At 35.8% G+C, this 268,679-nt stretch overlaps 31 protein-coding genes, 2 long non-coding RNA genes and 6 pseudogenes across 72 annotated transcripts; 19 read left to right on the top strand and 20 right to left on the bottom strand.

The window, feature by feature from the left end:
* Positions 1–3,157: 3,157 nt before the first annotated feature.
* On the top strand, positions 3,158–8,278 carry LOC142552614 (transcription factor MYB124-like). 5 transcript variants are annotated; one of them, XM_075662324.1, is made up of 13 exons: positions 3,158–3,460; positions 3,591–3,940; positions 4,068–4,114; positions 4,243–4,299; positions 4,415–4,487; positions 4,800–4,855; positions 4,960–5,142; positions 5,234–5,412; positions 5,595–5,740; positions 5,901–6,043; positions 6,121–6,338; positions 6,392–6,555; positions 7,500–8,278. In XM_075662324.1, the coding sequence occupies exons 2-13, from the start codon at positions 3,848–3,850 to the stop codon at positions 7,608–7,610; spliced, it is 1,470 nt and encodes a 489-aa protein (XP_075518439.1). In that variant the 5' UTR covers positions 3,158–3,460; positions 3,591–3,847; the 3' UTR covers positions 7,611–8,278. The 5 variants fall into 5 exon arrangements, with proteins under 5 accessions (XP_075518439.1, XP_075518436.1, XP_075518438.1 ...); XM_075662321.1 differs by having other exon boundaries at positions 3,587–3,940; XM_075662323.1 differs by having other exon boundaries at positions 3,158–3,478; positions 3,587–3,940.
* Positions 8,279–8,777: 499 nt separating this feature from the next.
* LOC142552616 (UDP-galactose/UDP-glucose transporter 3-like) lies at positions 8,778–12,516 on the bottom strand. The gene is made up of 7 exons (XM_075662328.1): positions 12,302–12,516; positions 11,929–12,026; positions 11,715–11,843; positions 10,978–11,010; positions 10,517–10,620; positions 10,167–10,288; positions 8,778–9,716 (listed from the first exon to the last, which is right to left on the bottom strand). The coding sequence occupies exons 1-7, from the start codon at positions 12,403–12,405 to the stop codon at positions 9,308–9,310; spliced, it is 999 nt and encodes a 332-aa protein (XP_075518443.1). The 5' UTR covers positions 12,406–12,516; the 3' UTR covers positions 8,778–9,307.
* Positions 12,517–12,800: 284 nt separating this feature from the next.
* LOC142554362 (putative serine/threonine-protein kinase PBL2) lies at positions 12,801–15,254 on the top strand. Of its 9 annotated transcripts, none has more exons than XR_012822177.1 (5): positions 12,801–13,113; positions 13,783–13,913; positions 13,973–14,117; positions 14,217–14,348; positions 14,872–15,254. XR_012822177.1 is itself a non-coding variant. In XM_075665033.1 (4 exons), exons 1-4 carry the CDS (start codon positions 12,929–12,931, stop codon positions 14,982–14,984), a joined length of 492 nt encoding a protein of 163 aa, XP_075521148.1. In that variant the 5' UTR covers positions 12,801–12,928; the 3' UTR covers positions 14,985–15,250. The 9 variants fall into 9 exon arrangements, 1 of the variants encoding a protein (XP_075521148.1); XR_012822175.1 differs by having other exon boundaries at positions 14,213–14,352; XR_012822176.1 differs by having other exon boundaries at positions 13,973–14,133; positions 14,213–14,348.
* A 149-nt stretch (positions 15,255–15,403) lies between these two features.
* On the top strand, positions 15,404–16,771 carry LOC142554258 (pentatricopeptide repeat-containing protein At2g02750-like; annotated as a pseudogene).
* A 487-nt stretch (positions 16,772–17,258) lies between these two features.
* On the bottom strand, positions 17,259–23,312 carry LOC142552613 (alpha-amylase 3, chloroplastic-like). The gene is made up of 12 exons (XM_075662320.1): positions 22,953–23,312; positions 22,306–22,436; positions 22,074–22,128; positions 21,857–21,979; positions 21,591–21,711; positions 20,147–21,170; positions 19,750–19,939; positions 18,991–19,097; positions 18,378–18,627; positions 18,121–18,243; positions 17,842–18,009; positions 17,259–17,752 (listed from the first exon to the last, which is right to left on the bottom strand). The coding sequence occupies exons 1-12, from the start codon at positions 23,250–23,252 to the stop codon at positions 17,594–17,596; spliced, it is 2,751 nt and encodes a 916-aa protein (XP_075518435.1). The 5' UTR covers positions 23,253–23,312; the 3' UTR covers positions 17,259–17,593.
* Positions 23,313–24,228: 916 nt separating this feature from the next.
* On the top strand, positions 24,229–27,008 carry LOC142552612 (mitochondrial outer membrane protein porin of 36 kDa-like). The gene is made up of 6 exons (XM_075662319.1): positions 24,229–24,433; positions 24,549–24,616; positions 25,168–25,278; positions 25,774–25,860; positions 26,021–26,229; positions 26,455–27,008. The coding sequence occupies exons 1-6, from the start codon at positions 24,325–24,327 to the stop codon at positions 26,759–26,761; spliced, it is 891 nt and encodes a 296-aa protein (XP_075518434.1). The 5' UTR covers positions 24,229–24,324; the 3' UTR covers positions 26,762–27,008.
* A 3,342-nt stretch (positions 27,009–30,350) lies between these two features.
* Positions 30,351–34,861, bottom strand: LOC142552608 (serine/threonine-protein kinase PBL34-like). The gene is made up of 6 exons (XM_075662316.1): positions 33,956–34,861; positions 32,699–33,033; positions 32,464–32,599; positions 32,178–32,314; positions 31,939–32,062; positions 30,351–31,277 (listed from the first exon to the last, which is right to left on the bottom strand). Exons 1-6 carry the CDS (start codon positions 34,143–34,145, stop codon positions 30,760–30,762), a joined length of 1,440 nt encoding a protein of 479 aa, XP_075518431.1. The 5' UTR covers positions 34,146–34,861; the 3' UTR covers positions 30,351–30,759.
* Positions 34,862–38,041: 3,180 nt separating this feature from the next.
* LOC142552611 (uncharacterized protein At1g27050) lies at positions 38,042–39,910 on the top strand. Its single transcript, XM_075662318.1, has 2 exons — positions 38,042–38,453; positions 39,396–39,910. Exons 1-2 carry the CDS (start codon positions 38,100–38,102, stop codon positions 39,687–39,689), a joined length of 648 nt encoding a protein of 215 aa, XP_075518433.1. The 5' UTR covers positions 38,042–38,099; the 3' UTR covers positions 39,690–39,910.
* Positions 39,911–41,273: 1,363 nt separating this feature from the next.
* LOC142552609 (uncharacterized) lies at positions 41,274–42,578 on the bottom strand. Its single transcript, XM_075662317.1, has 2 exons — positions 41,970–42,578; positions 41,274–41,808 (listed from the first exon to the last, which is right to left on the bottom strand). The coding sequence occupies exons 1-2, from the start codon at positions 42,552–42,554 to the stop codon at positions 41,497–41,499; spliced, it is 897 nt and encodes a 298-aa protein (XP_075518432.1). The 5' UTR covers positions 42,555–42,578; the 3' UTR covers positions 41,274–41,496.
* Positions 42,579–45,484: 2,906 nt separating this feature from the next.
* Positions 45,485–49,109, top strand: LOC142552610 (HIPL1 protein-like; annotated as a pseudogene).
* A 172-nt stretch (positions 49,110–49,281) lies between these two features.
* Positions 49,282–53,054, bottom strand: LOC142552607 (hydroxyproline O-galactosyltransferase GALT6-like). The gene is made up of 7 exons (XM_075662314.1): positions 51,828–53,054; positions 51,101–51,333; positions 50,733–51,023; positions 50,508–50,636; positions 50,248–50,421; positions 49,818–49,925; positions 49,282–49,729 (listed from the first exon to the last, which is right to left on the bottom strand). Exons 1-7 carry the CDS (start codon positions 52,669–52,671, stop codon positions 49,520–49,522), a joined length of 1,989 nt encoding a protein of 662 aa, XP_075518429.1. The 5' UTR covers positions 52,672–53,054; the 3' UTR covers positions 49,282–49,519.
* Positions 53,055–58,243: 5,189 nt separating this feature from the next.
* On the bottom strand, positions 58,244–66,437 carry LOC142552606 (DExH-box ATP-dependent RNA helicase DExH15 chloroplastic). 3 transcript variants are annotated; one of them, XM_075662312.1, is made up of 17 exons: positions 65,933–66,437; positions 65,157–65,332; positions 64,960–65,073; positions 64,525–64,633; positions 64,363–64,449; positions 63,739–63,857; positions 62,982–63,129; positions 62,296–62,895; positions 61,943–62,221; positions 61,620–61,826; positions 60,427–60,783; positions 59,956–60,192; positions 59,645–59,865; positions 59,357–59,456; positions 59,134–59,280; positions 58,814–58,946; positions 58,244–58,540 (listed from the first exon to the last, which is right to left on the bottom strand). In XM_075662312.1, the coding sequence occupies exons 1-16, from the start codon at positions 66,398–66,400 to the stop codon at positions 58,848–58,850; spliced, it is 3,468 nt and encodes a 1,155-aa protein (XP_075518427.1). In that variant the 5' UTR covers positions 66,401–66,437; the 3' UTR covers positions 58,244–58,540; positions 58,814–58,847. The 3 variants fall into 3 exon arrangements, with proteins under 3 accessions (XP_075518427.1, XP_075518428.1, XP_075518426.1); XM_075662313.1 differs by having other exon boundaries at positions 58,841–58,946; XM_075662311.1 differs by lacking the exon at positions 58,244–58,540 and having other exon boundaries at positions 58,583–58,946.
* Positions 66,438–70,405: 3,968 nt separating this feature from the next.
* Positions 70,406–71,952, top strand: LOC142552604 (putative galacturonosyltransferase-like 9). The gene has a single exon (XM_075662310.1). The coding sequence runs from the start codon at positions 70,617–70,619 to the stop codon at positions 71,784–71,786; it is 1,170 nt and encodes a 389-aa protein (XP_075518425.1). The 5' UTR covers positions 70,406–70,616; the 3' UTR covers positions 71,787–71,952.
* Positions 71,953–72,243: 291 nt separating this feature from the next.
* On the bottom strand, positions 72,244–73,110 carry LOC142554361 (germin-like protein subfamily 1 member 1). Its single transcript, XM_075665032.1, has one exon. The coding sequence runs from the start codon at positions 73,069–73,071 to the stop codon at positions 72,409–72,411; it is 663 nt and encodes a 220-aa protein (XP_075521147.1). The 5' UTR covers positions 73,072–73,110; the 3' UTR covers positions 72,244–72,408.
* Positions 73,111–89,581: 16,471 nt separating this feature from the next.
* Positions 89,582–96,613, bottom strand: LOC142552603 (homeobox protein knotted-1-like 6). Its single transcript, XM_075662309.1, has 5 exons — positions 96,195–96,613; positions 95,775–95,900; positions 95,566–95,677; positions 89,901–90,106; positions 89,582–89,805 (listed from the first exon to the last, which is right to left on the bottom strand). The coding sequence occupies exons 1-5, from the start codon at positions 96,501–96,503 to the stop codon at positions 89,647–89,649; spliced, it is 912 nt and encodes a 303-aa protein (XP_075518424.1). The 5' UTR covers positions 96,504–96,613; the 3' UTR covers positions 89,582–89,646.
* A 1,225-nt stretch (positions 96,614–97,838) lies between these two features.
* LOC142552602 (protein trichome birefringence-like 2) lies at positions 97,839–100,954 on the bottom strand. The gene is made up of 5 exons (XM_075662308.1): positions 100,074–100,954; positions 99,190–99,382; positions 98,911–99,101; positions 98,552–98,710; positions 97,839–98,430 (listed from the first exon to the last, which is right to left on the bottom strand). The coding sequence occupies exons 1-5, from the start codon at positions 100,817–100,819 to the stop codon at positions 98,088–98,090; spliced, it is 1,632 nt and encodes a 543-aa protein (XP_075518423.1). The 5' UTR covers positions 100,820–100,954; the 3' UTR covers positions 97,839–98,087.
* Positions 100,955–101,103: 149 nt separating this feature from the next.
* Positions 101,104–105,619, bottom strand: LOC142552601 (protein NSP-INTERACTING KINASE 3-like). 3 transcript variants are annotated; one of them, XM_075662306.1, is made up of 12 exons: positions 105,048–105,619; positions 104,848–104,992; positions 104,046–104,178; positions 103,857–103,928; positions 103,550–103,693; positions 103,371–103,442; positions 103,225–103,284; positions 103,037–103,134; positions 102,811–102,954; positions 102,242–102,583; positions 101,634–102,025; positions 101,104–101,546 (listed from the first exon to the last, which is right to left on the bottom strand). In XM_075662306.1, exons 2-12 carry the CDS (start codon positions 104,948–104,950, stop codon positions 101,238–101,240), a joined length of 1,869 nt encoding a protein of 622 aa, XP_075518421.1. In that variant the 5' UTR covers positions 104,951–104,992; positions 105,048–105,619; the 3' UTR covers positions 101,104–101,237. The 3 variants fall into 3 exon arrangements, with proteins under 3 accessions (XP_075518421.1, XP_075518422.1, XP_075518420.1); XM_075662307.1 differs by having other exon boundaries at positions 105,265–105,619; XM_075662305.1 differs by having other exon boundaries at positions 104,848–105,618.
* Positions 105,620–111,823: 6,204 nt separating this feature from the next.
* Positions 111,824–112,942, bottom strand: LOC142554360 (uncharacterized). Its single transcript, XM_075665031.1, has 2 exons — positions 112,744–112,942; positions 111,824–112,665 (listed from the first exon to the last, which is right to left on the bottom strand). The coding sequence occupies exons 1-2, from the start codon at positions 112,834–112,836 to the stop codon at positions 112,042–112,044; spliced, it is 717 nt and encodes a 238-aa protein (XP_075521146.1). The 5' UTR covers positions 112,837–112,942; the 3' UTR covers positions 111,824–112,041.
* Positions 112,943–113,895: 953 nt separating this feature from the next.
* On the bottom strand, positions 113,896–120,506 carry LOC142552600 (uncharacterized). 3 transcript variants are annotated; one of them, XR_012821847.1, is made up of 4 exons: positions 120,467–120,506; positions 120,305–120,388; positions 115,141–115,228; positions 113,896–114,885 (listed from the first exon to the last, which is right to left on the bottom strand). It is a non-coding gene; the product is annotated as an uncharacterized LOC142552600 (long non-coding RNA). The 3 variants fall into 3 exon arrangements; XR_012821849.1 differs by having other exon boundaries at positions 120,476–120,506; XR_012821848.1 differs by having other exon boundaries at positions 120,482–120,506.
* On the top strand, positions 115,548–116,983 carry LOC142554359 (uncharacterized). Its single transcript, XM_075665030.1, has 2 exons — positions 115,548–116,628; positions 116,934–116,983. Exons 1-2 carry the CDS (start codon positions 115,557–115,559, stop codon positions 116,966–116,968), a joined length of 1,107 nt encoding a protein of 368 aa, XP_075521145.1. The 5' UTR covers positions 115,548–115,556; the 3' UTR covers positions 116,969–116,983.
* A 3,006-nt stretch (positions 120,507–123,512) lies between the features above and the next one.
* Positions 123,513–127,122, top strand: LOC142552595 (polygalacturonase At1g48100-like). The gene is made up of 7 exons (XM_075662295.1): positions 123,513–123,889; positions 124,794–124,925; positions 125,049–125,282; positions 125,392–125,436; positions 125,560–125,767; positions 126,217–126,407; positions 126,492–127,122. Exons 1-7 carry the CDS (start codon positions 123,548–123,550, stop codon positions 126,885–126,887), a joined length of 1,548 nt encoding a protein of 515 aa, XP_075518410.1. The 5' UTR covers positions 123,513–123,547; the 3' UTR covers positions 126,888–127,122.
* Positions 127,123–128,872: 1,750 nt separating this feature from the next.
* On the top strand, positions 128,873–132,182 carry LOC142552594 (ADP-ribosylation factor-like; annotated as a pseudogene).
* Positions 132,183–133,726: 1,544 nt separating this feature from the next.
* Positions 133,727–139,636, top strand: LOC142552596 (pantothenate kinase 1-like). Of its 6 annotated transcripts, XM_075662298.1 has the most exons (11): positions 133,782–133,834; positions 133,867–133,978; positions 135,709–135,915; positions 136,241–136,287; positions 136,745–136,861; positions 137,463–137,582; positions 137,695–137,789; positions 137,930–138,023; positions 138,527–138,658; positions 138,937–139,049; positions 139,317–139,636. In XM_075662298.1, the coding sequence occupies exons 2-11, from the start codon at positions 133,906–133,908 to the stop codon at positions 139,567–139,569; spliced, it is 1,251 nt and encodes a 416-aa protein (XP_075518413.1). In that variant the 5' UTR covers positions 133,782–133,834; positions 133,867–133,905; the 3' UTR covers positions 139,570–139,636. The 6 variants fall into 6 exon arrangements, with proteins under 6 accessions (XP_075518414.1, XP_075518416.1, XP_075518411.1 ...); XM_075662296.1 differs by having other exon boundaries at positions 133,737–133,978; positions 135,682–135,915; XM_075662297.1 differs by having other exon boundaries at positions 133,746–133,978.
* Positions 139,637–140,404: 768 nt separating this feature from the next.
* LOC142552598 (ABC transporter A family member 11-like) lies at positions 140,405–142,271 on the bottom strand. Its single transcript, XM_075662302.1, has 6 exons — positions 141,649–142,271; positions 141,451–141,591; positions 141,226–141,369; positions 140,830–141,126; positions 140,658–140,738; positions 140,405–140,568 (listed from the first exon to the last, which is right to left on the bottom strand). The coding sequence occupies exons 1-6, from the start codon at positions 142,012–142,014 to the stop codon at positions 140,419–140,421; spliced, it is 1,179 nt and encodes a 392-aa protein (XP_075518417.1). The 5' UTR covers positions 142,015–142,271; the 3' UTR covers positions 140,405–140,418.
* Positions 142,272–142,457: 186 nt separating this feature from the next.
* On the top strand, positions 142,458–146,287 carry LOC142554257 (ABC transporter A family member 12-like). The gene is made up of 11 exons (XM_075664947.1): positions 142,458–142,618; positions 142,790–143,084; positions 143,224–143,300; positions 143,418–143,535; positions 143,638–143,757; positions 143,846–143,961; positions 144,929–145,090; positions 145,250–145,412; positions 145,488–145,613; positions 145,713–145,796; positions 146,037–146,287. The coding sequence occupies exons 1-11, from the start codon at positions 142,562–142,564 to the stop codon at positions 146,285–146,287; spliced, it is 1,569 nt and encodes a 522-aa protein (XP_075521062.1). The 5' UTR covers positions 142,458–142,561.
* A 6,851-nt stretch (positions 146,288–153,138) lies between these two features.
* Positions 153,139–154,443, top strand: LOC142552599 (ABC transporter A family member 10-like). Its single transcript, XM_075662303.1, has 6 exons — positions 153,139–153,253; positions 153,343–153,543; positions 153,640–153,749; positions 153,832–153,916; positions 154,007–154,129; positions 154,205–154,443. Exons 1-6 carry the CDS (start codon positions 153,152–153,154, stop codon positions 154,322–154,324), a joined length of 741 nt encoding a protein of 246 aa, XP_075518418.1. The 5' UTR covers positions 153,139–153,151; the 3' UTR covers positions 154,325–154,443.
* Positions 154,444–163,358: 8,915 nt separating this feature from the next.
* Positions 163,359–166,994, top strand: LOC142552593 (potassium transporter 6-like; annotated as a pseudogene).
* Positions 166,995–172,068: 5,074 nt separating this feature from the next.
* LOC142552592 (WAT1-related protein At1g70260-like) lies at positions 172,069–175,133 on the top strand. Its single transcript, XM_075662294.1, has 7 exons — positions 172,069–172,471; positions 172,559–172,621; positions 172,724–172,840; positions 173,579–173,855; positions 173,951–174,109; positions 174,229–174,380; positions 174,645–175,133. The coding sequence occupies exons 1-7, from the start codon at positions 172,269–172,271 to the stop codon at positions 174,796–174,798; spliced, it is 1,125 nt and encodes a 374-aa protein (XP_075518409.1). The 5' UTR covers positions 172,069–172,268; the 3' UTR covers positions 174,799–175,133.
* A 2,983-nt stretch (positions 175,134–178,116) lies between these two features.
* Positions 178,117–181,541, bottom strand: LOC142554358 (uncharacterized). The gene is made up of 3 exons (XR_012822170.1): positions 181,333–181,541; positions 181,072–181,174; positions 178,117–178,193 (listed from the first exon to the last, which is right to left on the bottom strand). It is a non-coding gene; the product is annotated as an uncharacterized LOC142554358 (long non-coding RNA).
* A 1,968-nt stretch (positions 181,542–183,509) lies between these two features.
* LOC142552591 (uncharacterized) lies at positions 183,510–185,650 on the top strand. Its single transcript, XM_075662292.1, has 5 exons — positions 183,510–183,694; positions 183,780–183,944; positions 184,033–184,113; positions 185,061–185,184; positions 185,268–185,650. The coding sequence occupies exons 1-5, from the start codon at positions 183,564–183,566 to the stop codon at positions 185,313–185,315; spliced, it is 549 nt and encodes a 182-aa protein (XP_075518407.1). The 5' UTR covers positions 183,510–183,563; the 3' UTR covers positions 185,316–185,650.
* Positions 185,651–187,795: 2,145 nt separating this feature from the next.
* LOC142552589 (uncharacterized) lies at positions 187,796–191,160 on the top strand. 5 transcript variants are annotated; one of them, XM_075662288.1, is made up of 10 exons: positions 187,796–187,975; positions 188,502–188,761; positions 188,946–189,104; positions 189,500–189,577; positions 189,690–189,782; positions 189,904–189,996; positions 190,068–190,211; positions 190,282–190,389; positions 190,677–190,728; positions 190,816–191,152. In XM_075662288.1, the coding sequence occupies exons 2-10, from the start codon at positions 188,663–188,665 to the stop codon at positions 190,845–190,847; spliced, it is 858 nt and encodes a 285-aa protein (XP_075518403.1). In that variant the 5' UTR covers positions 187,796–187,975; positions 188,502–188,662; the 3' UTR covers positions 190,848–191,152. The 5 variants fall into 5 exon arrangements, with proteins under 5 accessions (XP_075518403.1, XP_075518404.1, XP_075518406.1 ...); XM_075662289.1 differs by lacking the exon at positions 187,796–187,975 and adding an exon at positions 187,982–188,433 and having other exon boundaries at positions 188,542–188,761; positions 190,816–191,153; XM_075662291.1 differs by lacking the exon at positions 187,796–187,975 and having other exon boundaries at positions 187,982–188,761; positions 188,966–189,104; positions 190,816–191,160.
* A 1,315-nt stretch (positions 191,161–192,475) lies between these two features.
* On the bottom strand, positions 192,476–194,686 carry LOC142554256 (DEAD-box ATP-dependent RNA helicase 22-like; annotated as a pseudogene).
* A 7,591-nt stretch (positions 194,687–202,277) lies between these two features.
* On the bottom strand, positions 202,278–203,865 carry LOC142554255 (uncharacterized). The gene is made up of 2 exons (XM_075664946.1): positions 203,524–203,865; positions 202,278–203,159 (listed from the first exon to the last, which is right to left on the bottom strand). Exons 1-2 carry the CDS (start codon positions 203,863–203,865, stop codon positions 202,278–202,280), a joined length of 1,224 nt encoding a protein of 407 aa, XP_075521061.1.
* A 2,680-nt stretch (positions 203,866–206,545) lies between these two features.
* On the bottom strand, positions 206,546–220,017 carry LOC142552587 (uncharacterized). Of its 7 annotated transcripts, none has more exons than XM_075662278.1 (18): positions 219,782–220,017; positions 219,410–219,713; positions 217,348–217,551; positions 217,017–217,075; positions 216,780–216,917; positions 216,232–216,306; positions 216,026–216,109; positions 209,498–209,559; positions 209,293–209,362; positions 208,868–208,943; positions 208,654–208,784; positions 207,809–207,868; positions 207,655–207,729; positions 207,475–207,579; positions 207,291–207,386; positions 207,109–207,189; positions 206,924–207,028; positions 206,546–206,849 (listed from the first exon to the last, which is right to left on the bottom strand). In XM_075662278.1, the coding sequence occupies exons 2-18, from the start codon at positions 219,456–219,458 to the stop codon at positions 206,796–206,798; spliced, it is 1,524 nt and encodes a 507-aa protein (XP_075518393.1). In that variant the 5' UTR covers positions 219,459–219,713; positions 219,782–220,017; the 3' UTR covers positions 206,546–206,795. The 7 variants fall into 7 exon arrangements, with proteins under 7 accessions (XP_075518393.1, XP_075518395.1, XP_075518396.1 ...); XM_075662280.1 differs by having other exon boundaries at positions 206,546–206,835; positions 219,782–220,015; XM_075662281.1 differs by having other exon boundaries at positions 206,546–206,764; positions 217,348–217,556; positions 219,782–220,014.
* Positions 220,018–220,388: 371 nt separating this feature from the next.
* LOC142552588 (uncharacterized protein At4g28440-like) lies at positions 220,389–223,042 on the bottom strand. 2 transcript variants are annotated; one of them, XM_075662285.1, is made up of 3 exons: positions 222,967–223,042; positions 222,157–222,361; positions 220,389–220,701 (listed from the first exon to the last, which is right to left on the bottom strand). In XM_075662285.1, the coding sequence occupies exons 2-3, from the start codon at positions 222,344–222,346 to the stop codon at positions 220,514–220,516; spliced, it is 378 nt and encodes a 125-aa protein (XP_075518400.1). In that variant the 5' UTR covers positions 222,347–222,361; positions 222,967–223,042; the 3' UTR covers positions 220,389–220,513. The 2 variants fall into 2 exon arrangements, with proteins under 2 accessions (XP_075518400.1, XP_075518401.1); XM_075662286.1 differs by lacking the exon at positions 222,967–223,042 and adding an exon at positions 222,803–222,946.
* Positions 223,043–225,749: 2,707 nt separating this feature from the next.
* On the top strand, positions 225,750–226,582 carry LOC142554254 (peroxidase 65-like; annotated as a pseudogene).
* Positions 226,583–236,231: 9,649 nt separating this feature from the next.
* Positions 236,232–239,693, bottom strand: LOC142552586 (cysteine-rich receptor-like protein kinase 2). Of its 4 annotated transcripts, none has more exons than XM_075662273.1 (8): positions 239,520–239,693; positions 238,368–239,153; positions 238,136–238,249; positions 237,872–238,011; positions 237,585–237,795; positions 237,250–237,484; positions 237,009–237,159; positions 236,232–236,855 (listed from the first exon to the last, which is right to left on the bottom strand). In XM_075662273.1, exons 2-8 carry the CDS (start codon positions 239,122–239,124, stop codon positions 236,514–236,516), a joined length of 1,950 nt encoding a protein of 649 aa, XP_075518388.1. In that variant the 5' UTR covers positions 239,125–239,153; positions 239,520–239,693; the 3' UTR covers positions 236,232–236,513. The 4 variants fall into 4 exon arrangements, with proteins under 4 accessions (XP_075518388.1, XP_075518391.1, XP_075518390.1 ...); XM_075662276.1 differs by lacking the exon at positions 239,520–239,693 and adding an exon at positions 239,341–239,493; XM_075662275.1 differs by lacking the exon at positions 239,520–239,693 and adding an exon at positions 239,254–239,271.
* Positions 239,694–240,355: 662 nt separating this feature from the next.
* Positions 240,356–243,126, bottom strand: LOC142552585 (cysteine-rich receptor-like protein kinase 3). 2 transcript variants are annotated; one of them, XM_075662271.1, is made up of 7 exons: positions 242,181–243,125; positions 241,949–242,065; positions 241,729–241,868; positions 241,420–241,630; positions 241,097–241,331; positions 240,853–240,985; positions 240,356–240,784 (listed from the first exon to the last, which is right to left on the bottom strand). In XM_075662271.1, exons 1-7 carry the CDS (start codon positions 242,941–242,943, stop codon positions 240,449–240,451), a joined length of 1,935 nt encoding a protein of 644 aa, XP_075518386.1. In that variant the 5' UTR covers positions 242,944–243,125; the 3' UTR covers positions 240,356–240,448. The 2 variants fall into 2 exon arrangements, with proteins under 2 accessions (XP_075518386.1, XP_075518387.1); XM_075662272.1 differs by lacking the exon at positions 240,356–240,784 and having other exon boundaries at positions 240,853–241,331; positions 242,181–243,126.
* A 16,551-nt stretch (positions 243,127–259,677) lies between these two features.
* LOC142554357 (polygalacturonase At1g48100) lies at positions 259,678–263,377 on the top strand. 2 transcript variants are annotated; one of them, XM_075665028.1, is made up of 8 exons: positions 259,678–260,958; positions 261,033–261,161; positions 261,257–261,421; positions 261,546–261,584; positions 262,009–262,216; positions 262,299–262,380; positions 262,523–262,631; positions 262,717–263,377. In XM_075665028.1, the coding sequence occupies exons 1-8, from the start codon at positions 260,761–260,763 to the stop codon at positions 263,125–263,127; spliced, it is 1,341 nt and encodes a 446-aa protein (XP_075521143.1). In that variant the 5' UTR covers positions 259,678–260,760; the 3' UTR covers positions 263,128–263,377. The 2 variants fall into 2 exon arrangements, with proteins under 2 accessions (XP_075521143.1, XP_075521144.1); XM_075665029.1 differs by lacking the exon at positions 261,546–261,584.
* The last annotated feature ends 5,302 nt before the right edge of the window (positions 263,378–268,679 follow it).

The raw sequence follows: 268,679 nt of genomic DNA, 5'->3' as shown, positions 1-268,679 counted from the left end.
ATCTCATTCCAATCAATCAAATCAGTCCGACATATATCATATAATACAGATACCTGTCGTATGTTACCCGGTCGCAACATACCTCAATTCTTCGTTTCCAGTTGATGTAGCCTGAAGATATTGATATTACACTTTATCTACATCAATAACATACTCATTCCCGTCAATAACATACTCCAAAATCATTAATATGAGTTTCAAATATCATTTGAAACTTCAAAAATTCATATCAAATCAAATTCATATCATAATTCAATTCCGACTTCGAATACAAGTTTCTTGTCGGTTATTCTACTACATATCAAAAATTCAACTTCAAATACATGCTATTCCAGCACTTTGATATTTCGAGCTGCTGGAACTAGAATAAAATTACCTCAGTCAGAAGCTCTCGACGCGACGATCACAAATATATAATTTGTTTCGCCTTTAGACTGAAGTCGATTCAGACGAAAGAAATCGAGTTTCCCTTCTTTTCTCTCGAAGCCACGGTAAAGAAATGAAGAAAGAGTAAAGCAGAAGTCTCGTTCTTATCACCACCGTTCTCGCGCTCGGGCGGTAGAATTCTCGCGCCCGAGCGCGAGAGGTTCTGCCCCCGAGTTTCAAATGCACCGCGCTCGGGAGGTCAAAAATTACCGCTCGGGCGCGGCATGTTCTGTCCAAATGCCACTTGCTCCGCGCTCGGACGGTCGTATACTACCGCTCGGGCGCGAAGTGTTCTGCCCGAACACTTAAAATTTCTACCTTGGCGCTCGGGCGGTCATTTTCTACCGCCCGGGCGCCACTCGTTCTGTACAATTATTTATGTTTGTACTAAATTGGCGTCCGGCCTCTCCAATCGAGCTCTTACAACGTCAATTCATATTCAATATTCATTTTCTCAATTTCCTTGTCATAATATACATCAAATACATAATCACATATCAATTTCATGAATTATCGATAATCACACAGGATTTACGATAACACGATACACGGTCCTTACACATATTGAGGCAAGCCAGTGGAATATATACATAAAGATTAAATTTGAAATGTTGATCATTAAAAAGAAAGTTTGAATTAAGAAATAACCTCGTGGGGAATCATAATTGAAGCTATAAAATGATCTACATCAAGTCTAGCTAGTCCAACTAGATATTAATTGCATTGCATAGCATAATGGAAATGATAACATATCTCCTTTTTTTTTTTAATTAATGGTTTCCTTGAAAACTAAATGATAGCATTTGTGGCCACACTCAACAAATGATTATCATTCTCTTATCAAATCAATATTCCGTTCTAGCTTTTGATGTGTTGATAATCAATATATCTTTTCCATCACAAATTCCATATTTGAGGGAGGTGATTACGACAATTGATCGGTTTATTAATCATTATATATATATATATATATATATATATATATGTTTGTTAAGTACATGTACGCATGCATGATGTCACTATATACCTTCCATTTTAAGAAGTAATTAATACACTGATCTTGTTATTGATTCAGTCAGCAATTACAATAATATTTGAGATTTTTTTTTTTTAAAAAAAGTTATTATCCGTGAGAAGATACACTGCATGACTATTCGAATTATTAGTTTCTTCGGTGTTTTGTTTAATTTGAGGAATATATTAGGATTCTAGTACTCATGTATGTAAAATACAAATATATATAGTCGATCCAGATTAATTTGGATGTACATGACATGGACTAATTAATGTACGTGTGACATGATGAGTCGAGATTTAATTTCAAGAAAAGATGAGATTTAGTCAACTGCAGAATATATTAGTTAAAAGTGGGAGTTAATATTTCTTACGCTAGAAAAGTAAAGAAAATATCAACCTTTATTATTAGCATAGGGTTCCTATTCGTGGGGTTCAAATTAAATATAAACATTTCACCCTCTTTGTTTTTGATGTTTGGCATGGCTTGTGGGACAAACCACCACCGACCTTTCTCCCCCACTTAAATCTTTATACCCTCCCCGGCCCTTTCGTGTGATCACTTAAAAAAACATACTCTTTTTTTTTTTTTTAATCATCATCATATGAACCTGGATCGGAATTAATTTCATTACGAAAATGTCTGACCGTCGTCTATCCAACCTGTTGATTTAGGAGCGATCTTCTTGAACTGAATGAAATTACGACTTAGTAATACAATATATATATATATATTATCATCTATATATGGATGGTTCACATTGTAAACTGAATGATAGAATAGAGGATCTGATCCTGCATGGTGTCTTGTATATCGAATAAAAATGAAAATGGCTCGAATTTTGGCGGGACATCTCGCTTTCAAGAAAGAGACGGCAATATTGTAGTTTTTTTGGGATGGCCCTCACAATTGACTCTAAAAGAAGGACAAGACAAGGCAGGGAATGATATATATATATATAGATAGATAGAGAGAGAGAGAGAGAGGTTGCAATGCATGGGGTGGGTCACACTCAATTAAATAATTTTAATCTTGGTCCATGCTTTGAAAACCCACATGCACCTCTCTTTCATTTTTCGAATCCATGTATTTTTAATTTGTTGTAATTTCGAATTACAGAATAGTTAATTGATAACTTCTTATTTAAATCCCTATAAATCGACCTTTTTTATTTAAACAACAAACAAAAGAACAAACAAAATCACATCATGTAATGCTAAAATCCAAGCAACGACATAAATGTAGAATATTAAATGCTTTTGGAATTATTATCCATCACTTATCAATTTTATTCAAACCTCTGTTAATAAATTGGAACATCTTTGTCAAATCATCGCAAAGAAAACAAGGTTTAAACATAAAATATTTCAATTTTGAAAGTGAAGTAAAATAAATAATTTTGACCAAATTATCTATCTATAGTAATAAAGTGGCGATGAATGGTCAGACAAACAGGCTGTCACGTGGCCTGCACTTATAATTTTGAAACTGACATATATATATATATATATATTTGTATTTCTAAAATTCAAATTATATGAAATATATTAGAATTTTTAAAAATATATATAGAAAGCAACAACGGTTGGTGGTGTAATAGTTGAATCACGAATATTAAAACACCAATCTATACATACATACATACATATATACATACATAGTGACAGTGAGCGTGTGGGGGTGTGATTTCTTTCTTTTCTATGCGTTCATCATTAATTACACTCTCGTGGATTTCAGCGTTATTTTATTATTCCATTTATTTATTTATTCAAGCATTCAAACTTTCTTACACACCCGCGCTCAAAAGCAAGAATCCGTTGATTGTTTTATTTTTCTTTACATCCCCACGATTTCCAATTTCCTAGAGAAACTCTTTCTTCGACACCATGAAAGCAACCCACCCCCATATATTAAAACCAATCCCGTGTTTTTTTTTCTTCTAATTTTTTTATTGATTACATTGCATACTTGGATTGCAAGTTCTACCTCTCTACCCTTCTTTCTCAAATCTCGAGGCAGGTATTGAGCTTCATTAGCGTAAGTTTGTTTCAAGATTTTCTTTGTCAAAAATCTGATGACCCTTGTTATCAGGATTGAATCTTGATTCAGATGATTGTTTTAAATGAATTTGGTGTTTTGTTTCAGAAAGTAACGGGCAAAGGGAACGGAGGAAAGGTCGATTCCTAGGCAACATTTTTGGTGAAGACCCACATTGTTAGTCTTTGGTCGTGCTGTTCTGTTCCGTTTTGGGAGCTAAACAGTTACCGTAAAGAGAAAAGGGCAAAAGAGTTTATCTTTTAAGGGTCTTACTTTTTTGGTTATATACATAAATATTCACTCACAAAAAAGAGGATATTCCTCGAGCATGCAAGAGACAAGAGGAGGGATTCACAAGTTACATAGAAAATGAAGAACAATTCGAACAATAATAGCCACAGGGATGGTGGTGGTCAGGTGCCCAAGCAGAAAGAAAGGCATATTGTTTCTTGGTCTCCAGAGGTCAGATCTTTTTCATATTTTTAGGTGCCTATTTTAAATCTCTTTTTTTTAAAAAAAAAAAAATTATTGTTATTATTGGGATTTACTCTGTTTTATCTGATGAGAATTTGATTTCTTTCTTTTGCAGGAAGATGATATCTTAAGGGAGCAGATTCGGGTACATGGGACTGAAAAGTAAAATACCGATTCTCTTATATTGTATTTGATTTTATCCTATGGGATGTGATCATTTGATTTGGATGTGTGTGAAGATTAATTTCTATTATCGGTAAGTGAGACTGATGGATGTGATTTTGTGATAGTTGGGCTATTATTGCATCAAAATTCAAGGATAAAACGACGAGACAATGTAGAAGGAGGTTAGAATCAAGATAAACACAAGCATCTAGCTCTATTCTGTACTCTTAAATCTATTTGTTGCAATCTTTCGGATTCTTGTTCTGTTTTGATTTTGAATGTGCCGTTGTTATTCAGATGGTTCACTTATTTGAATTCTGATTTCAAGAAAGGAGGATGGTCGCCTGAGGAGGACATGCTCCTGTGCGAGGTACATTATTTAAGCCTGTTTTCTACGCCCTCTACGCTTCCAAGATTTATATTTGTTCGATCATATTTTAAATATTGTTCTCATCTGAAAGCTGATCCCTGAAGTGTTCCACTGAAATTGTACTTAGAACTATTGATTTTGATTGGTGGCTGAGTTACAAGTGCATTTTCCATTGGATGGCGCAATAAATCTTTTTTTAAAAAAAAAGTTTAATGAAAGAGTATCTATATTTTTCACCAATAGGAGAATTGGCAAGACATTAACATATCAGACTGATATTGAGCTTGATCTAATGATCAAAGTGACTTGCAGGCGCAAAAGATATTTGGAAATAGATGGACTGAGATTGCAAAGGTGGTTTCAGGCAGGTAATTACATGAAAATCAAGATTTTTCCTTGTCCCAACTTGTTGGGTGTCTTTGTTGGCCTACAAAACTAATAGTTGTTACATGAAAATATATCTATTTCTCAGAACCGACAATGCCGTGAAGAATCGATTCAACACTCTGTGCAAGAAGAGGGCAAAGCATGAAGCATTAGCTAAAGAAAACAGCAGTACCTCGTACATTAACTTAAACAACAAAAGGATTATATTTCCAAATGGGCTCGAAACATACGCAGGATCTGAAAATGCCCCACCTCTTAAAAAGATAAGGTGTGTTACTTGTCATGTTCCACTGCTTTGAAAAAATGCTACTGGGATCAAGTCTTACAAATAACAGTTAACAACCAATACGGTGATTTAGGATATCAAACACCGCTGAAAGTCGCTGCCGGGATGAAAAATTAGCTGGAGAATATGGAAGTGTAAATCAACTTCTAAGACCTCCATTTGCAGTGATAGCTCAAAACTTTCATAGTTGTGAGGGTGACATTGCCTCTCAGGTGCACGACAGCCACATGAAGGAGGTGTCGTCTGGCGGAAGTGAGTTCGAAAGATTCTTTTGTTGTAGGATTTCTAGTAGATTGTGATCACCTAAAGGCACAATATATGGAAATGGATAAATAAATTGTACATTAAATAGTAATGAAATAATTAATAACCATTCTCCATGTAATTGAAGTTCAAATAGATAGATAATGTATTGTATTTTGACGCTTATGCAGCTGCAAATGACAAAAGTCAAGGAACGTTTATTAAGAAGGAAGATCCTAAAGTACTTGCATTGATGCAGCAAGCTGAATTACTCAGCTCACTTGCTATCAAAGTTAACTCAGAGAAGACAGAGCAGAGCCTAGAAAGTGCCTGGATGGTGCGTAGATACAATTGACCCTGTCTTGAATCTTGTCAGATTTTGTACACTTTACCACACCAAAGGGAAACATGTACTCCAGCTTCAGCCTATAAATATTTTTTAGCATCGATTTTTGTCAATTGTATAACACAGAACCTGCAATATAAACGTGTTCCAGGTTCTTCAAGATTTTCTAAAACAAAACAAAGAAGGCGATCTTCTTACGTTCAAGGACCTGGATGCTAGTTTTCAACTCAAGAAGTTCAAAGAGTTGATGGAGAATGTTACATGTAGCAATGAATGTAGTGTTCCATCTTGGAGGTAACTAAGAGGCTTGTTTACTTTTAAATTTAATTTGAAATTTCATCTGATGCAAGATCTAATTGATACCTTTTCAGGCAACCCGATATGTATGAGTCCTCCCCGGCCAGTTCTGAATACAGTACAGGATCAACTCTGGTGTCTAATGCATTATGTGATAAAACAGAAGATTTTCATGCTGATGTTTGTGCACTTCCTCAGAACACCGGACAGGAACTGCAATCAGATCGATCAAATGACCAGCATTGTCTTGCTGGGGAAAGTGGAATATATCGTGGTGCAAGCACAGACCATGGTGTGCAACATTTATTTGCAGGATGATAAAATAACTGCTAGTGTTGATAATAGTGTTATTTATTGTAGCAGATACTATGTTAAGTAACGAAGGGATAAAGGTTGATGATGGAGCTCTATGTGAATTTTCCAGCGCAGAATTCAGTTCCCCTGCTCAAGTGACTCCAATGTTCAGAGCATTGGCAGCAACAATTCCCAGCCCAAAATTTTCAGAAAGTGTAAGAATTCTGAGTTTCTGATACAAATGTGCCAAAGCACCAAATTAATATCGTCATTTATAGCATTTATATCTGACCTTTGCATCCTGATGGCATGTGGTGATGCTTACAAGGTCGAAAGTATATTAGTGTACAAACATACTGGTAGAAGATTTATGCTGAGGATTTAATAAGTCAACCATTTTTCTGACTTGAATAGCCATGAAAACCTTGGGGTGGAGCAATCTAATGGGACCAAGAAATGACAGTAAAACATATTTTTACTTGGCTCATGGGAAGCAATGCTAAACCTGCAAAGCATGAATCGTGCAAGCGGACAAATTTAGGACAGGGGTAGCTTAGGAAGTTTGTCTTCTGATCGAAGGACTTGACAAATAAAATCTGAATGCAACTGAACAATAAGTGATATGTGGGTAAACTTAGCCATAGCTTTGTGTTTTGGATAAGGTTGGTGAGCTCTATTTGATGGCTTTGGGAACAATGATTTTGTAGAAGTTTCTTGAGCTTTCTACAGAAACACTACTGCCCATCAGCTGACAGAAAATTCTGTAGCGGATACGGGAACCCTGATTTGAGTATGGGCTACCAAATCAATAGAATGAAGTTAATCAGTATGGTGCCTATAGAAGTTGAGTCACCGGAGAATAGTTCGAAATGATATGAGCATGAAGGTTCTCCAATAAATCACTTTTAATTAAATGATTTTAGCCGATTTGGGCCACATATTTCTCAAATGTGATGTTGCAATTAATCGATGAGACTTGAATAATAATCCTCTAGCCAAACTCACACATATGTATTGGAGAAGTTGTTGAGTTGAGTTACAAATCACAGTTTTGTGTCACTTCTTTAATCTCTGTTTCAATTTCAAATCCTGCCTTCTTTCCATAAATATTGTGGATAATTGGTCTAAGCAGTTTTTTCTTTATAAATTCATTCCACAGGAAAAGCACTTCTTAATGAAAGCACTTGGAATGGACACAACAACTCCAAGCCCAACGACCACTACTTCACAAGCTCCACCGTGCAAGAGATCCCTCCTCCACTGTCTCTGACCAATGCCACTGATCAATCTTACAAAATATAATCCGTGGAGTTCATATTCATCGCGATACCCATCCAGAGTTTTTGAACACTGCAGTGGTTTTTTTTTTAAAATCTCTTTTTTCAGAATTTTCCGTTCTTGGATTGCAGTTATCTTGACCTGAGTTTTTCCAAATAGGCCTGCGAAGATCTACTTTGCAAATCTAGTTTGCTAATGGAGCATTCTAGGAAAGATCAATCGCCATGATCTGCATCCCGGAGTTTTCTATCTCATACTCACATTGGCTTTTGGGTGTTTCCTTGGTGTGTCATTCTTTTGTTTGTTGTGTCATGGAGCTCGGATATGGCTATCCATTGTTCCAAGATGTTTTTGTGGCTAGATAAGCCTATTGTACAGAACCAACATGTGTAACTATACATTGGCAACTCGCCAAGATTACCCTTTAGAGATATTGATATAGAGAAAAATGGTTACGAGTCAAAAGAGAGAGCAAAGTAGGAATCAACGGACTCCTATTTGCTTTAGTGTGCAGAGTGCTAAATAATATATATATATATATATTTCACGGTGTTTAGAGATTTTTAATGTAATTCATACATATATTTATATGGTGTTTAGAGATTTTTAATGTAATTCATACTCATTGGAGTGGAAATGGAATAGATTTCCTTGTGTGCAGATGTATATTCCATCTTGTTGAAATTTAACAGAAGTGAATGCAATGTAGAAAATGTTCTGAATCGAATAGAAAAATGATAGTCTGCTATGGAACCTAAGCTGAAATTTTTACTTACAGAAGGTAAAATATCTTGCCTTTTTCTCTGTGGCTTCTATCTTCTCTGCAAAGCTGCCTCTTACGAGATTTGTAACAGGGCAGGGTGGGGGTGGGGAAGAATGGGGATCCAAATTATCTGTTATTTAACGTGGTTAGCTGTGGATGGTGGGAAACAAGTGTCATCATTGCCAAAGCAAAAGTCACTGGTACAAGGGAGAGGGAAACCTGTACAAAATAAAGTTCGCTTTGAATGGCAGTCAACAATGAAACACGCCCCCCACCCAACCACCCCAAAAAAAAATTGTTTTATAGGTCACATTGGATGTGCTAAAAGTATTTCTTGGAAATGTATCTATCTGCAAGTTGAATCGGAGAATATGATGTACTAATTGCATATGTATGTTGATTCAAAATATTTTATAATACCAGAGAAGTTATTTATTGGAGTCACAATAGACTTACTGTTTAAGCGAATGAAAGCTTTTAAAATTACAGTAATAGTTCTTCCATCGACAGACATTATATAAGCGGTAGGATACATTGATTTTACATTTAATGTCGTGCTCAAACCACGGACCTACCGGCTACGGGCCTGAAATATCTTTGAACTTTCAGGTAAATGTGAAGATTATTGCTGTCGTCCACTTTGTCTAGTGCCTCACTTTATTTGAATAAATTTTGTAATAACCTAGACTATATTACGAGATGACGCCAAGTCAACCACGACCACAGACTATAAATAACGTGGTCGTTTGTGGGTCTGTCTTGAGAGTCATTGGAGTTACTGTAATAAGAAGACACTACGCAACACTTCCTTCATGCTTTTGTATAACTATAAGAATCTGTCTCAATACATCTTTAACAAGTTGAATAATCCTAAAACCTTGAAGTTTCATTTGCTACAACATTACGTCAAAAATTCATGATCCCTGTTATGCCGACTTCCTCTTCTTCTGCATTCTTTGCAGCTTCTTCGATTTCAGGTAAATCTGGTACGACAATCCAGAGAAAACCATTGCAACACTTCCCCATTGTTTTTTCGACAGGGGGTTTCCGCTAAGAACTGAAGACACGACAATGCTTACAAATTTTCGAGTGGTGGTGATAGTCGTGTTAGTCAAGGAACCAAACCTACTGATGGTCAAGAATATAAAATTTTGGCCAACCGCGCCACAGAGACAGTAGAGAAGAATGTCCCATGCAGCTTCTGGGTGCGACTTGCAGAATTGGATTGCATCGTATCCCATGGCATTTGGAAGACCAAACATGAATATCACGTTGTAAATTGTTCCCCATAAGTTCATTCCAAGCATTATATTCCAAGCACTTGTTTTTGGGTACCTGAAGGCCGAAGTCAATCTTTATGTCAATAACTACTGATATAATTAAATCATGAACCATTGGAGAACAATATGGACTTCATTGATTGATTAAAAAATAGTGATAACTATGTTCACAAAAGAATCAAGCCAGCTCATGAGCTTTCCGAGCTGACCCAAATATTGTTTGACATAGTATTCGAAATTATCAAATTTCAGCGATATTACGTATTCAAATACATTTTCGAGCCAAATTTGAACCCGAGTTATTTTATTAGATACCTCTTCAGGTTTTAATGTATTTATTTAAAAATTTATAAGTAAATTTAGAATTTAATTCGAGATTTCACATACTATCACTCATAATTATACCGAAACAAAATGATTAGGTTCGTTTGCACTTCTAGAGAAGTACTGATAGCAAACGGAAAAACCAAGTGTCAAAGGTTGACTGACTGATCGCTATTTTTACCTGGCTGTAATAGAATCCTGAGTGGCATTGGTGAATCCATCAAAAGCAAGGTTTAGAAAACAAAGCGCATATCCAAGGGGAGCATTTGGGCGAGCTAGTTTTCTTATAGTCTTCGAGCTAGTCTAAGACAAAAACAAAGTAAAAGGTAGATATTAATAGAGAAAACAGATAATTATTTGGAATCATCAAAGGAAAAAACATCAATTCCTTGATTGGGCCCTATCACAGACGCGTAAGTCAGCAACTCACATGGAATGACTGACAGATAACAAAGGTTTAATTTTTAAGGTTAGATTACACTATGAAGGTTCACAAATACTGAAAGAAAACAGAGTAACTAGGACGCATACTTTCAAAAGTGCAAAACAGGAGACCCCTCCAGCCACAAGCAACGTGCAAAGATACTCAGAGAAGGTATATCTTATACCATAAACTAATGTACCCATCAGCATCACTGCACAAAACAAAGATGTCGATTAACAAGATTGTGCTATTGGACTTCTAATATTAATTTTTTAATGATATCATAGTTAATACAACCAAAATTCCGAAAATGCTAATTGAAAATCAGTGCTACTTCTGTCCAATGCAATAAAAGTAAGGAACTAAATTTAGCTTGAAAAGAAGCAACCAACATTGACTCATTATATTTCCTAATCATAATTACAGATTATTTCCTCCTCGATTTGGAAGAGCTTATTCTAATATTCGATCGTCATTCCTCCAATTGCAATCGAAGAACTAAATGCTTGGCGGCAAAAGTAAGATTTGGACATTTAACCCAACATACATATAATAATTAATGTCTTACCCGGAATCATTTTTGAGGATTTTGCCAGAACCTAAACACAATAATGGTAGAATTAGTCCAAAATCGTGCATGAGCTGAAACAAATTAGGCTTCATGGTATCTCAATCTAAAGTAACAAAAATATATTGATTGGTGGTAAGAAAGCTAACTGGCAGTATAAAAAATTCAGGGGAAAACACAGTCGTAGAACCATTTTAATTTAGGATCTTTCTTATGGTAACCATAAAGCAAGCATAAGCCTATATTTCACATTTTTTATGCCATTTTGGTGGATCCTCGATGAAACAGGCTCCTTAATTTTTACATAAGTATATAATGCGTATGAAACATATTATGCGGACATTTCCAAAAAAATTGTCAAACATTACTTTCAAAGAGTGAATCTTCTAAATTACTATATGGGCAAAAGGTGGAATATTAAATAAGTTACCACTAGAAGGCGCTTAAATGCGCATCTACACGGCCTTATAAATGGATTCGTTAAGAAAGATGACATATAAAAGATCAACCATTTTGAGATACCCTTAGGTGAACAATTAGGACATCAATGTCATAATTTCTGCACCAGCCAGTCAAATTGAAGATCAAATTCCATTTCCAATTTCAATAAAGCAGTCAAAATTCCTCAATCACGCACCAAGCTAAAGAAGCATTTAACCATTGTAGAAATTTAAATTCATTTATACATAAAGAAACTAAAGAAAAGGGTGAGGGTCCATGTAATATTGAACTTTCCTGAGCTGGGTAACTAATGTACTTCAACGCTTCGATCCCCATAGCCGGGCCAATCGTGTTGGTGATACCAGCACTCCAATAACTCCACCAAGGAGCTCCACCATTTCCGCCATTAGACCAAATCTTTATCACTGTGCAACAATCACACCACAATTAGAAAACATCCAGTGGAGAAAAATCAGTTTTTTTATTGAAAATGGATCCTCGCAAACTTACTTAAAAACGACCAGATCAAACACACTACGTTTTGTGCTAAGTTCAAGAACGCCAAGTGCTCGAACCTCTTGTTATCAGAACCAAATCTTCTAGTCGACCTAAAACAATATAATCAACAAATTTTCCGTTAGACACTGAAGGATTCAATGCCTTGAACACATAGAATATTAGGAAAATGGAAATATGATCAGACCTAAATCTATTCACATTATAATTTCCACCAAAAATATCTATCAATCAGATAAGAAAAAGAATTCGCTTTTATTTTATATTTAAACTCGAACAACAAAACGGAAAAACTGTGTACCATAAAGTAACAGGTGATCGATTACAAATAAAATTCGTGCTCAATAAAAGAAAAGAACATTCTTACACGGTCTCTTGAAGAACCCCTTGATAAATATAAGCAGCCCAAATTCCGGTAACACAAAAGGCGAGGAGAAGTACGCGGCGTAGCCCGGCGCTGGGAGACTGCATTGCAACAAGATAACCCACCAGTAGCCACCAGATCACCGTATCGGAACAACCGTAAGCAGCTCGTTTGATAGCGAGTGTAAAATATCTCCTTTTGTATTTGCGAGTTTTATAAGGAAGACGTGGTGGGGACAAGATGCGTTTGATCTTCCACGTGGAGAGTTTCTAATGGCTGCAATGGGTTTTAAAAAAATTTGATTGGTGGAGATGATGCCACCATAGGCTTGTAATTCGAGTTATATTTCTATATTATTATATAAAAAATTGAGACCATCGTAGTACAACTAGCGAACCAATTATCACTTAATATCCATCATCGTCAGATGGGATTGCCCCTTTTTGACTTTTGTTTCAAATAATAAAATTGGAAATTCAAAACATCTTGCCGGCATAAATCATGTTGATTTCCATAAAAATTGATTTTTTTATTTGACCCTCCAAATCACCGTCAACAGTAATGTGTTTCATGAACAACCTTTGTTTTATCATCTAGAAACCATAGCCCATCTTGCTTCTATTTTTGTTTATGCCGGGCTTACTTCAGTGTCATGTTATATACAGTCAGTTAGCCAGTTTGTCTCTTTCCATCGAAAGCCTGCTATCACAAAAGCCATCATTCTTTATTTCATTTCCGACCCTTTTGGCTCTTGCTCATACACTTTTCTTCTTGCTTTGCGTAGGGAAGAAGATCAGTAACGGGAAACTGTTTAGGTATATCTCCGCGAAAATTAACCATGTTATATCATATCTCTGTTTTTCTTCCATGAATTATCATGGAGATGCATGAAGTTTGAATGGTGGGACTTTGAATCTTTGTGGGTTCTATCTTAAATTATAATTGCTGCAAAATGTATTGTTTTGAGTGTTCTTGAATTTGAATAATTGAGGTTAAGTTTATAAACCAAAGCTTGGATCTTTCTCATTGGCAAAGAAACTTTTTGTGGGTTTAGGCAGACTATTTTCGTTAGACTGGAAGCTTGACTCTAGTTTTACTTTGTTTGATTAACGGCTGAAAAACATGCAGATATTTATATGCGTTGTTTGTGCTATCTGATATCTTACGCTTTTTGTTCTGATATTGGACTCAAAAGATACAGTTTGATTGATTGCCATTGTGTTATATCTACTGAACATGATCGTTCTTACATTCATCCAGTTTTAAATCTCTGATCTTTGAGTAGATTTTATTTATTTTGATAATAAATAGTTCATGTGAAATTCATTGATTGACGAAATTAGCTTGTACGAACTATTTTATGTATATGATTCGAAATACAATTTTTCCTACTCTCCATGACTATATGAAAAATGTTAGCTTTGTTTGATTGATATATCATTCTTTTTAAATGCTCTGTTTTATGTTTTCTTTTGGTTAAGAAGCATCAAGATATCCCAGAAAAACTAGCAATTCATCTACTTCGAGCATAAACATTCCCTCTCACAGTAGCAAAAGCAATGCTAAAAGCCTCCCTACTCCAAGATCTGAAGCTGAAATTCTATCTTCTACAAATGTCAGACCATTCACATTAAATGAATTGAAGAGCGCGACTAGAAACTTTTGAGTCGACAGTCTTCTTGGGGAAGGAGGATTTGGCTACGTTTACAAAGGATGGATTGATTAGCACACTCTAACTGCTGCAAAGCCTGGATCAGGAATGGTTGTTGCTGTCAAGAAGTTGAAGCCCGAGGGTTTCCAAGGCAACAAGGAGTGGTTGGTATGCCCCCTTCTTGGTGATTTAATGAAGTGATAAACTAAAATTTAAAATCAGTATTTATAAGTCTGTTTGAGAGCTTACAGATTGTTTTTTAGGCAGAGGTTCACTATCTGGGGCAACTTCATCACCCGAATCTAGTTAAACTTATCGGGTACTGCTCTGATGGTGACAATGGACTGTTGGTGTATGAGTTCATGCCGAAAGGAAGCTTGGAGAATCATTTGTTCAGAAGTATGTATCATTTTGATAGTCAGGGTGTATTTCGGCTCTTTTTTATCAACAGTACATGGATGGTTTCTCAACTGACGTGTGGCTTGTTTTGCTCATGTTTCATCATTATTTATTGAACCTGTTAATGCCTACCATTTATTATCCATGCATTTATTTGTCAGAATTCATTGATTGGATAATTTTAGGCTACATGAAGTAAAATGGGAGAGATATGTTAAATTTCCCTGCGTGCGGCGTTTTACTCAATGAACTTAACGAAGTAATTTCCATTATGTGGAATGATGACATATCAAAATTATTCAGTTGGCTTCAAAATCCTTGCATGATTTCACTGCCTTGTTAGATTCTCAATTGTTTTACATATCCTCCACGCTCCAGAGCTTTTACTTTTCAACTCTTTAAATAGCATCATATGAGAACTCCATACTACATTGTGTTGGCTTTGTGCTGATTAAGTTTCATGTTTGTAAGATTAATTGTCTGTTAGGACTTCGTTTGATTATTTGTATTTTACCATGTTTAGGAGGGCCACAGCCCCTCTATTGGGCAACTAGAATCAAGGTTGCTATAGGAGCTGCTAAGGGTCTTTGTTTTTTGCACGAGGCTCAACAACTAAGTGATATGTCGAGATTTTAAGGCTTCCAACATTCTGCTTGATGCAGTAATTTACACGGGGCTTGTATGAAAGTTCCAACAACCAGATTTTGATGAATCTGGTTGTCATGAAGGTGTTCTTCAGATGCCATGTCGTCATTATTTTCACGGGGCTTGCATCAAAACATGGTTGATGAGAAGTCACTGCTGTCCTCTTTGCCGTTTTGAGATGCCAGCTAGTTAGATGCAAGAATCTGAAATTACTTTCTTTTTCTTTTTTTTCAAATTCTTGATGAAAGTTATATAATTTATAATAAGAAATTGATAATTTCTCATACTTGTTGTACTATAATAATATTATTTTAAATTTATGAATAAATTATTAAAACATGTGATAAATAAGTGGTGTTATGTTGGGAGTATTTTGTTATCTAACTCTAGTCAAAAATTATTTTTTAAAAATGACCTTTGGCAGTGTTTTTATGGAGGTGGATGTTTATGCTGCAACATCACTTATGGTTATGTATCTGAATTACGGTGACCTAGTATCTGCTATGAGGTTGTTTGGACTGATTGAGGACAAAAATGTGGTGTGCTACAATGCTTTTTCTATAAGGGTTGCGTATAATATTGTTGATGAATTAGCGTTTCATGTGTTTAATGAACTGAGGGAATCCCTATTTGAGAAACCCGATTCAGTGACAATCATTACTGTGCTCTCTGCGAGTGCAAAGAGTAAGAATTTACAATTTGGAAGGCAGGTCCATGGACTCATGATAAAAGTTGAGTTAGTGTTTGACACCAAGGTTGAAACTGTCTAGTTGAAATATTCAAAATGTGGTTCTTGGCAGTGTGCTTATGATTTATTCAAAGAAATGGAAGTCGCAGAAACTTGATCGCTTGGAATTCTATGATTGCGGGAATGATGTCTAATGATCAAACTGAAATTGCTATTGATCTTTTCATGGAGTTAGAATCGAAAGAAGGGTTGAAATCAGACTCAGTGACATGAAATTCCACGATCAATGGATTCTCACGGCTTGGAAAAGCGGATGAAGCTTTCTTGTTCTTCAGAAAAATGCAGTCTTGTGGCCTAATGCCAGGCTGACCAGCTTATTAGCTGCTGCTCATCTCTATCAGCACTGAACTCTGGGAAGCAGATTCATGCATATGTTGTGAGAATGAATGCCACCGATGAAGATTTTGTTGCTACTTCACTGATTGACATGTACATGAAATGTGGTCAATATTCTCTTGCATGCAATTATTTCAATCAATTTGAAATAAAGCCTAATAATGATCCTGCAGTTTGGAATGCCATGATTTCTGGGTATGGAAAGAATGGTAAACGTAAAGTGGTTTTGATATTTTCAACAGATGGCAGAGAACAAAGTTGAGCCAAATTTAGTCACTTTCAGTTGCCTTTTGTCTGTATGTAGTGACGCTGGTCACGTTGAGAAGGCATTCCAATTTTTCGGATTGATGACTATACGTTATGATTTGAATCCATATAAATATCTTGATCGGCCTTCTCTGTCGAGTAGGAAGGCTGGATGAAGCTTTTGAACTACCAAGAGGAATTCCTGAAACATCTGCTTCTGTTTTTGCTTCATTGCTCGGTGCTTGTGGGCATCATGCAGATTCCATACTTGGAGAGGAAATGGCTAAGAGACTTTCTGAGATAGAAGCAGAAAACCCAATCCCTTCTTTGATGTTGTCCAACATGTTTGCGGTAATAGAAAAGTGGAAAGAAATCCACAAGATTAGAGAAATAATGAACGAGAAGGGACAGGAAAAACCCTGGACTTAGATCGACAGGCGTGGCATAATAAGAGAAGCCTGTTGTATTACATACTGGATTATAAACTATTTCTTGGGTTTTCTCTCACCTGAGGGATGCAGAAGATTAACTTACATCATCTTGTGTTGTGTGGTTTAAATGGTTAGGTTAAGTTATGAATAGTGTCATTGAATAATGGTGGACATATAAAGCAACACCGCACAAATTTGGGAGAGGGCGGCAGGATGAGGCAATTTGATGAGTTAGTATAGCATGGTCTCTTGAAAAATAGAATTTAGATATCTGGCAATTTTGGCAGAATAGAAGAAACAGCCACGTTTATAAAAGCGCCAAAGTACAAGGTTTAAGTATACAAACTAATCGACTCACCAATTTGGTCTTCTGGGGATCATAATGCTTTGGTAGGATAAGCTCCAAGTAACGTTTACCCATTTGGTCGGTTATGCTTACAAGTTTGCCCTAGTTATAAATAATTTTTTTTTAAAAAAAAAAACACAGGTTGAAGTTTATTGAGCAAATCAAAACATTCTGGCAATGCAGTTTATTATAGAACAGTATTTCCAAGAGAGTACAGCAATATGACGTGTTACATCCAAAGAAAGATACACTAATACAATAATGTGTACTGTGTACAACAGTTTTGAGGAATATAGATAGACAGTAAGGTATATACACCCCGATGAGATGGGGACTGCAATCAAGACTCTTGTTCGAGGCAAATAACAGCCCGCCCCGGATCTTGTAGATCATAGAAGTAAATTTTGAAACTTATATCAGTTCCAATTCATCAAAATCGTCACTTTTGATAACAAGACGACTATGGCGATGAATCTGTATATTAATATCTTATTCATGAATTTTCCCACACCTTATAGTCCCGGCCTTCAATGGCTAAACACCAGTTTTCTGGACCACTGGATGGCTCAAAGTGACCAGGTCCGATTTTCATGGTCAACTTTTCATCGATCATGGCTGCATAGACATCTGTCTCGGCCTTGAGTATTTGAACCTATAAAAAATTGCCAAACTTTATTATTATTCCACAAACCCATGTCAAAAAAGTAAAAAACAATGATTGAAAAACATCCAACACTTAACTAAGCTCCGACAGTGGATATTGTTCCGCTTTCTGATGGAGATAAGTGAAGATATTTCAGATAAATATTCGGAAAAAATGTGATCATGGAATACAGATGGCGTTCCAGGATGCGTAAGAATATAGGCGTAACCCTGCATTTCTTTCCCGCCTGGAAATCTCCAATGACCCTTCAAGCCAAAGAAAAGGGTCAGCAAACAAACTGTATACATCCCAGGAGCCTTCAATGTATGCGAAAGTGAGTTATGGAATAAATTAGCTAGTTAAGGAAGAGATCAAACCTGAGTAGAACCAGTATCATGATTCTCAATAAAAGTAACAGCCCTAGATGGCCACCATCCAACAACTCCAGGAGGTTTTCCCTGTACATCTGATAGTCGCCAATATTCACATCGTTCAAGAGCCTATATGATGCAGATCAAGAAGATTAAACGAAAATGCTTATACACAAGCTCATTGGTCAATTTTACTAGTGACAAATATCAAGTGGTCTGATGCGGCAAAAGAAAAGGCGGTCAAATGAATGGTATATGCTTACAGCATGAAGAATTCCTTTTGTTGTGACATCAAACGCGCCTGCAGTTCCATTGGTAGCATTTATCCAATCAACGATTCTCTGTCTATGCGCATCTTGATTGTGATCCACCTTACCATATGTATAACTGAGAGAATCCCAGTACTCGCCCACTGCGAAATAAGGTTCACTGGAATCTAGATAATCCTTGACGTACCCACCCCAAAACCCCCGAACAAAATCGAGCCTCCATCCATCATAACCAATTTCTTCTCTGTACATCCAAGTAGCAGTCACTGTTATTTTTTAAGTTCATTTAAATAAAATTATTTGCTAGGCTTAAATTAATGGACTAGAATATCTACCAATAACAACATACAAGAAGATGATCTTAATATACTTCGTCGTATTCTAAGCTCTTCTTTCAAGTTCTCAACATAGCCTTGACTAGATATTGAATAAATAAAGGAAGAATATCTTGGAAGGAAAAAGATGCAATACATTCAAATGGAAATCCAGTTTTTAGGACTCAAAAATTAGCCCACTCGACCAAATAGCAATTACTATTTGGTGATCATCACCTTGACTTCCTGATATAGACATGAACACAATACGACTTTAAGAGTACTTAACTCACCTCAGCCAGTCGAGCCATTCCTTAATATCCTTTCTTACAAATTCTTGAGAATGATCAATATTTGGAGCAGCATGAAAATTATCTCCACTACTCTTGTTGCCCCTTCCCTAGAAATGATCAATAAGACAACTCTCAACATTTCAGCATTATAAAAGAAACCTCATTTCCTAAAAACCATAAACAAGAAATACAGCTTGCTGCTTCGTGTGTGCCTGTTGTTAGTGCTTTGCAAAATAATATCCAAGTGTCTTTATAAATATCTAAAAAGCTATACAACAGACAGTCAAAATCTGAATGCTCAATACTCCGTGTTTGGAAACGGTAGTAGTAGAAAAAGGTTCAAAGAAGCACAAGCCTACTATATATCAGGTATACACACCAGAAGGGGTATCCACGTGGGGAGAGGACATGTATAGGGCCATACTTGGTTAGTTGGGGGGCATTGGGCATATTTTTCTGCCGTTAATCTTTTCTTTATCTTATAAAGGGTATTCACCTTGGCTGAGTTAGTACTCAGATTGTCTTGGTGAATCAGTTTACTCCAACCAATATAACATTGTGGAAATTCTGTAATTACTTGCTTAATTTCCTTGCTCAATTTATGCTTGCAATGAGTCACTGGCAGTTAGGCTCTAACACATCAATATGCAAAGACTATCCATTGAATATTTTTTTGACTACATATAGAGTAAATTTGTTATTCTGGAATTTCATGGTGATATTTCGGAAAACTATTCCAATCGAAGGATATTATTATACCTGGAAATGTGGGTCATCAGCAACAACAGCTCGGTCGTCCCAGTTTAAACGACCACCAAAAATGTTCCAGATACCATTTTGGTTCTTGTACTGTGCACATCGGTGGTTTAAAACTACATCACCCAGAACCTTCATGCCCACCTCATGAAATCTCTTCACAAGAAGTTTTAATTGATCTATGTTTCCGTATCTATCAAACATCACAATCATCATGAACTCCTAAAGGTCAAAGGCAATTAGATTTTATGAACCTAATCACACAAATGAGATTATCGATTTAACCACAAGCTTCATTTGTAGAACTTACTTTAGTAAAAGATTTTCAATGGATATAATTACGTTTTGTTTTTGTTCAAAAACACCAGGGACAAACAAATGTCACTTGTTTAAGCAATACCTGGAGTTTAAGTTATATAAATCCGTTGGCATGTAGCCTTCAGGTGAAACCGAATCAGTAGGTGGAGGTAACCAGATCACAGTGAAACCAAGTGATGATAATTCCGAAGCTTTTTCATGAAGATCTAAGTACCATTTTCCAGATTTGTGAGATTCCCAATTAAATCCTTGACAAAGAATTTCAAACCCTGTGCCGGTCCCAGAAGATATTTTTACTGGCGGTTGTAGAACCTCAGCTTCTAACGTTTCAGTTTCTGGAAAAGTTGGCATAGAACTTCTGAAGATACTATATGCTTCTGCAGCAAGCTTCTCAATTTCATGGAGAATGCCTTCTTGCGCTTCTTTGCTTTTTGTTTTTCGACTCTTTTCAGATGAAATATCACTCACTAAGTTCCTTATCTCATTAATGATTTCATCCGTGTAAGCAGAAACTGCTAGATCCGACTTGGAAGCATTTTCCAATACAACCAGGGAGCCAATTTCCTCACTTTGTTCCGCACCCTCAGAATGTGTCGGTTCATATTGCTTGTTTCGGACCATGGGATTTGAAAAGGGTACGTAAAAATCATTTCCTTTGCAATCTAACCATGTGCTCTCATCCAGTTTCAGCACAAAGACAAATGCTGAATATCCTTCATCCAACGAAAATGACCCCCGTGAACCATGTCCATTGGCTTTCTGCTGTAAATGAGTTCGCAAGGCTTTATTCTTGAAGATGCTTGTTTCAGGAGGATAAGGCTCAGCTGGGATTCTCCAATGTTTACTGTCATCTTTGCAGACACCCCAGTGAAGTACTACATCTCCAGGTATATCGGTGTCTATGTCCAAAATATTTTTTGAATTCTCAAGGCACTGGCGAACAGAAATACTAACCGAGTTATCAACAATGATTTCTTTAACAACGGGGTGTTCCTCACAAAAGCCTTGAAGAGGTATCTTTCGCAAGCTACGTTCTACAGTGTCTTCTCCTTTCAGATCAGCTACTTCTGGTTTAAGAAGTGCAGCGGATAGCTGTCCCAGTGTGCCTGATGTAAGAAATGGTTTACTCATACTGTCAAGTGATGGGGAAAAATGCAGGGAAAACCAGATATAAAAATAACCTCGATATATTGACAAAGCAGAGGAAAAAGTCACATGATGCTCATGAAAAAATTCTTGTAATGGTGAGAACAAACTAATATCTAATTAATATACTTCCAAAAACATAAAACCCCACTATACATACTGTTAGTCCATCGAATGAGCCAAGAATTGAAACAACTGCAAGAGAATCCAGAGAGATAGATGGACTCAGATATTTGTCAACAGGCTATCTACTGAAGGAAGTCGACCATCCAAATTAAGATGGAAAGTACATGAGCTAGAATGAGACAACAAGTTGACAAACTACGTTGGAATAATAAAAGGATAAATGATATAACATACAGAAGAAAATCCAAAGCAACCTGGCCATATACCCAAGCCCTTTTTGGTTCCAACAACATTTCCATTGTCTTGAAGGTCGTCAAGAAGAGGCACTTTAAAATCTCTTCCTCTGTGCTGATACCAATACCCACTTTCCTCGTCCTGGACCATTTGTAGACACACAAAAAAAAGATACATAACAGTAAAAAGTCGTATAAACAAATACATACACACACACACACAAGCAAAAGCCTCATATCTAATCAACAAAGAAACAATTAGCAATGTGCAGGCCAGAGGAACTTGCCTTCAATACAAAATTTATAGCTTCAATTGAACTATTTGTATTGACGTCAATCTTTACTTCATAAAATGTTTCTCCTCCCGTTGAAGCAGATGATATCTCCAGAGGAGTTTCAACTGCATAGTCCTGAAAGGCAATCAATATCGGCACAGTAAAAACATATTGGATTGGTAGAAAACCATAACAAGAATCCACAAGCATCAAATTCAAATCACTGTACCTTAATCGAAATGGAACCTGGAGGCCGCATATCCAGAGGAGGTTGATCCCATTCACTGCAACAATTAAAGTGTAACATACCAACAAATGATACTAGAAGTAACCATAACGCAAAATCATCGGAAACCATCAGAGGAATGACTTCTTAACAAAACCCATGTACTATGTTACGATAACTGTCCCATAATTTGAATCTCGGTAATTTGTGAAACATTACCAGAGAAAAAACTCACCTTCCTACATCGCCTACGTAGCTAACTCCCCAGTGAAGAACCCACTTTCCAGGAAGACTGCACCCCACAATAAGCTGCCAATAATCTTCACTTTTCCCTTTGTCTAATTTGATTGATATCTTTCCCTCCATCTGTAATACCACGAATCAATTGAAAATAATAACCATCAATTATCTAATTTTAAGCATATAAACACTCTATACCATACTACGCCCGGAAACAGCAAAAAGAATTAAGGTCCATTTATCAAGGAAAACATGCATATCAAACCTACTTTTACAATCAATCAATCCATATGCTTCGCCAGTTCAGGTTTCGAATTGTTTTCCGCTCCAAGATTCCCAACACACAAAAAAACGAGATATGCAGTACATATATAAATTTAAAAAATCGAAAAACGACTCTTCAAGTTCTATAAATATTTAAAAAGAAATTACCAAAAGTACAGAAAAAGTAAAAAAAACTCGGTCTTGATTTCCTAAAATCGTACATATTGTTCCTCCCTGTCAATCTATTGAAAATTATGCACATGCACACGAATTTTTTGAAGGAAAAAAAAAAACTCACAAGTAGAATGCACAGTACATACTCATGTGTCAGGGGGATAAGTACCCACGAGCGTAATTACAAAATACAAAAAAGCCCACCTTTTCAGGTCGTTTCAAGTGGAAGGTTTCGGTGAATGTTATGATTGAGGATTCAGATGTTTCCACAGTGGCAGCGCCGGTAGGGTTGAGTGCTTGAGCGGGGTCGAAACGGCTAGAACAGAAGCAGGCACCATTGAAGCGGGATTTTGAGGTCTGCGTGTAATTAAGTTGAAAAGGAGGGAGCTTCTTCGATAATAGTTGACCTTTAAGGATGGGTTTGAGAGAAGGACGGCGACGGCGGAGAAGATTACAGCGGCCTTGGTGGTGGTGGAGGAATGGCGCCGTGGCAAATGTGGACATTTTCCTGGTCGGAGCGTGTTCTTGATTTGTTTCTGCATATATGTGTCCCGCAGTGATCCACCTCTCTCTAGTCTTATTAATAATAGTTAGTATTAATATGCCTACAAATATATTAATTAATTAATAATTAATAATAACCTGCGAAATTTAATGTGTTTTTGCTTCTAAGAGTGTTTTTATAAATTTTATTATTGTCCTTTGTTCATAATTAGTTTTGTATTCATAGTTATATCTTTCGATTTTTTTTTTGGACATTGCTTTTATTGTATCTTCTTAAAATTAATATTTATATTAAATACTAATTTGGCATTCAAAAATCTTCGGATATGTGAATGTGATAGAAGTGATAGAAAAAATCTAACATGGGTGAAAATGATGTTATTTGTTTGGACACAGAAAAAATCATGCCGGATGGTTTTATGAATCAATTTTATGAAACAAATATTATATTTAGATCATTTCATAAAAATATTATATTTTGTATCATAAAAATTATTTTTATTTTAAAAAATATCGATAGTTGTTTAATTGACAAAAATAATTGAGATTCCAAAATATCATCACACTTTCCGTGGCAAATATGAACCCGTTTTCATAGGAATCTGGACAGCCACCACATAACCATTTGAAAACAACGAGGTCCACACCTTAAATATCTCCACGTGTTTTTTTAATATATAAGAATCTACTAAACAAATAATAAATAAATTCCAATTGACATCAAGCATTTTTCCTAATTTGGGCCTCATGGATCTTTTGGGCCATCAATATATTTGGGCTAATAATCTGAAAACAGCATATTCCACCATCATTATTTGCATATTCTTTTGATAATTTTTTTAGTTTCGTTTAATTTTGGTTTTTCGATATTGAAATATTCACAAATACATAAATTTTGAGGAAAGTTTTGTAATTTATCAAAATATGAATGAATACTCCAATATTTTATAGAAACCGAAATTGTGATCAAGAAAAAGTCCAATATTTGGGTCCAATTTGTGTAGAAGAATGATCCAACGGTGGAGATAATCCGTCGGAATAAAATACGGTCACAAATTTCTTTTATCAGCCGATGTATCCTAGGCCAAAGCGCGACGGTGTTCTCTCTCAGCGAAGAAAGGAGAAAATGGTGTTTGTTAGGGGTCCAGGCCTTTACTCCGACATTGGCAAGACAGCCAGAGGTAACCACTTTTCATGATTCTTCTTCGTATATCAGTGTGTGATACTTGATTTCATTTCTTTTGTCTGTTAGCTGAGCTCTTCTATTGATTCATGTGATTTGTGGGCTCCTCACAGATCTTCTTTACAAGGATTACCAGGGTGACCAAAAGTTTACTCTAACTACCTATACTTCAAACGGGGTGGTTAGTATTCTGAATTCTTCATCTTTTTCCTCCCCCGAGATCTTTAGATTGATTTATTGTGTCAAAGAGAAGAAAAGAAAATGGTTCTGATGATAACGGATTGATGAAGTGAGCTTCAGCTTACGGTAGCCTATTTGATTGTACTTGACTGGAAAGATATCTTATAATTATTTCTCGTCTTTTACTCGAATCATTAGCCTAGTCTTTTAATTTTTTAATGATATTTGTTTTGCTCTTTAAATTTGGATTACTTGTATAGATGGTGATTGTTTATCGTGTTGAGAAGCTTAATGTTCTATATATCTATATACAGTTACCTTGAAGAGTAATTTATTATGGTTACAACCTAAACTTATTTTTTTCTTTAAAACTGCCGTGCAACTAGAAGTGTTTTCAAAGTCTGCAATGCCTAGTTAGGACATCATGGAATGTGTGGTGTCATCAAGATTGCCATTACGATGCCTTTCTTTCCATCGTGGGCGTCAATGATTGGCGTATTTGGATTTCACTGTTGAGATGTCTGATTGTTTAATTTGGCTTTGACTCCACAGGCCATTACGTCATCTGGGACGAAGAAAGGTGAGTTGTTTTTGGCTGATGTTAACACGCAGTTGAAGAACAAGAACATCACTACTGATGTGAAAGTTGACACTAATTCTAATGTGAGTCATCTTGCTGTCTGGAGATTTTTTATTTCACTTTTAGTATGTGCTTTGATGGGATAAACGAGTTTAGTCCCTTGCTCTAAATTCCACAGATAGCTTGTGGGCTCTTGATTTCTTGACATGTGATATCTATAAAGTTTTCTTGATTTTTGTTGATTAGTAGGGTCTGATTGTCTTTATGTACTTGACTGGAATGCTTCACGCAACGTTTAAAATCATTCTCTTTATGCAAACTGTACTACGATGAAAGTACATTCTTGCAGCACTCTTTTCTTTCGTTGTATGCTTTAGATGTATTATCTCTCAGGTCCCACTTTATCATTAGCGTCTTTTGTAATTTGTAGCTTTGCATTTTGTCAAAAGCAATATATAGAATTATGCAATCAGAAGTGGCTAGATTAGTGTCAGTATTTTAATTCTGTAGATTGGGATGATTTCACCAACAAAACCTATTGATTTTTGACATTTGACTAAAGGCTTCTGGTTATGAAGGTTTTCACGACTATCAGTGTGGATGAACCTGCTCCTGGAGTGAAGGCTATCTTTAGCTTTGTTGCTCCAGACCAAAAATCTGGCAAGGTATTTTTATCTTCTGTCTGTGATAGCTTAAATTTTCTCTCCTCTTTCTGTTCATTAGAACTTGTGAAATTTCTTTTCGATCAATCACTTTTTTGGATGGTATACTCACGCACGTGGATTGGGTTTTGGTCATCTAATGATTTGGTAATTCGGTTGACAGGTGGAACTTCGGTATTTACATGAGTATGCAGGAATAAGTACCAGCCTTGGTCTCACTGCAAAACCTTTGGTCAACTTCTCTGGTGTTGTTGGAAATCACCAGGCTGCTTTTGGGACTGATATATCATTCGACACCGCTACTGGAAACTTTACAAAATGCAATGCTGGAGCTAGTTTCACGACTCCTGACTTAATAGCATCCTTGATACTGTGAGCATCTATCAATTAACAAAACATACTAAATTAACAGATTTTAGGATAAAATTGGACCGGGATCCTCCGTCAGCTTTTAACTCTAGCTTTTCTTAGAACTGGAAAATCTTGTATTTGCCATGATTAGTATGGAATTGCGGGATGTCATGTTTAGAATTGTGAGCACTGAGATCAATATTTTGAATCATCTTATTTCCTTTGCTGGCATTGCTTCTTCCACAGAAACGATAAAGGTGAAACACTTGCAGCATCCTACTTCCACACTGTAAGCCCATTAACCAATACTGCAGTCGGAGCAGAATTGATCCACAGCTTTTCAAGCAATGAAAATACCCTTGCCATTGGCATTCAGCATTTACTCGATCCACTCACTTTGGTGAAAGCTCGAGTCAACAACTATGGCAAGGCAAGTGCTCTCATACAACATGAATGGCGTCCTAGATCTCTCATCACCATCTCTGGTGAAGTGGACACCCGGGCTATAGAGAAAAGCGCGAAAATTGGACTTGCTGTAGCACTTAAACCGTGAGATCGAAAATTTCCGGTAAATGGTTGGCGACATTTTCTTTTAGTGACGGAGCAGGAAATAAAGTAGATAATATTGATTCTGGGCATTGCCCTGTTTTTTCTATCAAGATTTGAATTCGTCTGCTGTCTTGGTTTTATTCTTGTATTTGGTGTGGCTTTGGTTTGTATAAATAATTCATGCTGGTGGCACAAACTTGACAAACCCATTTTTACTGGTTATTTCACAAGTTTCCACAGTTTATCTTTCAGTTTGTTCCTTTTTATATACCTTCCGGTTGTTAAGATTTTAGGCTTTCATCAATCGGTGCAGAAATTGTTAAAGCTAGACTCTTTAACAATATGAAGTGATCCCACGTGCTACATATTCATCGATATATGTCAATTAACTTTCCTTTTTATTGAATAGTGATTTGAATGTATGTAACGGTGGTGATTTTAACAATATGGTTTCTTAAATGTATGTATAACATTTGTTCGAACTAGAAAAATATTTTAAAAAAATTAAACTGATGAGGATATATATAAGATTTGAAAATATAATTGTTTTAAAGGATATTACACAAGACCGTTACAATCCTTTCAACTCATATATTTATACTATATATATATATATATATATTTATGAAAAATTAATTTTACTCTTGTTGGTCATAATTTAATTTTTGATATACCAAAAATACTAATATCAAGTAATAAAGACACTTCGTTTTCCTTTAGATTGCGTTTGATTGGATGTATTTAAAAATTATGGATTTCGATTATTGTTTCATTGTTAATAATAAAACAATAGATGAAATTTTTTAAATTCATATAGTATTTATTTATACATTAGTTACGTAAAATAAAATGAATTTCAAATGTCACTATCATTGAGTGAACTTGAAATACATCCTAATTAATATAAAAATCGATGATAGTTATCTTTTATTTGGTAATAATATAGATTAATTATTTTAAAATGAGAAATTTAAAAGAGTAGGTCTCTTATGAGATCGTCTCACGAATCTTTATCTGTGAGACGGGTCAACTCTATCGATATTCACAGTAAAAAGTAATAGTCTTAGCATAAAAATTAATACTTTTTCATGGATGACCCAAATAAGATATCTGTCTCACAAAATATAATCATTGAGAGCGTCTCACACAAATTTTTGCATTAAGTTAAATAAGAAGTCTATTGGAAAAATGTAATAAAACTAGAATAACATGATTAAAAACTGTATTATATTACTAGTTGTTTTTTGGCATTTTTTGCACTTAGTTAAAACATTATATGCTTGATATATTGAATTTATTATGTATCTTGATATATTGAATTCTTAGTGCTCAATTTTTTTCTATAAAAATCTATATTTTGTGTCTAGTTCAGCTCACTCTAACATAAAATTCTGGCTACGACCGTGGTCCACACGCATTTTTATTTTAGTTAGACACATCAATATCATCGAACTTATCATATTGAGTTTATCTATCATTGATATCTTTTTATGTCTCGGTTGAGATCCGTTATACGATAGTATATCGTGTGTTAGAGATTTTTGGACATCCTCAATTCGGTCCGGTTTAAGTAGTTGCTGGCAGTGAGGTGAAATCATATCTAGGGGTGAACAAGATTTCGGTTAAACCGAATTCACAGACCGAACCGAGCGAATTCGGAAATTCGATTTGGTTATTTCAGAAATTCAGTTTTCAAAGTAAAAAAATTTGGTTGTATTGGTTAATTCTGTTCGGTTACGTTTTTCAAAATTTTGAAATCGGTTAACCGAATTAACCGATATAATAAATACTATTATTTAAGAAATTTTTATTATTTATCAATTTTTATATATAATTAAATTTTTAATTTTAAAATCAACCCTAATTTCAATCTAATTTTAAATGCCATGGCTTTCTCGTTCTCACTTCTTTATTCTCCACTCTTGACTTCATCCACCGCCCACCCATCTCTCGTCACCAATCGAGACGATGTCCGCTCATGTTATGTTATTTTATAAAAAAACATGTATTAATTGTATTCAAACAAAATTTATACATTTGTGATGTGTGTATTTTATATTTTTATGCATTTGTGTAGACTGTAGGATTCAAGAAAAATTACATATATAATTAAAGTTAAATCTCAAATTTTTTTTAAAGTTAATCGGTTAATTCGACCGAATTAACCGATTTTAATTCGGTTCTGTTTTCATCGTTTATGAAAATTAATTCGGTTGGCTCGGTTATGGATAAATATTTCTGTTCGGTTCGGTTATGGCTAATTCGATTCGATCGGTAATCGAACCGACCGAATGCTCACCCCTAGTCGTATTTCCGGTCACGGTTCGCTGAGGCATGGACCAATTCAATCATATTATGTTTGATTTTTGATTTTCGATCATTTGACTTCAGATATTTTGTATCTTGTACTTGTTCATGCATTGCATCCACCCATATAATCATTGCTTTTTTACACGGTCCGCTGAGGCATGGACCAATTCAATCATATTATGTTTGATTTTTTATTTTCGATCATTTGACTTCAGATATTTTGTATCTTGTACTTGTTCATGCATTGCATCCACCCATATAATCATTGCTTTTTTACGTCATATTTTGTAGTTTCATGATGTCTCGTACTAAATTTTTGAACCCCTCGAAAGGGAGTTCTCGTGTATTTTATGTATGAACATGACAGGTGGTACATGTGGTTCGACTTCATATGCTCGAAATGAAGCATCAAGAAGTATCAGAGCTCTTTAAGAACGAGCTCAACTATATCTAGGTATTATGTTGTGGTGTCGTTTTCCAGATAGTATATGTATATATTATAAAGTTGTACTTTTACCGATGTATGCCTCAAGTAGCTGTATGATGGAGTATTTTGAGGATTGAATTTTGTTATTATCGAGCATTGTCGGTTCTATGATAATTTTATTTTGTTTATATCGTGATTATGCTTGATTGACACTTGTTTATGTGTTTGAGTTTGTTGAGAACTCGTTGATTTATTTTGAATATGTGAATTTTCTGGTGTGTCCTATTTATGAGAAGAAAAATTTGTGTGAGACGGTCTCAGAGATCGTATTTTGTGAGATGGATATCTTATTTGGGTCATACATGAAAAAATATTACTTTTTATGCTAAGAATATTACTTTTTATAGTGAATATCGGTAGAGTTGACCCGTATCACATATAAATATTCGTGAGACCGTCTCACAAGAGACTTGCTCTTTACGGGAACGTCGTGTCAAATATTTTATAGTCTGAATAGCAAAATTTTTAACTCACTTTTCCATTGTATATCAAATAATCATTATTATGTGATAATAAATCATTATTAAGATAACATACCCTCACAATTAACATGCAACATTATGATCGTATTATAAGAGATATTTGAAATCATAGATTTTTATTATAGTTTTATTGTCAACAATGAATTAATTGATGAAATATTAAATTCATATATTGCTTATTTAAACATAGATTACCTAAAGTAGAATGAACTTCAAATATTTCAAATTATTGGATGAACTTGAAATTCATCCAAATTAACACACAACACTACATAAACATGAAAATATATGTTATGATATTACTTATCTAAATCTACAAAAATATTTTTGAAATTCATCGATCCCAACATAACTTATTCAAACATACAAAATACAGATTTGAAATTTATGATATTGCTTCTCGAAAACTACAAAAATAAATTTGAAATGGATGGATTTGAATTTCTATCTTTCCAAATGCAACCTATATGTTTTTGCAGGACCAACCCGACGGAGAGCAAGGCAAGAAGGGGAGATTAACACATATTTTTCTCCAACTTCGACTCAGTTAACATGACATCCTTCCCATGTCGGAGTTTGCCCCTCAAAACATCAGATTACAACAATATGTGGACAACGTTTTCTTTTTAGGAATTCGACTATGGACAAACAAAATATATCCAAATCCGTCGGTGTGTTAAAGAATGGCAGAGAAACAATAAACACATTTCAACCAACCGAATCTTATGATTTACCATTTGTTTTTGGTGAGTTCTGAGCAGACTGATGAAACGGTGAAGCATGAGAACTATTCGGTATCGATAGTCTTCTTGGGTGTTGCTGGTCGTTTCTTGAAATAGACCCTTGCGTTCGAAGCTCCTTTTTACTATTCGGGCTAGAACCGACCCCGTCAACTTGAACCGTTTGAAAATAGTAAGATGAACTAGCCATGTCTTTGAGGTTTGGTAACGGCTTTAGAGCTTCAACTACTTCACTCATTAGCGGCCTAACTTTGGGATCCCGACTGAGGCACCGAGCAGCTATTTGCGCAGCTTTCTGGGCACCTTTAATAGAAAAATGACCTTCAAGACGGGGATCTATCATACGATAAAACTGTCTCCTTTCACCTAGATGAGGCCTAGCCCATTCTACAAGGTTATGTTCCCCATTAGGCCGGTTCTTGTCCATTGATCTTCTGCCTGTGAGCATTTCAAGAAGAACAACACCAAAGCTATACACATCGCTTTTTGATGTAAGATGCCCTGCAACACACAGGGACAGGAACTACATTAAACAAAAGAGACCGATTTTCTGTATCCTGAAGAAATTACGATTTTGCATGCTTGAGTATTGATGGCATCAAATAACCCTTCCCACTTCCATCCACCCGTTTATCTATGAACAATCTATTCCCCTGGTTAAAAAAAGTTTCTATGAAACATCACAGACAAAACCACAAATCCCCATTATTTGTATTTGAAATTACTGAATTTTGGCATAACTCAAACATATTCTAATTTTTTCAAGTCGGACTTGAGATCAATTATTTTGTTCGAAAGCTCGCGAGAAGCTCGTGAGTTTCAATATTTTATTAATATAACATAATTATATATTAATTAAATATATTTCGAATATTTTCAATATTTATGTTCGAACAATAGTTCTGTCCAGCGAGTTTCTATATTTTATTAATATAATATAACCATATGTTAATTAAATATATTTCGAACATTTCTAATATTTATTTTCGAACAATAGTTCGAGTAGCTTAAAAACATGTTTTAATCTTTTGAGCCGAATTCGAGTTATAAATTTTGCACTGATCAAGCTTCAAATCGAACTCGAATATATCTAATTTGAACCTCAATTTTTCTTCATATTCGATCCAACTCAATTCGTTCACACCCCAACATGCACGTTTACCTGTCATCACATATTCTGGGGCTGCATAACCATAGGTGCCCATAACACGAGTGGAAACATGAGTTTTCCCTTCATCGGGCGCATCTTTTGCAAGTCCAAAATCAGAGAGTGTGGCATTATATTCCTGGAAGAAGTTAGGACGATCAAATAAAAATCACACACACAATTACATTAAGTAAATTTATTGAGCAAGACTGCATTTTTAGAAAAATCAAGGTTCACAAGTTCTGAGTCCATACAGCATCTAACAGAATGTTTGACGTCTTAAAATCACGATATATCACAGGCCTTTCTGCTTCCTCGTGAAGAAAAGTAAGACCCTTGGCAGCACCTAGAGCAATTTTCATCCTGATAGACCACGGAAGAAGGAGTGATCCTACAAGAATTATCGTTGTTAGATTACAAGAAATTGCACTGTATCACAAAACAAGTTATACATTACTCGGTTTTGAGATTTGCAACCACACTCTACAAACAAAGAAATCAAATATAATAAGTGCAAATGCAAAGAAACCAGGGGAATACTTCTGAAAAGGTGATTCTCCAAGCTTCCTCTAGGCATGAACTCATAAACTAACAGCCTCTGATCATCTTCAATACAGTAACCGATCAATTTTACCAAATTAGGATGCACAAGGTCCCCAAGAAAATTTACTTCAGCCTGTCAAATGATAACACAAAATTTAGAAGAATCCAGAATGACGTAAGAAAACCATGAAAGGGATACTTTAAGAAAAATCGAAATAAGACACTATCCAACCAGCCATTCGTTGTGACCCTGAAGCCCATCGTGATTTAGGGTCTTGACAGCAACCGTAAGTCCTGTCCCTGGTTTGACTGGTGCAGTACCATTCTCTTCTATCCAGCCCTTAAATACACAGCCAAATCCCCCTTCTCCAAGAAGGGATTCTGGTCTAAAGTTTCTTGTTGCCAACTTAAGGTCATTAAAGGTAAATTTCCGAAGCCGGGAAGAGATGTTAAGTTCATCTTCAGGTTTGGATGTTGAAGAAGTGCTTTCGCCGTTGCTTGTGGTGGTGGACGGGATTATGGGAGCAGCTGGTTGGTCTCTGCTGGTCCCTTTTGTGGATTTACTTTCTGGTTAAATGCACCACGAAATAATAGATGAGAAGACCAACATAGTAAATTATTTGAAAAGTCCAAGGTGTCTTATATGATTAACTTACTGAACAAAATTGGTAAACATAAATTCAAAAGAGTCAGATGAAATCATCAAACATAGTGTCACAGCGATATTTTCAAAGGATTAAAGGAAAACTTGAAGAGATGCAGCATGTCTCTTGCACTCAACTTGAAGTCAAGATAATTATTCATGAATTGATTCACCAACCTCCTAACAGAGTTTCATGTGACTGATCTAGAATGCAGCCTTTTCATGCAATGACTGCATCCCACGAAATCAGATGCAAATATTACGAACTTGTTTTCAAAGTCTAGCAGCCTAGCTGATGCTTCAGCAAGTTCTTACAGAAACACTTTAATAAATGGTGGTTTAAACAAATTTTCACACCTAAATATAACTATCAAAATCTTCAACCACTCGACTTATGATGCCATTATTGAAACCTGTCCCTCTAACTAGCAAGACAAAGAATCAGACAAGTAAATGTCCAATTCATGGTTGGGTTTATCAGATGCTAAATGTTGCTTCAACTAATTCAGAATTCAGATGATTGTCTATCTGGTTGAGGCAGCCTCTTGTAGGCTCCATTTTGCATAAGCCAGTTTAACAAACAACATCACGTTCTCACATTAGTCAATAAAAATTGCTCATATAGAAATCACACATGATCTTAATTTGTTCTGGAGGGCAAAGCAAAACTTTCAATTTTTTTCATGTGGGACCAACAAGCAATCGCCGATCCTCCTCTTTCACAACTTGAACATCAACAGAAAGCAATTTATAAAACTTTGATATCAAGAACATATGAGCAACACGAAAGTGGACACAAAAATACAAAATGCAGACAAAATTATGGAAGAAGGGGGAAGGGATTACCATGAGTGCTGATACCACTAACAGAGTTGTCAACTTTAGATCTTGAAGAAATACAGCTACGAATAAATCTCAACTTAATCCAGCAGCCAGTCTCCTCCACACCATCAACATCACCATCTTTTTTCTTAGTCCCCTTTGATTTCTTCGCATCCCAAGACTCCACCTTTACGGCATCCCCCTTCAGTCCCATCTTCTAAAACCTGATAACCATGAAAATATTTCCAGAAATCCTACCACCCAGCCTCTTGATTATTACACGGCAAATAGGCCCTCAACTCCAGTTTCATTACCTCTAAAAATCCTACAAAATCTCCTACAGTAACTCAATTATATTTCAGAAAAAAAAACGTCAAATATGACAAAGGAGAACTTTCCCGCCAGTCTCAAGAAATCCCAATCGCCTAAAGCAACAAAATCCTTTCTACCTTTGAAGAACTCATTACAATCAAATTTTTTAAAAAAAAAGGAAAAAAAAAAAGAAAGAAAGAAAAACAGAGAGAGATCGGATACACTACGAATCTTTAAACAGCGGAATAAACTTCTCCACAAAAAAAAAAAAAAAAAAAAAAAACTTCTTAAACTAAAAATAATTACAATAAAAAGCCCAAAACAAACACGATGAAATAGTGGAGACCCAGTTCAAAGTATGACTGAAGGTTTCCAGATCACATGCCAGCTTGAACTTCAAATGAAAAAACTATCGCCCCCTGAAAGGCAAAACAATCGGTATGCACCACCCAGAAATGTTCCTCTTCGAAAGATATACAAATCTCAACAATACTGTATTTGCTGACCACATCCATGCTCGAGAAAATTATTTAGATATTCGTCATATAAAATAATATTCAATCATCGAAAATAAAGTTTATCATGATCACAATTCACAGTTGAAAGAAGGTATGTATAATTAAAGAATATAATTATCGGCTCTCTCCTTTTTTAAAAGTAAAGCAAATATGAACTGCCCGAGGAACACGGGCAGAAAGTTTGAATACCAGAAATAATAACCTTTGGCTACCCATTTTCTCATGTGTCGTCAACGTATAATTTTGAAGGATTTTAAATCAAATTATGAAGAAACAAAATTTGTCGAGTGTCCTGATTGATTAAATCAAATGATAAATTAATTGAGGGTAAAAGGGGAATGAGCAGTCAGTTATCAGAGAATGGGACATTTATACGGAAAGATGAATCCTAAATCGATCTGTCTAGAATATTTGACTTCAGTTTACCACGTGTCTCAATTATTAACATAAAAACCTCGTTGACCATTAATTATAACCTCAGATTAAAAAATCTATCGATTATATATTAATTTTTTTTTTTCGGAGTACATGTTTCCTCTGTTTCTGGACTTCCAATCAAAAAATTTGTCAAGTGTCCTGATTGATTAAATCAAATGATAAATTAATTGGGGGTAAAAGGGGAATGAGCAGTCAGTCACCGACTTGTCTTACTAAGAATTCTTCTCTTATAAGCTGTCTAGCTCATCCTAATTCTATAAATATCAGTTACTTCTAATAATTTTATAAATTCACTCATTGTTTTCATTAACACTATTTTTCTATCATACACTTAACTTGAACCTCAGTACTGACTTAATCATTGTAGAAACTACATCATAATCACTTCCGGTGTCCTCTAACTTTTGTTTGTTCATGCATATCCGAGCTGAACTACTTTTCGATCGTGCTAAACCCGTTTGAAGTATTGGGCTCATCAAAAAGTGATTCGATTGATGGGATTTGGTATGAGTTTGCATCAATTGACGTTGTCTGTTCGAAATTGAAGAAACATAGATAATATTGTTAGAGGATGAGAAAGACGCATCGGTCATGGAAGAGGACGAGAGGTAAATGAGAGAATGAGAATAACAAAAACAATGAACAAGATACTCGAAATAATATGCCCCCCACTTCTTTCGCCGATATTCCATATATCGGAGGTAACCATTGATCAATGTCATAGTAGAGCAAGTGTTGACTCAGAGACAAAAGGGAAAAGCCACCCCCAAATCCTCCCCTGAATCATAATTACAAAATTACCAAAGAGATGAAAAGGTTGCGGCAAGAGGTGCAGTGTCTGCATGAGACTCGGGGAGGCCCTCCTCCACCACCGCCCTGAGTTGTCCTTTTCTCGGTTGAAGTCTTAGCAGCCGAGCTCCCGCTACATTTCAGGTTTCCCAACATAAGGGAGTATAATGGAAAGGGAGAACCTCTCCCAATTCGAGAATACTGCTCTATTACACCAATACACCAATCCCACAAATTGTCGAGTCTTTCTCAATACCTTATAAGGGGCAGCACAACGATGGTTCAACTTAATTGGATTAGGAAGTATCAGAATGTTTCAAGATTTCGACAAGACCTTTCTACACATATTTGCAAGCATAAGAAGCAAATGTTGACCACTTTAAGTTTGTCATGTATGAAACAACAAAAACATGAAAGTCTTTGTGCTCATATTCAAATGTTCAATGCAAAGGTGGTAGAAGTTCCCTCTGCCACTCCATATTTACTAATTAACACTTTCATTCCAATCTCAATCTTAAGGACAAGAGATCTTTCAAATTCATTAGTAAAAAAATCACCCACTAGTTTCGAGAACTTGCTGGTAAAATCGGAAAAGTACGTTAATTTTGAAAAAGTATAGATAGCTCGGGTCGAGGAACCCAAGTGAGCCCCCGAGTACCAACTACCAAGAGAAGCTCGGCCAGAAAATCTTACGGCTCGCCCTTCCCGAGCCGATCTAATTGCTTTGCTCGGGCTGTTCTTTGCGTAAACTTCATTGAAACTAACGAGTCCAAGCCCTTGAAATTTGCGAGCAAAGACATCTTATTCAGAGGCCACGTGGAATTGACAAAGGACCTCGATGACGGTAGCTTCGATGCTACATGTGGGGGCAATGCCCCCACATGTTTTGGATGGACAAGATTCACACATATATGTGATTTTAAAAAAATTAGTGGATCCCATGTATGTGTGGCTAAATTTGAGCCATTGATTCTATCATGGGGGTAGTGTCCCTACATGTAGGATGAAATCAACCCTTCAATGACTTCGTTCTGACAAGCACTGAGATTTCCATAAATATTATGTTCACATTACTGATGAATACAGACATTATCCGACTGAAGAACGTGTTTACAATATTGATTTCATCCGACCGAACTCAAGATATATTTTTTGATTGAATCAAATTCCATGTTTTATATCTCGCACCCAAAATAGAAGAGAGTTCCATGTAATCAACACATACAACATGTGTGTAGTATTACTGTTATTTTTATGGTCACGAAGACAACTAACTAATTCTTGATGCTCATAAGCTAACGCTATATTATATTACTATTTTTTTAGTTATACAAAATTTATAAACTCAGGGCATCCACAACGATGCGTATTATCCAAGCCATGTCATCCAAATATTTTTTCCGTTTAAATATTCACCATTGCACACCATTGATTTGTGTGCCACAACAATACCCGGTTACAAATCTGTAACCGGATATTGTATTTTTTTTTAAATTTCTTGAAATAAACGTAATTGAAACGCGTTTATTTTTTTGATCGATTTTTTTTAGGTCAACATGGGTCGAGCTTCTGTTTTTTGTCGAGCTTTTTTTTTGGGTCGGGGCTGGCTCTTCACCTCGACCCAATGTGAAGAGCTTGGGACTGAAGCGTGGGTCGAGGCAAGCAGCTTTTTTTATTATTTTTTTTTTCATTTTTTTATTATTTATTTAAATATATTTAATTATTATGTAAAATATAAATAGACAATTAAATGAAAATAAAATATTAATTAAAAAGACAGTGTGACTCATAAATATTTGGTTGGTGTGATATTTAATTGTGAAATATGAGATATTTGAGTAAAAAAATATTTTATTGATGATCTAGATTAGAGAGACCACAAATATTTGAAAGAAATATCCTCTTTATTTGGGATGACTTTATTTCATTATAGTGAGTTGCCAGGATACGGACTATTGTTCGATGGATGGGCCTCAGGGCCCAGTCCTGAATGATGATGAGAAGCCCGTTTTCCAGCTTTGCTCAAGAAATAAAAAATGTAGAGCATTTCTATAACAATCCGGAAAAAAATAAAAATAATGAAAAAATAAAATCACGGCCCGCCGAAAATAATGAACAGCCGGAAGAGAGAAAAGCCCTACCCTTCCCGCCACGCCCCTTACTCCTTCCCTAAACGCCGCCGTCCTCTCCCCCTCGACGCGACTGTCGGTGTGGATGAAGTGGACAATTCTTCTTCCTCCGCCACGTCAGAGAAGCCTCAGACGACCGTGGTCGTGATTGGTGTGCCCAGCGAGTGCTCGGTGTTGGACCTGAAATCTAGATTCGAGATTTACGGTCCTATATCTAGAATGCGCATGGATCCCAATGGTCTCGCTTATGTGAGCTTCAGATCCAACGATGTGGCCCAATCCGCTGTCGCAGCGGCCCGAGATCCAGATTTCCCGATTACGCTAAACTCATTCCCAGTACTCTTTCTTCCTTATTACACTATATCTTTTTATGCTGGTAGTTTAACATCTTGGCCATTTCATGTATGCCGTTATTTGTAAGCATTTATCTTGCTGTGGATTGAGGGTTCGGGCTAGAATTTAATTTGGCGGCTTCTGACCTGTAACTTCTCCTATTATGTTTAACTTTGAAATGCTTTCAAACAACTTGGCCTGTGAGCTATAAATTAATCGCCTTTTTTCGTTCTGGGTCTGATTACTGAGCCGGGAGGGGAAATGAAGAAAGAATCTCAGCACGATTAAACTCATTTTTACTACTGCTTCTGTTGATACAGCCAGAGAGGAACTCAAACATTGTCTCCCGATCTATTATTTCAAGATGGAATTGAACTGCTAGGACAATTTGAATGATTACGTTCATCATTCAAATGGTAAAATTCCATTGCAGAGTCTAATTCTAGAATGCTCTACTTAATATTTTCCCATAAATGTTGTATTTGAAATTTTAGATTTGATTAAAAATAAGGAGTAACCACCACCCTCTTGTTAGAGTTTAAATGTGAGGTGTGAGAAAGTGGTAAAAAATTGAGGAATAAAACTCTCGTGCGGATAAATGGTGCATAAGATCTTGTGAGGTGCTTGCTTTAGCAGTATTATGCTGCAAATTTATTGTATTTGATAACTTGTATCATTGAATCAGCATGTTCAAGCTAATGCTCATTACGAGCGAATGTTCACTTCTCTCATTTAATGTGGAATTAGGGTTTAAAATAGAATGAAATATCTTTAGTTTTTCTAAGTGGTAATTTGGGCTTGGGTGCAGTTGAGTTTGAGCGAGTAGCAGGACACACATCAAAAGTGAAAGTGCACACATATGGCACACATTTTGTTATTACTGGATTCAACTATTTGTTTTTGTGCAAATGGTGCTGAAATTTGTATATTTTGTTATGTATAAAGGTACAGGTGATTTGGGCGAGCGACCCAGTTTCACAACGGAGGGAAGGAGTTGGACAAACAAACAGGTTATCGTCGAAGCTCTTGCGAGCAGAAGTCCCTTTGAGCAGGCATGGGAGAGGCAATAAGCTAGGGTCAGCTGTCGTGAACCCTAGAGAAGAACTTAATAAAGATAGCAGTAAATACGATGTTGCGAAAAATGGTAGTAAACTTGATGATGGTGCTGCCATTGGTAATTTGGGTTTGGATGGGTCAATCAAGGGAAGGGAAATTGTTGCTTATGATGATATTTTGTGATGTAATGGAGCGACCTTGTGGGTTGCACCAGGCTGTAATATTATGAATAACTAGGCTTGTTGAAGGCTGCCAAAAGGTATTAGATATCTTGGTATGATCTTTTCGTCTTTGATTGTATCCTTCCGGAAAACCATATTTCTTCTAGATTTTCTTTTCTGTGCAAGTCTGTACATTTTTGATAACTTGATATTCATATGATGGAATGTGAGAATTTTCCGTCTTGAGGACTATGGGGTACAGTTTTCAATATTATAATATCTTCAATTAATGCTCGATATTGTTTATGCTGAACTGTACCTCGATCAATTTAATCAAAATTTATCTCACCCCTTGTTCGAGTTAGGGTGGTATGTTAAGGCGAGCTCCAAATCAGCTGTGCTCTTGTCCATCTTTATTTTTAAATTTTGCCTCACTGGGAATAACTGTTTCTTAGGATGTTAATAATGCATAAAAATTTTCACCATTAACTATGATTATGAGCTCATGCGAATCCGGTTCACGCTATTCTGTCGTGCTAGTTTAAACACATTGGCTTGTAAATTTCACGAGTGTTGGTACGGTGACTATCAGGTTATTTTGAACTGGAGTTCTCTTTGCAAAGCTCAACTTGACATATTCCATATATGATTCATGCGATCTGCACTCAGAAACTTTTATATAAAAAATATAAAGCTCCGGAGGTCGCCTTTTGAAACTTAGCTCCGAGAAATGTTAGCCACCTTTTTATCCTTTTTTAACGTTTTATTTCTGAATAGAGCGTTTTGTGTGAGTGATGCTTGTTTGGCCCCATAAAACCAGGGATGGCATTACCTCTCTGGTGTACCCTCGTGAGAGCCTGGGTCATGGATGACCCGGAATATCAAATGGATTCTCAAATACGAGTGAGTCTGCAGATGGATTCTTCTGGAACTGGGCAGGTGAAAGCCCATGCTTTACTCTCCGGGCAGTCATAGTCCCGGGCTCTTGTATAAATCTCTCGGGAGGCATTCTACCCGGGCACCTCGATAATAGTGCCGCACTCGAGTGGTTCAGAAGATAAGATCTTGTCTCGAGAAACGTGCCTGACAGAATCCTATTGATGTAACACGATGGGAAAATACGGTGGCTTGACAGGAAATCAACATCAGAGGCTATGAGTGGTAGGTGTACGCGCAAATCGAGGTAATACTTGATTTTCCTTCCTATAAATAGCAGGTACACTTCTCATTTACACAGGGAGATATTAACTCACATTTAATACTCTCATTTACTCTCCACACCAATCACACAGTCATCCCTTGGCTACATTGGTTTTATTGCTTGAGTACCATGTTGACTTAAGCATCGGAGTGGTCACGCCGGATACTCCTCCGGCGCCCATTCACGTGATTACTTTCTTGTTCGCAGATCTCTCGGATTTTTCAGGGAGGAAGTTCAATCCAGACGCTCAACTCATATTTCCTTTTAATAACTTGATTGCAAATCCGGCTGAGTACCCGACCCAGCTCATCCATTTCGCCCGGGTTGCATCACTCTCCTTCACATGAATTTCATCTCAACATTTTCTTTATTCGCGCGAATATATAATACACATACCCACGATGATTTACTAAAATAATTTGTTAAAGAGAGAGAGCCGCGATAAAGACCAAACAATAAGAGGGCACCACAAGAAGCTTTGGAAAAAGATTACATTGTATATCTTGCTATATATACTCATACTCAAGCAAGCAATGCCAGAGAGTAATGCCCGGTCCGCCATCCAGGTGCAATCACACATGTCGAGCGTGGTTGCATCATCTCTCGAAATCAAGAATATTGAACCGATTCAGAATGGAAAATCACATTTTGATGAAGCTGGAACCACGATAATATGCATAGTTGCGTTGTTAGGGGGGAGATGGAGCCGGAGAGGATAAAGCTTGCCGTTCAACGGGCTCCGATGACAGACAGTGATACCCTCTATCCCTAACTCCCATTCCAGTCTCTTCGTCAGGTCAACAACATCGTTTCCCTTGAATGTAATGCAGAGCTCCTCGAAGCCCTCATCGATTTCTCCATTTTCATTGGCTATGTGGAAGTATATCATCCTTCCGCCGCTTCCCTTTGGTGGTGATCTTATTTCAAAAGAATCCTTTGACTGCAATAACACGAAAACTCGTGGTTATCAGCATCCATCAGCGCATCAAGAAAGAATCTTTTTTTTTTTTTTTTTGGAAAAGCAGACCAGTGACTAAAGCTGAGGCACAGTACATAATTCTTTACTTGAAGAGGAAAATAAAATGCAAAGGGCTGTGGTACCTCGTTCCAAGAGAAGCTAGAAGCAGATTTGACCGAAGGCGTCGAGCTAGAGCTCGAAGCAGAAGAAAAGGTATCGGAATTCTCTACCGACAACGGCGGAGGCGCAATAATTACAACCGGAGACGACTGCGCTTCAAGTATCTCCACCACATGAACCTCCCACAAAATACACTCCTGCGTAGCCGTCCGGTGGGGCACATCATGCGTGACGGAGTTTCTCCACGGCGGCAGACCACCATTCGCACGCAGAAACCGCCCGTATCTCGTCTTCAACTTAACGACACCGTTTTCTCGAACGGGCTCCCATTCAACCGAGCTGTCGAGTCGCTTAGGAGCCGTCTGCAAAACTTTACGGCCGGTCATCCCTAGTAGAATCGGATTATTGGAAGCTGTCAAGTACTTGTTATAGCAGCTCTTGAGTCGGATAAAGTCATCGGAATTCTCCAAAAATTCTACAGTCCATCTAGCAGACCTTGAGGAGCCGCTGCGGTCCTGGGTTACTGATTCTTCGTCTTCCTCGGCGGTTAAGTACTTATCATGAGCGCACCTCAGTCGGACTGTTTTCGCGTGCTGGAAGAATTCCATGATTTTATTGTCGTAGATATTGGAATCCTGGGCAATATATATATATATAAAAGAGAGAGATCGGTGGCAAATGCCTGACAGTAGGCGCCAGCCAGCCATTTGACATGGAACTAGACACGGTTCTTGGATAACGCGGATAGCTTGGTTGGATTTGTGTGTTGGTGGGTCACACCTTTGAAGTTCCAAGGTAGAATTTCTTTGAAATCCTCTCCAACTAAAACTCAAATTTGTATTCCGTTTTATGAGAAAAATATGTGTTTATATTCTCTCATCCAAAGCGAATCTTTGTTTACACGTATGTTTCACGTGGAATGGAGCAGGTATTATTTGAAATAATCTCTATATTTGAGTAATTAATTAATCGAAATATGATTACAAAAATTAAATATTAAGTCTAATTTCACCCCATAAAGACTTATAAATTTAATACAAATAATGAATAATAAAAAATGTCAAGTTAATATATGTTTTTGAAATGCTTGTAATTCAATTCAGTACACTGTCACTTTATTATAACTGAATATTTTATCTTATAACTTCATTATTCCTACATCAATTTTTTTTTTTTATTTCTTGTTTCATATAATATCTTGATTTTTCATAGTTTTTACAAGGATGTCATTAAAATTAATTATAATATAAATGTAAAAAAATGTTATTTATTCATATTATTTTGAAATTTATTATTTTAGTCATCAATATTTTCCACGATATCATTAATAAAAAAACGTTAACTCAAGTATAACCAATATACTCTATTTAGTCATATTTCTATCTTGTATTTATTTTCAGTTCCATACACATTTACCTAATTAATTTTAAGAAATTTGTTGAATTTACATAATTTGATATGGTATGATTCAACATGAATTTTATTTATCCAAGAAAGTCAAGGATCGAGAAATCCATAGATTTAAAATTTATCAATCAACCTAATGGCTTCAAACCCAAAAGACAGAAGACCAAAAAACGTTGGAACAAAATATCTGCAACAGAAGAAACATATCTGAAACACCTAATTGAAACGAAGTTCGATCATCAGAAAAATAAGATATCGTTCAATATAGTTTGATGATATTACCCGGCCCTCATGATAGTTCCAATGTCAACTACTTCGCTAATTTTTTTTTAATACCCCACATATTGGGTTAATGATGATAATTGGATTTGTAATGTGTGCAAAACCCTTAGCATCTCATTAATACAAAAATAGAAGGCGTAAGTTGATGGGATAAGCAAACCGCCACGTTCCAACAAGTAAAAGAGAAAATTTATATTCATCTACCTTGATTGAATCTACACTTTAACGCTTTGAGTTATTTATTTTCATTATTTATATTTAGTGGAAATAATAACGATGTATATTTAATGTAGATGAGTATAAATTTATTGATTTACATAATTTTTCGAAAACATATAATTATAAATAATTTTTTATATATTACTGTTTCTCTAAGGTACATAGAAAGTTGATTTTATAATGATTTATTAAAAATGATTATTATTTACTTGTTAGATTGAATTATACATAAAAAAAAATATTAAAGAAGATGTTATCTTAAATATTTACTTTAAATTTTTTTATTTTAATCATATGTCTGCATCTAGTTTTTCATTTACAAGATAATATTTAAAAATCATATAAAATATAACGATGTATTGCTAGATATTAGCATTTATTCTAATCTTTTTCGTGATGCTAGAATTTATTAAATCATTATTAGGAATCATATATTCAATATTTCAAAGATGAACAAAAGTTAGAGGACATCAGAAGTATTTCCGACGTAATACCTCCGATATTTAATTCAGTACTAAGAGAAAACTCAAGCATTTCATAAGAGTAGTGCTAGTTATAGCAATGAGTGAATGTATAGAACCGCGTAAGATATATGATATTTATAAAGTTTGAATGAGCTAAATACATTGTAGGAGATGAATTCATAGTGAGACAAGCTCTCAAAATACTAAATTCGTGGTGAGATTTTTTTTTGATATGATCTTGTCTTTAGCAAATTATAAATTTGAAATGTATTGTGATATCATTAGAGTTTTTACTTTACATGATTATTTTTTACTTTATAAGAGTTTAACCAGGTATTTTGCATAGTAGGACTGTGTATACCATCATAGTCACTTAAATATATGACAATTATGTTTTGTGGATTTAAATATTTGAATTTAATGCTAGAATTTGTGTAAACTATTAATTACTTCATAAAAGAAACAATTGTCTAGGAAATGTAAATATTTCACACAAAAAATATTATACAATAAAAATTAATGATATTAATAACGATAAAAAATGCTTAAGCATGTCAAAATTATAACTTTCCATAAATTGTTTTTAAAATAAATATTTGATCAAGCATACTCATTTATGAATAAATTCATAAATTTAAAAGTCAACTTGTAGAAAATTTAAAATATGCTTAATACAAAAAATAAAAAAATTAAAAAATCAATATTTTGAAAAATAAATATTATATGATGAAACTATGATATCAATATACAATTAAAAAAATCAGACATACAATATAAAAAATGTAGCCAATATTTCTTAATTCTATAAAAAATGAATTTTTTTAAAAAAACTCGGATCAACTCGGGTTGACCCATACCCGTCCCAACCAATTAATTTTTCGGGTTTGATTTTTGGTCCAACTCGATTTGACCCGAAACAAAAAACCCACCTCAAGTCTAACCTGATTTTTTCTCGATTTTTACAGCCACCCTAACGATTCTTCCAAAAGTGCTATTCATGAGCATAATAATGAGAGGTGAGAGAAAGCATGACATGTAATGTCTAAAGCCAAGACTAGGTTTTCTTGTGTAGTATAGTTGAGCTCGGGCATGGATTTTTTTAGGCTACATTCGATACCCTTTTTGGTAATCATATACTCCAAGAACTTGCCAATCTGAACCCCAAAAAATGTACTATCTTGGATTCAACTTTAGTATATAATCTTGAAGAATAGAAGAAGTCTCTTCTAGATCACTAATCAGCTTATCTGCCACCTTTGCTTTCACTACGAAATTGTTCATATATACTTCTACATTCTGACTGATTTGATTTTTGAGTACTTTGTATATGAGCCTTTATTAGTGGACCCAACATTTTTTAGGCCAAAGAGCATGACGACATAGAAGAATATCCCATCCGAGGTGACGAACCTCACCATATCTTTGTCCTGCTTGGCCAAAGGTATATGACGGTACCCTTAGTAAGCTTCCAGAAAGCATAAGAGCTCATGTCCGACAATTGAATCAACTAACTGGTCGATTTGAAGAAGTGAGTAAACAATCTTTAGGACAAGCTTGTTGAGGTCCTGAAAATCCACACGTCCTACATTTCCCCGAGAATTTGCGGCACGAGAACAACATTAGATAACCATCTCGGGAACTGTACCTCTTGGATGTGTGTGACTTTCAATTATTCTTACTTGTTCACATATAACTGCGTCTTTTCCTAGCCCAAAAATGCCTCTTCTTCTGGACCACTGGTCGACAACCGCTTGATATGTTCAGTTTGTGTTCCATAACTTCTATTCGAACCTTTATTAGATCAGATGTGGACCATAAGAAAGTGTCTTTGTTCTTCTTCAAGAACTCAAGCGGCCAAACCTTTAACTGACTCAACCAAGGTTTTGGTGATCTTGACAGTATCGGTTTCGAGAGATATGACAACCATTGTTTGGTAATTTATACCTGAAACGATGACGATCATGATGATAATATAATATATAAAATGTGGAATAAAATAATCAACAAGGACACAAAGATTTACATAGTTCACCCAAGATAGGTTATGTTCACGGAAGTACTGTAGATCTTTATTGGAAGAAATATTACAAGTATAAACACTCAATCTCTCACAATCTCAACCCCTATTATAACCGAGAAAATATTTTTTCTAACTCATAGAATAGAACAAAAAAAATATTTCTTTACTTTTACTCTCTTTATTTTAAGATGCTTAAAATAGCTTCTCTTAACCCTTTTTTGACAATATGCATGCTTCTACTAGCTGCCACATTCGAACAGTATAAAAAAACACTTTAGTCAACCTACCTAACACGTTTCACAATATTCTTCGGTGGTAACTTGGGCTGCCTCCCCAATCAAATTCAAGTGGTCATGCTCTTTCTGTGCGAGCTGATCCCGGTGCTCAGTTTTAACTGCATATTGTTCTACTCAGGACTTCTTAAACATAACACTTCCGAGCTACTTTCCGATCATCCCTAATTTCCCGTATGTTCTTCCCACAAGAAACTTCATCTTTTGGTAAAGTGCGGAAGCTACATGACTGAAATGAACAAGACAAGAAAAGAAAATACACCAACAAACAACTAGTAACGACCAATTAAAACTAAGTGAACAAATCAGTTAGAGAATAACCTGCAAATCAAACCATTAACACCAACTGGCCGTGTACGTCGCATTCTAACGACCAAGAAGAACACACGAAGAAGATAAATAAAATAAATTATTGACGACAACAAAAACAAATGGAAAGGAAAAGGAAAAAGTTCGACCTCTTAAGGCAGCAAGAAATCGTTTTTTCAGTCATGATTGTAATATGAGAAGCCAATGCAATAACTTAGAGTCTTGCATCTAGGAATCATTTAAATAATTTAATAGTCAATTTATTGGATATTGGGTCAAATCATTTGAGCAGTGAATGCATGCAGGACAACAATGATTAAAAGAAATCCAAATGCATGCATTCAACTATACGTTGATTAATTAATGCATTGTGTACGTACAGTCAATACGCAGATCATTTTAGTTTAAACTATATATATATATACATATCTTTATTTTTTATCCAATATTTCCACCAGAAAATAATAATAATAATAATAATATTAATAACAATAGATATTGAAGATAAAGCTAGCAATTTGCCTTTAAAATTATACTCGTGGAAGATTCTGATCCCACCAAAATCATAATTTCTATGAAAGAGTCGGAAAATGAATAATAGCTTTTGCTCATCTGTATGGGAATCTTGCCTAAATGTACTGATTTGCAGCTCTCCATTTGCTCCTGCATTGCAATTACTAAGGTTGAAGTGCCCCAAAACACCACCGTTTCGAAAATAACGGACTTCTGGCCGTCAAAAACCGAATTCTGCAATAACCTCGGAGGTGCCTCTACTGGTACTCTTTCTGCTTTAATGGCAAACCTGTTACCCTAAACGAAAATGCAACGGCTCCTGAACCAAAAGGCATCTGCCTTGAGAAAGTTAGCGATGGATCTTATATTAACATGGTGGCTCATCCAGATGGACCCAACCGTGCCTTTTTCTCCAGCCTAGCAGGCAAGATTTGGCTGGCTTCGATTCCAGATCAAGATCCAGGAAACATACTAGGACTCGATGAATCTATTCGATTTAGCGGATCAAGTTTACCTTGACACGACATTTGGCATGATGGGAATGGCGTTTCATCAAAGTTTTACACATAATGGCAGGTTTTTGGCTTCATTTAACTGTGATAGAGAGATGTCTTCAGGATGTGGTGGGAGGTGCTCTTGTAAGTCAGAGATAGAGTGTGACCCTTCGCAGTTGGATTCCATCGAAACAGGGTCCCATTGCAAGTATCACGCAGTTGTTGCTGACTGCTGAGTCCTCTGCCAGTTTAACTACTTCAAGCCCATCAATGGTGGGTGTGTTATTTGCGCTTTAGTTATTACGTCCTTACATCGAGATCAGCTCCACAACAAATATTGAGGTGATTTAAATTTGCGGGATTATTCCACCTTATAGATTAGTTTTTTGGCTTAGATACTCGTATGGTCTAACATCAGTAGTTTCACCAATAATCAAAGCATCGGGAGCGTCTCTCCCACCCAAAAGGCCAATATTTTGTATTTGGGCCCTTATCTAGAACTTATGGTCTCATTGTAATCCATCAGAAGAGCTTTTATCAAATGAAGCTTACTTGAGTTCAGGCGGAAAAGGCAATACCACAAGAAGTAAGAAGAGTATTTACAATCGGGTAGCCTTCCACATCAAATCACGGTGGCCAAATTCTTTTTGGTCCAGCAGATGGATACCTCTACATAATAATGGGAGACGGGGAAGCAAAGGCGATCCCTATAATTTCGCACAGAATAAGAAATCTGTACTTGGAAAATCATTAGAGTTGATATAGACACCATACCTAATGAGTCTTGACAATAGAAAAACCCATTCTATTCATACTTTGCAGCATCTGTTTATGCATAATCGTCTTCTATGATTACTGATTTCAACCATTTTCAGGTGAAGAGGAGATAACTTGTGGGGAAAATATTCTGTCCCACAAGATAATCCTTCTTCCGAAGATCCAGAAATGGCACCAGAAATCTGGGCCTACGGTCTCAGGAATCCATGGCGTTGCAGCTTTGATTCAGAAAGGCCTTCTTACTTCCTTTGTGCAGATATTGGCCATCATTTCAAGCTTTACTTCTAAGATTTTTATCTTCTTCTGCATTGTTCTGATTTGCTGATTAAGCAAATACAATAATCCACAGACCACAAATTATGCACAGATATTAAACTTGCGGCAAGCTATATTTTTCAACTCGCCCCATGAGACGTTTGAACTTTGATTGTCAAAAATTATTTGGCCCCTTGACCACCAGCTTCAAGTGAAGGCTAGGTAAAAGAGGATTTTGTTACAGAAGAAAACAATGTTAATACGTTAACTATAATCTACGAACGTTATAAATTCAAACGCTATGGAAAAACTGAGATTTGTTTCTACACAGTATTATGAGGAAGACGTATTTTTAGCATTTGTGAACCATTAGAACTACAAAAATTTGGGGCTCCAAAGAAACTGGAACAAGACGTGAATGAAAGAAAATAGAAGTAAACCAGAAATGCCCCAGAGAATCATACCAGCTGGCTCAAACAATTTACAAGCTACCAAAAATATCTCCAGTTGGTGATTCAAATGTTGAATCTTTTTATACTGTCATCTCATGTTGCAGCACAAGGGTTTTCCTTGAATTTGCAATTTTTCCCACAGGCAAGTCATCTGTTTCGGAGACTGATAATGTGCAGTATGATAATCTTCAATGCATCCAAACTGACAGAACTTTAAGCTATGCACATATTTCACGGGTTTCGAGTCATTAAACTGCTCTACCCACATTCCCATGCTAACATCTTCCATCTTGAATAACTGCTTCATGGTTTTAAAAGGAAAAAAATCATCAAACAAGGGCTTGTTTTCACCAGCAAAAACAACATACCTAGGCGGAATGACTCACTCTTAATTTATGCAACTCAAACTCAGTAATGACATGATGTGCTACATCAGATGACACGATATAACCAGGTCCATTTGCATATGGTGGATAGAATTCTTCTGGCCATTCCTGAAGGTCCCCAAGAAGATGATACAAGTGACCATAATGACAGCATAATATGTTTTCAATAAAGAAAAAAAATCTTAATTCTTAAGGGCAAAAAACATTTATGTCATGCAATTTCATTGTTCTCTTTTTTTTTTCTTGTTTTCTCATTCCCCTTGTCACAAATAGATATGAGGTGAAGTTAAAGAACTTTTGCAAGATGCATATTCAAAATTAAGTGCTCCGACATAACCATTTTCTAATGATTACTAGAAAATCTACAAGATTTGAAAATCAAGCAGACATTCCGAAGAAATATAACAGGAAAGAAAATATAAAATCATACCTCATATGTTACAGCCCATTTACCATGTCGAAGAGGCTTGTGATAGTAGTTAATATTTCCAATATAGAAACTTTTAAAGGGTTGAATTTTTTTCATTTCCATCATCACAGAATCTATCCTTACAAATGTATCATCATCACATTTCATGATGTACTTAGCAGCCACTGTGCGAACCTACCACAAAAAAGATACATGAATACTAAAGGGAATATAACAGAAAGCAAAGGGATGAAATCTTGAATTTCGCTAAGGTGACTCACCCCATACTCACAAATTGCAACAGTCTTTAGTACAACAAGATCATAATTATCCATGTAAGGCACGATGACAATGTCGCCGAAGAACTCCGCCTCTTTCATGAGCTCCACATTCACTTCCTTTCTAGCATGCTACCAAGATGTGAATTCAAGAAATATAGACATCAAACATGTGGCATTTGTATGTGATGGAGTCTCAACTGATATTCCTATTTATAATGGACTTACCATTGCTACAAAAAATCGAGCCAGGACATCCGAAGATTTGACTGATTTATGCTGCATCCATGATTTTCTGACTGCCATCCGTTCTGCAAAATGATTGCCAGCAGAGAGGATACCAATAAAGAAATCCACTGGTTGAGCTGGAAGTCCCGGGGCTCTCCATTCCTTGGATAGCTCGAGATATCTCTGTGGAGCAGTATTTGGATGTGAAGTGGGCAAAGAAGCTGCAAATATGGTATGGACATCAACATCCCCACTCAAAAAGAGGCCTGTGGCATCCTCGAGAGTAAAACCCTGTCAAAATCGATCGACGCCTCAGCTGCCTAGCACAACTTCTTGATACAATAAATAATCACTGCAAAGTTTCTTACAGGCCGATATGAAAAGGATGAAATATGTCTTCCATCTACATTTATATGAAAGCCTTCAAGCCCAGCACTGAGCGTAAGGACAAACAACTTGTTCTCAGCAAAAGGAAAGGGCCAATCAACCGCAACCTTCTTTGTCCTCCCAATCAGCCTGTTCAACCACCACGAGCCCTTTGATTCTTCAGATCCACTGTCATCATTACGAATCCATTTTTCGCATTTTACCTGTCCATCAACTATATACAGTCTACATGTCAATTGATGCACAAATTATGCACCACGTGATTATAAAGAGTTATGAAGGCAGGTTTAAACTTCTTAATAACCAACCACAAAGAAAACAATAATGATAATCCCACACACACGCGCACAAATGCGAACCACCTAATGTAGTGCGCGAATTACCTCTAGATTGCCAAATCATATTCAACTTACCATGGACTAACCACGACCTGTACTCTTATAGTATTTGATGGAATATCATTATAAATTCTTACTGATAATAATTCAAAATCATCCCACATGTATACCTTCGGTTCCTAAACACAGATTCTAGACAGAATCAAGAAATGAATATCATAATCCAACGGTATCAACAACTATCCAAAAAGAAAAGAAAAAAAAGGAATCCAAGCAAAAATAAACAATTCGATCATAAGAAATATATAAACACCTGAATTTGGTTATATGCCTTTCTATAGAAATAAAGCGATATTAAATACTCCCTCACCAGTTTCCTCATCAGCCCTGGACTTCCACCCTTCACACCGTTGAGCAGAACCCCACTGCATTCTATAGCATGTGTTCTGCTCTATCACCGGATGCCTGCTCCAGTCTCCCTTAAGCCTCGGATTAAAATGCAATATCCTTGGTGGATCCTCACCATCCACAGCGCTCAATCCCTGCAACTCCATGATAAACTGTGATACCATCGTGCTCTCTCTACTCTCCGTCACCATTGCAATCTTGGAATCGTTAACCATTTGAGCCCACAGAGGTCTCCCCACCACCGTAACATGGGATCCCAACGACAACCCACAAGGTATCACCATCAATTTCCCTTTCTTCACAAAATTATCACCAGACAACAATGCCGAATTCGGGCAAGGCTCTGCATCTTGCTTTAGCGCGGGGTTCTCTGCCTCTGACGGGAACTTTCCAGATTCCAAATCCTTCAAAACTTTCTTTCCCAACACAAACGCGTCCCTCGCTATTCTATGCAACTGCGAGAATTCATCTTTAGTAATACCATCATACACATTATCATCGAAAATAAGGCCTGAAATCTTCCTAAAATCGCCCATTTTGCGCTCCGGCACAAAAAAAACTCGACTTTCCGTATCTTGTCTTGAAAACTGATTATCATTTTGGGTTCGGGAGATAGGATTGGAGACGAAGGTTACAGAGGGCTCTCCCTCTGGGGATTCTAATCCCAACCCAGTTTTTAAAACCATAGGAATCTCAAAGCTAACCAGGATTAGATACATAGCCAGCAAACCCATCATGACTTGAATCGGCCGGAGACGACTTAGGGTGATGAGCGAGTCGAACTTTGCTCGCTTAACGGTACCCATTTCAAAAGGAACAAGGAAAAAAAATCAAAACAATCAAAAGCTGGCTTCCAAACCAAAATTTGTTGTGGGTCTTCACTTTCTAAGAAGAACGCGACAACGAAAAGCAAATCAAGGGCTTCTTTTCCAGATATTAATCGTTCAAAAGAAAATATCGAAACTGAGCTCGCAACAGTACCAAGATCAAGGATATACACAAGATATGAATGGAGACAGAGAGCCTATGTGCATCGATTTAGAGAGTGGAAATTGATCAGTGATGGTGAGATGGCATTAAAGACGAAAACTTTTTTGGAGGGGCAACATATCAGATTGGGGAAGCGGTTAGAAGCAGTTCTTGAAACGACGAGACGACAGCGTGTGCATTAAAAATTTATTTATGTTTGGGGATGCTCAAATCAATTTCTATTTAAGGTAAATATAGAAAGATGAGAAAATGTGTTTCTCAAAAATGTTTCAATATCAAATGAATCACTCTCAGAATAATGGAAAATAAAAGACTACTTTTCGATTGAACATAGTAAATTCATTGATTAAACAATTATACGATTCAACCGCAATAGACTGATAATTCATGTAACAAGCTATCATTTCCTCCTGCCGAGCAAGAGATTTCATCGGCAAAGACATGCACATGATTAAACTAACCCTTTTTGAGTTTAGGCATGCAATCTCAATTCTAACAACAGTTTCAAACTTAACTTTGAGATGTGCATTATTAAGTTTACAGCTAAAAATAACATGTTCTATTTCACCGGCCAAGCTTCAACACATCAACAGAAGAACCATGGAAAGTAGTAGGGGGGCAGAGATGAAAACTACAGTTAACAGTCCAATCCCTAGCTTCCTCGCATGCCCCCATTTTTTTTGGCAATTTGTCGAGGTATCATATATGCGATGATAAATCATCATAACATCTTCCCCTACAAGACACGGAATATTGGAAAGAGAGAGAATGCATGAAAAGTGTGCACAGCAATCAATCTCGTCCAACCTATTCAATGGAGAACGGGAGACTCACGCAAAGATAGATACAAAACCAAATACATAAATGCGTCTTGGAAAAAGAAAACTTAATTAATCTATAGATTGCAAAATATGGCGGAGAATGCTAAATTTGGTATGCATCTCTAATGAGCTGCCCCGGTCCCATTCAGCATGCATGTCGCAAGCATACAAAGGCAATTCAACAATATAGTTCATCCGGCATTGATTAATGCCTAGAACGTTAATTGCAACAAATTTCTTAACAAAAAAAAATCAATAATGTCGTGTAGTGCATGGGATCCATCCAAGAATTGATTATTAATCCATGTTTTTCGATCAAGGACTCTCAGTAGTGCAATTTCCCGGCCCTCCCTTGAGAGTAGTTTCATCCAAGAATTGCATCTCAACCCAACCACAAACCACGTATACATGCGATCTTTCTTCATACCACGCGGCCAACCCCTCGCGCAATATTCCATCATACTTGAGTTTAAAATTCAATGGCTTATGAAGTTTTTGGGACTCCAGAAACGCTGTTGGAACGAACGAGGCAGGGACCGATACTGTCGTCCTGTTTATGCTCACATTGAACATAATATTACTCCCAATCTCGAGAAAGAAGTCTCCTGTTCTCGTAACCCACAATAACTCATGATCGAGGAATATAGAAAGCACTGAGTTTTCATGATAAATACTTCTCTCGCCATTGTTTGTTATGTTGAACGCAACATCACATTTCCCCGTCACTTGTGAAGCCGACACCTGGAACTCCGAAATCGTCAATGAATCTAGAGAAAATTCATGATCAAACCTATCGTCTAATCGGAGTTGAGTGTTCATATAAGGGAAGAAGGCGATGACAAGGAGTAGTACAGAAATGGAGATGAAAGCCGATACAAAGATACGGTCCCAATCGATATTTTGACATGTAGAACCTAGTACTTGGTGTAGGTCAAAGTAATGTTGACGAATTTCAGACATGAAGTCGAATGGATCGTCTCGGGTTCCAGGGTCTTCTACCTCCAACGTCGTCAGCCTGTTGTATCCTTGTGTCGTCCCCATGGGGCGTGGAGGAGGATGGTTGTAGTCAGCCATTGAGGGGGAAAGGCTATTCTTTTATATTTTGATTGATAAATCAAGGATGGAAGAAGAACATGATTTGATGCGAAGGGTAAATGAAAGGGATATGTTTGTTGGAAATTTTTTGGAGATGGATCATCCATTTGTCTATATTTTGTCATCCACCTCTCTTTGTGCATTCCTTTATTTAGCAACTTGTGTTCATGATTTTACTTGTAATTTTATAATTTAATAATCAATTGGATCTAAAATAATAATAATCGTAGGTCAACACATGGACATTAATCTCACAGTTTGTTTCTCTCTTCTACATCCACACACAAAAGACTCTTTTTTGTGTGTCATGCCTAGATTTAGGGCAAGCAGGAATGGAGCCATCGAATCAAGATCTATGGTGATCTGGTCGCTCTATTGATTTCATATTCCAGATAATTCTTATTTTGAATTCAAACAGGAGAGTAGAGTTTGGATTCTTTCTCCGAAAATGCCGGGTCATGACCGTGGGGATTTGGATGCGTGCAAGCCCGCGCTATCGGAGCAGGAGGTCAAGGCCCTGTGCGATCAAACGCGAGCCAGCCATTTTAATAGAGGAAGAGGAATGGCGGAAATGCTCCCCATACGAATTACTGGGAAACTACGTTGGTGAGTTTTGCTCTAGTTTTTGGTCTGAACTGAGGATTATCATGTTTTAGCTAGCGCATAGGTGCTCATTGTTGATGGAGTTGCTTTACTCTCTTATCATATTTTGTAAGGTGCTTTGGACATGAGAATGTTGATTTGTTTAGATATATGTACGAACTAGTCATGGATATTTACTTGTAATATCCCTTTTTTGAAGATTCCTATTTTGGAAGCAAAACTACGCATGTTTAACTCATCGGTTAATTTGGATCAATTCCGGTCCGATATAACTTAATCGGACCCGAAACTATGTTCAAGTTGGTCATTGGTTTAAACTGATTCGGTTTTTTGTTCTGAACCGGTTCCGGGTCGGATCCTGCTTGATACCCGACCCGAACCGGAACCCAATAATTTATATTTTTTTCAGAAAAAAGCCTTGGTAAACGGCTATTTTGATATTCAGTAGACGTTGCCACATTAATAATTTGCAATTTGGAATATATATTTTTTAAACCTCACTTTTTTATTATAAATACAAGATCATTTTGTTTATATTTCACATATCAATTTTCTATTAACTCTATATTTCTATACAATCAATTTTTCTCTTTATTATTATTTCTCAAAATATATTCAATAATTCTGTTATAATCTTATATATACTCAATATTCTATTTATTATTGTTTAATTACTATTTAGCAATTTACTAATATAAATAATTCTAGTTTCAATGACATCATTTTTCAAACCGTGGTGGTAGTTGACGTTAATACATTTTCGATTTTGATGAACATTTTGGCTACATCCCCGAATTTGATGAAGTCGAACATTGTCCCGATGAGGAATAAGACATGGAACTCTCCACAAAGATACAGAGACACCATCGTCAACCCAAGCAAGCAACACAATGACAACGAGCATGACGACATACCGAACAAAGAGAAGAAAAGTTTGGAATCATTTCGACATTGAACAACAAGTTACGAACAACTCTTTTGTCATATGTAAAATTTGCAAAACTTTACAAAACGGGTGGTGGTTCCGGTGTTGAAAAATATTTAGTCAAGGTACATAAACTTGACCCTGATTCGCTACAACTATTCTGTAAGGAACCTACCCAACAACAAATTATCCATTCAAGTGGTAAATCTTTCATACTTACAAAAAAAAAATCTCGAAAAGTCATCGTTAAATTTGTTACAAATATTGTCAATCTTTTATAATATAATATAATTGAAAAAAAAACTTTTATAATAGTTGAAAAAGAAGATTTTATTGAATTTACTAGCATTATTCAACCTGATTTTCACAATATTTCTAGACATACACTTAAGAAATATTATTTTGATATATATAAAGAAACACTAAAATCACATCTTTCAAATATTTTGTAGAGTTAATTTGACAGCTGATATTTGGAATAATTTGAAATATGAATATTATTTTGTTTTTACATGTCATTGAATTGATGAAACTTGGACTACACAAAAAAGAATTTTAGCGCTAGATCATTTAGAATCGTCACGCAATGCATACACTATAACTAGATATGTTTTAAATGTTAAGATTTATAGCATATAAAATAAAATAATGTTGATCACATTAGATAATGTGATTGACAATACTCTTGCGATTAAATATCTAAAATATTAATTAGAACCGATTTTAGATTATAAATTGCTTCATTTTAGATATACATATTATATTATCAATTTATGTGTTAAATATGTCTGTGATAAACATATTTATATTGTAATAGAAAAATTCAAAGCATAATTATTATGTAAAAAAAGACATGGACGTGGTTGGAAAAAAAATAGTCGAATCAAACGGTATTAATTTTTAAAAATATCATCATCTTGGTTGAAACTAGATGAAATTATTTATATCACTTACTTAACATATTTTGTTAGTTTTCAAGATTTAATTAGTCCATATTACAATAATATTCCTGTAAAATATTTAATATCGACTGACGATGATTGAAATTTTTTTAGTAATTGTATTTCTTTGTCAAAAAATTTCAAAGAAGCAACAAAAAAGTTTTTTGGCATTGATTATCATAATTCAATAATGTTTCTACCTTTGTTTTCATTATATTTTATAAATTTATTGAATATCGTAATGATAATGTTATAAATGATTTTATTTAGATATGGAAAGCAAATTTTTAAATATTGGGATAATATCTTAATTGTACATGATTTAACAATATTACTTAATCCTAGTCAAAGTCAAGATGAGTTAATACAAAGATACATGACAAAAACCAACACAGCCCGGTTCTCTATTTTTAACAGAAACAATAAACTTATAAAATCTTGGGTTGATTTAATACGGAAGATTTCAGACAAGAAGCAAACAGGAACATTGAACGATGTATAAGATCGTCTGCTGAAGAACAGGGCAATTTTGTTAAGATTAATAATCTCTTAAATGGATTAGCAGCACATAATGTAGTGCCGACCATGATTGTTATGGTTTCATTCTTCAGTATAGAGGTTTTACTGTATTACGAGTTTGAATTTTTTGCAAAATAGATAGATATATCGGTAATAATCGATAAGTTCTATTTCTTGAGTGATCGCTCAATTATATTTAAAAATTTATATTAGTTATATTTTGCCAAAATAAATGAAAATAATAAAGTATATAGGTTATATATATATATATATATATATATATATATGTTATGTTTTAGAACTTAAAAAATACATATATAAAGAAAAAATTGTTTAACTAGTTAAATAAAAAATATAATTTATTTTTAAAAATGCAAGTGACATTTCAACGTTAAAAAAAATAGTTTTCTTCGCAAGAAAGTGATTGCATTGTTGTATTAAATGAAATATTATATTCGGTTATTTCATTAACACTATTTATATGAAAAATGAAATATTAAATGATGTACATATTTTTTTTCATCCAATGGCTAAATTAAAATTTTAGGATTATCATAAATGTCTATAGTATTTTTAGAATTAGACCGACCAGTTCAATCGAGAACAGTCATAGGTCCAATCTGGACATCGTCCAAAAAGTGTTTTACCTGTCAAATCGATCAAAACCGATAAAAAATCAATATTGAACTAGTCAAAAGGATCGGACCGATATTAAACTGGTCAAACCGATTGGAGCGGAGGCTCCATATTTGATAGCATGAATGATCATGGGCAATTTGATCTGCGTAACATAAAATTGGAAAAGGAAATAAGGGGGACATGATTTGAGCAACTTTGATGGTCTTTACCATTTTTTTTCTTTATGCTTGGGATTTTTCCAGCCCACATGTTTCCCTTCCCCATTATTTTAGATAACAGAAAATGAACTCTTACCCACATGATAAAAATGGGAGTATAATAGAATTCCTATTTATTTAGTTTCATAAGAAATTTGATCTCTCTTTATGCCAGTGGCTCAAATTTAGACATATATAGTTGTATGCCTGTAACTTACCTTGGGACTCGAAGTCATACCATTTACCTGGAGTTTATCCGACCAATTCACTTATTGGAGGCCGATCCATCACGCTTGCTGCTTTCACTGCATTGCTTTGCAGCAGAGGGTCGATATCTGGTAACTTGGGTACCTGCATTCAGTATAATACCCACAAGATTCCAGAAAAGATTAGAGAATCAGTTCGTTTATCAGGACTTGGATTTTGAAATTGCGTTAAAACAAGTGAAGGGAAATATAAATGAAACAAGAAAGGTAAGCCAAAAAGATGCAGAGAAGTGAATTCTCAATGGTGGTAAAATAATAGTGAGAACGTGTACCTGAGCTAACAGATCAATTGTTCTCCTTAAAAGCCGAGCTAAATCTCCTTCATCCATGGCACAGTCCAACATAATTTCTTTCCAAGTTAGGCCAGAAGCCCAAGCTTCAACCATGCCTGAAAATTGGCTATCCAAGCAGCATAGGATCTGTAAAACGTTGCCGTGTAAAGTTCAATATAACTACGAATCAAAACACATATTCCAGTAAATACCGTGAAATTACCTTCAGCCCATGCTTTTCCTGGAGTTGTAGTAGTGAGCTCTTTTGTTCATCCAGAAGAGTTATTACATTCATGACAACAGTCGAAGCTTCATATATGTAGCTGAAGAATCGAAACGACAAATGATCAAGTGTCATTCTCAGATGTGAAATAGAAAAATAGCAAGTGCCAAGTAGTTAAAATGAAATGGGCAGGTAGGATAAAACCTCACTTTACCATTGATCAAATAATCAAAATAACATGCAACACTGCTCCACTTACAGAAGAAAGAAAAGAGAAACTACAGACACCTGTTATTTTTCCATGGTCGAACTTTTATCCCTTCTGATACTAGACTTCCGCAGACAGCAGCAAGCTGTGCAGGTTTCAGGTCAAGAAGAATTTTATTCCTCAGAACCATTGCTAACCAGAGTTCGTTTTCTCCACGAATTGCGGCCGCAGTTTCACCAAGAGGAAAAATAACATGGGTGTTGACATCCAATGCCCGAATTTCATGTATGATATTGCTTATCTGGAAGGCATCAGAAAAGGGAATAGCACCCGTTTTTCAGGGAAAAAAATTGATAAAAATTCTGTCAGTTTTTAGTGTATCGTTGATCACCTGCAAAAACTCTTTCCAACCAGATGGCTCAATTTGTTCTATGCGACTAATCAACCGTCGTGACCTAGCCTTCAAGCGTCCTATCTTCTCTTGGGTAAACTTCGCTATATCTATAATCTTCTTGTAGTCTCTAAAGCCTTCCGTACGTGCTATCTTTTTCTTCAGCCGCGAAACTCTGTTCCTTTGGTCCTTATAGAGTTCTACAGTGTTTTGGTATGTTTCAGAAAACACAACAACCTTTAAACAAAAGAAAAGATGAAACATTTAGCTTTATACATGTTTAACTGAAACTGTAGCAGAAACCTATGCACAACAAATAATTTTAGTACCCAAAACCGGTTAATTTCACAGACACAAACTATTTCAACATATAGTTCAGACGGAAAAGGTTGTTTCATTGCATAGCATGCTGCCACATTTGAGGCCCAAAAATATGCTTCGTTAGGTGACTTATTTAAGATACTGGATTACCTGATCATCTTCAGAAAGACTACTCAGTACTGGTACATTCAAACTCCAGGACCACGTCTCAAGAGAACCTTCCATGCTCCAAAGACCACCAAACTCAGATTCTGCAACCTTTTGCCACTGCGTCTCTTCCTTATCAAGCAGAAGCGTCATTATTTCACGTGCCAAAGCGTCGCCTTTAGCCAGGGCAACATTAGGAAATCCACTTCGATAGACTGCTTTGATCCACTTCTCTGTGAAAAGGTACCAAGAATTATCTGAACTGAGAGCCACATGGTAAGAGGGTTCAATCTGATGATCAGATTTGGTTTCGTCTAAACAAAAATCTTTATTTAACGCAAAAGAATCATGCTCATGAACCTGCAAGGAGGGTAGACAACAAATTATAACAGAGATCTAATAAAGAATGTAAAAGGTCGGTAACACATAGAACTAGAATGTGCTGGAAATAGATGAATTCTTTTACTTTAATCATTTAAGTCAAAATCAGATCTATGGACTTCATGCCACCGAAGAGAACATGACAATTCAGTGCTGAATGACATGTTTGCAAATATTTTGATATGGTGAGAGACTTGTATCAGCCTTCAACCATCTTCAAGGCAACAGAAGCCAACACCAAGCAGAGACTAAGTGGTAAGATGAAAGAGGAATGATTAGTAGAATGCAAAATCTAGCAGATACAAACCAAATGTGCTTCAGAAAGATGTTTCAATAATCACTTGTAAAGGCGTAGGATCGAGCGTCCGCCGCTTTATCAACAAATATAGCGAGTGGTAATAGTGCCGCTTCAATATTTCAAATTGTACATCAGTCCAAAAGTCACGTTTCGATTGCTCTCTGGAATAGACAATTATTGCAGATTAACAATCTCTGTCCCAATAATTGTATTCCTTACGATCAATAAGAATCGAACTCATGACATTGACTTTACCAATTGTAGAACCAATTGTTTGTCGTTTTACCAAAAACTATAACTAGTCGTAACAATGTAACTCCAATATTTGATATTTCAAACCATACAGGATATCAAATGTCACGATTAGATAGTAGAGGCAATTATTGAATCATAAGGAAAGACTCATGGGCTATGCGAGAACACAGATGGATGGCACTAAGTGATTTACCGAAGATGCGACTAAGATTTCCAAAGTCAACTGCAAGGGAGGAAGAAGGGTTCATAAAGTCAAGCTTACCACATTATTTACTTTTGAAGTGTTTAAAGAATCAACCTTCCCCAAGTACACAGCGGGGATTAGATGTTGAAGACCATCAGAATCAGTATGTTGCAGGCACATAAAAGGTAAATGTTCAATTCCAAGGTCCTCAAGTAAAGGTTTCAATGAAAAAATTCTCTCAAGTTCCATCCTTTTCCGTAATTCGGTTCTGAGACGTTTTTCTTCCTAAGAAGGAAATAATTGTGATTAGTGCATCCAGAATAACGAAAAGTCAAGATGATAGTCTTCAACGGTCAGGAGTGACAAAAAAAGTATTCAAGAACTGTAAGAAACAGAAATACCCGTAATTCTTCCTGAAGATCGGTGATCTCCTTATAAGCCGATGGTGACAGTAGTTTTCTGCTTTTCTTATCAATGGATTCATCTGTAATTTCTGAAGTCAGCATTTGTATCTCATTTTGTATTCTGGAGAGCTCCTCCTTTGCAGTTAGCATGACATTGCTTCCAACATAATTTCCAAAACTTTGCTCAACTAACTTCCTTGCTTCTTCCAATGTCCGCGCAGATTGTGAGACATCCCCATCACCAGGTTCAGGCGATCTCCGAGTAACTTTAGCACCCTGCAGAACATTGATACATGAACTCCATATCACCAAAATAACTTGGTCAAAGTACACAAAGATTAAAAAGATACCGCAAGAAGATTGAGCACCATCCCATATGATGCTGTAAACTGCGACACAAGAGGTTCAAGTCCAGAGAAGAGAACTTTGCAACATTCTTCAGCCCCTTCATATGAAGTCTGGACGAGAACAGCATGACCCCTTTCATCAATGCCTCTACGGCCAGCACGTCCTGCCATTTGCAGCATTTCATTCGAACTTAAAAGAGTGCGTCCACTTTCAGTCCTTTTGCTCAGAGATGAAATAACTGCTGTCCTAGCAGGCATGTTAATTCCAGCAGCAAGAGTTTCCGTGGCAAAAACAACCTTCACAAGTCCCCTTTGAAACAACTCTTCAATGAATGATTTCCAGAGTGGAAGACAACCAGCATGATGTGCTGCAACACCTCTCAGAAGACCTTTCACAGCTGATTCTCTCATAGCATCAGGATATTGAAGACGGAACCTCTTCAAAGCCAATTCTACTTCAGTCATCTCACATTCATTCAATAGCATGCACTCTTCAAGATACTGAACAGCAACATCACATCCTTTTCTGCTAAAGATGAACCAAACTGCTGGAAGCATATCCCTTGCATTAAGATGCCACAATGTGTCTATAACCTGGGGGACCTACCATAAAAATAAAAAAAATGGGGAAAAAGAGATGTGACCGAGATAAAGTATTAATTAAGGACAAAACCAGGGTTAGTCAGTACTTGTGAACGGCGGATAGAATTCATGTCATTCTTAGAACTTGAAGACAGATCATTATTATATCTTCTTGATTTCCTTCTTCTAGAACTTTCATTCTTGTCTGAATTATCCCCTGACGAATCGAGCTGTGTATTTTTTAGTGAAAGCATCCTGTTTCAGACCATAAGACACAGAAAGCCATTGGATTTCTTCCAGAATTATTCCAATTACACAACCATGTTGAAACGTCTTATTTCATTAAGAGAAAAAGAGAGAAAACCAAATGTTGCAAACCAACGGAAAAGTTTTGATGTAGCTCATCGCATGGCCAGATTGCTACTGCAAAATTATCAGTAAACATAAAAAAAAAGGAGTGGGACTAAAGGACAACAAATTTAATTTAGGTTTGAATCCCTGAAACATAAAGGTCGTTATTCCTGCTGCAGATTCAGAAATATCTAGTCGACGAATGAACCAGGCGCAGACAGTCACTATGATAAGTGCGGCTTAAAATTCTAAATTTCTGTTTTCAGCATTTAATTCATTCAATGATTTGGCACGCTTTGTTGAAACTTCTATATTTTATAAACATACTGTGGACGAAGATCATGCAATTACAAATGATACACCCAAGCAGTTGAGAACAATGAGATTTGCTAGAATTTTCCTGCATTGCCAATGGAGTGTATTCAATTGGATAGCTTCCGAAAAAAGGAGAGGCGTTATTTAAGCCGGCTATAGCACATAATAAACAGAGTGAGAGCGATAGTATATAATCACCTATTCATCCCGGTGCCTTTCTCATTAAGAAGCGGTAACAATTCTGTCTTTGTTGAAAAGTGCCAAGTCAATGGAACTGGACGCTTTGATGAGGTTACAAGCTCAGTTTTTCGATGAATCTAGGGACGGCAGCAACAAATAGAATGGGATGAAATAAAGAATAAATTAAATTATATAGATGTCCATTAATCCAGTATTCTCGTGCTACTAATTTATTACCTAGTAGCTTCAATGCAAGCACAAAAAGGCGTCACGGTTTTAATTTACCCAGTGTACTTGTACACTCAACTCTTTGAGTCATACCATTTTGATTTACGGATTAAAAAAAAATTCATAACTAGCTGCATCTTATCTTCAACACACATCTTGATACGACACAAAGAAACGCTAGATGTTCACTGGACACGAAAAAACTCAAATCTGCAGATGAAATTACAAGTCTTTCTGCGATCTGCACCACATACGGAAAGCTGTTTTCAAGTTTTGACAGCGGTTCAACCAGAAATAGAAAAGTAGGAAGTTTAATGTTTTGAAATAAGAAAGTCATAATAAACTCCAAGAAGAAAAACAAATTTGTTGGTAATATAGCAAAGAAATGAAAGTAAACACCAGCAGCTGCAGTACCTGACCAATCCAACCAGCCAACTCATTTGGATTTGCCACTGTTGCTGACAGACAGATGAGTTGAACATCTTTGGGGCAATAAATAACCTATGTGAAGATAGCACCAATTAACAACATATTCAATCAGTAATATTACAAACTTATTCAGGAGAAACTACGCACAATCTCTTCCCAAACGGTACCCCGAGATATGTCACTCAAATAATGCACTTCATCCAAAACAATCACATCCACATTGGAAAGTGCACTTTCGGAGGAAGCCAATCCAACACTGCATGGGAAAATTTATCGATTAAAAAAAGAAAGACGCAAATCCTCAGTTTTTATTAAAACCAAACAAAGTGAGTGAAACGGACCTGGATCAAACACTTCTGACAGAAAATAAAGACAATGAGATTTCTGCTATAAAGGTACTATGAAAAACTTATTATCAAAAGTGACCGAAGGAACAAAATACTTGACAAATGTGAAGGTTGGGGTACTCTATCAGCCAAAATATCAATAGTGTCTTTCATGCCCTATTCTCCGTTGGAATAATCATATGAAGAATATCTAAAAACAGACCAAGTAAATAAACAGTCGAACTCTCTGATGCACCTTTGATACAACATGTTGCGCAAAATCTCTGTAGTCATAATCAAAACCTGAGCATCTTTGTTAACTGCAGAATCCCCAGTAAGAAGGCCAACATTTTTATCACCAAATGTCTCACTGTAAAATCACATATCAGAATTGGAACCCGTTAATGTCCCAAAATTAGCAGAAACAAATCAAACAGTCTCAACTTCGCTAACCGAAACTCGCGAAATTTCTGATTTGACAAAGCCTTGAGAGGAGTAGTATAAAACAGTCTCTTTCCTCGGGCTACGGTTGCGACAGCTGCGGACTCAGCAACCAAAGTTTTTCCGCTACTAGTTGGTGCAGAAACTACAACTGAAGAACCTCTCAAGAATGCTTGAATTGCCAACCGCTGCAAAAATAGAGTACATACCGTCACACTTTCTTTACGTGCACAGCGTAGCAAAGACATGTCATGTCTTCGATGCACACTCCAAAGATTACCTATTCATGATATCATTGTACTTTATAGTGAATTAACTTTCGTGAACACGTGCCGGCAAAATTCTGTTGCATGCACAACGCTGCTCGAAAAGGAACAACCAATATAATTAATAACTCAAAGATCTTCCCTCATGTATGGTCAGATCCTCACCAAAACTAAGCACTCTGAACTTACAAAAAATTTAAATTTTCCCACTATCTATGGTTCAACCAAAAACATATAAATCACACAGTTCAAATTTTCTTTGTAAAACATCACTTACTTCGATAATCTCCTAGTTATCAATAACAACATTCGTTAAGACATGGACATATTACAGCCTCAAATCTCCATAAACTACAGTTGCAGACTTGAACAAGTGCATTGCAAAAAAATCAACAAAAACACCAGGCGATTCGTCTTCCAGTTGACAATTGAAAATGTAGCAAGAAATTGAAAATTAGATATTCGTGGGCGTTGCTTTTTTTAACCAAAAACGAACCCGCTCGTAAAACCGTATAATAAAACCTGAAATTTATCAATTCTGAAGCTGAAAATGGAGGACAACTCCTCGACATCAATGATCTCCTCACCGTACTCCCGTACTTCACTCCGAAGCCTCTCGACTCTCTGCCACTTCAACTCCTCAATCCTAGATTCCCTACCAACACTATCCTCTGTAACGCCGTCGTCATCGTATTCGTCTTGTTCACCGTATTCACCAAATTCTCCAGAGACAACCTCGTATTCCTCGGCCGCCACGTCATATTCGTCATCATCCGCATCCGTTTCTGCTTCATTATCTTCGTCGGAGAGCTGAGACGAGGACTCGCTGGGGAAAATAGACTTGGGAAATTTGTAGCGAATTCTGAATTGGAGATTTTCCGCAGCACGAAAGGATTTTGGAAATTGGAAGTGGGGAAATGGTCTGGATAGAGGGAAAGAAGAGTAGTTTTGTAGAGTGAAAGACGATTGCGAAAGAGAAAATGCTGTCATGGCGGGAGTGAAATCGATTATGTGCCTGCCTTGTCCCCGTTTTACCGCAACAAGATAATGAAACATTTCAATTCTAGTCCCCGACGTTATCAAGTTTTCAATTTGACCATCTTTCTATTGTTGTTATTATTTAATTACTTTTTTATTAAAACATCATTATGTGTTTATTTTTTAAAATAAAATATGTGATTATAATTAACTTGTTAATGTAAAAAATAAGCATTTTTCATAAAATACTAATTTAATTATTGAGTATAATAGTGGAAAAAATAATTAAAGTGGTTTTTTTAATGACGCAAAAACGGGTTTTTTTATTATTAATTTAAAAATTAAAAAAATTCAAAAATAATTCAAAATTTTTTTTTGCAAAAATACCTCAATTCGCGGCCACAAGGCGCGGACGCTCCACGTGGACGAGAAGCGCGGACGCTGGTCTACGTGGACGAGCATCCGTGCTTACAAAGCGCAGACGCTCGTCCACGTAATATTATATTATATTATTATTATTTATTATAATTTTTAATAATTAATTTAATTCGAAAAATATATAATATTTAATTTTTTTTATTATTATTATTTATACTTTTGAATAATTAATTTAATTTGAATAAAAAATTAATATTTAAGTTTTATTATTATTATTATTATTATTTATAATTTTGAATAATTAATTTAATTCGAATGAAAAATATAAAATATAAATATTTATAATATAAGTTAATTATTAAATATTTTGTATTATTTGGTTTGGTGATTGAAAAATTAGAGATATGAGAGAATTGAAGGGAAAACGTACATAAAATCAACATTTTAAAAATATGAGATGATTGAAAAAATATTTATTGTTCCATTTTAAATTATTGTTCTATTTTAAAAATATGAGAGGATTGAAAAAATATTTTTTCAATTAATTTTTCAATTAAAAATATGGGAGGATTATAATAATAATAAACTCATTATATATAATTATTTGTTTAATCATGTATGACGGAGTAAATTAATATTTAATCAACTTTTTAAGTTGATTTATGTTATTTAATGAAAAACTAAAAAGTTTGGTATTGCGTTTTATTTATTTCTTTTGAAAATTTATTTTAAATCATAGTCATTAATTTTTTAATTTTGTGTCGTATTAAAATGTAATATTTTCTTTTATGTTATAATATATATGATGAAAATGTAATGGCTTTTATTTGCAGCTTCTTCAGTAGGTGTGATAATAATAAATTATAATAGAAAGTATTATCTCATTGATGTTTAATCGTGTGGTTATGTATCATAACATTAACATAATTTGGTTTGTTCTTGAATAAAATTTATTTTGTTTTCAGCCAACAATGTTGACGATTTCCTTGAAATTTTTGATATGTTTGCTCGATGGATTTATATCAAATACTTTTCTCTGATTTTTTTTAAAAATTATGTTTTTTATTATAATTTAAATTAAACATATTAGGACAGGTAAATATTTCATTTTCGTCGATACACTATAGTTTTCAAGTTTTTATATTTGTTCGTAGATATTTGACCATCGTCATCTTCAGCCTTGTTCAAGTTATAAAATCAATAGAATTTCACAAAAAAATTAAATGTCAGTTTAAATATTTCAAAAAGTATGCAGGAATCTATAGATTTTTTTTTTTACAATTTCGTTACATATTATTGAAACTCCATAAAAATCTAACAACTTCATAAAAATATATCATTTAAAAAAATCATTACAAATCCGAATTGAATACGCTTGTGTTAGGCATGTTATCTGACCGTGTCGGGCCAAATTTAACCGGTTTTGAATTATAGAGTAATACAACCAAATCAGTCGGATAACATACCGGATTATATTGGTTTTGGATTGACCAGATTGAGTATATAAGTTAATCCAAAACCGAGTCAAAACGAAATTGGTTGTCTCGAATTTGACTGGATGGTTGACCGAATTAGAAAGGAGTATGACTGAGTTGGATCATAGTGAAACCAGCTTTTTTTATCTTCAATAAATATGTACTTAAACATGTCATTTTATTTGAAAATTGTGTATATTATTTATTATATGTAGAATCACAAGTGACAATTATTAAACAACAAAGTGCTCGAAATTATTTTTTAATAAACAGTTTCGAACCGAATTGAAGTCATTTCTGGATCAGAACAGAGCATATTCTGTTAACTGATTGGATTGGTTCAGATTCCAAATCAAGAATTTTAAAATCCAATCCAATTCAATTAGAAAATCGGATTTGGTTCACATCAACCGATCCAGATGGAACCGAATTATGTAGTATTGGTTTCAGACTGGTTTTATGTCAACCAAAACTGTTAACCACGACTATGTAGACCTCAAGTCCCGAATTAATTCGGATCCTTGATGATGTAGCATCGATTTTTTTTTTAAAAAAAAAAAAAAAAACTAATCATACTTTTAGTTAAGGTTATTATTGGAATATGTCTCTAACTTAAACATTTACAAAATATGAATTCATTTTAAAAACTGTAAATAAAGTTAAAATAGTACATACAATTTTAAATATGATAATTTTTTATATACATACATCTGTGCCATTGGAAGATGTAAGGCGAATGCCGAATAGCATATGATAAGGAAGACGCAGAATAGCTAGTCGAACGAAAGGGAGCACGTGATCACGTGGCGCCAGACTGATTGCAGCCGTCAAATCATTACCGTGATCCAGCTACCACCTATTTCGCAACATTTTTAAGTTAATGGCTGCCTTCCGCTATATGGATTTTTAGCACAATACCCATTTCAATTGGAACAACGACCACAACTGTGTGTGTTTAAATCGAACCTGAGTCAAAATCGACTCGAACCACATACAAATCGAGTAGGCCGTGAATAACTAACAGTTTCTTGACTACGATAAATGCCATTTCCAGAGTTTTTCTGAAAACCTCCACGGTCAAGTTTATTCATGAACCATGCATGCAGCACTCGGTGGAGTCATCCAATCAAACCAGGTGCTGCATGTACTTGCTAAAAAGGTATCCGAGCTTACACCAAAATATAGCAGGGTTGGTACTCTAATCGTGCGCCATCCCCAACTTCAAATTGACCGGGGATCATTCCTTTATATTATTTCTAATGTTTTTTTTAGATTTTAAATGAGTTTTGTTTTTATTTACCTTTTATTATTATTATTATTATTATTATTATTATTATTATTTGAGATAAATTAAATAATATATAATGTTGATCAACTTATTAAATGAATTAATTATAAATATGCGATGTATATAAAACAAAATTTATATATATATAATTAACACATTTACAGAAATAAATATAAATTCGGTACACAAAAACAAGATCCCACAATATGAATATATTTTATGTTATTTTTTCAATTCAGTTGTCTAAATTATTTATGTTTGGTATTTAATTCACTATACAAATAATTTAATATAAAGTAAATAAGATTACATTATTTTATTAACTACTCAAACAATTAATTTTTATACTAACGTGGAGATAGTTTTAATAAAATATCAGTTTAATTAACTTTATTTGAATTAATTATTTAATTAGATTAAATTATTTGTTCTAATAATAAAAGTATTTTTTATTAAATTTAAGTGTCAGATTTTTTCTTCATAATTAATTTATGGATAAATAATTATAGAATAAAATAATATGAAATATTTTAAGAACATTTTTTTTAGAGTTGAGCTTAGAATTGATAGATAGAATAACTACTTTGTATTTAATGAAAAAAAAAATGTATTATAATTTTGAAGTTAAAATTACAGCGAGATAACACAATAAGAGTGAGATGCCGTTGCGCGCTTTTGCAGTTTGCTCCAAATTAACTCATATCAATAAGCATTCCAATTTAAAATATAATAAACAATTGTCTCTAATTTCAGTAAAATACATGAAAAAGAAAATAAAATTATTGGATTAGCAATTTAATCTCCTTTCATTATGCTGAAGAAAATAAAATTGATAACTTTAAAGCTATACGTATTTTTGGCAAATTCGCCATGAGCATCTCATGTAGGTAGAAATGTAATGCGTTTGGTTTCGTTTGAAATTTACTCTCTAACTAATCACAATTACGGGGATATACCTTCTACTCTCTCGTTTTCTTCTTTGAAAAGCTCTCCTCCCAGGCTGTCAAGTCAGTATTGCAGTTTTAATTGAATTTTTACTGCACAAGATCCCATTCAAAAGCCATTCTTCTCAGGAACCCTGGGAAAAATGGCCGTTTCAAGATATTGCACTTCAGTTTTAGGCGTAAGATTTCTGATCTTGTTTCTTTGCTGCCCATCGATGTGTCTCGGTATTCGTTTCTTACCCAACGGTGCTTCAGCGGAACAGGGTTTCAACGGCATTAATTACTTATTCTCCGAGGCCCCGGAGTACCGCAACGGCGTCAACTGCCGTTCAACGGCATCGTCTTCCGAGGGATTATCACACTGCGATGTGTCTTTGGTTCACGTGGCGATGACCCTTGACTCCGAGTACCTCCGTGGTTCAATGGCGGCGGTGCACTCAGTCCTCCGCCACGCATCGTGCCCAGAGCAAATCTTCTTTCACTTCATCGCCGCCGAATTTGACCAGGCCAGTCCTCGGGTACTTACCCGACTCGTTCGATCCACATTCCCCTCGCTCAACTTTAAAGTGTACATTTTCCGAGAAGACACAGTCATAAACCTCATCTCCCCATCCATACGCTCAGCTTTGGAGAACCCGTTAAACTACGCCAGAAGCTATCTGGGGAACATTCTTGACCCGTGTGTCAAACGGGTCATCTATCTTGACTCCGATCTAGTACTGGTTGACGATATCCACAAACTCTGGGAGGTCAACATACCAGAAAAGAAGGTGATCGGAGCGCCGGAATACTGCCACGCGAACTTCACTAAGTACTTCACACGTGCTTTCTGGTCCGACCCGGTTCTGAGCCGCGTATTCGGGTCAAGAAACCCGTGCTATTTCAATACGGGTGTTATGGTGATGGATTTGGACAAGTGGAGGCAGGGTAAGCACGAGAAGAACATCGAGAATTGGATGGAACTGCAGAGAAGGCACCGGATATACGAATTGGGTTCGTTGCCTCCGTTTTTACTCGTATTCGGTGGGAACGTGGAGTCCATTGATCACAGGTGGAACCAGCACGGGTTAGGTGGTGACAACGTGGCGGGATCCTGTAGGGCGCTGCATCCTGGTGCAGTGAGCCTGCTGCACTGGAGTGGGATGGGGAAACCTTGGGTTAGGCTTGATGAGAGGAGGCCTTGTCCATTGGATTATCTTTGGGAGCCTTATGATTTGTACAAGCCTGATCAGCTGAGGGTACAACCTGGTGTGCAGCATCGACACTTTGCCTCATATGCAAATGTTATTGGATTTTCTGGTTATTTGTTTTGAAAGTGTTTTTTGTATTGATTCTTTAATAGGTTTGAAATTACAAAAAAAAAAAAAAAAATTGGATTTGGGCAACGTGTAACCTTACATTTTTCTTTCTTTGACTTGTTTGTACATTTTGATTTGTTAAATTTGGTAAAGCAATTTAGTTACGAGATTGTTGTTTCCGTTTTTTTGAGGGAAGACAAAAATTCTGGGGTTTAGCTTGGTGTAATTTGTGAAGGGACTTGATTATTTATTTACTTACCCAAATAATTAAATATGGCATTTTAAATGTAGTGATGTAATTAATACGGATAGTTGGCAGTGTATATACTAAATACATAGAAAAAGAAATGGTGAATTAGTTTAACAATGATTTAAATATATATCAACGTCTTTACTTTAATATTTTATGCTATTAATTTCGATTGAACTCTATAGATAAGCCATCACCGGTAAGTTCAAACAAAACGAGACCTTCACCATTTCATTTCACAAACACATGATGTTTCCCACTCAATGAAAATTACATAACAATCATTAATGCAAATTTTATTATTTTCTAATACGTACATAACACGTACGTGCATGAAAGCATCCAATTAATGAAAAAAATTCCCAGAAAGATGTAATAAAGAAATGTTCATCCTCCGAGGTTCTTTCTGATTCTAACGACATCTTGACCATTCACCTTAAACCCTTTCTTCAAAACTTCATCCGGCATGAGGGGTTTCGACGTAAATGTGGCTATCGATGAAATTTGTGCCCCTGGATTCTGACTACTTAATCCGGACATGGTAAATGCTGGGTTCACAAAGTCAAGGTTATACAAAAAATGAATTAGGCCTCTTGGAAAGACAAAACAATCACCAGGTCGTAATCGTTGAGTATAAAGACGATCGTTCGTATCAACAAAGCCAACTAAAAGTGAACCCTCGAGTAGAATGGTGACCTCTGATGCTCGAGGGTGAGAATGAGGCGGCACGAGACCGTTACTCGCTATGTCGATTCGTGCCATGACCAAGCCAAGAGTGTTGAGACCGGGTAAGCTATTAGCGTTAGTGAGGGTAATGTTGAATCCAAATTGGTTCATATCACCTGGCTTGGATAACGCAGATGTAGCGAAATGGGAAGCCAATGTTTGGTCTGGGTTTATGCATGGGACGCCATTGGAGAAGAAATTTTGAGTGTTTTTTGAATCCGCAACACAATAGTCATGAAGTGGATCTAGATCAGATTTTATAAAAACAGTGTTATAAGATAGAGCCAAGATAAGTTTGAAAAGCGAAATATAGTTGATTTTCATGCTAACTTTGTTGGGAGAGCAGAAAATTTTTAGTGGATTTTCATGTGGTAGGTAAGACTTCATGGTTATGATTGTAGTTTATATCGAAAAAGTTGAGTAGCTTCAGAGCATCGGAGGAGGATGCAAGAAGGCAAGTCACGGTGGATTGAAAGTGAAACAAACGGCATACGCCTAAAAAATGGGAAGTTAGGTGGACTACGATTATTTTTCATTTCGAGTGTCTACGTCATAATCCGGCCTAAAAATTATTTGGTACTACGAGGTGTTAAATTATTTATTTTTTTAGACATCCAAAAAACTCGTCGGGTTAACTCTTGTGCTAGTCGCTTGTAATGAAGAGCTGGTCTCGAGAATGAGATTGAATGTAGAACATTTGGGGCTGATGGTTAAGGTCGGGATAAGATAAATACGAGGATAAAGTTTTCGCAACCGGAGCTGTATCTTGTCTCGGGACACTTTCTCTGAAACTTGTTATCGAGCAATGTTAAGGTGCATGTCAAGATACTTATGTGTCGTTTATTGTCAATCAAAAATATTAGTCAATCCATTTTTTTTATTTTTCGTTTATTAGAAAGAAAAACTAGTCAATCTTCTTAGAATGCCCATGTTACCGAAAAAGAAAATTATATTTTTGTTGGGGTAATTTGCACTTTTTCTATTTTTGATTTAGGTTAAAAATGATTTTGCATTTTCTGTCACGTAATTTGTTCATTTTTAGTTCATTTAATTAACGATGGATTCTATTTTTACTCCTTTAACTTTCATGTTTTTTTTTTCTCATTTTCATCTTTTTTTGTTTTTTATCAAAGTTCATCAGTCATAAATTACTTATGCGGTGAATGTGGATGTTGACAGTGAATTTCTCGAACAAAGTTCATGTATGTGTCATAGTTTTTTTAGAATATTATTTGAAAAAATAACATGATTGACTTTGTTCAAAAAGATAACCGAAAATGAAAAAATATACACAAATTACACCATTAAAAATGCAAATTCAGCTTAAATTTAAATGAAAATTAATATTTATTTCAACCTTGTAAACGTTATTTTTCAATTAGTCACTCCAACCAATTATATTCCCTTGTCCACACGTGCCCCACACACTCCATTATTGATATCTAAGATCTGGCACGCGCCAAACCATTTTCTAATTTTCAGTTTCTCTCCACTCCACTCTTTACTGCAGTGGGCCTTCAGTTCCAGCCTCTCTCTCTTCACTTTTCAGTGTCAAATCATCGTTTCAACTTATTTTCTTAATATTTCTTTAGGTACCTGATGATACCCTATAAGAAACCGGATATTTTTCTCCTCTTTCCGGGCAGTCATCACAGCTCGGGCTCTCATCCGAATACTCGGGTAATCGACTATCCGGGATACCTCGAGAATTGAACCACACTTGAGTATGATTGATACAGGCAGTCTAATCTGTCAGAACAACTTGGGCTTGGATTGTCCTAGAAGCCATCAGAAGCTATAAGTATGAGTAGCCGACTTGCCATACTTAGTAGGTGGCACGGGAATCGAGGTACCTTCCCCATTTCTTTACTATAAATAGCAAGTATTAATGTCATTAAACGATTCTGAAATCTTTGAACTCAAAACATTACAAATATTTTCTCTAAAATATTGCTTGTATTCATCTTCAACCTGCTGACTTTAGCATCGGAGTGGGTACGCCGGACACCCCTCTGGCGTCCATTCACGAGTTTCTTTCATTGTTTGCAGGTGTTAATCACATCCATTACCTTCACTCAAATTCCCCAACACTATAAATTATTGATTTGATCCGTTTGAGCTCCTAACCCGGCTCATCCATCTCAGCGAGATCACATCATTGACGCCGTCTGTGGGAATACTTGAGTTCAAGACGTTGATATGGCTCGTACGAGAAGAACCAACCAAGATAATTCTCGGGCCCAGGAAGATGGAGGGCAGACCTCCAGACAAGTTGGTGTTAATAACACCGGGCCAAATCTCATTACCATGACCCCGGAAGAATTGAAAAAAATGATATCCGATGCAGTGAAGCAAGCTATGACCAGGAAAGAAGTTTCTCAGCATGTTACATCGCCCGAAAATAGACAAGAGCGTGAGCAGGAGCAAGAGCAGGAGTTGGGGGAGGAGGAGGAGAGACAAGAGGCTGAGGAGTCCAGTGCCGGGTCCAAATCTCCAACCGTGGCAGAAGAGTTGCTGGAGCTGAGGCAGAAGATGAAGGTCCTGGAAGGACAATTGGAGAACCGGAGCACTTCCCGGGCAATCACTAGAGGATGCCCATTTGCTGACATTATTGTCCGGGAACCCCTGCCTGAAAATTTCAAGTCTGCCAAAATAAAAGACTATGATGGCAACGCAGACCCTGAGGAACACTTGGCCAGATTTGAGAACATGGCCATACTGCACTGTTACACTGATAGAATAAAAGTATAAAGTGTTCCTAAAAACATTGGTAGATTCGGCTCAGAGATGGTTTGAGGGTTTGGCCCCCCAGAGTATTAGTTCTTTCAAAAATTTCCAGAAGTTATTCTCGCACCATTTCAGCAGCAGCAAAAAGTACAAGAAGACTGCTTTCAGTCTTTTCGAAGTCAAGCAGAGCCCGGAGGAAAGTTTAAGGGCTTATATCCGAAGATTCAACAGAGTGGCTCTGGATGTCCCCACTTGTGCCACTGAGACAAAGACTACCGCATTTACCCGGGGCTTAAGGGAGGGTGAGTTTTTCAAATCACTGACCAAGAAGGTGCCCGGCGATTTCGAGGACTTATTATTGCGGGCAGAGAAGTACATCAATATGGAAGAGGCTCAGAAGCAGAAGAGGGAGGCTGTAAAAAAGGAGAGAGGAGACCGGGTATCTAAGCCCGAGGAGAGGGGACATAAGAGGGGTAATCTAGGGCACTTTTCTCAGCACGTGCCTCTGAAGATGGCCCGGGAAAGAGAAGTACAAGAATGCAGTAGGGACCTGGCCCCGGACCATCAATTATCCTTGCCAGAGAAGAGAGGATTTTGCACTTTCCACAAAGTGTGTTATCATAACACCGAAGATTGCAAAACATTGAAAGGAAATTATGCCTTACCTTCCATCCCGGGACCCAGTCCCAATAACCAGAGGCCAAGATTGCCATCTTGGACATCTCGGCAACCAGAATCCAGTGCCCGAGGGGGAAGTATGAGGAATAATCCGAGGAGTGAGCCCGGGAGAAGAGGGGAGCCTGAGCCCGAGAGAAAAAATAATTTGCCCCCTGCGACGGGGTTGATTAAAATGATATCCAGAGGCTCTACTGATGGAGACTCCAACCGGGCGAGAAAGTCGAGAAGTAGGAGGGAGTGTATGGAGGTAGAGGGAGCAAGGAGGAACGAGGCGGTCATCAGTTTTGGCCCAGAAGATTTGATAGGGGTGAATATGTCCCACAATGATGCCCTGGTTATCCAAGCCCGGGTGGCAAATTATGACATTTTGAGGGTCTTTGTTGATTCGGGCAGTTCTGTAAATGTCATTTTTAAAGATGCCTTTGCGCAGATGGATTTGCAGGGTTTTCACTTGGAAGCTGTGGAAACTGCCCTTTTTGGCTTTGCTGGCCACGTGGTCTACCCGGAAGGGGAGATTGTCCTACCACTAAGCCTGGGCTCTCAGGATCTCAAGAAGACAGTGATGACCTCTTTCACTGTAGTGGACTCCCCATCTTCATATAATATCATTTTGGGGAGGCCGGATATGAATGAATTAAGGGCTATGACATCCACTTACCATCAAAAGATAAAGTTTCCTGTGGGAGCCCGGGTAGGAGAAGTTAGGGGAGATCAACCTTCTTCCCGAAAATACTATGTGGAAGCGGTCCGGATGGATCAGAGCAAATCCAAGAGAGAAGAGAAGAAAGCCAGAGTGGATGTAGCGGGAGGAAGAGTGGTGGAAAAAGGAGAAGTGCATTTTGTAGCAGAAGAAGAGCAGGAGAGAGTAGAAGTTGGACCAGGCCAACAAATCCGGGTGGCTCGGGATCTCAGTACATCCACCCGGGTTAGTTTAATCAACTGTTTAAAAGCTAATATCCATGTGTTTGCCTGGTCCCAACAGGAGCTGACAGGGATTTCTCCCTTAATATCGAAGCACCAACTGAACATTCTCCCGGGATCTCACCCGATAAAACAAAAGAAGAGACACTTTGGTCCTGAAAGGGACAAAGTTATTGATGAGCAAGTGAAGGGGCTACTGAAGGCCGGCCACATTCGAGAAATTCAATTCCCCACATGGCTTTCGAATGTGGTGCTGGTACCTAAATCCACCGGAAAGTGGCGAATGTGTGTAGATTTCCGCGACCTCAACAAGGCTTGCCCTAAAGACCATTACCCCTTGCCCAGGATTGACCAGCTGGTGGACTTTACCTCGGGTTTTGAACTATTGAGTTTCATGGACGCATACCAGGGATATCATCAAATTCCCCTAACCAAGAGTGATCAAGATAAAGCCAGCTTCATCACATCGGGAGGTACATTTTGTTATATTGTAATGCCTTTCAGGTTGAAGAATGCAGAGGCTACTTACCAGCGTCTAATGAACAAAGTCTTTGAGAAGCAGCTGGGACGAAATGTGGAAGTCTATGTGGATGATATTCTGGGAAAGTCCAAGGAGGTTGCGGATTTCATCATTGATCTGGAAGAAACCTTTGCCACTCTAATGCATTACGGGATCAAGCTTAACCCTGCCAAATGTATTTTTGGTGTCAAGAGTGGCAAATTCTTGGGATTCATAGTGACAGATCGAGGGATCGAGGTGAATCAAGAAAAAGTCAAGTCCGTGTTGTGTATGTCATCCCCCCGATCTGTCAAAGAAGTACAGAAGCTGACCGGGAGGATTGCTTCCCTGTCTCGATTTATATCCCGGTCAGCACACAGGAGTTATCCTTTCTTCCAGGTTCTAAGAAAGGCCCAACAATTCGGGTGGGATGAAAAATGTGAGCAGGCATTCCAGGACTTGAAGATTCACCTTGCAGAGCTCCTTGTGTTGGTAAAGCCGGAGCCCGGGAAAAAACTATTTATTTATCTATCTACTACAGAGTATGTTGTTAGCTCAGTTCTAATAAAAGAAGAAGGCTCTGATCAAAAGCCTGTCTACTATGTCAGTCATGCTCTAAGAGGTCCCGAGCTCCGTTACAGTGAAATAGAGAAGGTTGCTTTGGCCTTGATCATGACCGCCCGGAAGCTACGACCTTACTTCCTGTCACATCAAATCATCGTTCTTAACAATAGTCCTCTTGGCAGGATCATGACTCATTCAGAGGTATCCGGACGAATGATCAAGTGGACAGTAGAGCTGGGAGAATATGACATTGAGTACAAACCTCTGGTTGCCATCAAAGCACAAGCCTTATCAGATTTTTTATCAGAAATGGTTCAACCCGAGAAAGAAGAAGTATGGAGAGTATTTGTGGATGGGGCGTCTAGCCTTGCTGGATGTGGAGTAGGAGTTGTGATAATATCTCACCCGGTAGAGAAGATAAAATTGACACTGAGGATTGACTCCCGGGTAACTAACAATGAAGCCGAAGTACGAAGCCGTCCTGGCTGGTATCCAAGCTGCCCGGGAAGTCGGAGCTTCCAGGGTTATTCTATATTCTGATTCGCAACTCATTACTCAGCAGATAAAGGGCATGTATGAAGCTAAGGATGACAGAATGCTAAAATACTTACAGCTCATCAAAGCCCGAGCAGAAGTCTTTGCGGATTAGGGTATTGAGCAAATACCCCGGAAGGAGAATGGCGAGGCAGATACCCTGGCAAAAATGGCTGCTTCCTTATCAGAAGTTAGCACCCGAGAAGTCTCGCATGTTTCCCGGTTGATCCTTTCCAATGAAGAAGAAATATTACCAGTACCCGGTGACTCCTAGATGACACCTCTGATCAAGTTCATGGTAAATAATGAACTGCCCGAGTACAGAACCCAAGCTCAGAAGACTAAGAGACAAGCTCCCAGGTTTGTTCTCTTAAATAGTATGTTGTACAAGAGATCATTCCAGGGACCTCTTTGAAATGCCTATCGGAGAAAGAGGTGGATTATGTCCTCCGAGAAATTCATTAAGGATGTTGTGCCGAGCACCTCGGAGGAATGTCTTTGGCTCGAAAAACAATGCTTGCTGGTTTCTGGTGGCCAACCTTAAGTCAAGATTATGCTCGGGTGGTCCAAGCTTGTGAGGGCTGTCAACATCACTCGAATTTTAAGCACAACCCGGCCACTCTCATGAAGCCTATCTGGGCATCTTGCCCCTTTGATCAATGGGGCATGGATATTATGGGTCCGTTCCCAATTGCCCGGGCTCAGAAAAAATTTTTGTTAGTAGCTGTTGATTACTTTTCCAAGTGGGTAGAAGCGGAGCCCTTGGCAAAAATCACTGAGCAGGAGGTATTGAAATTTCTGTGGAAGAATATCGTGTGCCGGTTTGGAGTGCCCAGAAGACTGATCTTGGACAATGGGAGACAGTTTCAGGGCAAAGGAATTACGTCATGGTGCAGGGAAATGAAGATCACTCAATCTTTTACCTCTGTTGCATATCCTCAAGCTAATGGCCAGACAGAGGTTGTCAATAGAATTATTGTGCAAGCACTAAAGACAAGGCTACAAGGCAAAGGAAAAGATTAGGTGGAAGAATTACCCAGTGTTCTCTGGGCTTACAGAACTACTCCCCGGGCACTTACCCAAGAAACTCCTTTCAACTTGGTATATGGTTCTGAAACAGTCCTCCTGGTTGAGATTGGGCAAACTTCTCCCCGGGTAAAATCTTATCCGGAAGACAATGACCAAAGCCGGGCCATGGAATTGGACTTGGTAGAAGAAAGGAGTGACCGGGCATTCATTCGCATGGAAGCATACATGAGCCGAATTATGAAATCATATAACAAAAGGGTCCGAATCCGATACTTCCAAGTAGGGGATCTAGTCATGAAGAAAGTCAACCCTGCTGGGGATGTTGGGAAGCTGGAAGCTCGGTGGTAAGGACCTTATAAAATCACCCGAAAAGTTAGCTCGGGATCCTTTTATTTAGAAGATGCTCAAGGACATCTCCTCAAAAGGCCTTGGAATGTATTTAATTTAAAGAAGTACTATGCATGACAGATGTAATTATTTGATGGAAGAAATAAATGAAAGATATATTTTCTCAAAGAATGTTATGAATGTTTCTGTTATCTTATGACGGGAGGTACTAGGCCCCGGTTGTTGAAGAAAAGCCCAGGGCACTACACCCTGGCTCGGGGCACCACACCTCGACCATTCCCAAGTCTCGGGACATGCTCCCCGGCCCAAGGCTCCGTACCTTGGTTCTTAAAAGCCCAGGGCACTACACTCTGGCTCGGGGCACCACACCTCGACCATTCCCAAGTCCCGGGATATGCTTCCCGGCCCAAGGCTCCGTAACTTGGTTCTCAAAAGCCCAGGGCACTATACCCTGGCTCGGGACACCACACCTCGACCATTCCCAAGTCCCGGGACATGCTCCCCGGCCCAAGGCTCCGTACCTTGGTTCTTAAAAGCCCAGGGCACTATACCCTGGCTCGGGGCACCTCACCTCGACCATTCTCAAGTCCCGGGACATGCTCCCCGGCCCAAGGCTCCGTACCTTGGTTCTCAAAAGCCCAGGGCACTACACCCTGGCTCGGGGCACCACACCTCGACCATTCCCAAGTCCCGGGACATGCTCCCCGGCCCAAGGCTCCGTACCTTGGTTCTTAAAAGCCCAGGGCACTAGACCCTGGCCCGGGGCACCACACCCTGGCTCGGGGCACCACACCTCGACCATTCCCAAGTCACGGGACATGCTCCTCGGCCCAGGATTTTATACCCTGGCCAACTCATACGATGCAAAGTCTTTATGCCTTGACTTAGAGGGTTTATAATTCGAACATCGATTAGAGTACAAGGATTATTATGCGGATTCAAAAGCTTAGTAGCCCGGCCGCTTACTGAAGTTCCCGGTTATTTCTCGACACTTATAAATCTTTTAACTTATTGAAATATGAATATTGTGATTATGTTAGAAAACCGGGTATATGGAAGGTTGTTATTACAATAAAGATGTAAGGAAAGTAAGATTTCATTAATAAAGAGCCCGGAGACAGAAAAGTACAAATTACTAGAAAAGAGCAATAGTTACAAATCCTATTCTAAATCTATTGCAGTGGATTGCTCCCCGGCCTCTTCGGGAGCCTTCTCGGCCTCCTTATCAGCATCATTGTCCTTGGGAAGGGAGTCGATGGCTTTGTCAATATCCGGGAAGCCTTCCTTGTCCATCGGGATTAAGCCCTCCTCCTCAAATTGTTCTTGGCATTTTTCAAAACCGACTTTGTAGTAGTTGTAAGAGTTGTCTTCAACAGCCGCTTGAAATTCTGGAGATTGGAGGAAGACTGTTCGCCACTCTTCGTGAGTCAGCTGCAGCAGCCCAAGCTTGTCCTCGGCCATAACGGCCCGATGTTGCTGGGTACTAGCTTCATCCTCAAGGTAGCGAACCCGGCCTTCAAGGAAGGAGATCTGTCTTTGAAGGGCTTCTTCCCGGGCCAGGCCTTCATCTCGGGCAATGTTTTCGGAGGCTAGTTGCTGATTAGCCGTGTCCAAAGAGGCCTGGAGCTCGGCAGTTTTTTCCTTGTTGGCCCGGGTAGCCTGGGCCAGCTCTCCTTGCATTTTACCGAAGAGATCTTGACTGGCCTTAACTTGTTTACCTTTCGTTGTGGCCACTGCTGCCACTTCTTCAAAGACCGAGACTATCATCTGGGCAGCCTGTACAAAGCAAGTTATAAAAAAAAAGAGGGGGGGAGAGGGAAAGAGAGAGCATAAGAGCTTACAGACAGAAGCCGGTTTGATCCTTCTAGGAACTTAACACTGGCAGGAGCACTCTTCAAGAATACCGCCTCAGCAGGGTTGAGTATCTCCTTAAGGCGCCTAACACCGGTGGCAGTAGCCCCCTCAAAAAAGATATTAGCCTGGGTAGGCTGATCAGTTTGAGGGAGCTCTCGGCTAGGGGCATCCGAGGAGTGTAGGCGCTGGGGAGATGATCGATCAGAACGGGAAGTGCCCTGGTCACCTTCCGGGAAATCTTCCAGAATGACCGGCTCGGGGACTGCAACAGCTTTTCTCTTTCGCCGACTGAGAGGAATAAGATCTTCAGCATCCTATGTTTGCTCGGCCGCAACCCTAGAGCCAATTTCCTCTTGATCCCGGGGAGCATTAGCCCGGGCAGCTTCAGTTTGCATAGCTGCCTCCTCTTCAGCCCGCCTCCTCTCTTCCTCGGCAACTGCCCGGCGAGCCGCCAATTTCTTCTCTTGGGCCGCCTTTTCAGCTGCCCGCCTCTTGTCAAAAGCTGCCTGCATCTCAGAATTATCTGCATATGGAAGTGATAGGGTTGTAAAAAATTAAGCAAGTAAACTGAGAGATAAAGGTACGGGGCAGAAAAGAAAATTACCGGGTTGAGAGCCCGAGCCAGCCACCTCGTCAATTACCCGGTCCACGGGGTCCTCAGCCCGGGAACTCAACCCATAGGCCACTAAGTTTTCTTCTGAGATAAGGATTGAAGAGGAGTACTTACGCCCCTCCACCAGGGTTTGACTCACGAGGAAATGCTCCTCGAATTTGTAGGATTGGGGAAGGGAAGGTTGTTGGGGAAGGGAAGCAAGAAACCCGGTCAGACAGGGAAGAGGACCCGGGAGTTGAATATAGAAAAATCTTCCTTTCCATCCCTTTTGAGAGGAGGGGATGTCATCAAGGAATAGGGCATTTATCCGGGCAGTCAGGGAAAAGGCATTATCCCCAAGCCGGCAAGAGAAGTAATAATGAAGGATGAGAGGAGTGATGAGAAGATTGTTCATTTTGAAAAGGATATAGGCCGATGCCATAATCCTGAAAGAATTGGGGTGGAGCTGGTTAATAGGTACACCAAAAAACTTGGCAATCGCAATATAGAAGGGAGGGAGGGGAAACCGAAGACCATTTCTAAGTTGGTCCCGGAAGAAAGTTGTGTACCCGGGTGGGGGGTGATCTGCCCGATCAGAAGGACCGGGAATCATAATGGAAAAATTAGAGGGGATAGACCCCAGAACTCGGAGCTCCTCATCTGCCCCCAAGCACAAGGTGCTGCTCATAGAGGAGAACCAAGGAAGGCTCGAGATCTCGGTTGCCAGAGGACTTGAAGCCCGGGCTTTACCCTTACCCTTGCTCTTGGCAAGAACTCGGGCCCGAGAGTGGCTAGAGGTAGAAGGTTTAGAAGAAAAAGGTTTTGTTTGATGGACCACTAATTTTTTAGAAGGTTGGGTAATAGAGCGGCAAGGGGGAGACGGAGAGGAATCAGAGCGCAGCGCGGTGGACTCTACACTAGGCGAGCCTCGCGCATTGGCTCCTGACGTAGAAGAAGTTGAATCAGACATAGTAAAGGAGAACTTAAGAGTTTTTGGAGGAAAGGCGGCTGAGGATCGTCGGAACTAAGTGTTTTGCACAGAAGAGCTTCGAAGAAAAATTTTGCAAGGGCTTCGCTGAGATTTTGAATTTGAAAGCGCGTTTGTCAAAATAGGATGCCTAGTATATATAGGCGGTAGGGGAAGATCTCAGCCGTTTATTTAGGCACACGTGGACGACCAGGATGCGCCTCGTAAATTGTATCGGGCATATGAAAGGACGTGCACGATTATCAATGTGTCAGACTTATCGGATTTTTGGAATGCGAAACGATTTTCGGCGAGAGTTTAATGCTAAAGCATGCACCATTATGACGCCACATTAATTGCCCGAGAATATAAAACGACATTCTATTTTAAGCCCGGGAGATATGAGGTCCCGACACTTTATTCTAAGCCCGGGAGATATGAGGCCCCGGCATTCTATTTTAAGCCCGGGAGATGTGAGGTCCCGGTATTCTATGATAAGCTCGGGAGATATGAGGCCCCGGTACTTTATTCTAAGCCCGGGAGATATGAGGCCCCGGCACTTTATTCTAAGTCTGGGAGATATGAGGCCCCGGCATTCTATTTTAAGCCCGGGAGATGTGAGGCCCCGGCATTCTATGATAAGCCCGAGAGATATGAGGCCCCGATACTTTATTCTAAGCCCAGGAGATATGAGGTCCCGACATTCTATTTTAATCCCGGGAGATATGAGGCTCCGGCACTTTATTTAAAACTCGGGGAATATTAAGTCCCGGCGTTTCAGTTCGTCATTTATCAGTTATTATCAGCTAGTCTTATGTCAGTTATTTTGTTCAGTTCATGATATATATATATATCAACTGATGAAATTAAATTCTTGCAGCAAAGTGAAAAACAAAGATAAACTAGAGAAACGTTTTATTTATTAAAAGAAATGAGCAGAAAGTACATTCAAATATTCTTCCTCAACGGCATCCCTCCATTTGTTTAACCAACTGGTTAAAACTCCGGTGGAAGCCTTGACAAAGCTAGCTGACTCTGCTATATTCTTCAAGATCTTCCTCTCCTTTTTAAGCATCAGCATGTAGACACCTTCGTGTGTGAAGATGTCCACGCTATCTGCAACGTGGAGGCGCCGGCGATATTTCTTTATGAGAGCCACCTGCTCAGGAGTGGGAGTTCCCTCTACATACTGAGAAGATTCAAGCTCGTACAGCTTTTCTCAGAATCGAAGCACTTTGTGGAAGACTTCATCCTCCAGTTCAGTCTTTCGTTTCTCCGGAACTGTTTTCATGAACTCCTCCGTCATATCGAGAGTCTTCGAACTACTTGAACCTGCCATTATACTTCTCAGATAATAATTTGCTGTTATGATCGAAAAACAGGTGGGTTACTATATATAAAAGAAGGAATCAATCTCCGCCGTTTATCTTAATCAAAATCGGACGAACGAGACGAATCTAGGAAATTGCGCAGACAAGTGAATGGACGCGTACGGATATCGAGGGAACGGGCTCATTATTGCCTCGAAATATAAAAGGATTTTCGGCGGTGTAAATGCTAAAGCACACGTCATTATGACACCTCTTGGACTGATCGAGAATACTAAACGACGAGAATTGCAGGGCCCGGGAGAGAAGAGTCCCCGGCATCTTACTCAGAACCCGGGTTGTATCAGATCCCGGTATCCCATTTCATCTGTGAAATATTTGAAGACCCGATGCTCTTATTCACTCTGAGTTATATTTCAAACAAAGTTACAAGTATGACTGATCGGGACAACGAGTCAAGCTCTAGCCCGACTATTTTAGGGATGGGTGGTGATACCCCTATAAGAAACCGGGTATTTTCTTCTCTTTCCGGGCAGTCATCACAGCCCGGGCTCTCATCCGAATACCCAGGTAATCGACTACCCGGGATACCTCGAGAATTGAACCACACTTGAGTATTATTGATACAGGCAGTCTAATATGTTAGAACAACTTGGGCTTGGAGTGTCCTAGAAGCCATCAGAAGCTATAAGTATGGGCAGCTGACTTGCCATACTTAGTAGGTGGCACGAGAATCGAGGTACCTTCCTCATTTTTTACTATAAATAGCAGGTATTAATGTCATTAAATGATTCTGAAATCTTTGAACTCAAAAACATTATAAATATTTTCTCCAAAAATATTGCTTGTATTCATCTTCAACCTGCTGACTTTAGCATCGGAAGTGGCTACGCCGGACATCCCTCCGGCGCCCATTCACGAGTTCCTTTCATTGTTTGCAGGTGTTAATCCCAGCCATTACCATCACTCAAATTCTCCAACACTATAAATTATTGATTTGATCCGTTGGAGCTCTAACCCGGCTCACCCATCTCAGCGAGATCACATCAGTACCCTTTGATATTTTTGAAAAAAGTTTTCCATCGATTTTAGCAATTTAAATTAACCCTTTAATAAGTTGGTAAAATTGTGGTTTCTTTTTTTATATGTATTTTTTGGTTCAAAAGTAGTTGAATATTTTTATGCAGCCACGAAGATTGCAAAGGTTCATTTTTTGCTCACATTAGGAAGTCGGTTCGCAGTTGAGAAGCTGAAAGGCAAAAAAACTACCTTTTGTACTTCCTGACGTGTGAATCATGTCTAACTTGTAGTATATATGTTCTTTTGTCAAATTCAGTTAAGCTTTTGTGCAGGTGGTTTAGGTATCACGTTAGGACTTTACAGAAGAACTGGGAAAAACAAAATCCCGTGTATGTAAAAAGTTGTAGTTTCATAGATAATGTTAAGAGTAGGGAACACAGCAGATGGATGTTGTTTCAATTGGGCTGCATGTCCTGTCTTCTTTTTGTCTTCATCGGAACGGCTTTGTTATTCTTTGTTTGATATAGCCATTATTGCTTACTCTGTGATTTCATCTGTGTTCTAACTATTTGATTTGTCATCATTGATATCGAAGAGTATCGAGAGAAATTTAAAGTTAATAAGAGATATTTTAAATTGTTATCTTTTTGTAGCTATATCCGTATGATATTTGAATAATTCAACGCAATTGTATAATACATAACTTATTATTATAAAAAGAAAATCCTTTTTTTGGTACAATATCTTTATTTTTTTTTGTCTATCAATTTGTCAATATTTTTATTTTTATTTTTATTTTGGCACATTATCTTTTTATGTTCAGCTATCTTGGTTCATTTTCTCCCGGAATTGCCAATTTTATAATGTGCCAAAAAAAATTGACGACGGTGACTAAAACTGGTGTATCTAAAAATATGCACGAGAATTGCCATATATTATAATCCTCACAATTCCTTTGATATTTATTTATATATAATTTTATATTAGTTAAATATTCACTTTAAATGGGCCTAATCACACCATTCATTATAACTACGTCCTGCGCTACTACAAATATATATAAGAGCCACACAACTATGACATCTTCACACTAAATCTTATGTTATGTTTGCAATGAGTACGCTAGGTAAAGGAAAACAACAATTACAAATTTGGAGTATTGTCACGCAGAAGCGACTAATCACATAACCAAAACAAATAGAACCGGCATAAAAATAAAATAACACGCCCTGATCCAAATATATACTACATTACAACAATTTAAACAAAGTACGTACCTTCTAGAATAACGATGCATGATCAATCTGCACAAGCTTCGGCAATCGCACAATGCCCGTGGTCACATAACAAACATTTAGATGTAACCTATCTCAGAAAAGTACAGAACTTTCGAATGGTACAAGTGACATTAACCCAACGAAAAGAAAGAGGGGCTGGATCAAAAAAACAAAAACAAAAAACAAAGCAGCTCGAGAGAGCAAACACGAGAAAAAAAGGCACTGCAAATCATAATCGCAAGAACCGTGAGATTCCACCACCATAATCAAATCATAATTGCAGCCATGATAAGACATAAAAATTAAAAAAAAAAAAAAAATACACACTAGAACACAAAAAGACGGAATACCAATCATCGTTTGACAACATCCACAATAAATACACACAAGAATATCAAAGAGAGGGATATCAATCATCAAGGACAATATCATAAACTAAAAAATGTAAAGAACGCAAAAAATAAATATACAATTCATACTATTATTCATGTTTTCATATTAAAATATTAGATTAGATGGATTACATCATGTGCCATGGAAAGGGTCATTTGTTTCTTGTAATTACGTACGTGTGGAAAAGGTCCAAGTCTTGTACAACCATGAATGCACCAATTCCAGTACTGACATCAACCGGAAAGAAGTTGTTTACCTAATGTATCATCAAATTTCTTGGTAACATAAACACAGCGTCCCCCAAGTTATGTTAATATATAGATTTTGTATTAAATTTTCGTGCTCAAATTGCACTTTGATGAGTTGAAAAAATGTAAATTTGAATCCAAAAATACGAATCTATCGGAGATATCGATCGAGAGCCCTGCTAAATGATATAAACATCATATCATATTATTATTTTAAATATCTATTAATTTTCAGACGTTGAAAACAAATTTCATAATTTATTTTTATATATATATGATATACCCATGCAGGAGCATCAATACTCCTCTTGCTGCCTTTGAACTGTCAATTGTTGCCTAAACCGATTGATGAATTTCTCGGCTCTCTCGTTGACATCTTCCACCTCCATAACAGCAAGTTCAAGCTTCTGCTCCTCCGAATTTTCAGCCATGTCTTTAATAAGCAAAATCCCATTAATATTTTCGTCTTCTTGATCCTGAATCGAGAGCCTCCTCCAGTACTCTTCCCTTTGACGGTGGTGATGCAGACATGGACAAATATACAGGCTTATTATCGGGCAATATAATGATTTCGGCTCCGATACCTCGGGTGCCGGAAAACATTTGAAAATCGATGATATTCGTCTTTTAAAATTCTTCCACGGGCCATTATTATTATTTTTTCTTCGGCTCGGGGAATATGTTGTGATTTGCATGCTAATTTTCTTACGGACGCTGTCTTTTTTTTTTTTTTTTTTTTTAAATATATGTATTAGGACTTAGGAGGGTTTAGCTTCAAATTTTATGGAAGATTAATCTTTATGATATTGTTGACATTTATAAGTTAATAATTAAATCTTTGGTCATATCTCATAAATTTTAATTCCTTAAAAAGGCGGAAGATGATATATTTCAAACCGAGAGAAATATATCTGTTGTATATATCGCATATATTACGAGATACATTCAGGAATGACCTGAATAGAGGTAGTTCGAGCACTCGACCCGATCTAAACATTGGGTCGGGTAATGGGTATTCAAATTTTGTACTCGGACATGTATGACTCGGGTTACGACATTTAATTTTTTATTATTTGGCAAAAATATTTCTACCAATTCTAAATATACCACTTCACTCATTTCTTGAAAATTTTCTTTTATATGAGTTTTTATGGTTTATATATACTTTAATATCCAATTAATATTTTGTGTGATTTATATGAATTATTGGATTGCATATAATTCTTATCTTTAATATTTGATTGAAAATGTGTAATATATTTATTTTGGATTTTTTTATTCAATTTATATATGTTATCAATATGGAAGTTCAAAATTTAAAATGTCAAAAAATATCATGCATATAATTATCTGACGGATTTAACAAGTTTGACGAATAGAACTCGTTAACGTTTGGATATGGGTCGGGGCACTATGAATTTAGATTTAAATAAGACGAGTATCAATTTCTTCAAAATTGTAATAGATTAAATCACGGATCCTACTAAACTCGACCCCTTATCATCCCCAAATACATTAATATCTAGCTAGCTACAAAACCTGAACTACCAAAAATCAAAACCAAAACCTAGAAATTTACAGTCCAGTCGATTTTTTCGGTTTGGACTGTTTAATGAGCACCCCTATATTATAGATATGACGGCTACGCATGAATGCATGCTGCACATAATTGAATAATAAGTTTCCATTTTTCTGTTGATGATATATGTTGTGTTCCTTAATTTTAATTATTGATTTCGTATATTTTGATTTGAAGAAATTACGAGCGATATGATTTGTTTTATGGTAGAATTCGAGGACTGTTGGGAAAACATACAGATGAAATTTATTTATTTATTTATATGAGGTCGTAGTCCGTAGAGCAAAGAAAAATATATATTTTTCAAACGATGAACAATTGGTGATGAAAAAAGTTGAATTTCAGGAGTCGTTCAAGAAATGTGGCGAAAGATTATCCATTAAAGCCAAGTGCATGTTTTGGGATGGTTTCCAGTGGCGCTTCCTTTGATTTATGAACCAATTATTTATCTGCTTCTGATCTAATCCTGTCGTTTCGGCCAACCGTATTTTATCTGCTTCCTGTATATATATTAAGTTATTAAATCGGATCAAGCATTTATAGTCAATCAAAGTACATAGATTATATATACGTATGTATGTATGTATGTATGTACCGTTGGGTATGGCCATCTAAAGTGAACATTCCACCATTCAAGCAAAGTTTGTCTAGCTTCCTTCGGTAGTTTGCCTTTCTTCTTCTTTTTGGAAAACTCTTGTTTTAGGCTATTAATATGGCCTCCATATCTACGTAGGAGCTCGTTCTTCAGTTGTTGCATTTGATCCATCGATTCCTCTTCCTCGTCGGATGATATACAACCATCTGGCCAATACATCATATTTCAGTTACAGCCATGCATGAGATGACCATCATACTGGCTGTGTTTCCTTGTCCGTCACAAAGTAAATGGGAAAATTAATTACCTTTCCAGTTCCATGTACGTTAATCAGAAATTAATATCACAAGGATCGGAGGGCGGCCATTCAAAGGTTACATATTAGTATGGGCCCTCGAGGTCAACTGTGTCTGTATTTTTTCATTATGGTCAATTTCAAATTATTGGTCGAAACAAAACAAATAATTAATGGCAGACATGGAAAATAATAATAATAATAATAATGCCGGCGAGGGTGCGCGTGTGCATGTGAATGTGTGGGACGATCCGCAGCGCAAACCCCGGGCGTCCATGTGAAACCCCTTGGTTTCCCATGCCCCTTTGTCCACCAAAATATCTATCCGTGACCATAAAATATATATATATATATATATATATGTGTGTGTGTGTGTGTGTGTGTGTGTGTGTGTGTCTATAATATAATAATATTAATGGTAAATAAACTACCTTGTAACATAATAGTAATACTACCGACCAAAGAGTGGTCCAAAACATACATCAATAGTTATATATATATATATATAGATATGATAAACATGCATCTGATCATACCCTCCGAGTTCTAGCCGCACTTTTACCAGTGGTTATATAAATGTCTCGAAAACGATACAGAAATCAGACGCAATGGGACATCTAAACCGATCGATCGAAGCTAACAACAGTCCCTTAAATGTAAAAACAGACATTGCATACAAACTCCATCGATGCGGCCAAATTCAGTCAAAGCGGGGCACAGAAACGGAGACAGCATCTTGCACTTTTACATTCAATGCATGTGATAATATGCTCACACTTTTTCTAATGCAAGGATAATTTAATAATTAAATCCAAGAAAACATCTAAAAGTTGAATCGTACTTTCTAACATATAAAAAGAAATCAATTTTGTATGAAATTACATGGTAAACTTCAGATATGATAGATATATCGCAAGCAACACGAGGGATCCATGTGGCCAGATCAAACCATTAGATATGGAGACAACACCAGCTTTCCTTAGATGGACAAGTCTCAAATGTACGCTCCAGCTTTCCAGCTTATACTCACATTTATTAAATAGCACTTGAACCGAGTGACAATCAATTTAACACCAGATCCCACATACTTATCACTTGTTTATTTAAATATATAGCAAAGATAACATAAATATCTCTTATCATATACAGAAAATAGAAGTTCCGCTTAAAACAACTTCACGCATAGATCTGACGATAGATAACCATAGATAAGAAAGCCAAATAATTAGAGCAAAGTGAAGATCTGGCTAGCAGAGTAAAAAATCACCAAAAGATGGAAGTTTTTATCTCTCGGAAGTTTAATTTCATCTTAATTCCCAAGTGCAGGTTTGTTTTATCCGTGATTACCAAATAAATTATCTTTTCTTTTTAATGGTAAGTGCATGTCAACATGACAGGCATCCCAATACTCACAGAAAAGACAATTTTAACTGTCCCTGCAATTAGCAATCAGACACTTTTCCATGATTATTTCATGCACGCACACTGAGCATTAATTTGTCTAATAATTTAATTTATACAATTGTAGTATACAACTTCCAGGTCAATATATCAACACGCCTCAAAAAACTTTTGAAAAATTATAAGTTATACAAGATAATCCACAAGCTAAACAAGTTGAAGGCAAGAAGCATTCAGTTCACTAGTTCAGTGTAAAAGTTAGCCACATGTCCAAGTATGGAAGAATGGTAAATATACAAATTAACTACACGCGAAAACTATACCCAGAGAAGTATATGCACTAAATGAATGCAGCAAACACGACAAACAATGATTCATTGAATAAAAAAATGAATATTTCATCAAATATATGAAGGGTTGTGAAGTTTACATCCTACTGACTTATAATCTTTCCTTGGAAAGAAAGTTTATTTCATCTGATTTCAGGTTTCTACGAATGAAATCAACGATAACATTGTAGACTTTTAGTAAAAAGATCTAGCGATTATCGATGACTTTTTGATGGAAAAAGATGGTACCAAGACAACTATATACGCATTTTGGCCATGATATTTAAGTTTATTTTAACGTGATCTGGAGGAAATTAAGGACACATTGAGCGAAATATGGCCAGGAAGCATAAGCGATATGTATATATTAAGCTCTCCATCTTTAAAATGTCTATAATAACGCCGTACTTAACTACTTAATATTAGAAGGACCGAGTTTAGAAAATAAATATCAAAATAAAGAAGTCCATTTCTAAAATTGGGTCAAAGTTCGAAATCTATTCGATATGGAATTCCATCTAAACAAAAAAAAAAGGTAAAATAATTAACAAGCTGCAACTTTGTACATTTCCAATCAAATGCTGCAATTGCTATGATCGAAACCACACGTTTCAACTAGTGAAATATCTCTCAAATTCATTTCAAGGATTCTCATTCAAATTTTGTACAAACAGAATAATTTCTTTGGTACCAAATTTGTTAATGATCTACGAAAAGCAAACTAAAGTTATGATCAGCAACTTTCAGTTACTGTTTGTCCCGAGGAAAACTACTTTCAGTGATGTCATGATCTGAATGATTTTGTTCTATCACAAGCTTTGATTCAATCCCACGCCAACTAAACATGAAGGTAGAAAACGGAAAACAAAAAAGAAAACGTACCTTTTTTATAAGAAAAACACACTTAAATAAAAACACAGGTAAAGAGTTTAATACTGTTCCAAATTTTTACTTGCAGCAGATAACCTTGACTTTTTATTTAAGGTTTTCTCTGTGCAGTGCAAAGAGGAAAGAGAACAACACAGGCCTTAGTCAAAGCCTTCTTAAATACATCAAAATATAGCATAGATCATGGTTCGTCGAAACGGGTACGGAATGGCCGGAACCGGCGTTTCGGAACCGGAACGTCAGCAACCTTGACGAGGTTCCGGGGTGGAACCGGAACCCAATTCGCGACGGTTTTGTTTTGAACTGTCGCTATTAGCGACGGTTTTATGTATGTAGCGACGGTTTTTATTCGTCGCCGATTTACATCGGCGACGGGTTTAATAACACCGTCGCTATAATTAGAGACGGTTTGAATAAAACCGTCGCCAAATTAAAATCGGCGACGGTTGAGTCAAAACCGTCGCTACATTTAGCGACGAATTTTCATAAAACCGTCGCAAATTCGAATCAGCGACGGATTTTGTCACGCCCCGAAACTCGGGATTGACACCGGCATTGTTTAACAATCACACAATCGAAACAACAAGCCTTTCGTAGCACAGTATAAACCGAACCAGTTTATATATCATAATTTCCACGAAATAAACATTGTCTTTACAATAACGAAATCCAACGAAATAGTAAATAATGCGGAAGCGTCTTACAATTCTTTAAATCAGAAAATTCGAAATAAAGCGTATTACTAATATGGCAAATCACCAACCCCAAAATTTTTCCGACTCTTCGTCATCAACTGCTCTTCGGATTTATCTGGGAGGGAGAGTAAGGAGGTGAGTATTTTGGGAATACTCAGTGAATGGGGGACTTTGAACACAACATAACCAATTTAATAACATTTTCGAAACATATCATAAACGTACAGCGTGCTTTTCATAATCGTAACGTAAATACCATAACGTAATAACACTGCGATTTTTCACCTTTAACTGTTTACTGACGTCAGTCCCTAAGTTTTAATCCTCTAAGGGGGCGAGGCCATAAAACGGTTCTATCCCACCGTTGAGGGCCATATGTTGGAATTCCACCCATTTTCAGGGAATCCTCACAGTGCCAACAAAAACGTACCAAAATTTCGTAAAAAAAAACGTATAGACAAAACGACGGTGCTCGACCGGATTTTTAAAAACAAACAAATACATAAACCGAAAGTTTAACAATTTAAAACAGCCCACTTACAGTGTTTGAATGTTAAGGAAAACGTGGATGATTGGCTTCGAAAATGGATCACTTCGCGTTCCTCGTCCAGGCAGCGCTTTGGTTCGATTGCTAGGCTAGATCTCGGGACGATTTTGTGCAGTATTTCGGCTAGGGAGGAGTGCTGGAATTTTCGAATCTTTCAGCTCTAGAATTTCGAGAATGTGGTGTGTTGAAGAGTGAGGGGGATGACCTATTTATAGGTGAGGATGGGAGGTTCAATAAGGTAGCCAAATCATGTCCAAATTGACCTTCAAATCCTATGGTTGACTCCCAAAATTTTTATTCCAAGCAAAGTTTATTTAGCTACCAAATTTGTGGGTTAATTCCTTAGTCCATTGTCTCTCAATAATTTCGAATATTAGGTTTCTTTGTGGGAGGGATTTTTGAGCAAATATTTGATTATATGTTTCCAATTAACCAAGAGTCTACCTATCACAATGACTAGTCATATATTATAGAAAAATTCCGAAAATCTCTAGTAAGATTTAACCTTAATTTCTCTACTTGTATGGTATCCCAAATCTTGTAAAATTCCTCCTCCAAATTTCGAAATTAGGCTTGAACAAGTGCATGTAATAATATCTTGACATTAAAGATTTTCCATAAAATATTCTTCAATATACATCCCTTATTTTAACACCATAATCCAAAAAGAATATTCTCTACTCATAAATTTTCTTACACTTGTTTAATCACATGGGGAAAAATTAGTCCTCACAGATTTAATAATGCACGTATATTTGCTTTCTAGTACAAATAATGCAATTATATGTCATATTGCACGTCGTATCTTTGCTTTGTAGTACAAATAATGCAATTTTGAGCACATGCATTGTTTGGATAAAACCGTCGCCAAATTAAATTTCTTATTTACATCAAATAATCTATTTAAATGATATTTATTTTAATTTTTATATTTCTAAATATTTTCCAAAATTTTTAATTTTTATATATTTATAATATTTTTTTTAAATACTCGTTCCGCGATCGTTCCGTGAAATTTCATTGTAACTGGAACGGTAGCATCCGTCCCGATCTCCGCGACCGCGACAGCGAACCATGGCATAGATATCTACACCCACAAAACTCGAGCAGACAACGATAAAAATAAGTCTTTATCTCTCAATAATAGGCACCTTTTTATTATTATTATTATTTTTTTTTTTAGGGTTTTGTTCAGTTACTGTCGATTCAGGCTGAGACTTCAACAAGACATTATACTTGGTGTAAAATTTTAATTAGAATTCTTTTTCGGACAAGAACATATGTATATGCATGAAATAATTAATGAATGAAATGTTGATTTAAGACACTCGGTCAAAATTTTACTTGTAACCACTCATTCTTGATATTGTCCATTTTCAGAGATGGGACAACGGCATACAGAGACAGTCGTGTCTTCCAAAAGAACACAAGTATTTATTCCTATAGATACGTATATAAATGGCGAACCAGGAAGTAAGAACAAGAAAATTTATTGAATATACGAACCAACCTTTCAAAAGATTGCTGAGCTGGGTTTCAATCTTGTTTAGAAAAGTCGTTGCTTCATCGTAAGGCCTTGACAGATCAGTTTTGTACTTCGCCAAAACATGACAGTACGTTTCCTTTACATGTAACAAAATTAAAACAAGAAAATTCAAGATAGATTGAATTGAATAATATGTTTGATTATGTGATTGAGAGAGGAAGAGATAGGGAGACCATAAACTCATCGAGTTCGGGATCAACTCCGATGCTCATCGAAACTGCCTCGCCTTGTTTAGATAATAAGTCTCTCTCTCTCCAGATTTCTTCTAGCAAACACGCAATCTCCGGGGGTGCTCCAACCTGATAAAAACGCAAATTATTAAACAAGCAGCAGTTAAATAATAGAAAAACAGTTAGTTGACAAGAACTTTTCTTGACCACAGCTAAACATCGAAGACCCTTTATTTGACATCAAAAGCAGAAACAGCCCACAAAATGGGACTTATTCATAATGCATGATAGTAGCAAATGGGACGGGTCATAATTCAGAAGTAACTAACTATGTAATATATTGGTATATATCTGCTAGTTGAGACAAATTAAGAAAAGATTACATTTCTTCAAAGAAACTCGGATGAATATCCAAAATCAAACCTTTTGGCAGTCAATATAAGCTTCTAGCAATTTCGGGTACGAAGGATGCAAAGCGATCTTGGCCTTGATCACATTGGAAGCGTGTTCATCTTCATCTCCTTTTTTGCGAATTTTCGGATCGCCTGAAGTTGATTCCGACGCAACCACAGAACACGATCCAAACACTGGATTCCGATGAAAAGCTTCGCCGGAGGCGATCAAAGAATTGTAGCTGTAGCCGTACGGCTGAAACGCAGCTGTAATCATCAGATTTTCGGGGGACATGAGCGCCTCATCATCAGCTGAATGAAGTCCATACACGTCTTCCATTGAAAAAAGAATGAAGAATTTGAGTCAAACTAAGACATGAGTAGAAGAAGACAGACAGACGTAGAAAGTTGTAAGTGTAGAGTATTAGAGCATGTGTTTTTGTGGGTATAACATTTTATTTTTCATAGCATTTTTATTGGATAAAAGCATATGAGTCAACACTGATTTATTTGGACTCCAACTTTATTGATTCTCGACCAAATATCAATAAAAACAACATTTTATGACCATTCACCATGTAACTAAACATGTAACATTAATTTGGAAAATGAAAATTAAATTTATCTATTCTATAATTTTTTTGGTAATAATGATATATAAATTACAATAAACTCTTGGAGTGAATCGAACTTATATTACCAATAATTAAAGAAAAAGATCCAAGGTATGGAATTGAAGACTCATGGGCATGCATGCGTAGCTAGCTAGCTTAACTATGGATGCCTGAAAAGTTCACCATGTTTCTTTAATTAAAATTAATTTTATTTATAACTTATTTATAAGTATGAGATTTTTAAATTTTTTTATAAAAATTAAAAACTTATATTTACGTGACCTTGAAATAAAATAACAGAATAAGTTATTATTATGGTATCCGACACAAACTTGGTGTGGTCAAAAGATTGTTTGGGGAGAAAGTGATGACATTTAATATGAAATAATGCAAGTGCAGAAGGACATTGTAGCTCCATTATAATATAAATATATCTCCAAAGACCGAAAGATATTATAAAATACATTTCTTAAGGCGTCGGAATGTGTGTTGTTCCCAGAATCTAGCCAACCATGTTCTCACTACCGTTTTATAAAATCCATGTATGATCCTTGACTGAATTAAAATTAACTTTTTTGAGATTTTTTTCCCTTTATGGCCTTATCGAAAAATAACAGTAAAGAAGCAGGAAACTCAAACAGATTACCATCCCTTAATTATAATATAATTGTAATTTTAAAAAAGAAATTCCATCTTCTGCTTTATTCGAATAAGTTAAAATATAATATATATTTGTTCAAAGATTCTGAATAATAAAAATTGAATTTAAACTAGATTCGTATTAAAATGCGATATATCAGTGGCCCCTGGCAAGAATCATAAAAAGTTTTACTTGATATGACCAACGACAACCACTTTATCGTTTAAGATATATTATATGATTCTTGAAATTACAAATTCTAAGAAAGCGATAGATATTGTTTTTTAGCCATAAAGTCGTGGTGACTAATGATGGAAAATTAAGCAAGTGGCAATTCTTCCATTTAAATGATTTTGATAAGTCAGTCGTAGAAAGCGCATTTCTCATTGCTTTGAATTTGATTTGCGATTAGCATGAGGTATAAAAACAGAAGCACGACTCATCCAAGATTTCTGATATTCAGGCAAAGTTTTTTGGTTGATTCCCAACCCAATCAACAGGCCACTGAGGAAATACATAAAAGAATACCTATCGCTAAATGGTATACATTAACAAATATAAGCACAAATTCATATACAGAGAGACCTGGAATACCTTGCATCCCACCATATTACAACAAGAAAAGAAGAAAACGGGAGGAAAGATGCTGCATATGTTGTCTTGTCGCAATTCAGTCCCTCCAAGATCCTTTTCCACTTTTTAAGAGAGACACGTAAAGCAACTCGTTCCATGTATCTGGTACTCCAGGCAAGCACCAATGACTGCAATCTTGTGCGTGCACAGTCGCAGTATATTGTTGCCCTGCCTGATAATCTGGCCTATAAATGGACGGATGGCCATCTTTTCTATAATCTGTGAGACGGCTTATGTTTAAATAAATCACTGGAGTTTTCATATCCTCAAGTATACGCTCGAAAACTTTCATCTTTGCAGGATACTTTGCTAAGTGAGCTTTCTTGAAGATCGGTTCAATTTCTTTATGGCACAGACCTCCCGAGTTCCATGGTCCACCTCTGCAAGCAATCAGATACCAGAAGTTTGTGATACCCATTGCCACGGAAATTAACAACAAAGGAGTGTTCAGCTACAATATCCTTCTAACTCATTTGACATTTAATTAGTTAATGATCACACCTGAAATGCGTGGCTGAGAATCCCCGGAAAACTATTTGAGTTCTCCTTTCGTCAATATTGCTATCCACCCAATGAGCCCAAGTGACAAGTGCCCGCTTGTACGCTTCCATGACTTTAAGTCTTGGATACACATAATTACCTTCCTGATAATAGTTTTCCCTGTAAAATCATAATTTTACCAAGTTAGACTGCATTTCATTTAAATTGCCGTCACCTTGACTCTTCATCCTTGAGCAACTTTGTATTTTTCTCCACTAGTTTTTTTACTGTAAGCACATGTTGGTCCATTTATTTTTGCCGTGAACATGAGTTTGGTGCCGATGAAGCAGGCATCTTTTTATCATTACAGCAATACTCACCCATGGGATGTTTTCTCATGGGTCCACCAGTGTCCGGTATTAAATACTATTACATCCGCGTCACGATACATGGCAGTAGTCTCGTCCATCAAATCCAATCTTAGTGTCTCAAATGAAACGTTTTTGCCATTGAAAGTTGATTCCTTCACAAAAAAAGGAGAACTGACAAAGTCTACCGAGCAATTATAATCCTGCAAAAGCAACCACGGCATGACGCATCGTTGGAGAAATTCCAGCAATATTTTGGTATTAGTTTGAGTAGTATTAGAGCACAATTACCTCAAATCTGAATGCATAGAAACCCTTTTTCTTGAATTCACTCCTCCCAGATATCTCATAAACTCGTTTTTTGTCCGAGATACTATGGCGAAGAAGGCAAACAAGGGACTCCCACATGTTCCTATTCAGTGAATCTCCAACAAATACTAACTTTTTCCCTTTAAGTCTCTCCAAAAAATCAGTCGCATTAAAGCTGGGAAACCATTGTGAATAACAAAACACAAACATGATTAGCTGGGACGGTCTGCTAAGACACAAATGTAATTAATCTCGGTATTCTAACACCATAACCAGCCAAGTACCAGGTAAAACAGGTAGAAAACATGCCAGTGTTGATTTCATTCTCAAATGCTTGAGAGCTAGATGACATGAATAACTACTAAGGTTTAATTATCTCATCAAATATTCACACTCTATGCAAAGAATTCTTCATTTGATAACTTGGAGTTGCTATTTAGCTGACAATATACCGGCCCTTTCTTCTTGCACAAATTTCTAAATAACATTGACAAAATAAAAAGATATCCAACAAAAACAAAACATAGACAGCAATGATTAATAGATCCAATAAGAGTGCATGGTTATTGATGTATAAACGACTAATATTTGAAGCAGATGCATATGAAGGCTCTTCCAATTTTAAAAAGTAGTCTTCAATAAATGTTTATCAATGCAAATAATGTGAACTGTAATTAGGTGCATTACCAGAAGATGCGTAATATCTAAAACAGATAAAGATAAAAACTACGTCATTCACATCCAAATTACAACACAAATTAAGCCGTACCTCAGGTTCGACAAATCATTTTAATGACACAGTAATCAGGATGGTTTCCATATTATCTATGACTACGAGCAAAATCAACAAGATAAAAAAATCTTACGTGGAGATGTCACAACCATATGGCTGCCATTTCCATTTCACAAACATATCGTCTGGCCTACCGTTAACGAGACAGTCGAAATCCTTGTCAACATAGGGGCAAGAACCTGGGGTATAGTAAGGCTTTTTATCATCCCTCACCCATCTACCATTAAAGATGTCACATTCCTTATAAGAACTGATATTTGAATTAAGATATCCAATTTTATCTTCAGAGGCTTCATTTTTTAGCCCTTTTTTATTGTGTTCTTCCACAGAATTAACAAGAGTATTCTCACCAGAATCTTCCCCCTGGAGAGTATTTTCCTTAACATTGATACTTTCATTCTTCTCCGAGGAATCCACCAAATAGCTAACGAATGAATTTTTATCAGACTGCGACCCATCTCTTCCTCTCTCTTTTCTCACGACAAAGCTCCCATTTTTAAAATTCCGAGACTCAGGATCAGTCGTTTCTTCGAGGGTTTCATTCAAAGCAACGTCAGGATGGTGCGAATCCCGCACAATACTAGTATCGTTAAGAGCAGAAGAAAAGGTAGAAGTGCTTGAAGACGAAAAGGGCCAAGAAAGAAAGGTGCTATTGCTGCGGGAACCGAAACGATGCAACCCTTGAAATAGAGGAGTCTTAAAGGAGATATTGAATAGTACTACACTCAAAACTACGGAAGACAAGCCGATGGCCCGACCAAAGCGCGACACTCTCTTTCTTCTTTGATCTGAGAATGTGAAGTTCTTCAAGTCCACCATTTTTACGCCAACGGTGACAAAAAAGCATGCAATTTGAGCTGAGTTGATCGCTTGAGTTTATGTCATATGTATGTATATACTGGCCTGGGTTTAAAGTAGAATACCAATACCATAGAGAGAAGGAGAGCGGAATGACGAAATTGTCCCTGGTTCAAAAATTCAATTGTGGGCCTTCTATTTATTAAATATAAATATTTAAATATAAACTTAGTATCAAACTAATTAATAAATGAATGGATTTTGTATAATAAATAAAGAAATATACATAGCAGCCGACAGCCGAGAATAAATGGTGGACTGAATTGTGATCCAAAAGACCGAGTGAGTTTGTATGCTTTGGATCTAATTAATACTAATGGATGGATGGATGGATTGATTTCCTTTCTCAATACACGTCACAAATAAAAAAAGAAAGCTATTATCTTGGGCCAGAGAGCTCCATTGCCTCGACCACCAGCGACGATTCTTCTACGAAATCCGAATATCTTTCCGAATGTTTCTCATATCTTGGAGCCTCCTTGCTCCGGGATTGCTCCCATTTCTCTGCTAGCCCGTCGCCTTCCAACATCCTCAATACCTCAGACATTTTTGGACGATGAGACGGATTAAAATGTGTACTGAGAAGTGACACTTGCACCATCTCTTCTAACTCCATTCTATCATATTCATTCTTCAACTCTCTGTCCACCAGAAGATTCAGTTTACCATCTTCATGAAGCTTCTTCACCTAAACCGTTGCACCCAAAAACCATTCTTTCGTTCATATTTTTCATTAAAAACAAGACATAATGAAATAAATGAGCTAGGGAGTTACCCAGTCGAGCATCACGGCCTTTTGGTTGGCCCCCCGCCCAAAGTCTACCGCTTTCTGCCCTGTAATCAACTCCAGAAGTAAGATACCAAACCCAAATACGTCGGTTTTTTCTGATGATTGACCCGTTGATAAATATTCTGGAGCAATGTGACCAACGGTGCCTCGAACTGCTGTTGTAACGTGGGAATCTCGGTGATCCAAAAGCTTCGCCAATCCAAAGTCTCCGACAACTGCCTCAAAGTCCTCATCTAACAAGATATTGGCAGCTTTGACGTCACGGTGAATAATTTTGGGGTCGCATTGCTCATGTAGATACACTAGCCCCCTAGCTATACCCAATGCTATCCTTTTCCTTCTGCACCAGTCCAAAACCGGCCTGCCATTTACATGATCTGAAAAGATGATTGAATACAATGTTCATCAGCCCCAAAAACTGCAGCAGGCCACCTCCTCGATAGAAATATTTTCAAGGTTTTTTTTGTGGCTTTCTCAAACTGAAAATCCTCCTCTAATCCCCCTAACGAATTCCTAGCTCCAACCGTGTCTTGAATACAATCAAGATTGATTAGCTTCAAAACTACAGCAGAACAGAATACATAAGTACGTACCTTTCAGTCTAGAGGCGACTGAACCATTTGGCATATATGGGTAAATGAGAAGACGTTCGTTTTCAGTCGAGCAGAATCCCCAGAGATGGAGAAGATTTCTGTGAACAGCCAGACTGATCAGCTCTACTTCTGTCTGGAACTGAATTTCACCGCCAACTGCATTATGATCTTTTAACCTTTTCACAGCAACTACAGTCCCGTTGCTTAAACGTCCCTTGTAAACAATGCCAAATCCTCCCTTTCCTAATATATTCTTCGAATTGAAATGATCAGTGGCAGCTCGGAGTTCCTTGAAGGTATACCTTCTCAGATGGCCTAAACGTACCTCTGGATCGTATTGATCTGACAAACAAAAGATGGCCAATAATCAAGCAGGGAGAAAGAATGATTGTGTAGCATATGCATAATCGTGCCAATGTTTATTGTTTAACTTGTCAAGAAAAAAAGAACACACTATCCATATACCTGATAATTCCATCCCTCTAATTTTCTACGTCAAAATCTTGTGAAAGAATTGATAAAGATTAAAAGGTAAAGTCAGTGCACCAAGATTCAATAACACAACTGACCATTAACATCAAAGAAGATCTGCTGATTGCGCCTGTATCGCCACCAAAGGACCAAGCCAACGACTATTATGATTAGAAAGGCAGCACTAAAGCTAGCTCCAAAAGCAATGGCGACGTGATGTTTTGCTCCAGATTTTGAATACCCTGCCAAGAATAATTAGAATATGATAACAGCAATGAAGATTAAATGTACTGAAAATCGGGTGGAGAATGAAGCCATGTTTACCTTTTCCATTATCAGGTGGGAAGGACAGTGGCTCTGGGTAGACAACAGAACAATTGTACTGAGAAGCTTGCCCACAAATTAAAGGATTTCCAACAATTCTGGGAGCCAATCATCCCAATACAATTAGCTGAGTAAAGAATTTCTACTACAAGTAATTGATTATTCTTTAAAGAGAGAGGGCAACTAACTTGAATGTTCGAGCGGAAACTTTAGGCAAGGAGCCGCTAAGATTATTGTAAGAAAGGTCCCTGCAGCAAGGAAGAAATCACGTTCTTATTATATTATTCGTGTCGATTTGAGAACCACTGAGAGCAAGAAAAGAATTACGACATACACAAGAGTGAGGCCTTCAACTTTGGAAAGAGAACTGGGAATCGGACCAGTAAGGCTGTTGTTGTTAAGCCGCCTGTCTTGCTCAAATCAATGGAAGAAACAGATGTCATTAAAAAGCGAAAAAGGATGGAAAAATGAGAAACTTTGAAAGTTAATATCAGCGAGTCCCAAAAAACTCACAGATAATTTAAGTTCTTCAGATCCCCAACAGCTTCAGGAATTTCATTGGTAAGCTTGTTGTTTGAGAGATCGAGAGTCTCAAGCTTTTCTAACTTCACGATGGAAATAGGAATGAAACCAGAAATTTCATTGTTCTGTAGCAATCTACATACAAATGTAAAAAGATTGTTCGAGATTAAATTAAAAATGGGTACTTAACTCAGCAATAACATAAAGAAAATCTCAAAACTAACAGTAAAAGAAAAGCATACAGAACAATTTCAAATATGTGTGTGTATGTGTCTAAAAGAACAATAGAAAAACTCACATAGACTGCAAGTTCGTGAGGTTTCCGATCCCAGGTGATATGGTTCCGGACAAGCTCAGGCTCGGCAGTCCTCTAATAAGAAGTAAAAATAACCGCAATAAATCAGTAACATACAGATTCAAGATTTAAGCCTTCAGTAGAGAGTTTTGTTGAATTTTTGGCGTTAAGAAGTCACGTTAGGTGCCTTACAAAGAAGAAACATAGCCATCTGGTGAACAAGTGATCATCCTCCAACTACAAGGATCTACAGAATTAGCATCCCAATTTTCCAGGACATTATATGGATCATGCAAGTCGCTTTTTATGGCGATTAAAGCTACAACTGCATCAATTTCAACAGAAAAATCATTTGTCAAGATATAATACACCTTTGAATAGATATTAGAGTCATAATCAAAACCATTAGCTGGGTCTCGCACAGCCCAACTTGCAAGCCATATATGTTCACAAATGAAAACAGTGCCAGAATCTGCATAGATTTCCAGTACCAATTTGTGGACTGTAAGTCCTTGTAATTATTAATGTGACAACTATGTCAGCCAGTTTAGAGGAACGATTCTGATAAAACTACCACACTTCTCAAGATCCACGATGGAAGAATATTAGTAATATATATTTTTTAATTTCAGCATAATCCCAACACTGGAGGCAGGTTGCAGCGGCATAAATCTTGATAATGCATATAGATATATCAGGCTAATACAAAAACTAAATGCCAAGGGCAGAGTTTCTAAACCATGAAAAGAAAGAAGCAAAGTTCGACCCTAATTATAAGAAAGCACAAGCTAACGGAGACACTGAACTTGAATATGATCAAAATTAGCAAATACAAGGAAGAATAGAAAACATCAATAAATAAGACTAAAAGCTTAGGACTCCATAAAAATTAAAATTCAATCACCATCATCCATGCAAGAAAATCGAAAGAAAAAGAATTTTTCCCACGGCGATCCAATTAGAGATGTAATTTTCAGAGTGAAAAAACGTTTACCTTCAAAATTGACTCCAGTTGGAGATAAAGTTGAACAAGAACTCCCAATAAATGCTAAAACCATTAATCCCAGTTTCCAGAAAAGAAACTTCTCTTTCTCCATGTTACGATCTGATGAAAAGTCCCTCCACAAAATTCACCTTCTCTGCAAAAATTTATTACGCTCAACAGGATAAGCCATTCCCAACCTCACAGATCACCTTATTCTCCTAACAACTCAGACCATAAAATGAACCCTCAACATCAGAACCCCACAAAGCATTTCCACCTCCACCATGTATAAAAAAGCTCCTATTACATTTCGAGCCCCAAAAGAATTTCAATTTTCTCTTTTGAGAGCCCTGAATCAACAACTTCGGAAAAAAACAAAACTCACGTAGTAAAGCTATAATCTTGAACAAAAACAGAGCCTCATACCAAGTAGGCAATATTTTGAGCGGAGTAGAATGAAGGGTATTTTCTCGAGAAAGCAAAACCAGAGGGTAGACCAGATATCTTAGAGCCTTGAGATCTACGAATGTTAGCGTGTGAATTGAATGTAGTTGAAACTTGAGACTGCTCCCCACAAAATTCAATCTGCCCTGGACTAATAATCATCAGTTACTATCCGCTCGAGATTAGAATCACAGTTGCTCACTCTATCCGGTTAAAATCATCAAACAACAGCGCGGGCATTTTACAGCTTAGCAGAAAGATACAAACACAATGCAAGAAGAATCCAATACACAAGAGGCCAAAGGGCGCTCAGAATGCAGATATGGCAACTGTTTAATAATAATAATAATAATAAATAACAAGACAATGGGAAAAAAAGATTATTCTATTTAGCAAGTATGATCGAGGGTAAATTTAAAAAAAATACGGCACATTTTTCATTTAAGATTCAGTGTCTAAAAGATTTTTTTTACAAATTAATACCTGACAACACTACAAACTTAGTTTTAACTACCTACAAAGATAATTTTACATTTTTGCCCTTTTACTATTTAAATAAATATATAATTTTATCCACCAAATTAATTGTGTGTTTTCTATCTACCAAAATATTAGTACCTATTCTGTGGTTTCAGATACTTTATTTTGTTATTTGAATACTTCAAATGTGTAAAAAAATACTATATTTTCTAACAATCACCATAAATTCAGTCGTTGTTGGTTTTTCATTAAAAATACATTATGATGACTTATTCATGTCATTTTATTTAAAAAAATATAGTTCATCAATCATCATTAAAATAAGATTAAGTACTTATTTTGACATAAAAAATATCTATTTTTAAGTTTCAGATACTTGATTTGGCTCTTTAAATACTTTAAATATGCAAGAAAATACTGGATCTTGAACGATCACCATAAATTCAGTCACTGCTTGTCTTTTCATGAAATGTGTATTTGAATGACATATTCATCTCATTTAATATTTTTTTGTAAAAAAAAATCAAATTCCCCACTGAGCATGTAAATTTTAAAATACTTAATTTTACTTGAGAAATGCCTATTTTCAGTTTGCAAATACTTGATTTCGTAAATGAGATACTCACAATATATATTAAAATACTGGATATTCGAATAGACAGCGTAAATTCATCAAATATTGGTATTTCAATGAAAAATGCATTTGGATGACATATTAATCTCATTTAATATTTTTTGTTAAAAAACCAAATTCTCAAATAAGTATGCAAATTTTAAAGTACTTAGTTTTACTTGAGAAGTACCTAATTTGAGTTCGCAAATACTTGATTTCGTAAATGAGATACTCACGATATGCATTAAAATATTGGATATTCGAATAAGCAACGTAAGTTCTCCAAGTGTTGGTATTTTCATGAAATATTCATGCATTTGGATGAGAAGTACCTAATTTGAGTTTGCAAATACTCGATTTGGTACAAGAGATACTCATAATATTTAATAGAATATTGGATATTCAAATATGCAACGTAAGTTTACCAAGTGTTGGCTTTCCATGGAAGATACATTTGGATGACATATTTATCTTATTTAATATATTTTCTGTAAAAAAAATCTCAAATAAGCATGAAAATTTTAAAATACTTAGTTTACTTGAGAAGTACATAATTTCATATTTCAAATACTTGATTTAGTACATGAGATACTCATAATATGTAATAGAATATTGGATATTCGAATATGCAACGTAAGTTCACCAAGTGTTGGTATTTATGTGAAAAATGCATTTGGATGACATATTTATCTTATTTAATATTTTTTTTAAAAAAAAAAACCAAATTCTCAAATAAGTATGAATATTTAAAAATACTTAATTTTACTTGAGAAGTACCTAATTTCATATTGCAAATACTTGATTTGGTACACGATATACTCATAATATGTAATAGACTACTAGATATTCGAATATGCAACGTAAGTTCACCAAGTATTGGTCTTTCCATGGAAGATGCATTTGGATTACATATTCATTTTATTTAATATTTTTTTGGTAAAAGATATTCTCAAATAAGCATGAAAATTTTAAAGTACTTAGTTTTACCTGAGAAGTATATAATTTGAGTTTGCAAATATTTGATTTGGTAAATGAGATAATCACAATATGTATTAAAATACTGGATATTCGAATATGCAATCTTTCCATGAAAAATTCATTAGGATACTTATTTATATCATTTAAATAAATAAACATAGTTCATTGTTCATCATGAACTAATTGAGAGATATATATTATGAACATAGTTCGTAAATGAGCTTGAAGTTTACACTTTAAGTATAGCTATCGATTCTAAGATTAATTATTTATAAAATACTCATCAATATTAATTTACAATACTTTTTGATATTCTTATTGGTAATTATTCATTATACTTATTAGTATTTTTTTTCTTTATACTTATGAGTATTAATTTATAATACCATTAATATTCATTCACAATACTTGTTGGTATTCATTAAATGACAAGACAATACTTCGTTGTATATCATCTTTATTAGTGTTCATTCATAATATCTATTGGTAATCATTCATTATATGTATCAATATTCTTTCATTATACTTATTATCAAATTTGAGTTTTAAAATGGTAAAATCAATTATCAGTGGAATCTAATTATGTAATACTTGTAACAATTTAGGTATCACATTTTTATTTCACGGATCTCATCATCAAAGGCCACTCAATATTGACTTCAAATTATATATTTTGACATCATCAAATAATCTAATTTGAGTATTTAAATAGTAAAATCAAGTATTTGTGGATTCGTATTTGGTATTATTTGTATTAATTTAGGTATCACATTTTTACTTCATGAATGTCATCATCAAAGACCACTCAATATTAACTTCAAACTATATAATTTGACATCCTCAAATAGTTGGATATAAGAATTTACGGAGTAAAATCAAGTATTTGCGAACTCGCATTAGATACTATTTGTACCAATTTAGCTACCATATTTTAACTTCACCAATTTAGATACTCTTCGTATCAATGCATCTTCCATGGAAAGATCAACACTTGGTGATCTTACGTTGCCTATTCGAATATCCAGTATTTTAATACATATTGTGAGTATCTTATTCGAGATATAAAGTATTTGCAAACTCAAATTAGATACTTCTCAAATAAAACTAAGTATTTTAAAATTCAATACTTAGTTGAGAATTTGTTTTTGTTTTTGTTTTTGTTTTTTTGTTTTTACAAAAAAAAAAAAAAAATTAAATGAGATGGATATGTCATCCAAATGCATCTTCCAATGAACGATAAACACTTGGTGAGCTTACGTTCCATATTCGAATATCCAGTATTCTATTACATATTATGAGTATCTCATATACTAAATCAAATATTTTTAATCTCAAATTAGGCACTTCTCAAATAAAAATATGTACTTTAGAATTTCCATGCTCAGTTGGGAATTTGTTTTTTCTTTTACAATTTTTTTTAAATGAGATGAATATGTCATCCAAATACTTATTATATGGAAATATCAATAATTGTTGAACTTACGTTTTCCTATTCGAATATTCAATATTTTAATACATAGTGTGAGTATCTCATTTACGAAATCAAGTATTTGCAAACTCAAATTATGTACTTCTCAAGTAAAAATAAGTACTTTAAAATTTTCATGCTTAGTTGAAAAGTTGTTTTTTTATAAAAAAAATATTAAATGAGATGAATATGTCATCCAAATGTATATTGCATAAAAATACCAACACTTGGTAAACCTACGTTGTTTATTCGAATATCTAGTATTTTAGTACATATTGTGAGTATCTCATTTACGAAATCAAGTATTTGCCCAAATTAAGTACTTCACGTATTGGTAGACTCGAATAGATATTTTTTGTACTAATTTAGGTATCACATTTCAATTTCAAAAATGACACATCAAAAGTCACTCAATATTACTTGAAACTATATTCTTTTATATACCGAAATAATCAAATTTGAGTATTAAAAAGACAAAATCAAGTATATGTGAAATCAAATTAGGTACTATTTGTACCAATTTAGGTAGCACGTTTTTTATTCACAAATATTATCATCAAAGACATTCAATATTATCTTCAAACTATATATTTTTACATACTCAATTGAATTTGACTATTTAAACGGTAAAATCAAGTATTTGTGGACTCGAATTATGTATTATTTGTATTAATTTAAGGATCACATTTTTACTTCACGAATATCATCATCGGTGTCTATTAATATTAACTTCAAATTATATTTTGGCATCCTCAAATTATTGTATATGAGTATTTACGGGGTAAAATCATGTATTTATAGACTCTAATTAGATACTCTTTGTACCAATTTAGGTATGACATTTTAACTTCATAAATGACATCATCAAAAGTTACTTAATATTACTTGAAACTTAAGTATTTTCTTGCACATTTGAAATATTCAAATAGCCAAATCAAATATTTGGAACCCCAAAATAAGTATTTTATCGATCAAAATAAGTACTTTTTCTAATTCAACAATGAGTGAGAAACTATGTTTTTTAAAAAATTAGATGACATGAATAAGTAATCTTAATGTATTTTCAATGAAAAAACCAACAATTATTGAATTTATTGTGATAGCTCGAAGATCCAGTATTTTCTTACACATTTGGATTGTTAAAATAGTCAAATCAAGCATTTGAAACTCCAAAATAGGTATTTTGTAGGTCAAAATAAATACTTAATTTTATTTCAAGATGAGTGATGACCTATGTTTTTTCTAAAAAAATAAAATGACATGAATAAGTCATCCTAATGCATTTTTCATGAAAAGACTAACAATGACAGAATTTATGGTGAATGCTCGAAAATATAGTATTTTCTTATTTATTTGGAGTATTCAAAGAGCGAAATCAAGTATCTGAAACCCCATAATATGTACTTTATATATCAAAATAAGTATTTATTTTTATTCCATGATAATTGAGAAATAAATTTTTTATAAAATTATATTTTAAATGAAGAAGATTCATGTAATTTTTGTGACTAAAATAATATATTTATTTAAATAATAAAGGGTAAAAATGCAACTTTTGATTTGTGAGGAGTTAAAACTAAAAGCATAGATTTGTCAGGTACTGATTTCTAAAAAATTATGACCAAGTACTGAATCTTAATTGAAAGATCGGAAGATGTATTTTTTTGGAATTTACCGATATTGTATTAGTAGTGGTTTTTTTCAAAGAAAAGAAATTGGAAAATGGGAAATAGGTAATTGTAATTTTGGGAAAACAAAAATAAAATAAAGAAAGGTTTTGAAATGGAGTGAAGGGATGTGTGATTGATTCAGAGAGAACGATAGCATGTTTGCAGGTAAGTTTTTGGCAGATCACGTGCTTGCCTTTGTCCTCGTCTAACTTTCTTGCCTTTTGACTGATTTTATTAATTTTGCAAATCCATTTTGTTCTGTGATAATATTATTATTATCAAAAAAAGTTTAGTAGACAGATGTTCATATATTCGAAACAAAAATTGAAAGATTTACAGTTATATTTAGTGGGTTAATCAATCGTAAACATTTAAAACAGTAAGCAGCTGATTATTTATTTGTCACAGCAAAAAGCATATATAGTAGTTGTGGAGTTTGGTAAAGATGAGGACATAATATGTATATATTATTCTTGTAATGAGTTGGTATACTTGATAATTCCCACCTTCTTCTTTATTTTTGTTTTTATATAAAAAAAAAATAAAGATAGTTCCCAACTTAAATAAAAATGCATAGGTTAATTTATAGTTTTCACAGTAATTATTATGTTCAATGAAGGTACCTTAACGTGCTCAATTGAAAAACCCGAGAGTATTTTTGTCGCATTGAAAAAGCTGAATATTCTCTAGCCCACAACTTTCTCAATTATTATTATTCAAAAGAAATTCCCATTTCGAAATTCCCAACATATAATAATAATCATTGTACGAGAGAGTTTGGGTAAAACTTTTATTTAATTTGGATATATTGTTGGATTAACTCACAAGCATAACAGTTTCTATGTTATGCATATTAATATATTCTTCAGTATTCAATTTTGTAAAAATACCTATATAAAAACAAAAGCTAACACATACTTGAATTGTTTCTCAATATATATTTGTAAAAAAGAAAACCCTAAATTAGTTATCTGAGTTTAAATTCCAAAATCCATCCTTGCAGATATGGGTGCATTACATGGTTCATTGATCTTTAATAAAAGTAAATTAATAATTTTGATGTGCCCACTTCTTGACTTACTGCATGCATACTTAGAGCAACTCCAATCCTTGCTCCACAATGGAGTTGCTTCATTGTGGAGCAAGGTTTTTCACTCCAATCCAGCACCAAAAATGGTGCTGGACTGGAGTTCCCCCATATACCACTCTACAAAGTGCTGCGCCACATCTCTTTTTTTTTTTAAATTTTTTTATTTTTTTTAATAATTATAAATATTTAATATTTTATTATATATTAATTATATAATTAATATTTTTATTTTTTAAATTTTTAAAATAATTTTTTCTTGAAACTTAAATATTAATTTAAATTTTTTTAAAACTTTTTTTAAAAAATTAAATAGATATTAAATTAATTTAATAAACAACCAAATTATATTACTAGTACATTAAAATGATACATTTTACAACATAATACGAAATAATTTTAAAAACAACAACAACCAAACAACAAAATTACGATACAAACAATAAAATTTATTAAATGATATTTAGTAATCTGGAAAACCAGATCCTGATCCTCCAATATCGCCAAAATAAGATCCAAAGTTGTCTCGATTTTCAGCTTGAAGTCTCTTTTGCAAAATCTTTTCTTGTTGAGTTCTAGTGTATTCACGCAAATTTGGATCAATGATTTTGCTCAAATCTTTGTATAAAATTCTATCCTCCATTTTTCTTTCCTCTTGTTGAAGTCTCATCCTTTGAAGGTCATAATTTTGTTGTCTTTCAACGGTTCCTTGTTTCAAAACATCCAAAAGTTCGCGATGTTGTTCTTCCATTGTACGCTGAATTTGAGAAATATTTTCATCTCTTTTCTTCTTCAATTTGGCTTTTTTCACTCCAATTGGTCTTTGAAAACTGTCATCAATATTGTCGTCATTTAAATGTATTGCAAATGCAGATAAGCTAGGTGAACCTGATTGTGACGATTCTTCAGCTGGAGTATCAGACTGTGAAGTATCCAGATTAGTAGCACGTAGTTTAGATTTTTTGGTTATCGAAATTTTATCTCCTGAAAGTTTTTCACAATCTTTCACAATATCCCACACATGATCAAATGAAAATGGTTTGTTATCTTTACTGTCTTGTACATACAGTACTTTTGCGCGGTTCATCTACATAAAAACCATTAAAAATTAGTTAAGAAATTTGAATGTGAATGACTCATAACTTTTTTTAAAAAAATAACTTACGATATCTTGTTCAGATGCACCACTAGGCTTGAGGTTTTCAATTTGTCGAATGCATCCTCTCATACGGGCAACAGAAGTGAGGATGTTTCCCATGCGCTTCTCAACTGATCTTTGAGGTCGTGGATGTAAATCACTTCTTCTTTCTTTGTTGTAGTTCTCAGCAACCCGAGACCAGAATTGAGTTCTCGATTGACTTATACCTATATTGGGATCCTGTGAAACATCAAGATAAATATGACACAAAAACTTATCGTTTTCAATGATTATATTGAAATAAAATATCTGTATCATTAAATAATTATTTTATTTATATAAAATAATTAATCGATTTTGTAATAAATAATGAAATAATATAATTATATCTATTATGTATAATTGTGTAATGAAATTATAAATAGTTATTATTGAATTAAAATTAATATTATAAGAATATTCTGAGAATATTTTTTTTTTAGCGTAGAATGTAGTGTAGATAGGTTGGAGATGAATTTAGTGTTACACTATTGTAGTGCAGAATATAGTGCAGAATGTAGTGCAGTGGGTTGGAGATGGTCTTAAAGGTGAACACTATACCCAGCATGCATGGTAAATTAAACTGATTAAATACTCGCAAATCTTGGGGCCTTCTCCTTTTCTAAATGATTGAAACAAGTTCGGGTTCTCTCTCTTTATCTAAGAAAATTGATTTGATCAACCATTTTCTTAAAAAAAAAAAAAATCAAGTTGAATAGGTCCACATGAACATATATCTGCAGGACTGGACTCTTCCTTAATCCAAACAAGAGAAGAGAGCCTAGGCCATTGTTATGCGGTCTTTAGCTAAAATTTATGAACAGGGGTTCAAAGTAACGCCTTTTGGAGTGTGGTTTTCTTTGTTCTTTTCAATGGCCTTTCTTGATTTTCATTTGAAGTAAAATACCCTCAAGCGGATGCAATTCATAATATAAAATACCATTGTATGATAAAATTGATCATCAATATTCTACCACCTTGATTAGCTCTTGGAATTTCCTGTCTTTAGCTACGTGAAAAATTGACATTAAATTGCTACTTCCATAGAATTTTCGATAAAAGAAAATGTTTCCTGTTTTGCCCGATAGTCACTCACAGCTAGTTGCATTTGTCGTCCTTCAAGTAACACACTAGAAAAAAAATAAGAAAAGCTGAAAATACTTCAATGAAATATATACATTGCAATAGCATCATCGACGTCTTGGTTCAATTTTCAGCAGTGGCATCGTGAGGTTGTTCATTAGGTTCCTAGATTCTCCGTCTATTATCAACACAGATAGTTTTGGATGAACCAGTTTCTCCATGCCCAATGATTGGTGGTCGTACGTAAAAGAAAGAAGACATCATCAAATGTGGATCTACACAATCAAATGCTAAAACATCACAAGAAGACGGTATATTACCTTATTCGGTTTCTCCCTCACCAACTCAACTGTTCGATTCATAGATTCCAAGGTAAAATATTCCTATCATCAAGTGATAGGTTAGACCGGTATTTCAATCAAGAGATGACATGACATAATTGAAATATAGGAGTGAATGTTGTGTAAACACACTATCCATATGCTACGCGGGTTAGGGCATGAAAAGAGTTTCACAGTGAAATTTGAAGTAACTAGAATGGTGCAAAGATCTTGATATTGGTATGGTAACAGCGTAAGTGATGCCTCTGCGATAGAGGCACATAGTATTGAGAGAGGCAAATATGTATCAAAACCCAGAAACAGTTTTGGTTAGTAATGAAATTGAAAACCAAAAAAACTTCCCCGAAATATTCATTGGTGTAAGCTAGAAAATTAAGTACCTTCGAGCTAAGGATGATGTTTGTGGAAATGAATCCTTCGGCACTGGATCAGAAACTGACAATTGCTTGCTCATAAAATCTGAAGAGCCTTTCAAGTTTCTAGCTGATTCAAAAGAGTATAGAAAAATATAAAAGTCCACCACAACAAGAAATCTTAAACTCTATTCTATCTAATGTTACTATAGACTTTCGTTTCAATGGTTGCTTCCCTTCTCCTTCCTTCTAATTTCTCTCTTGTATCAAGGAGGCTCTCATAATGAGGCCCAGAGGATAGTTGCAATCGATTTACAAGAAAGACAGACTCATCCAACTTCCTTTTGGCAAATCTATTTCGAAATCGAGTGTATCAATGAATGTACAAATTATAGCATCGTCTATGTGACTAATGCCAATTTTTTTTTTTTTTTTTTTAAAAAAAACTTCATGGGGAAGTAGTTCTTATGGTGATAAATCCAAATATTTCATTTACATAGATGCCATATGACACATTTTCTTCCTTAAACTCATCAAACATAAAGATTCACAGGCATACAAAATGAATATTCAAGGATGGGAGAGAAGTACTTATTAGTTAAAATCACCTGGCGTTATTGATCTGACGAAACATAATCCAGTAAACATCGGTAAATGGCACACATTCATCACCATCCATTGGCTAATGGCTTGCATCTTGTTAAAGTTGAGTAAATTCATCAATAGTTAGAAGCGTGTTTTCCATTCTTGTATTTTAGTCCTGTAGGCTTTAGTATAAATACAAGGGAGTTGTATAGTGGTATTTTGGATTTTTCCAGAAAGATTTTTCATTCTCAGTTCAATGGAATAACCGGAAACTTCCCCACATTTCTCTTCCGTCTTCTTCTTTCCTACTCGTGATTTCTGATTTCAACATGGTATCAGAGCTATGCATTCCTTCTGATCCGCAGATCTGATTACACACTTAAATTGTGTAAACTCGATTGCATAATTTCGATCGCATTCTGAATTTTTGATCGCATCCATGGCTTCTGCTTCCGGAATTCCCACAGCGGTGTTTGAGATATCTGATCCACTGTATATTCTTCCATCCGACACACCAGGTATCAACTTAATCTCTGAGCAATTGATTGGAGGCGAAAATTATGGAATTTGGAGTCGCGCCATGATTATAGCACTGCGAGCTAAGAACAAGTTAGCATTCGTTGATGGGAGCTGTCGTAGACCTGAATCAAGCTCGAATACACTGATGCAGTGGGAAAGATGCTATGCAATAGTTCTGTCTTGGATTATGAATAGTGTTTCAAAGGAAATCTTCAGTGGAATTGTCTACTCTACCGATGCAATGGTAGTATGGGCGGATCTAAATGAACGTTTTGACAAAGTCAATGGTTCTAGAATTTTTTCTCTGCACCGAGAGATTGGGAAGTTTACGCAAGGGCAAAACACTATATCTACATATTATTCGAGCTTACGACGATTATGGGACGAGTACTCCTCACTTCTGGTTCTGCCTTCATGTTCTTGTGAATCAGCCAAGAAATACTTACAACATGATCAACAGCATAAGCTTCTCCAATTTCTCATGGGGCTAAATGAAAGTTATGTGCACGTCAGGAGTCAAATTCTAATGATGAATCCATTACCATCGGTTGGGCAAGCATTTGCTCTTATCTCACAAGAAGAATCTCATAGAGGGATGCTCAATATGGGTTCTATCCTCGGTGAAGCTCCTCATGCAGCTTTTTATGCATCTCAAGACAAGAAAAAGAAATATCCCTTGCATTGTGATCATTGTAACATGTCTGGGCATACCAAAGCAACTTGCTACAAGTTAGTAGGCTATCCAGAAGGTCATCGATTCCCTAGAATGCAGGGGAGAGGATTTGGCTACAATCCTAACAGAGACCTGCATCAAGAGAAGGGAAAACCGAGAAGAAATACAGCTAACATGACCGTTTTGGAGAATAAAGCAGCAACTCCGAAATGTGTACCTGAGTTCAGCTTCACACCAGAGCAATATGCTGCTATTTTGAAGCTGCTGGACAAGGAAACAAGTCCTACTGCCTCTGTGCTCCCCTCCGCAAATATTGCAGGTACTTTTCATCCGTCTCTATGCTCAGATTGGATTGTTGATACAGGAGCTAATGATCACATGGTTGGACGAGATGCCCACCTATATAATGTTGTCTCTTGTGCTGGGTCCAATGGGATTGTCCAACTGCCTAATGGTAATAAGACTAGAGTCACACAATTAGGTTCAGTGAACATTACTCCCACAATTGCACTACATAATGTGCTCTATGTGCCTAGCTTCCACTTTAACATGTTGTCAGTATCCAAATTTACCAAAGACCATCAATGTTTCATCACTTTTCATCCCACCTTCTGTTTTTTTCAGGACCTATGCACTGGGAAGATAATGAGGACTGGTAAAGTGAAGAATGGCCTCTATCATTAAGACACTTCCTGTTTTGATTTCAGAGATGTTAGATCTTCTCCTTTTCCTCCACGTTCTTTTGATTCTCATTGTAATACCTTAGTTGCAAACTCTGCTCTTGTAAATGAATATACTTGGCACCAACGGCTTGGTCATATTTCCTTATCAAGAATGAAATTGTTACCCTTTCTGTCACATGAGTTCACATTCTCGCATTGTGATATCTGTCCCCAATCGAAACAAACTAGGCTATGTTTTCCTCAAAGTACATCCACTGCTACCACACATCCCTTCCAGATAGTTCACATGGATTTATGGGGTCCATTTCATTCTACAACATACAATGGTAAGAGATATTTTCTCACCATTGTGGATGATTTTACACGAGCAACTTGGGTTTATTTGATGCATTCCAAACTAGATACGCTTTCCATGCTTAAAGCCTTCGTGGCTCTCATACGGACCCAATTCTCTACACCCATTCAAATCATTCGAACTGATAATGGCACCGAATTCTTCAACTCTCAATGTACGTCGTTTATTACCTCCTTGGGCATCATCCACCAAAGTTCTTGTGCCTACACACCCCAACAAAATGGGGTGGTTGAGCGCAAACACAGACATATTCTGGACATTGCCAGGGCCCTCAAATTTCAAGCTTCAATGCCTTCCAAATTTTGGGGTGATTGCATCCTTACTGCTGTGCATTTGATCAACTGCATACCCACTCTTCTTCTCTCTAATAAAACACCTTTTGAGCTGTTATTTCATCGCCCCCCTTCTTACTCACACCTTCGTGTTTTTGGATGTTTATGTTATGCTTCCATCCTTCCTCGAGGTCATAAATTTGCTCCTCGGGCTACAAAATGCGTTCTTCTCGGTTATTCAAACATTCAAAAAAGGTACAAACTCCTTGATCTCACTAGCGATAAAATCTTCATTTCTAGAGATGTTTCTTTTCATGAAACAATTTTTCCTTTCTCTCAACAAGTGCCTCAAACCCATGTTTTCCTTCCCCAATTTTTTCTTGATGACCCTGCTCCTGTTCGTCCCTCTTCCCCTCATCAGTCCCCTTCTCATTCTGGTGCTAGTCCTTCCTCACTTATCCCATCATCAGCTCCTCATCCTAAGCATTCTTCTCGGCTGTCTCGACCACCCATTTGGACACGTGACTATGCCTGCCCTTCCATTCGATCCCCTTCTGCTTCAATGCATCCTATTGCCAATTACATATCTTACTCCCATCTTTCTTCATCCTTCCAAGCCTTTTTAACTTCCATTTCACAGATTAAAGAACCTAGTACTTACCTTGAAGCAGTTGGTGATCCTCGTTGGCAGTCAGCTATGGACGCTGAAATTGCTGCATTGGAGGCAAATAATACTTGGGAACTTGTCCCCTTGCCTCCTGGAAAATCTGTCATTGGCAATAAATGGGTTTACAAAGTCAAGTATCACCCTAATGGGAGTGTGGACAGATTTAAGGCCCGCCTTGTTGCTAAAGGTTACACTCAACTCCCCGGGATTGACTATCCTGATACCTTCTCTCCTGTGGCTAAGATTGGCACGGTCCGCTGTCTTTTAAGCGTCGCTGCTATGTTGCAATGGCCTTTGTACCAAATGGATGTCACCAATGCCTTTTTACAAGGTGATCTTGAGGAAGAAATTTACATGGCTCTTCCCCAGGGATTTGGAAATCAGGGGGAGACATATGTGTGTCGATTACTCAAATCCTTGTGTGGGCTTAAACAAGCCTCAAGACAATGGAATATGAAATTCGCATCCATTATGAAGTGTGCTGGTTTCAGCCAATCAAAACATGACCATTCGCTATTTGTCAAGAAAGATGACTCTTTCATTACCTTGTTATTGGTATATGTAGATGATATTGTCATTTCAGTGAATCATGAAGAGTCAATTCAAGCGCTAAAAAGGCATTTGCATGCAGAAATTCATATAAAAGATTTGGGAGAATTAAGGTACTTTCTTGGAATAGAGGTGGCTCGTTCTAAGAGAGGGATCTGCTTGAACCAAAGAAAGTATGCACTGGAATTAATATCTGATTCGGGATTATCAGGAGCTAAGGTTGTTGATACACCCATGGAACAATATCTGAGATTAACCACAAAAGAGTATGATGACAGTGCCAAACAAGATGAATCCGTTGATGAAGTATTGAATAATCCAGGAGAGTATAGAAGATTAGTGGGAAGATTGCTGTATTTAACCATTACAAGGCCAGACATATGCTTTGTTGTTCAAGCACTGAGTCAGTTCATGAGTAAACCCAAGAAATCTCACATGGATGCAGCCATCAGAGTGTTGAAATATTTGAAAGGGGCACCAGGACTAGGAATTCTCTTGTCATCGAAAAAATCATTTGTGCTTGATGCCTACTGTGATTCCGATTGGGCAACCTGTCCAATGAGTAGAAAATCTATTACAGGATATTGCATCAAATTTGGGGAGTCCTTAGTGTCATGGAAAACAAAGAAACAAACTACTATATCTAGATCCTCAGCAGAAGCGGAATACAGAGCCATGGCTACAACAACATGCGAGGTTATGTGGATCGTTGGCATACTGAAAGATATGGGAGTGCATCTTGATCTTCCAATAACACTTCACTGTGATAGCAAGGCAGCAATGCAAATTGCCGCAAATCCGTTATACCATGAAAGGACAAAACATATAGAAATAGATTGTCATTTGGTAAGAGAAAAGATTCAAGAAAAACTTAAAAAGACGAGTTACGTTTCGACGAACGAGCAAGTAGCGGATACTTTTACAAAGGCTCTAGGAAAAGGCCAGCACTGCTATTTATTGTCCAAGCTTGGTATGTTGAATATATACCAAGCTTGAGGGGGAGTGTTAAAGTTGAGTAAATTCATCAATAGTTAGAAGCGCGTTTTTCATTCTTGTATTTTAGTCCTGTAGGCTTTAATATAAATACAAGGTAGTTGTATAGTGGTATTTTGGATTTTTCCAGAAAGATTTTTCCTTCTCAGTTCAATGGAATAACCGGAAACTTCCTCACATTTCTCTTCCGTCTTCTTCTTTCCTACTCGTGATTTCTGATTTCAACACATCTAAGCATCACTTTCCGAAACCATCAAAATCTTAAAAAATTCACTGATAATAGAATTACGCACTCCACTCTAAATTGCTATATTCTCATGAACTTTTTCTTTAAATGATAAAATTTATGCAACACAAAAAAGACGAAATTTTCATGGGACAAATAAAGGGTGACGATAAGCCCAATTGAGAATGGGTTCAAGTTCGAATTTTTTCCCCACCGTTTATACATATATAAATATTTAATAAACACTCACTCCTCAACTTCACCATATATAGAGAATAATCTCATCAACTAATCGCCGCAGCCAAGCTCCGGAACGTTTCTCGCAATCAAATATCTGCACAGAAAATATTTCAATACCATTCAATCTTGTTTTGAAGGGAAAAGTAAACACAAACTTGGATTCGTGACAAACAGTATATACTCGAACCGCGGGAGAATTTACGCATTTTCCAAGTAGAGAAATCGCCCTTCTAAATCTGAGAATTGAGTTATGGGCTTATTGAACCAGTTTGCTGAATTTGTAAAGGGCCTCCTCGGTATTGGGCCCAAAATTATGCTACTACAATTTTATTTTATTTTAAAAAAAAATCTATGTATTTTTATTTGAATATAGATTCTAATTTTTTCGGTGAAAAATATACAGTATTCTATAATGTTTTTTTAATGAGTAGTAAATATGATACGATTTGGATAATAGTGATATCGTTTTGTGTGGTAATAAATGTATGATAATAAATTTGTTCTTTGGTATTTCATATTAAAAGAAATAAGATGATACTTGGTTTTAAATTAAAAAAAAAATAAAATAGCAGTATATCTAAGTTAGTTAGTATGCTATAATAATAACACAAAAACTTTCGTAAGATAATTTAACGAATTAATTTTGCGAGATATATCTCCTATTTGAGTCACTATGAAAAAATATTATTTTTTATCACACAAGTATTATTATATTTATGATTGTAAATATGAGCAAGGTTGACTCGTATCACAGATAAATAAAAGACTTACTAAATAATCATTTGCTTGCATGCGTTACATGCAGAGATATGTGAGATTTATTTGGTTAATTATGATTTAATTGTTTATAATGGCTTCAAAACTAGTTTATTTTAGGTGCGTGATAGACAATATTATATGTATAAAAATGAGGGAGGGGTATTGTGTGCCAGCATAGCATGCAGTAAAAGTTTAAAAGAGCGAGCTAGGTTGGTACTGGTACGTATACTCGAGAAATATAATTATCTCTACGTACTCATTTGACCCGAAAATCCCATAATTATTTCAAATGATTGAGTGATGGCGCAATCCGTGAAGAAGGCATGCATAGCTACATATAGGCCATGGAATTTTCAAAAAACAAAACATTGTCCCCCCATGTCTTGAGTTGTATCCTAATTTCACATGATAAACAATAACCCAAAATTATTGGCGACACCACTACTCTCGTGCAGGGTAGGGATATCTGGGACAGAGTGGCCGGTAGTTAATAATTAATTATTTGGAGCTTTCATTTATTTATTTATTTTTGTATAAAAATTGAAACTTGATCAATAAATTTTTCAGTTGAAGTGCCCATTTCACAATCTAAATATCAATATGGTAAGTAAACGTTCCTATTTCCCGAAATCAAATTAAACAACAAGTATGACCCCCCGATAGAAATTTAATTTTGTTCCCTTCAATAAATAAATCGTCAAACATGGCGTGAGATTGAATTGGACCTGTTGGAACAGTCACAATTTCATAGTACCGCTCTGACAAATTATTAATTTCCACTTCAATGCAAGTTTATAAAACTATGGGCGGCTGGTGGCTACCTCCATGTTAATTTTCTTTTTTTTTTTTAAATTTTTTTTTATTATTATTAAAATTTAATATTTTGGTCTATTTATAAATCATCGACACACGCCATCTTCTAGTGGTTTTACTTAAGGAATCACGCTATTATATATTTTAACTCACATTCTGAAAATTTTAACATTGTTGAATCCATTTACCCAAAGAAAATAATATTTTAAAACATAAGCTTTCGACAAAATATATATATATATATATATTTTTTTTGGTGGTTGTTAGAATTATTTGAATTTATTTATAAAACATTATGATAAACATGTATAATAATTTCGTTGAATTATTTTAATGTGTGTTGCATGGATCGTGATTATCTATCTATATATCATATGTAGACCGATGGCGTTAATATGGATTGAAATTGTATGTAGCTTTGTTTTTGATGATCTAAGAAGACAAAATGAAAAAAAAATGAAGCCCGTGAGCGAGTATAGCATGTGACAATAAAAAGACATGACTCCAGCACGCGCCTTCTTCCCTTTTCACGTCAAATTAATAATTACATGTAATATGACTATATTTAGTTTTGGCAGTTCACATTCTCAAATTGACAATATATTTTGTGGTACATAGAGTCGTATTTGTGTTCGATGAGACTTGTTGCGAAAATTTAAAAATGAGTTATCTTGTTGCTATAAATAGTTCTAAAATTCAGCTAACAAATAATAAATACATAAGAAACAATATATTACATAAAAAAAACAAATCAATAAATATTTGAATTTAAATAATAATTGTCTATCTATTTTAGAGAAAAACATATATCAAATTTGTATAATCCAGTTTTCGGATCATTTCTTTGTCGATTAACAACATAGTTAGCTCATTTAGTCTATTTTGTGATATTATTGATCGAAGATAAGTGTTTAATAACTTCAACTTCAATAAGTTTCTTTCTACTTATGCTGCTGTTATTAGGATAGTTAACAAAATCTTATAAGTAATATAAGTATTTGAGAATAAATCATTCAGTTTTGCTAACTATTGTAGCATCTAAAAAAATTGTTGAAGTTTTATTCAATACTTCATCAAGCTAGTTAAAGACTAACTCATTAACTTCTCCAGATTCAACAATTGTCCCAAAGTCTCTTGATATTATTTAAATTGTTCAAACCGAACTTGAAGAAAAGATTGAGTTTGATCGATTATAAACAAAAAATAATCAGATTTTTCTTTTTATTTAATATTGGACCAAAAAAAAATTTATTTCAACAGATTATCAGCTCAAAATATATATGTTAGGCTCCCTCAAAGACCGAGTTCTGAGGGCGGGGGCCTCCTTGGCCTCATAAAAGCCCGGCCTTGGTGATATACCAAGTTAGAGAGTGATTTTAGACAAAGTGTTGGTATTCATCAACCCGGATTTGGCCGTAACTTTGTGCGTCGTTCAATTAATGCTTCGGAAATTTATAACTTCCAAAATTTTATTATTTTTAAGAGGGAAAAAATAAATAATAAAAGAATTTTATTATTATGTATCATCTCAATCGAATTAATAATGAATGTCGTCTATTAAATGCAAACGACTTGGGCTTAATCACATTATTGTTATCCTTGCTATATAAACCTCCTTTCTTGCCCATATTTCTTAAACCATCGCACATTTTTCCATTTCTCTAATTCCCTTCCAAACAATATGATGGGTGGTTTTGGCCAAAAAAACTTCACTCTCACGCTGGTAATTCTGCTTCTTATGTGGTGCACAAGCACAAGCATTGAATCATGCAATGCAACCAGAGTCAGCAAGATTTGGAGGCAAAGCCGGAGCAGGAGCGACCCAGCTTCATTAATCTCCAAGAAGAAAAGCAAATATCACCGCACCCACCACCACACCGTCGGAAAGTCCAAACCCAAAGCACCACCTCCCCTACTGCCATCACCAGTACCGCCAAAGAAAGGTGGCAATGTACCTTTTTCCACAGTCTACAATGTGTTAGATTTTGGAGCCAAGGGTGACGGAACCAAAGATGACACTAAGGTGAGCGTGATTAACATTTTTCTTGTGATCAATTGAAGTTGAAGTCCAAATTTATTAATGTAAGTAACTATCCTCTAAATTTTCGAAAATTTTGCTTCTAAGAATTGACAGATAAAGTGGCAACTGGGCTTTGCTTTTATTGATAGAATAATTCCTTGCAACTAAAATTTTGGCTTATTAATTGTCAAACTAATCTAAAATGGCACGGCCGTTAACCAACATTCGGTTCAAACTTTATAAAGTAGGCCATTTTATTTAAAAATAATTCCATGTTCTTGGAAAATAACACCACCGTATCATCCTTGTTTCACAATATTAGGCGATTTTATTTCATGAGTACAACTAATTAAATAGAAATTTTTTTCTTCAAGTGATGTAAATCCAGTCGACACAATAAGTATAACAGATTGGACAACTTGGAAGGCAGAACTTTAGCCAATTATGAAGAAAATTTAGCATCCGAAAGTTATCCTGATGTTCATAAGATCGCCATATGTGCCTTGCGTTAATCTTTTACAAAATTTTATGTCTCAAGCACTGTCTGTACTACTATAGATTGGATGATTTGATCCATGTTTGATTGTTAAAAAAGAAGAAGAAAGTATTATAAATATTAGATATTCGTACGTTGCTTGTTATTTAATGCAAACTAAAGGACAAGATAATCAGAAAGGCCTTAACAAACGATTCTCGTGACTGCAGTTAATTCCTGATCCCGATATTAAAAACAGTCCTTTTTCCACGTAAACTACCAACATCGTCCACATTTTGAAAATAAATAATGATTTGACTCCTCAAAATAAAATTCACGACATAATTACGTAATAACTTGGCTTCTTTCATCAGTTTTTTTTTTTTAATGATATAAAAGCATCATTTAATTTCTACTGTGAAATTAATGCAGGCATTCCAAGCTGCATGGGCAGCTGCTTGCAAAGTTGAAGCTTCAATTATTAATGTCCCAGCAGGATACGTATTCCTAGTAGGACCCGTCTCATTTTCCGGTCCATATTGTCAGCACAACATTGTTTTCCAGGTAAATAAGTAACTATACAAATTAAACCGATCGAGCATATAAAATTCAACAATCAATCTTTTACAATGAATACTTGCCGAGAATAATAACAGGGAATCCCATGTGATTGTTGTTCTTTTGCAGCTAGAAGGTACAATTATTGCTCCAACAGACTCAGATTCTTGGGGTTCAGGCCTTCTCCAATGGCTTGAATTCACAAAACTTGTGGGAATAACCATCAGAGGCAGTGGAAAAATCGACGGAAACGGAGCTCTTTGGTGGCAAGATTCTGCATTTGAGGATGATCCTTTGGATGATGAATCAAAATTTTTAGTCCCTTTAAATGAAACTTTGGTCCCAAAGCCTCCGATTCCTGCTGTAATGAACGCTTTTTGATCCCTTTACAATTTTCTATAAAGATCCAGGATAGCACTGCCCTGGCCTGTTTTCCTTGTTTTTTAAGTCTGATTTTGATTTATTGCTGCAGTTGAGAAGCTCACTTGAAGGGAAGATGCCAAAAATTAAACCAACTGTAAGGACCATCAATATGCTCGAATATGGTTTTTCTTTTTAATTTTACCTTTCTTAAAGACTTGCTACAACATCTGTCGTATAAAAAAGACAATATAATTGGGGTCATATTCTTGCAACACAGGCACTTAGATTCTATGGAAGTTTCCACACTACGGTAACAGGAATCACAATCCAAAACAGCCCTCGGTGCCACCTCAAATTCGACAACTGCATCGGGGTATTGGTATACAATTTAACCGTGTCATCCCCCGGTGATAGCCCCAACACCGATGGGATTCACCTGCAAAACTCCAAAGATGTGTTGATTCACAGTTCGAATATTGCATGTGGTAATTAGTTATAGCATAGTTTACCAAGTTAAACTTCTCTCCTTGAATCTTTTTGCAATTCATGTTATTCGGTTGCCTAATTATGACAAATTTGCTAATCATTTTTGATTCTGTTTATCTTATCCTGCTAATTGGGTGGTGGGGGGACCTGCATGAAACCATATCCTTCAACCCAAGCCATTAGAAATTTGACACATTTCATCGTTTGAGCACATTTGTTCGCCGCACATTCTCGCAAAGAGTTGTCACAATCTTTACAGTAAAAGAGTAAATAAAAAAATGTTTCCAGCCCCACGAGGGGACACGGACACAGTTTTTTCTAAACTTGTTTGAGCCAGCAAGGCAGCATCGAGCCAGCCAGTTAAAGAGAATATAAATTAGAACTTTCTTGTGTAGAAACTTAAAAAATTATAAATTTCTTTTAACCTAACAAAATTCTGTTGTTGCAGGGGATGATTGTGTATCAATACAAACTGGATGCACAAATGTTTACATACACAATATTAATTGTGGGCCAGGACATGGCATCAGCATTGGAGGCCTTGGAAAAGATAACACTAAGGCTTGTGTATCAAATATCACTGTTCGAGATGTCATCATGCAGAATACTATGAATGGAGTCCGAATTAAGACATGGCAGGTAATTAATTAATTTACAAAAACAAACGAAGTTATGATCAATCTACATTCACATCTATCTAACATAGGCATGCATAAATTATAGGGGGGATCAGGGTTGGTGCAAGGAGTGCAATTCTCAAACATACAAGTCTCTGAGGTTCAACTCCCAATAGTGATCGATCAATACTATTGCGACATGAGATGCAGTTGCAAGAACCAAACAAGTTCCGTTTCCCTGTCAGATATAAAATATGAAAACATAAGGGGAACATATACGGTGAAACCCGTGCACTTCGCGTGTAGTGACATGATGCCATGTACCGACGTGACCCTCAACCACATACAGCTTAAGCCCCATCAAGAACGATATCAAATGCACGACCCCTATTGTTGGCAGACCTTTGGGAGACTGTATTCTCCCACTACGCCTCCCATTCAGTGTTTGCAGATTGGAAAGCCATTGAGCAACAAGATTCAACGAGATTATGATTCTTGCTAGCTAATTCATGTCTGCATGCATTTTCTTGCTACATATACTTATATATACTATTCTCCATACAGTTTATTTCAGTATTTTAGGCTGTCGGCGTGGATTGGCTGGCCCCTAAATAACCATTATTAGGAGAATTATTTATTACATAAATATTATTATATATATAAAATAAAACACGTGCGTGTGTGTGTGTTTTTCCCTTTTTGTTTTGATCTATTGACTAGCTGTGGACTCGTGATCGGCTCATCAGAAATAAACAGATGTGAGGGAGAAAGAGATCTTCGATCTGATATTTAATGACAACAGAGAGATAGAGAGAGATTGATGATGAGGGAGAACCTCAACTAATATTTCAAACTATATGTCTTCGATCTCGATTATTTGAGTTGAAAAACCGATCCAACAATTTTATATTAATAATAATTCACTAAAGATGTGATCCATCCATACAAAGACAAGATATCAAAATAATGGATGAAAATTTATAGTTTAGATCTCTGCCATCCTTAATAAAACCTTATTTTAAATATAAGAAATATTTCATTTCTCACCTCAAGAGTCAAAAATAAATGATCATATATATATTCTTAAAATTTAAGAAACTGAACCCCTTACCCTTCTTTTTTTTTTTGCTTGCATATGTACCCAAAATTTGTTTAAAAAGGTGAAACAAATGTAAATTAAAATAATCTTTATTTTTATTAAAATTTAATTAACAAATATAAAATTCAAAAAAGTTATATTTTTGTTAAAAAAATGTATTGATAAATAATAAAACTAAAAAAAATATTTATAATTATATTTGCGATATAGTGTGAACGAAAAATGAGAAGTGATTATTATTTGTTTTTTATCTTGAGTTTTATATTCTTTGCGATTTTCACTAATTTAATAAAAATAATAAAGGCAGCTCAACAGTCGATTTACTTAGTGTCAGTTAAAAAAGTAGGAGTGAGATAGAAAGTATTTAAAAAATAAGGACTCTGACTTTTTTTTTAAGAAACAAGGAGTTGACTTCTGATTATTACGTTAACTGCAATTAAACTCTTTAACTTAATTAATTCTCTCCTTCTTTTTCTTCTCTGTCCACACACATATTCTCCCAATTAAAATTTACGAGTCTTTTTCCCCAAATCGAGATATATCGACCCAAAACCAATTTAATCGACTATGATGACTAGACCCAACAATCAACAGTGTCGACCATCAACAATGGTCGACCATTGATGGTCGATCAATGGTCGACCAAAGCTTTGATCAAAGACCAAAGCAATTGGTGGACCAATTGCTTTGGTCAAAGACCAATTGGTCGACCATGCTTTGGTCGATCAATTGGCTTTGGTCAAAGACCAAAGCAATGATCGATCATTGTTTAGTTTTGGTCGATCATTGTTGGGTCTTAGATAGATCAAAGAGTGGATAGATGGTCGGTCAAAGCTTGGTCGACTCATGTTTGAGAAATTTTCTTCAATCAGTCGATCGACCAATGAAAATAAAAAATAAATCGAAATAAACGTTAATATTATCAGATTATTATTAGTCATTGCGTCGATTTGTGCTGAGAATTATAGTCGGAAAGGAAATGATAAAAGGGTCGACGGAGAGTATTTATGTTGAGTCGACTGATGAGAATGAATCAAGTGTTTAAAGTAAATGTATATATATAATCAAATTTAATGATATATTTAAACTTAAAATAAAAGATATTTAAATAAATTGACTAATAAATCCTTTTTTAAAATATTTCAGAAAGCCCTCTTTTCCCTGAATTTCCCATTTATATTTCGTGAGGGGTATTACCTTTATTTCAGGCACAGTAGCCGTAATTCAGGCATTTGGAAAAATGAAATAAATAACCAGTGGATGAAATCTGGCTGAAAAGATTTCATGTGAGGCAGCTAGCTAGCTAGCTATACGCACGCTCTCCTCACCATTCCGTTGATTCTTTTTTTTTTTTTTGAATTGTGGTAAAATCCTCTTCGGATTTCTGTGATTGCTAATTTATTGCTGTATCCGTGGTACCGGGCGAGGGAGTTTTTTTGTTTTATTTAATTTAATGTATTTTTGTTTATCGATTTCTTTTGAATTGGTGTTATCTTGTCTGATTCGGATGCAATGATTGGATTAAAAACAGCGTTTTATTTGGATCGACCTAGTATTTATATATTGCGAAATGTCTAGCTGTTTCTGTTTCTGTTTCTGATCAAATGATGCTTTTGGAGAAGTTTCGCGAGGAGTTTGAAGAGCCCAGAACCTTACCTCCTCGTCGTCTGGTGGATCATCATATCCATCTCCTAGCGGGGACAGCTCCGATATTTGCAAGGCCCTATCGTTACCATATTTCCAGAAAGACGCAATGGAGAAAATAAGCACGAGTTGCTGGAGTATGGGTTCATTCATCCAAGTACAAGTCCGTATTCCTCTCCGGTGGTGTTGGTGAAGAAAAAAGATGGACCGTGGAGGTTTTGCGTGGATTACCGAGCCCTTAATGCAATCACGGTGCAAGACAAATTTCCTATTCCCACCATTGATGAACTACTTGATGAGTTGGGGGCTACCAAGGTGTTTTCCAAGCTTGATTTGCGTGTTGGTTACCACTCTGCTATTGGTATGATGCCATTTCAAGTTGCATATGACAGATTACCACCCACCGTTCCAACTTACATGAAGGGTGAAGCAATATGCTAATGTTCACTGTCAGGACAAACAATTCCAAGTAGGGGAGTTGGTGTTGGTCACTTGGTCAGGCTTGCTCCTGACAGGCAAACCACTGTGGCTTGAAGGCTTCATTCCAAGCTGTGCAAACGTTACTTTGGACCGTTTCATGTAAAAGCTAAGGTGGGCACCGTGGCCTATACTCTGGACTTACCCGCAACCAGCAAGATTCACCCTACTTTTCATGTCTCCAAGCTTAAACCATTTCGGGGAGAAGTTCCTGAGAAAGTAGAAGCATTACCATAGTTCAGCATCAACACCCAACCCCTTTCAGTGCCTGTCAACATCTGGCAACAAGACTCATCGCCATCAAGAAGAGGCAAGTTTCTCAGATACTAATTCCGTTGTCCAATAGCTACCCAGAAGACGCAACCTGGGAGAATTTCCACGAGTTATGTTCCCTCTATGAACTGCTGAACCTTGATGACAAGGTTATTTTTGAAGGGGAGAGGAATGATAAGCGTATGCCAATTGAGTTGGACCCAAGTCTAATGGGCCAACAATTAAATGAGTGGGACAACAGGGGATTAATTAACAACCAACAAGCCCAAGGGCAAAAGGAATCAGAGAAAGGGGAGGAAGCACACGAGGAAGACACACACGGGGGAATCCATCGAGAGAGTTCCAGGAAGCGTAACAAACCCACATGGATGAGGGATTATGTCATCTGAAGAGGAGCACAAATTCCAACACAGTTAGTTATGAGTTTGTTTTATTGGTTATTTTATCTATTTGTGCTGCAAGAAAGAGAGGGAATGATATAAGGTATGTAAAGAGTGATTTGTAATTCATTGAGAAAAGATTGTAGTGGAAGTCGAATTTGGAGTTTGGCACAGGCTCAAAGTGTGCTTGTTCTCTCAGTTCTGTTCATATTTTATTTATCATGATAAATTATGAAACCGCACACACATGATATAATGCACGGATTTAACATTTTACTTCCATGACGGTTTCTAGGGAGTAAAAGCAAGCAAGAGAAATGGGGCTGTCTTTCACTTAGCTTTTTAGCCGACTTTTTGCCAAGAAGGAGGTGCGCATTCTGATGGTTGGTTTTGATGCTGCTGGTAAGACCACCATCCTGTACAAACTCAAGCTCGGAGAGATTGTAACTACTATTCCTACAATTGGCATGCCTTCTTGATCTTGCAACTGTAGCAGCTCTGTTTTTGTTATTTCTCTCAAGCTTCTATCTCCAACAACCCGTGCAGATGATCTCTATTACGTTTTGTGATTCTATCTTTGACAGCTTTGTAATGTTTCTTTAGATATGTGTCTTGTATTTATCCGCAGGTTTCAACGTGGAAACTGTTGAGTACAAGAACATAAGCTTCACTGTCTTGGATGTTGGTGGTCAGGATAAGGTGGAACCTTCATTATACTCATTATACGATGAATCTATTGCTATTTTTTTATCCATATGATAGAATAGGTTGGCGCTTAGTACGTCTTTTATTTTGTAATCTTTTCCTGATGGGATAATTGTTAATCCCAATCCACGCTCAGTGCATATTTTCTGTTTGTAATATTTCCTGATGGGAGATTTGTTAAATCCTTTTCCTTGATCAACCTATCATGCCTATGGAGGATAACATATTTATTTACTTTATAGATTCGTCCGTTGTGGAGACACTACTTTCAAAACACACAGGGTCTAATATTTGTGGTAGATAGCAATGATAGGGACTGTGTCGCGGAGGCTAAGGATGAATTGCATAGGATGTTGAATGAGGTGACAATTCCTTTGCGCACTCTCTTTAATATCACATATCAACTTTTAAGAAATAATTTTTATTAACTTTTGAGGATTAATAATCCAAGTTCACGTCGTTTGCTTTTACCCAATCACATGCCTCGAAAAAAATCTTTTTTCCCCCTGCTGCTGTTGTGAGCCATTTGGGGAATACCTTCCTTAAAGGTGTTTCGTCTTAGCCGATACAATGGCAATAGTTTAATTAATGGCTGCACCATTTATAATCTTGACAAAAAAGGTTTTTGCCTACCACCCAGGCTGGTATTATGGCATCGTTTGTTTTCAGGATGAATTAAGAGATGCAGTGCTACTTGTATTTGCCAAGCAAACAAGATCTTCCTAATGCAATGAACGCTGCCGAAATAACTGACGAGCTTGGCCTGCACTCACTCAGGCAGCGCCACTGGTAGGCATTTTTTAATCAGTTACGTTTATCGTCTATTACTTACGCCCTCCATTTCCCTTGTAAATGTTATTTTACCTATTTTTCTTTGCTTGCAGGTACATCCAGAGCACCTGTGCTACCTCAGGGGAGGGGCTTTACGAGGGATTCGATTGGCTCTCCAATAATATCGCTAAGGCAAGTACATTAATACTTTAATTAAACTTTTTCACTTTATTTGGTGTTTGATCGTTTTGTGATCACTCTGGTTCACATTGTTTACAGGTGTAAGGAGTTTTGATGGTGGATGCCACTGGTTTTTATCAAGTTTTATACTTCTGGTCTGTGTGGTTTGTGATATTTTGCTTTTAAACTGTTTTGGATCACATGTAAGAACCTTTCTAATGCGTGTATGACCAAATGGTTTATTTTATAGATTAGCTTAAATTTGCTTCTTTTGTTGTTGCAATTTCATGATCACAACAATCATTACTCTTTCAATACAAAAATTGGACCATTATTCTTGTGTCGAAGAATAGGAAGACAAATAATCTCTCCTAGAATTATTTGTTGCCCGCAATTATAGTTTCGCGCTTACTTATGCGACTATCAATCCCCCAGTCTGACTCTGTTTCATTCCCATTAAAACCTGTGCACATGAGAATGAAGGAACATCTTAAAACCGTTTTTTTATTTTCTCTCAAAATCCTTGAATCTCCCTGGAGAGAAGGGATCTGATTGCTCACGCAAATATGCTTAGATTCTGTTGTGCACATAGTTGTATCCCATATTTTCTAGTAATAACCCATATTCATTATCCAAATTAAAGAATAATTCATTGAAACACTGTAAATAACTATAGATCGAAGATAAATAGATTTGAGCTGTTGGTTAATTTTTTTTAAAAAAATTAAATGAGGAATGGTAAAAAAAATTAAATGAGGAATGGTAATTTAATTTGGATGGAAAATTGAATAAGACGATGAATAACATTTAATTAAATTTGTCACATATTTTACCTTTATGAAAAATATTAGGGGTATTTATGAAATTCTACGCAAAAAAATTAGTTATTTTAGGAAGTTTAACTTTAATTAATTAATAAAAAGTAATTGATTGAATGAATCCTCTTGGTGGCTGGGGCATGCACGCACCTCTGTGATATAAATAGATTTTTTGTGAGACAGTCTCACGAATCATTATATGTGAGACAAGTTAACCATATCGATATTTACAATAAAAAGTAATACTCTTAGCATAAAAAGTAATACTTTTTCATGGATGACCCAAATAAGAGATCTGTCTTATAAAATACGACCTGTAAGACCGTCTCACACAAGTTTTTAACTTATAATAAAAGATTGGATAACAAGAACTAGTAATTTCTCGAGTTTAAATAATTTTGCCCATCAATTATGAAATTTTATTTAATAGTTATATATCATTATTGACATGAGTTTTACAAAATTGGTTGTTATACATCGTCTTTTGATGATCTTAATTGTTAATATGAGATTGTACAGCCGATTAATTCAAAAGAATTAATATAAAACATAAGAAGGCAAGTGATGATAAACAAAATAAAAATAAAAAAAATTTAATGATTAATAATCTAACATATCATTTACATACTGATAATCAAAATTTATTCATCTGATTATATTTCAAAACTGATTGTGAAGGTTATTCAATTGTTTATGAAACTTAATTTGAGAAATATTGAATTTGTTATTAAATTTAAGCTACATACAATAATGAATTTGATCCATCAATCAATTGAACTACATACAAATATTAAAAAAAGTAAGATGAAAAATATTACCATTATAAAGAACTTATCTCATATATTTATTCGAAAAATCGCTATATAAGTTTGAAAAATCAAAATTTACCTAATACCTCCTCTGTTGTAATTATATTATATAATTGGGTTCTTTGAATCTTGGAAAAGTGTTTCATATCTGAGCCATTAATTATTCCGAAAAACGTTGAACATAAAGAACAGCATAATATTTTTAATTTTCTTAATTTATGATTTTTTTTCCTAGTTTCATTGATTCCTTATCCGATCAAAAAGTCCGTCGACGCTAACATCAATGCCTGCTCGTTGGAGGGAGGATGATAAAAAAAAGAAGAAGTCTTGTTCACAGGATTAATATATATATGCACATAAAATAATGGAGGGTGTTGGGATTCAAGAGAGAAAGCAGACTTTGGATCAAGTTTCGCATGTTGCCCTTGATATTGGAGGTAAATGCTTCCTATTTTGATTTCGATTCGAGCTTTTGGACTTACGATACGCAAATAGACTACGTGTAATTAATCTTTCTTCTCATTTTTCTTTTTCTGGTAATTTCAAGTTTGAATTTCGTTGGAAAAAAGTATGAAGGTTCCATAATTAGTTTTAGTGATCAAGGCTGAGTTATAAGCTAAATCAAGATTTACAACTTGGTTTGAGTTCTGAATGGCAAAAGCTCTTTGCACTTGATCTTGATACCAAAATTGAAAACTTCTGATTTCGGGCAATAGTGACTCGGTCGGTTCCGAGGAAAGTTTGCTGAATTATATCAAACGAAAGATTGTTTGCCTCAGAGGGGTTTGTCTTAGTTTAACCATGGAAAAAAAGAGAGAAGCTTTGTTTTCATTAAATTGTAAAATTCTGCACTCTATCCTTTTGAATTGTTGCGTACTGAAGATTTCAAAACCGTGAGCAAATTAGGCTATGATACATGAGGTGGTTTTGCCATTTTTCACAAGGTTTATGATGCGCTATTTTTACAACTTGGTGGCAACATAAGAGTGTTGTTTAATGTGTACATTTCTCATAATCACGTATTAGTTCTGCAGTAATTTCACTATTCAAACAACTAGGTGAGATAGCAGTTAATATAAATCATTAAAATCAGTACGTTTCAGGGAGAAAATATGGCCTCCTTGTTGGAAATGTTATTCTACATAATATCCTCATAGGTTGGTTAAATTATGTCCGGAGCGGCTTCCAGAATGATGGATCAATGAAGCACTCGAACACAACTGCCCATGAGGTTCTCCTTCTGGAACAAAGGAGTTCTGTCCATAAGAACTAATCTAGAGGCTTATTTGGGACTTGTATTGTTATTGAACATACCACGCCCAAGTCTTTAGACGAGCAAATTACTAGAAGAACACATGGCGTCAATCTCAACAGCTTGTCGAGGTTTATTTCAGAGCGAAGCCTTATGGAACATCAAAACAAGAAAGGGAGTTATGTAAGGGTGCAATTGAGGAGATGAATTTGAAATACATGGATTTTCGATTATAGTTTTATCGTAACAGTGAAACAATAAATTAAATTTTAAATTCACACCTTATTTATACAAAGTAGAATAAATTTCAAATGACTATCATTATCGGATGAATTTGAAATTCAACATAATTAACATGAAATACTACTATATAAACATGCAAGATTGGCTTTGAAATTCATGATCTTGCTTCTTTAAAATAACAAATATACATTTGAAATACATGGATTTGAAATCCATCAATCTAAATGCAACATAAGGCACCGTGAGGATTCAATTTGTGTTTGTTTTTCTTTCACAGTATATCAGCAGAAACGATCTTTTTTTTTCCATGGTATCTTTAAGCGCAGAATGACTAGGTCCAATTCAGAACAATTATAGCTTGTCAAAGGAACATCGGTGATCTAATTTCTCAACACCATCTTTTTGACTGGCAACCTTAGGGAGATATTTACTCCAAGCACAGTATTGTTCCTTGATGTCTTGCATGCAGGTTACAAGGAGAGCCATCGTTTTCTAGTATGTTTGAAATGTGGATTACGGCAAACTCTACAGATAAAAGCTTTAAATAATGAAATAGTCTTCATATACAATACTTATCTGTTGAATGGAAAGAAAAATGGACAAGGGCACCATTAAGAGTTAGTTTTAACCTATCAAAATTTGCAGTAAGCTTCGCCATACCTCTTTTGGTAGGTACTCTCATTAAGGTGGTGTACTTCTCAAGCAGCAGTAATTGTTCCAGTGATCATAAAAATATTGGGTCTTCAGATGACGGAATAGATGCATTCAGTGGCAACTTAAATTACCATCTAAGTGGGAGGCTTCATTTTTTGAAATTTGAAACTAGCAAGATATGTGAATGCGTGCAATTTATTTCGTCCAAGCTCCTTCACCACAACGGTTTGTGTTTTTTCTTGATGACTGTTATTAAATAAAAAGTTGGCATCACAGACATCTTTAAATCTAAATGAACTCCTGGAACCCATGCAATTTAAATTATTGTCATGCTGCCAGATTCTTAGTTTCCGTTCGCGGACCATGCTAGTGTTTAAGGAAAATCAGTTTTGTTTCTTAATGTCAAGCATTCTTTGAGTTACATGGATACATCATGCTTGATTCAGTTTCTAATGTGTACTCAAATTTCATACCCAGTAAGATGAGCGGGGGAGGGGGATAGTTTTATTCGAGCATTTTTCGTCTTCTTAGAGGCCCTTTGTCAATCCAGGTGATCGGGACGATGAGAAACAGGCCAATCACAAAACTAGGATCAAGGTAATTTATTGTGCCAATGAATAAATCTGTGATTTGTTGTTGCCGTGTTCTTGAGTCCTCTATCAGTAATTTTCTGATAAGAGATCGAAAATTTAAATTTTAGTTATTATTTGATTGCTTCATTAATTATAATGTCAACTTGTATTAAATATTAGTGATGCTAATGAATACAAATTGGAGATCCAACTGTTCAATTTGGACGTGGCTTTTGTGTTTTTAACTTAATTAGAAATAAAAAGCAACATGTTTTTTGAATTGATATTTGAAAAGAGCGCATAAACTTTTGACCACCGTCATTATGCCTCTAAAGAATGATTTTTACCTAGTCCATGGATTATGATGGAAAATTTATTCCCAAACAAATATTTAAATTTCTATTCAAGTATAATGATTTGTCTTGTGCCTTTAAGAGTATATGAACTAGAGATAAACCTTACACTTCATCATCTTCTTGAAGGCTACCGGTGGTGGGGCATTCAAGTTTGCTGAATTATTCAAAGATAAGCTTGGTATTATTTTGGATAAGGTTGACGAGATGAGTTCTCTTGTTGCTGGAGCTAATTTTCTACTCAAGGTTGGGGATTATTTCTTGAAGTACTGTATCATAATTTTTATAATTTATGACTATGACCTTCACAACTGCAGTCTAAATGTGCAGTGTTTTCTGCCCTGTGTGCATTTCCCCCCCACTGCTCTTCCAGTTTCGTGTGTGTGCTGCAATATCTCTAAAAATGCTCAAACTATTTCTCATGGAGCACAACCACCAGATAGAATAATTTACAAAATACTCGAAGATTTCCAAATTTTACTTTTTCCTTGAAGATATTGTTTTTCCTATAGAAATATTACTTGTTGACTTGAGTTATTTCCTTATCTCATAAAAATTATTTGCAGAGAACTCCTCATAGACCACATTGTATGAACACTCCATGAGCTTATTTGAATATGAATTACTCTCTGTGAGATACTGCATCCAGTCTCAGTTTTTTCATGCTCCTGTCATAAGACTGGTTTGTAACCTGTAAAACTATGAATCATGGGTGTGCATGCCATTATCGCTGTGATTTTTTGTCTTTTCCCTTTTCATTTTTGCCCTTATTGTATCTCAGTTGGTGCTTTGGAATCATATAGATATTTTGATTTAGTTGGCTTATTTTTATCCACATCTTGATTAGGCAGTACATCATGAAGCCTTTACATATATGGATGGTCAAAAGGAGTATGTACAAATTGATCAAGAAGATTTGTATCCTTATCTTCTTGTTAATATTGGGTCTGGGGTAAGCATGATCAAGGTAATTTTCTCCATGTATTGATATAAAAAAAAGTGTGAGCATTCCGAAAAACTGACAGGGAAAAAACAACAAAAAAGTTTCTTGATAATATATTTTCTCTTCTATTGCTTAGGTAGAAAGTGACAGCAAGTTTGAGCGAGTCAGTGGAACAAGTGTTGGTGGTGGTACATTTTGGGGCTTGGGAAAACTTTTGACCAAATGCAAAAGGTTACCCTCCTACTTTTTGTTTTAAATTAATTTTTCTTTGATTCAGAGTTATGTTCTGATTTTTATTTTGCCAACTGATTGAATGATTAAATGAGGCTAAAGTCCTTTTATTTTGAATCTTGGGCACCTTTTTGTTTCAGTTTCGATGAATTGTTAGAATTGAGTCACCAGGGAAACAACAGAGTGATAGACATGCTTGTTGGAGACATATATGGTGGAATGGATTACTCGAAGGTATATGCTCATAACGCGCTATTGTCTTCAAGCTGTATTTACTCTTTACCAAACTTTCCAAAATTGGAATGGCTGGGTTATTGACACTATGATATCATGTAAAATCGTCCTCTAAGATCTTGTAGCTCATTAGAGATGCATAAACAAGGAAGGTTATATTTTTTGCTTCTGGTGAATTAGGTCACTAACAATGCATGACCTCGTTCTCTTATTCCATTTCTAGACGAATGCATACTTTTACTAGACAAATGCGTAATCTGGAAGTAGCACTTTGGCCTCATTTCAGTATTTTGTAAGTTGTACCCAGTATTGGTAACAACCTTCTACTAAAGATAACAAAAAATGTAAATTTGGCAGTATTCTAGGTAGTCGACAGAATTGAAGATAACCTAAAGGTATTGCAACTTCTTCATCAGAGAATTTATCCTTGGCACTAACTTCTTGGAGGATTTAAGAGTGTATTACTAATATTAATTCAGTTATTAAGTTTTTGATTGTGCCAGATTGGCCTCACATCAACAGCCATTGCTTCTAGCTTTGGTAAAGCAATATCCAAGAACAAAGAGCTGGAAGATTATAGAGCTGAAGATGTAGCAAGGTCCCTCTTAAGAATGATCTCAAATAATATTGGACAGGTTAGCATGTGCAGTCTTGCTCTCTGTTATTCTCAGCATAATTAAAATAATACATCTCTTTAAACTGCTCCCCTAGGACACTGATTTTACAAGTGTTAAGAAGAAATATTGCCCTGACATTATGTTAACTCCCTAATTGATCAAATATGATTCTTGATATTGCATTTAAACAAGCTGTGGATATGTGACTACTTTTTTTCTTATTTATGTGATTAGTTAATTTTTTATCTTTTTAATTTAATGTACTTTCTATTGTCAACGCTAACTTTACTTTTCAGATAGCTTACTTGAATGCTTTACGCTTCGGACTCAAACGGATTTTTTTTGGAGGATTTTTCATTCGAGGTCATGCATACACAATGGACACTATTTCTGTCGCGGTTCATTACTGGTATGACAATTTAGTCCGTATTCGTAATATTGTCCTATAGTCGTATCGTAAAGATTGTGGATACGTTGCTATCTTTTTTGAAATATATACATTTCACCTATCATATATAGACCTCATTTTTATCCTTTGGGAATCAAATAACCATCGCATCTGAAAGATATCAAATTCAAAAGATCTCATAAGATTCCTTTTTCAAAATTTGTCCCATTTTTATCATGTTCTTTGTCACAAGCGGACTCTTAACAAATTTGATCGGTATATTTCCAGGTCAAAAGGTGAAGCAAAAGCTTTATTTTTGTGTCACGAAGGGTTTCTTGGGGCTTTGGGATCATTTTTGAGCTTCAAAGGGAATGGTTTTGCAGAAGTAATGTATGAATCAACGGGACAAAACTCATCGTCCCAGAATAATTTGGTCTGCACTGGAGATCGGATCAAAAGCTCAGCAGATAATTGTGTGAAACATTATGGATGTATAGAATGTAAAATGGAAAAACAAACTGAAAATTTGCATTTTCTGTGAGACAGCACAGGCAATTCTTGGTTGCCTCTTATTTGAGTTTGTGCACCAATTATTCTTATTATTTCAAGACTTGAACTAGTGCAGTGTGTTATGTACTCTCAAAAGATACAAGTATCCAAGACAAAACAGGTCAAACGGGTATTGATTGAGGAAGAGATGTTTTCATCGAGAACTGGTGAAGCAACAGAAGAAAACGGAGCGTGTCTTTTAACATCGGCTCTCTCTTCTGTCTCTTGAAGTCAAATACAGAATATGGATGCCAGGAAAAACGAGACTCGGCCTACTTGATGAAGGAATCAAACGAGTCAATATTTTTCTTAAGCAGGCGGCTCTTCAACAGATCTCCATTGTTCTGTACATTTCTGACGACTTTGATATGCTATAAATATTCCACAAAAATATAATAAAAATTATAGCAATCGTGCTCAATGTTTGTTGATTTAGCTTGATGGTCAACTACCCATTCAAAAATAGTAATCTACAAAATTGTTCTTCAAGTTGCAACTTCTGTTCTAATAAATGCTGTTGGAAATTGAACTTGTACCAGTCAAATTAATTCGAAAAGATAATCATAAATTTACTTTTGAATTTCTCATAAATTAATAATTTCAGAAGATGCTTCAATAAGCAATAATACCAACTGTCATCTCACAGCATTGTTCATCTTCCATATATCATAAGTCATAACGATGATTTACTGTCAACATACAATTCTATAAGAAACTCAGCTGATCTATGATGCAACGGTAGACACGAGGCCTATACCAATGACAATACCAGTTGGAGAATCTATTTCTTTATACATTTCCAGAATAATTGTCCATTGAAACAGGTGGAGTTGGAAAGTAATCAGGCACTGGCATTTTCTCGCGTTGTAGCGGTCTCCATCTCTGCTTTCTTTACAATATTCAGGAAAACTTCCTCAAGTGTAGCCATGCCAATCACTGTGTTCACAATTCCAAATATTTTCTCTCGTTTTTCGAGATCTTCAAAGAAATCCTGTAAGTTTCATGATGAAAATCTATCAAGAATTACAAAAGAATTTTGTGCGCAATTAAATATAACTTGACTGATATACATATTCTTACATGTAACAGCTCCTCTTTCTCACACTGGATAACGAAAGTCAAGAAATATTTTTCCTCCTCTTTTGGAACCACATTCAGATGCTTTCAGAAGTTAAAACAAACGTAGTTCCAATCAGAAGAAGCCTATATAAAAGGGAAAACTTCTATAAAATAAAGGGTGGAAGTTAGGTACCTGTCTGAAATAATCTTTTACAGCATTTCGATTCTCCAGGTTAACATCTACCACTTCAGCTGCAGCATTTAATTTTGGAAAGTTTACTTTAGCAGTAAAACCCGTTCCAAATTTGGACTTCAGAAATGTTGAGTTTCCAATGCAACGAAGCCTTCCTTTAACCATGATTCCAATTCTATCAGATAACACATCGGCTTCTTCCATAGAATGAGTTGTTAGAATGATCGAACGGCCTTGTTTTGCAGATTCGATCACATTCCAAATATGTCTACGGGCTATAGGGTCCATTCCGGTGGTCTGGAAATTCAAATAGGGGCATCTAAGAGTTTATCTCGAAAAAAAAGAAAAATCGCTGATAAACATAAATGATGAAGGACATTTTGAAAATTCGCATACCGGTTCGTCCAAAATCACAAGTCTTGGATTTCCTATCAGGGATATTGCAAAGCTAAGTCGACGTTTCATTCCCCCGCTGTAGCTACAGGATCTTACATTGGCAGCAGCAGTAAGTTTCACCTGTTCCAGCAGTTTTTTAGCTTCCTGCATTTGAGAATGTACCAATATTACAGATCGAGTCTTCTACTCTTGTTAACTGATCATATCATTAAAGATCTGACTCACCGATTCGTGTGAATTTTTGGGCAAACCTTTGATACTGGCAAACAGTTTAAGGTGCTCAACAGCAGACAGTACATCCCAGAGCGTATCGAATTCTTTCTTGGGATCTTTTTCTTGGCAGCGCTCAGGAATAAAACCTGAAAACTTTATGCAAAGACTTCAACAATGCAAAAAGATATCTACTTCATGAAGTAACAGTACCTTATCAAATGGAATCGGTCGACCAGGATTGTTTGCCATGATACGACTTACAATAGAATCGATCCTACGGCTTCCACCACCGCTCCAAACAAAGTCGTAACACGGGACTTTAATGAAGAACATGTCTTCACAAGGTGGAATGGACATATCAGTAACAGGCTTTGGATCATGAGCAGCGCCCATGGTTGGCTTCTTCTCAGAGTACTTATTCATTTCGGTGATTCCAAACACCAAAGCCATGAAAATAATGGATGCAAAAAGCTGTATGAACGTGATTATTTTCTGTCTCAAACAAAGGATGTAATTTTTCTTCAACAGTGCAGTGGTCTGTTGCATTAACAAAGGGAATCCGGTTTGCATTTCCATTGCTTTTCTGGTAGCAAACTGAATCAATCGTTCTTCCTTTGAGGCAGGGTTTATATCATGATTTCTGGAGAGGGAGCCAACTCGGACATGTGAGTTTTTTGAATTTCTCCTTTTCTTTTTCCAATTTTGAAGAGGCCTCGAATTCTGTGGGCAACGCGTTTTTCTTCTATTTCAAGAATGGTCGATCGATACATGAAATTTCTTGAAATGTTTCATCGACAGACCTCTGTAAAATATGATTTCAAATTAAGTAAACTGCGTAACAGTTAGCGTGTCAAAAATAAAAAAAACCCCACTAGATTTCTATAATTACTACAACATCACATACGTACGTTTGTAATCTAAAAGGGATTGTTTGCCATTAATTTATGGTCCTTTCCTGTTTTAACGTTGTCAAAAACAGAAAGTTTTGCAGATATGTAGGTTTTGCGCGTGGAGTTGAATTGAATTGAATTGTTTTGAATTTTTAAAACGAAAAGAATTGAAAAAAAACACTATAAGTTTGCCATTAGTCTGTTAGCCCACTCATCAGAAGAAGAAATCATTCATGGCTGGGTTTTGGAACCAGACCAATGCTTTGTTTCGGAAGAATGTTTCATATCATGTACAATCATGTCTTCATGTTTTCTACGGCGTCTTTGTTTTAGTATCTTTTTGCATTATTTAGTTTATTCCAATGAAGATTTTCACCTTTCTGCAAGTCCCCCTAACAATCTACAAGTCTTGGGCTGAATAACATATTTTATGCAATTCCTGAATTTATGTTATTCTGCAGAAACGGCATGTGAGATCAAATTTGCGGATCGTTTTATTCCCAGTTATCGTATTTACTGCCATCGCGGTCGCTGAGCACGTGTTTAAGGCTAGTACTAAACCAAAGATGAACTCAGAGGGAGCATTTTACACCACCATGGGAAATCCTCCTCTCTTGCAAGTGCCTGCTCCTGATTTTCGTGCTGTGAAATCCAAACACAACGAATACAATGACCTGCCTGATGAATCATGCAGAACAAAGGGGTCTTGTCCAGTGACAATACTAGTAACAGGAGCAAATAAGACTCTTGGAGAAGGTATTCGTTGGAATACTAAATTTCTGTAATCTCATTGATTTTCTTGATTTTGTTTGTGGCGAAATTTTCATAAATTAAATTCAACACTATTTACCAAACACTTACAAAATGCTTTGGTTACATTTTGCAATCTTTGAAGGTGTGATGGGGACAATCACAAGTTCATCCACCCTAAATGTTTCTGATGGCTTGCCTGCTTTTGCCAAAGGTCTTTTTGTAAGTTAATTGTGCCATCGGTTTATTGTTTTTTCTTCTTCTCAATATTCAAGGAATCTTTTGTGCATAAAATGATTTAAATGATACTTTTATTTCCCTAACTTTTGACTTGATCAGGGGACTACTAGGAGCCCTGGTGTTTCTTTCTCGGATCAGTTCGATGAAAGTAGCGATATCTACATTGTTCAGCCACAGTGCTCCATTCATTCACTCCCAGCATCTAGTTCAACTTATGGTAAGTACATGAGAAATTTTTGGATTCCAGAGATATTAATGGATACCCATTCTTGATGGTGAATATTTTTCACCTATCTTGGTACTTCTGTCTTGATTTTAGGCATAAAATGTGCTAGAGCTTGGTCTTTGTGGCGGAGAAGCTATTCAGAGATTAACAATGAGCTGTACATGGGATACCTAACGGGAGGCAGAGAGAGAGTGATCAATGAGATCATGGGAGGTTGGCTAATAACTTGATATATATTTTCGATAATCCCTTCGTTGCTCATATGCGTCAGCTTATTCAGATCGTCGATCTTTATTTGTAGCATATGATTTTCGGAATTCTAGTGCAAAAAACTTTGATGTCACTATTGCATACAATGCAACATACAAGGGAGGAGAGGAAGGACGAGTGGTGCGAGTTCAGAGAGCTGAGAATATGGTACTTCATCAAAATTTGCAAACTTTGTGCTTTTCGGTGACTAATTATATTTCTTTTCAAGTAGACTGTTGTATAAGGTTTGATGATTCCACTATGTTTGAAACTTTTAAAAAAAATAATTACAGCCTCAAAATTAAAGGTATTGTTTATGAAAAAAATTTATGTAACAAGCTCATTTTCATGGGAAAAAATTACAATTTTAGTATGGTAAGTTGACATGTTTTGCGTTTTAGTCCTGTAACTTGTTAATATTTTGTTTTCATTAAGTGATTTCGATTACTTTTTTTTTTTGTTTTGGTCTTTTGATTTGCCAGAAGCCACTAAACCAATCGAATATTGTTTCTATGGTTTGAGAGAAAACGAATATTTCGTAAAGAAGTTTAATCTTGTTCATAATAAAAGTACACTATTTATTTATATATATGACAAATCAATTGATAAGAAACTCAATCTAATCTATACATGACAAATCAATTGATAAGAAAATTTAAATCTAAGTTATTGAATGAAAAATAAATATTGACAAATTTAAATATTAAAACACAAAATAAGTCAACTAACACGACTAAAATTGCAAATTTTAAAACACAAAATAAGTCAACTAACACAACTAAAATTGCAAATTTCCTTTAATTTTCGCATTTCTATTTATTTTTTGTATTTTCAATGTATTTGTCAGATCCGTAGAATTGGTCCCTGATATTTTTAGCCCATGCTATAAGCACAATAATGGTATTTGCTGGAAGAGTCGAGTTCTAGTATGAGGAGATCACTATCTCAGTAAAATTTGTGTTCCCCCGTGTTCTGCAAAAAAGTAAATCCATGTCATGGATCTTTACCATTTCACACAATGTTTTAATTAAATCCAACTCTTTTAATTTGTAAGATTTACTTTAAAAATCTATATATTATATGCTTAGCCTGAAATTGAAGCACTTGATGCATTGATACATGGGATAAAAAACAGGTGGCCAATGGTTTTCTCCAGTTTTTGCTCGGTCCAGCCACGAATATGATATTAGAGTCCGTATCAGGAACACCCCAGCTGAACCATTACATGGGTCCAAGTGCAGATGACATCGAACTTTTAGTAGTTTTGTATGCATGGATGATCCTACAATTACTTCCTGTAAGTTTGCTATGTTGTAGAAATTCCAGGCTCCGATTCTAGTTGAAGCAGTGTTTCCCTATCTGTCATTGCTAAATTTTTTTAAAAATATATATTTTTAGTAATTTGTAGAAATGTCGATAAAAGAAAGAAAGATATGAGGTGATATCTTAAATGCAGGTAATGGTGGAAATTTTGGTATATGAAAAGCAACAGAAGTTGAGAATAATGATGGGAATGCATGGCTTAAGCAATGGGGCTTATTGGTTTATTACATACATGTATTTCCTCATCGTATCATCAATTTATATGTGTTGTTATCTAGTATCCGGTAAACTGACAGGTAAGTTCGTATCAGAAACATCGATCCTTTGAAATATTTCTAGGTTTTTTGGGTAACATTTACTCCATTCTCCAGGACGTTGGATCTTTATCATGAATTCTTTTTCTCTCCAATGCACGTTTTACTTCGTCTATATCAACTTGCAAATTACGACAAGTTTTCTACTAGCTCTACTTTTCAAACGTGTGAGGTCTGCTTCAGGTTTGGACTGATCAATTTGATATTTCAAAGCATTTTTAATATTTTCATCATCAGAGATTTACTAAGAATGGTCCATAATATTTTCTGAGTATGCTGCAGTTGTCGGATTTTTCATTGTCTTTGGATCTGGCCTTGCGGGAGCAACACTTTTCAGTGATTTGGTTAACGATGCTTCCGTAAATAGTAAGTACAAAAACATATCAAATTGAATTTCTTGTTTAGTTAGTTAACCTTGTACTTATGTGGAATTTTACAGCTGTTCCTTTGAATTTTTTAAATAGACTATATATTAAAATTAATAAATCAGCAAACGGAACAAATGTTTCCAATGTTTCTGATTCTGGAACTACTTTTTTTCTTGATTCAGTCTGTAGCTTTGTCTTGATCATAAAGGCTATTTAATCAAATTGCTTACTATACTAGGAATCTGGATCATTACTCTAGAGATATTTCCCGGATTTGCGTTGTATAGAGGAATGAAAGAGCTCAACGATTATAGCAACGGAGCAGTTAGCACTGGGACTTTTGGGATTCAGTGGCGTCACTTGAAGAATAGCAGCAGTGGAATGAGAGAAGTATTAATTGTCATGACTGTAACCTGGCTGCTTTTTCTACTGATGGTCTATTTTGTTGATAAAATTTCATCGTCTACAAGTCCTTTTGTGAGAACCTGAAATTCCAGCCGCAGCAGCAGCTAGCAAATTTCAGCAGAAGCTAAAAATTCCAGCAGAAACTAATATTTCAGAAGCTGGTAATTTTCCAGCAGATTAGAATCCAGCAGCAGCAGCACGAAATTTCAGCAGACAGTTACTAATTCAGCCATGACTTGTAACTGAAGCATTTAAAACGGAATAACGATTGTTAATGGCAGATTATGGCCATTAATTGGGAGGCTAACAGTCAGAATTTTGTCTATATATAACACTCTCAAACCTCTGAAATGGGTTACACAAATCTTGAGATTATCACTTGAATTTTCGAGCTAAGAGAGTGCTGATTTTCGAGCAGCAGAAACCAGTAGCAAGAAGAAGCAGATTTCAGACTTCAACCGAAACACTTTTAGCAAATTACTGTAAGTGGGCTTATGTATAAATATCTTGAAACCCGTTTGATGATTTCTGTTTTAAAGCAAAAGTATATTCTTGATTTCTGATATCTGATTTTAAAGCACTGAAACTTAGTGAACTAATGGTAGGAATATATATTCTGAACATTACTGATTACTGATTACTTAGCCTCACCCCTTAGAGGGAGAGAACATATAGGGGACTGATATCAGTTTAGCCATGAAATTCACGAACGTGCTCAGTGCTTACTTGTTAAACTTCTGATTCCAGATATCTGAATACTGATTACTGATTTCCGAATACTGAATACTGATTTCTTTTATGAAAATGAGAATTTCTGTATATTATTCGTATTACTGTTTCTGTATGAAAATGATTTCGAAAACTGAGAGTTATTCCCGCCCCCGCTTACTGAGTGACAATCATATCACTCACCCACCAAACTCATCTCAGATAAGAACGATGAAGAGTTGTTAGAAGAAGAAGAGCAACTTCAGTTTTGAGGCTGGTGATGAAGATCGTTGTTCTTAGTTCTGATTTATTTTCCGCTGCATCTGTTTAGACATTATATATTCTGGTTTTACATTTCCGCTGTAAAATATTTATCATTGAGTTTGTATCAGACAATGATTATTATGAATAAAAGACTGGTTTCTGAATTTTGTACTTCTGAGGCTTGTTGTTTTCGAATGTAAATTTGATACCAACGCCGGTGTCAACCAACCCCCGTCCCGGGGCGTGACATTGAAGTGGTATCAGAGCAAACCAGGTTTCATAATCTTGGGAGGAAGAACTAGAAATAATAAGTTCTGATAGATTTCTGAAATTAATTCCTGAAAGTTACTGAAATAAGCTACTGTAATAGACTTCTGAAAATTTACTACTGTAATAAACTACTGAAAATATAGACTAACTACGTACAGTTGGGAAAAATCAGTAAAGGAAACCAGTAGCCCGAAACCAGAACCAGTAGATGGAAACCAGTAGACCCAAAACCAGTAGCCCGAAACCAGAACCAGTAGATGGAAACCAGTAGACCCAAAACCAGTAGCCCGAAATCAGAACCAGTAGACGGAAACCAGCAGATCTGAATGCAGAAGACTGGGTCAGTAGACTCGGAATGCAGCAGATTGGTTCTAACAGTGCTGGAAAAGCAGCAGACTGATTGCAGTAGCATCAGAATTGCAGTAGACCGCGAATTCCAGTAGGCGCATGCAGTGACCTTGCAAATGACATGGAAGTTGAGGTGTTTTTCGCGCAAACTTCAAACGGCCATAACTTTTGATCCAGGATGAATTTTTACTATTAAAAGTAGGCGTTGGAAAGCTCTCGACGAGGAGAACCTAAATAAAATATTGAGATTCAATCGTTTTAGCACCGCCGACGAACCCCAAAATCCATCGTTAAGATAGTGATATCATCATTTCCGTAAAATTTTCCAACTTTTCGAAACTTTGAGAAATTTTCATTTCCAAACGGCTTAGCATTTTCTACACCAAACTTGGTACCATTCATGTTCTTGATGTGAATGATTTTTAATAAATTTTTCACGGAATTCTGAGATTGAAAAATTTTGAGCTATTTTCTTTCACTGAATGCATAGACAGTACTGATTTTGTTCATTCCAGTAATTGTCTATAACTCAACCTGTACTCTTGAGATCAATTCTGAACATTCACTCTCCTGTTTTAGATGAAGATTATGACTGATCAGAGTAGCTACATTAAGAGCTTAGAGAAGAAGAAGTACCTATCTGATATAAGTTGACTTACATTTTTGGGAATTTATCTATCGAAGATAAGCTTCTGACTTAAGATGAATTGTTTGGCTCACGGATAATATATTATTTATGAAAATATGAGATAAGGATTATATAAGCTTTGAAATTCAGATGTAGAAAAAATTTTGTGTCAATAATTAACGATATATACATTAAATTTGGGATGCTAAATAAGGACCTCCAATGAAACTTGTTAAAACATGCTAGACTCATAGTCTTGATTAAGGAAAGATTTAGTAAAAGAAGAATTGTCTGAGGATTTAGTTTCTTCCGTTCAAGGTTGAAAGAAATTTTAACTAAGTTATAATTATTGGGACTTGAAGCAATCGGCTGATAAGGAGTTATATTTTAAGATTCTATATTGGTTTCAAGATTTGAGTTAGTAATCGTGTTAATTTTAAGATAGAATAAAATAAGTATGGATACGCATATATTCAGTGCCGATCTTATACAGTGTACTTTGGGAATTGATTGGTTGGACAAGAATCATGTAATGGTAGATTGTCGGAGTAAGAATGCCAAACCCCAATCCAAGAAGAAATCGTACTTCGTGGTAAAGATAAGTAATAGAAATCCTTCCTTTCTACTTCTCAGACCTAGAAAGTCTAACTAGCAATGATCGATCAGCGAGGTAAATAAAAAAGTTACTCTAAAGATAGAGGATATTCCAGTTATTCAGGAATTTCCGGACGTCTTTCCCAAAGAACTCCCTGGCACAATCCCCGAACTTGATTTCTAGGGCTACACCAATCTCAAAAGCACCATACCGTATGGCTCCAGCAGAGTTGAAAGAACTCAAAGAACAACTTCAAGAATTGTTGGATAAGAAGCAAATTCGACCAAACGCATCTCCGTGGGGAGCTCCTGTCCTGTTCGTATAGAAGAAGGACGGAAGCATGAGATTGTGTATCGATTACATAGAACTGAATAAGATCACAATCAAGAATAAGTATCCGCTTCCAAGAATAGATGACTTGTTTGACCAACTCAAGGGAGCTACGGTCATTTCCAAGCTCGACTTAAGGTCAGGCTATCACCAATTCAAGGTCAAATCAGACGATATTACGAAGACAGCCTTCAGAACAAGATATGGACACTATGAGTTCACAGTGATGCCGTTTGGTTTAACAAACGCTCCGGCAGTATTCATGGATCTCATGAACAGAGTGTTCAAGCCATTTCTTGACAAGTTTGTTGTGGTATTCATCGACGATATTCTAGTATATTCGTCAAGTGAAGAAGACCACAAGAAACATCTTCGTCTCACCCTCCAGACGCTGAGAGAAAAAGAGCTATACGCCAAGTTCAAGAAATGCGAAATTTTGGCTAGAAAGCGTCACATTCTTGGGTCACATCGTATCAGCAGCAGGAGTAGCTGTGGACCCTAAGAAAGTAGAAGCAATCTCAGATTGGCTGAGACCAAAGTGACAGAAATTAGAAGTTTCTTGGGACTAGCAGGCTATTATCGAAAATTTGTTGAAGGATTCTCTTCAATAGCAATACCTCTCACCAAACTCACACAGAAGAACTCTAAATTTCAATGGACTGAAGATTGTGAGCAAAGCTTCGAGACTTTGAAGAAGAAGCCTATCTCAACTCCGGTGTTAGTATTGCCAACTGAAGGCAAAGACTTCACCATCTACAGTGATGCATCTAAAGGAGGTTTAGGATGTGTACTCATGCAAGAGGGAAGGGTGATTGCATACGCATCGAGACAGTTGAAGACGTATGAACAGAATTACCCAACACATGACCTCGAGCTAGCAGCAGAGGTATTTGCACTCAAGATTTGGAAACACTGTTCATATGGTGCTAGATGTGAAATATTCACCGATCATCAAAGCCTCAAGTACTTGTTCACTCGGAAAGAGTTAAACATGAGGCAGAGGCGATTGATTGAACTCATGAAGGATTACGACTTGACGATAAGCTACCACCCAGGCAAAGACAACAAGGTAGCAGATGCTTTAAGTCGAAAGAATATGAGTAAGATGATCCTGACATCACTTTCAGTACAACCATGCCTTCGAGAGACTATCAAGATAAGACAAGATAGAGATTCCGCTTTGGTGAAACTAAAAGAGCAAGCTAAAGAAGGGAAATCACCAAACTTCGTTATGGACCACAAAGGAATCTTGTGGATGAAAGGACGATTGTGCATACCAGACATCGATAACCTTCGACAAGAAGTAATGTCTGAGGCATATAAGTCGAAATTTTCAGTCCATCCTGGCACTACCAAGATGTACAGAGATTTGAAGAAAAAGTTTTGGTGGAGTGGAATGAAGAAAGACGTGGCAATGTTTGTTTCCAAGTGTCACGTGTGCCAGCAAGTCCAAAGACCTGGAAGACTTCTGCAACCTCTAGAAATTCCAGAATGGAAATGAGAGCATATTTCTATGGATTTCGTAGTGGGTTTACCAAAGACGAGACAAGGTCATGACGGAGTATGGGTAATCGTCGATAGACTCACAAAATCTGCGCATTTACCTGTCCGCATGAATTATAATTTGGACAAGCTAGCCACCTTGTACATGAATGAGATCGTGCGATTACATGGAGTACCAGCTAGCATACTATCAGACAGAGATCCTAGGTTTACGTCTCGATTTTGGAAGAGCTTTCAACAAGTTATGGGGATAAAGGTTACTCTTAGTACGACCTATCATCCTCAGACCGATGGTCAAACAGAGAGAACAATTCAAACTCTTGAAGATATGTTGAGAGCTTGTGCTCTAGACTTCAGTGGTAATTGGAGCGAACATCTGCCTTTAATCGAATTCGCATACAATAATAGTTACCACAGTAGTATTGGAATGGCACCATACGAATCTCTGTATGGACGAAAATGTCGATCACCACTGTATTGGGATGAGGTAGGGGAAAAAGCCATTGTTGGACCCGAAATGATCCAAGAAACAGTGGATAAAGTCTCTTTGATCAAGGAGAGATTAAAAGCTGCACAAGATCGACAGAAAAGCTGGGCTGATAAAAAAAGACGACCCGTGGAATTTGAAGTTGGAGAAAAGGCATATGTAAAAGTGTCACCCATTAAGGGTGTAATCCGATTCAATAAGGATGGGAAACTGAATCCCAGATACGTCGGACCATTTGAAATTCTTGAGAAAGTGGGAACACTTGCTTATAGATTAGCACTTCCACCCGACATGTCAAGAATTAACAATGTATTCAACGTTTCGCAGCTGAGGAGATATATTTCCGATCCTAGTCATATTCTTGAAGCTGGACCGGACCACTGTTGGTTGAGGGAAATTTAAATGAAGGACTGAAATGTGAAGAAATTCCGATTCGAATTGTGGATAACAAAGACCAAGTACTGAGGCGACGAACTATTCTATATGTCAAAGTACAATGGTCCATTCACACCGAAAGAGAAGCTACTTGGGAGTTGGAAGAAAAGATGCGAGAACAATATCCCTTATCTCTTTGAAAATCATGCATAGCCAAGTTTCGAGGACGAAACTTCTCATAAGGAGGGAGGGATGTGAGAACCTGAAATTTCAGCAGTAGCAGCAACTAGCAAATTAGAATCTAGCAGCAGCACTAAATTTCAGCAGAAGCTAAAAATTCCAGCAGAAACTAATATTTCAGAAGCGGGTATTTTTCCAGCAGATTAGAATCCAGCAGCAGCACTAAATTTCAGCAGACAGTTACTAATTCAGCCATGACTTGTAACTGAAGCATTTAAAACGGAATAACGATTGTTAATGGCAGATTATGGCCATTAATTGGGAGGCTAACAGTCAGAATTTTGCCTATATATAACACTCTCAAATCTCTGAAATGGGTTACACAAATCTTGAGATTATCACTTGAATTTTCGAGCTAAGAGAGTGCTGATTTTCGAGCAGCAGAAACCAGTAGCAAGAAGAAGCAGATTTCAGACTTCAACCGAAACACTTTTAGCAAATTACTGTAAGTGGGCTTATATATAAATATCTTGAAACCCGTTTGATGATTTCTGTTTTAAAGCAAAAGTATATTCTTGATTTCTGATATCTGATTTTAAAGCACTGAAACTTAGTGAACTAATGGTAAGAATATATATTCTGAACATTACTGATTACTGATTACTAGCCTCACCTCTTAGAGGAGAGAACATATAGGGGACTGATATCAGTTTAGCCATGAAATTCACAAACGTGCTCAGTGCTTACTTGTTAAACTTCTGATTCCAGATATCTGATTACTGATTACTGATTTCCGAATACTGAATACTGATTTCTTTTATGAAAATGAGAATTTCTGTATATTATTCGTATTACTGTTTCTGTATGAAAATGATTTCGAAAACTGAGAGTTATTCCCGCCCCCGTTTACTGAGTGACAATCATATCACTCACCCACCAAACTCATCTCAGATAAGAACGATGAAGAGTTGTTAGAAGAAGAGGAGCAACTTCAGTTTTGGGGCTGGTGATGAAGATCGTTGTTCTTAGTTCTGATTTATTTTCCGCTGCATTTGTTCAGACATTGTATAATCTGGTTTTACATTTCCGCTGTAAAACATTTATCATTGAGTTTGTATCAGACAATGATTATTATGAATAAAAGATTGGTTTCTGAATTTTGTACTTCTGAGGCTTGTTGTTTTCGAATGTAAATTTGAGAGCAACGCCGGTGTCAACCAACCCCCGTCCCGGGGCGTGACACCCTTCTCCTTTACAAGAATGTTTCAAATGAGAACCATGCGACATCATCAGTACCACAGTTTCACAGGACAAGGACCCAACATTTTCGTGCAAATGGAGAAAGAAGATATCGCACTAGAGGTCATTGCCTAGTGCAACTATCATGAGTCATTTCCTGTTTGATTTCTAAATGGTCTATATAGTTCGATTATTTCCATTCATTTGTACAGGTGGAAAAGGTTAAAAAATTACAAATTGAACCAAATCCAAACTACTCTACAATCTGCTGCGATCTCAAAAAGGTGTATCCTGGAACTGATGGAACTCCAGATAAATTTGCTGTCAAAGGAGCGTATCTTGCCTTACCTCGAGGAGAATGTTTCGGAATTATTGGCCCCAATGGAGCTGGAAAGACTACATTTATTAATATGGTGAGGATAAATACAATATTTATTCTTGCAGAAAGTTTTTTTGAAACTAGAAAAGTATAAATTATGACATCTAATCTGTATTTCATCTTCAAATAGATGATTGGTCTCTTGAAACCAACCTCAGGAACTGCATCCATTGAGGGACTAGATTTGCAGACTCAAATGAATATGATACACTCGAAAATGGGTGTATGCCCACAAACCGAGTGAGCAGTTTCTTATCTTATATTTTTATTAAATCTCATTGCTAAAAATGGTGAAATATCACTAACCGTGTGAACAAATCAGCCTGCTCTGGGATACCTTAACTGCAAGGGAGCACTTGCTCTTCTATGGCAGGCTAAAAAATCTCACTGGTTCCACCTTAATTCGTGTAAGTAAAAAATCACTGGTTTAGTCTTTATCTTTCCCTTGAATACTTTTTCAGTCGATGCTTCTTTTTTTTTAACGTGAAAATGAACAGGCGGTGGATGATGCATTGAAAAGTGCGGACTTGTTTCAAGTGGGAGATAAACTTTCTGGAAAATACAGCGGAGGAATGAAGAGGAGGCTCAATGTTGCCATTTCATTGATTGGGGATCCTAAAGTACAGCATTTGCTATCAGAGATATATTTGAATTATTTCTACATTACAGTTTATAAATCCTAAAATACTTTTCAGGTTGTATACTTAGATGAGCCGAGCTCTGGACTTGATCCAGCTTCAAGAAACAAGCTGTGGCAAGTTCTGAAACAAGCAAAGACAGACAAGACAGTTGGCTGTGGAGGCTGCTTCTTCTAACGTTTAATATATATATAGGATTGTAGAATTGAAAGCTTTATATATCAAAATGGGACTGCGTGCAAGAGTAGGTATGCAGACATATATATCTCTACTCTTTTTATATTTATTTTATAAAAGTCGAGACATCATATCAAAAATCTTTCCCATTTTATATTATGTTTATATTTCCTACATAGAATTAAACGCAAGGGCATATTGAGTAAGAAAACTTCTAATTTCAAGAGTTGAATTTGAACAATTTCACTTCACTTTCGTCATGAGACGTAACTAAACAATTTTCTTTCTTCTTCTATTGAATTTCCACAAAGAAAATTTGGATATTTTCAAGTTGCACATATTTATTTTTGAAAAGAACACGGGTTTTGTCCGGTGATCCACAATTCATTTACTTTGGTGGTGCTTTCAATTTTTTTTTTTTTTCAATTTCAATCCTTTTATGCTTCTTTCGTTGATCTTTGCTAATTTTCCTTTCAACTTTTATCATTTTAAACTTTGAAAAAAATTTATTGTTCTCATTTTGCTTTTTTATTTAGGCTCTTCCTTCGGATCCGACTGGTTACTCGCTCCACCCTATTCGTTCGGGTACAAATCGAATAACTCTCGAAGAGAATGCATGATTGACTTCTTTTAATCGTCAATATTCTTTTTAAAGTTAGCATAATATTCAAAAAAGTATTTCTAAGCCACTTTGACTAGGGTGAAACAAGGTTGTTAAGCCATGAACAATTGAGATTGTCTCCTAATATTTTCAGAATTTATCTTTCATACTTGAAATAACATCACTCATAACAATATTGGTACGATATTTAATAGATTTAAATAACTATTGAAATGCCAAGGTAGAAACATGATTGCATCTTTAAAACTTTTCAACAAAGAAGCACATTTACTCAAAATATCATAATCACACTCAGTCAATATTGAAGCTTCTGCCGCAGCATTGTTGTAATACGGTGTAAGTAATTTTGTAAAACGTAACAAAATACTAAGTAAGTGATACAATGAATTCCATCGAGTATCAACAGAAAGTAGAAATTTCTTATATCTAATTCTGTTAGTAATTACTAGTGTTTTCCAATCACGATCATATCTTCTTCCACGTAATAATTTACCACATACTTTGAATTTTTCTATCGCAGTAGTCATGCTTTCATGAAAGACACATGTAACACATACATTGATAATATGACATGCTTATTTAACATGACAAATTACCTTCAAAAATTAATCTTAATGAGTCTTTTAAGGTATTTAATTGCAACATTATTGGCACTCGAAATATCTAACATAATCGAGATTATTTTCTTTTTTATGCTATAAACATTAGCAATATTTAAAATATATCTAGTTATAATATATTTGTTGTGTTACTATTCTAATTTATCTAAAGATAAAATTCTTTTTTGCATATTTTAAGTTTCATCAATTCAATAACATGTAACAATAAGATAAAATTTCAATTTTTATTAGTTCAATATCAATTTTCAAACTAACTCTACAATTAATACTCGAAATATGTGAAATTAATTATTCTTTGTATTATTTGTATATATCAAAACAATATTTCTTAAGTGTGTCTAGAAATATTATGAAAATAACTTAAAATAGTATTAGTAAATTAAAAAAAAAATATTGTTCAGCTATTAAATTCCCAACACCTTCGATTGCAATTTCCATATCCTTTTCCTCCTCGTGGCCAAGGTCGTCAAATTCGGAAATATAGCCAAAATTTTCACCAAAGTTCCGTCGAAATTAAATTTAGTGAATGTGTATTGTAAATAATAGCAAATAACACATGCGTTGAAAAATAATAGCAAATAAGATATTGTGTGAAGAAAAATCTATAATTGGAAGAATGAGATTGTTGTGTAAACATGTTGAAAAATTATTCGCATATTTATACGGGGTGGGGGGGATGCAAAAAACATTTGGCCATGGTCGTTGGCCCCAACAACTAATTCATTTTTTTTTTTAATTCTAACTGGTTCCGGTAAGTTCGGATCCACATGGAACCAAAACCGGTTTCAAACGGTTTTTAAACAAAACCAGTTCACTCCATTAGAAAAAGGGTTTGGGGCGGTTCCGGAATCGGTTCGGGCGAATCGATTCTGGGGTCGAACTGTCTAAAGCATTCCTAGTGGAGTGTGCCAAAAGGCCCTATTCTAATGTCATATATTGCTCATCGTAAATGACTTGTTTATGAGAAAACAAATTTGATAAAAATGTCATATGATTTATTTCATAAAATGTGCGAAAAGGTATTCGATATTTGTATAGCCTGATGTGTTTGCTATATTTTTTGCTTTAGTTTGGTTTTGTCCTGAATGTTGGTCCCACGTGCGGAATTTGAGATAATAAAACCCGAAAATAAAGAATAAACTGGACACCGAGATTTACGTGGAAAAGCCCTAAAAATTATTAGGGTAAAAACCACGGGCAAGATGAAAAAAATTCAACTATAATATTTTGTGGTGTACAACTCACTCACTGTGTTCCTAAAGAGATCACATACTCTCTTAATACAGGAGAACAAATACCTCACAAATATTATAGAACTAATAAGAGGAAAAATAAAACGCAAGAAGAAACTTGTGAATGGGATACTTAAAAAATGCCGAATGATGCCTCTATTTATAGATGCATCATCCAGTGTGAATCTTCATCTCCCATTTCAGAAATCAGCTGCCGTGTTCAAATTCTCTTCAAATTATGCTGGCACTTACTGTTCCCATTAAATGCTCCTGCCTAAATGTTCCTGCCGACATTTCTCCCACTTGGAGATTTGATTGAGAATCAAACACATCTCCACTCATCCTTTCAATCTTGCCATTATCTGCTGCTTACGTTTCCGCTAGGTCACTTAAAGATCTACACCACTCAAACTTATCAGTGTTCACAGGCTTGGTCAGAAAATCAGATATGTTATCTTTTGTATGAATCTTCTGCATATCTACGCTTCCTTCTTCTACTACTTCCCGTACAAAGTGAAATTGAACTCCAATGTGTTTAGTCCTGGAATGAAAGGCTGGATTCCTTGCGATGTGCAAGGCACTCTGACTGTCACAAAACAAAGATACTTTCTCTTGTTTGTGTCCGATCTCCTCCAATAACCTTTTAATCCATATTGCCTCCTTGCAACCTTGAGTAGCTGCCATGTATTCTGCCTCTGTTGTAGATAACGCCACAATTGTCTGCAGTTTTGAACCCAGCTTACTGCTCCCCTCGCAAGTGTAAACACATAACCAGTAGTAGATTTCCTCTTATCAGGATCATCTGCATAATCTGAATCGACAAAGCCCCTGAGTGTAAAATCCGATCCTCCATAACATAATATAGCATTCGAGGTACCCTTAATGTACCTAAGGATCCTCTTAACAGTGCTCCAAAGCTCTCGTCCAGGATTCGCCATATACCGACTAACTGCTCCCACTGCTTGAGCAATGTCCGGTCTTGTACAGATCATGACGAACATCAAACTTCCCACTGCTGATGCATAATGTATTCGAGATATCTCCATCCTCTCTGCTTCACTGCTAGGACACATCTCGGAGGATAACTTGAAGTTAACAGGAAGAGGGGTCGATATTGGCTTACTATCTTGCATGTTGAAGCGTTGCAAGACTTTCTTCAAATAATTTCTCTGGGAAAGCCAAATCTTTCTGTTACTTCTGTCTCGATGAACTTGCATCCCTAGAATCTTGTTTGCTGGTCCCAAATCCTTCATATCAAATTCCCTAGCCAACTGTGCCTTCAATCCTTGGACTTGATCTTTGTTGGGGCCTGCTACCAACATATCGTCCACATACAACAGCAAAATAATATAATCATCACCAGACCTCTTGAAATATGTACAAGGGTCTGCACTCAGTCTGTTGTATCCAAGGCTCATGATATAGGAATCAAATCTCTTGTACCAACACCTCGGCGCCTGTTTGAGACCGTACAGAGATTTCTTCAACCTGCAAACCAAGTTCTCTTTGTCTTTTTTCGCAAAACCTTCTGGCTGGAGCATATAGATTTCTTCTTCAAGATCTCCATGAAGAAACTCCGTTTTCACATCTAGCTGTTCTAGATGTAGGTCAAACACCGCACACAATGCCAGCACCACTCTGACTGTTGTAAGCCGAACCACAGGGGAAAATATCTCATTGAAGTCAATGCCTTCTTTCTGAGCATACCCTTTTACCACCAATCTAGCACGATACCGCTCCACTTGGTTATTGCCATCTCGCTTGATCTTATAGACCCATCTGTTACCGATGGCTTTCCTCCCTCGTGGTAGTGTAACAAGATCCCAAGTTTTATTTCTGTCTAATGCCTCTAATTCTTCTTGCATTGCTATCATCCACAAAGATACATCCGAGCTTTGAGTAGCCTCGTGGAAACTCGATGGCTCACCATCCTCTGATAATAGACAAAATGCAATGTTGCTTTCAGTGACATAATCTGAAAGCCAACCTGGTGGTCTTCTGTCTCGAGTTGACTGCCTCACATTAGAAATCCTCAGACTCAACATGTTCTTGTTCTACGTGCTCTGGTACTGCTTCACAAGAAACTTGACCTTCGTCCGTCTTATTTTCCACCTGAAAAATAGTAGTTTCTGAATTCGGTGTGCATTTGTCTCTCTTTACTTTATCTTCCTCGAAGATGACATCCCTGCTGATGACAAGCTTGTGAACAGTAGGATCCCACAAGCGAAACCCCTTTACTCCATCAGCATAACCCAAGAAGATACATCTTCTGGATTTCGAATCCAACTTTGATCTTTCTTGCTCATTGTACAGAACGTACACAAGACTTCCAAATGTCTGCAAATGAGAATAATCTGTCGGCTTCCCGGTCCACATCTCCATCGGAGTCTTCAGATCAATCGCCACTGAAGGAGAACGATTGATAATATAACAAGCGATTTTGACTGCTTCCGCCCAAAATGACTTTTCTAGACCTGCAGTCCTCAACATAGCTCTTGTTCTGTCCAACAAGGTCCTGTTCATCTGCTCCGCCACTCCATTCTGTTGAGGTGTGTAAGCCACCGTAAACTGTCTCTTGATGCCCTCATGTTGACAAAATGCATCAAACTCGTCACTGGTATATTCTCCTCCATTGTCAGTCCTCAGACACTTGATTTTCTTTTCAGAATCAAGTTCAACCCGCACTTTGAAATCTTTGAAGACTTGGAAAACATCTGATTTCTTCTTGATTGGATACACCCAACATCTCCTAGAGAAATCATCAATGAACGAGACAAAGTATCTCGCTCCTCCTAGGATACAACCGGTGCTTGCCAAACATCCGAATGAATCAGCTCCAATATGCTTTTGCTCCTGGCAGTAGAAGTGCCAAACTTTAATCTGTGTTGTTTACTGGTAACACAATGCTCACAAAAGGGTAGTGACACTTTCGTAAGTCCCGGCAGCAGCTTCCGTTCTGAGAGAATTTTCAACCCCCGTTCTGACATATGCCCCGAGCTTTCTATGCCATAACATTGTTAATTCTTCTTCCGAACCATTTGATGCAACAGCTAGCTCCTGCCTCTTTGTGTGTTTCTCCCAAAAGTACATACAGATTTGCAGCAACCTTTTCCGCCTTCATAACCACAAGCGCGCCCTTCACAATTTTCATGATCCCGTTCTCGATCCGAGCTTTGCATCCGATGTCATCCAATTGTCCCAAGGACAAAAGATTTTTTCGTCAGTCCTTTCACATGTCGTACCTCCTGTATGGTGCGAATGGTGCCATCAAACATTTTAATTTTGACAGTACCGATCCCCAGCGATTTCCAAGGCATGATCATTTTCCATGAATACAGATCCTCCTGAGACTGGTTCATAATGATCAAACCATTCTCTCCGAGATGTCATGTGCCACGTCGCTCCTGAATCCATAATTCATCTGTCACAAAACTTGTGTCTGTCTTCTGCAACAGTTGCCGCTTCGCTGAATAATATTTCACCACTGTCTGAAGTACTGGCCACATTTCCTTGAGAACTTTTATCGATACTCGTACACTCTCTCTTGAAGTGCCCTTTACCGCCACATTTAAAGCAATAAATATTTTTTTTCTTACTTCTCGACTTTGATCTACCTCGCCTTTGACTCCCACTGGAGTCACGGTCCATGAATCTTCCTCTTAGCATCGGTAAAGCCTCTGCCTGCTTCGAGGTTACCAACCTATCTTTCTTATTCTTGCGCCGGCTTTCTTCTCCGAGAACCACAGTTAAGACATCGTCGAATCTTAGAAAGCCCATAAGAATATTGTTGGTTATGTTGATGATAAGTTGATCATATGAATCTGGTAGACTTTGAAATAGAAGCTCTGCACGTTCATTTTCCCCTATTTTATGCCCCATGGAAGTGAGTTGGGCAAATAGGGTATTTAGTGTGTTGATATGGTCGGTCATCGATGAGGATTCCGCCATCCGAAGAGTATAAAGTCTTCTCTTTAGGAAAATCATGTTGTGTAGGGACTTGACCTCGTACATCTTTGTCAGAGTATCTCATATAACTTTGGCTGTTTTTATCTCAGAGATACTAGACAAAACTTCGTCTGCTATAGCCAAGTGTAAATTGGCAACAGCATTATCATTCATCTCATTCCACTTTCCATCATCCGTAATCTCTACCGGTCTATCTCCAATAGCCGCCAAGCAATTCTCCTTTCTTAAAACTGCTTGTATCTTTATTTTCCACAGCATAAAATTGCTTCCATTGAACTTTGATATCTCGTACCTTCCCGCCATTATGTCTACAACAATTTTAGTAGACCGGACAAAATAATCCCGCCTTAAATAAAAAATCTCAAAAAATCTTTTCTGATGTGGAAGATCAGTCTAGGCTGCAACCACAGAGCATACTCAGAATTTTAATAAATTTTAAACCAAGGCTCTGATACCACTTGTTGATCCCACGTGCGGAATTTGAGATAATAAAACCCTGAAAATAAAGAATAAACTGGACACCGAGATTTACGTGGAAAAGCCCTAAAAATTATTAGGGTAAAAACCACGGGCAAGATGAAAAGAATTTCAATATAATATTTTGTGATGTACAAGTCACTCACTGTGTTTCCAAAGAGATCACACACTCTCTTAATACAGGAGAACAAACATCTCACAAATATTATAGAACTAATAAGAGGAATAATAAAACACAAGAAGAAACTTGTGAATGGGATACTTAAAAAATGCCGAATGATGCCTCTATTTATAGATGGATCATCCAGTGTGAATCTTCATCTCTCATTTCAGAAGTCAGCTGCGGTGTTCAAATTCTCTTCAAATTATGCTGGCACATATTGTTCCCATTAAATGCTCCTTGCCTAAATGTTCCTGCCGACACTGAAAGGTACCTGTGGATACAAGACTGAGATTCTTTGATGATTGTGATATATATTAGAGAAAAATGACTTAGAAATGCTGCTGAAAGTTTTATTTTGTCCCTACATTAATATTGAGCTTCGTTTCTTTCAATTCATATAAATGGTACATTAACTCAAAACTTGTGAATGTTTGTTGCAGTTTCTTTGGAATCTTTTAAAATGTCGTTAAATTTTAGAATATCCAATATATGTATAAACGTGATTTATGTTAGATAACTAATGGAAGGGGGAAAATAAGGAGTATTTTTCAAGGCCTGTGGAGAAGTAGTATATATTGATCAATAAGTATTTATTGTTTGCACACACATAGTTGCCATTAATTAATGATGGTGATTCATTATTCAACTGGAGATCATATATATACATACATATAAAGACGTGTCTCGATTTTAATACATATTATATTTCCCATTTTCTTTTTATCTAAATTGGATGTGTGATATAAATTTGAGACGCGTCTACGGTTGGTTTACAAAATAAAAGATGGTTGTTGGGATCCGATCCATCCACGAATTACATATATACTAGTTACTCTCTACACGCGATGCGTGTGTGTATATTCATTTTTATCATTATCGATGGAATAAAGTGAAATTTGACAAATTATAGAGGGACTAAATTGATATTTGAATTGTTGAAATAAAAAAAATGTGTGTTGAAGTTAAAAAAAAATTTGTAATATTAGTATCATATGATGGTAAACTTGGAAGAAAAAGTTGGTACCCCCTAGGTGGTTACTATCATGTTCTCACACTTAATAAGATAGAATAGAAGAATAGATATATACATACATATATGTATATATATATATATTCTATTTTATTACGTTTGAGGGCATGATAGTAACCACCTAGGAAAGACACCAACTTTTTCTTGGAACTTTACTCTTATATTATACTAATATTACACTTTTGTTTTTGTTTTTTTTTTTAAAAACAATTCAATACACACTTTTATTTTTATTTTTTTATTTGAAAATTCAAATATCAATTTAGTCCTTCCATAATTTGTCAAATTTCACTTTAGTCCATCGATAATGATAATAAAGACTGTATATACACATCGCGTGTGCAAAATAACTAATATATATGGATAGAGATCTTGATCTTTCGATGTTAACCGGTGATTATGTAATCTATTATTTAAATAATCAAGTCCTCACGCACGTTTCTAAATAAAATATGCCCAACCCCAAGCAAGTGGGAAACTTTTTCTTATGCGACAATTTGTCAACCTCAATCGGACTCCAAACAATTTATAATTGTAATCGATGAAAATTATGATATTAGGGAAGATCAATTGCAAGTGTATCCACGTCAAGTAATATAATAATATTTATTTTCGATAATAAGAGGGTGGTGGGGATAAGGATCTTCACTCTCCCATTTCATGTATACTAGTTATTCTGCACACACGATATATGCGTGTATAATCATTTTTATCATTATTGAATATTGATGAATTAAAATGAAATTTGACAAATTATGGAAGGACTAAATTAATATTTGAATTGTTGAAATAAAAAAATAAAAATAAAAGTGTGTGAATTGAATTTTTTTAAAAAAACAAAATAAAAAACAAAATTAAAAACAAAAGTATAATATTATCTTTAATAAAATATATATATATATATATATATATAAAAAGCTCTCTGATTCTCGAGAAAGTGAAAAGTTGACGCACCAACCCAAAATATTACTCATTCCAATTGTTGACCGTTCTTTTTCTTTTTCTTTTTTTATCATCAAATTTTTCCTGTTGTTTTTTGTCATGTTTGTTTCTCTGGATGTTGTTGGACTTGCTGTGTTCGTGTCACCGTTTGAGTTTTCTTGAAAATTCTCAAGTGGTGTTGTGTCGGTTGGCAGATGAATCTTTGTCGAATTTTCTTCTGACCCGACAGGATTCTAAATGGATATGGAAAGCGGGATTTCTCGTGACCTCGTCAAGGTTAGTTTTTTTTAAACCATGTATTTTAAGCTTCATTTTTTTGAGGTTCTTCTTCTGATTGGATTTTTACAGAAACAATCTTGGAGAACGATATTAACATTGGCTTATCAAAGTTTGGGTGTTGTGTACGGAGATTTGAGTACGTCGCCGTTATATGTTTACCATACTGCTTTTGCTGGAGATATTGCTCATCCTGAGAGCAACGATGAGATATTTGGTGCTCTTTCCTTTATCTTTTGGACACTGACTTTAATTCCGCTTCTGAAATATGCGTTCATTGTGCTGAGAGCTGATGATGATGGAGAAGGAGGAACTTTTTGTCCTGTATTCGCTTTTATGCAGACATGCCAAAATGAATTCATTGCCGAGTTACCAGTTAGCAGATGAGAACTTGTGGGCCCACATGAAAAGTATTACACCTCCCACATCATCCACTTTTGGGGCCAGGCTAAAATCTTCTCTGGAGAAAAATAGAGTTTTGCAAAGATTTTTGCTAGTATTAGCTCTTCTTGGTGCTTGCATGGTTATTGGGGATGGTATACTGTCTCCGGCAATTTCGGGTGCGGCTTCTGTTTCAAGTTGATTTATTTTCGCGATTGGAGGTGCTATGCTTTATCTGATTGATCTGTGCTGCTATTGCTGTAGTTTTTTCCGCGGTTTCTGGTGTTGAGTTTGCCACATCGAAAGACCACCACCAGTGTAAGGTCTTCAACTTTTTCTGGTCATCTCCTCGATAGAGTTCTTTGATCTCTTGAATTCATGGACCAGTGGGCTACTAGTCTACACTAAACTATTTTTGTTTATTGGGTATGATTATTGCTCAACTCTCAGACGACGTATCTCAATGTTTCTCAAATGCAATAATTTTGCAGATGTAGAACTTCCACTGGCTTGTTTCATACTGATGGCCTTGTTTGCCCTTCAACACTATGGCACCCATAGGGTCGGTTTCTTGTTTGCGCCTGTGGTCGTAATATGGCTTTTGTGCATCAGTTCTATTGGTCTATACAATATTTTTCACTGGAATCCCCATGTTTATCAAGCTCTATCTCCATATTACATGTACAAATTTCTAAAGAAAATACAACGACGAGGCTTGATGTCCTTGGGTGGAATCATATTGTGCATGACAGGCAAGTGAATCCACTGGATATTATCAAGGCATTTTATGTCATTTTTCTTTCCTGTTTGAGATCCTCTAACGCATAAATTCAATTGTCCCAGGTTCAGAGGCGATGTTTGCTGATCTAGGACACTTTTCCCAGTGGTCAATTAAGGTACAAACTAGCTTCAGTTAATTCGTGATTAATATTTCTATCTGATCTTATGTTATAAATGCTCTTTATTGGATGTTTTGCTCCATACATTCAATCGCGACAGCGAATATTTTTTAGCTCATTATGTGGCTTGTGAAATTATATAAGTTTTTCACCTACACGTCTTCTTTGAATTTTGCTACCAGAAATTAATTCCTACTTCAATACCCCTCTGGGATTTGCAGATAGCCTTCACATCTTTTGTTTATCCATCCTTGATCCTTGCATATATGGGGCAAGCTGCTTATCTTTCTCAACATCCTAGTATTCAAAATGATTTTCGAATTTGTTTTTATGTCTCAGTACCTGGTAAGTTTCTTTTACGTTTGCACCTTAAAGGAATGATATTTATAGTCCATTAATTACATGCCACTAATGCGGTGTATTTTGTGATCTTGTTTCAGAGAAGTTCAGATGGCCTGTTCTTGTTATTGCAATACTTGCTGCAGTTGTTGGAAGCCAGGCCATTATTACCGGAACTTTTTCTATCATAAAGCAGTGTTCCGCTCTAGGGTGCTTTCCAAGAGTAAAAATAATCCACACATCGTCAGAAATGCATGGTCAGATTTACATCCCAGATGTCAACTGGATTTTAATGTTCCTGTGCTTAGCTGTTACCATTGGTTTCAGAGACACGAAGCAAATGGGTAATGCTGCAGGTAACATTTAAGTTGAAGTCCCGTGTCAAGTGGACGATACTAATTTCTCATATATATCAACTCACACAGGCAGGGGAGAAAAAAAGTTTGAAACTTTATTTAATTAGAATAAAAATTCAAGTCAGTTGCCCCCCTCATCCCGTTTCGCTCCAATCCCTTGAGTTCCTAAATCTGTCCCAGCATGCAGGTCCTCGTATTCCTAGGTCAAAATTCAAGGAGCTACTTGTATGTGAATAAAGAGTCGGTGTTTTTTCCATTTTCTTGTCAGCTGAAGTTCATGATAATTTTTAATTCAGGTCTGGCTGTTATATCTGGCATGCTAGTCACAACTTGCTTAATGTCGCTAGTTATGGTTCTGTGCTGGCACCAGAATGATTTTCTTGCGATTTGTTTTGCCTTAGTTTTCGGGACCGTAGAAGCCTTGTATTTCTCTGATTCCATAATTAAATTTTTAGAAGGACCCTGGGTTCCGGTTGCCTTTTCTGTCATATTCATGATAGTGGTGTGTGTCTGGCGCTATGGGACGCTGAAAACGTATGAATTTGATGTGGAAAACAAGGTCTCTGTCGACTGGCTCCTGTCCCTTGGCCCAAGTCTGGGAATTGTACGAGTTCGTGGAATTGGGCTCGTATAAACTGAACTTGTATCTGGAATCCCAGCTATCTTTTCGCATTTCGTCACCAATCTTCCAGCCTTCCACCAAGTCCTGGTTTTTGTGTGTGTAAAATGGGTCCCTATCCCACATGTTAAGCAGGAACAACGGTTTCTTGTGGGACGCATTGGTCCAAGAAAGCACCGTATTTATAGATGCATTGTTCGTTATGGATATCGTGATGCTGAGAAAGACGATTTACAGTTTGAGAACGATCTTGTGTGTAGCCTAGCTGAGTATATCCGGACTGGAAAAGATTCGACAAGAGACGAGAGTGAACAAATTTCTGTAGTAGGAACACCTTGGCAGTTACACGAGGAAGGCAGGGGATATCTTGGAACGGAAGAAGCGTCCGAGCTCACAGAAATACAGTGTGCATCGATCACCATTAATCCAAGAAAAAGAGTTAGTTTTGTTGTACCCGAAAGTCAAGATATCGAGCTGCAGGAACTTATGGAAGCTGGGGAAGCTGGCATCGCCTATATTTTTGGGCATTCATATGCAAAAGCCAAGAGAGGATCAAGTTTAGTAAAGACAATGGCAATAAATTTCGGTTACCGTTTTTTGAGGAGGAATTGTATAGGGCCGAGGGAAATATTGAGTGTGCCTCATGCTTCAACACTTGAAGTGGTAATGGTGTATCAACTATGATTTATATTTAAGAATGCTTGTAAATTATTAGTTTTCGTGCCCTGTGGAACAAACTTCTCATTTCAATGCAGCAATTTCTAAATTCATATGCACTCCATTCCTTTAAACGCTAAAAATTGAATATGTTTCCAACATATAAGTTCCAAAATACACATATATTAAGCTAAAATCCCTAGTCTTAGAAACTATTTTGGTAACCAAAGTAAAATTATACTCATGTAATATTTTTTTAACAAAAATAAAAAATAGGAAATTTTTTAAATTTAGTTTCTACTTTTTCTGAAAAATAATTGTACATGTAAAAAAAAATTCGAAACGTGCGAGGACGCTAGTTAAAAATAAAGAATTGGAATCCGCCATGGCCGGCTGGAGAAGTCGAACCAAAGCTCGGGAAATTCTTAGGAAGACTTTTTTCTTCAGTAAAATTCATGAGGGATTGTGATCATTCTGGAGGTAGTTTGCTTGACTCTTTTCTATATAATCTTACTGATCTTCATGAATAATGATGTATTCAAAATGCAATGAATCGTAAAGTGTAACATTTGATTTCGGAGAATATATTTGGACAGCAAATTCGCTAGCTGTTACTGATGATTTAACCTGTTTCCCCGATTGTCAAACCTACGTTTATGGAATGTATAAAAAATTAATTGCTGAAGGATCAAATGGGTGGCTGTTGGCTGAAAATCTGGCTTGTAGAAGTTGAGTTTCCTGTGGATAGGACTTGTCAACTAAGTTTATTGGTGTGCTTCAGTTGAGCCTAGTAATTGTCAGATCATTACATTCTTGTAGTAGAGTGTGCTATATAAACCAGAGGAACATAACTTGGAAAGAAAGCATAGGTTTTACCAGGATAAGTACCAATATTTGAGTGGTTCTTGCATGGGATAAGCCATCAGCATCTTGTTCATCCAGGACAAATTGATAAGAGTTTAATCTATATCTATATCTATATCTATACTATCTATATCTATACTATCTATAAATACGTGAGTTTGAATTGTGAATTTACTTAGTTACCCTTTTACTCACTTTACTTCATTAATGTTTTATTTATTTATTTAGGTAAGATATGAGTTTGAATTGTTAATTTACTTAGTTACCATTTCACTCATCATTACTTCATTAATATTTTATTTATTTATTATGTGACTTTTCAATTTTCTGATCTAAAGATTGATATTGAAAATAAAAATAACTTTATTTGATAATTTTAGTCGAATGGACGACAAATATTACAAACACATTAATATGATACTTTATTTTATTTTTAATTTCATAAATTGTGATATTTAATTAATGTCTTAATTCACATATCAAACTTTAGAAAATGTCATTTTTTATGGTACTTTTCCAATGAAAATGGACATTGACACCATGTAGATTCTATATGCTCTTTTGTAAATTTTTTTAATATTTTATTTGCAATATAATTTGATTATTTTGAGTTATTTCAAATTTATTCATATAAAAAGAAATTAATGATAAATTAAAAAGAATGAGAATTACTTTATACTTTTGTATTAAATTTATGAGATAATCTTTATAATTTTTTAAATTAAAATAATCCTTATAAAAAATATGAAATATAGTGCTAATTTATTATTATTTGTTAGAAATTAAATTTTCTATATATGATATTTTTAAACTGAATGTTACGTATATGTGTTTTACTACACATATTTATTTGATTGATATTATTTTAAAATTTTATTTAACATGAAATTATTAATCATCAATATTAATTTTCAAATGATCTATTATGATATAAATTAACTATGTATAATATATATTTAAAAAAAGGAGAAAGTTAATAACTTTATTTGATTATTTTAGTCGAATGGACGACAAATATTACAAACACATTAATATGATACTCTATTTTATTTGTAATTTCATAAATTGTGATATTTAATTAATGTCTTAATACACATATCAAACTTTAGAAAATGTCATTTTTTATGGTACTTTTCCAATGAAAATGGACATTGACACCATGTAGATTCTATATGCTCTTTTGTAAAAATTTTTAATATTTTATTTGCAATATAATTTGATTATTTTGAGTTATTTCAAATTTATTCATATAAAAAGAAATTAATGATAAACTAAAAAGAATGAAAATTACTTTATACTTTTGTATTAAATTTATGAGATAATCTTTATAATTTTTTAAATTAAAATAATCCTTATAACAAATATGAAATATAGTGCTAATTTATTATTATTTGTTAGAAATTAAATTTTCTATATATGATATTTTTAAACTGAATGTTACGTATATGTGTTTTACTACACATATTTATTTGATTGATATTATTTTAAAATTTTATTTAACATGAAATTATTAATCATCAATATTAATTTTCAAATGATCTATTATGATATAAATTAACTATGTATAATATATATTTAAAAAAATGAGAAAGTTAAACAAAATTCGCAAGGAGTTAAAAGTTAGCAAAAACAAAATTAATATTTAACTTAATAACAAGTTTAGGGGTTTTATTTTAACATCATTATGATAATTTAGTTAATTAAGAGAATTTTATTTTACAATCGCTATATGCACTTCATTTAAAAATACTGTGATATTGGTTTTAGTAATATTAATTATTCTATTAATTTTATTTTTATTGTTTTCTATTGTGAATAATATTTAGGTGAAAAATATCTTTGTTAATTTGATATAGCTGTCATTATGTTATAATCACACGAATTGAAAAATGTTATATAAATAAATGAATATATTTGATTTATCGTCATCATGTATTTTTATTTATTGTGTTTTGATATATTTAGATTAATAAATACTTATAAACAAGATGTTATTCAAACGATTTTAAAAATTGTCTAAATCTTTATTTTTTTATTATTAGTCACCTGCGTGCATCGCACATGATCATTCCTAGTGTACGTAAATATATGTCGGTGTACTGTGAACTTGCTGAGATTACTAGGATGACTAAATTATCCCAGGACTCAAATTTGTTTGATCTTTTTATTCTCAGCTATGTGCAATATATTGGTTTCGGAATATTTCTATTAGTATTTGTACGTATTGATTTTTTGGCTTAATTTATAAATGTTTAGCTAGTGTCTGATTTGACTTTTTTGATGGACTTCAGTTTTAAGATATCTATATTAATTAGAAAATTATGTTGTTTTGAGATTTTCATTCATGAAAGTAATTACACCTAGAATTTAAGTAAAACCAATTTTTTTTTACATACCTTGTTTAGGACAGTGTTGTGATAAATTCCTTCAGTGTAATTTTCCATTGACACAACACACTTAACTCCAAATGAATATCAGCCAGTTTTAATCTTCTCCGTCTTAGCATGATTTCTTACGTATGTACATGTAGCAATGACTATGAGAATATATCACTTACTGTCAATAAAATAGAATGAAAATGGATATTGAGAAAAATACCAGCACGAGATTGACATTGCTACTGAAATGGAAGTTCATTTTTTAGTTATGTTTGCTATTTAATTTAAAGTTCAATGACAATTTTAGTGTTTTCTTTTTCTATTTTTTTATAAAAGAATATTACATCTGGTTGGGATTCTTTTATTTTCCATTGACACAACACATTACACACTTGAAACCAAATGGATACCAACCAGTTTCCATCTTCTCTTGGTTAGCAGTACTTCTAACGTATGTTAGCAATGAGAATATATCCCCACCGTCAATAAAATATAATGCAGATGGCTATAGAGAAAAATATCAGAACGAGCGTTGACATTGCTATTGAATTTCAAGTTCAGCGAGACTTTTTTAGTTTTTCTTTTGTTTTTTGTTTTTTTAAAGAATATTACATCTGGTTGTGATTCTTCAACAAGTCATCATAAACTGAGTCTTATTGAGCCTTTTCATTTTATATGTAATAGTTGACAATGAAATTCTGGATAATGGGGAAAGTACCAAGCTAGGAGTCATTTTTAGGAGACAATACCACAGCTTGTAGGTCAACAGTTAACCCTCAAGACAGCTCATGCTAAATATCCGACACCTCTGTGGTGAAAGAGACGGCATTGATGGTTTCTTCCCGTTCTTTGACATGAAGGAATAGTTCATTATTATTTTTATGCGTATTTTCTGCGCCGCACTCACACATGAGTAATGGCATAGATTTATAGAATATATTCGTTGAATCAGATTGTTTTATTGATCGAGTTTTCATATATTACTCTCTCTAGATGGTGAAACGCGAGGTTCTCTTAATGCCTATAATACCAGTGAGGTGATGGATTCCTATGCGTACAAGTTTCTGTTCTATATGTTCTGCCACGTCGAAGAGAGAATGGTGGAAGAAGCTTTTTGATAGCGAGGAATTTCAATGAGGATCTATGAGTGAATTCAAAATGCTTTTTTAGATTGTAGAAATGTGGGAATTTGGTATAGAATATTGAATCACCATAGCATGCATAAATATACTTAATTATCCAAATTACAATTCAATCATAAATAAGCTCAACCTTATTCACTTTCGTCGTAGATATCACAAACATCGTCGCTCAACCTTATTAATTAACATACAGTATAAAAAACTCGAATCTAAACAAGATATAATCAGATTCGAAATATGAAATTTCGAACTTAATACCTCATGAATGGAATGTAATCTTGTCGTTACGGTCGATCCGCAGCAGCACGTTGATATACAGCTGCAAGCGGACAATATATATTTTTTGTAGTGACAAGTGTTGGGAAGGGTTCATCCATCTTTCTTGGTAGGTCCTCTTTTAATGTGAACCACAAAGAAATCATATCCCAGATTGTGACATCAATAATTTCAGGCTGGATGATTAAAGTTTGAGTTTTTTATCCACGAGAACAAACAAAATATATGCTCGTCAGTAAATAAATAAATTATACTGATCACCATAATTCATGTGATACAATAATATTAGCCAAAAAAAAAACTCATTGCGCCGTTATTTTTAACTGTTAATACCGACTCTGTACAACCAAAATATATCATCAACATATATAGTACATGTTTGAAACATTCACATGATTAAGTTGGACATGCCAATAAATTATAAACACAAGATATATATGGTTATAGTCGTTTCTAATTTTTATTTTGTATTAAATACTATATTTGAACAAGATATCACGTATGCCTTCCCTACGCATGCGTGGAACGCCACTCGAGTTGCTCATTCCCCTTCAAGTAGCTTCACACCTCTCTGAAGAGTTGCCCTCCAATTTTTTTTTCTCCTTTTTCATTCAAAAAATCGGATGTTTCCATCATATTAATAAAGGAGAAACTAAATCGATCAGCTAAAAACGCAATTAAGAAAGAAAAAAGGAGAGAGAAGGGATGAGAGAGACTACTGGAGGTGGTTTGAAGGCGGCGGCGGGCGCCATGGTATTAGTGGAGGGTTGCATTATCGTTTTAACAATAATGGCTAGCACTGCCATGGCTAGAGGGATGAGCCCTTTTGTCTTCGTTGTGTATACGAATGCTCTGGGATCAATATTACTTGTTCCGTATTCATACTTCTACGATAAAGATGATTATAGGTATGGCGATTCACATATATGTTATATTAATTTGGAAGTCTTTAGGTCTAGGTTTGCAGGAGCATCATGAATTAATTGTTGTTACAGATCGGAAGAGCCATTCTTGAATTTACGTTTTCTACTGCGAGTCTTCTTACTTGGATTGATCGGGTTAGTACAGTGTCTCTCTCTCTCTCTCTCTCTCTCTCGATCATCGAAGACATGCATATGTAATATAGTGGGAATTAATTAGCAATATTTGGTGCACTGCAGGGTGACGATAGCTCAGAATCTTGCATTTGTTGGTCTAAGTTACAGCTCTCCTATTGTGGCTTGTGGCATGGCTAACCAGATTCCTGCTCTCTCTTTCATTTTAGCAATATTCCTAAGGTTATTATTATTATTAATATTTTCATAAAAAAATATTAATTTGGAGAGAAGGATTATAACCACTGTTTATTTCGCTAATTAATTAACTGATGGAAATATCAATTATTACTCTAAGGACAAATATGTGGTGGTTGTATCAGAACCACATTTCAGGAAGCAAGTATGTGTGTGGGCCTATATATTCAAAGGTATATTGAGGAATCTTGCCACCCGTTATATTTTTGTCGACATATATATACATTTGTTCATCACTTAGTTATTATGTTATATATTGTTTCGTGTTATAAATTAGTAATATGCACCAACTTCCATTCACCCTATTACATGACGTACATCTCAACAAAAAATTGGAGCGATGAGCATTCAAAAATAGGATCACATATTAATTTGTTGTTTACGAGAAATTACAAACACTAGTACGGTATGTTGATCTAATTGTAATTTTGGTCTTCTAACTAATCAAAATTTAGTCTTACTCCAATAATTCTGTTTCTTTTTTTTTATATTATTATTTGGTCAAAGTGCTAGCGCGACACTATATATTGCTGTTGTAGCGTCGATTATTGTTGACGTGAAATGGTCATATCAACGCCCAGGAAAAAAAAAACTAGAATTATAAAAGAATCAAAGTTATTAATAAAGATCGAATTTTGACTAGTTATTTGACAAAAATCTTATCTATATCCAAGAATCAATTAATTAGTTTCTCTGATTGTGCATGTGTGATACTTATGACAGGACAACAAAATTTGATTGGAAAAAGCCTAGTAGCCAAGCAAGACTAATTGGCACCTTAATATCTTTTATGGGTGCGATAACACTCACTCTCTACAAAGGTCCTTCAATAAAGAACCACACATCACCCTCACTAGCCTTAAGGACTGCGGCAGTGGTGGAGGTGGCACCGCCACCTCCACAGCTTCTCGTCTTCTCTTCAATACATGAAAACTGGGTTCTTGGATGCGTTTTATTTGCTTCTGCTTCTTTTGTTCTTTGCGTATGGAACATTGTACAGGTACAGACTACCTGGTTAAATTTACTGGAATGTTTTTTGGAAATATGGAAAAATTAGTATCTACTTTTTATCGTATTTGATGATTTTCGGGTCAGGTTGGAACTATCAAAATGTGCCCAAAAGTGATGAAAATAATCACTTTTTATACCTTATTTGGGACCATCCAATCGGCTGTGCTAGCTTTATTTATGGAAAGGGATCTCGATGCATGGAGATTGGAGCTCAATTTAGAATTATTGATTATCATTTTAACAGTAAGATTATTAAAAAGTTTTAATTCTATTTCCTCATCGTTATAGTACACGAAATATATGTGCACGCACGCATGTAACGTGATTCTTGGGATTGATTAATTAATGTTTTTAACTTGCAGGCATTTTTTAGCAGTGTGATTCGTAGTAGCGTTCAAATATGGTGCACGCGCATGAAGGGGCCGTATTTTGTCCCCATTTTCAAGCCATTTGGAATTCCGTACGCAAGCACTTTCGGTTGTTTACTCTTTGCTGATACTTTCCATTATGGCAGGTACGAAAAACTTTTGCATTTTCTAACAATCTGTGTACAATTAATTATATGAATCGATGAATTGTCGTAGTAGTCCAGCCACTCGAGCGACACCATAAATTACTGAGACTTAAAACAGTTGGAAACTCGAAACTGCAAAACGTACAGAGTCACTTCTTCGACTTTTTCCCATGCATGACATATAAATTTCTCTATTAGCTGAGTTGTCCCTTCACTAGATTTATGTGATACTAGCTAGTTTAATGTCTTTGATGTACAAAATAGCATGATGGGAGCATTTGTATGTGGAATTGGCTACTACACTGTGTTGTGGGGACAAATTAAAGATGAAGAGCTACAAAAACTCCAAAGGGGCAAGATTTCTTCAATCGATGATCAGAAAGCCCCACTTCTTCAAGATCAAGACTCTCGAGTATGAAGGGCAGGAATTGTGCCTGCTTTTGAGAATAAAAAAATTTCGAGCTGGGAAGAAAAGTTTACAATTGAATCTCGAAACTGAGACCTTGGTAGTAAATAAACTAGATGATTAGAGATTTTGTTTTGGGCCACAACAAGGGTTTTGGTGTATATATAGATAGGGTTTTGGTTTTTAGGCTCTCCATCTCTTACACGTTGAAAGTAATGATTTCCACGTAACATATGCATGCACGTCAGAAAGTACAGCTCGATCGGGGATCTATTGTAACGAATAATGCTACGTAAATGAATTTATTTTAATTATGACTGAAAATCAACAGTTTGATTATGCAATAATTAAGTGTAATTGAACTTTGGAAATTTTATGCTTTTTTTTTACTAAATTTAGATTTTCACCCTAAAATATAAATTGATAAAATACACCTAACCCTTGTTTTTGAGTTTTTTTGCTTCAGAGTCGAGGATCAAAAGGTGCAATATTAATGATTTCCGATATAATTTTCTTGAAAACAAATTAATTTTATGATTATGATGAGAATATTATCCAAGTCAAACTTGAGCAGAAAGATGGGAGTCTATATATGGCTTGAGAAGATAATCATCCAAATCTTGGAAATTCTTGAGAGCAAAATGTTTGACGAGATCTGGATCTGGGATCTCTTTGCTTGCCTTGTGGAATTCACACCACCATTTTGACCAAATTCCCATGCATCTCCCTTGGAATTCTCAGACAGATTGCCTTTAAATTCTCGTAAAATTTTAAGATATCTCCATCAAACACTGCAGCTCACTGTCTTGTTCCCTTCATCCAACGGTCAATCTTTTCTTTGGTGCTTGAGATGTCAGATATTCCTACATGCATTATCAACAAATAACTTAATTACTATATGAACTGATGCTGGTAGGTAGGTAGGTAGGTACCTGGAGAAAACTTAACCAAATGAACAGAGCCAACAGATTTGCCATCGCCTTGGAGAATGATGCTCGATTCCCTTGTGCTTTCCTAAAACTTTGTCTGCATTTGCTTTCACTTCAACCTTGGAGCCCGTTCTTAATTAATTTGCATATATAATTCACAAATTGTTTGCTTTATATATATATATAAAATCATAATAGATCCGAAATGAATTTTGCTCCGTATGGCAGGTGAAATATTAGTAGTGCATTGATTGTTCTGCTACTGACGGCGATCCATAATCGACAAGCTTATATACATATAGTTTTTTTTTTTTTTTTTTTATCCTGCACACCAACTGTGTCCACCATTAATGATGTGTGACACTCGTCTATTACATATACAATTTCGATATGCTTCATCACATTCAATAGGTCAGTGTCACCATATATATATTAAAAATATATATGTGCGTAGCACCTGGAAACGATTTTATTTGAGATAAAATTAGTTGATATAATAAATAAAAATGAAATTTATATTTTTTTATAAACTCATGATATTAATCACATATACTTGCATATTTTCATGTGTTTATTTTTAAATAATTTACTATTCGTTGTATGATTTTTTTTTGTTTAGTTATTTGTCTTCTTTTTTTAATGAATACAAATATTTTATCATTATATTTAGTATCAATAGTATACTTTCTTGGTCGTAAATGAAACGTTGACGATATAATTTATGCATATTTTGAACTTATAATACATTATATATGAAAATAACGATTTTCTATCTAATCTAGCTTATCGAGTTTTTTCATCACAATAATTTATAACAATTTAATATATTCTTTAAACAAAATATTGTTGTAAGTATACATGTCAAGTTTTAATAACAAGTAAGGATATCTTACGACAGAATATATATTACAAATCTAACTCAAGAACAATTATTTAGCTAACCTTAAATTAATAAACTAAATTGAAACTAAATAAGAGAATGAAACAAATGCAATATAAAAAATCTAAATTAAAATAATAAATAAACAAGTGTTAGGACCTCGGTTAATGTGCATACCATTTAATCTTCTATAATGATTGGATTTCAATTTTTAAGCAATTGTTTTTGAAGGAATTCATTATTTTATCAATATACTATGTTGAGTTATATTGAATTAGTTTAACAATATGCAATAACCAATTGTCATTTTGTTTTTTAATAATTGCAATCGCAACAATGAACGATGGATCGGAATTCTCTAGCTTTCATTTTCAGTCAATGATTATCAACATGTACTAAATTATTTCATATGTTGTTAGGATCGGCTATGTATTTAAAGGGGTGAATGAACACCTAGTAAAAAAAATTCCATGATTGGTTTGGGCTAACAGCACATAATCACTTTATCTCAGCTACATTAAGATACAAGTCACCAAAGTAAAATATATGCGCGAAAAAATACTCGTGTTCAAAGTTGAACCAATAGACTAATCGATAGACTCGGTTATCCCCAATGTCAAAAATATCCATGATGTCCAGTAGCTTTTCGATTATGAAAATTCTGTTAGATAGTAATTTCAAGCTGATTTTGATGGAGAAAATGGAGAATAAATGCAGCATCCTTTGGAGAATGCATAATCTGCAGAGAACGAGCAACAATTAACAATCAATAAACATATTTCAGTCAATGAGACAAAAAATGAATAAAGATCTCAATGAGTTAAAAGAAGGCCGACATGGTTTGCAGATTATGAGGTAACTAATATTAACTAAATTGAAGATCCATTTGTTCATTTTGCTCTATTTTCATATTGTGACCCAGTAGCTTTCGAAGATGCCATCAAATAATCAAAATATGAAAATACAATGGATGTTGAAATCGTATCCATCGAGAAAAATAAAACTTGAGAACTGGACGAGCTTCCAAAAGGTTAAATAGCAATAGGCGTGAAGTGGATTTACAAGAGTAAATTGAAAGAAAATGAAAATTTCGACAAATTCAACGCACAGTTAGTAGCAATATGTTACAAATAAGAGTTTGAAATCGACTATAAAAAAATGTTTGCTCCAGCTGCAAGGCATGATACAATCAAATTGGTAATTGTCTTAGCAGTGGGAAATGATTGTGTTATGTTTGAAAATTTTAAGGAGTTGATGATGGTTGAGTTTGATATGTCGGATCTTGTGGGGGCCCGTGCTCCTGATTAACGTTTAATAACCAAACAACCAGGATTTATTAATGTAAACAGCGATAGCGATTAAAAATTTTCCTTTTGGGCCAATAGAAATTTCGGCATGACCTCCCCGTAAGTAGGACATCACAAAAATTTCTAAACAACACAAACAACATTTATATACTCGAAATAAAGTCATAACATCAATCACAACCTATATACGCACTGGCCAGGACTAAACACATATAGAGCCGGCAAGGTTAGTTCACACAACTATCAATTCAAAACATCGTAAAAATAACAGTACAGCTACACAGGGCATTCCTTGGAAAAAATATGACTCCATAATATACTATCTGGGAACTCTCAATCATAATCCAACTACTGGGCACCGCTACCTGAAGCTCCACCAGACGTGTCAAATCCTCCTGGATAACCTGCTATGGCATCAAAACAACCACAGCATAAAAAGAAACGAGGGGTCGGGCCCCAGTACTACGAACCAGTAATATTACGACAAATATAACTGACATGAAATAAAATCAAGTAAAATGCGAGGCAATGCAATGCGTGAAAGGTAACAACCGATAACGGATACCAAACGGAGTCCAAATGAATCGCATCAACAACAGCAACAGTGGCCACCCGTGCCAGGAACGTAGCAACGCAACATCAAGTCACCACTCATCCATGCACGTAGCATCGAGGGTACGGGAGCTACCCGCTCAGCCCTCATACAAGTCATCGGGAGTGCTAATCCTACCCACCCGCTCCATCGATGACGCAACAACTCGATAGATCAATATCAATATCAATACAAATCAAAGGAGTCAAGGCTCGAAATGTTATGCACTAATAGTATCAACTCAAATAAATGCATGAATGCAATCACGTATTCACATAAGCACATAAGGCACGCCACAACTCATTACAAAATACTTAACGTCATTTCACATCATATAGACGTCATAATAAAATAGTTTATGCGTACCTCAACTGAAATATCCTAATTTATCACCGAAATATCTTAAGGATTTCTCGAAGAATCCAATCATGTGGCAAATAATACATTTCATATCAAGTTCCACTTATTTTTCCTATATTAGATAATTTAGCCTAAAATTCCAAAAATCCATAATTTAGGCTTTACAATTTCTAAAATTAATATATGTCAATTCTATAGCATCTAAACATCTAATTATTGAACATTAAAATTCGAAAACTCAATTACATAAATCTGAATTTTCGAATTTAATCCAAATAAATTCCGAAAATTTGATAGATACCTCTAATCGGCTCAATTTTTGTACCTACAATCAATAATATAACAAATATTAATTATTGGACCTCAATTGAATTAAAATGCCCAAAATTCGAAACCCTAAAATCAGAATTATACCTTCTGAAATTTCAAAAATTGCTCAAAGCTTCGAATTTAAGCTTCAAACAACATAACCCAAGCTTTCTTCCAACTTTTCCGGCGAAAACACGCGGCGGTCTCTGACGGGTTTCCGAGAGTCGCGAGTTTTCTTAGCAAAAAAGGGTATCACTGGATAGCCCTTGTCGAGAGGATTCCGAATATGTATTTACTTTAATTTTTCGATCACCGATATGGCCACAATCGACGAAAATAATTTCGAAATGTTGAAGAAGAAAGAAATGAGCTTTGGCCGATGCAGCACGGGGAGAGAGAAAGAATTCACAATTATCTTTTTTATTATTATTATTATTTTAAACTTTCTTAATGAAATTGGGCTGGGCTTGGTGTACTTGGGCTGGGCTCTCACAGATCTTGCTGCCAAAAAGATTTTACGATACTTGCAACGATACACTAGAACTTAGTCTCTAATATAAGAAAGGAGAACAATCAGATTTGATGGTTTTTTTGTGATAGTGATTATACAGGAGATCAAGATGATAGAAAACAACTTCAGGATATGCTTTTTTCTTAGATTCAACCACTGATCCATGGACTTCAAAGAAGCAATTGTTACTTTATCAACCAGTGAAGCTGAATTTTGTTGTTGCAACTTTATATGCATATCAAGCTATTTGGTTGAAAAAATTCTTGAAGAGCTTAATTCAGGAATCATGATCATGTTGCTATTTATTATGATAATAGTTCAGCCATTAACTGTCAAAAAATCCAATCCTACATGGAAAAAGTAAGCACATTGATTTGAAATATAGTTTTTAAGAGACCTCACAAAGAATGAAACAATTCATCTCATCTATTGCGTAAATGAAAACCAAGTAGCTGTCATGTTTATAAAACCCCTCCAATTGACTGCATTTTAGAAACTAAGGGAACTACTTGATATTAACGCACTACAAAACAAGTTTGAGGGCAGGTGCTCTTATTAAACCGATGTTGACCTTATCGGTTTAAGCGAGAGATTGTTGAATTGTTAAATATTTGTCCGAGTGTTTAGTTATCTGCCTTGTCAAATGAAGTATGCATGGTTTATTAGTAGCAAAGTATTATAAGAAATAATTATTTTTGCATATTTTTTATTTAATGTTTTCAGTGGTCCAATATCGTTGCTATTTTTATAATTCTTTCTGTTGATGTATTTGCCTATAAAAGGCTCACTGCTCAATAAAGAAATATATAGTTGAAAGCAAAATTCTTCTTTTTGCTTGATTTATATTTATTCTCTCATTTTCTTAGTTTTTATATTAGTACAAAGTCTTAACTACTAACCACATATTTATATGTTAATTTAACTTGAAGTTTAAAAAATTAAGTTCGAAACATTTTGTGCCCACTTGTGATATTGTCTGCTTTGGCCCGAGGCCTCACGACTTTAAAACGCGTCACATCGTGCGACGCCCTCACACACTGGCTCTGATACCAAATGTGGGGCCCGTGCTCTTGATTAACATTTAATGACCAAACAAACATGATTCGTTAATGTAAACAGCGAAATTGATTAAAAGTCTTCCTTTTGGACCAATAGAAATTTCGGCATGACCTACCCGTAAGTAGGACATCCCAAAAATTTCCAAACAACACAAACAACATTTATATACTCGAAATAAAGTCATAACATCAATTCACCAACCTACAGCCGCACTGGCCAGGACTAACACATGCAGAGCCGACATGGCTCGATCACACAACAATCCAAAATATCGTAAAAATAACACTACAACTACGCAGGGCATCCCCTGTCAAATATATAACTCGATAAGATAATACATACATATATTTACTTATATAGCTGGGAACTTTCAACAATAATCCAACTACTAGGCACCGCTACCTGACGCTCCACCAGACGCGTCAAATCCTCCTGGATAATCTGTTATGGCATAAAAAAACAACCACATCATAAACAGAAAAGAAGGGTCAGGTCTCAGTATGACGAATCGGTAAAATTATTACAAATATAACTGACATGAAATAAAATCAATTAAAATGCAATGCAATGCGTGTCGGTAACAACGAAATAACAGATACTAAAACGGAGTTCAAATGAAACGCATCAGCAACAGGAACAATGGCCACCTGTGCCATGAATGCAGCAACGAAACATCAGGTTGCCACTCATCCATGCACGTAGCATCGAGGGTCTGGTAGCGACCTGGTCAGTCCTCATGCAGTCATCAGGAGTGTGCTAATCCTATCACTCGTTCCATCGATGAGATGTCAGGGGTGATCTAATCCTATCACTCTATAGCATCTAAACCCTTAATTATTGAACACTAAAATTCGAAAATCCAAGTATAAATTTCTGAATTTTCGAAATTATGTTCAAATAAATTCTGAAATTTTGTTAATACCTCCAATTAGCTCCGATATATAATACAATATATATTAATTGTTGGAGCTCAAATAAATCAAAATACCCAAAATTAAAAATCCTGAAATCTGAATTATACCTATGAAATATCGAACATTGCTCAAAGCTTTGAATTCAAGCTTCAAACACCTTAATCAAGGTTTCGTCCTGATTTTCCGGCAAAAATAGACGGCGGTCTCTGACGGATTTACGAGAGTCGCGATTTTTTCTAGCAAAAAGGGTATCACTGGATAGCTCTTGTCGAGAGGTTTCCGAAATATGCTTAATTTCGAAAATCGGTGATTGACGGTGAAGTTACGGGCGGTCAAAGGCGGATAAAAATTGTTTGACTTTTACGGACAATGGTTACGGGGGAGAAAAAAAGTGCTTCTGATCTTCTTTTTCCTTCTTTACATTATTTTATATTATTTATTTAATTAATAAATACAAATAGGCTGGGCTTCTTGTTTGGGCTCTAACATATAGTAAAAAAATATGTAAGACATGTTAATAATATTCAACTTTTTTATTTGAAAGAATGCATAGTTATGTATCAATTAAATAAATAAATAAGTTAAATCAAATTAAATTAAAAAGTCTACCAGTTATTAACTAACAGTGAGGAAAAAATTACATAGTGATATATCAATCTATCAATTAAATAAATTAAATTTATTTAACTTGAATTTTAAAAAATTATGTTCGAATCTCTAACCATAAATTTATTTAACTTGAAGTTTAAAAAATTAAGAACATACATTATTCATATATAAATCAATCAAATTAACATATATTAGAACAACATTTTATGATTACGTTCATTTTAATAAGTCGGCGAAATCACAATATATTATTATTACAAAAAATAAAAAACTAAAATTATTCACATTGTCATGACCTTGCATATTATTTTCAAATACAATAAAGAACCAACATCCACAAATATTTATTTAAGCTAAATTTATAGATTGAAACCATATGCGAATCAAATATTAGATAATAAAAAATGTATGAATAAGTATTATAGATAAATATAAATGAGATAACGACATATTTATATATTCATTTATCTTTAAGTTAAAAATACCAAGTACGAATCATTTTTAGTTATAAAAATAGAAAATATATTGTAGGTTTAAAAAATACAAACCATAAATCTATATGTTCATTTAGTTTGAACTTTAAAAAATTAAGTCCAAACCACTAATCATAAATTTACATGTTCATTTAACTTGAAGTTTAAAAAATTAAATACGAACTATTTTTATTATAAAATGTATATGTTTATTTAACTTGAAGTTTAAAAAATTAAGTTTGAACAGCTAACCACAAATTTATACGTTTATTCAGTATTAATAGTAGTCCACTTTTTCAAGAGAAAGAATGCAAAATAAAAAAATTAATAATAGTTTTCAAATTTTTATTTGAAAGAATGTATAATTATGCAAGTAATTATTAATTAATTAAATTAAAAAATATATCAATTATTAAGTAATAGTAGGAAAATTGAAATTACAGTAATGTATCAATTAAATAAATTAGTTAATTAAATTAAAAATATATATTTTATGTAATAGTGGGAAAAATGAAATTATAGTAATGTATCAATTAAATAAATAAGTTAATAATTACTTAATTAAATTAAAAAAATTAAAATTCACATAAATAAATAAAATATTAATTAAATAATAGTGAGAGGTATATATATACACACATGTATTCATTTCGACGACCTTCCTTCGTATATAGTTGATTAATTGTAAGGAAGATGGTGTATTAAATATTTAAGAGCCAATGTTGGTGGCCCAAAACAGTTGGTCCAGGCCCATTTACAAACTTGTACAAAAAAACAGGTCTTGCTTGAGTCACTCGTGAGTGAGAGAGAGAGAGAGAGAGAGCGAGAGCGGCAATGGAAGCACACCCAGATCAATCAGAAGAATTCGCTGTGGGCTGTCTTCTGTCAATAAAGACCACCTTTGGAGAAGAATTTCAATCCCAAGTCATAAGCTTTGACGTCCCCTCCAATCTTCTCATCCTTCATATCCTTCCATCTCATTTCAATGCTTTGTAGGTTTTTTTATTTTTCTTTTCTTGTTTTCTTTAACTTTTCTTCGTGTTAAGCACAAGAGGGGGTGAAATCTGGGATTGGCTCGAAGAGAAATATAAGGATGCTTAAAGCTAACTACATCAAAGAATTCTCCTTGTTGGGTCAAGCTGAAGACCCACTTGATGTTAAAAAGTGTTTTCTTGATCTTACTACTCTTCAATCTAGAGAAGACTCTTCTGTTAGGTGATGTATCTAATTTTGCCAGAATTTTTTTATTTTTTGATGTTTGTATTATTTTAGCAATATCATCGTATGATTTTCTAAATTTCAGGCAAGCAGAGGCTGAGGCTGAGAGGATAGGAGTTGGTGTTACAACTGAGGCCCAAGTTCTTTTCGATGCATTGTCTAAAACGTAATGTCTCGTCTCATTATTCTATCTAATCATGGATTCTTTTTTGCTAGATAAAAGAGTGCTTTTTAATAGAATATTAGATACTGTGTCTTCTAAAAAAATTTGATCTTGATTTGCTAGTCGTTTATTATGATTTTTACATCTTGTCGCATTACCAAGTGCAAACTCTCTATTTTTTGTGGCGTCAAGGTGCTGGGTATAAATTTCACGACAACTGATAGTCAAATTCGATCAGTCGCCTGAGTACAGTGTTTCTCTTGATTCTATTTTTCGATTTGGATTTGATCTATGTATACGTGTGACCTTTACTTTTATGTTTCAAGACAAGATTTTTGAGACTCTACGCAATTGTTTCCAAGTGGCCATCTCAAATTGGGTACTTCGGTAGTTTTTGCTGCATGCGTCATTAGCACGCAGAACTAATCTGATGGAAAGATTCAGGTCATTTAATATTTATTTCCTATCTTCGTCCAAAATATCATCATTTTAATGAGTTCACTATCGAAAATATCTTTTCTGCCCTCTTTAGTTCCAGATCTTTTTTGTTTTAGTATGCCAGCCCGAACTTATGGTAAAATGTTAAGCCGTGTTTGTAGTGCAAAACTGAATCATAATTATATGTTCCTTCTTGCGTGAGACTGAAAATTCGATACCCAAACAGTTGTCTTGCACTGACACCCGATGTATCCAGTGACATTCCACCTCAAATGCAATTTCTGTCCTTTTATTGGAGTTCTTGTTCGTATGAGCATGTAATGTTTTGCCGTATATATTCACTATTCATATGTTGAGTGCTGTATAATCTATGTTGTTACTCCTGGCTGATCTTGATGACACCTCTGGGTACCATATTATTTTGACCATTGAATCCACCGTGTGATCTGTGCTGTGTCATAAGCTTTTGATAAAGTGGTTTCCAATCTTGCTGCCACTGGTTATATAACCAGGCTTCCAGTTCAGTGGGACAAAACGATCATAGTTGTGATGAATGACGTGCGAGTCAGCAGCCCTTATCTTCCTGAATCCGTCATGGGTGGAACTCCTGCTGCCAATGAACGTGTACGGAAAGTGGTAAGATAAACACTTAAGTACCTAGAGTTTAAGTTCTACCAAGAGTTGTTTTCAATAATATACATTGGCATCTTCACGTTCAGCTGGAACTTGAGAGGAAAAGGTTGCAAACTCGTCCCTCTGGCCAGTGATGGCTTTAGAAAAATCTCGCCATCGCCTTTTGAGGTTGTTGAGGGACAAGAGCTTCCAAATATGCCTGCTTGGTGCCTTTGAGTTGTGGGACCCTTGGTAGAGGTATATTCTGTCAGTGTGCCAGAGACCTTGTTGGAATTTATATTTTCTTAAATTTATGGAAACTTGACCTTTTTGTTTTCGGAAGCTTCTTCGCCTATGGAAGATGCTATTTCAATTACTTTGTTATTGGCAACCAAACCGAGTAACGTATACAGTGTTTCATGTGTTTGTGCGTGTAACTCCTGTGATTATCAGTGTTATAAAACATATCGAAGGGATTTTTTGTGGAGAAGTTGTCAAAGTTTACTGGCACAATGTTGTCAAAGTTAATCCCATTTGTATTGCAGAATGATTATAGTTGAGAAATAAATGAAATCTTACTTAAAGAATGCCCAATTAGAAGGGAAAAACGTCTACTTTTCCAGAGATCGTCGTTAGCGAAATCGAAAATATGCAACCTATATTTCTTCCAGAAAGTAATGATTTGTGGACAGCAATCACGTTGGCAAGAAGTTCCTAGAATGGGTTAGTTCGATGCTACCTTGGAGTATTACCTCAAGTGTCGATCCATTGCTACAGGAGAGGCACATCGTTTTTCGTATAATGTAATGCATTGAACAACACCAAAAAAATAAAAATAAAAAACATAAAATCTGCTCATTAAATTGTTGGGGCCATTTCTGCAAGGCCCTGTCGTAAATGTTATTTTTATCATTCAAAGGTTAAAAGTTTACTCGAATTCAGCTGCATAGTTGATTTAACATTTGTAGAATGTATTCTCAGTTATTAAGGATAGACTTCAACAAAGATTCAAATTAGGTCATTTCAATATATCCATCAAATATATATAACTACCTCACTATTAACAATAAAAAGGGATCATACCTGTTTAATTTGTGTCCAGATTTATTTCTAAATATATTAAAGTTTTTTTTAATGTTATTTAATAGTGAAAATATTTATATTACTTTTTATCATATAATATCACTAATATTGTCACGCATGTTTTGTGATCATATATTCATATTTAAATAAATCTCCGGAGTTTCATTACCTTTCTATTGCAAATAAATAAAATTGTCTAAACGAAACACAAAGTTCAGTTAACTTATCTAAAAATCTTTTACTTTTATTGAGTTTGAGAATAATAGAGTTAAAAGACTTGCTCATGATCTATTTTAAATTTTTTTTTTCAAAATTATATTTTAGTTCTTCATTAATTTTTACAGTTATGACATGACTATTATTTAAATATAATCAAATCAAATTAATATGTAATAATTTTAAATTATAATATGATCCGTTGTTAATTTTTACAATTATAATATATATAGATAATATCAAGTATAAAAAATATCACAAACACAAAGCGTGCCAAAAGTAACAATGAATTTATCAATAGTCTTCATAATAGAGCCGAAATTGTGCCACGCTTTGTTATTTTGTCTTTTTTTTAATTCATTCTTCAAATTGTATTTTAGTCCATTTATCTTTTATATTTCATTATTTCAAATTACGTCAAATTATAGTTAGTCTCCAATTAGTTTTTACTATTATAATATTATTTCCATTTAAATATAATATTATCTCGATTTGAATATATTAATCACTATTTGTTAAGAATCTTATTAATATAGCCAAAATTGTGTCATGGTACGTTATTTTGTAATCTTGTCTATTTTTTTAAAAAAATTCATTTTAAATTGTAGTTTAGTCCATTTGTTTTTTTAAAAAAGTTCATTATTTCAAACAACAATTTAGCCACTCATTAATTTTTACAATTACTGTATAATATCTATTTAAATATAATAATTTCAAATTTCAATATATATATTTATTACTTTTTACCATTATGATGTTACTCTGTATAAACTTAATGTACTAGCCGAAAAATAATAGGCCCGATATACTAAACATAATACGAAGAAAGAAGGGTTCCAATTGGGAATGACAATTTTTCTGGAGGGGAAATCCAAAATGGAGAGGGTTTGGGGATTTTTCAAATCATCGGGGACGGTTACGAGAATGTTATCCTCATTCTCGAACTCGTCCCAAGGCTCTTAATAATAATATCATTACTACTAGTAATAATAATGATGTTTTCTAATAATCAAATAAAAAAACTCAAATTCATAACATTCAAATCTCATCTATGATCAAACTCGTCATTTCATGATAATTATGTGATTTAATTTTTTTTGTTCATAAGAACCGTGAATTACAAAAGTTTGATTAATATTAATATTTATATATGTGATTGGATTATATATCAATATTTTTAAGTGAATTTGAAGAAATTGTGACGAGGATAGTGATTTAATTAACGATGATGACAAATTCGATCCACCTGGATACAATTTTTAGATTGTTTGAAGCGAGTATGAAGACCTGGACAAAGATTTAATGGCCCAAATGAGTAAAACCAAGTATAGTAGCTTGACCAGGACTTGATATCTGTGAAAAATTGTCTTATCTAATTCCAATAATACCTCAACCCCAACCACCCACCCGGATAAAAAAAACAAGACCCAACCACCCCTACCCACCCAACCCCCCAACCCCACCCCGTTTCCGTTTTCACTTTCAGCAACAGTTTTGGAATTCAAGAAATCTATCGGTATGTGTGTGTTCATTTAACTTTTATTTGTTCAGCATCCTGTTGATCACTCATTTGGGTATCCATGATTTAGGTTTTACGTTAATTTCCTGCGTTGAATTTGTGTTTGGACTTTGGATAAGGGTTCTGGGCAGAAGTAATTGCCTTTTTATGTTGTACTTTTAACTAGCTAAAACTTATTGGAATCTTTGTGGCTTTGTAGGGAAGAAAGGAAATTTTTTTTTTATTATTACTAAATGGAAATAGTTCTGTTTTAGCCTTTGCATATCAGAGGAATTCAAAATTTAAACATAGCTTTTTCTAAGAATGTAAAGTTTTGTGAGAAAAAGCTGATTTCCTGTCCTTTTTCAGTCATAGTTTTGAACTGTTATAGAAAGAATTTTAATTGCTTGGTGGAAGTCGAAAAATTGTTTTCTAAAAGGATTACCTGAAAAACCCGAGGAAGAGGAAGAACTCTGGTATGTTTTGTTTGCTTCATGCATGTTCTCCTACAATATTATCAAGAGTTCGCTGTTCTTTTGTCAAGGCCCCGTTTTGTGGCTCTTGTTTTCCTTCATGGAAAACAGGTATCCACAATTCAGGATTTAGAACAGTAAATTTGGAATTCCTTCGGCAAGATTTCGAGTTCGGTGCTATTCGGCAAAGCAGTCTGTTAGAGGTAGCTCTCGTGAACGACCCAAGACTATAATGAAGGACGACAGGGAAGCATTTTTTGTTGTTCGGAAGGGCAATCTCATTGGTGTTTACAAAAGCTTAAGTGATTGTCAGGCTCAAGTTGGAACCTCGGTAATCTAATGTTCTCAATTTTGATAGTGAATACATACATGTTGAGATGTTTTCATGTTTCGTATTGTGTTCAATGATTACTTTCGTTTCAACCTTGTGTAGTATACTCAATCTTCATTCTGTTAGGAGAGAAGACCTACTAGTACTTAGATGCATCAATTTTTTCTCTTATTTTCTCGGGCAGATATGTGACCCTCCTGTCAGTGTGTACAAAGGTTACTCCATGCCGAAGGATGCAGAGAAATATCTTTTCTCTTGTGGACTTGTTAATGCTCTTTATTCCATCAGAGCTTCTGATCTCACTGAAGAACTTTTCGGCACTCTTGTACCATGTCCAATTCAGGTCAGATCATCTCACCACATATATAATCGAAAATTTGAAACAACTTATTCGATAATATTCCACTTCTCCTCCATTCAAGATGTGTTATTCAGCCTGATATGAAACTTTTTTGAAGATGTTCACGGCACTTATGTGCTTGTTTCTGGTGTCCTTTGACGTAGAAATATTATTGCTGAGCAAGATCAATGAAAACTACTATTATTGTAAAAATAAAGAATTTGATGCTAGCTAACGCTCTCGTTGATATGCATTATGCTATGAGACAACAAGCTTCTGACTTGTGTTATCCTGTTATATGCATCAATTACTAGAAGGGCAATAATACGATCAAGTCCTTACTTTTGTGTTACTTTCCAATACCTAGATATATAAGCACCCGAGTTTTCCTACTGCAGCCAACTTCTGTAGGTGAAACAACTAATGACTCATTGACAAAGAAGAGGTCACAAAAAGCTCTGTGGTCAACTTATGGAGTGAGTGAGAATGTTATCTTGTCCCCTTAAAGAAATGGGGAAAAAGAGAAACATGAATCTATGAAATTAGCTTCACGAGTCTGTGGTTTATAAGCACTTTTATGTTTCTCAGGAAGCTGTTGGACCTATGCTGACTTCAAATGACTCCTCAATAAAGCATTTCAAATTGGATCCTAATGGAGTTGACCAGAATTCATCGGAATGTGTGAGTGATTGATTCATGATTAGAATTTGGACTAATTAAAAACAACGGTTTGGATTCAAGAATGCTATGAGATTGAGATTTTATTTGCAAAAACCCGAATGTTGTTTTTATTCATTTGCAGGTATCTTGTACTCTTGAGTTTGATGGTTCTTCGAAAGGGAATCCTGGACAAGCCGGGGCCGGAGCTATTATACGATCTGATGATGGGAGTTTGGTAAGCATCATTCTTTTTGCTGTATCTTTGACATTCAGTTCATATATCTCTAACATTTTTTCACACATTAGATTTGTAAGTTACGTGAAGGGTTAGGCGTAGCAACAAGTAATGCTGCTGAATATCGTGGATTTATATTAGGATTGAAATACGCTCTTGGAAAAGGTTTTACGAGTGTTCGAGTTAGGGGGGACTCCAAACTTGTTTGCATGCAGGTGCATCTCTTGGTAAAGGCTTCATTTTCTCCTGGTGAATTTTGCATTTAATGTGATATTTCATGAACAGATTCAGGGTTTATGGAGGGTGAAAAACCAAAATATATTCAGGTTATATGAAGAGGCAAAGAAGTTGAAGGATAAATTTCAATCATTCCAGATTATTCATGTCTTAAGGGTAAATATTGGTTTGATGCTATCGTTGTGCACAACGAAACTCGACATGGCATGCTTCCGTTGATTAGGCGCACATAAAAGTGATCTCGGTTTCATTAGTGTCTCTGTTTCTTGTATCATTTTGTACAGCAACCCATATATCACCTTTTTCAAATCTTCTGTTACATTTGTCTTGTCGTCCACTACACTGAATAGTCGCACAATAGAGCATAACATATAGTTCCAAATGCAACAGAAAATTCGGAGTATTTCAGATTAATTTAACTAGTTCTTTCTCTCTTCTGGTAGGACTTAAATTCTGAGGCTGATAATCAGGCCAACTTGGCAGTTGATCTTGCGGGTAAGATTATCTCCATGTTTTGCTAATCTTATTCGGTTCCTCAACTGATATCTGTTATTTTGTTCGATTCTTTTGAGGAAAAAACAGAGGGGCAAGTTAACGAGGATATTGAAAAGTAGCTCGAGTCTATTAGAAGATCATCAAAGGTACATTATACTAGAGCCCTATTAAGAATCTGCACGCTCAAGTGGCTTTAGATGTTTGGTATGCAGTACAGGAGGCTTTAAATTTTGAATTAGAAACACATCAATTCAAGTTCAGAGTATTTTTTCCATCAATTCGAGCTTCACAATATTCTTGAAGAACATGCCCCACACTAATTGCCAGTAACCAAGCTTTACATTCTAAAACTTCATTTCTTTTCTGAACAAAATTGGAAGTATAGTATTGAGAACATATACATCGAATGCAGATGTACATCCATCGATAGTGGTCTCAAATAGGGGTGTCAAGGAACCGAATCGAGCCAATTACAATAAAAAAACTTAAGGCTCGAACTCAGTAAACTTAGTTATATTAAGGTTCGAGCTCAATTCTTGAAAATCTCAAATCCAGTTTAAATTAAAGCTCGAGTTCGAGTTTGACTCGAAAAATTCGACCATGTTCGCTAACTATTCGAGCTATTGCTCGAAAACAAGTAATCGAAAGGCTCAAAAATAATTTATTTATTTAATACATTATTATATTATATTGATAAAATATTAATACCTGTGAGCGCGACCTATGAAACCAAATAATTTGGGCTTGAAAAAAGTTCTAACATGTTCGAGTTCAGCTCGAATACGAATAAAATATTTTTTTAATCGGCTCGAAAAACTCACGAACTTGCTTAGTTCGTTTACTCCTCGAGTTTAAAACTTGATTTAATAATTCATAAATGATGAAACGTTTAAGTGTCACTGTACTGACAAAATAATCATACAAGCTTGGATTTCACAGATAGTTGAGCTGAGTAAGAAGGAAAGTTGGAGAATGAGGAAGAAAAACATGAAAACAAACTCTAATTTCTTTTTGGCTTTTGCTGGTGAGATCAAGAAGAGACACCTTGATTCATCTTTTTACATGTACGTATCCGTTTCGGAGTGAGAATATCTTTATTTGTAAGAAAGTCATGTTTTGCATCTTACTCCGACAGATTTCTCCTACAAAGAGAGCTTCAGTACATAGGTGAAAGCATAGAAAACTCAACTCCATTAACCAGAACTTTCTTACTAGCTTTGATACGCACGCACTTTCAAAGACCTCGTCCAAGGTCAAAACAAAAGTTGTTAAGCTTAAGCTGTTTATTCGAGACAACAGTCTAATTCTTCTAGGAAGCTACCCAAAATAAACTATGCAATGAAATGCTCAAGACTGCTTGTTACCCAAAACCACTAATAAGAATTATTTCAAACAGGCGGAGGAATTCACTCCAAATCAAACGCAAATAACATATATCTAATGCCTTCGCTGACAATTGGTTGCATACGTTTTCACAACAGTGAACACACACCTATTATCCATTGGTGATTAGGAGATACCTTGATGTTATGTATAGTGAGGGTGAATATTGCATTGCTACGACAGTACTCTAGCTGGATTGGCCTTTTCAAAAACTCAGCATGTGGCTGTATTCCTGTGGGGCCCCCCACAGGTAGTATCGAACGATCTTCACCGGAATATTTCACCCTACATGTGGGGGCAGTGCCTCCATGTGTAGATCCAGGGTTCAGATTTAGCCAGCAAGTACATGGGGTCCACTATTTTTTTTAAAATCACAAATGTGGCTAAATATGGACCATCTAAATCCTGTGGGGACAGTGCCCACAGGTAAGATCGAACGAACCATCTTCACCTGCTCTGGCTGTCAGACCTACTCTATGTAAAAAGTCTACAGCTGAAGCCGCCTACCAGGAAACCAGCTCGTCAGATTTTGCATAAACATAAATCAAGGGGACGAAATATTTTTTATGATCCTCGCTCTTTACAAAGTTGAGGACTGTTCTAAATTTATTCATTTTTCAACCTTAAAAATAATTAAGGGTTGCATAGGAAGTAAAACTAATCCGATTCTCCAGTCATGTCAAATTTCTATAACATTACGTGGGTATTTGCCATATATTAATTCACATGCTTAGGTAAATTACAAATACAACTGAATTTTGAATAATAGGAATATAGAGGAAACAGAAACCAAATAAAACATAAATATTAAGCGGTATAACCATCAAAACTGACATCCGAGACACAATATACGGTCTTCTTAACTTATAATACAATCTATCATCCCTTTATATAGACAAAACTAGGCTTGGATAATTATGGTGGTAATTTTTTTATTAAACAATAAAATATATTTTATAATCTCAATGATATTGACTTACCCGAATAAAATGCCAAACCTTCTGTATGTCAAGCCTTCGAGCAGCAGCATCAGGGGACACAAAAACTCCACCTTTCAGCTGAAAATCAACTAGATTCTCTGCCCGTTCTTCCAAAGAGATGCTACTATGGTACCGTATACATTCGATATTAGCTCCCATCAAAATCTTGGTAACAGCTTCGACAGCCTCAACAGTATTTGCAAACACCATGGTCCGAATTATTATAGAGCTGGAACCTACCTTAGTGTTAAGTCCACTGTTGACAGCATTTATTAGTGCATCTACTTCTGTATCATTTGTAACTTCTACCCACTTTTGCTCCAACCTGGTGCGCGCAAAAATATCAAATGCTATAATAGCATTTTTCAATGATCACCTCTCATGATGAGAAAAAGTGTTTTTTCCTTAAAAAAGGGAATTAATTAACTACGGGTATTGCCGCAGCCGTAGATGAATGAAGGGACCTCGGATTTTGACGATGAAGATAACTTCCACTAACCGAACTGGCATCAGGAAACATACGTTTCAAAATTCCTCAGGAAGTTTTCTTTTCATTCAGAGGAGGAGTGGCTGCACCAAAAATGTACTGCTTACTGCGATCATATAATCTTCTGACACGCCTCCAGTCCCGTTTTATCCTAATCTCAGATTTGAGCTCTGAGTCCCCTATAGCATATGTATCATCAGAATCTTCATCTTCCTCTTCTAAATGTGCAAACATTTCCTTCTCAGCCTCTGTTTCAGAGGATTTTAGAGGAAATGAGTCATATTCCCGTGCCACAGAAGCTGCATTTTTCAGTCGAGACAACTGCTTCTCATCAAACCGAAGCATGTTCATAAGATGGATTACTTGGTTCTGAAAACTCCCCCAGAGCAGCAGGTCTGCTTCATCAAAAACCTACAAAATTGATTGACATAGACTACAACCAGTGAATGATGATTTATTAACAACTAGTACTCACTTGAATGAAAAATTACCACATATTTCACATAGCGTATATGATCAACACGTCTGCGGTTGCAACTGGAGTTGATACTATCATATTCGGTTATTTGATTGACAAGCCCTACAAATATGATATACTATTGCATCAATGTTATATGTTCTGTATCGAATCCAAAATAAATAGTGAAGTAACACATAAGCAGAAGCCACTCTCCAACCAAATCCACTAGTTTTTTGGGTTTGAGCTTTATTTTTGGACTTGAAGCATGGAATTTATGTTCTCGCTGAAAATTAATACAACAGATAGGGCAAACTTGGAGAAGGGATCATGTTAATAATGTGGCCCTTAATCGAATTATAAGTACAGAGGTAATCATAGTCAATTGAAAGACCTCCAGAGTAGCCATTGTGAGGATTTCTCAAGGAGTAGCAATCTACCATGGCACGCATTAGCTTCAGGGATATATACCCTTGAAGATTTTCCCACCTAATATGCTAATTGTTTTAGATTAGAACTTTGCTTTTCGGCCTATGTCTCAATAATCACAACAATAAATTTTAGAACAATACAATGGCGTACCTGCCGGACACAAATCGCAGCAGCTGTAAGAAATGGCACACCGTTTTCATCCATAAGGGAGTTAGCCATGCGGGCAACTTGCTCACACAGCACACATTAGGACAAAGAACAAGAGAAACACGGTGGTTCTTGTGCCGTTTCTGATCATCCACAGCACGTTTGACACATCCATATTTCTACATAACCTATTGATGCGATCTCGTTGAAATGGGTGAGCCGGGTTAGGAGCTCCAACGGATCAAATCAACAATTTATAGTGTTTGGGAATTTTGAGTGAAGGTAATGGTTGTGATGGCACCTGCAAACAATGAAAAGAACTCGTGAATGGGCGCCGGAGGGGTGTCCAACGTGACCACTCCGATGCTAAAGTCAGCAGGTTTTCAGATGAACACAAGCAATATTTGAGAGAAAATATGTAAATGCTTTAGAGTTCAAAGATTTCAGAATGTTTAAATGACATTAATACCTGCTATATATAGTAGAAAATGGGGTAAGTACCTTGATTCTTGTGTCATCTACTAAGTATGACAAGTCAGCTGCCCATACTTGTAGCTTCTAATGACTTCTAGGACACTCCAACCCAAGTTATTCTGACAGATGACTGCTTGTACCAATTACACTCGAGTATGGTGCAAGTTTCGAGGTGGCTCGGGTAATAGGTTACCCGGGTAATTGTATGAGAGCCCGGACTATGATGACTGCTCGGGAAGAGGAGAAAATGCCCGTGAAGAGGAGATCTGTCCGGGTCCTCGGGAAAGTGACCAGCATATTGGCTCTAACCTGGGCTATCCAAATAACAAATTGGGTTAATGATGACCCGGACCCTTATGGGGGTATCACCAACTATCCCTAAAATAGTCGGGCTAGAGCTTGACTCGCTGTCCCGATCAGTCATACTTGTTCTTGTGTAGGAAAATAATTCAGAGTGTGTAAAAGCATCTGAGACTTCAAATATCTCATAGGTTGATAAGATACCGGGGTTTGATACCACCCGGTCTTAAGCTAACATGCCGGGACCTTGCATGGCCCGGGCTTGGAATAAGATACCGGGGCCTCAAATCTCCCTGGCTTGGATATTCTGTCTTTTAGTATTCTCGGGTAGTCCAAGAGGTGTCATTATGACGTATGCGTTAGCATTAACTTCCCGCCGAAAATATTCCGAGAATCTGATAAGTCTGACACATCGATACGCGTGCACGTCCTTTCATATGCCCGGTACAATTTATGAAGCGCATCTTGATCGTCTACGTGTGCTTACATCAACGGTCGAGATCTTCCCCCCACCGCCTATATATATTAGGCCTTCTATTTTCGAAAAAACACTTGCAAATTCACAAACTCGGCGAAGCCCTTGCAAATTTTCTCTCGAAGCTCCTCCGCGCAAGCTCCTCCACCTCCGACGATCCTCTGCCGCTGCAATCACCAATCTCTCTTCTTTTTTAAAATCGTAAGTTCTTTCTCCCAACCATGTCTAATTCTACTTCTTCTACATCTGGAGCCAATGCGCGAGGCTCTCCCAGTGATGAGTCCATCGCGATGCGCTCTGATTCTTCTCCTTCTTCTCCTCCTCGTCTTGTTGTTCAATCTTCTAGAAAACCCACTACCCACCAAAACAAACCTTCCTCTTCAAAACCTTCTTCCTCGGGCACCTCCCGAGTCCCAAAGCAGGACAAGGGTAAGGGTAAAGCCCGGGCTTCTGACCGCCCTTCTTTTGAGGCCCCAGGAGTTCCTTGATTCTCCTCAATGAGCAGCACTTTGCGCTCGGTGGCGGACGAGGAACTTCGAACTCTGGGGTCTATTCCTTCTTCCTATTCCATTATAATTCCCGGGGCTTCTGACAGGGCAGACAGTCCTCCCCCGGGTTATACTACCTTCTTCCGGGACCAAGTCAGAAATGGTCTTCGTTTCCCCCTCCCTTTCTTTTATATCCAGGTCGCCAAGTTTTTTGGCGTGCCTGTCAACCAATTTCATCCCAATTCCTTTCGCATCATGGCTTCGGCCTATGCTCTATTTAAAATGAATAATCTTCTTATCATCCCCCTCATTCTTCACTATTATTTCTCTTGCCGGCTTGGGGATAATGCATTTTCCTTGAGTGCCCGGCAAAATGCCCGATTCCTTGATGACATCCCTTCTTCACAGAAAGGGTGGAAAGGAAGATATTTTTTTATTCAACTCCCCGGTCCTCTCCCTTGTCTGACCGGGTTTCTCCTTTCTCTTCCAACACAATCTGCCCTCCCCCAAGCTTACAAATTTGAGGAACATTTCCTCGCAAGTCAAACCCTGGTGGAGGGCCACAAATATTCCTTCCTCCGTCCTTATCTCCAACGAGAATCTAGTAGCTTATGGGTTGAGTGCCCGGGCTGAGGACCCTTTGGACAGGGTGATCGACGAGGTTGTTGGCTCGGGTGCTCAACCTGGTAAATTTTCTTTCAAACCTGTCCTTTAATTTTACTTTTATATAAATTCGCAATTTGTACTGACGTTCCCTTTTCCCTATTTGTGCAGATAACTCAAGAATGCAGGAGGCCTTTGCCAAGAAATGGGCGGCTGAAAAGGCGGCCAAAGAGAAAAAGTCGGCAGCCCGGAAGCTGCCCTTGAGAAGAAACAGGCCGAGGAGGCGGCCCAACAAGCAGAACGGGCTCGGGTCGAGGCCCAACGAGGGGAGGAGGCCACCCGAGATGAATCCCGGGAGGATTCTGAGGATCACGTCCCTCTGACCCAGAGGAAGCGAAAGACTATCACAAGCCCGGAGCCGATTCTGGTCGAGGATAGTCGGGAGGTAGGTCAAAGCTACTCCCAAGCGACCCGGTCAACCACCCCTCCATAGCAGCAACCCGACCAACAGCCTCCCCTCCTCGAGCAGCCTCCCCGAGTCAATATCCTTGATGAGGGATCCTCGTCAAGGGGGCTGAAGTGTAACGACCCATTACAGGCCCAGTGGACCGCCCATACGGCCCACTGCCCCGATCGACCCAAGGCTATCCCGATTTTGGGCTCCCTCAAAGGGGCCTTTTCCCTCACGGGCTTTCCATAGGCGTCGTACGAGTTACTCATAGGATCTCCCCCTCCCTACCAAGGGGTTTCTTTCGCCTCCCCAGGACTCGATCCCATGACCTATAGGATAAGTACATTGATATCAGGAGTCCTGGGGAGGCGAAAGAAACCGCTTGGTAGGGAGGGGAAGATCCTATGAGTAACTCGTACGACGCCTATGGAAAGCCCGTGAGGGAAAAGACCCCTTTGAGGGAGCCCAAAATCGGGATAGCCTTGGGTCGATCGGGGCAGTGGGCCGTATGGGCGGTCCACTGGGCCTGTAATGGGTCGTTACATGAAGATTCTCAAGCAGCTCCTCACTCCTGATGAAGAGGCCCGCTTGAAGAATTCTCGAGCTTCTGCCAAGCTTTTCGAGGGCTCAAACAAACTCTTGGTGGTAAGTTCTCATTAATCTCTTAATCTTTTCTTGCTCTGATCATTTTTTATTCTTACTGACCTTGTTTTTGAACAGGCTGCTCATCTGCTGATCTCGGCCTTCGAGGAGGTTGCAGGGGATGCCACTGTCTCTGGCAAGCGAGCCCGACACTTCCAAGATAATCAGGAGAGGCTGCAAGAGGAGTTAGCCCGGGCTCGAGCCACTCACGAGGATGAAGTGGCTAATCTGCGCTCGGCCTTGGACAAGGCCCAAGAGGACATCAATGAAGGCCTTGTCCGAGAGGAACGTTTGCAAGGCTCTCTGTCTGTCTCAGAATCGAGGATCCACTCCCTTTCCGAACAGGTAGAGGTTCAATTACACCGGGCTGAGAGAGCTGAGAGCGCCGTGGTAGACAAGGCTTATCCTCTTTTCAGACCGGCTTTGAAAAATGCCGGGAACAATTTGAGGAGGCCGGACTGTTGCCCCAAGATAAGGAAAACTTTCCTGATTTTGGCCTGGCTATTGAATCCCTTCCCAAGGATGGCGAGGAGGAGGAGGAGGCAAACCGAGAAGAGCAGCCAGGGCCCGAACATGTAGATATAGATTAGGATTGTATTTGCATTTTTCTTTTCTTGTTTTTTAATCTCTCGGCCTTCGGGCTTTTACTAATGAAATTTTCATTTCCCCTTCTCTTTTGCAATCATATCCTGATAAACCTTCAATAACTCGGGTAACATGATTGCTGATGTACAAAATAACCAAGAAATTTTCTAAGTATTGTAGCTTAACCGGTAATGGTCGAGGTGTGGTGCCCCGAGCCAGGGTGTAGTGCCTTGGGCTTTTCTTTAACAACTGGGGCCTAGTACCTCCAGTCATAAGATAACAGAAACATTCATGACACTCTTTGAGAAAATATATCTTTTATTTATTTCTTCCATCAAATAATTACATTTGTCATGCATAATACTTCTTTAAATTAAATACATTCCAAGGCCTTTTGAGGGGATATCCTTGAGCATTTTCTAAATAAAAGGATCCCGAGCTGACTTTCCGGGTGATTTTATAAGGTCCTTCCCACCGAGCTTCCAGCTTCCCAACATCCCCAGCAGGGTTGACTTTCTTCATGACTAGATCCCCTACTTGGAAGTCTCGGATCCAGACCTTTCTGTTATATGATTTCATAACCGGGCTCCTGTATGCCTCCATCCGAATGAATGCTCGGTCTCTCTTTTCTTCTACCAAGTCTAATTCCATGGCTCGGGTTTGGTCATTATTATCCGGGTAAGATTCTACCCGGGAAGATGTTTGCCCAATTTCCACTGGACGGACTGCTTTAGAACCATATACCAAGTTAAAAGGAGTTTCTTGGGTAGGTGCTCGAGGAGTGGTTCGGTATGCCCAAAGAACACTGGGTAATTCTTCCACCCAATCCTTTCCTTTGCCTTGTAGCCTTGTTTTCAGTGCTTGTACAATGATTATATTGACAACTTCTGTTTGACCATTAGCTTGAGGGTAGGCAACAGAGGTGAAAGATTGGGTGATCTTCATTTCCCGGCACCATGACATCATTTCTTTGCCCTGAAACTGTCTTCCATTGTCCGAGATCAATCTCCTGGGTACCCCAAACCGACACACAATATTCTTCCATAGAAATTTTAAAACTTCCTGCTCAGTGATTTTAGCAAAGGGCTCAGCTTCTACCCACTTGGAAAAATAATCAATAGCTACGAGCAAAAATTTCTTCTGCGCCCGGGCAATCGGGAAAGGGCCCACGATATCCATGCCCCACTTATCAAAGGAGCAAGACGCCCAAATAGGCTTCATTAGAGTGGCCGGGCTATGTCGAAAATTTGAATGATGTTGACAGCCCTCACAAACCTGGACCACCCGAGCAGAATCTTGACTAAGAATCGGCCACCAGAAACTAGCAAGCATTGTTTTTCGGGCCAAAGATATTCCTCCGAGGTGCTCAGCACAACACCCTTCATGAATCTCTCGGAGGACATAATCCATCTCTTTCTCAGATAAACATTAAAAGAGGTCCCTGGAATGATCTCCTGTACAAGATATTATTTAAGAGAACGAACCTGGGAGTTTGCCTCTTAATTTTTTGAGCTCGGGCTTTGTCCTCGGGTAGTTCATTATTTACAATGAACTTGATAAGAGGTGTCATCCAGGAGTCCTCGGGTCCTAGTAATATTTCTTCCTCGATGGAAAGGATCAGCTATGAAACATGCAAGACTTCCCGGGTGCTAACCTCTGATAAAGAAGCAGCCATTTTTGCCAGAGAGTCTGCCTCGCCATTCTCCTCCCGAGGTATTTGTTCAATACTCCAATCAGCAAAGATTCCTGTTTGGGCTTGAATGAGCTGTAAATATTTGAGCATCATGTCATCCTTGGCTTCATAAACACCTTTTATCTGTTGAGTAATGAGCTGTGAATCAGAATACAGGATGATCCAGGAAGCTCCAATTTCCCGGGCGGCTCGGATACCTGCAAGAACAGCCTCATACTCGGCCTCATTGTTGGTTACCCGGGAGTCAATCCGTAGTACCAATTTAATCTTTTCTCCCGGGGGAGATATTATTACAACCTCTACTCCACATCCGGCAAGGCTAGACGCCCCATCCACAAATATTCTCCATACCTCTTCTTCCTCGGGTTGAACCATCTTTGATAAGAAATCTGATAAGGCTTGTGCTTTGATGGCAACCCGAGGCTTGTACTCAATGTCATACTATCCCAACTCTATCGTCCACTTGATCAGCCGCCCGGATACTTCCGAATGAGTCATGATCCTGCCAAGAGGACTACTGGTAAGAACAATGATCTGATGTGACAGGAAGTAAGGTCGTAGCTTCAGGGCGGTCATGATCAAGGCCAAAGCAACCTTCTCTATTTCACTGTAACGGAGTTCGGGGCCTCTTAGAGCATGGCTGACATAGTAGACAGACTTTTGATCAGAGCCTTCTTCTTTTATTAGAACAGAGCTGACAGCATGCTCCGTAGTGGAAAGATAAACAAATAATTTTTCCCCGGGCTCCGGCTTTACCAACACAGGGAGCTCTGCAAGGTGAATCTTCAAGTCCTGGAAGGCCTGTTCACATTTCTCATCCCACCCGAACTGTTGGGCCTTCCTTAGAACCTGGAAGAAAGGATAACTTCTATATGCTGACCGGGATATGAATTGAGACAAAGAAGCAATCCTCCCGGTCAGCTTCTGTATTTCTTTGACAGATCGAGGAGATGGCATACACAACACGTATTTGACCTTTTCTTGATTCACTTCGATCCCCCGATCTGTCACTATGAATCCCAAGAATTTGCCACTCTTGACACCAAAAATGCATTTGGCAGGGTTGAGCTTTATCCGTAATACATTAGAGTAGCAAAGGTTTTTTCCAGATCAATAATGAAATTTGCAACCTCTTTAGACTTGCCCAGAATATCATCCACATAAACTTCCAAATTTCGTCCCAGCTGCTTCTCAAAGATTTTGTTCATTAGACGCTGGTAAGTAGCCCCTGCATTCTTCAACCCGAAAGGCATTACAATATAACAAAATGTACCTCCCAAGGTGATGAAGCTGGCTTTATCTTGATCATTCTTGGCTAGGGGAATTTGATGATATCCTTGGTATGCGTCCATGAAACTCAGTAGTTCAAAACCTGATGTGGAATCCACCAGCTGATCAATCCTGGGTAGGGGATAATGATCCTTGGGACAAACTTTATTAAGATCGCGGAAATCTACACACATCCGCCACCTCCCGGTAGATTTAGGCACCAGCACCACATTCGAAAGCCAGGTAGGAAATTGAATTTCTCGAATGTGGCCGGCCTTCAGCAGTTCCTTCACCTGTTCACCAATAACTTTGTCCTTTTCAGGACCAAAGTGTCTCTTCTTCTGCTTTACCGGTTGAGTGCCCGGGAGAATGTTCAATTTATGCTCCGATATTAGGGGTGAGATCCCTGTCAACTCCTGTTGGGACCAGGCAAACACATGGATATTAGCTTTTAAACAATTGATAAGACTAACCCGGGTGGATGTACTGAGGTCCCGAGCCACCCGGATTTGCTGCCCTGGTCCGACCTCTATCATCTCCTGTTCCTCCTATGCCATAAAATGTACCTCTCCCTTCTCCATTACTCCTCCTCCTTCTTCGTCTACTCTTGCTTTCTTTTCTTCCCTCCTAGTTTTGCTCTGATCAGCTCAAACTGCCTCCACGTAGCACTTCCGAGAAGATGGCTAATCCCCCTGGACTTCTCCTACCGGGTTCCAATAGGAAGTTTTATCTTTTGATGGTAAGTGGATGCCACTGGCTCTTAATTCATTCATAGCCGGCCTCCCCAAAATGATATTATATAAAGATGGGGAGTCCACTACAGTGAAAGAGGTCATCACTGTTTTTTTGAGATCCTGAGAGCCCAGGGTTAGTGGTAAGACAATCTCCCCTTCTGGGTAGACCACGTGGCCAACAAAGCCAAAGAGTGCAGTTTCCACAGCTTCCAGGTGAAAACCCTGCAAATCCATCTGTACAAAGGCATCTTTAAAAATTACATTTATAGAGCTGCCCGAGTCAATAAAGACTCTCAGAATGTCATAATTTGCCACCCGGGCCTGTATCACCAGGGCGTCATTATGGGGTAGATTCACCCCCTTTAAGTCTTCCGAGCTGAAACTGATCACCGCCTCATTTCTCCTCGTCCCCTCTACCTCCATACATTCTCTCCTACTCCTTGATTTTCTTGCCCGGTTGGAGTCTCCATCAGTGGAGCATCCTGATATCATTTTTATCAACATCGTGGCAGGGGGCGAATTCTTTTTTCTCTCGGGCTCGGGTTCTCTTCTTCTCCCGGGCTCACTCTTCGGATTACTCCTCATACCTCCTCCTCGGGCACTGGATCCTGGCCGCCGAAATGTCCAAGGTGACAATCTTGGTCTCTTGTTGTTGTAACTGGGTCCCGATGTGGAAGGTAAGACATAATCTCCCTTCAGTGTCTTGCAGTCCTCTGTGTTGTGATAACACACTTTGTGGAGAGTGCAAAATCCTCTCTTCTCTGGCAGGGATAATTGATGGTCCGGGGCCAAGTCTCTATTGCATTCCTGCACTTCCCTTTCCCGGGTAATCTTCAGAGGCACGTGATGAGAAAAGTGCCCCGGATTACCCCTCTTCTATCCTCTCTCCTCGGGTTTAGACACCCGGTCCACTCTCTCCTTCCTTACAGCCTCCCTCTTCTGTTTCTGAGCTTCTTCCATATTGATATACTTCTCTGCTAGGGACTATAAATCTTCGAAATCCCCGGGCACTTTCTTGGTCAATGATTTGAAAAACTCACCCTCCCTCAAGCCCTGGGTGAATGCGGTAGTCTTTGTTTCAGTGGCACAAGTGGGAACGTCAAGAGCCACTCTATTAAATCTTCTGATATAAGCCCTCAGACTATCCTCCGGGCTCTGCTTGACTTCGAAAAGACTAAAAGCAGTCTTCTTGTACTTTTTGCTTGCTGCTGAAATGGTGTGAGAACGCCTTTTGGAAGTCTTTGAAAGAACTAATACTTTGAGGAGCCAATCCCTCAAACCACCTTTGAGCCGAGTCTACCAATGTTATCAGGAACACCTTACACTTAATTCGATCAGTATAACAGTGTAACATGGCCATATTCTCAAACCTGGCTAGATGCTCCTCCGGGTTTGCGTTATCATCATAATCTTTCACTTTGGCCGATTTGAAATTCCCGGGAAGAGGTTCCCAGACAATTATCTCAGCAAACGGGCATCCCTTGGTGACATCCCGGGAAGTACTCCGTCTCTCCAACTGCCCTTCCAGCACCTTCATCTTCTGCCTCAATTCCAACAACTCTTCTGCCACAGTCGGAGATTTGGACCCGGCACTAGACTCCTCGGCCTCCCGTCTCTCCTCTTCTCCTCCCAACTCCTACTCTTGCTCCTACTCACGTTCTTGTCTATTTTCGGGCAGTGTAACATGCTGAGAAACTTCTTTCCTGGCCATAGCTTGCTTTACTGCATCGGATATCATCTTTTTCAGTTCTTTCGGGGTCATGGTAATGAGATTTTGTCCTGGTGTTATTAACACCAACTTGTCTCGAAGTCTGCCCTCCATCATCCTGGGCCCAAGAATTATCTTGGTTAGTTCTTCTTGTACGAGCCATATCAACGTATTAATCTCACTTTCCCACGGACGGCACCAATGATGCGATCTCGCTGAAATGGGTGAGCCGGGTTAGGAGATCCAACGGATCAAATCAACAATTTATAGTGTTTGGGAATTTTGAGTGAAGGTAATGGTTGTGATGGCACCTGCAAACAATGAAAAAAACTCGTGAATGGGCGCCGGAGGGGTGTCCGACGTGACCACTCCGATGCTAAAGTCAGCAGGTTTTCAGATGAACACAAACAATATTTGAGAGAAAATATGTAAATGCTTTAGAGTTCAAAGATTTCAGAATGTTTAAATGACATTAATACCTGCTATTTATAGTAGAAAATGGGGTAAGTACCTTGATTCTTGTGTCATCTACTAAGTATGGCAAGTCGGCTGCCCATACTTGTAGCTTCTAATGACTTCTAGGACACTCCAAGCCCAAGTTATTCTGACAGATAGACTGCTTGTACCAATTACACTCGAGTATGGTGCAAGTTTCGAGGTGGCTCGGGTAATAGGTTACCCGGGTAATTGTATGAGAGCCCGGACTATGATGACTGCTCGGGAAGAGGAGAAAATGCCCGGGAAGAGGAGATCTGTTCGGGTCCTCGGGAGAGTGACCAGGATATTGGCTCTAACATGGCTATCCAAATAACAAATTGGGTTAATGATTACCCGGACCCTTATGGAGTATCACCTATCAATGAGAGGAACTAAGTATCCATGGGTTTTGCCACTTCTGGTCTCTGCGCAACCACCACATCAGCTCCTGCAAGAATGGTTGGTACACAAGCTGCCTGAATTGAGATTTTAGTGAGTTTCACTGTGATTAACTATTTTCTCTTTGTTTCTTACATATTGAACTATAGTATGGAATATGAGTTCTCATATAAAAAAGTGAAATATAATAATCACAAATGACAAATTCAATTTTGCAGTTCTAGATGCTGCACCAGGTTTAACTAGTTTTTATTTTTCAGATATTACTAAAGTATTTTATTTGCATTAGGACTCTTAGTATTTCAGTTGCTTAGGACTCTTAAGATGTTGAAGAATCGATAAAGGTGAGAGCGAAAGATACCTGTAGATTGAGATTCAGCCACCACTTTGATGTCGTAAAGTGGGTTTTGAAATAGAAATAGGGGGTGAAAAATGTAATTCGTTTATTTTTGATAGTGTATCCCACTTAATTTGTGATATTAATAATTAAATAGTTATCCACAAAATTGGATCTTAAATCGAGTCAAAATGATTATTAAAGTATCTTAAATTTTTAACCAAACATTGGATAAGTGTTTGAATATTCATCTATCCTTGTTTAATCAATTCAACCAAACACACTCATAAGTGTAATAATTTTACTATTAATTAATATATATTAGATGGAATAAATATAAAATTTTCATATTTAATTTTTGATTTTACAACAATTAAAATTTTACATATATATCTTTATTGAGTTTTTGAATTTGTATTGACAAGAAATTTATTTTTATCTTTTGACAATTAAAAAGTAGAATATATGATCCACATATTTATACGTACATATAGATATAAAAATAAATATAGATAAAAGTGTATTTTTGTTATCAAATATATATTTATTTTAATTTATCATTATTATTAGATTTCTAAAAAATAGTGTAAAATTTTCATACAATTTAAAAGGACAGTAGAACAACGAAAAACCGTTCTTGTTATATTTTTACAAGTATAATAGATAAATATATATTTTTAAATGAAAAATATATATTTTTATTAATTTTTTTAATATTGTTTCTAAGAATTATGTATCAAAAAAATATTATTTTTCTAATATATTTTTATTATCAAATATCTATTTAATTTTTAATTAACATTATTTTCAAAGTTTTTTGTGACAAAAATATATTACTCTGATTTTCATGTGTTTAATGAGTTCAAAAAAATAAATGTACCAATTCAATGAATAAACAATACATTAACTTCTACAAATTCAATATCTCAAATTTGACCCTAAATTTTATATAATTTTTTTCCACTAATGTCCATGCAATTGATACAAACAATATATAATTTTTGTACAATATAGTAAAATTACAATACAAAATTTTTTGATCAGCCACACTTTTGTAGTTACATAAATATATCATGTGTGTACTAATTCGTCCATACAGTAATCCGAGTGAAACAGGCATTTAAAAAAAATAAAATCAAAGTACATGACGGAAATAAAATTCTTAATTAAAAATAAATAGCCCATACTTTAAAAATAAATTTTTTTTAAAAAAAAATCTACCTGGCCAGGATTACAAAGGTTAAAGGGATCATTTAGATGGCAAAATTTATGATGTTGCTTTCGATTCAAAGAACATATCAATAACCTAATTCCCATTAAATGAGGATAATTTTAGTTCATTGTCGGAAGGAAACAAACCACCAAAAGGCAAAAGAAACCCTTGATTCTCTAACCTATATACTAACCAACAGGTACAAAATTTACTGTTATTGAGATGATCTTCATCTAAAAAACGACCGTGACCTCCTTCTCAGTCATCTCGTATACATGGTCTCTTGCATCGGTGATCGCACTCTGCACGTTTTTCTAAGATTACTTAGATCTTCTAGAGGGTTTTCTGAAGGGCAAATCTTTCATGTTTGTCCCTACAATGTGCATACTGCATCCTCGTTAAAATAGACTGGAATAGGAAGTAAATAAATCTTATGTAATAACACAAAGAAAAAGAATAACCTGTCCCAGTTTGGTGAGGAAGTTATTCATTAGATTTAACGATGCGAGACTCACATCTTCATTTGCTTTGAGTGCTGCTTGAGCAATGGAGAAAGCCCCTTCATCCTGTATCCAGTTTACAAAACATCGATACCAGAAGCTAATATTTACAGTGCTGCAGACTTAGGACCGATTAGATTACAAACCCGTATTTCATTGAACCCTAGATTGAGTGACGTTAAAGCCTCGTTAACCACTTTCAAGCTGCGAGCCAGGCACATGGCACCCTGCAAACAAAGCATACATCATGGGAAGAGATCAAAGGATTTATCAACTAATCCACATGATGTGAAAATTACACCATAAAGACACTGAAAAATAAATGAACCTCATCTCGAAGTCCATTGGCTCGTAAATCTAGGCTTGCTACGGTACTATTGTATTTCAACATATCTGCAATATGTTCAGCACCGTTGGCTCCTATCTGTAAAATATATGCAAATAAAAAGGTCAACCGATATGTTGGGGAGAAAGAGTTGAGAAGATTGATGGGCATGTATTTACTTTCTTACCTGACACCAGCCAAGCATGAGATTAGTTATATTCCCATTGAATTTTAGTACGTCTGCTAAAGCCTTTGCACCATCAGATCCGATGGGATTATAACCAAGTTCTAACTGAGAGACACGGAGAAATTAAGGTCCCAACGCCGTAAAATAATTAGAAATGACAGATAGGTGGGTAGCACTCACAGCTGTAATAATGGAGTTATCTTTTAATACTTTTGCTATTGCACTGATACCTTTGGCATGAATGTCATTTCCACCCTGCCAATACACGCCATATGTTTATGAATAACAATCATATCGATTCCAGAGAAAGATTAGTGCTGATTCATATGCTCACTAGATCAACATTTGTAACTGAACGATTCTGCTTTAAAGCCTCTGCCATTCTTTCAGCTCCCTGAAATAAGTGCCAGCAACAGTAAAAGTCAGTACACTTCCACACAACAGCAAGAGATTACTGGCCAGATCAGCCTCGCAAAGCCAGATGGTACATTAACCTTCAACTATGGCAGGACATAAGCTAAAAATGGAGAGGAAAGACGGTTCTAGACAAACATGAGGATTGAGACCCAACCAAAAATACCAAGAAGTTGTGTAAAGACAAAAAGGGTAGAACACAAACTTAACCAGCAATATTGTATGCTTTTGGCAGACATTTGAATCATGAAATTTGAGATACATAGACATTCAGACCTCAAGCAGCCTGGTGAGACCTGAATGCCACTGCCTAACCTCATATATAAAATCAAATGTAGAAAACATCCAAGTTCTGGAGCAATTCATAAACCTAAGCAGATTTATTTTCCACTATCAACAGCTGCATATTTGTAGTAATCTTCAGATTCCACTTCTGAAAGGTTGTCAAAGTGTAAACTTTCAAAGTATTGAGGACCCCTTGATCTGGCATCAAATAGTTGCTCTTCGTTGCAAATAATTTGAAAATCAACAGTTGATATTTTTAGTAATCTTCAGATTCCACTTCTGAAAGGTCGTCAAAGTGTAAACTTTCAAACCATAGAGGACCCCTTGATCTAGCATCAAATATCTCATATAAATAGTTACTCTTAGTTGCAAATAATTTGAAATGCTTTAATACATATATAAAAGCTGGGGAGGGGTTCATTACAATTGAGTGTCAAATCCAAATGCTTTATATTTTTAATTACATAAAAAAACTAGTACCTCATCTTTAATGTCATTCATGTAAAGATTTATCCACAACAAAGTCTTGCTTTTCTTGATATATTCAGCAACATAGTAGGCTCCTTTTGCAGTAATTGAATTGTTTGCAAGATCCAAGGCTGTAAGCTTTCCTACAATAACAACGTGAAAATCAGTCTACTGTCTTATGTAGGAATAAGATACCTTAACAGAAAGTTTAGCAAGTGGCAGAAACCTTTACGCAAAGATAAGCCAGTCATCAGAGCGCAGACTCCTTCATCTCCAATAGAGTTTCCTTGCAAATATAGTTCCTATATGTATTAAGACATACATAAGACAGTTCCGCAAGGAAAGCTACGGAACTAGAGAAGGTGTTCAGCTTATTCGCGATAAAAGAAGATGACTGTTACTGGAGCTTCCTTCACCCGTGACATCTCTATGAATCCAGACACATCTCAACATAATAATTTGAGAATAATTAATCTTCCAGAGAAAATTCAAGACATTGGTCACATCCTTGTAGCAAATTCATTTAGAAGGACCTTGGTATTCTCAAGTTATATATCATTAGAATAGGCATGGTTGTGCAATGGAACAAACTGACATTTTGAGGTGATGCTAATCTTCTAAACCAAATTATAAATCAAGAAATACTGATACCCGCAAGGACTTATTCCCCTCCAGCCCTTGTGCCAGCGCAGCTGCACCAAGGGCGCCACCATAATTGCCACTGGACAAGCCAAACAGGCATTAATTACAGAAATGGAAAGAAGATAATGTTTCGGAGAAGTTACGACTTTCACTTTATATGTTAGAACTTAGAATTAATATGTAAAGAGCATTCTTGTGGTAGCAGGAGATTTACTTGAGGTAAAGCGACAGTATGCTTTTATTCTCAAGAAGTGCTTCAGCAAGGCCTGAAAATCCCTACCTCCATTACCAAAACATACAAAGAAGCAGAATAGATGGTGAATCAGATAAACGTCACGTCCTCTAAAAAAATTAGAAAGCATTGAAGATCCTAAATCTTGTTAGGATAGGACTTAATCTTTTTAGATAAGATGTCATCTTATTCTTTGTATTTTAAACATTGGTTAGATTAGATTAAATTAGAAAAGATTAGGGTGTTATCCTTTCATTTATATTTTGTATTTAAGGTAGGGCATTTACCGATGAAAGAATAAGAAACAATCTTCTTTCTCCTCTGTTTACTCTTAACGTAATCTACATGGTATCAGAAACAATGACGAAATACGGAATGGCCTCATCCTCCGACGCTGCATCCTCTCCAGCGATTACGACCCAGGGCTTGGGCGACTCGTCTCCGTACTCCATCACGTGCCATAAGCTTAATGGCCGGAATTTTCTGCCATTGTCGCAGTCCGTGTTGATGTTTATAGGCGGCCATGGCAAAGAAGACTTTCACAATGGCTCGGTGTCACAGCCTGATTCAACCAATGCTATGTACAAGGCGTGGAAGGCTGAGAACAACCTGGTCATGACATGGTTGATTAATTCCATGACACCTGAGATCGGGGAAAACTTTTTGCTCTATTCCTCGGCCAGTGAGATTTGGGAAGCTGCTCGAGAAACGTATTCGTGCAGAGATAATACAGCAGAACTATTTGCAATTGACTCAGCCATTCACGATCTGCGACAAGGTCATAGATTATTTCACTGCCCTTAACTGTCTATGGCATAAATTCAACTTGTCCGAGGCACATGATTGGAATTGCTCAAAGGATGAGAAGCTATACAAATCCATTGTGGAAAACAGAAGAGTGTTCAAGTTCTTAATGGGCTTAAATACTAATCTGGATGATGTGAGGGGTCGAATTCTTAGCACCAAACCATTGCCCAGGTTGTGCGCCACATTCTCTGAAGTCCGACAGGAGGAAAGCAGGCGCAAACTGATGCTGGGTTCATTGCAGCATATTTCCGCACCCTCTGAAGGTTCTACCCTCGCACTCCACTGGCAACTGTCATCCCATTCCACTGATGCTTCTGCCGCTCAAGGACTCCGCAATGGGCAATCCTCAAATACCACTAAAGGAAAGATTCCAGACAGTCCTTGGTGCGAGGTTTGCAAGAAACCCACTCATAATATCGAAACTTGCTGGAAGATACATGGAAAACCATCCGATTGGAAGCCCGCACAAGAACGCCGAGCACACGCTGCTGCCGTTTCTGACCAGCCTACTTCAGCATCCAGTGCCCTTCACCAAGGAACAGCTTGCTGTCCTTCACCAATTGTTTGGACAGCAATCGACTCCAACACCACCTCCTGCTATTGTTACGGGCAGTGCTGCCATTCAATCATCCCCCTTGCTTTGCCATCACAGAATGATCTGTCAACTTAATGGATAATCGATTCGGGTGCGTCTGATCATATGTCTGGCCAGTTACAATTTTTCACTTCTTACAGCCCATTTCATGTTCCTAAATCAGTAAGGGTCGCAGATGGGCCTTGTAACAGGGTGCTGGGTTCGGGTTCCATATGGTTTTCCTCAGATTTATGTTTACATAATGTGTTTATAGTTCCGGCACTCCATTGCAATTTGTTATCAGTCAGTGCATCGAATAAGGATTTGAATTGTTCTACCATATATTCGACTTATTATTGCGTTTTTCAGGACCTGGCATCGGGGAGGACGATTGGCAATGTTGATTGTTGTGCGGGCTTGTACCTCCTTAAGATAAAGTCCCTCTCAAAGTCTCCACCTTCAAGTGACTCCGGTCTTCCTATTTCTGTGTTTCAATCGAATAAGGATAGTGATATCTTGTTATGGCACTATCGCCTAGGGCATCCGAATTATTTGTAAATTCGATAAATTATTTCCATTTTTATCCTATAATAAAAGTTTGCATTTCCTCATTGTGATGTTTGTCAACTGTCGAAACATGCTCGTAACTCTTTCAAACCACGGTCATAAACGCCATCAAAACCTTTTGCACTAATTGACAGCGATATTTGGGCTCCGTCACGTGTGAAAAACATCTCGAGTACACATTTTTTTTTATTTTATTTGTCGGTGATCACATAGTTATTAAAAGCGTGCGCCTAGGCGACAGGCCCATCTAGGCTCACCCATTGCGCCTGGGTAAACACTTGAAACAAGCGCTCTTGCGCCGAGAGATCTTAGAGATGCAGAAGCGTGCGCTCAAAGAAGTTGGATGATATTTTGACTCGAACCCAACGAATTTTGAAGTCCGATTAGCAAAGCTTGTGGCTATTTAATGATAAAAAAAACTTTGTTGTCACTCATTTATATTAATTTTATTTATGAGAAAGTTCAGATGTCCTTTATGCAAACTTTTATTGTCATCTTCTCCCTATAATGATGATGATGATATTGTTGAGAAAGATGAAGAGAATTTGATTATTTAGATTATACTGTAATCTTCTATGCAAATTTTTACTCTAATTTCTTCTACACTCATGACTCACCATGATTTTGGAAGATGATATGATATACTTGAGGAGGATGAAGAGGAATTTAATCATTTAGATATTTGAATTTTTTTCTTAATATACTACGAATTGATGAATTACTGATGAATTTTAGATGATTAATTTTTTTTCTGCTTATGATTTACGCTTCATTATCTATTAATGAATTTTTATTTATAATGTTTGTTATATTTGTGAAAAACATTTAATTGATGTAATATTATAGATTTATAGTATAAATCACTTTAAATATATTGAATTTTAAAATTTACGCCAAATGCGCTTTACTTCGATAAAACGTGCGCTTCGTCTCGCGCCTTCCACCTTAGGTTCCAAGGTACCCTACGCTTTAGTGCGCCTTGCACCCTAAATAATTATGGGTGATCACACTCGTATTTCCTGGGTATTTCTCATGAATGACAAGATGAGACTCCGTCAATTTTTAAAACCATCCATGTTGTGATCCAAACACAATTCTCCACCAATATCCAAATCTTACACACTGATCGAGCACGAGATTTCTTTAACTCTGTCCAGGGAGATTACCTACTCACTAAGGGAATTATTCATCAAAATTTCTGTGTTGACACCCCTCAACAAAATGGGATGGCAGAACGTAAAAATCGCCATCTCCTCGAGGTGGCTCAGCCATTGTTGTTTATTCACAATCTCCCTCATCATTACTGGGGTGATGTTGTCCTCACAGCCACTTACATCATCAATCCGATGTCTTCTAGAGTCTTTCGATTCCAGACCCCTATTCAGACTCTCCTCAAAGTTCACCCAAATTCCCATCTTCACTATAACATTCCTTTGTGCGTCTTTGGTTGCTTGTGCTTCGTTCACATTCATTCCCAACATCGGGGGAAGCTTGATCCGCGTTCTCTCAAATGTATCTTTCTAGGGTATTCCTCTAATCAGAAAGGATACAAGTGTTCTTCTCCTTCCACTAGGAAATTATACTCTTCCATGGATGTCACTTTCTATGAGACTGAAGCTTTCTTTCCACCTTACTTAGGTTCAGGGGGAGAATGTTATGAGTGAGCATCAAAATATGGAACCTTTCAACACACCAACTGAACTCCGAGCACATCCTATACATAGTTATTTAGGGTGCAAGACGTACTAAATCCCTAGGGTACTATGGAGTCTGAGGTGCAAGGCGCGACACACTTTTTTTAAATTTCAATATATATAAAGTGATTTATACTATAATATTACATAAATTAAATATTTTTCATAGATAATGCAATGTAAATCACAAAATTATCTAAAAATCATTAATAAGCCATCAATTTATAGCATATATTAAGAAAAAAACTTCAAATATCTAAATTCATCAAATTCCTCTTCATCATTTTCAACTATATCATCATCATATCATCATCTTCCAAAATAATGGTAAGTAATGAGTATAGAAGAAATTAGAGTAAAATTTTGCATAAATGATTACATAATCATTTAAATCATCAAATCCTCTTTATCATCTTCAATGATATCATCATCATCATCATCTTCATAGGGAGAAGATTATAATAAAAGTTTGCATATAAGATTTCTGAACTTTCTGATAAAAAAATCTTGCATAAATGAGTAACAATAGGGTTTTTTATCGTTAAATAGTCATGGGCTTTGCTAATTGGGCTTCAAAAGTAGTTGGGTTCGAGTTAATTTTTATTTACCTACAAAATATCAGCTCACTTCTTTAAAGCGCACGCTTCTGCACCTCTCAGATGCCTCGCGCTTAGGCAGATGCGCACGCTTTAAGTGCGCTTCTTTCTAGTGCTGCGTCTGGGTGGGTGGGCCTGGCTGGGCCAATCGCTTAGGCGCAACCAAGCGCGTGTTTTTAATAACTATGACCCTATACTCGATCCAACACACACGACCCCACCACATTACTCCCAACAATCATCCTGAACATCATATTATACCTTTTGATCATGTTTACTCTTGCAAACCAAGAAGACTTCCCCAATCCCAGATCCACTGGAAAACAATCAAGGTACGCCAAGCTCTGACTTACCTAATATTCATGATCTTGATGATAGTATGTTTCTTATAAAAAAAAAAAAAAGATCTTGATGATAGACCCATTGCATTGAGAAAAGGAGTTAGAACATGCACTCAACATCCCATAAGTAACTTTGTCTCTCTTGATCTTTTATCTCATGTATATCGAGCATGTGTTGTGAGTTTGGACCACGTACAAATCCCATCAAGCATCACCGAAGCTCTCCGACATCCAAAACTCGAGAGCTGCTGCCTTTGATGAAATAAAGGCCCTTGAAAAGAACAACACTAGGCAGATCACAAAACTTCTATCTGGGAAATGAACTCTTGGTTGCAAGTGGATTTTCACGATCAAACATAACGCTGACGGGAGCATTGAAAGATTTAAAGCAAGACTTATAGCAAAAAGCTATACTCAGAGCTATGGGATAGATTATCAAGAAACCTTCGCGCTTGTAGCCATGCTGAATACGGTCCATGTACTCCTACACATTGCTACAAATTTAGACTGCCCCTATATCAGCTTGATGTCAAAAATGCTTTCTTAAATGGAGATCTGGAAGAATAAATCTATATGAGTATACATCTTGGATTTGAGACCAAAGATACTGCCAACAAAGTCTGCAGGTTGAAGAAATATCTTTATAGTCTGAAGCAATCCTCCAGAGCTTGATTTCACAGGTTTTCTTAAGTCTTGAAAGAAAGTGGATGCATGCAGTTTGTCAAACACTCCAGCAAAGACATGATTGTTGTTATCATCGTATATGTTGATGATATTGTTATTACTGGAAACCATGAAGAAGAGATGACTCAGGTAAAGCGATTACTCTCAAAGGAATTCAAGATGAAGAAAGTTAAAATATTTGGGAATGGAAGTGGCCATATCAAAACATTGAATCTCTAATTCTCAAAGAAAATATGTATTGGATCTGTTGAAAGAAACAAGGATGATGGGGTGCAAGCCATTTGATACTCCTATGGACCCAAATATAAAGCTTAGAAAGAATGAGCATAGTCCAACAGTTGATAAAAGAATATATCAGAGGTTAATGGGCAAACTAATATATTTCTCTCACACAAGACCTTACATTTGATTTGTGTAAGTGTCATAAGCCAGTTTGTAAACAATCCAACAGAAGAACATGTGGAGATAGTTTTTCGGGTATCGAATGGAGACAGTTTTTCGGGTATTGAATTACCTAAAGGGGTCTCCTGGGAAGACTATACTTTCGCAGAACCATCACAAGTAACATACAACTATACAACGATGCTGATTGGGCAGGATCCTCTATGAACGGACGCTCCACATCTGGATACCGCTCATTTGTATGGGGTAATTTAGTGACCTGGCGGAGCAAGAAACAACCTGTTGTGACAAGAAGTAGCGCAGAAACCGAGTTTCGATCTTTGGCCAATGGGATTTGCGAAGGTATTTGGATTCAGAGGTTGTTGGCATAATTGAAATTAGAAGGCCATCAGACAGTGGAACTAAAATGTGACAATCAAGCTGAATAAGTATTGCCAAGAATCCAGTTCACCATGATCGTACTAAACATGTTGAAGTCGATCGCCATTTCATAAGCTACGTTCCTAGCCATTCACAAGTTACAGACATCCTAACAAAGGCCCTATCTCACCCTACGTTTTTAAGACTTAGTATCCAAGTTGGACATTATCAACGTATACAACACAAGTTGAGAGGGAGTGTTGATGATCCGAAATCTTGTTAGGATAGGACTTATCTTTTTGAATAACATGTCATCTTACTCTTTATATTTTAAACATTGGTTAGATTAGGGTGTTATCCTTTCATTTATATTTTGTATTTAAGGTAAGTCATTTACCGATGAAAGAATAAGGAACAATTTTCTTTCTTCTCCTCTGTTTACTCTAACGTAATCTACCGAAAGTACAATAAATTATTATCCATACAGAGTAGTCGATCAAATTGTTGCTAAGTTCAATCACACTCAAACTTGAGTTTTTCTTTAACATTTCAGCAATAGCTTTTGCTCCCTGTCATGGGAAAAAACAAGATATAAATTAGGTATTTTTACAAGGAACCTTTTCGTGAATATTGTGAAGGGTGCAGCAAGTCCACATGTTAACAATAGTTTCAACTCCAAAAGTTGGCTAACCTCGTCCCCGAATGCACTACTGCTCAGCTGAAGCTTCTGAATACTGTCATTATTCACCAGAATGCCACATAGATACTGTAATATTGCAAAAACCATAATAGAGGACGTCTAAACAGCAGATTTCTAGGGAAAAAACACTGTCAATCACTATAACATTTCCATCATTATAAAAATTCATTAATACAAAAAAGAGTAAAATCCTCGGATGAGTGAAACTAGACATGGAAGGATTGCAGATACATCTTATAAATTCATACATGAAGACCATATCTCACAAAGTAGTAGATTAATAATGATATTTTCACCATGAAAATAGAAACATCTTGGTCACAAATAAGTAAGATGGAAACAAATGAACCCACAGCACCGCTTTCCAGAAGTCATATATTTTTTATGTACATGAAAAAAATAAAGAGAATGATTTAGAACAGAAAGTAGCAAAATGGGACAAACTACTTAATCAAGGAGCTTAGCTTTTGATCATCTAAGTGAATCAGCTACATCAAAAGGGAATAAAATTGTAGAACAGTATCATATTTGAGCCTTACCTTCACCCCTTCATCTCCAATAGAATTTCCAGATAAATTAAGAGATTTTAGTGCAATGTTAGATTGCAAAATCCCATCAAATGCTTTTATTCCATCAGCAGTTATCCCATTTGCAGCAAAATTTACTTCCTCAGCAACCTGAAAATAAGAAAACGTGTAGTCGATGGACAGGGGTATTAAAAGTTCGTGAGTTTGAGCTCAAATTTAGAAGGAAAAATTATTATAAAAAAATCTGACCTGATTGTATGCTAAGCTCTCAGCTAGAAAGAATAACCCTTCATCTCCAAAGTCGCGACCTAACAACACCTTGTATAGTTAGACAATTGAACACCAAGTTTCAAAGAAAAGGTAAGGTCTTTTTGTACGTTGTCTTTATAAGAGGAAAAATGGATTACCCAACATTTTTTTAGTACATAGAAAATGTCCACGGTAAGACGACGAAATGAAGAAGGAAATAAAAAATTGTGCCAAAATAATAAACTTCATTGTCGAGAGGTTCAGTTCGTTATGACTTTGATACCTTATACCATCATTAAAGCAACAAATAAGAATTAAAATATTTGTAAACCTGACATGTCTACGCTCGCAAACGATCTAATCTCTTTGGCAAAATCATTTAACCTTAGCTTGGATTCTCTCTCTCTCTTTGCTCCAAAAGATGATAATAAATATGTCCCAGGGGCAAAGGACCACTTGACACCTTGAGTGGGTTTATTCTCTTCTGACTTGACAGGTTTTGGTACGAGGATTTTCTCCACCATTTTCCACAAAACTGAGCTGGAACACAGATTAGTTACCAATAGAGAAATGTTCTCATAACATAAATTATTTGGAATATGCAATAACCCTCCTACAGGAGCCAAATTTTGCAGCCTAAAGGTGGCAAGGCTATGGTGGTAAAATTTAATTCAATAACACAACATAAGTGCATGAAACCTACGCCACCACAGGCCACACCAACCATACACAACAGAGAAACAGAACAAAAGAAACAATGTGATTTATCCAATAAAAGAACTTCATCGTCTATTTGTTTATCATGCCAAAAGATAACCACAACAGAAATAATCAGACAATATAAGGCCCTCTTTTATTATCAGTGCATGCCATCCAAAGTGAATGTTTTCTAGGATAGTTCTCTATAATGGTCATAGTTATTTAGGGCGCAAAGCGCACTAAAGCGCTAGGGTATCCTGGAGCCTGAAGCGCAAGGCGCGAGGCAAAACGCACGCCTTATTGAAGTAAAACGCATTTGTCATAAATTTTAAAATTCAATATATATAAAGAGATTTATACTATAAATCTATAATATTACATAAATTAAATATTTTTCATAAAGATATCAAATATTAAAAATAAAAATTCATTAATAGATAATATAGTGTAAATCATAACCAGAAAAACTTTAATCGTCTAAAATTCATTAGCAAATCAGCAATTCATAGTATATTAAGAAAAAAAACTTCAAATATTTAAATCATTACATTCCTCTTCATCTTCCTTGACTATACTATCCTCATCTTCTTCTTCCAAAACCATGGTGAGTCATGAGTATAAAAGAAATTTAAGTAAAAGTTTGAATAGAGGATTACAATATCATCTAAATCATCAAATTCTTTTTCATCTTCCTCAACTGTATCATCATCATCATAATGGGAAGATGACCATAAAAGTTTGCATAGGGGACTTCTGAACTTTCTGATAAAATAGCCTTGCATAAATGCGTGACACCATGTTCTTTTATCATTAAATAGCCATAAGCTTTGCTAATTGTGATTCAAAATTGGTTGAGCTCGAGTTAATTTTTATTCACTTACAAAATATCAGCCCACTTCTTTAAAGCACATGCTTATGCGCCTCGCGGATGCCTCGCATCTAGGCCGAGGCGCACGTTTATTTTACTCAGGCTCACCGATTGTGCCTGGTTGGGCTTGTCGCTAGGCGCACGCTTTTAATAACTATGATAATGGTGCATCCTAGAACTGGATTATATTCCTAATTATTATCATACATTTCACTACAATAAAAGTTTCTTTGATTTAAGTGGGTGATCAATTTTCAGCTGTATATCTTCGTTTTCTTCTCTCTCCCCCTGTACACATAAAAGTCCAACAAAGCATAATTGATCAAAATTAAAATGAACCAGTCTATAGTACGAACTCATTAATTGGTAAGAGTAAGTAAGAACTGGACACCATATCCCATTTTTAAAGAAAGATAAGCATAGGGTATAAACAAAAAAACAAAAAAAGAGACACTGAACAACAAATAATTGCAGGTGATTGCTAAAACAATCAAATTAGGTGCCTGTAGAATTTTCATGAGACGATCTCAAGAAATATGTAGCTTAGTGACATTTTATATACTTTAGAATCATTCTATCATGAATACCACCACAAGTCATATTGTTCACATCAAATTGTTCTATTTATGCACATCAATTAATTAAAAAAAATAAATCAATCCATAAACCGTACCCGTACCATCTTCTCTAAATCAACCATATTCAAAGAACAATTACATAAATCATTCCTAACAAAAAGTTCATCCAAACACAAACGACTTAGCTGCTCCAATATTTATAGCAAGTCACACCATGAAAAAGTATCTTCAAAACATATAAATAATACCGATTATGACAACAGAAAATACGCCTGCGGGGAGAATAGAGGAAGCCATTTGTTTCACAATAGCAACGGAGGGTTGTGCTTGAGACTGGTTGTAAACTCTGCGAGAGCTGGAGCTACGACTGCGTCCAGAAGAGGCGGACGCTTTAATGCTCAATCAATTAAAACGTAAGGGTTTCGAAGCCATGGACGTATTAGTGTATATAAGGGCAAGAACACCCGGCGCATAGCAGCACAGAGAACCATGGTTGATGGTGGCGGTGTTGAACAACTCTCTTGTCTGTTTCCCCCGAAATCCGAAACTAACCTAAGACAAGGGGGGAAAACATCAAACAAAGATAATACAAAATAAATCAACGTAACGTAATTTACAACCATTGAATGAGAACACGGAGAGCGCGACGCCATTGGTATGCGATTATTTGGATTGAAAGGGTCACGAGGAGATAGAGATAGAGATGAGTGGCCCAACACGATTCAACTACCCTTTCCTCTGGATATTTACATTTACAAAAAAAAAAAAAATTATTTATTTTACTGAATCTAAACAAGAAGGCCAATGGCATTTCCGCTTGAAGATTTGAATATCATTTTACAGGCAAATATGTTTATGTTGTCCTTTACACAACCATCGTGTGAATCCAACATGACCAAAACTACGTAGAAAACTCAACCCAATTTAAGGATAACTTTAATGTTGGTATACTCTCTAGCTGTTAAAAATAAAAATTATCTCACACTATTTTTTTTAATATATTATATAATAATACAACCATATTAAAAATTAGCAGCTATTTTTCAAGTGGAAAATTGAAAGCAGCTGTGCAAACGATATTTATTTCTTTATTAAGAAAAAACCAGCCAATTTGAATTAGACAACACCAACTTTAACTTTAAAGTCTGAAGACCATTTTTTACGCAAGCTCGTCCCACAAAAGCACACCCACAGAAACCAGATAGGCTAAACCCAGAGCTGTAGATGGTAAGAAGCAAACTCCAATAATTATGAGCTCGGATTCAACTCAAGCATAAAAACTGCAAAATTCAAACCTTGTCCACCAAAATTATCCTCTAAATTAAAAAAACATTTGTTTTGCCTCTTAAGGCTCATACTGCCACATCATATCGATCAAATTCAATCAAAGACAAGTTGTTGCTTTCTTCGACCTTGAAACTCGCAGGTTCACCCGCTTCAACTCGCCCAGATCTATCCACCGCAAGCCTCATTGATCCTTTAAACATGTCAATCTTGGCATTTGAGAGAATAAGTGTGTTATCATCATTGGCCAGATCCACTGAAAATATTCAGATGCAATAGAGTTAAAACTTCAGAAGTGTGGGGAAAAAACATGTGGAGTTTAACCATTGTGATGCTTGTGTCAAAAAATTTGTTCTCCGGGTTATAATGGAATTTCTGAAAAACAAATCATCAATGATCCTGAAAACATATTAAAAATACAGCATTGTGTGGAATCCACAAACTGCAAGTACCCATGGATGTCCGCAGATACATAATGTACTAAAACTAAAAAAGAAAACCATGTGCCTACAATCTTGGGAACCGGTGGTTAGTCTTGGTGGATCATTCTCTATCTTCCAGTCTTCAAGAAACTTGTTTATTAATAGAAAGCTTTTCACATTTTCGGGGGACAAAATCCTCTGCTACACTTGATACTCCAAACCGTGCTATACTTTGCTCAAGCAAGCTCCGTTTACACAAATTATTAAAAATTAAACGCAGTAAACATCATGGATGAACAAAATACAATTAATCATTGATAAAATATTCGATGTCCCAAGCACGATAAATGAATAAAACAATATATTCATGATTTTTTTAATAAAAAAATAGACGAATCAAATGTTTTATCAATAATTAATTGTATTTTTTTCATCCAATGTGTTTAATGCTTTTAATTTTTAATAATTTGTGAAAACGGAGCTTGTTTGAACAAAGTATCGCATGGCTTGGAGCACCAAATGTAGCAGAGGATTTCGTCCCAATTTTCGGAGGAATTTCCTTTCATGCCTGATTTATGTACGCAAATAAACTAGAGATTCTAAATGAAAATGGATTGTTTCTAAACTACCGACGAACTAGCATTTATACACAAATCTTTTTTTTTTATCAAAATCGACTTGTCGAAAGAATCATACGGAACTTTGATGGGGAAAGGAATTTATGGAAGCACAAGGTGTATAGAAGATCAAATCAACAGAAGGGTGCCACCCCTGGGGAGCAAGGTCTAAGGATGTTAAAACATAGCCATAACACCTTTAAATCAAAAGAATCTCCTTACATGGATTAAACCCGTGGTAAATCAACTTATTTTAAGATTCCGGAAAATCAGACACGTGCAGAAAATCAGACAGGTATAATAAAGATTTAGAAAAACGATTATTTGTGAGAGAGATAAAGAGGTTACCAAATAGTTGCTTATTCGAACAAGCCAATCAAAAGCAAAACCTTTTCCATTTTCCATATTGCATTTATATCGAACATGATTGCATTGTTGCGATTCTAAAGCATTAAACTAATCATCAAATGCAGTCAACAAAGGAAGCAAAACAAGAAAAAACAGGTAGAAAAACTAATCAAAGCAAATCCACAATTCATAACAGAAACCGCAAAAGTTGATCAGTTTTCTAGAACACATAAGAAGATATAAGCCTACAAGAAGAAAATCTGAGAAGTTACAAAACATCTTTATGAGAACACAGGGACTTCATTTTTAGGAGATAATACCGACCTTGATCGTTCCTTGCAGCAAAAATAATCATCCCTGTCTCATCTCCCACCAAGCATTCAGAAAAACGACCATGAGCACGACTTCTCTGAGCCACAACCTTTGCACTGACAACCTTTACAATCAAAGTGACTCCGGTATCAAAAGGGCGCAGCTGGCTAACCTTGGCGTACTGCTTCTTCTGGTCAGCCATATCTATGCACTTCAACTATACACATATATACAAAAATTCTCAGCGTCACAGGAAAAATCGTCTCGGAAAATATTATTAATAGAAAAAATATTTTCTTTTCCCGACAAACTAAAGAGCTATAGATGAATCGGGAGAACATAATTCCACAACTAATTTCAGATAAATTAAATAACTCTCTTCAATTCGAGGAAATAGATCTTTACTCGCAATTCAATCCCAGATAAATCAAGATCCCTAAAAACCAAAGACAAGATTTAGAAATTTTAATCTACGTTCTTAGTTTAGTTACTTTCTGTGCAATAAAAGGTTCTGAAAAATAAGAAAATAGAGAAAAATCCGATACAGATATATGATGGGCACTACAAAAAAGAAAAATTAAACAAATCAAACACCAATGACTTCACCAATAACATGAATTGAAAAAGAAAACAATGGGAATTCATCGAGGGCACGAACAAATTCGCATCTTTCTTCGATTTGAATAAGACTGAGAGACTCGCGCAATGGGTTTCGAGCAGATCAAGTAATGACATTCACGCAGATCAAGTCAAGAGATTGACAAAATAAACCCTTGAATTAGCATATGAAGATGTTGCATGTACGAATTAGAGCCAATCTACCTGAAATTTTGCAAAGACGGTGGCTGATAATCACCAGAGATGGGAAATTCGGGGAAAAGGGGGTGGGATACGATGTATTTAAAAAAAAAAAAAGATTTATAAGTCAATTTACTTAAATGTTCTTGTATTTTAAGTGTAAATACATCATTAAATTTGATTACATATAATCTGATAATATTAACGTTTATTTCGATTTATTGTTTATTTTCGTTCGTTGATCGACTGTTGAGAAAGAAAATATCGACCACGTTTTGGTCGAAACGACCAAAAAGCAGTAGTCTACGATGCGGTCGACCAAACAATGGTCCACCAAAACTTTGGTCGACCAAACAATGGTCGACCATTGCTTTAGTCGACCAATTCTTTGAATTGGTCAACCAAAAGCTTGGTCAAATATCAAAGTTGGTCGATCAATTTGGTCGATCGTTGTTGATTGTTGGATATTGTATTGATTTTTATAATTATTGGACATTGTATTACGTTTAATAATCATTCGACATTGTATTGATCTTTTAATTATTGGACATTGTATTGATCTTTTTTATTTCGATTTAAATATTTATGGTGGAATTTTGTTGTTGGTCAGTTTTTGGATCGACCCTGGTGATTTCTGGGTCGACCTTGTTGATCCATGTTGATATTGGGTCGACCATGTTGATCTCTGGGTCGACCCATGTTGGTTTTGGGTTGATCGAGGTTACTTTTGGGTCGATCTTTTTTCTAACACATGAATCCATAATTAAAAGAAAAATATGACTGATAATTACTTAATTTTGATGGATAATTACACAATTTTGACCAATGCTTGCATGTTTTTAACATATGAATCACATAATTTCACAATCATGTTCTATAATGTTACATATTATGATATATGAGTCATAATTTCACAAGTATGTTACATATGTTTTGACATATGAGCCACAATTTCACAATTATGTTATATGTTTTACCATATGAATCACAATTTCACGACTATGTTACATTATTTAACATATGAATCAGTGTTTTAACATATGAATCAGAATTTCACAAGTATGTTACATGTTATAACATATGAATCATAATTTCACAAATTTCACAATTATGTTATATGTTTTAACATATGAATCACAAATTCACAACTATGTTCCATGTTTTAACATATGAATCACAATTTCACAACTATGTTCCATGTTTTAACATATGAATTACAATTTCACAAATTTCACAATTATATTATATGTTTTAACATATGAATCACAATTTCATGTACTCAAAAGGCTGGAACTTTGGGTCGACCCAAGTTGGTACATAAATGCTACTTTGGCGACCCAAGTTAAATATGTGTTTCATATGTTAAATCATGTAATATTATGTAATGAAATTGTGATTCATATGTTAAAATATGCAATATAGTTGTGAAATTATGATCCATATGTTAAAACATGTAATTCTGATTTTTATGTTAAAACATGTAATTCAATTGAAATTGTGATAACATATAATTGTGATTTTTATGTTAAAACATGTAATTCAATTGAAATTGTGATTCATATGTTAAAATAGTAACATAGTTGTGAAATTGAGATTTATATGTCAAAACATGTAACATAATAAGTTAAAACATATTACATTATAGAACATACTATACTTGTGATTATGTAATTGTGATTTATATATTCAAACATGTAATATAATTGTGAAATTGTGATCATATGTTAAAACATGTAACATACTTGTGAAATTGTGATTATATGTTAAAACATGCAACAAAGTTATGAAATTATGATTCATATGTTAAAACATATAACATAATTGTGAAATTTGTGAAATTGTAATTCATATGTTAAAACATAGAACATAGTTGTGAAATTGTGATTCATATGTTAAAAATTGTGATTCATATGTTAAAACATGGAGCATAGTTGTGAAATTGTGATTCATATGTTAAAACATGTAACATAGTTGTGAAATTCTGATTCATATGTTAAAACATGTAACATAGTCATGAAATTGTGATTCATATGGTAAAACATATGTAACATACTTGTGAAATTATGACTCATATATCATAATATGTAACATTATAGAACATGATTGTGAAATTATGTGATTCATATGTTAAAAACATGCAACATTGGTCAAAATTGTGTAATTATCCATCAAAATTAAGTAATTATCAGTCATATTTTTCTTTTAATTATGGATTCATGTGTTAGAAAAAAGGTCGACCCAAAAGTAACCTCGATCAACCCAAAACCAACATGGGTCGACCCAGAGATCAACGTGGTCGACCCAATATCAACATGGATCAACAAGGTCGACCCAGAAATCACCAGGGTCGATCCAAAAACTGACCAACAACAAAATTCCGCCATAAATATTTAAATCGAAAAAAAAAGATCAATACAATGTCCAATAATTAAAAGATCAATACAATGTCAAGTGATTATCAAACGTAATACAATGTCCAATAATTATAAAAATCAATACAATGTCCAACAATCAACAACGATCGACCATCAACGATCGACCAAATTGATCGACCAACTTTGGTCTTTGACCAAGATTTTGGTCGACCAAAGTTTTGGTGGACCATTGTTTGGTCGACCGCATCGTAGACTACTGTTTTTTGGTCGTTTCGACCAAAACGTGGTCGAAATTTTCTTACTCAACCAGTCGATCGACGAACGAAAATAAACAATAAATCGAAATAAACGTTAATATTATCAGATTATATGTAATCAAATTTAATGATGTATTTACACTTAAAACACAGAGACATTTAAGTAAATTGACTTATGAATTTTTTTTTTAAATACTTCATATCCACTCATTTTTTCCTAAATTTCCCGGGTGTGGTCGGAGGCTGCGATGCCTCCCTCCTCCTCTCCTCCAACTCCTTCAACACCGCAGAACGTGACCAGGACATCAACAAAGCACTTCCGGGCGACGCATTTGACCTCGTCATTCGAGTAGAAACCAAGCCGGAACTCGTTTGCCCAGGCATCATCTCATGCTCCGACATCCTCGTCGAAGCCACACGCGACCTGCTAAACATCGTCAGTGGGCCATACTACCCGTTCCGCCGGCCGGAAGGACGGTAATGAGTCGCGCGCCTCCGATGTCGAAGGCCACATTGCGCGCGCCAACATGTCTGTTACTCAAATCATCCACGTTTTCACAGCAAAAGGATTCAGCGTCTATGAAATGGTGTCTCTTTCCGGAGCACACACGATCGGATTCTCCCAAAGCTCAGAATTTGCTAACAGAATCTCTGAATCCAACGATCCAACCATGAATCCAGAATACGCAAAAGGTTTGAGAAAACTGCGAGAATTACGCAAAAGACGAGACGATTGCGGCGTTTAACGACCCGATGTCTCCAGGGAAATTCGACAACACATATTATTCGAACTTGCGGAATGGTCTGGGATTATTGGTTACTGATTAAACTTTGGCGTTTGATACAAGAACCAAGCCTTTGGTGGATCTGTATGCAGCGAATCAATCGGCGTTTTTTTATGCTTTTGCTCGGGCAATGGAGAAAGTGAGTGTTCTCGGTGTCAAGACCGGCCGAAAGGGAGAGGTGCGGCGAAGATGCGATGTTCCAAATTCATTGCAAACACATTAATTAATGCACGTGAATTCATATTATAATATCATCAAATTAAGATTGAAGGGATTAATAGTTTATATATATATATAATTACTATATAGTATAAAAAAATATATGATACAAAAGAACATTAATCAATTTTTTTTGGGTGGGAACAGTGGAACGTCAACCTAACCCTAACTGAAGATCTAAAGACATAGCGGCCCTACCACAAGTACTTTTCTCTGAATAAGGGGAAATGATCTCCTTGAATCCACTCCCAACTGTGAGACTAAAATTGGTAGTGTTTTGCTTGCCCCATCTCAATACTTTTAGACCCATAGGATCGAGATGCGAACCGTAATGATTCATGAAGCAAATTTGTGATTCATGATCGTGGCATGAGGGATCATAAAACCCATAAAAATTCAAATTATGTTTTTTATAATGATCATGGCTTCTTTTACTATTACTGTAAAAGGGCTGAATGCAATAATTAATGCCGGCCTTTCTCGCTTGAAGTTGAAGCCTCTTTTTCCTCATTCTTTCCTTCTTATGAGCATTTTGATGCCCTCCCAATGCCCGCGAGTTACCAAACTGCTTAAAACAATATTGGCACTCGAACTTCTTGGTTGAGATTCTTTCGGAACACAGCGAGGACGAATTCACACTTTCATCTCTTTCCACGGTCCCTTGTTCACATTTCGTATCGAACTCAAACCCGAATAGTCTAGGCTTCTTCTCCGTGCAAGATTTTGAAGTACTGTGTTCTTCAAATCTAGACATACTTAAAAATATATCTTTTTTATAAATTGCTTTATGTTTCAGTCGATGCATCGCTTATGATATGCTCCTCATCGTTATATAGCACAACTTAATGATTTCGACTGAACGATCGAGCTGCAGGTCAAGATTAAAAAATTTATGAAAGTCAGACTATTTGTCTAATGCGATAATATATTTTATATTTTAATATAATGGAGTTGATACGCCACAAGCTTTTCCCACCAAAAGAGGATTCAGTGTGTATGATAAATCAATTAAGATGTAGCACTTGAAATCAGATAATATTCTTTGCTTAGAAAGGAGAAAATTGTAATATTTTTATGTTATATTAATGGATATGTAACAAAAGTCAAAAGAAAGATAAAAGATGTAGTCACCTGGAAGGAAGGCGATCCCGCTTTACAACAAATATGCCATACTGTATGTACTTCAAAATTATTTAAATACCAACTTTAATTTGATCGGACAGCTATTTAGTGGATTCATGCATCGTTTTTGCGACCAGCGTTTACCCACTTAGTTAATCTATACCGTTTGGATTGGGTTAAATAAAAATTAACGTTTTTCCTAAAAAAAATGGCACATTTTTTAGGATGGGACGAGTGATATATTTTTAATATAAAACGATATTTTATTTTTTGAATCGTTAATAAGCATGCAACATTGATTAAAAAAAACATTATCGTATTGTGTACGTGCAGCAATGAATAGAATAATTATCATGGCATTTTATAAATATGTTTCTGGTGGCTATTGTCTTTGAAGATTTTTGTGCTAATACAAAATTAGAAATTTGAATTCTGACACAAGTATGCAAAGAAATAAATAGTACTTTTGGTTGTCTTGTCCCATCTCCTACATGTGAAATATTATTTGGCATTTAATATAAGGTAATTGGTAAGTATCTGCACTTGCCACTAATAAATTTAAATGACGACCATGTAAAAAAATAAAATAAAATCAGGGGGAGTAGTTGCTAACCTAAGGAATATTAGGAAGTGTGAATGATGAAAGCAAATATGCTAATCAGAGTCTTCGATAAGATTTTGGCATATCTTCTTGGAGAAAGCAAACCCTTATTTTAATACCTCAATAAAATATGTTTGAGTTGAATTTAGACATCACTTGGCATTTATGTTGGACAGTCGTGAAGTTTGGTCCCATTCCGACAAATTATATTATAAGAAAATCCAAGGTTTTATAATTGGGATATAACTTTGTATGAACAAAAACAATGTAAGCATATTCTAGAGTTTAAATTAATGTGACTTATAAGACATCATCATGCATCCATGATACCATTATATTTAAAATGATGATATTAATGGGTTCATGAAATGAATTTCAATTCATATCATGAGCTCGGCAAAATTACGGCATGACATGCATTTATTCCACTATCTCTTGGTAAATATTGAAGAATTAATTTGGTGATTTGGTGGACTCTCTTCCACCGAAAAATAATAATCTTTTTTTCGTCCTCATCAATTCCCACTGCCTTTTTGATAATTTGAGCCTATTCCCATTTGCTTTGTTGGTTTGGAGAAGAATTCCATGTAGGCATGCTCACCTAAAATTTACCTTTTTTTTTTTTGTCGGGGTAAATACTGCATTAGTAATACTATTATATATATTTATACATTATATCAAGATATATTATAGATTCATTCAATATAGTCGATGAGTATAACAAATATACATATTGTTGGGATTTAAATAAATATCAGAATGGTAAATAAAATCTGGAAATATTTTTGAAAAAATGAGTTGTTCTAACAATTTTAGGCTGTTAAAATAACAAATATATTCAGTATAGACAACAATTAATAATAAATGACTGGAAAATGAATGAAGTGAGAAAAGTAAACACGTATAGGATACAAAAAATCATGTCCCCTCTTCTTTCACTTAGAAAATATTTCACTGAAAACTTTGGTTTTACAACTTTTTGTAAACACTTTGTGGGGCCCTTAGCTCCTAATCGTTATATTGTAATCTGATTAGGGTTAACTAATTACAGCGAAAAACGAGTTTAAATTTTCTTTACAATGAGCCCAAAATATTTCTTCTATAATTTGAATACTAAAAATAGTATTTTATCTCATATCATAAAGCTCGCCCACACATAATCAAAACCAATCATATACAAACACCTCAAATCCTCGGGACATGCCCCGGTATATACATATATATATATACTAGGAACAAAACATAAAACCTCAGCCCAAACTGTGAGTCCCTCCAGAAGTACCCTCTCCGGCCTCCTGATATCCTGGAGTACCTGCCATTGTCCACACACAAAGACGACAACAGCCCCCCTTGGGGGTGAGCAAAGCTCCGTATGGAACAACCAATCATAACAATTTATCGGATTTATTCCAAAAATCGACGAATTTCAAATATCACCAAAACTATGAAATTTATACCTCAAATCGAAGACCTCGTGTCAACGATCCCAGAACTGAAGTCGATTCGTCGATTGGATAAACCGATAAATCGTAAGACCGAAAAGAAAAATCGAAAATCTTCTTTCTCTTTTTCTTTTCTCTTTCTCTCCTGTAACTTTCGTTGATAACTTTCAATTTATCTTTCTTTTTTTTTTTTTAATATTATATTATATTATTATATTATAATATAATATAATATATATTATTTAAAATTTTAACGTTTGTATATTTTTTGGACAAGTCAAACGATCAAACTTTTCAAAACTCGAAACATGAAACTTCTATATCTTTGAGTTTTCTACGTTATAACCAAATTTCAAATCATTTGGAGTTCATATGACCATGATATGTCATATTTTATTCTTTAAAACTAATTCATTATTTTTCACTTATTTACGAAAATGCCATCAAAATAAATTGAATATTTTTCAACTTATTTACCAAAATACCATCAAAGCTATTTTATTTTCGGGGTCTCACACACTCACTACAACCAGGATTCATAGATGTCTAAGTTATAATTCTTAGTGATTACTTTACCAATCTAGCTTGTTTAAGAACCCTTGCTTCACAAGACAACACAACCGATAACCAACGGTTAGCTTGTAACAGCTTGAGTGGGTGAAGAAGTACAAAGATGATCCTTGATAATCAGATATGAACGGTAAGATGTGTGCTTAATGAGTAGCTTGAAGTTAGAAAGATTTGAATGCTCAAAGATCTTGGAAAGCTGATTGTAATGTGCGGACTTTCGGTAGTTCTTCATTTTTTAATCTGCATATTTATAGGTGAAAAGCCTCAACGATCGAAAATGGCTTTTCATGGCTTTTCAACGATCATCTGTACTTGTATCCGACATAATGACATTCTTTCTCATACATCGTACGCTCGTCATTGATGTCTACTTGATTTTTATAGCTTTAGTCCATGTAGCTTTTGAAAAAGTGCTTTACTTGAGACATTTTAGGAAGCATGGGTAGGATACTGTGTCATGCATTTTATTTGATTTCCTTGAGTTTGAAAATATCCATTGTTTTGCTCTTATCTAATCCGTGCAGAACGGTTGGATAATAAACTTTGTTCACATGTTCGGTATTAACTTCTTTAGACCAGTCGAAAGATTGATGACCTTTGCGGCTTGGAATATGACATGTCTTATGCGGTCAAACTTTGATCCAATAGTCTGAGAAAACTGAAATACAAAAAACAAGCAGCTGGATTCCGTAACAGCTCGATGCTGTTAATTTGTCGATCACCAAAAATGGTAATAGAAATATCATGCAACTATAAGACCAGATTATATGATACCAAATTAAATAACCTATAGGAAAGCTTAAAATTCTAAAAATATGTAAAAATCAAATGAGAGAAAATCTTTGGAGGATTACATTACGGTGGCTTGCCGGTGAGTGGTTTGTTATCACTCCAACGATTTTAATTATTTAATCTACTCTTGATTGGATTAGAGGATAACAAAGTGGAGTAACCACCAAAATCCAAATAACAATATTCTTATCAAATGTATTTTATTGGAAAATAATGTGTGTTACACTAGTTATATATTAGAACTCAAATATGTGTGGGGGGATGAAATTTTTTGACGCTCTATATAATTTAATTTTTGTAGAAATAAAATGTATAAATTCAAAGAAACAATTACTTCTGCTCATCTTTATGTTAGAAATAAGAGTTGCCTATGTGGAGCTACAATCAGCAGAAGGTCAATGCATTGTATAATATAAATAGCAGGGGTTGGTTAGTCAAAATTTCAATGTCATTTTTGTACTATTCTTCTTTCCGCAGCTTGAGCTCTGCGCTTTTTTGGCAATGGATTTGTTCTTCTAATATGGTATCATAGCAGAAGATAAACTCCGATCGATCTTTAATTTGATTCCGAATCATCTGCTCCGCCTCTCGATCTGTTCGATTTTTTGAAGATGATGAAAGGCGATGGTCAAGCGGTTAACAACAATCCAAATCGTTAATCATCCAAATCACGCTTCTGTGAATCACATCTTTGCTGAGGACTTGAGCAATCTATACTTCATGTAGAATGGTGATCATCCAGGTCTTATCCTTGTATCTCATCCACTTTCTGGCTCGAATTATAACACTTGGTGCAGAGCTATGACCATGGTCTTGACTGCTAAAAATAAGCTTGGTTTTGTGGATAATATTGTAGCTCGTACTTCACTAGATGATCTCTTGTACAATGTCTGGTTTCACTGTAACAGTATGGCAACTTCGTGGATTTTGAATGTTGTTGCTCGTGAAATTGTTGATAGTCTCAAATACATATCGACTTGCCATGAGGTTTGGCTTGATTCACGTGATCGGTTCCAATAGAGAAATGAGCCAAGGATTTATCAAATTAAAAGTTACTCAGTGCTCTGAATCAAGGATCACTGAGTGTTAGTTCCTACTACGCAAAGTTGCGAACACTTTGGGATGAACCGAAAGATTATCAACCTGCTTCCGTCTGCAACTGTGGATTGATGAAGATTGGGTGAATTACCATAGTCAGGAATGTCAAACGGGGCTAAATGGCTCTTATGCACAAGTATGTGCACAAATCTTGTTGGTTGATCCTCTCCTTGGCATTGCCAAGGTGTTCTCTCTGGTGGCTCAGGAGGAGAGACAAAGTCTATCACGTCTGATACTGCCAAATTAGACATTGATGCTTCATATGTGTCGAATGTGTCCACTGCTGTGGGAACATATCAGTAGAGAGAGTCACCTTTACAGCTAACATTGTTGATCTACTAACGAAGCTCCTGCCATGACCATTATTTGAAAAGCATTATGAAACAACGAGTTTGAGATCTATGGGTGGTTGGTTATAGGGCAAGTGAAAGATTGTCAAAGTAGGTGTTCAACTAGCCAACTTATGACTTAGACTTTATTACTCTTGTGTAAAAACATATTTATTTTAATGATATTTTACGATTTTATTCAATTATGAAATTTACTTTATCTCTATACTTATATAAGTTTCATAGATAAAACCATTGAATATATAATAATTACCATGAGGTCTGCTTCTCGACGTAGATTGTGAAATTCATTAGGAAATGTACTGTGCAGTCTAAAGTAGTCGATTCATCCGTCTAAAATAAGGATAAAATTCACTCGAATTTGAGAGTAACATTTGTTATGTAATCGCCACATTTTATAGGTAAGTGCATGAAAATGTTCATTCATACATATGGTTATCACTTTTAGAGTGGTCATCACTTTTTGAGGTACTAAACAATCATCTCTAGAACTTTCCAAGTGGTAATCACTTTTAGAGTGGATTAGTTCAAGCTTATGGTTGTAGACCATTAGTCCTTTGACCCGAGGTAACATGAAGGTTCTGCGTACTAGTATGTACTTTGACTCGTTTACCGACTCCATTGAGGGTCATCAAGTGGTGAGGTTGGGTGTAGTTTCGAAATACGTAAAATTCAATGCATTGTAGTTGGGGATTCGCTGCTCACCAACGTGGAAAATTGTAGGACCGAGTACTTACCGTTTTACCAAAAGCTATAGCTAGTGGTAATGATGCAACTCAAATCTTTTGAACCGCACAGCAGCTCAAGTACCACGGTTCGATAACTCTACCAAGCATGGATAATTATTGCACCCAATAATCTCTGTCTCAATAATTGTACTCCTTGCAATCAACGGGAATAGAACCCATGACCTTGGCTCTGATACCAATTGTAGGACCGAGCGCTTGCCGCTTTACCAAAAGCTATAGATGGTGGTAATGGTGCAACTCAAATCTTTTAAACCGCACAGAAGCTCAAGCACCATGATTCGATCGCTTTACCAAGCAGGGACAATTATTGCACCCAACAATCCCCCTCCCAATAATTGCACTCCTTGCAATCAATGAGAATCGAACCTGTGACCTTGGCTTTGATACCAATTGTAAGACCGAGTGCTTACCGCTTTACCAAAAGCTATAGCTAGTAGTAATGCTGCAACTCAAGTCTTTTAAACCGCACAACAGCTCAAGCACCACGATTCGATCGCTCTACCAAACATGAACAATTATTGCACCCAACAAAAATGATGCAAGGAGTCTCTGGCCAGAGCAAGACACATACTTTAGAAAAATGTATTTTTCTAGTTACAAATACGAAGTCACTATTATTATTCAAAGATATATCACATCATTATCGAAATCATTTGCAATTCTCGATGTACCAATGGTTGCACATTCGATTGTGATATATGAGTTGAAGAGACTTTACTGTATGCTACCGATAACTTACTGGTTCTTGCAAACACTATCATTTATATCTTAGGGGATCATAGGCTGATGTTAATAAACGCTCTTACCATGATCCAAAAAGTGCAATCAAATGCGAGTTATGACGTTCTTGATCAAGAGGTTGATGAAAAAAATGAAGTTAATTAGGGTAAACCCGAATAACTACAAATATTGTCCTTAATCACATGAAGTTGTGAATCTACCACTAGTTGTATCACTGAACCATTAAAATTTAAAGGTCATTCAACTATCGGATTCTATATTCCTGTTGAGATAGTCAAATTCAAGGAGTTGTATTTGACGACTGTAATTTGATAAAGATCAAACATATTTCTTATACATAACTTTATACGTAGAATCCATTATTGGAAGTTGTGAAAGTTGCATAACTACTAAGTAAATGAGAATAGTGGAATTACCTAATTCAATCAAGGAGTTAACAAAATAGACAGCTTCCAAAAATGAATCAGCAGAAATTTTGTCCTTCAAAATTTTCTTTTATATTACATAAATGAGATTTGTATCCTCGTCACATCGACGATGTCCGATCGTCGATCAATTTATAATGAGTTCTCGATTATTTAATTAATGAATTTAGAATAACTAATTAAATACTTGTTGAATAGTAGTGACTACTTTGTAAGATTCTCGTGCAATATTCTAAAGGAGTTTAGAGTTCATTAATAAATTAATCAAGTAATTAAATAATGATTATTTAATTATATTATATTATATATTATCAGCTGATAATTATTTAATTATATCTGATATTTCCAAGAGTGGAAATACAACATGTGAATTTTAAATAATGAAAATTACAGATTCCTGATTCGAGTAGAATCTCGATTCAAGAAGAATTCAAATAAGATTGAGAGAGTATTTTAAAAAAACATTTTACAAAAAGTTGATAATATAAAACACGATTTAATTAACACAATCTAATTAAGGATAGTGATTTTCGCTCTCCCCTCAAAAACACCAAAATCGGCCACCCCATCTTGGAGAAGACCATTAGACCACCCACGACCGACGTCTTCCACCACCAGCCATGCATTGTCGTCGTCGCCGTTGCTGGAATTGCACAATTCCGGCAATTATTCTCAACAATCAAATTTCTTCAAGATTTCAAGTGCGATCTTGCGAGAGACATGGTTTCTAATCGTGTACCTAGTTCGAATAATCGAAGAAGATGTGTATTCCAGTAGATCGTTCGTAATCATATACAAAAAAATGTTATTACCGTCTAAGCATTAGGATAGCTAGAACCAGCGTTAAAAAGGTAAAGATAAATTAAATTAAACATTTTATGAATGATTTTAAATCATACGACGCCTAAGTAAGTTTTAAAACATGAAAAATTATAATATTACGTTGTTCTGTGAGTGAGAGAAAAATTACTTTAATATTAAAAACATCACATATCATCGTTTTCGGGATTAATGATAATGGGATTGATGTACTGTTGTTGAAAAAAAAAAAAAGAACTGCGGCAGGATTGACGAAGATTGCTATTAATGTTAGCAATGGATGTACTTCATCTTGTAGAAAGAGGAAAATGAATGAATAGTTGCTCAGAATTATCTTGAAGATGATCATGGCAGGATAATAATATTATTATGAGGGACGTAAAAGATGAATTAATACACTCTTACACCTTCATTAATAATAATAATAATAATAATAATAATAATAATAAATTTGGGAGTAAATCCCTAGTACTTTATGTATGGATGACAGACTTTTGGTAAGGTTGTATTTGCTTTCATTGATATAATTAAGGAATTGATTGAAAAATGATTTTACGGATTTATTTAAGATTTATCATAATTATTAATATTTAAAATACATAATGTGATTAATAAAAATAACTTGATACATAGTGGATTTCATCTTCACTTCAATTTAATCCACCTAAATAATACAAAAATCTGAATTTATTTTACCAATTAACAACCTTGTATTAAAACCCTCCGATTACTTTCATCTTCGAATAACAAAATTTTAAAGAATCCTAGTCTCTCACCCACGCAATTCAAGATCTTGTGATGTGGAAGCGTAGGATAATCGAAGAAAATGGTTCCGAAGAGCTTTTCTTGGAATACAAGCCAATTTTTTACTCGTTAATAGATATGATAATATAATTTAAATCAAAATAGGAAATCAAATAAAAGTATATAGTTGCATAATTCAATGGCCAAAGGAAGAAATAAATACATAAAATGATATAAGCATACGCTCGAGCAGCCATCAGTGTAACATAAATGTCATGTTCCAACACTTTTAGCAGTTCACATTTTCTTATTATATATGTTTCTACATGCTATAAATTGTGTCAAACTTCACAAGTCGAAAACAAAACTATTATATTTAAAATAACTTTTTCGGGACTAACAAGATTTTGAGTCTTGAAACTGTTTTCACCAATAAAAACAGAGTTAACTGGTTGATGGTGAACTTCAGTTCAGTTTTGCTCTCATCTGGGATAAAATATACTCTGAGAAATGCTGGCAACTGAAGCATCATTGTCATGGTAGAGTGGTGATGAATGGTTTTCGCTCATCTCGTTAAGCTCCATCGTTTTCTCATCCATGAAAGGAGGATTGGTCGGTGTAGGGAGGTGTTCATCTTTCTTTACCAGCAACTGTAGTGCCTTAGACATAGAGGGTCGTAGCGAGGGGATCTCTTGGGTGCACAGAAGTCCCACGTGGACGACTCTTAACATCTCATTTTTCACCATATTATTAGGGTAGTTATGTAGCATTACACTCGGATCGAACAGCTCCTCCACTGTTCTTTGCTGGAAATGTTTCCATGCCTACACAAAAGGTTAGTAGTTGTACAAGTAATCAGACTCGTAAAATCTGGTTAATTTGTTATGTGACCTGGATGTTTCTCACCCTAAAACCCAACTTTAGATCCGCTCTTACACGTAATTGCATAGATAACGAGTGAAGTCTTTAGAACTTACAATGGTTACCAAGCTGTCCATGTATTCAGTACTTTTGCTTCTGTTATTCTGCCTGCCCGTTACAATTTCCAGCAAAAGCACACCAAAACTGTACACATCTGCTTTTTCTGTCAACTGGCCATGAGCTAAATATTCTGGAGCCATGTACCCTCTGCATATTTGCCAATTCGAGAAAACTTATGGTTCTCTATAAGTGTAAGGGTGAATACATTTTAGGATTCAAAGAATGACAAATTCTCACAGTGTTCCTGCTATAGCAGTGCTAATATGGCTTTCGTCTTCTTGAAAAGACCTTGCCAGCCCAAAATCGGCGATTTTGGCATTCAGTCTGGAGTCCAGGAGAATATTGCTTGCTTTTATATCTCGATGAATGATTCGTGCCTTTGTGTTCTCGTGAAGATAGACCAACCCCTCTACAGTTCCTATAATTATCTTGAATCTCTTCTCCCAGTTTAATGCTTTCCCTTTGCTTGAATCTGCAACCACACTTTGTTACACAATAGTTTAAACAGGGAAATCTAATAAAGAAAATCACGCAATCGTCATAAATTTCGAAACAATAGCAGTTTTTCTTACCGAATATGAAAAGATCCAGACTCTTATTCTGTAAAAATTCATAAACGAGAAGGCTTTCAGGACCTGAGCAACTGCATCCCAATAACCGGACTAAATTTTTGTGCTCAATGCTGCTAATAATGTTAACTTCGTTGTAGAAACCGGCAGCTCTATGTTTGTTATTATAGAAAAGCCTTTTCACAGCAATTTCTCTTCCATCTGGCAAAACACCCTGTATCAACATCGAGCTTCTAGTTTCAGAGATCAGTTTATTGTGCGTCAACACACTTGTAACTAACTGTTATAACCTTGTACACAGTGCCAAATCCACCTTGGCCGAGCTTGTTGGACTCATCAAAAGAACCAGTGGCCTTCTCTAGTGTCGAATATTTGAAGTTCAAGCTGCTATCATGAAGGGTTTTCACCAATCCATTTGCATCATTGGAACCTAGCAGGATCGTAGATGGTTAATAAAAAATGAGTAATAGAGCGAATTTCTACCAAATTTATATTTGACCATTTAAACTAAAAGACTACTATTAAAATTGAATTTAGATAAATGTATCTTCTACCTTTTCTCTTCCTCTGTATTGTCCTGCGGTTCCAGAAATACACCACAATGACTCCTCCAATGATAAAAACTGCAACTGCACTAACCACTGCGACTACTATAACTATTATCATCCCTGTGGAAGAAAGAAGAATCATACTGACCAAGCCAGATCGATAAAAAAAACTAATAGGCAACTAACGTTAACATTTAAAACTAAGAAGATTGATTGAGATAAGATGTTGAGACTTTACCTCTCGAACTACTTTTCCCCGGTGTAGGATTAAGGAAATTGGTATCCGAGTACCGCAAAATACAACCTGTATTCAGTGCTCGGCCCTCAGAGAAAGGCAAGCACCCCAAAACCGTTGCAGATGCATTCTCCAAACAATCCCTGCAAGAATTCCAACTCAGTGTCCTCCAACAGTTGGCCAACACATAAACTGACTCGTTAGCTGTTCCAGACACGGCCATCTCCGCCCGAGCATAACCATTATGCTTTTGCGCGGCAGAAACCGAATCAGAGATGGCCTGTCTTGCAGTAACTTGAAATGGGTTACTCTTTCGAGTCACATTCCCACAGACAGCGTGATCATTTGGCCCCATAAATTCTTGAAAGAAACTGTAGTTTTCAGCTCGCATGAAACAGCCGTCGAGAAAAATTCTTCCACCATTGAAAGGAAAACACTGGGGCAGAACAGTACGAGCTTCGGCGTAGCATAAAACACAGTCAACCAAGGAAAGATCGCCGTAGCATTGTGCTAAACCGTAGTTGGTATCCAGACCAGAACCCATCACAGCTATGCCAAAGCCGGAAGTTCTTATTTGGTCGCTTATGTTCTCCATGGTGGCGACAAAGTTGGGTACAAAAAGGGTGGGATTATTCTCACGTTGGTGCCCACACATAATCTTGATAGTTTGAGATCTGGGATCAGCAAATGTTGAATATGGTAACAGCAGCATATTCAAGATAATGATGACGCAATATGGATTAAGAACAGATCTCTTCATTTCGGTTGAATCTGAAATTCCTCAATTGTCTGTTGAAAGGAGCAAGTATCAAGAGATGAAGAATGAAATGAATTAAATTACCGGAGATGATAATTAAAGCACTTATGAATGAGAATGTGACACCCCAACCAACCAGAGAGCCGACCAACATTAATCTCATAAAAATACAGCAGGACCCCACCTAGCAATAGCTAGAACACTGGGATAATTTCTAACTAGTATCATCATCGTCTAATAATCTGAGGTATGCTTCGCTATCTTGAATTTTTCCATAAACAAATACGACACGGTTAGAAATCCTATCAGATTCCAACCATTTTTTTTCTCTCGAATTTTTCAAATCAACTTTCACAGCTTGAAAGAGCAAAAAATCATCTTAAAATCAAAACACTCACCGCTTTTTTCGCACAAGCTAAGCCAAAAGTGATTAGCAGAGAAGATGAAAAAAGAGAGGAAAGTAAAAGCGTGGCGGCACTGTGTGATTCTGACAAGTGAATAACAAAGGTTGGATATTGTTGAAATCAGACTTCTTCAAAAATCAAAAGTACTTGTTTATTCTTATTCCAATATTTTGTTCATAAATTGGAGCAGGTTTCATTTTAGTCAAAGAAAAGGGCTTAACGTCAACAAGAGTGGCTAATGCTCGTACAGTTGTCTAATTGATGATGCCATATGGAAATAATATTTTATTTATCAAATCAAATTAACGTTTTATTGCTTTTAAGTAATTTTATTAAAATCTTGCATCCGCCAAAAACTAAATATTCCCAAATCATTGATTTTGTATCTATAAATATAAAATAAAACACAAATAAAAATTAAAACTATTGTAAACTAAACTCAACACTGCTACATTTATTTCATTTTAATGTATATATATATATAAACATTATGAATAACTTTTTAAATATGATTTTTTTTTGTTATCATAAAAGTATATCACATTAAAGTTTTTTTTTTAAAAAAATAAAATTATAATAAAGAAAAGTGATGAAATGTATGGATCAGCAAAAGAAATTATAACAAACAATTTCGGATTCGGCAATTCTTGTTTTCATTTCCATTAAATTGTTAAACCCAATCAAACGCCAAAATCATCGGATTGAAATGGAAAACTCGGTTCGGTCGACCCTACCCCTGCGGGCATGAGTGATCCGGGCCGTTCATTGCCCGTGCAGGCAGTGCCTGCACGGGTAGGTTGAAACAAACCGGAAAACTCAGAGGAGCGGAAAAAGAAAAATAGTATTTACATTTATGGTTTCATACCATAAAACTGCATTAGACAAGCCTATCTACTATAACCTTGTTATCAATAAAAACTCTTTCATCTTGGTTCAATAAAGCTCTCTGTTATTTCATTTCCAGACGAATGAGTGTGAGAACCGGGCTGTGAAAAATATGTCCCCCCTTGGTACTTAAACTGACATACGATACCCGAACTCGTCGAGCTGAGAAATGGTGGCTGAGTTGGCTGAGGTATTTCATATACATGATTGAGTGTTTTCACGATGGTTGACATGGACGGACGAATTTCTGCATCTGCCTGTACACAAATTAGGCCTATCTGAAGAAGTCTGGATGCCTCTTCTTCAGGGAAAATACCCTTGATTGAGGGATCCACTGCTTCACTCACTTTTCCCGATCCATATAGGTTCCACACCTAAAAAAGGGTCCCGATAAGCAAAAGATGCATAAATTCATGCCGTGGATAGAAAACCAAGGATGTACCCTTTGTAGGACAGGAAAAAAGTCGGTGTTCTTTGCGCCACAGATAACTTCAATAACAAGAACTCCAAAACTATAGACATCTGCTTTTTCTGTCAATTTCCCACGAACTATGTATTCTGGAGCCATGTAGCCACTATAAGATAGAAACTACTCAGCATTCTCTTGGTAGAAAGATTAACAAAAAACAGACGAAACAAAACATCACTGGAAATAGAAAGATCAAGAAAAAATGTGCTTAATTTACAGCGTGCCAGCGATAGCAGTGCTTATGTGAGACTGATCTTCTGGGAACAATCTGGCAAGACCAAAATCAGCAATTTTTGGAGTAAAATCAGCATCGAGCAATACATTGCTCAATTTTATGTCTCTATGTATTATTCTTAATTGTGATCCTTCGTGAAGAAAAGCCAACCCCGAAGCAGTTCCCAATATTATTTTGTATCTGTCCTCCCAACTGAGAGGCTGACCATGTTTTCTACCTGAACCAATCCAAAGTTTAAGTGTTGGATCATGGTAAACAATTAAAAAAAGGTGTTCAGAATCTGGACTTAAGGTTAAGAGAACAACCAAAAAGGTGATAATGGAGGCTTTGATTTGGGACATATTCGTACACAAGGAGACTTTCAGGCCCTGTAATACTGCAACCCAAGAGCTTCACTAAATTCTTGTGATCAATACCGCTAATCAAGTTAACTTCATTAAAGAAATGATCCGCCCATTGTGATGTATTGAAGAAAAGCCTTTTTACAGCAACAATCTTCCCACCTGGTAAGGTGCCCTGTTTGTCATCAGAAAGAGAGAATAGAAAAGCTTAATCGAAGTGGCCAAAGCATCCATTTCCTTCTAATAGAAGAGATTTTAAGACGCTATAATTACTTTATAAACTGCACCAGATCCTCCTTGCCCCAGTTTATTGGAGATATGAAAGTAATTAGTCGCTTTCTCAAGATGTTCATACGAAAAGTTGATTTTGGACTTGTTAACTATGGCCAAAACTGACCCTAGTTTCTTTTTCTCTACAAGATCATAGCTTGTGTTAGTTTTCATATTAAAATCACCTAACCAAAAAAAAATATATTCGACCAAATCTATGTACCTCTTCTCAGTCGAAGAATCTTCATCATTCCAAATAACGAAATGACAGCTATAAACAGCAGAAAAGCAATAGCAGCAAAAACCGCGGCTAGAATAGTTGTATGGCGATTAGAGCTCCCTAGAACCATGGATGCATATCAAATTTATTACAACAATGCGTACATTGGATAAACCAAGAAATATGAGATGGCTCTCATAGTAAGTAAATTGAAAAATAACAAAATTTAACTCACCTCCACCCACACTAGATGAATCAGCCCCAGAATTGTTGTAAAATCTTGTTAGGGAATATCTAAAGTAACAACCAGCATTCAAAACCCTTCCCTCCACCTTTGGTGGGCAAGAACCGATTCTAGACACTGAACTCTCCAAACATTTTACACAATCACCCCCTTTTACAAACTCCCAGCATTGAGCCATCCCATAAACAGTCAAATTACCCTTATTCACGAACCCAGTAAAAAATCCATCAGTCTTAGGCCCCTCCACTCTCATATTCCTTGCCAATTCCATAACATTTTCACCAAACAAAGTCTGGTCCCCAACAAAATCACCACCTCCGCAAACACTTCTATCCACAGAACTCAAACTCTCATTAAAAAAACGATAATCATCATATCTCAAGTAGCACCCATCATAGAAAAGCCGGCCTCCTTTAACCAATCTCTGAAATGGGAGGCACCTCAAAATTTGAGTCTTGCACCGAGCAAAACAAAGGTCACAATCATTCTGAGACAAATCTTTCAAACACTCGCCAAATGTATAGACCGTATTATTTCCAGTTCCATTTACAACAACCCCATATTTTTGCCTAGCAATTTGTGGTGTTACAGAATCCATGGTAGCTAAAAAGTTAGCCACAAAAACTTGCCTATCGGAATTTGTTGCTGATATGTTGCTGCATATTAAAGCTGCTTCTGTTGCTCGTGGATCACAAGCGGATTTTCTCGCATACGCCAACAACGACACTAGAATCCACAGAGCTGGAAATTTCATTTGGTTCTTGAACAAAAGTGAAAAAGATGAACTTATGGTTTTCAAAAGTTTTATTTTTTATCACCTGGGAAGACTGAGTTTAGTGGAAAAATTCAAGAAACCGTATAGGTGCTGAAAACTACTCCGCCTTTGTTGACTGATGTAGATAATTGATGAATATGGCCATGTTTTGGCTAATAATTTTTTTTTTAAAAAAAAAGAAAAAAAGTGAAGTTGCACCCATGATCATGATACGTGTTGGTAACAATTTACTCTTCTCAACAATTTACTTTTCTGGTTCTTCTTATATGGGAAGGTTTCGATAATTTTTGTAAAGACAATTTTATTTTTAGTAGTAAGTATATTATTTTTTATGTTTCTTTATAAAGATTATTGTTATATATACACATTGTTTAGAAAAATAATGAGTTATTATATCGATCATAAAAACAAAATCTTTAAGAACCAGAGGAATTTTTATAATTATGATCGTCTTTTCGCCATTTCAATTATTTAAAAAAAAATTGAAATTTGTTGTGAAAAAGTAAAAATTTATGGTAAAAAGTAAAAATCTCAAACTCTCAAAATTTATCAAACCACACACTTTATAATATTTTTCTCTCTACTCAATTGTGATTTTCTTCACAAATGAGAGATATATTTATAGGAAATCTTTACAAATAATCCAAAAATAAAATACATCATTATCTACATCATCACACACTAATTTTCAATATTTACAACTCTTATTTTCAACATTCAAATATTCAATACACACATTTTAAATATATTTTTCAACACTCCCCCTTGTGATGATGATCATAATGATTGTCTTCATTACGTGTTTTTATACTGCCTCGTTAAAAACCTTACTAGGAAAAACCCAGTGGGATAAAAACCATAGCAAGGGAAAAAGAGTGCAGTCACGTAAACTCCCCTCATGTTGACACGAACAATTCTTCACAAATTTCGTAGATTGCGCATCCCAATATTATATATATGCTTTCTGAATATTGACGTAGGAAGCGCCTTTGTGAAGAGATTTGATGAATTTTCACTTGATTGAATGTGACGAACATCAATACATTTATTCTTTTCAAGCTCCTTGGTGAATGCGAAGAACTTAGGAGGAATATGTTTAGTTCTGTCGCTTTTTATGTATCCTTCTTTCATTTGAGCAACACATGCAGCATTATCTTCATATAGTATCACAGGCTTCTCGTCGAATGATAATCCGCATGAGATTTGGATATGTTGGGTCATTGATTTTAACCACACACATTCACGACTTGTTTCATGTAGTGCAATAATCTCGGCATGATTTGATGAAGTTGTTACGAGCGTTTGTTTCTGTGAACGCCAAGAAATTGCAGTGCCTCCATGAGTAAAAACATATCCAGTTTGGGAACGTGCCTTGTGTGTATCAGATAAGTATCCAGCATCGGCATAACCAATTATACTTGGATTAGCATCTTTTGAATACAAAAGTCCCAAGTCTGTCGTTTCTCGTAGATAACGGAATATATGTTTAATTCCGTTTCAGTGTCTCTTTGTTGGATATGTGCTAAATCTTGCCAACAAATTTACGGCAAAAGATATATCAGGCCTTGTACAATTTGTAAGATACATAAGGGCACTGATAGCACTTAGATATGGTACTTCTGGACCAAGAATATCTTCATCTTCTTCACATGGTCGGAATGGATCATTTTCTATGTTTAATGATCTAACAACCATTGGAGTACTTAAAGGATTTGATTTATCCATATTAAAACGATTAAGGATCTTTTCTGTATAATTTGTCTGGTGAACAAACATTCCACATTCTTTTTGTTCAATTTGTAAACCCAGACAATACTTGGTTTTTTCAAGATCCTTCATTTCAAATTCTTCCTTCAAGTATGACACAACTTCTTGAATTTCCTTATTCGTTCCAATGATGTTTAAATCATCAACATATACAGCAATAATTACGCATCCGGATGTTGTTTTCTTAATGAAAACACAAAGGCATATTGAATTATTTACATATCCCTTTTTCATCAAGTGATCACTTAGTCGATTATACCACATTCGACCAGATTGCTTTAACCCATATAATGATCTTTGTAATTTCACAGAATAACATTCTTTGGGTTTTGAACTTTGTGCTTCAGGCATCTTAAATCCTTCAGGGATTTTCATATATATATAACTATCAAGTGATCCATATAAGTAAGTTGTAACAACATCCATAAGACGCATTTCTAAATTTTCAGATACCGCCAAGCTAATCAAATACCGAAACGTAATTGCATCCATCACGGGAGAATACGTTTTTTCATAATCAATTCCAGGCCTTTGAGAAAAACCTTGTGCAACAAGTCGAGCTTTATATCTCACTATTTCATTTTTCTCATTTCGCTTTCGAATAAAAACCCATTTGTATCCAACAGGTTTTACACCTTCAGGTGTAAGGACTATAGGTCCAAAAACATTACGTTTATTTAGCGAATCCAATTCAACCTGGATGGCTTCTTTTCATTTTATCCAATCCTGCCGATTTTTACATTCACCAAAAGATTTTGGTTCATGATCTTCATTATCATTTATGATGTCGATTGCCACATTATAAGAAAATATATCATCAATTTCTTCTATATATTTTCGGTTCCATATTTTTCCAGTATTAATGTAATTGATAGAGATTTCATGATTCTCGTCAGTTTGTGGTTCTGACAGAATATTTTCATCATCATGTGTTCCTTCAGGAACACCATTCTCTATTTTGTGATCATCATGTGTTTCTTCAGGAACATCATTCTTTATTTTGTGATCATCGTGTTTCTCTATAAATTTTCTTTTTCGAGGATTTTTATCCTTGTAACCAACTGGCCTTCCACGCTTCAGGCGTTTAATGACATCATGAATACCTTCAATTTGTTTATTTGGAATTTCAATTCGAGCAGGGGCATTTGCAGCATGTATATATGATTTAGTTACTCCTTTTGTGTCAGCAAATGCATCTGGTATTTGATTGGCTATTCTTTGCAAGTGTACAATTTGTTGTACATCTTTTTCACATTGTTTTGTTCTTGGATCCAGATGTAACAATGATGATACATGCCATGTAATTTTCTTTTCGGTATGTTTCTGTTCTCCCCCTAACATTGGGAAGATTTCCTCATTAAAATGACAATCAGCAAAACGTGCTGTGAACACGTCGCATGTCTGAGGTTCAAGATATCGAATGATTGATGGACTATCATAACCGATATAAATTACAATCTTTCTTTGAGGTCCCATTTTCTTTCGTTGCGGTGGTGCAATAGGCACATACACCATACATCCAAAAATTCTCAGATGAGAAAGGTCTGGTTCTTTACCAAATGCAAGCTGCAATGGGGAGTATTTATGATATGCACTTGGTCTGATGCGAATTAATGAAGCAGCGTGTAAAATTGCATGTCCCCATATAGAAATAGGGAGCTTTGTTTTCATAATCATTGGTCTAGCAATCATTTGCAGACGTTTAATCAATGATTCAGCCAATCCATTCTGTGTATGTACATGAGCAACATGATGCTCAACAATGATTCCCATAGACATACAATAATCATTGAAGTTTGGGAAGTAAATTCACCAGCATTATCAAGTCTAATTTTCTTGATTGTATAATCGGGAAATTGATTCCTCAATTTTATTATTTGAGCAAGTAATCTTGCAAATGCAACATTTCGAGTTGACAATAAACATACATGTGACCATCTGCTGGAGGCATCAATCAATACCATAAAGTATCTGAATGGTCCACATGGTGGATGGATTGGTCCACAAATATCACCCTGAATACGTTCAAGAAACATTGGTGATTCAGTTTGGATTTTGGCTGGTGATGGTCTTATAATAAGTTTTCCAAGAGAACATGCTTTACATTGAAACTTATTATTCTGAAAGATCTTCTGGTCTTTCAGCGGATGACCATGTGTATTTTCTATAATTCTTCGCATCATTGTTGAACCAGGATGTCCCAATCGATCATGCCAATTGGTTAATATTGAAGAATTATCAACTATCATGTTTGATTCAATCGGACTTATATGTGTATAATGCAATCCAGTAGGGAGCATTGGTAGTTTTTTAATCACATATTTCTTTCCTGATTTATATGTGATAAGACACATATATTTCTTATTCTCTTCATTCATTATTTGAGTATCATACCCATGGGAATATATATCATTAAAACTCAACAAATTTCTTTTCGATTGTGGTGAATATAAAGCATCATTGATAAAAAATTTTGTACCATTAGGTAACAAAAATTGTGCTTTACCACATCCTTTAATCAAGTCTACAGGACCTGATATTGTATTCACCGTTGTTTTTGTTGGTTTTAGTTCCAAGAAATATCTTTTATCTCGGAGGATAGTGTGCGTTGTACCACTATCGGGTATGCAAACTTCAGCTTTGCTCATAGCATTTTCCATTTTTTGAACTTCAAAAAAAAATATGCAATGAAATAAAATTACTGGCAATATATATTTAAATATAACACATATCATAATTATACAATAAAACATTATATGGATACATGAAAAATAAATTATTGTACATTTATATTCTACCACTATATTGTTCATTTTCAGAGAAATCATTGAGAAAATTTGCAGCATCAATATTGTTCATTTCTATCCCACCAACATATTGATCATTTCAAGAGAAATCATTCATAAAATCACCAGCATCAAAATGAGTTGAATCACTCAAATGGTCACTGCGTTCAGTGAAGTTGGTCTCCTTTTCTTTCCCCTTTAATGATTCTTTATAAAGTTTACAAAGGTGTTCAAGGGCTCGACAAATTTTGGACCAATGTCCTGGAGTACCACATCTGAAACAAGAACTTTCATATCTTTTTGAGTGATTCTCATTAACACTTGTATTCTCATGATGCCTTTTCTGTGGATGGTTTGGGATGCTCTTTTGAGATGAATTATAAAAATAACTATCTCTATTGTTTTCAAAACCACGGCCTCGACCACGACCACGGCCAATTCCACGTCCACGTCCACGTCCACGACCTCGACCTCGACCTCGACCAAAACCTTGTCTTTGAATTTGATTTTGGTTTCCAGGTTTAAATTCATTTTTACTTACAGCATTTACTTCTGGAAATGCTGTTGATCCAGTAGGTCGGGACTGATGATTTCTCATTAATAGCTCGTTGTTTTTTCCGCCACAAGAAGACAGGCGATGAGTTCAGAATATCTCGCAAATCCACGTACTCTATATTGTTGCTGTAGAGTATTATTTGATGCATGAAACGTGGAAAATGTTTTTCAAGCATTTCCGATTCTGTGACCTCATGTCCACAAAATTTTAGCTGCGAGATTATTCGATACATCGCTGAATTATAATCGCTGACTTTCTTAAAATCTTGGAATCTTAACATATTCCATTCATCACGGGCGGTCGGAAGTATAACTTCCCTTATATGTTCAAATATTTCTTTCAATCCTTTCCACAAAGCCATGAGATCTTTTTCAATTAAATATTCACATTTCAAACCCTCGTCGAGATGTCGACGCAAAAATATAATGGCTTTTGCCTTTTCTTGTGATGTCGATATGCCATTTTCTTTTATTGTCTCACTTAGACCCAATGACTCAAGATGCATTTCTACATCGAGAGTCCATGGCATATAATTTTTTCCCGTGATGTCGAGCGTAACAAATTCGAGCTTTGTCAAATTTGACATGGTGGAACTAAAAAAAATTACGATGCATTTTATTAGTTAATGAATATTGCAATACAAAGTAATGGATAAATAACAAGTACAAGCATTTGTAAAAATAAAAAAAACACACGAGGATGATATTCTCCGATAAATAAAAGACTCGTGAGTATGATAACCAAAATAATTAAAAATAACATTGAGAAAGCCATCTTCTTTTTTCTTCGAAAATTTAGTGAAGAATAATTTTTAGAGAAGAAGAGAAAGTTGGAGTGATTGAATGTGTTTATGAGATCATATTTATAGGGCCAAAAACTAGCCGTTTTGTTACCGTTTATGACCGTTGGTGTATAAAAAAAATAAAGGTATGTATTTGTATAATTTTATGATAATAATATGTGTATATAATATTAGACATAATTAAATAATTATGTATATCATATCATATTATTATAATGATGTGTCATAAAATATTTTATTTAAAAATCTTATAGGCTTTTATACTTGTCGTATCCCTTACCGGGAGTGTGGGATGTCGTCTTAACATCCTCCCAGGATTTATAACAAGTTTTTGAAAAAGTTATTTTTATTATTAATAATAACATTATATTATATATTAAATATATACACAATAAATAAATAACAGTAAAATAAATATTATTACTTTTGTTACCTTTTTCTTCTGTTTGGAACTTGGAAAAGGATGGAGGACTTTTAGAGCTTCGTGCTGATAACGTGTTGTGAAAAAGTAAAAATTTATGGTAAAAAGTAAAAATCTCAAACTCTCAAAATTTACCAAACTACACACTTTATAATATTTTTTTCTCTACTCAATTGTGATTTTCTTCACAAATGAGAGATCTATTTATAGGAAATATTTACAAATAATCCAAAAATAAAATACATCATTACCTACATCATCACACACTAATTTTCAATATTTACAACTCTTATTTTCAACATTCAAATATTCAACATTCAAATATTCAATACACACATTTTAAATATATTTTTCAACAAAATTGAAGTTGTATCTAAGTCTAGTGAATATGTGTTGGTTTGATAATACTTTATGATTCTAATCTTCTACTACTTCAATTAATACCATCACCATGAGAGAACAATATTCTAACACGCGAGCAAACGTGTGGATTAAGTGTGTAACGAGTGTGAAGAATTTTTTTTGCTTCTGGCAAAAACACGAGATAATTGATTTTATTAATAATTTATTAATTTTTAATACAAAGTTTGAATAACATTAATCATAACATAAAAAATGAATTTTAAAATCATTGTTTTTATTAAAATTTTGTCTAATAGTTATTAAAAAGCAATTTTAGATATGACAAAATAAAATTTATTTTCTATTTATTTGAATTTAGTTTTTATGATCAATAATAATAACTGATTATTTTTCTAAAAAAATGTTGTGTATGTATAACAATATTTTTATAAAGAAAATAAAAAACAATATATCGGCTACTAAAAATAAAATTTTCTTTACAATAAAACATTGAGATCTTCCAATTTGAAAAGATCGAGAAATATAATTATTATCACACACACACACATATATATCATGACATAGGTACAACCACACATATAATTTTTTAAGATAAATTGGAGTTGAGAGTGTGCAATAAATAGATATCACTGCCCACTACTATGTTAAGATAACACAAATAAAGTAATTCAAAAACTCCACCTTTTCTTCTTCCTCTTTCTATCTAACCAATGGTTGAATCTTGATTAATAAATTTTTTTCTTAGGAGTAATTTTCGTTGTACGGTGATTCAATTTTAATTTTTGAATCTCTCATCACATGGTAACAACTTAACATAAATGTGAATGGCTCACATTATCTAATATATTGGAGGAGAATTATTTAAAGTGAAGCACATACAGATGACAAGATTTAATTCGATGGTACTTACTTACCTCTTGCAACCAAACCAATAATCAACTAGCCTGCAGCCTCCATAACCGAATGTTTTACTAAACCAAAGTAATAGCTTGAACTTATATAAACAGTCTACGGTCCTTTGTAGTTCCACTAGAATAAAAGTATAGAACAATATAATGTGCAAGTAAATTTGATGACTTTTTTAATCTATAACAAAAAATGGTTCAAACTTCAAGTTTAATGAACATGTAAATTTTTGGTTAGCGGTTCGGACTAAATTTTCTAAAGTTTAAGTTAAACGAACATATAGATTCATGGTTAGTATTTTTTAAACCTACAATATATTTTCTATTTTTATAACAAAAAACGATTCTTACTTAATAATTTTAAATTAAAGTTAAGTGAATAAATAAATATGTCGTTATTCCATTTATATTTATCTATAATAATCATCAATACATTGTTAACTATCTAATATTTGATTTGTATATAATTTCAATCTATAAATTCAGCTTAAATAAATATTTGCGGATGTTGGTGCTTTATTAATTTAAAGAATTATAAGGTCACTGACGATATGAATAATTTTAGTTCTTTATTTTTTGTAATAATAATAATAATAATGTATTATGATTTCGTCGACTTATTAAGATGGACATAAACACATAATGATTTTGCTCTAATGTTTGTTAATTTGATTGATTTATAAATGATTAATGTATGTTCTTTATTTTTTAAATTTCAAGTTAAATGAATATATAAATTTGTGGTTAGAGTTTCGGATTTAATTTTTTAAACTTCAAACTAAATAAAGTTAATTTATTCAATTGATAGATATCAATGTGCATTCTTTTTTCCCCACTATTAGTTAATAATAAAAATGTTTTTTAATTTAATCTATTTATTTAATTGATATATAACTATGCATTCTTTCAAATAAAAAATATCGAATACTATTAATAATTTTTACATATTTTTTTTTACTATGCATTCTTTAACTTGAAAATTGGATTGCTATTATTTTTTTTAAAATGTGCAATATATTTTCTACGTTTTATAACAAAAAATATTCGAACTTAATTTTTAAACTTCAAGTTAAATAATTTGTGAATTTACTTAGTTTCATTTTTCCCATTATTTCAAAATTAATGTTTTATTTATTTATTTAGGCAACTTTTCGATTTCCTGATTTACTTACATAATTAACGAATTTATTTAATTGATACATTACCTATGGTTTCTTTTTTCCCACTATTACTTAATAATTGTTAGTTTTTTAATTTATTTATTTTATTTGATACTGTAACGCCCCGGAAATTTAAAAGTTCACGCAAACCACATGCATGCAATTATTAAATTCTTTTGTATTTTAATTAAATGTTTTAATTGCATTATTTAATTATGTTGTGCATATTTGCATGTTTAAAATATACTTTTCTACATTGTTGCATAAAACTGTATTTTTAAGGAATATTCAAGATGCGATCGAGGAACGAAGACCGATGGCCAAAAACGTGAAATGTTTTATTAAATAATTATTTTTAATTATTTAAAATATGATTGTGGGTTTTTCTTATTTTTGAAAATATGGGGTTTTGAGATGATTTAATACGCCGGGACGAAAATTTTATTGGTGTTGATTTTTCATCAAAAATGCGAACTTTTTAACAACCCGGCTATTTAATCTACAAACTATTTTACCAAAAACTATTTTAATATTCTATTTAAATCATAATTAAACTAATGGGCCTAATTGATGGCTTAATAGGCCTAAAAGCCTTGTTAGTATTTAATTAGTATATAATATAAGATTAGCACCCCAAAACCCTACAACTCCCGTTGAAAACTCACGCCCACAATTCTGAAATCCTACCAAGACTACACGGCACACACTTGCTTAGTAATTGAAGAAATTTTCGAGAATTTGCCAAGGTGATTCAAGCCAAAGGTCTTGCTCCGTTCTTCGTCATCGTCAACGGTTTTTCGTGCGTAAATCTCGCAAAGGCACGCCTACTCTTCCCTTCTAAAACATCATCACACCATATTATATTTTTGTGCATGAAAAATACGAAATTCAAGTGGCACTTTGCATTATTTTCGAAATTTCATGTATATGGGTTCTAAAACATGAGTTTTGTTTGCCAATAACATGTATTTATATGGAATAAGGGACTGCTATGATATAGGATCAGACCATCATGCTCTCACGTGAATTTGGACACCAAACCATACGCACACACGCTGCACCGAATCGAGAAAAAGCGAGAAGCACTTTCCTGTGCAAACTGTCATGGAGTTCGGGTTTCATGTTGGAACGCCAGGGCTTGGTTGGCTCGTTCCAGGGGCTAGCCAAGGTCGTGAGGGAGTCTAGGGAAGAGTCCTAGCCAAGCTAGGACTCGAACCAAGGGGCTGGGAGGAGTCCTACCCACTATGGACTCCTACCCGAGAGTGTACAAGCTAGCGCAGGTTTGCGCAGGCTTGCAGGGGTCATGTAGCTCGGCCTGGGGGCTTGGGGCTGGGCTAGGGTGATGCCGTGGGGTCCTAGGTAAGTACACGAGAGGCTGGTTCAGGGGCTGGGTTGGTTGGCTAAGTCCTAAGAAAGCTAGAAGAGTCCTAGCATAAGTGGGTTCTCGGCCATGGCTGGTAGCTGATGTATGGCTTCGGTTTTCAACTAGGTTCGAGTCCTATGGGTTCTAAGGGTCCAGGAGGGTTCCTAGGGGGGGATGACCATGAGTTGGTGCAGGGTGGCTCGAGGTGGCTCGAGCCAAACACAAAAACGCGAGGGAGGCACTATGGAAGCATCATGTGCGCAGGATGGGCTTCTATATTCAGGTGGCTGCTGCGTGGCTTAAGGGGATTGGGTAGGTCTAGGTATGGTCTGGGCGTGGTCCAAGGAAGGTTAGGTTCAGGTGGACTGGGTGGTGGCTCAGCTGGAAGAGTCCTAGTTGGGTTAGGAGTCCTAGACATACAAGGAAGCACACACACAACACATGCAGTTTTTGGGTCAAGTTTCATAAGTGTTTTGTGCGGGCCAAGACTGGTTTTTCGGGCTGGGCTTGCACAGTAGGGTCCCTAGATGGGTTGGCTAAGTTTGGCTCGAGGTGGCTCAGGCGTGGCTTGAGTAAATTGGGAGATGGCTCGGTGTGTTCGAATAGGTGTCAAAAACGAGATTTTAAGAACTAAAAATGAATCCATGGGTCCACGTGTGTGGCTCATGACTTGGAAGGGTAGAATAAATCATAAAAAGGTTGTGTTTAAAATTTGGGATCAAAATAACGGGTTTTGGATTTATTCGGATTTAATCGCCGCACGAAACGCTAATTAACGAGTTAATTGAAACGCTTAGTTCTAAGCTTTATAAAATTATGAAAAATTATATTTAAGCTTAAATAATTATTATAGTCTAAGTTTTTGATTTAGGAATTTTATATTAAAGTTTGGGATTTTTCGGAATTTAAATTGTCTTCAAAACGTCAAATTTCGAATTAATCAAAAAGCATAGTTTTTAAGCTAAATAAAATTATGGGAATTTTAATTTAGGCTTAAATAATTATTTGGGACATGTTAGAGTCAAGAAAATTAAGAAAACGTCAAAAACGTAAAATGTCACGTCCAGGGGTAAAACGGTCTTTTTATATCGAAAAACTAGTAGACGTCATGGCAGTGCCATATTTGTTGTTTTATATGTTAATATGATTATGTAACATGTTTATGAATTTTTATGTGTTGAAATATGATTTTTAAATGATCATGGATTATTAAGGGTTAAATTGGTCATTTAAAAGATATGTTGCATGCTTGGTTTAAAAAAAAAATGATATTACATGCATATTTTTATAATTGATGGAAATACGACATGTTGAAGGATGTGAAGGGATTGTGACTATTGAATATGTTGGAAATATGGTGAGGGTTATGGTCCCAGTGGGAGCCCGACGATCGTGTTTTCTTGGATACAGATACGAATACGAATACGAATATGTTAATACGTTGGCCAGGGCCCAGTTGACCGGTGAGAGTGTTGATGGTGTCCCCCGCCGCCCAGTACTGTGGTTTTCTTTAGATGGATCCATCGCCCAATACGATCAAGAATACGAGTCACAATCACGATCTGAATTCAACAAACACGAACATGAATATGAATACGAATACGAATATGAATATGAATATGATTATGTCGATATGAATATGTTTATGTTCATACGAAAATGTGTATGCATAAGATTATGAAAATGTTTTTATTTAAAAGTTTTATGCATCATGAAAATGTTTACGAAAATGTTTATGTTTATGTTTATGCATCTCCATGAAAACGATATTTTAAGTACAAGTATTTTTCACTGTTATATGTTAACTGTATTACGTATTATTTGTTATCAAGGATATGACGTGTTGAGTCTTTACACTCAGTAGGTGTGATTGATGCAGGTGATGTTGATTATGAATATGATAATGGAGGTCTTGATTGTTGATCTGGCTGGACTGAAGGTGCGTATAACCCGAGGACCGACGCTAGTTTTCCGCACTAGTTTACGATTCATGATTTTAAGTGTTGTTAAAGATATTTTTACGACTTTTATTTATGTCATGAGTGGTTTTTGAGAGGTTATAGTATGAGCTATACTTTTCAAATGTTAGTTGGTTGATTTATTTTAAAATGATGTCAAAAATATTTTATGCTTGTGTATGCAATTCGGCCGATGCTAAGTGAGGTTTAAAAAAAAAATTATAGTACTTTTTAAGAAAATGAATAAGCGGACGTTTCAGATACATAATTATACATTCTTTTAAATAAAAAAGTCTATTACTATTATTTTTTTTGCATATTTTTTTACTATGCATTTTTTCACATGAAAAAATATACCGTTATTAATATTTTTTAAATCTACAATATCTTTTCTATGTTTATAACAAAAAATGGTTCAAACTTAATTTTTTAAACTTCAAGTTTAATAAATATATACGTTTTATAACAAAAAATAGTTCAAACTTTAGTTTTTAAACTTCAAGTTAAATGAACATATAAATTTGTGGTTAGTGGTTCAAACTTAATTTTTTAAAGCTCAAGTGAAATGAACATATAGATTCTTGGTTAGTATTTTATAAACCTGCAATATATTTTTTATTTTTAAGTTAAATGAACATATAAATTCGTGGTTTGTATTTTTTAAACCTACAATATAACAAAAAGTGGTTCGTATTTAATATTTTTAAATTAAAGTTAAATGAATAAATAATGTTGGGTGCAATAATTGTCCCTGTTTGGTAGAACGATCGAACCGTGGTGCTTGAGCTGATGTGCGGTTTAAAAGATTTGAGTTGCACAATTACCACAAGTTATAGCTTTTGGTAAAGAGACAAATGCTAAATATGTTGTTATCCCATTTATATTTATCTATATTATTCATCCCCACATTCTTAATTATCTAATATTTTATTTTCATATGGTTTCGATCTATAAATTTAGCTTAGACAAATTTTTGTGAATGTTGGTGTTTTATTATATTTGAAATAATTGTGAGGTCATGATGTTGTGAATAATTTTAGTTCTTTATTTTTTGTAATAATGATAATAATGTATTGTGATTTTGTCGACATATTAAGATGGACATAATCATATAATTTTGCTCTAATATTTGTTAATTTGATTGATTTATATGATTAAATGTATGTTCTTAATTTTTTAAATTTCAAATTAAATGTACATATAAATTTGTAGAGGTTCACACTTAATATTTTAAGCTTCAATTAGTTTCTTTAATTGATAGATTGATACATCTCTATGCATTCCTTTTCCTACTATTAGTTAATTATTGATAAATTTTTTTAATGTTATTTATTAATTGATACTTAACTATGATTTTTTCAAACGAAAAGTCGAATACTATTATTATTTTTTACATATATTTTTACTATGCATTCTTTCACTTGAAATTTGGACTATTATTAATTTTTTTCAAACCTACAATTTCTTTTCTATGTTTTATAACAAAAAATAGTTCGAACTTAATTTTTTGTAAACTTCAAATTAAATGAATGTATAAATATGTGGTTAGTGGTTCAGAATTTGCACTAATATAAAAATTAAGAAAGTGGAAGAATAAAATATAAATTAAACAAATAGAAGAATTTTATTAATAGCTATATATTTTCTCTATTGAGTAATGAGTCTTTTATAGGCAAATAAACCAATAGAAAGAACCATACAAATAGCAACAATATTTGACCACTAAACCATTAAATAACAAATATGCAAAGATAATATTTCTTGTAATACTTTGTTACTAATAAATCATGATTAACAGACTTCATTTGACAAGTTAGATAATTAAAGACTTGGACAAATCTTTAACAATTCGACAATCTCTCTCTTAAACCGATAATGTCAACACTGGTTTAATAAGAACACCATCCCTGAAACTTGTTTTGTAGTGTGCTAATACCAAGTAGCTCCCTTAATTTTTGAAATGCACGGAGTTTGAGGGACTTGATAAACATGTCAGCTACTTAATTTTTGCTTATGCAATAGATGTTATCAATCGTTTCATTCTTTGTGAGGTCTCTTAAAAATGATATTTCACATCAATGTTCTTGCTTCTTCCATGTAGGACTAGATTCTTTGACAGTTTTATGACTGAACTATTATCACAATAAATTACAATAGGATCAAGATTCTTGAATTTAAGCTCTTTAAGAATTTTTCAAACCAAATAGCTTGCCATGCGCATGAAGTTGCTATAACAAATTCAGCTTCAGTGGTTGATAAAGTAAAAATTGATTGCTTCTTCGAAGTCCATAGAACAGCTGCGAATCTAAGAGAAAAAAATATCCTAAAGTTCTTTTTCTATCATCTCGATCTCCTGTATAATCCCTATCACAAAAGCCATCAAATTTTATTGTTCTCCTTTCTTATAATAGAGACCAAGTTTTGGTGTTCGTTTCACGTATCATAAAATCCTCTTGGCAGTTAAAAGATGCATTTCTGTAGAATTCTCCATGTATCTACTTATGAGACTAAAAGAATACATAATATCCGGCCTTGTTGCTGTAAAATATATTAAGCTTCCAACAATTTGCTTGTAAAGTGTGCTTTCAATCTTCTTTCCTTCACAATAGTTGGTTAGCTTCAAATCACATTCTACGAGAATACTTGCAGAATTATATTTCTCCATCTTAGATCTGCACAAAACTTTTTGATCATATTCCTTTTGGGAAATAAAATCTAACAGGTATATTGAACTACTTCAATACCAAGAAAATAATGCATCCTTCCAAGATCTGACAGACTTCTTAATAAAATTTTCAAACATGACACTATCATTTATCCAAGAATATAAGACCATCAACATAAAACCAAACAATGAGCATTTTTCCTTTACCTTCAAATTTTGTACAAAGTGTATACTCATATGGACATTTTTGAAAACTCACCTTAAAAAAATAAGCATTTATTCGACTATCTCATGCTCGTAGAACTTGCTTTAGCCCATGCTAAGGCAATTACCAATCTGATCATATGATGCCTTGCAACTAGAGCGAACATTTCTTTATAGTCGATTTCAAACTCTTGTTTGTAATCTTTTTGCTAGCAATGTGCCTTGAATTTGTCTACTTTTCCATTTTCTTTCAATTTACTCTTGTAAATCCACTTCACACCTATTGGGTTTTGACCTTTTGGAAGCTGGTTAGTTCTCAAGTTTTATTTTTCTTGATGAATGTGATTTCAGCATCCATTGCCTTTCACTATTTTGATTCTTTGACATCTTCAAAAGCTACTAGGTCACAATATGAAAATAATGCAAAATGAAAAAATAGATCTTCAATTTGGTTAATACCAGTTACCTCATAATCTGCCATTATTGTTGGTCTTCTTCTAACTTGTTGAGCTATATGTTCATTTTCTGTCTCATTGACTTGAAATGTGTTGATTGATTGTCGATCTTTGCTCTTCTCTACAGATTGTGCATTCTCCAAAAGATGCTGTATTTCTTATCCATTTTCTCCATTCTAACATTATTTTCATCATCGAAAAGCTATCGAACATCATGAATATTTTTAGCATTGGGGTAGCTGACTATGCCGATTCTCGTGTTATTATCTATTTTATTCAAACTTGAACATGAGTCTTTTTCCGCGCATATATTTTATCTTGCTAACTTGTATCTCAATCAAATTGAGATAAAGTGAATGTGATTTGTTAGCCCAAACCAATCATGCCAAAAATTTTATTAGGTGTTCATTCATCCCCTCTTAACACCTAGTCAATTCTAACAACATATGAGATTGAGTATATGTTAATAGTCATATACTAAAAATGAAAGCTAGAAAATTCCATTGTTCATTGATGTAATTGCAATTATTAAATAACAAAAGAACAATTAATTATTGTATATTGTTGAATTAGTTCAATATGACTCAACATAGTATATTGATAAAATAATGAATTCCTTCAAAAGCATTGCTTATAAATTCAATCATTATTGAAGATTAAAGGATATGTGCACAAACCGAGATTCTAAAAATTATTTATTTATTTTTTTAATTTAAATTATTTATATTACGTTTGTTTCATCCTTTTATTTTAATTTAAATTTAGTTTATTAATTTATTTAACTGTTTGTTAAAAGTTAACTAAAAAATTGTAATTGAGGTAGAATTGTAATATATCAACTTCAGTCAGACGATATCCGTATTAGTTATTAAAACTTGACATCTACACTTGCAATAATACTTTGTTTAAAGATATTCAATTGTTATAACTTATTGTGTTGAAAAAATTTGATCAGTTAGACTAGACAGAAAATCGTTATTTTCAAATATAATATATTTGAAATTCAAGAGATGCATAAAATATATCATCAATATTTTATTTACGAGCAAGAAAGTACATAGTTGATACTAAATATAATGAGAAAATATTTGTATTCACTGAGAACTTGAGAGGTGAAGAAAAATAACAAATAAAATGATATAATATAAGATAAATTATTTAAAATAAATATGTGAAAATATGAAAATTTCATATACGTGATTAATATAAATTTATAAAAAAAATTATTTTTATTTTTTTTATTATATTAACTAATTTATCTCAAATAAAATCGGCCAAGCTCGGGTGCGCTACTGAACAGGAGCGGCTTTCGGTGGTAGCTAGCAGAGAAGTTGAGACCGTCGGTGGAGAAATTATGGGAGCTACGGTCGGAGGAGTGGAAATAGTTGGCGGAGCTGCCGTGAGAGTAGGAATGGTGGTGGCAACTGGTGAAATAGCTGCGCAGCCGAGGGTGAGTAGCCGGAGGCGGTAGCCACTACAATGCAGATGAATGCTATAGGAGAAATCCGGTTTTCCGATCAGTGGAGATGAAGGTGAAGATGATGAGTTTGTGAATTTAAATTTTTTTTTAAAAAGACACGTGGCGCCCTCAATCTGATATATATAATGCCTCTGTTCTTTTTAGTAGTTCCACCGGCCTCTACAACTGTACATTTACCAAACAATGTGTTTACAAAAATTAGTAAAACATGTTTGCCAAATTGTAAAGGCATGAAATGTTAACTTTTTAAATGTTACTTTCAATTGGTACGGCACGGCATTAAGTATTGGCATTTGTGCTTTCATTCACTAGCTTCTCTGGTTTAGTGGGTCGGAAATTTAAAACACGGATAAACTTCTTCTCTTTTTTCTCTCTAAAATAATCCATGTTTGTACAACAATGGCCCCTTTCTATATTTCTTAGTTAACTTCTTATCTTATAATGAGAGAACATGGTTATAATAAAAAACTATGGAAATCACGTCCTCTTAATTCTGAAATAGCAAAACATGCATTAATCCTAGATTCAAACGACAATCTTTTGTCATTTACCAAAATTCTTTAAATCAAATGTTATAAATCTTTAAGCATTACTTTAAATGTGGGAATTCAATTTTTACCAATACAATCTAAACATTTTGAGAACGCTTTATGTATCTTGGCTAATTGGAGGCCAAATCTCCCTTTCAAATAAATCTTGAAATCTAAATGAAACGATCGAAATATATAAATTTTGTTTAATGGATTTTTAGACAAAAAGTTCATGGACATGACCTGTCTATCTAGTTTTATATAAAAAGAAAGGAGCTAGGGGTGTGGGGGGTGTCCTTGTAATAATATATTATAAATCATGTAAGACGCAAGCAACTATATAAACTGTCAGTACTTGGATTAAAATGCAAAGACCACAAAATGAACCTGAAACTCATCACTATATGCTCTCTTTTCGTACTCGTTTTCACCACATCTGTAACAGCGGCAAACCAAGCCCACATCAAGAAAAGCAAAATGCTAAACAAGAAACAGAAGAATGACAACTGGAACAATCCTTTTCTTTTCAATGTGCTTGCATTTGGAGCCAAGGGTGATGGTCTTTCTGACGATTCCAAGGTATGCTCCCGATTTTTTAATGCTACCAGCCGCGAGTTTGGTTTTAGGTACAAATAAATAAATGGCACCAACAGGCACTTTTAGCAGCTTGGAAATCTGCTTGCAAGATATCAGGAGCTGTCGTTGAAGTTCCTTCAGAATTTAAATTTCTGATAAAACCCTTGACACTCCAAGGGCCCTGTCTGCCGAATCTTGTTTTACAGGTAAGTCCTAAGTAAACCTTTTTCTTTTCTTATTAAATAATCGAATTTATGATGGAAATTGTTCTAAATTTTTGTTTATATAAAATTTCTAACAGATTGATGGTATTATTTTAGCCCCTGCGAAAATTGGAACATGGACAAAATTTAGCTTGTATCAATGGATAAACTTTAAGTGGCTTCACAACTTTACAATCCAGGGTTCAGGTACAGCTGATGGGCAAGGTTATAACTGGCGGGATTCTTCATTAAATGATACTCAGGTAGTATATATCACAAAATTCAAATGTCAATTTAACATATACATTTCGAGGGTGGTTGTGTGTGTACATATATGTATGTTACATAATTACCTGTCTTTCCTTTGATGATTATTTTTTTATTCAGAAGAAGAAAGCAAAAAAAATTTCAAGCATTAAACCAACTGTAAGTCTGAAATCTTGCATGTTTTAAATTTCAAAAAGTGAAAAACCCACAAAACTGATCATACGTAGCAAAATTGTCGATTTGATTTCCTCGAATAAATTTTCTTTATTTATGTTTTCAGCTCTGAGTTGTTAAAGTTGGCTCTTAATTTTCTAACTTTTATTTTTGTTGATTTTAGCCATATTTTGTCGGAGCACCCACGTGGTGCTAAAAAATTTTATACATCCAAAATGGTTTACTTATCCAAGTGTCATGTTAGTGTTCCAGCGAAATAAGACTAAATATCAACAAAAAGAAAAACAAATTTACATGATTAAAACCTAACTTGACAACTTAGAGGACGAAAATAAAAAAACAAGACAACTTAGATAACTAAATTGACTATTTTTCCTGACCATAAGGATTTTCTCCATTTATATAACAGGCACTGAGATTCTACGCGAGCTATAACATCACGGTTCGCGACATTAGTATAAAAAACAGCCCTTTATGCCATCTAAAATTCGATAACTCTAGAGGAGTGAAGGTCAACAATATTACGATTTTCTCTCCGGGAAACAGCCCGAATACTGATGGCATTCACCTGCAGAACTCCCAAGATGTAGAAATCCAGCATTCCAACATAGGATCAGGCAAGAATTCATGTTTTCGTATGATCCGAACTAAATTATAAATGTATTGAAGTCAAATTTAATTTACTGTTTCGTTGAATAGGAGATGATTGTGTGTCTATACAAACCGGTTGTTCCAATGTTCATGTCCATCATATAAACTGTAGCCCTGGTCATGGAATAAGGTAACTATTACAGGTTATCTGTTAAAATCTTAGATTCGCCCTTCTTCAGACACGCACACCAAAGCATAGAAAGAACAAATTGATTTTTCCTATGAAAGGATTTTATGAGTGCAATGCAATTTGGTTTTCAAACAAACTTCAGTTTAGGAGGACTAGGAAAGGGTAAAAGCCTCGCATGTGTCTCCAATGTCTTAGTTGAAAACATCACAATGCTGAACACTCTATATGGAGCCAGGATCAAAACATGGCAGGTATTAAACACTAAAAAGAATCTTGTAAAATTCATTTTGTATAAATTTCTTGATTATGCGTTGTTCACAAGTCATCCGTTTTTAGGGTGGTCTTGGATCAGTGAAAAATGTGTCGTTTTCGAATATCCAAGTCACAGACGTTAAGTGTCCGATAGTGATCGATCAGTACTATTGTGACAAGAATCAATATGCCTGCAAGAACCAAACAGAGGCAGTGGCAATATCGGGAGTTGAATTCAATCAGATTACAGGGACTTATGCATCACAACCAATTCATATGGCGTGCAGCATTTCATTTCCATGCATAGATGTTGTTCTGGATTCCATTCAACTACAGCCCTCCAAAAAACATGGAGCATTAATTCAGCAACCGTTGTGCTCAAATTCATATGGAAAATCATCGGGACTGCTTGTTCCTGAAAGCATGGATTATTGTGTGAGAAGTGGGAGTGATTTTAGCAGGAGAATATCAAGATCACACGATGTTAGCTGTTGACTATTAGTGAGCCTTGTTTGAATTTTGGCTTCCCTTGTGTGCGATGGTTACATGCAGATATATAAATGCAGCAGGTGATGCCTTAATAATTATGCAAAATTCGTGATTGTGATGATTTTAGGCCTTAAGTTTGGTAAATAAATTGTAAGTCCAAATGCTTTGTGCGTGTGTATTAATCATAAGGAGCCAATCGAACAAACAACGGATTTTGGTCGTTGAACACCACAATACGTATTGGTTTAATTTGTCACATTTTCGAGCCTCGTACGTTGAATATAGTTGATCATGATGATTGTTTTACTGAAAAAATTTATAAACGGTGAGACCGAGACAATCGGAATTGAAGATTTGATATCAAAAAGGAAAGGGGAATAACAAAAGAAAGATTTATTTTTCATAGCTAGTTAGGTACAAGGAATCAAATTTAACTATTGAAGGAGTGAGTTGAGCGCATTGCACTGCCTACTCTTTTAATAATTAATTCATAACCAAAATAAAATAATAAATGTTCAAACGTACGATAAAGATAAGTTATATATTATATATATATATATATCAAGGTGGAGAAAAGGCACCGTCCACAATCCACTCTTTTCATTGCATGCGCAATCGCTAATCAACTAAAATGCCCGCCACGATTCCTTCTGCAACATGACCTCACTTGTCACGCCCCGAAACTCAGGATTTGACACCGACGTTGTTTAACAATCACACAATCGAAACAATAAGCTTTTCGTAGCACAGTATAAACCGAACCAGTTTATATATCATAATTTCAACCCAAAGGAAACATTGTCTTTTACAACCAAAATCACCAAATGACAGAAATAAATGCGGAAACGTAAGTCTAAATAATAATAACTTAAATATGATCAAATTCCTTGAGCATTCACCATCCCCAAAACTGCTCGGATTCTTCCTCCTCAATCTGTTCTTCTGGCTTATCTGGGGAGGGTTGTAAGGGGGGTGAATATTTGGGAATACTCAGTAAATGGGGGATATTGAACACCACATAACAATTTTATAACATTTTCGAAACATACAGCATGCTTTTCATAAACGTAACATCGTATCCGTAACATGACAACACTGCGATTTTTCACCTTTAACGGTTTACTGACGTCAGTCCCTAAGTTTTAATCCTTTAAGGGGGCGAGACCATAAAACGTTTCTATCCCACCGTTGAGGGCCATATGTTGGAATTTCACCCATTTTCAGGGAATCCTCACAGTGTCAACACGTACTCGTAACCATTTTTCGTAAAAATGCATAGACGGGAGACGGAGCTCGACCGAATTTTTAAATCAAAAACCGAAAATCTTACATGCATAAAACCGAAATCTTAAGCATTTAAAACAGCCCACTTACAATAATTATTGATGCTAAAAACGTGGTTGGCTTGGCTTCGAGAATGGGTCGTTTCTTGCTCTACACTCGGCGGCACTTCGGCTTGATCTTTAGGCTAACTTCGGGACGATATTTGGGCAGAGTTTCGGCTAGGGGAGCTGCTGAATTTCGAGAATTTCAGCAAGGGATTTTTCGAAATTTGGTGTAGGAGAATGAAAGGGTGATAGGGTATTTATAGGGGAGGGTGGTGGATCTAAACTTGGTACTCAAATCATACCAAAATTTGCTTCAAATCTCTCAATATTGACTCCAATATTCTTGACAATTTTCGAAAATTCACCTACCTAAGTTGTGAGATTTCCTGATCTCATGGCCCTTGATTTGGCTTGAAAATATGGTGGCTAGATCCAACGGTTTTTGTGCAAAGTTTTGATGATTTCCTTCCATCTAACCATCACCAATCTTGACATTTAATCTAGGATAATTTCGAAATTCCCATGCAATATCATGCCCTAAATTCTTTAATTTGTATGATATTCAATTCTTGCCAACTTCCCTTCCTAATTTCGAAAATTGCATGTTTAAGCATAATTTAATGACTTAATATTGTCTATCCAAGAATATCTCCATCTTTCCCATATAAAATATTCTCCAATGTGTAAATCTTATTTTTAACAAAATAAAATCTTATGCTAAAATTTTCCTTACAATTACTTGATTACAAGGTGGGAAAAATCCGGTTCTTATATCCATCCCTCCTTAAGAGAAGTTTCGTCCTCGAAACTTGGGTTGGTTTGGTCTTCAAACAGGTAAGGATATTCCTTCCGCATCTTTTCTTCAACTTCCCAAGTTGCTTCTCGCTCGGTGTGGTTGGACCACTGTACCTTGATGTAGGGAATGATATGTCGCCTGAGGACTTGTTCCTTGGTGTCCATGATTCTGATAGGAACTTCTTCGTATTTCAGTTCTTCTCCCAAGTTCCCTTCGAACAAGAGTGGTTCTACCTCTAATATGTGACTCGGGTCTGGAATGTACCTTCTCAGTTGGGACACATGGAACACGTTGTGGATCCTTGACATGTTTGGTGGCAATGCCAATCTGCATGCTAGTGTGCCCACTTTTTCCAAGATTTCGAATGGTCCCACATATCGAGGGTTCAGTTTCCCAGCTTTACTGAATCGGACAACTCCTCTCATAGGCGAGACTTTACATAAGCCTTCTCGCCCACATTGAACTCTACAGACCTTTTTTTAAGATCTGCCCAGCTCTTCTGTCGGTCTTGAGCTGCCTTGAGCTTTTCTCGGACAATTTTAACCTTGTCTACTGTCATCTGTACTAGCTCGGGTCCCACTATAGCTTTCTCTCCCACCTCATCCCAATAAAGTGGTGATCGGCATTTCCTCCCATAAAGGGCTTCGTATGGAGCCATTCCAATGCTGCTGTGATAGCTGTAGTTGTAAGCGAACTCAATTAAGGGTAAATGAGTGCTCCAGTTACTACTGAATTCAAGAGCGCATGCTCGCAGCATATCTTCTAAGGTTGTATGGTTCTTTCCGTTTGCCCATCGGTTTGCGGATGATAGGCCGTACTTAGGGTCACTTTCATTCCCATGGCCTCTTGAAAGCTCTTCCAAAAGCGCGAGACGAACCTCGGGTCTCTATCAGATATGATGCTTACTGGTACTCCATGCAGTCTCACAATGTTGTCCATGTACAGTGAAGCCAATTTGTCGAGATTGTAATTCATGCGGACGGGTAGGAAGTGTGCGGTCTTCGTGAGTATGTCTACGATCACCCATATACCGTCGTGACTTTGCCTAGACTTTGGCAATCCTACCACAAAGTCCATGGAAATATGTTTCCATTTCCACTCGGGAATTTCCAGAGGTTCCAGTAATCCTCCAGGTCGCTGGTGTTCTGCTTTGACCTGCTGACATACCTGACATCTGGAGACGAATTCAGCTACATCTCTTTTCATGCCATTCCACCAGCAACTATTTTTGAGATCCCTGTACATTTTCGTATTACCTGGATGGACTGAGAATTTTGACTTGTGCGCCTCTGCCATTATCTCTTGGCGAAGGTTGTCGCTGTCGGGCACACACAGTCCTTCCTTTCATCCACAAAATTCCCTTGTCATCAATCTGATGATCCTGAGACTTCCCCTCTCTGACTTGCTCCTTAAGTTTAGTCAGTACCGGGTCTCGATCTTGGTTTAACTTGATTGTCTCCTGCAGACATGGCTGTGCCGAGAGGGAAGCTAGAGTTATCTTGCCTGGGCCCTTCCGACTTAGCGCATCAGCCACTTTGTTTGCTTTACCCGGATGGTAGCTTATGGTCAAGTCATAATCCTTCAGAAGTTCGATCTATCGCCTTTGCCTCATGTTAAGTTCATTCTGAGTGAACAGGTACTTGAGACTCTGATGGTCTGTGAAGATTTCACATTTAGCACCATAGAGGTAGTGCTTCCAAATCTTTAAGGCGAAGACAACCGCTGCTAGTTCCAGATCATGAGTAGGGTAGTTCTGCTCGTGCGGTTTCAATTGCCTTGATGCGTAGGTGATCACTCTTCCCTCCTGCATGAGTACACACCCTAAACCATCCTTAGAGGCGTCACTGTAGATAGTGAAATCTTTATTTTCTGCGGCTAGGATCAACACTGACGTGGATGCGAATTTCTCTTTCAATGTCTGGAAACTCTTCTCACAATCTTCATTCCAGATAAATTTAGAATTCTTCTGTGTGAGTTTCGTCAGTGGCACGGCTATCGAGGAGAACCCTTCGACAAACTTCGGTAGTAACCTGCCAATCCAAGAAAGCTTCTGATGTCGGTGGCGTTCTTAGGTCTCGGCCACTCGGTAATTGCCTCTACTTTCCTTGGATCCATTGACACTCCTTCTCTCGAGATCACGTGTCCCAGAAATGACATACTTCTTAGCCAGAATTCACAATTGCTGAACTTAGCATAGAGCTTATTCTCTCTTAAGGTCTGCAGGGCAAGGTGAAGGTGCTCTTCATGGTTCGTCTCGTCAAGAGAATAGACGAGGATATCGTCGATGAATACAACTATGCACTGATCCAGGAATGGCTTGAATACTCTGTTCATCAGATCCATGAATGCTGTCGGTGCGTTGGTCAGACCAAAAGGCATCACTGTGAATTCATAATGCCCATACCTGGTTCGAAAGGCTGTTTTGGGGATATCTTCAGCCCTGACCTTCAACTGGTGATAACCTGTCCTCAGATCTAGTTTAGAAAAGACGGCGGCTCCCTTAAGCTGATCAAACAAATCGTCTATCCGAGGTAGATGGTACCTGTTCTTGATTGTGATCTTGTTCAATTCTCTGTAGTCGATGCACAATCTCATACTACCGTCTTTCTTCTTTACGAAGAGTACTGGAGCTCCCCAGGGGGACACACTTGGTCGAATTTGCCTTTTATCTAGCAATTCTTGGACTTGTTCTTTTAATTCCTTGAGTTCGGCTGGTGCCATTCTGTAAGGTGCTTTGGAGATCGGAGCAGCACCGGGAACCAGATCGATCTCAAACTCCACTTCGCGGTTTGGGACCGTCCCCGAGAGTTCCTCTGGAAAAACATCTGGAAATTCTCTCACTATTGGGATGTCCTCCAGTTTCAGCTCGACTTCTCCTCTTACTTCACTGACCATAGCTAGGTAGATGTCTTCTCCGGATTTCATGGCTCTCCAAGCTTGAGATGCGGAAAGTAGTGATTTCCGTTCCTTGGATTTACCTTGAAACACGACTTCCTCCTGATTCGGAGTTATGAGTTTGACTTTCTTCCCCTTACAATCTACTATGGCGTTGTTTTTGGCTAACCAGTCCATCCCTAAGATGATGTCGAAGTCGACCATGATCAACTGTATCAAGTCGGCGCTAAAAGTCTGATTACTGATATTAATCTTACAATCTCTGTAAATTTCGTAAGTTTCAATGGCCCTACTTGTAGGTGTGGCTATTCGAAAGGGCTCATTTCGTTTCTCGGGCTTACATCCTAACTTCTTAGCAAATCTCTTAGACAAAAACGAATGTGTAGCACCACAGTCAAATAACACATAAGCAGGCACTTGCTGAATAAATATGGTACCTGACACGACATCGTTCGCGTCATCTGCCTCCTCTTGCGTGATGGCAAACACCCTGGCATTCGGTTTATCCTCCTTCGGTTTACTAGGGCCTGCTCCCGCAT

This window comes from Primulina tabacum, chromosome 8, assembly GCF_025594145.1.
Source record: "Primulina tabacum isolate GXHZ01 chromosome 8, ASM2559414v2, whole genome shotgun sequence".
In the NCBI taxonomy this organism is placed as follows: domain Eukaryota; kingdom Viridiplantae; phylum Streptophyta; class Magnoliopsida; order Lamiales; family Gesneriaceae; genus Primulina; species Primulina tabacum.
The sequence above is the reverse complement of the archived record's forward strand: the minus strand, read 5'-3'. Positions and strand labels throughout refer to the sequence as shown.

What these genes read in the sequence shown, in the direction of transcription:
- LOC142552603 (XM_075662309.1), bottom strand. Translation starts at nt 96,503, where the DNA reads ATGGAAGACGTGTATGGACTTCATTCAGCTGATGATGAGGCGCTCATG. An exon ending in CCGAACTCGATGAGTTTATG is followed by an intron (nt 95,678 to 95,774) that starts GTCTCCCTATCT and finishes TTACATGTAAAG; the next exon opens with GAAACGTACTGTCATGTTTT. An exon ending in GCTCAGCAATCTTTTGAAAG is followed by an intron (nt 90,107 to 95,565) that starts GTTGGTTCGTAT and finishes TGTATTGGCCAG; the next exon opens with ATGGTTGTATATCATCCGAC.
- LOC142554359 (XM_075665030.1), top strand. Translation starts at nt 115,557, where the DNA reads ATGGCTTCTGCTTCCGGAATTCCCACAGCGGTGTTTGAGATATCTGAT. An exon ending in CCCCTCCGCAAATATTGCAG is followed by an intron (nt 116,629 to 116,933) that starts GTACTTTTCATC and finishes TGTTTTTTTCAG; the next exon opens with GACCTATGCACTGGGAAGAT.
- LOC142552604 (XM_075662310.1), top strand. Translation starts at nt 70,617, where the DNA reads ATGGCCGTTTCAAGATATTGCACTTCAGTTTTAGGCGTAAGATTTCTG.
- LOC142552611 (XM_075662318.1), top strand. Translation starts at nt 38,100, where the DNA reads ATGAACAGCCGGAAGAGAGAAAAGCCCTACCCTTCCCGCCACGCCCCT. An exon ending in TTACGCTAAACTCATTCCCA is followed by an intron (nt 38,454 to 39,395) that starts GTACTCTTTCTT and finishes TTATGTATAAAG; the next exon opens with GTACAGGTGATTTGGGCGAG.
- LOC142552613 (XM_075662320.1), bottom strand. Translation starts at nt 23,252, where the DNA reads ATGTCCACATTTGCCACGGCGCCATTCCTCCACCACCACCAAGGCCGC. An exon ending in CTGATGACCCACATTTCCAG is followed by an intron (nt 19,098 to 19,749) that starts GTATAATAATAT and finishes GATCATTTCTAG; the next exon opens with GGAAGGGGCAACAAGAGTAG. An exon ending in ATGATACTGGTTCTACTCAG is followed by an intron (nt 18,010 to 18,120) that starts GTTTGATCTCTT and finishes TTTGGCTTGAAG; the next exon opens with GGTCATTGGAGATTTCCAGG.
- LOC142552614 (XM_075662324.1), top strand. Translation starts at nt 3,848, where the DNA reads ATGAAGAACAATTCGAACAATAATAGCCACAGGGATGGTGGTGGTCAG. An exon ending in CGGGTACATGGGACTGAAAA is followed by an intron (nt 4,115 to 4,242) that starts GTAAAATACCGA and finishes ATTTTGTGATAG; the next exon opens with TTGGGCTATTATTGCATCAA. An exon ending in GCAAAGGTGGTTTCAGGCAG is followed by an intron (nt 4,856 to 4,959) that starts GTAATTACATGA and finishes TCTATTTCTCAG; the next exon opens with AACCGACAATGCCGTGAAGA.
- LOC142554360 (XM_075665031.1), bottom strand. Translation starts at nt 112,836, where the DNA reads ATGGGAAACATCCTCACTTCTGTTGCCCGTATGAGAGGATGCATTCGA. An exon ending in GTGCATCTGAACAAGATATC is followed by an intron (nt 112,666 to 112,743) that starts GTAAGTTATTTT and finishes GTTTTTATGTAG; the next exon opens with ATGAACCGCGCAAAAGTACT.
- LOC142552586 (XM_075662273.1), bottom strand. Translation starts at nt 239,124, where the DNA reads ATGAAGAGATCTGTTCTTAATCCATATTGCGTCATCATTATCTTGAAT. An exon ending in ACTGCTATAGCAGGAACACT is followed by an intron (nt 237,160 to 237,249) that starts GTGAGAATTTGT and finishes GCAAATATGCAG; the next exon opens with AGGGTACATGGCTCCAGAAT. An exon ending in TGGACAGCTTGGTAACCATT is followed by an intron (nt 236,856 to 237,008) that starts GTAAGTTCTAAA and finishes CCTTTTGTGTAG; the next exon opens with GCATGGAAACATTTCCAGCA.
- LOC142552591 (XM_075662292.1), top strand. Translation starts at nt 183,564, where the DNA reads ATGGAAGCACACCCAGATCAATCAGAAGAATTCGCTGTGGGCTGTCTT. An exon ending in AGAGAAGACTCTTCTGTTAG is followed by an intron (nt 183,945 to 184,032) that starts GTGATGTATCTA and finishes TCTAAATTTCAG; the next exon opens with GCAAGCAGAGGCTGAGGCTG. An exon ending in ATGAACGTGTACGGAAAGTG is followed by an intron (nt 185,185 to 185,267) that starts GTAAGATAAACA and finishes CTTCACGTTCAG; the next exon opens with CTGGAACTTGAGAGGAAAAG.
- LOC142552607 (XM_075662314.1), bottom strand. Translation starts at nt 52,671, where the DNA reads ATGGGTACCGTTAAGCGAGCAAAGTTCGACTCGCTCATCACCCTAAGT. An exon ending in TTGCAATTTGTGAGTATGGG is followed by an intron (nt 50,422 to 50,507) that starts GTGAGTCACCTT and finishes TTTTTGTGGTAG; the next exon opens with GTTCGCACAGTGGCTGCTAA. An exon ending in TTGAGTTGCATAAATTAAGA is followed by an intron (nt 49,730 to 49,817) that starts GTGAGTCATTCC and finishes ACCATGAAGCAG; the next exon opens with TTATTCAAGATGGAAGATGT.
- LOC142552587 (XM_075662277.1), bottom strand. Translation starts at nt 219,458, where the DNA reads ATGGCTTCCTCTATTCTCCCCGCAGGCGTATTTTCTGTTGTCATAATC. An exon ending in ATTTTCTGTTGTCATAATCG is followed by an intron (nt 217,552 to 219,409) that starts GTATTATTTATA and finishes GTTCCAGCTCAG; the next exon opens with TTTTGTGGAAAATGGTGGAG. An exon ending in TGGCTTATCTTTGCGTAAAG is followed by an intron (nt 208,785 to 208,867) that starts GTTTCTGCCACT and finishes TTGTTATTGTAG; the next exon opens with GAAAGCTTACAGCCTTGGAT.
- LOC142554257 (XM_075664947.1), top strand. Translation starts at nt 142,562, where the DNA reads ATGGCTGGGTTTTGGAACCAGACCAATGCTTTGTTTCGGAAGAATGTT. An exon ending in CTTTTGCCAAAGGTCTTTTT is followed by an intron (nt 143,301 to 143,417) that starts GTAAGTTAATTG and finishes TGACTTGATCAG; the next exon opens with GGGACTACTAGGAGCCCTGG. An exon ending in ACGTGTGAGGTCTGCTTCAG is followed by an intron (nt 145,614 to 145,712) that starts GTTTGGACTGAT and finishes AGTATGCTGCAG; the next exon opens with TTGTCGGATTTTTCATTGTC.
- LOC142552602 (XM_075662308.1), bottom strand. Translation starts at nt 100,819, where the DNA reads ATGGTGGACTTGAAGAACTTCACATTCTCAGATCAAAGAAGAAAGAGA. An exon ending in TATGGTTGTGACATCTCCAC is followed by an intron (nt 99,383 to 100,073) that starts GTAAGATTTTTT and finishes ATGGTTTCCCAG; the next exon opens with CTTTAATGCGACTGATTTTT. An exon ending in TCTATGCATTCAGATTTGAG is followed by an intron (nt 99,102 to 99,189) that starts GTAATTGTGCTC and finishes TTGCTTTTGCAG; the next exon opens with GATTATAATTGCTCGGTAGA.
- LOC142552599 (XM_075662303.1), top strand. Translation starts at nt 153,152, where the DNA reads ATGTTTCAAATGAGAACCATGCGACATCATCAGTACCACAGTTTCACA. An exon ending in GGTGTATGCCCACAAACCGA is followed by an intron (nt 153,750 to 153,831) that starts GTGAGCAGTTTC and finishes TGAACAAATCAG; the next exon opens with CCTGCTCTGGGATACCTTAA. An exon ending in CTGGTTCCACCTTAATTCGT is followed by an intron (nt 153,917 to 154,006) that starts GTAAGTAAAAAA and finishes GAAAATGAACAG; the next exon opens with GCGGTGGATGATGCATTGAA.
- LOC142554255 (XM_075664946.1), bottom strand. Translation starts at nt 203,865, where the DNA reads ATGAAGGTGCTGGAAGGGCAGTTGGAGAGACGGAGTACTTCCCGGGAT. An exon ending in ATTTCAGCAGCAAGCAAAAA is followed by an intron (nt 203,160 to 203,523) that starts GTACAAGAAGAC and finishes GTGCCTCTGAAG; the next exon opens with ATTACCCGGGAAAGGGAAGT.
- LOC142552601 (XM_075662306.1), bottom strand. Translation starts at nt 104,950, where the DNA reads ATGGAGAAAGAGAAGTTTCTTTTCTGGAAACTGGGATTAATGGTTTTA. An exon ending in CTCACGAACTTGCAGTCTAT is followed by an intron (nt 103,694 to 103,856) that starts GTGAGTTTTTCT and finishes ATTTGTATGTAG; the next exon opens with ATTGCTACAGAACAATGAAA. An exon ending in GTTGAAGGCCTCACTCTTGT is followed by an intron (nt 103,285 to 103,370) that starts GTATGTCGTAAT and finishes TCCTTGCTGCAG; the next exon opens with GGACCTTTCTTACAATAATC.
- LOC142552595 (XM_075662295.1), top strand. Translation starts at nt 123,548, where the DNA reads ATGATGGGTGGTTTTGGCCAAAAAAACTTCACTCTCACGCTGGTAATT. An exon ending in GAACCAAAGATGACACTAAG is followed by an intron (nt 123,890 to 124,793) that starts GTGAGCGTGATT and finishes AAATTAATGCAG; the next exon opens with GCATTCCAAGCTGCATGGGC. An exon ending in CAGTTCGAATATTGCATGTG is followed by an intron (nt 125,768 to 126,216) that starts GTAATTAGTTAT and finishes CTGTTGTTGCAG; the next exon opens with GGGATGATTGTGTATCAATA.
- LOC142552589 (XM_075662289.1), top strand. Translation starts at nt 188,663, where the DNA reads ATGAAGGACGACAGGGAAGCATTTTTTGTTGTTCGGAAGGGCAATCTC. An exon ending in CCAAACTTGTTTGCATGCAG is followed by an intron (nt 190,212 to 190,281) that starts GTGCATCTCTTG and finishes TTTCATGAACAG; the next exon opens with ATTCAGGGTTTATGGAGGGT. An exon ending in AGATTATTCATGTCTTAAGG is followed by an intron (nt 190,390 to 190,676) that starts GTAAATATTGGT and finishes CTCTTCTGGTAG; the next exon opens with GACTTAAATTCTGAGGCTGA.
- LOC142552609 (XM_075662317.1), bottom strand. Translation starts at nt 42,554, where the DNA reads ATGGAATTCTTCCAGCACGCGAAAACAGTCCGACTGAGGTGCGCTCAT. An exon ending in CTAGCTTCTCTTGGAACGAG is followed by an intron (nt 41,809 to 41,969) that starts GTACCACAGCCC and finishes GTGTTATTGCAG; the next exon opens with TCAAAGGATTCTTTTGAAAT.
- LOC142554361 (XM_075665032.1), bottom strand. Translation starts at nt 73,071, where the DNA reads ATGAAAATCAACTATATTTCGCTTTTCAAACTTATCTTGGCTCTATCT.
- LOC142552585 (XM_075662271.1), bottom strand. Translation starts at nt 242,943, where the DNA reads ATGAAATTTCCAGCTCTGTGGATTCTAGTGTCGTTGTTGGCGTATGCG. An exon ending in GATTCTTCGACTGAGAAGAG is followed by an intron (nt 241,869 to 241,948) that starts GTACATAGATTT and finishes ATGATCTTGTAG; the next exon opens with AGAAAAAGAAACTAGGGTCA. An exon ending in TTTTTCCTGTCCTACAAAGG is followed by an intron (nt 240,785 to 240,852) that starts GTACATCCTTGG and finishes ACCCTTTTTTAG; the next exon opens with GTGTGGAACCTATATGGATC.
- LOC142552616 (XM_075662328.1), bottom strand. Translation starts at nt 12,405, where the DNA reads ATGCAGTCTCCCAGCGCCGGGCTACGCCGCGTACTTCTCCTCGCCTTT. An exon ending in GTACATTAGTTACCCAGCTC is followed by an intron (nt 11,011 to 11,714) that starts AGGAAAGTTCAA and finishes ATTATTGTGTTT; the next exon opens with AGGTTCTGGCAAAATCCTCA. An exon ending in ATCCTCAAAAATGATTCCGG is followed by an intron (nt 10,621 to 10,977) that starts GTAAGACATTAA and finishes TGTTTTGTGCAG; the next exon opens with TGATGCTGATGGGTACATTA.
- LOC142552588 (XM_075662285.1), bottom strand. Translation starts at nt 222,346, where the DNA reads ATGGCTGACCAGAAGAAGCAGTACGCCAAGGTTAGCCAGCTGCGCCCT. An exon ending in TGCTGCAAGGAACGATCAAG is followed by an intron (nt 220,702 to 222,156) that starts GTCGGTATTATC and finishes GAATATTTTCAG; the next exon opens with TGGATCTGGCCAATGATGAT.
- LOC142552608 (XM_075662316.1), bottom strand. Translation starts at nt 34,145, where the DNA reads ATGGGACTGAAGGGGGATGCCGTAAAGGTGGAGTCTTGGGATGCGAAG. An exon ending in TAGTGGTATCAGCACTCATG is followed by an intron (nt 33,034 to 33,955) that starts GTAATCCCTTCC and finishes GCATTTAACCAG; the next exon opens with AAAGTAAATCCACAAAAGGG. An exon ending in AGGGTCACAACGAATGGCTG is followed by an intron (nt 32,600 to 32,698) that starts GTTGGATAGTGT and finishes ATCATTTGACAG; the next exon opens with GCTGAAGTAAATTTTCTTGG.
- LOC142552598 (XM_075662302.1), bottom strand. Translation starts at nt 142,014, where the DNA reads ATGGAAATGCAAACCGGATTCCCTTTGTTAATGCAACAGACCACTGCA. An exon ending in CCAAAAATTCACACGAATCG is followed by an intron (nt 141,370 to 141,450) that starts GTGAGTCAGATC and finishes TCTCAAATGCAG; the next exon opens with GAAGCTAAAAAACTGCTGGA. An exon ending in AGAAAGAGGAGCTGTTACAT is followed by an intron (nt 140,569 to 140,657) that starts GTAAGAATATGT and finishes TGAAACTTACAG; the next exon opens with GATTTCTTTGAAGATCTCGA.
- LOC142552606 (XM_075662312.1), bottom strand. Translation starts at nt 66,400, where the DNA reads ATGACAGCATTTTCTCTTTCGCAATCGTCTTTCACTCTACAAAACTAC. An exon ending in ATCTTCAGGAAGAATTACGG is followed by an intron (nt 61,827 to 61,942) that starts GTATTTCTGTTT and finishes TTTCCTTCTTAG; the next exon opens with GAAGAAAAACGTCTCAGAAC. An exon ending in CGACCATGGAAAAATAACAG is followed by an intron (nt 59,457 to 59,644) that starts GTGTCTGTAGTT and finishes TCGATTCTTCAG; the next exon opens with CTACATATATGAAGCTTCGA.
- LOC142554357 (XM_075665028.1), top strand. Translation starts at nt 260,761, where the DNA reads ATGAACCTGAAACTCATCACTATATGCTCTCTTTTCGTACTCGTTTTC. An exon ending in TTTCAAGCATTAAACCAACT is followed by an intron (nt 261,585 to 262,008) that starts GTAAGTCTGAAA and finishes TTTATATAACAG; the next exon opens with GCACTGAGATTCTACGCGAG. An exon ending in GCATTCCAACATAGGATCAG is followed by an intron (nt 262,217 to 262,298) that starts GCAAGAATTCAT and finishes TTCGTTGAATAG; the next exon opens with GAGATGATTGTGTGTCTATA.
- LOC142554362 (XM_075665033.1), top strand. Translation starts at nt 12,929, where the DNA reads ATGCCGGGCTTACTTCAGTGTCATGTTATATACAGTCAGTTAGCCAGT. An exon ending in AGTAACGGGAAACTGTTTAG is followed by an intron (nt 13,114 to 14,055) that starts GTATATCTCCGC and finishes AGCCTGGATCAG; the next exon opens with GAATGGTTGTTGCTGTCAAG. An exon ending in GGAGAATCATTTGTTCAGAA is followed by an intron (nt 14,349 to 14,871) that starts GTATGTATCATT and finishes TACCATGTTTAG; the next exon opens with GAGGGCCACAGCCCCTCTAT.
- LOC142552612 (XM_075662319.1), top strand. Translation starts at nt 24,325, where the DNA reads ATGTATCCTAGGCCAAAGCGCGACGGTGTTCTCTCTCAGCGAAGAAAG. An exon ending in AAGTTGACACTAATTCTAAT is followed by an intron (nt 25,279 to 25,773) that starts GTGAGTCATCTT and finishes CTGGTTATGAAG; the next exon opens with GTTTTCACGACTATCAGTGT. An exon ending in TTAATAGCATCCTTGATACT is followed by an intron (nt 26,230 to 26,454) that starts GTGAGCATCTAT and finishes CTTCTTCCACAG; the next exon opens with AAACGATAAAGGTGAAACAC.
- LOC142552596 (XM_075662296.1), top strand. Translation starts at nt 133,906, where the DNA reads ATGGAGGGTGTTGGGATTCAAGAGAGAAAGCAGACTTTGGATCAAGTT. An exon ending in CAAGCTCCTTCACCACAACG is followed by an intron (nt 135,916 to 136,240) that starts GTTTGTGTTTTT and finishes TTGTCAATCCAG; the next exon opens with GTGATCGGGACGATGAGAAA. An exon ending in TCTCAAATAATATTGGACAG is followed by an intron (nt 138,659 to 138,936) that starts GTTAGCATGTGC and finishes TTTACTTTTCAG; the next exon opens with ATAGCTTACTTGAATGCTTT.
- LOC142552592 (XM_075662294.1), top strand. Translation starts at nt 172,269, where the DNA reads ATGAGAGAGACTACTGGAGGTGGTTTGAAGGCGGCGGCGGGCGCCATG. An exon ending in GCGTATGGAACATTGTACAG is followed by an intron (nt 173,856 to 173,950) that starts GTACAGACTACC and finishes TTTTCGGGTCAG; the next exon opens with GTTGGAACTATCAAAATGTG. An exon ending in GATACTTTCCATTATGGCAG is followed by an intron (nt 174,381 to 174,644) that starts GTACGAAAAACT and finishes TGTACAAAATAG; the next exon opens with CATGATGGGAGCATTTGTAT.